The 261834-nt window shown below is 39.4% G+C and overlaps 1 protein-coding gene and 1 long non-coding RNA gene across 5 annotated transcripts; one reads left to right on the forward strand and one right to left on the reverse strand.

The window, feature by feature from the left end:
* Window positions 1-3187: 3187 nt before the first annotated feature.
* Window positions 3188-46812, reverse strand: LOC132343593 (uncharacterized). Its single transcript, XR_009492496.1, has 3 exons — window positions 46468-46812; window positions 41039-41234; window positions 3188-4148 (listed from the first exon to the last, which is right to left on the reverse strand). It is a non-coding gene; the product is annotated as an uncharacterized lncRNA (long non-coding RNA).
* HMGCLL1 (3-hydroxymethyl-3-methylglutaryl-CoA lyase like 1) lies at window positions 40632-240338 on the forward strand. Of its 4 annotated transcripts, NM_001191193.1 has the most exons (11): window positions 40632-40865; window positions 111807-111887; window positions 112115-112222; window positions 142888-142983; window positions 145620-145768; window positions 167563-167626; window positions 171616-171764; window positions 193624-193637; window positions 232121-232146; window positions 233327-233452; window positions 237835-237936. In NM_001191193.1, exons 1-11 carry the CDS (start codon window positions 40758-40760, stop codon window positions 237934-237936), a joined length of 1023 nt encoding a protein of 340 aa, NP_001178122.1. In that variant the 5' UTR covers window positions 40632-40757. The 4 variants fall into 4 exon arrangements, with proteins under 4 accessions (NP_001178122.1, XP_005223314.1, XP_005223315.1 ...); XM_005223257.5 differs by lacking the exons at window positions 193624-193637; window positions 232121-232146 and having other exon boundaries at window positions 40635-40865; window positions 171616-171804; window positions 237835-240338; XM_005223258.4 differs by lacking the exons at window positions 142888-142983; window positions 193624-193637; window positions 232121-232146 and having other exon boundaries at window positions 40647-40865; window positions 171616-171804; window positions 237835-240338.
* The last annotated feature ends 21496 nt before the right edge of the window (window positions 240339-261834 follow it).

A 261834-nucleotide genomic window follows, 5' to 3' on the forward strand; every position in this document is an offset into this window, starting at 1 on the left:
GGTTAGTACTTCCAGAAAATGTCAATTGACATGAATTTTACTATAAAAAACTAAAATAGAGCAAGAAATCTATTCTGCTAGTTTTATTCAAAGTGTCGGTGTTTCTTTTTTGATCTTTTACACAAAAATAAATTTTCAATTAATAAACTATATATAATTTTTATATATGTATATATGCATATACATATGTAAATATTGTTTTCTTTAGCTGCTAAGTTGTGTCTGACTCTTTCATGACCCCATGGACTGTAGCCTGCTAGACTTCTTCTGTCCATGGAGTTTCCCAGGCAAGAATGTGGGAGTAGGTTGCCATTTCCTTCTCCAGAGGAACTTCCCAAACCAGGAATCGAACCTATGTCTCCTGCATTAGCAGATTCTTACCACTTATTAGAGTAGATTCTTTACCACTGAGCTACCAGGGAAGCCCATATATATTATAGAGAGCTTTATTTAAAATTAAATACTGATAATGCTTATTAATTAGTAAAACTACATATATAGTATAGACATAGTAAAATATGTTCACTCAATTAATAAAGATACAGTGGTCACAACCTGATTCTTTAGCTTATTATGACTTGCTACCTTACTCTCCACTATCTCTCAGTATCAAATTTCTTAGATATGATGGATTAGGACTTTATTACTCTTCTCTAGATTGCTACCATATGGTATATCTTTACTAAGGTGAAATGTGAGGAAAGTAAAATGGCCCTCAAGCCTTTTTGTTTGTTTAAGTGCATCATGCACTAACCTTCCTCTTGGCTCAAGTGTTGTTACATATTCACTGCTTCTGTATATGGAGGTCTCCTTGAGGTATTGATTTATTTCAGTCGTAACATCAGTTAAAATTTTTAAAAATAAACAAAAACTTCAGTGCTTGGGAAACACAGGTATTCATAGAGAGTATTCTCAATGCAGAAGTGTGAGAATGCAAACAAGACAAATAGAATCCACATCCGAGAACTGTTCTGCCCTCTGCTTTGCTATTCTTTGGGATTTCTAATCTACCCTGTCAGCATCGGACCTCACACGAGGACAGGGCATAGAAACGCGATTATACCAAACAATGTGCGTATTTAAAATACGTTATTTTACTTATCACCTTGGACTCAAAACACATAAATGAATGCCAGAGTGAATCATGGAGGTGATTCCCAGTAATACTACAAAGGAAATAAATCGTTACTAGTTTTCATATGAATTATTTTATTTTCAGTTTACATTTTTAAATGGAAAAGATGATTGCTGTAACCAAATCACCATTTGTTTTCATTTAGAATCAGGGGACTTCATGGCAGGTGCCCTGTGTGGCAGGGACCCCGGGTGCAAAGACCAGGTGTGAGCTCCCCATGGGACAGCACCGCTTAGATTCTGCCTGGCCTCTTGGCTTTGGACAGACAATCGTGATCTTATTGTCTTTACAGTATTATTTCCTTCCTGGGGAAATTGTTGTTAGTTATAGTGGTGTGAACAGTTCATTGCAAAGTACTCATTAATTCCATGGTTTAATTGTGGAGGAATCAAGTGCACATCATTGATCAAATTTAAATCTAGGTGGTCTACCAAAATTTCCACTCTTTTGGTTTGAATCTAAAATCTGTGAAAAGGCATTAGAATCAGTTGCCTCATTAACTAGGCAAAAATATAAATTTCAGTTTATATTACAAGCAAAATTACATTTCTTAGAAATGCTATTTTATAGGAAGTATGCATTGATGCATTTATGCACAATTCTTTTAGATCGAAGCAGTTTTCATTACGAGTACTACACATACTCAGTCTAAAACCCATGGATGCACAGAACCAGGCATGAAAGCCCCCTCCTCCCCATCCATGTTTCCAAATGCATCTAGCATCCTATCCATTTCATCTTCTCTGTGCCTTCCATCTTAGAGTCCTTTCACCTCCCATCTCAGCGCTGCTGGACTGCTCTGGAGGCCTGCCCATCCCATAGTCAAGTCATCGTTTCTGAAATCCATGTTTTTCCTTTTTCTGGTTTTATCTTCTTTTTGGAGGAAGCACCTCTTCCAGTAACTTCCTGAGAAAAGTTGAGTGAGAAGTCAGAACTTCAAAACCATGTACATCTGAGAATGTCATTATCTCCTTCTCATATTGGATACAGGTTCACTGGCTGTATCATTCTGGTTGAATGATTCTGATTGAATATTTCTCCTTGGCATTTTTCAATCTGGTTAGTTTTCAGTTCTTTTAAACTTTCAATGGTTTTAGGCTTTTTAATCTCCAGTACACTAAAAAGTTACCTTTGTTACTAAAAAGGTAACTAAAAAGTTACTTTTGTTGCTTAAAAAAAAAGTTATTTGCTTAAAAATCCTGTAACATTCTCACTCCAAATACTTTGCTTATGAATTTCTCCCCCTTTGCTCCCTTCTCTGTAAATTTGTAGGATCTTTGTTGCTAGAGTTTTAAGGTTTCAAAATCATGTAATTTATGTCAGTCTTTTTTAAGCCATTGTATATATTTTAAGCCAATATTTTAAGTAATATTTTAAGCCAATATTTTAATCCAATATTTCAGTAACCTGAAATATTGATGTTCTTAACTTCTAAAATAATTCTTGAACAATTTGAAAATTCCATCTCTATGTTTTCCTGCCTCTCTTTCTTATATGTTTATTACTTATAATCAGATTCTTAAACTGATCCTCAAATTTTGTTACCCTTTTCTGTTGTTTTTCTGTCTGTCTTGTCGTTTTGTGTTCTGGAGGATTTTCTCAGTTGTATCTTCCAGTGTTTCTAATTCAAGATTTCATGTCTGTTATTTTATTTTAAATTTGCAGTAGCACATTTTTGTTGTTAAAGACTTTGTTTCTATAACTATATCTTCTTGTTACATAGTGAAATATTGTTTCTTATCTCTCCAAGGATATTAAATAAATTTTCATGGTATTTTTTAATGTTTTCTTTATTGGTTTTGTGTTTTCCTCCTGAAAAATTTTTAAAATGTTTTAGTCTCAGTTTTCCTATTAAGTGCTTCTTTCATTTGTGAGTTAAGACTATCCTTGACTTTTTTTCCTAATTAGATATTAGCTCCTATATGGCTAGTAGGAAGTTCCACGTTCAAAAATGACATAGAAAATAAACTTACAGTTACCAAAGGAGAGGAGGGACTAATTCAAATTTTGAAATTAAAACATATACATTACTATATATAAAATAGATAAGCATGTCATGTTAGTATTTAATCATCCTGATTATTTTTCAGAACATAAATAACATCATTTGTACAGTAAAACAGAAATACTAGTGCTTTCAATATACCTATATGCAACATTGTTCAAGCAAACTTACAATACTCTAGTATTTCCACAGTGTGAGTTTTAGAAATCATTTTAGGTGAGACTGGAAAGAAGACAATTATTTTTCTTTAATTTTCAGACATTCATTGGATTAAAAAAAAAAATAGAGAAAGAGACAGTATCTTACCAGAATGAGTTAACTTTTTTTCCCTCCTCTTTCTTTTGATGCACTTTTTCTGAATGGTCTTGGCTGCCCTAAGCTCAACTTTGGATCAGAGTTAACTTGGTGTTCTTCTAACTTCTTTTCCATTCTCAACACCTTTGACTAAATGATCTGATTCTCTAGCAGAAATACAGAGCCGGATTTCCTTTCAGTTTGGAGGTAAGCAAGGGGGAACCTAAACATCTGCAAACTTTCCAAACTCACGGACTTAGTCACCAGTAAACTTAGAATTTATCTCTGGCAGAGACAAGTGCAGGGTGCTGACTGTTGATAATGATAATATATGTCACTCTGTATTAATGGGATCCATGAAGGAGATATTAAAAAACACTCTAAGACTTTTGAAGGAAGGTCAGAAGTTAAGTGCTGGCAATAGATTCTAGTTGACCAAGGAAATGGTTTAGAATAGGGCCAACTCTTTATAATAATTGGCGAAACTGAGGAGGCTGCCGAGATTTATATCCTCAATGTTTACTAAAGTAAGAAGTAAATTAATGTGTACAAGAAGATAGGAAACGATGATGGCCCAGGAGGAAGAAAGATTAAAGTTAGCTTCCTTGAAAAAAAAAAAAAACATTTAAAAATATTATTTTTCTTGGAGTCTCGGGGCGGCGGCGGCGGGAGCAGCAGGAGGAGTGCTGGGCACGCTCACAGGGCTTCCTCCGCCTGCAAAGAAAAAAAATAAATAAATAAAAATATTATTTTTCTTATGAAGGCAGAAATCAAAATTGGGGAGCAGGAAGGCTTACTTTCCTTCAACTCACAAACATTTTTGATAGAGAATTTCAAAGATACTTCTGTCTTGCAGGTTGGATAATGAAAGAAGCAGATTTTTTTGGTTTGTTTTATTGTGTGTTTTGGGGGGACTTGTTTGCTTTCTGCTTTGTTTTTTGTTTGGGGATTTTCTTTGTTTTTTGTTTTGTTTGTCTTGTTTTAGTTTAGCTGCGCAGGCCCTTAGCTGCAGCACGAGGGTTTCCTGGGCTTTCTCTAGTTCACCAAGCAGGCATCTCTTTTTGTGCAGCATGGGCTCCAGAACCTGGGTCTCAGTAGTTATGGCTTAGTAGTTAGAGCTGCCTACTAAGTAGTTACAGGAACCCCTCAGTAGTTATAGCTTAGCTGCCCCATAGCATATGGGATCTTGGGGGCTACTCAGCTGGCAAAGTGGTAAAGAGTCCGCCTGCCAATGCAGGGGATGCAGGAGACATGGGTTCAATCCCTGGGTCAGGAAGATTCCCTGGAGTAGGATATGGTGACCCACAGCACTATTTTGGCTTGGAGAATTCCATGGACAGAGGATCCTGGTGGGCTATAGTCCAAGGGGTGGCAAAGAGCTGGGCATGACTGAGCATGCACACAGATGGGATCTTATTGCCCTGACCAAAAACTGAACCAGCAGCTCCTACACTGGAAGGTGGTTTCTTAACCACTGGAACACCAGGAAAGTTCCAGGAGCAGAGTTTAGAGATGTAGTTTAGCTGAAAGATATTTCTTAAGAGTGCTCTTGGGATTAACACGTGGAAAAGGAAGGAGATAAAAACAAGACTAAGTAGAGAGGAAAACCAGGTCTCGTGACAATTACAGCTGACCCCAAGGAGCTCTGGTGCTGGTGGTCTTGGCTTTGTCTCCAGTTGGCAAGGTGCCAGGTCATTATACTCATCCTTTGATGTAGAAATATAGATCAGCCTTTTTGGAGGATACCTGCCAAAAATTCCTTAGAAAAACTTGCTTAATTCTTAGTTTATACTGTGCCAAAGATTAAATGAGGAACTGTGATTAGGTAGTCCATGAAATGCTGATTGACTAATGAAAGAACTTTGGACTAGGAATTGAGATATTTGCGTTTGAATCTTGCCTCTGCCACGAACTGATTGTGAAAACACACAGTTCTTCGTTTCTCTTTCTAAATGTAAGGTGGTTCATTAGAGGCATAAAGTATAACAAGATCTTTTCCTACAAAATTGTAATGGGTTATTTTTCCTAATTATGGACATATGTGCATTTAAAAATCACTGGATGTCTCAAATTTCATGTTTTTTCAAATTGTAATATCCTTCAACCAAAGCTTTGATTAGAGGAATGAACTTCGCTCAGCAGCTTAAATTCTCCTTTCCTGTTTCCCTTAAGACTCTTGGCTTACCAGGAAGTGGAGGCCTTACAGAGCAATGAAGTACTCAAAAGACAGCAACAGAAGTATGGAGAAGCATGCTCTTCATATTGGATGACTAGCCTTCCAATAACCTGTGTGTTTTCAATCCATCTAATAAGACCACTGGGCTTCCCTGGTGGCGCTAGTGGTAAAGAACACACCCAGCAGTGCAGGAGACATAACAATCATGGGTTCTTTCCCTGGGCTGGGAAGATCTCCTGAAGAAGGAAATGGCAACCCACTCCAGTGTTCTTGCCTGGAGAATCCCATGGACAGAGAAGACTGGCGGGCTACAGTCCATGGGGTTGCAAAGAGTTGGACACTGAAGCTACATCACACACGTGCAATAGGAAAATTATAATGAGCTGCCACTAGTTGGTCTATTTCAAGAAAGTAATTATAAGTTGTACTGCCATGTTATTTTTCTGGAGTAAAATTGCAAAGCACCTACAATATTGATGAAAACCTAATCCTAAATGAAAACCTATTTATATAATATTTAGGAATGATTTATGAAAAAAATAGTAGTACAACATTTGAAATGGATTTCTGAGGCAGGTGCTTGGAGAAGGGATTGTGAGAATTGCTGCCGTGGGGATGTGGATCACTCATTACTGTAGAAAATGGCACCTAGAGAATAGATAAGGAGATCAATAGTTTTAAAAGACTTACTGTTTGGGCTTGTGGGGAGATTTACAATTAGAAAACTATTGAGTTAAGTTGGGATTAACAGATACACATCACTGTATATAAAACAGATAACCAACAAAGACTTAATGTATAGCACAGTGAGCCATACTTAATAATTAAGTCATACTTAATATTTTATAACAATAATCTATAAAGGAAAAGACTCTGAAAATGTTATGCTGCTGCTGCTGCTGCTGCTGCTAAGTTGCTTCAGTCATGTCCGACTCTGTGCGACCCCAGAGATGGCAGTCCACCAGGCTTCCCCGTCCCTGGGATTCTCCGGGCAAGAACACTGGAGTGGGTTGCCATTTCCTTCCAATGCATGAAAGTGAAAAGTGTAAGTGTAGTCACTCAGTCGTGTCCGACTCTAGCGACCCCATAAACTGCAGCCCACCAGGCTCCTCCGTCCATGGGATTTTCCAGGCAAAAGTACTGGAGTGGGATACCATTGTGCAAATTATTTTCAGATTCTTTTCCCTTATAGATTTTATATATATATAATACATTATATGTTCTCTATCTGAATTGCTGAACTGTGCACCTGAAAATAACATGATATTGTAAATTACCATACTTCAATTTAAATTTTTTCAGCCACTATGGAAAACAGTGTGGAGATTCCTTAAAAAACTGGAAATAGAACTGCCATAAGGCTCAGCAATCCCACTGCTGGGCATACACACCAAGGAAACCAGAATTGAAAGAGACACATGTACCCCAGTGTTCATTGCAGCACTGTTATAATAGCCAGGACATGGAAGCAACCTAGATGTCCATCAGCAGATGAATGGATAAGAAAGCTGTGGTACATATACACAATGGAGTATTACTCAGTCATTAAAAAGAATACATTTGAATCAGTTCTAATGAGGTGGATGAAACTGGAGCCTGTTATACAGAGTGAAGTAAGCCAGAAAGAAAAACACCAATACAGTATACTAATGCATATATGTGGAATTTAGAAAGATGGTAATGATAACCCTGTATGCAAGGCAGCAAAAGAGATACAGATGTACAGAACAGTCTTTTGGACTCTGTGGGAGAGGGTGAGAGTGGGATGATTTGGGAGAATGGCATTGAACCATGTATAATATCATACTTGAAATGAATCGCCAGTCCAGGTTTGATGCATGATACAGGGTGCTTGGGGCCAGTGCACTGGGATGACCCAGAGGGATGGGATGGGGAGGAAGGTGGGAGGGGGGTTCAGGATGGGGAACACATATATATCCGTGGTGCATTCATGTTGATGTATGGCAAAACCAATACAATATTGTAAAGTAATTAGCCTCCAATTAAAATAAATAAGTTTATTTTTAAAAAAAGAAATTATGTGACTTGCAAATAAGAATATGATAATAAGTCTTTAGGATAGACTATGGAATACTAAGTGTGGGCCCTGTGGCTCAGTGGTGAAGAACATACCTGCAGTGCAGGAGACTCAGGTTCAGTCTCTGGGGCAAGAAGATCCCTTACAGAAGGAAATGACAACCCACTCCAGTATTCTTGCCTGGGAGTTCCCATGGACAGAGGGCTACAGTCCATGAGGTCACAAGAGTCAGGGACGACTTTGCAACTAAACAGTAACAATGGAATACCAAACTGAAGCAAAATTAGGCATCAAATAAAAAAAATCATATCCAGTTCAGTATGAAGTTCGACCAATACCTACACATATATCTATAAGAAGGTTTATTGAAAACTACAAAGAGTAACTGGAAATGTGCGTCATAGACAAATCTGTTTCATTATCACTCAGATGTAATTCTCCAGGTTAGGTTCTTGAGAAGCAGATTGGGAGATGGAGTATAGCACTGAGATATTTATCAGGAGTGTTCTTGGAGTCAATGTCTGCGGAAGAGAGGAAGAGGAGCAGCCCTGAGTGAAGAGTCAGGCTGAAACGCATGGCTGACTGTAGCCTCCGGAGCTAATAGGACTAGTCAGAGTTGGCCCATCTTTGACAAAAGGGCCAAGTCTTTTGCCTTCGCTCCATCAATCACTGGACAGAGGCTGCCCCTGGGGAGTGTGCAGATCCCTCCGGCTGAGATAATCTTCGCAAGCTCTGCCAACTGAAGTCTTTCTGCCAACAGCATTTCCAGCAGCTGGGGCTACAAACTCTCCATTGGAAAAAATCTGGATAGTAGATCGCTTTGTGCATCACATACACAGCACATGGTGGTTTTAAATACCGACAAATTAAATATTGTAAACAACAGTATATGATCTATGACTAATTGACCATGGGCTTTACTTTCCTCATTTTTTTAATGCTTACTTCTACCCAGGATTATTGAAAATTAATACATGTAAGTATACTTTGACTACTCCCTGTAACGTCATGTCCACTGTATGAAAATGGTGATTTAAAAACAGTAATATAAGTCCTTGTATCCAGAGAGGGTGAAATCTTTATAGCTTGTATCATCCTAATAATTGTTCTGTACATTTAGGTTATCTGCCAGTTAGAATGTTTTCAAGGAAAGCAGCATTTCATTTATTATTAACTTAAAAACCAGAAAAAAAAACCCCTTAAAACTGCAAGCTATATAAGCCAGTAGCCCTTGAAATTCCCATTGATTTTCCACTATGTTTATAAGATGTCCCCCTCGTATAAGTATCACTATATTAATATTTAAAAATGTCTTTTGTCTTAATCAAAAGCTTACTAAATGTATAATCTTTGAGAATGTAATTTAAAAGTTATAACATATACACATAGATAACTTGAACAACACAAAAGTTAACTGAAACTAATCTAGAAATACAAATTCAGTCTTAAGGCTTTAAATGTAGTTCATTATGTGTTTGCTACCTAGTTTGGCAGAGGTAGAAGGAGTTTGTTTTGTTTCAAAATAACTATGGAAGTTAAAGAATGTGTGTGATTTTCTTTTCCTCAACTAATTTGTATGTAATATTTGTTTTCTGAGGAATTGACTTGAAGGTTCATATTTCAGTAGGAAACTTGGCAAAGACCTCTGCAGATAAAACATTCTCTGGTGGTGGAGCCAGCAGCTACAGGGCCAGCTCTCTGCCGCACATGACTTTTTTTCCTATTTTATTTTATTTTAGTTTTACCAGTTTATTGCTACCAACCCATCTCCCTCCACCCTCATGAACGCATGCTCAGTCAGGTAACCCCACGGACTGCAGCCTGCCTGGCTCCTCTGTCCATGGACTTTTCCAGGCAAGAATATTGGAGTGGGCTGCCATTTCCTTCTCCGACTTTTATTCTATTTTAAAAGGAAAAAGGTGCAGAAAAATTTTGGAGGTGAAAATTTTATGAATGACCGTTCTCCCCACCACTCTAGTCAACCCTACAAATGACTTTTCTATGGAATAGATATTGAATAAATATACCTTTTGTGTGTAGTTATGGAATAAAGTCAAGTTAAAAAAATTTTTTTTTATTGAATGCTTCTTATGCTACTACTCTTTTGTTTGCCCCTACCAAGAAAAAATAGAACACTCTTGTTGAAGAAATGATAAAATACAAGAGAAATGACTGATTTTTAAGACTAAGAGAAACATAAACATGCTATATAACTTTGGGGTTTTCAAGTTAAACAGACAACATAATAACATTCAGACTGCTGAGATGTAATAAAACACTAAAGTTAAAGATGAGCAACAGAAAAGAAATCACCAATTTTTATGAAAGAAGACACAAAATTGAGTAAGCTGGTGGCATGGACATTTCTGCCCCCAGATCATGAAGTGAATGAAGCAAATACTAAGGCCAGGCTCTACGTTCTTATGTTGAATGAACCCAGGAGGTCTTATTAACTAAAGTGACAACTGTAACTTCTTCCATGTTGAGCAGTGAGAACCCCAGATCTGAATAGATGAGCTCAGGTAGCAGGATTGCTCACTTAGGAATCTAGCTCTATCTTATACTTTAAGATGGAGTTTAACGAGAGAATTATACCTAAAATAAGTTATAACATAAAAATGATAACATAGATAAATTTGAAATAAAGGCACAGCACAAAATACTTGAAATTATCAACTAGGAATGAGTTAGGGACATGCTACCAATGTTCTAGATGGGAAAATTTTTAAACTTTTCTTGGTTATATCATCCTTGATTGTAGCATCTGCTTTCAGGTTAGCACAGAGAGATAACCTGTTAAGGTGCCTTGAAAATAGAGCATTTTATCAAAAGAAGTGGTAGACTGGAGACTCAAGAATGATGAGTGATAAAATTTTTATTCTGTTACTTCAAGTCCCTCTGAAATCATGCCCTTCACGTGATTCTGATGCAAGCTAAAGATTGAAAACCATTTTTTTTTTTTAGGGAAAAATTTCTTTATAAAAGTCATATCATTATATTAAATTATATAGGTATCTCACTTTTCATTTGCTTGAACTTTACATAAAATGTACTTTAGACATTAGCAGACTCACTACCAATTGATTTCCCTGTATGGTGATGCCAACAGTTCATTCATCCTTAAGGTCTTTTGTTAAGCTATATGTAAATATTTGCTTGTTCAATTGTTGAATATGATTATTTTATTACTTTTTTTGCCTTTTTCTTTTAGAAAGAATGAAAAAATACCAAAGGACTAATGTTACTTAGACTGATGATTGAAACAGAAACCTTATAAATTTTATTTGAATGAAACATTCACCTGAAATTATTTGGTGCATAAGAAATTATGGATTTTTAGTTCCACTTGGATGATTATGGACTTAATCTTATTGATTCTGTTTAATTGTGGAAGGAAATACAAAACGACGAGGAAATGCATGAATTGTTGGAAATGTATCATCAAAGATTGTGATTTAATAGAAAATGTAATTACATAACATTTGTTGGCTGAGAATGGAAGCATTCCTAAAACAAATGTAGAAAAAGAATATTCTCTCTTGCAGCTTTAGTTACTAATTTTTGTGTGTGCATGTAAACAATATTTAGTCAATTGTTCTCAAACTAAAAGATCATAAATTCCTTTTGGTACCTGATAGCTTATAGAGAACGGTGTCGAATTCGTGATCTCTAAAGGAGAGAATTTTGCTTTGGGACCAGAGACTTGGATTCAGTCACTCAGCTTTGTGTTGCAAAAGTTTTCTGTGAAAAAGGGACAGAGAACGCTTCTGACATACACATTAAAAGGGGGCAGAGAGTGCCCCACTGGCTGGTCTTACCAAGGCCTGATGTATGTTTCAAATGGTTACTAACAACATAAAGGCCTTTCCAGACTCACTCCCACAGCAGACCTCTAAGATAACAGGATTAGTCAGAAAGTGAGAAACAGGTCCTCAAGCAAGATACATTGTTGTTATATAATCATTAGTACAGAGCTTAAGGAAAAACATACCCTTGAGCAAGATGAGTTGTTTTGTTGCACAATCATCAGCTCTGGACTTAAATAAAGTTAGCCTTAAAGATTGTTGTCATAACAACTCAGAGTTTAGGAAAAAAAAAGAAGTCTTCTGTGACTAAGACAAAGCAATGCAGAAGAAAAACATGTGTCCCTTTCTCCTCCTTTAGGGCCCCAGACTCCTTATCAACTTACCTAAGAATTAATTCTCTCATTCCAAAGAATCAAGTACAAAATGCAGTTCTACACTACGACAAGCTTTACATGCTTATTTTTTGCTGACTTTATTTGATTAGGGATTTTTAAAATTGTAATCATCATATAATTTATTTAGCAAGCTAAGAGATCTAGAACCAAATGAAAAATTAAAGAAATGACTATTTTATTAATGATATATTATTTCAGATATTGATCCTATTTTAAAATGGATAAGGTTTTGTAGAAGTTTCAAAGAAAGGCCTATAAGGGGAAAACAGTAGGAATGAATAGATTTCATTTGACTACACTGAAAAAGACTGTATATCAAAAGTTGGAATCAAGATTGCCAGGAGAAATATCAACAACCTCAGATATGCAATGATACCATTCTAATGACAGAAAATGAAGAGGAACTAAAGAGCCTCATAATGAGGGTGAAAGAAAAGAGTGAAAAAGCTGGCTTGAAACTCAGCAGTCAAAAAAATAAGATTGTGGCATCTGGTCCCATCATTTCATGGTAAACAGAAGAGGAAAAAGTGGAAACAGTGGCAGATTTTATTTTCATGGGCTACAAAATCACTGTGGATTGTGACTGCAGTCATGAAATTAAAAGACACTTGCTCCTTAGAAGGAAAGGTGTGACAAACCTAGGCAGCACATTAAAAAGCAAAGACAGCACTTTGCCAACAAAAAGCTGTATAGTCAAAGCTATGGTTTTTCCAGTAGTCATGTTTGGCTGTGAGAGTTAGTCCATAAAGAAGGCTGAGCACTGAAGAATTGATGCTCTTGATGTGTTGCTGGAGAAGACTCTTGAGAGTCCCTTGGACAGCAAGGAGATCAAACCTATCCATCCTAAAGGAAATCAACCCTGAATTTCATTGGAAGGACTGATGCTAAAGCTCAAGCTCCAATACCCTGGCCACCTGATGTGAAGAACTGACTAATTGGAAAAGATTAAAGGCAAAAAGGAGAATCGGGCAGCAGAGGTTAGGTGTTATTACTGACTCAGTGGACATGAATTTCACCTTGAGATAGTAAAGGATGGAGGAACCTGGTGTGCTACAGTCCATGGGGTTGCACAGAGCTGGACATGAATTATCAAATGAACATCAACAAAAAGAAGATAATTGCTAATAGGAAAACATACTAAGTTTAAATCATATTACTTATGGCATAAATATTTATACTGTAAAACTCAAATAATATTACTGTTACTGTTTAGTTGAGAAGTTGTGTCTCACCCTTTTATCACCGCATGGACTATAGCCCGCCAGGCTCCCTCTCTCCATGGGATTTCCGAGGCAAGAATATGGAATGAGTTGCCATTTCCTTGCCAGGGGACCTTCCTAACCAAGGGATTGAACCTAATCTTGCATTGGCAGGAGGATTCTTTACCACCGAACTACCAGGGAAGCCCCCAAATGATATTACTCATGGTTTAAGTATTTATATTACATAGCCTTTATTTAATGTGATAAATTAACATTATAAAACATACTCATGAAATTTGGTCAAAGTCAGTGATTAATAGCCCAGTTAGTCTTCTTAAGCATTAATTTACATCCAATTCACCTTTCAATCAAGAACATTTTATAATTAGAAAGTGTGCTGACCTACCAAGAGAAAAAAATAGTTTTTAGAACCAAACTACTTGAATCACTGAATGGTAAATATTGCAAAAGTTGTCACAATTCTCCATTAATTCCTATATTCATGGCTTCTCAGTGTGAATCAATAGCTTCAACTGGTAATGTCCATATTCTTGCCTTCTGAGTTTGGATTAAACTTGGGACTTATTTTGGCCAATAGAATGGAGTGGGATTCATAGTGTACCAGTTAAGAGACTTTGTATGTATCCATTGTTTCTCTTTGAAATTTTCCCAACTGCTATGAGAACAAGCTAAGGCTATCCTACAGAATGACAAGACTCTTGTGCCCTAGCCGCCCCAACAGCCCCAGTCAACAGTCAGCCAACAGTCAGACAAACAGTGAAACCATCCCCAAACAGCCAGCTCTTAACCTTCCCATTAAGTGCATTGAGATGCCAGAGAAAGCCCACCTAGAATTAGCCAAGCTTGGTCCAGCTCAGCAGAGTCATCCAGCTGACCTGCAGACACGCAATTCACAGCATAATTCACACTCTCAAGTGTATGCCGTTGAGGTTTGGGATATTTGTGTCCATTCGGGTTGCCAGATTCAGCTAGTAAAGATGCTAGACGTCCAGTTAATTATTTGTTACTTGCTCTGTGTATTACATTGAGATAAAATTCACATGGACATATCTATACTAATAGATAAATCTATATTGATTTACCTTCAAAAATTGGGAGTATCTAAATTATACACTCCTTTCTTTTCTTTTTTGGCGGTACCACATGGAATGTTAGTTCCCTGACTAGGGATCAAACCCGTGTTCCCTGCATTGGAAGTGTGATGTCTTAACCACTGGACCACCAGGGAAGTCCTATGCTTCTTTCTTTAATTATGTTTCCCTGATGGTTTGGCTCTCTGGAACAGTTCCTTGTTTGCGTAACTGGTTTATCAAATGCCTTGCAGTTCCAGTCTGTGTTTGATTTCCACTGACGCACAGCTTCTATAACTGTCATACCTAAATTTTGTTCTTTGGGCCATTGAGCATTCATTAATGAGAAGACACAATCAACATTAGCATCATGGGTTAATATACTGAATACTTGCTGTATAAATTTAACACCCTGGTACTTGATTTTCAAACCGGAGTCCCTGAAGCACTTAATCTATTTTTAATGATGTAATTTGTATTTCCATTCTTCAGGATGACATTGAATATGTTGATCAACAACTTTTTAAAATGTGCCCATTAACTCAAAAGAGTATTGTTATCAATTTTTATTCCATTTTTCTTCAACACTATAATGATTATTTCATGTTCTTATGCTGAAAGAGTATTTACTAACATCCTGCACAAAAATTGAATTCCTTAAAGGATGAAATCCATTTCAAAAAATAATCATGACAGTTATGTTGACAATTATACCCTTCAACTCAGATTTCATTTTCCTGTTAAGTGATACTGCTTTTCTTGAGAATAGCCTTGACACTTACCAGGATATATTTTCCATTAATTCTTTCTTTAACATATTCAACAAATTCCTGGAAGTGAAAAAGAACTCCTATAACATGGTTTGTTCTTCTTTCCATTTGCAAAATCCTGCTGTTAAAGAGATATTCTAGGCTTCATTTAATGGATTATGTAAAATGTCATTTAGGATTTGGGGGGCCTTTTCTTCAGAATTAAATTAAAGCATATTGCAGAGTTTCGTGTAAATTGAGGATTCTTTCAACTGCATGTGATAAAGAGACCAGCCATGTAGAGTTTTGATTATGAGAAAAAAATGCTGAATGCAAACATAATCACAAAAATTCTTTAATCCTTTAGCTTGAACAGAACAAATAATTTTATGACTTTTATAATTTGATAATTATTTCAATGTCAATAAAAAGGACACCCAGTGCTGCTTGGGGAGCAGTACCAGAGAAGGGACAAGACAGTCAACTCTTTCCATAAAATCAGTCATGCTTTGCTTCAGCTTCAAACAAACACTGTCTATACCATCAAGCAAACATTCACAAATTTACATTTCTTTCCCTTCCTCCCAAAAGAGTTGATCTTTTTCTCATTAACTGCAAACTTAGTAAGAGCATCTCTGTAAGTTTTTCTATTGATTCCCAAACCTTAGAAGTAAGACTTTTTCTTCCTTCTCTATTACAAGAGAAATATTTGATGTGCAAAAGGACACTTTTTTGTGTGTGTTGTGATTACTTGCATCCATGATCTATGCAGTAATAAAGTAAGACATGTATATCTTTGATAATCCTTGTAATAGTAAATGGAGTCAGTACACTTTTATTTTTAATTACTGCTAATTGTTGTCCAGACCCTTGAAAATTTGCCTACAATTTGGCAATAAGAACATATTTCTGGTAGAAGTACACTGAATGGTGTTTCATAATTTGAACAGAAAGACTGGCTAAATATTCAGTGTGGAAGACCATTACAATTTGTTTACACTATCTGAATTTCTATCCATAGAGTTGTTGGTTATTTATCACTTTCATTGGTGCTTGTCAAAGATCCTAGCTGGACTATGTTGATTTATTTTAAAATCATATTTTCCATTATTTTCATTACTGAATTAACAGATGCATTCTGTTCAAGGAGTTTCAAGAATTTCTTTTCCTTGCTTAATAAAAGTCTGCTGTTCAGAAAGCATTGCATTTAAACAGCTTAAACTTTGCATTTCAGTGTACAGTATACATATATAAAAATAGGTAATAGCAATCACCACAAGAATTGATGATTCCGTTTAATTATCTCACAGACACAACAGTGTCCAGATTATTTCACGTTGGCAAATAGCAATAACCATAATCAGGGGTTGAGTCATTGAAAGAATTGCCAATTAACAGTAGGTGACTTTGAAATCCAGTGCAAGCAATGGTTAACTTTTGGTTCATCTGCAAGAGAGAACTGTCATTTAAGATAAGGTGCAAAGCCAGAGTCGAACTCTAAAGTTTGGAAAGCCTGGTCTTCAGGGATTGGTGGGATTTCAGAGGTGGGCATGGTTTCAAACAACTTTCATGGGAGTAAGGCTGCTGTTGATTGGTTGACTTTTAAAGTCACTGAAGAGAGGCACTTGCTGATTGGTTGTTGTCTACACTCAGCATTGATTGGCCGACTTTCAAAAGTTGTGGACACTTATTCATTTTCTACCCTTCAGAAGTAAAGCTGTGGTTGATTAGGGGTGGTTTCTGAGATTGTGTACAGATTCCAAGTTATCTTTATTTAGTGATGGTTACTTGTCATGACCTAGAACTCTGAAAAAACTGAAAGAGATTGTCCGGATTTTTATTTTTGATGTATGGCTTTCAGCTAACGTTCTCAATTTAAGTGATTTAAGTGCCAATTACTGTGACAGAAAACTATCTCTCTCTCTCTTTTTTTTTTTTTTTGTAATTTTTGGACGAAACCTGAATAAAGGACATGTAATGTGTCCAGTCAAATTTAGTACAGGATACGGAACAGAGTAATTAAGTACAAGACATGTTCTGTAAATACAGGACACATGACAACCATAATGATATGAATAACTGATAGGCTCTTCTACAGCAAAAGGTGAGTTTTGTTTTTAATTTTTCACTTTCCCACCTGTATTTGACCACATCCAGAGAGGAGAGCTTATATGTCTTATGTGTCCTCAGCACATGCAGGTTAGCAGACCATGCTGTTGTGGGAAACCTACTCTTCATTACACTGAACCTGAATTTTCACCCACTGAGCCAAATTCTAATCTTTGTAGTAACCCACAACCTGTCTCATCCTCCTATGATAGATTTTCCCCAAACATATGCTTTTAGTTATCATTTTCCACCCTGAGCTTTGTCTTATTAAGCTGAAATATCCAGATATTCAACACCATTTCTTTGTCTTACTGGGCTAGTAAATCTGAAAAAAGAAAGAAAGAAAGAATGTGTTTATGCCTTATTTCTGTGCAATTGTGCTGGCATGATTCCCATTTCCATTTTCTGTACTTAAAAATTGTCCCATTTGTAATTTAAGTTAGCATCTTACCTATAATTAATATTTTAAGCTCTTGGTTTTGAAGATAATTGCTTCATTTACCATTGTCATTGGTCTTCTTTTCCACCATTCCTCAAAGATAATGGAATAAGTGGAGGGATTTGTTTTTTTGAATTTCCATAGAATCCAGACTTGTAATTTTCTGGGCTATGAGCCCTGAGCTCTTACAACCTCTTCCTTTTATGATTTTTTAATATATCTTGTATTTCAATTCCCTCTTAACAACTTCTGTATCCTTTTCAAATACAGCTTTGAAAATCTGGGATTAATTCTTACAAAAGAACTGTTTTGTTATGGAAGAAGCTTTGTCTTTACAGATAGAAGGCTGCCATAAATCATATTTAACTTTGTATTTAATATGCCTTTATTACTCTTGTGATGAAAAGGGACATCTCATAGAGGCATCATATTTTGAGCTTTATAAAAGTGCATTTGATTCCAAGTTTTTTTCATAATTTTAAAATTAAATTATTATTAAATTTATTGACAGGGTGTTTGTAATAAAACCCCCAAATTACAATATTTTTACTTCCTTATGTTTGGTTCCAAGGAATAGCTTACATAATTCACAACATCTAAATTCACAACATCTAAATATTGCAACTTGACCGTGAAATAAAATCCAAGTGAAAGGCAGAAAAGCAAATAATACCCACATTGTGTTGATGATCCAGAATCATTGCATTTCACACATAACATTGTACTTTTTATACATAACATGTTATTTTAATATATTTTTCATTTTGTTGGTAATGTTTAATTTAAAGATCTTTCCATGTTGATAAGTTAACAACTGGCTTTCTTTATGGGCTATGTGTATTTTAGCATTTGTCATTGATTTTCAATATCTACGTACTAAATGGAATTATCACAGCTGTTTTAAATGTAAGATGATTAACTTGGCAGAAAGTAGTTTAATGCAACATTGAACTTCTAGTGATGTAAGATTCATAAACTAATTGTTGATAACAGATTTGAAAGAAAAAAATTTTAAATATATATGTAATGCATTAAGTATGTACATAAGTAGATACAGAGAACAAACAGGTGGTTACCAGAGGTGGGTTTGAGGATAAGTGAAATAATGTGAGGGAGATAAAGAGGTACAAATTTTCAGTTACAAAAGAAAAAAAAAAAATGAGTCACTGAGATAAAATGTACCGCATGGGGAATATACTCAATTATATGGAAATATCTTTGTATGGTGACAGAAGATAATAGACATATCATGGCGATCACTCTGTAATGCATAGAAATATTGAATCACTATGTTGTATACCTGGAACTAAAAGTGATGGAGGTCAGTTTTACCTCGATTCCGAAACAATATGTAGACACTGGGAGGAAAGGCATCAAAATGCTGATCATGATTATCCCTAGGGGTTGGGGATTAGGGTGATTGTGACTTTTTACTTTATGCTTTGATGTATTTCTACTTGTCTGCAATGAACATGTATTGCTTGCAAAATTAGAAAGAAAACAATAAATGTCATTAACAATGAAAATAATATAATTAAATAAAAAGTAAGTAGGTCATTTAAAGATATGGGGAAATGAAAGGATTTTAAAATGTACATCTGTGAAATTCCAGAACTTTCATGTTTTCATTAATAGCTTTGCTGGACATTTTGAGTTCAATCAGAATTTCCTGATCTCATGGTTTAAGCAAACATTGCATATCAGTCCTCAATATATATTCTAGTTGCTATTTCTGTGCAACAGACTACCTCGAACCCAAAGCTATAAGCAACGGCCACTTTATTGCACTCTTGGATTCTGTGAATGAGGGATTAGTAAAGGGCACAGTGAGGACAAATTGTTCTTTACACCACAAGCCTCAGCTGGGAACACTTAGGGGTGACTGCGGCCTTGAACAGCTGTGGCAGGGAGATAGTCTTCCAAAAGGCTTCTTCCCTCATATTCTGGCATCTGGGCTGGATCTGTTGACTGGCACATCTCCCTATGGCCTCTCCATGTGATGGGGACTCCCCAGAGAGCATGGGGGCTGGATTCTGAAAGGGAGTAACCTCCAAAGAGAGCATGATTGGAGCAAATCAGGCAAAAACTGGGTAGCCTTTCCTGACTTAGTCTCAGAAGTCACAGCACATAACTTCCACTGGATTCTAATTAGAAAAAGTCAACACAGGTTGGCCCTGAGTCAGGAGGGGTTCAGAGACACCAGCTCTCAGGATTGGGGTATCAAAGAACTTCTGGATATATTTTAAAACCACTGCAATGTTATGTGTAATATGCAATTATATACCAGCACATTCATTTTTTAATTTTGAAATATCTGATGTCATCTTTGTTACGGACAAGCCCTAAGATGATACCCAGTGATTCCCATCTCCTGGGGTCACACCTCTGTGTAATCCCCTCTCTGTAAGTGTGGGCAGGATCTGTGTCTGGCTCCTAACTGATGGAGCAAGGTGATGCATTGCTGCAGTCCTGTTGCACTGTCTGAGGGGCTCTTTCAGCAGCCTGGAGCAGATGCCCCTGTGAGTTCAGTGAAGCCCATGGCCCCGTTGAAGAAGCCCACTGGACAAGGAACTGCAGATGGTCTCTGGGCCCTACGAGTAGCCTCCAACCTCAAGCCAGCAAGTGTTGGGATTTGTAATCATATGGCCACAGAGAAATGGGTTCTACCAGCAACTCAAACTTGAAAGTGGGTTCTTCCCCGGTGAGCCCTCAGTTGAGGATTCAGCCCATTTACTGTGATCACATTCTTGTAAGAACCTAAGAAAAGGAACTTGTCAATCTGTGTCCAGACTCCTGACATACAGAGCTGTGAAGTGATAAATGCTTAGCTTCTGATCATTTGTTACAGTGACAGAAATCTGATAAAATTGTATTGCAAGTTCCTACCTGTGCTGTGGTTTTAATCCCCTAGAGTGACCATATGATTTTATTGTTCAAATTGAGACCCTCTTGACTTTGAAATGTGTACTAAAAGTAATTAAAATTATATTTATTTATTGATCAATATAGGCTTCCCTGTTGGCTCAGCTGGTAAAAAATCTGCCTGTAATGCAGGAGACCCAGGTTCAATTCCTGGGTCAGGAAGATCCCCCGGAGAAGGAAATGGCTACCCACTCCAGTATTCTTGCCTGGAGAATCCCATGAACAGAAGAGCCAGGTGGGCTACAGTCCATGGGGTCACAGTCAGACACAACTGAGTGACTAACGTATCATTGCTCAATGTACTGGTGGCAGTTGGTCACTAAGTTGTGTCTGACTCTTGTGACCTTATGGACTGTAGGCTGCCAGTCTCCTCTATCCATGGGATTCTCCAGGCAAGAATACTAGAGGGGGTTGCCATTTCCTTCCCCAGGGGATCTCCCCAACCCAGGGATCAAACTTGAGTCTCCTATGTCTCCTGCACTGGCAAATGAACTCTTTACCATTGTGTTACCTGGGGAGTCTGACCAACATATTGGTCACCTATAAAATAGCTTCTTTTAAATTATTTTCGATTTTCTTAAAAAATAAAAATATACACCCATATGTATTAAACAGATTTTGTTGTAGTAATTTCCTGACCATTTAGAGAAAAAATCTAAGCACTACATTTAATCATGAACTTAATCAATTTGTTAATCACATCTTTCTTTAATAGCACATCACTGATATTTTCCAAAATGTATATATTTCATATTTTTAAAATTTGGATTTAATAGCAAAAATCTTCCAAAATATTTCTACATTTATTTCCAAAGTTATATATTTTATTTAATAAACTAGATAGTTTACCTATTTACTGGAATCTTCTCAATGAGTAATTATATATTTTAAATTGAGAACATATTTTTTAATACAGTTTTGGCCTGTTAAGCACTGAAAAAGATCTTTCAAATAGAAGGTATTCCTAATTCCTTTGTCTTACTCAAATGTTAAAATATTTTAACCTACTAAAGTCATGCCTTTTAAACTGCATTCAGAATACTTTTATTCTGACAAAAATTTGCAAGATAAAACTCATCAAGCAAGTTTTCTTTATGAATGTTATTCTGTTCAAGTTCATTATCTATTTTTCAATACCAATATCCGCATGATATTCAGTATTTATTTTGTTGAATAATTTTTGGGAAAGTATAAACCTTTTCATTTAATACCCACACAAAATATGAATTTATCCAGGAAAGCATAAGAATTTTATCACAAGATTCTTCCCCAAATTCAAGTTATCACAAAACTCAATTTTGGACTTAAATCTTATATATCATTTAACTTTCACATTTAGCTTAAAGATAAATATTAAAGAATTATCTTTGTGAGCTTTCTTTTCTATAATTGCAATTTTCTAAAATTTTCAAAAGTTGAAGTCTTGGGCAGTCTTTTAATTGAACATATGTGTTAAAGATTTCCAACTTTTTTTTGAACAAAATGCTATCACAATTTAGAGAAATGTTTTACAAAAACATTCTATATATACTAGAGATTGACATTGATTTACAGAGTTGTTCACAAAGGTTCTAATTTTTTAAAATCAGATCAAAGATAATCAATGAAGAATTGTTATATCATTAAGCTGTAGTATCTTTTTGGTTTTAAATCACTTCATTGAGAAAATTATGGTCCATTGGTATATTTTCTCCTATGTGTAAACTTTGACTTCTATATTTTCAGTTATGGTTAGTAGAATAGTTCCCCAGTTTGACCATTCATGAATTGTTTGTGCTTCACAGCTAATCCCAAGCACATTTTTTCTCCATGTGTTCTTTAGAAAGAACCTAGCTTTTACTGTACTGTTGTGCTCTGCCAAAATTTTTATTTTTATTATCATAGCAAGAAAAAAATTGTGTCTTCAACGTTGAACTTTTGATTCCAATAGCATTCACAGTAAAGTCAGATCTTTTGTCTTGGTAGAATATAGCTTTATCAGATGAAAATCAAAATCAGACTTTTTTCTGTAATAGCTGAGTTGTTTTTCTGTTTGAAAATCTCTGAAGACAATGTCATAATGTAAGGCATCTCTTACAAGTTCTCTTCTCCACGGGGTGAACATATTAACAGCCCTCTCTTTAGTATCCACATGTGCGAATACACACACACAAATACAAAAAAAAGTCTCAGAATGTAAATAGGCAAGACTAATCTTAAATAGGAATTTACCTGAATGAAAAAAAAGCATGCTTTAGAGATTGATACATATTCCACTTCTACACTTAGGTGTGTTTAAATGTTGTCTTTGGGTATTGTCTTCTTAAAATGTTGGTGCTTGGATTGTTGATTTATATCTGCTGATTTTCATGTGGCCAGTACAGTCTTCATCACGAAATGGTAAATACTGAAACACACTGTGTTCACATTACAAGCACATCACTACTTGCGTGAGAAATGGAAATTCAGCACACTACTTTAAATGCATGCTTCTATTTTCTTATGCAATTGCTATCTAAAGATTTTATTTCAGGACGAAAACTCTTAGTCTAGATAAAACAACTATACATATAAGCAGCTATAGATTTACATTGTACAATACATTTTTAAAACTCCCACAGCATCTATTGTTCACTACTTTTTATACCCCAAAGGAGGGCTGCCCAGCCTCCATTCCCTGGATAACCTATACTTTTCAGGATTTCCCTCTGACCCATATAACTGATATCCTGACAGCTTCAAGCATCTCACAGAAGTAGGAAGGGTTCACGGGACAACTAACTGACTGCCAAGATCAAGGGACCAAAAAGCGCAGATGGGTAGATATCTTCTTTTATTTTATTTTTTAACTTTACAATATTGTATTGGTTTTGCCATATATCAACATGAATCTGCCACAGATATACATGTGTTCCCCATCCTGAACCCTTCTCCCTCCTCCCTCCCCATACCATCCCTATACATTTGAATCGGTTCTAATGAGGTGGATGAAACTGGAGCCTATTATACCGAGTGAAGTAAGCCAGAAAGAAAAACACCAATACAGTATACTAACGCATATATATGGAATTTAGAAAGATGGTAACGATAACCCTGTATATGAGACAGCACAAGAGACACTGATGTATAGAACAGTTTTGTGGACTCTGTGGGAGAGGGAGAGGGTGGGATGATTTGGGAGAATGGTAGATTTCTTCTTTCACCATCACACGGGACCAGAGGGGATCAGCTGTCCATAGCTGCTTCTCACAAAAAGCACATTTTATTTTATCAGCTGGCATTCCACATGCTCCTTCGAAAGGGAGATAGTCGTTATCTGTTGCATTTGGAAAAGATCAAATAAAGAGGTTTGTGGCCAGTCATTTTACAGATTTAACCACGCGTTACAGTGAGAACTTCATTCTCAGAACAAATGTCTCCGGCACAGCAAGACAAGATTGTGGCAGAAGCTGGAAGGACATGGAGGAGATTGACTTAACTCAAACTGACTTATTTTAATACAATTATTAAATAAAGGTTTTTGTTAAATGTGAGAAATTCAAGGAATTCAAAATAGTAAAAGACACCGGGACAAAGATAACCCAGGACTGAATGAAGCAAAGCGGGAAAGTTGGTCTCACTGACACATGGGGTGTTAGAGGTACAGAGGACTCAGATATTTGAGCTAATAGGAAGGAAAAAGGAAAATAGGTGAACTGCCTACGGAAGAGCTTTGAATCCTCAGATTTAAAGCCATTTTTGTAATTATTCATTCATTTCTTCATAAGACTGCCAAGAATTGCACAAATGATACAGGTTTTAAGGCACCAAGTATATTTTCCTCGTGTGTCAGTGGAAGATAGATTTTCTAATTCAATTCATTTATCTACCTACTACAGTGATGAATAATATTATATGTGGTGATAATTCCCCCTCTTTAGAAGATTAGTATACATAAATGATACCAGCACAGTTTTGGTGCCAAATTACTTGGGTTTATAAACCAGCTGAATGGTTCCTACCTATTTGATTTTGACCACGTTCCGTAATCTCTTTGTGGTTTCAATTTTTTATTCCAAAATAGGGACATTAAATGTACCTCCCTAAAAGGAATTATTATAAGGATGAAATGAGCCTTTGAAGAACTGCTAAGATAGTGCATGACACAGATAATCAATAAATATAAGTATAGGCCATTATTATTACTTCAATCAACTTTTCTAGAAGCTTGAAAGGCCATAATACACAGCGTGTATTTGTTGTTTTTGTTATTTAGTCGCTAAGTCATGTTCTACTCTTTTGCAGCTCCTTGGGCAGTAGTCTGCCAGGCTCCTCTGTCCATGCAATTTCCCAGGTAAGAATACTGGAGTGAGTTGCCATTTCCTTCTCCAGGAGATCTTCCCAACCCAGAGACAGAACCCATGTCACCTGCACTGGCAGGCAGATTCTTTACCACTCAACCACCAGTGAAGCCCTCCATGTATTTAATATTACATGAATTAATTGTGCTTAATTAGATGTAAAACTTTGCTTATCACACTACATTCTTTTAGACAATTTATAGCCAGCCTGGAACAAATTAAAAGAAGCTTTTAGAGCAAGAGAGAAAGTACATTTTATGAAGATATTTACAAAGGCAAAATCTTTGTGAATTATGTTGTATGATAGTTTTTATTTTGTGAGAAAATAGCATGTCTGCCACACACAGATGCAGAGGTGGACAAAGAAATTTAATTTTTGCTGGCTGTTATTCACAGTACAAATACTATATGTAAGATAAAAATGATATTTGAATGTTAAGGGACATAGGATAAATGCTATAAGGTAATTTAATTTTCTTCTAAACTAATTAAACATAAAAGGACCCTCACTACTCAAATGATGCTGCTGCTAAGTCACTTCAGTCGTGTCCGACTCTGTGCGACCCCATAGACGGCAGCCCACCAGGCTCCCCTGTCCCTGGGATTCTCCAGGCAAGAACACTGGAGTGGGTTGCCATTTCCTTCTCCAATGCATGAAGTGAAAAGTGAAAGTGAAGTCGCTCAGTCGTGTCTGACCCTCAGCGACCCCATGGACTGCAGTCTTCCAGGCTCCTCCGTCCATGGGATTTTCCAGGCAAGAGTACTGGAGTGGGGTGCCATTGCCTTCTCTGCAAATGATGCTATAAAATAATAAAACATGTAAGCAGCCTTATGATAGTCATAACCATGGTTTCGTCAGGATTTGAGCCCAGGAATCTCATTGCTTTCCCTGAGCTGGAAAATCTCTGCCTGGAAAATCTTATCTTTGATAGAATTTCACAAGCTCTGTGAAATAAGAGAATAAGGGAACCTATCTATCTGGAAAGATTTTGAATTTGCAGGAAGTCTATTTTCCAGCGTTTAAATGTTGGCCATCATGGAGAAGAATTTAAACTCAAAATGATCTATGTCTTTGATGGAGTTCATTCTTGCTTGTGTGATTTCAGCAAAACAGCTGTAGGGCTGACAATTAAAAATACAGACGCCAAGTACCATGGCTTGAATCCCAGCTGTCTGACTCACCAGCCACGTGATGCTAAGTGACTTAGTAACTTCTCTGTGCTCAAGCTGCCTCATCTGAACCTGGGAACCACAGAAACTTTCTGAGAATTAGATAATGTGCACTTAAAGGATTTAAAATAGTTCCCGGCATGTGATAAGGTCTTGTTATCATCATTCTCATTATTTCAACCGGTGGTTCTCGACAAGTATTGACTTGCTTCCTAGGGAACACACGGCAGTCTCTGGAGGTAATTTTGGTTGTCATGAGTTAGTGGAGACTACTGGCATCTGGTCGGTAGAAGCCAGGGATTCTTCTAAAATTCCTACAAGACCTAGGATAGCCCCCCACGATCAAGACTCTAGGCTCCAAATATCAGAAGGGCTGAGGTTGAGAAACACCAGTTTAAGTTATTCTATTGCTGAAAGTGAAGTTTAAAGATCAACAAACCTTTCAAAATGTTGTAAATAATGCCGATTAATCATAACGTTAACTCTCTATCTTCTAAGCACCTGTATGCAAACTACAGATTACCAAGAATCAGAAATCTCCATGAATATATAATCATAGGGTAGGAAAACGTTTCTGAGAAAATAATAGGGTAAATAAGGTAGCAAATGAGTTCCCACAACACAGAGTAAGAAGGTAAAAGAGAGGCATTGGAAGAAAATTGGTTGGGAAGAGGAAAATCCCAGGAACATGATTTTAGGGTTCTTGTATTGTTACCCATCAAGGTTTCTGGAGCAGGTTTATAACATTTTAGTTAACTTTGAACTTTAAATGAACAAGTGAAAAGTTATACAAATACCACATATGAGTTTTTGAATGTTGTAAAATTAATATTGGATTACAAAATAACTATAGATTATTGCCTTGAAAACTCATATGATTCATATTGATGCATTTGCATTTGTGAATTTAGTGGAGATTTAAGGCTCGAAAAATTTAAGGTATTGAATAATGTCAGTTATTAAAGCATTCTTACGATGTTCTGCCCTTATCATTTTCAATGAAAATGTAGTTGGAATGATGGCATTTTAGTAAGAAAGGGCCTCCATTATCCAATCAGTTGCGAATTCTACAGAGATCTGGACTTTCAAGAGAACTCTGGGAAACTGTTGGCAAAGCAACTACTTTTTCCTTGATGGAAAAACTTCTCTAAGTGGTAGAATAAAAATTAGTTCAGGGAAAAAACAAGCAGCATATGATATGTGGGATATATACTAATAAGTATGTTAGGTTACAGAGGGAAAAAATTGAAAAGAATAAATACATGACCAGAAACTTGAAAATCAAAATTCCCATCATATATACATATGTTTTGATAAACTTATAGCCATGAAAGTCCATGGTTTGACTGGCCTATAAAAAGAGGAATCCCACCACCATGCATGATTAGGAAGTTGAACTGCTGCTGCTGCTGCTAAGTCGCTTCAGTTGTGTCTGACTCTGTGTGACCCCATAGACGGCAGCCTGCCAGGCTCCCCCGTCCCTGGGATTCTCCAGGCAAGAACACTGGAGTGGGTTGCCATTTCCTTCTCCAATGCATGAAAGTGAAAAGTGAAAATGAAGTCGCTCAGTCACGTCCGACTCTTAGAGACCCCATGGACTGCAGCCTGCCAGCTCCCCCGTCCATGGGATTTTCCAGGCAAGAGTACTGGAGTGGGGTGAAGATGAACTACCCATCTGCAAATTTTCTTAGAAGACCTGGAGTTGAGTCTTACCCTCTCCAATATGGTAGAGCATGTATGGCTGCTAAAATTAAGAGAGTTCTTTATTCCTGTATCAATCCCATGGACAGTATTTTTAATGTCAAACCCGCAAAGGTCTGTGGGTTCCAAAGAAGAGATTAGGTCTTCCTTATGTTGTAGAATTCTTCTGGAATGCAGAGATAGAAGGCTGAGTTCAAGTTTTTGCTCTAAAAAACCTCCCTTGGAAACAATTTATCCTCTTGGAGCGTGGGTTTTGGTGTCTAAAAGATGTTCTGAGGAACACATGATTGTGTGTGAATGGCTTTGACAGACACAAATTTGAGTCCATTTCTGAGACTTACTCTTCTACTTTGGCTTAGTTGTTCAAGGTCTCTGAGCCTCAGTTTCTTCACCTGTTAAATGGGAATAATTCATGCACTGAGTTAAAATACCCAGCAAAGTGCTTCAAAGTTCCAGTCATTTTGCAGTTATGATCTCTGCTCTCCTGCCCATGGAGAACAGAGATGACACACGTAAAAAATCTACAGCTGTATATAAAAGTCTGACTTGCAAGATGAATACTTTGTTAATACCTTTAGCACTTCTGATGGATTTAGGTGCTTATGCTCATCTGTGACAAAATTAGAAATGATGCTTTTATTTACAATAGCCCAGTGAAATAATCACAGATATATAGAAGATTATTAAATCAGGTACTTTAATGAAGATTTTCATTTGAAGGTTATTTGCACGTTTTGATGGTAAAGCAGGTCTTGGTGGTAAGGCAGCCTGTTAGCCCATTATCAGCCGATGTGAATGTATCTCTTCCTTCCCTCGCTTCCTTCCTGCATAACAGGCTCTCCTTGCCCAACCCCTTCACAGGTGCCTCCTTCCTAATGTCTTTGCTTATTTTCCTAACTGAACTTGGAGTTGATTCCCTTTGCTTCGATGGTTCTCAGCTTATATTGGGTTGGCCAAAAAGATTGTTCGGGTTTCTGTACCATCTTATGGAAAAACCAAGTATTATCACTGGGCACTTACTAACATATTGCTCATTGTAGATATTTGAGTGGCATCACATTTCACTGTTAAATTAGAAATTTTCTGTGTTGCAAACTTCCTGGTTCATTATTACTTTCCACACAGTATTTAATGCCCTATGTTTATTATGCAATTAATTACTCAATAAACATTTGATAAATATGCAAATTCTGCCATAAATAATGTTTTCTTATTCAGATTTTTCAACTTTGGAATTTAATTTCTTGCATTCCACTGATGAAGATACATCTGCTACACCTAATAATGTTTATAATTAGTTTTCCCCAGACATTGCCACTAGAACACAAGATCTTTAAAGTCAAGAAGGCATATGGTATATATCTGTTCATGTTTATTTTCCCATTAGTTATTGAATATCAAAAATAAAACCTCTTTAGTGAATTGAACTAATACTCTATAGAAGTCATTAAATTTGAGTTTAACAGATTTCCTCATCATATATCCATTCTTAACAGTGGAATGATTTGATTTGTGAAGAGAGAAAAGAAAGCTAAGATTCACTGAGCACATACTATGTGCAAAGCAAAATGCCAAGTGCTTTGTACCTTAATCCATTGTTTTGTACTGGTAATGATGCTTTTAATTCAGTAGTACTTGATACAGATTCCAATGATGATACCGTCCATGGAGAAGAATTAATATAAGCGACCCATTAAGGTCACATCTACTATAACCATCAGAATATATCAACTGATTTGATATAAACATTTTTCAAATAGAGTCTGAGTTTGTAGGTAGTGTAATAAGAAGACACTTTATATCTTTTGGCAAAAATTGTGTGCACTTCGGCCATCTAACCAACTCATATTATGAGTTGTTAATGAGCTGTCGATGTCTGTATCTTTTATTTTCCAATACAGTTGGCAAAGCTAATGCTTTGGGATCCTTTTGAATCAGTGAAAGAATAAATAGACTTCTACATCAGGGCAAATGTGGTTTGCAGCTTTGTTCTGATTTCTGTATCTAATGCTAGGTATCCATCACCTGGGGTGGGGTGCTATTTTGGTAAAATAGATCACATTACATATTCTCAAAAGAATGCACTATTTCAGAACAATGCTATTGTTAATGGAACTTTGATTTTAGTGACCAAGAATGTTTTTAAACACTCTGTTATCCTTCCCATCAATTTACATCAGCCAGACATAACATATGTGAGAAGTTATTTAAATTTTTCGCATTAAAACTGAGATGATGAAAGCTTTGCTTCCCCTTAGGTATCATCCAATATCGGTAACCAAGATGTTTTCATTCTTTCCTTTTTATTGTTTGAGGCTGGAGCATATTACTCTCAAGATGTTTGCCAAAGTTCCATGGCATCATTGCTTGAAACTCTCCATATGTGTCTTTGATCCCCGCCTGGTAGGTACCTTGGCTACATGCCGATTTGCATCTATTGTTACTACAAATTTGATTTTAATTTTATGTATCCTGTTCTCTTAGAGACCTTTAAATAGCTGTCTTTGGTACCAAAGAGACTCACACAATAGCCCATTCTAACTGGACCTTTCTCTCCCAAGGACTTGCCACTGTTTTTAAAAGCCTTTTCTTAGGATATAGATAAGCAATGCACAACTCTGTAATTCACTGTTGTTACTTTATGTAGAGAAGAGATAGGGAAAAGACGGGAGAATGTAGCTGTGGTTTAGTTTTCTCTCTTGTGAATTCGTCAAGGTGTCAGAACTGTATTGTAAGATGCTCAGGCTCTGAGATAAGCTGAATGTTCTCTTTCAGTTCAGCATCTCTTGATTCCTATCTTTACTTTCCTGAAGAGTAAAGGAATTCCAGAATGTATTGAACATTATGTGCAAACACTAATCATAGAAATATTTCAAGTTAGAATTCTGATAAATATGCAGGACTAAACTGAAGTGAGATATGCCTCTCCCTCCTCTCAACAATGATATCAAGGACATATCCAGGAACTTAATATTGCCAAGAGGTTCACAAGAGGACACAGGCCCTTTTAGCCAGAGGCTAGGGTTTTAATCACTTGAGAAAGTGAAAGTGTTAGTCACTCAGTCGTGTACGACTCTTTGTGACCCCATGGACTGTAGCTCACCAGGCTCCTCTGTCCGTGGAATTCTCCAGGCAAGAGTACTGGAGTAGGTTGCCATTCTCTTCTCCAGGGGATCTTCCTGATCCAGGGATCAAACCTGCATTACAGGAAGATTCTTTACCATCTGAGCCACTCAGGAAGCCTAAACCAAATGGCATCTGAGGAAAGGGAGCTAATTGAGCCAAGATCATAAACCACTGGGTCTCTCAAGGCTGTTCCATGTATGGGAGATGGAAAAACTTCACCTGAGTTCTGTGAGTGAGAAAGTAAACCCCTGCAAAAACACTGAAGTGAAGCTATACTGTGTATAGTTTTAGGTTAGATTTATTATGGGCTTCCCTGGTAACGCAGATGTAAAGAATCCTCCTCCAATGCAGGCAACATGGGTTCGATCCCTGGGTTGGGAAGATTCCCCTGGAGAGGGGAATGGCAACCCACTCCAGTATTCTTGCCTGGATAATTCCATGGACAGAGGAGCCTGGCGGGCTACAGTCCATGGGGTTGCAAAGAGTCAGACAAGACCGAGAGATTAACACTTTCATCCTGTTATAGCCCAAGCTAAGGGGTTAGCAAAACAAATAAATCCTAGAGCTGTCAAACTAAACTCATTAGAAATTCTGGCTAAGCAAACTTGAAACCATTCTTTAGTTCAGTTCAGTTGCTCAGTCGTGTCTGACTCTTTGCAACTCCATGAATTGCAGCACACCATGCCTCCCTGTCCATCACCAACTCCCAGAGTTCACTCAAACTCATGTCTATCGAGTCGGTGATGCCATCCAGCCATCTCATCCTCTGTCATCCCCTTCTTCTCCTGCCCCCAATCCTTCCCAGCATCAGGGTCTTTTGCAATGAGTCAACTCTTCGCATGAGGTAGCCAAAGTATTGGAGTTTCAGCTTTAGCATCAGTCCTTCCAATGAAAACCCAGGAATGATCTCCTTTAGGATGGACTGGTTGGACCTCCTTGCAGTCCTAGGGACTCTCAAGAGTCTTCTCCAACACCACAGTTGTTCAAAAACATCAATTCTTTGGTGCTCAGCTTTCTTCACAGTCCAACTCTCACATCCATACATGACCACTGGAAAAACCATAGCCTTGACTAGACAGACCTTTGTTGGCAAAGTAATGTCTCTGCTTTTGAATATGCTATCTACGTTGGTCATAACTTTCCTTCCAAGGAGTAAGTGTCTTTTAATTTCATGGCTGTAATCACCATCTGCAGTGATTTTGGAGCCCAAAAAATAAAGTCAGCCACTGTTTCCATGGTTTCCCCATCTATTTCCCATTTAGTGGTATTACCATAATCCAAAGATGATTCCCATAGAAACTCCCTGACCCCGATATAGCAAAAAACAACCAAAGAACCCAAAAATCTTTCACTGAAGATAAGCTTATACCAAGCAAACCACTAACCAAGGATACACATTCTATGTTAAAAATATGAATGAAATTAACAGAAATACAATTTCTGTAGGAGAAGATTTTCACTGTCATATTTTTGGAAGATTAATTAGACAATTAATTATATAAACATTAACAAGATCACATTATAGCTGTTGATCTTCCCTTTAAAAAATAATTAAAAGCCTATACTCTAGAAGATTATTGAAAATATGACTTATATATATATATATATACATATATATAGTATAACCGTTAGAACCCTAGTTTTAAAGAATTTAAATCAATGTTAAATGAAAAGAGTAAAATAAAAAGCATAGATAGAAAATAGTAATAAATTTTTTTCTCTAAAGGAAAATTTATTAAAATATTTCTGGCTTTAGAATGATGGGTGGTTTATCTTTATGCGTCTTCTGCATTTCCCAAAATGTCTATTTTTAATAATGAGATTGGAATAATAAGGGAGCATGGGAGAGTTTAAAACTTGGGGAATTATACATAATTTGATATTTCTGGAGTGAAAAATGAGTTTACAAAATGGGCAGGAGTGAAGACTATTGTTAAGACTGTTAGGTACCTAAAAATCTCATCTAGAACAAGTAAGTACATAATTTTAAGAAACGACTTCTCTTCAATAGGTATGAGAAATCTCTAAGTGTTTTAAGCTTAAAAGTACTGACTAGATATGTATTTCAAAAATTTCTTACGCTGTGGAGGGTAGATTGTGAATGTAAAATAAAACAGAAAACCAGCTACAGTAGTAATAATAGCTAACATTCAGTGGGTGCCTATTATGTAACAGAGACCTTGTGTTGAGCATTTCATATGTTCTAGCTGGTTTTACAGAGAAGGCAATGGCACCCCACTCCAGTACTCTTGCCTGGAAAATCCCATGGATAGAGGAGCCTGGTAGGCTGCAGTCCATGGGGTTGCTAAGTGCCAGATATGACTGAGCGACTTCACTTTCACTTTTCACTGTCATGCATTGGAAAAGGAAATGGCAACCCACTCCAGTGTTCTTGCCTGGAGAATCCCAGGGATGGGGGAGCCTGGTGGGCTGCCATCTATGGGGTCGCTCAGAGTTGGACATGACTGAAGTGACTTAGCAGCAGCAGCAGCTGGTTTTATCTTTACAACAGCACTGTCAGGTAGGAAATTTTAATCATCATTCTCTGACAGATAAAGAAAAAGAGACTAAAGGACTTGTGAAGGCCACTCATTTGGTATCTGGTGGAGCCAGGCTGTCATCACGGGGAATCTAAAACCAGCACATAGGCTCTGCCACTGTACAATGATGATGCTTTCCAAGAGAAAGAGAGTGGGGGAAGTCAGTAGAACAGAGAGAGACAATGGATGGGTGGGTCCAAGATGTTAACTGACTTCTCTGGTTGACAGATGAAATTTGGGATAGGAGGTTAAGGAGAGAAGAGAGTCAAGAGTAATTCAGGAGAGGCAGGCAAACTTAAATGATTTTGCATGGAACATGCCATTCGCAACAACATGGATGGAGTTAGAGATGGTCACACTAAGCGAAGTAAGACGGAGAAAGACAAATATCAGATGATATCACTTATCATGTGGAATCTAAAATATGATACAAATGAACTTATTTACAAAACAGAAGCAGACCCAGAGACACAGAAATTAAATTTATGGTTCAAAGGGGAAAGGGGGGCAGGGATAAATTAGGAGTTTGGAATTAAGAGGTACATATAACTATGCAGGGACTTCCCTGGTGGCTCAGATGGTAAAGCGTCTGCCGACAATGTGGGAGACCCGGGTTCAATCCCTGGGTTGGGAAGATCTCCTGGAGAAGGAAATGGCAACCCACTCCAGTATTCTTGCCTGGAAAATCCCATGGACGAAGGAGCCTGGTAGACTATAGTCCATGGGGTCACAAAGAGTCAGACATGACTGAGTGACTTCACTTTCACTTTCTTTATTACTATGCATCAAACAGACAAACAACAAGATCCTACTGTATAGCACAGGGTACTATGCTCAGTATCTTGTAATAAACCATAATGGAAATGAATATGAAAAGATATGTATGGATATATACATGTTATTATTTTCCATAGGACTTCTTAGATTTGCATTAGTAGTGGTACATATTGAGGATTTTCATTTTAATCATAGAAACTGGGAATGTGTACACTAATATTAACTGTTTAAATTTATAAGTTGAAGCTTTTTAAATTTATAAATTTTAAGCATTCATGATTACATTTAACATCAAATTACTGTCCACCAAAAGTGCATGTATTTTCACTCTCTTTTATACGTGAGATAAAACGTTCTTATGATGGTCTTTATTTCATCCTTATTGCTAACAGTTTGGGTATTTACAGGAATCATAATTTCATTTTTTTTGTGATTATAGCATTTTCCACATGAAGTACATAAAAATAAAACTGTATTCAGTATTTTCATATTTATATGGTTTCCCTGTCTAAAAAACCCTAGATTCCTATGGTGAACTAATTGAGATATGAATTTGTCTAAAAATCTTCCCCATTTAGAATACTATTAAGTATTACAAGTTTATTTCTAGATGTTCTTTTTCCTACTAGTAGAGGATCATACAATATTTGACTTATCTCAGAGGTCATACTCCAAGACTTTAGATTTCAATATTAACTGTCAAAGCTTTTTCAAATTCTGAACAACTGACTCCATGGTAAAAGTTGCCTTGTCTAAGTACTGTTGTTCAAATTGGGTCCTTTTAAGTTCTTTCAAGTACTATTTTTCCTGTTATAGAATTACAGAAAAAACGTGTTAGGCATTGATATAACTTATAAGCTGCATTTCAACTGTGTTGGAAAAATAACAGCTTAGCTCGGCTGAAGCAAATTATCAAAGATATTTAGACCTATGAATATAGACCTCTAAAATAAGCATATTCAAATAAATAATAATTGGAATTTGGGGTGCATTAGAGTTTTATTTATTGTTACTATTCTTAGTAGCTGTATGAGTAGTATACATTGTCACCCTCAGTCTCCCGATCTCTCCCACTCCCCCTTCACCCACGTTTGTTCTCTATATCTGTGTCTCCACCTCCACCTTGCAAATAAGATCACCTGTACCATTTTTCTAGATTATACAGATCTATGTTAATATATGATATTTGTTTTTCTCTTTCTGACACTTCACTATATATGACAGTTTCTAGATCCATCCACATCTCCACAAATGACCCAGATCAGGTCAGATCAGTTGCTCAGTCGTGTCCGACTCTTTGTGACCCCATGAATCGCAGCACGCCAGGCCTCCCTGTCCATCACCAACTCCCGGAGTTCACTCAGACTCACGTCCATCGAGTCACTGATGCCATCCAGCCATCTCATCCTCTGTCATCCCCTTCTTCTCCTGCCCCCAATAACTCCCAGCAGCAGGGTCTTTTCCAATGAGTCAACTCTTCGCATGAGGTGGCCAAAGTACTGGAGTTTCAGCTTTAGCATCATTCCCTCCAAAGAAATCCCAGGGCTGATCTCCTTCAGAATGGACTGGTTGGATCTCCTTGCAGTCCAAGGGACTCTCAAGAGTCTTCCCCAACATCACAGTTCAAAAGCATCAATTCTTTGGTGCTCAGCTTTCTTCACAGTCCAACTCTCACATCCATACATGACCACAGGAAAAACCATAGCCTTGACTAGATGAACCTTGTTGGCAAAGTAATGTCTCTGCTTTTGAATATGCTATCTAGGTTGGTCATAACTTTTCTTCCAAGGAGTAAGCGTCTTTTAATTTCATGGCTGCAGTCACCATCTGTAGTTATTTTGGAGCCCAGAAAAATAAAGTCTGACACTGTTTCCCCATCTATTTCCCATGAAGTGGTGGGACAGGATGCCATGATCTTCGTTTTCTGAATATTGAGCTTTAAGCCTACTTTTTCCCTCTCCACTTTCACTTTCATCAAGAGGCCTTTGAGTTCCTCTTCACTTTCTGCCATAAGGGTGGTGTCATCTGCATATCTGAGGTTATTGATACAACTTCATTCCTTTTAATGGCTAAGTAATATTCCATTGTGGGCTTCCCTCATGGCTAAGTGGTAAAGAACATTCCTGCCAATGCAGGAGATGCAGGTTTGATCCCCGAGTCAGGAAAATCCCCTGGAGAAGGAAATGGAAACCCACTCCACTATTCTTGTCTGGAAAATCCCATGAACAGAAGGAGCCTAGGGGGCTACAGTCCATGGAGTCGCAAAAGGGTAGAAGATAACTTAGCAAGTAAACAACAATATTCCATTGTGTATATGTACCACATCTTCTGTATCCATTTCCCTGTTAATGGAAATTTAGGTTGCTTCCATGTCCTGGCTATTGTAAATAGTGCTGGTATGAACATTAGGGTACATGAGTCTTTTTGAATTATGGAATATACACAGTAGTGGGGTTGATTGGTCTTATGGTGGTTCTGTTTTGAGTCTTTTGCATTAGAGTTCAATCTTTTGCTTTAGAGAATTTTAGAGGCTTTCAAGAATTGCATGACCTCACTTTGGCAGTTCTGATCATGTTCTTCATGTTAATCAACCTTGATCAAAGTGACAAGAGTTCCCTTCATCCTCTTTGCCCTTCCAGTCCTGTTCCAATAAGGATCCAAAAGTTCCCTCTCCCACTCTTTGCCTTGTTCTGTCCTTAACTGCTTTATTTCTGTTACTAGTGGAAGTCTCACCACTCTCAGAAGCGTGAATGATGACTTGCTTATTCTGGGTGTTAAATTCCTTAAGTGTGTTTATACTATGTTGTGCAAAGTAGTCGTTGAATCCTTTCATGTGTAACAGTGCTTGCTGCAGCAGACAGTGGGGCTGACTGGTGCTCCTGGCCAGGCCACGTGGCCACACGAGGCTATTCTTGATGGCTGTCCATTCAAATGCAGGTGCTGAACTCATGCTGAAGAGTTTTAGAGTGTGTCGGTGTATTTGTGCTTGTGAAAGAGTGGTAGGAAGAGAGGTGGTCTGTTCTAGGACCATCTCCCCAACCCTTCACTACCCAAGACTAGTCCTATTCTAAGGACACGGATGTGTTTACAATTTTCATTTGAATGACTTGAACCTTTATAGCTTCAGTAATTGTGTGCCCTGGATTTCTTTAAGCAACGCAACTCTATTTCAGTGCTTAACCTGTATTACCCACTTACTGTCAGCTGACTGACTTGCCAAATTATCTGTGACATCTTCCCTAATCGACTACCTTCTATCTTTTCTTCTTTATTACACTGCTGCACATAAGGGTTCTAACCTTGCAAATTGCCTTAGAATGTTTACTGTTCATATTTTGTAAGTTTTTAATTGAAGGATAGCTGATTAACAACATTGTGTCAGTTTCAGGTGTATAGCAAAGTGATTCATATTTTTCCACTCTCCAAGAAATTTATTTTAGCATATGCCATAGACTGATATAATTGATATAGTAATTCTATATGAAAAGAAACCATTACAGAATTAACTAAGGTGGTGCCCTTACAAGGAAATAAAAAAAGGACATAAAGAACTCTTCCATGTAAAGATTCTGGATCTGCATCATTTTTTTTCAATATATGAAAACAACATTAGAAGCAAAGCGAACAGTAGCAAAGAAAAAACAGAAGCTTGGCATATGTATTATATATGTATAGGCTGAGTTATAATACAAATATATATGCATATGTATGTGTGTGTGTGTGTGTGTGTGTGTGTGTGTTAGTCTCTCAGTCATGTCTGACTCTGCAACTCCATGGACTATAGCCCACTAGGCTCCTCTGTCCATGGAATTCTCCAGGCAAGAATATTGGAGTGGGTAGGCATTCCCTTCTCCAGGGGATCTTCCTGACCCAAGTATGGAACCTGTTTCTCCTGCATTGCAGGTAGATTCTTTACCCTCTGGGCCACCAGGGAAGCCCATATATATGTATATGTATATGTTTATATACATTTACATACATATACTTTTCCAGATTCTTTTCTTTTACAGGGCATGTAAAAATATTAAGCATAGTTCCAAGTTCCTCTCATAATACTTAAAATCAAGTTGTTTTTTTTTTTTTCCAAATGGGACATCATTGAGACAGTTGGTGAAATTTGCATGGGATATGTGGATTGGATGGTAGTGCTGTACCAAGGGTGATTTCCTGTTCTGGAGGGTTGTTTAGTGGTGATGCAAGAGACTGTCTTTGTCTGGGGGAAATACACACTGGTGAATTAAGGCATCGTGAGGGGTGGAGGTCATATCTATTATTGCTCTCAAACAGTTCAGGAAAAGATTAATGACAATTGGCAGAGAAGAGAGGACAACAAAAGTGGAGGATCCATGGGTTACAGGATGTTCCCGCTTTCCAAATTCACATGTCAAAAACCTATCTTCTGGTATCTCAGAAGAACTGCACAAAAAAGATCTTCATGACCCAGATAACCACAATGGTGTGATCACTCACCTAGAGACAGACATCCTGGAATGTGAAGTCAAGTGGGCCTTAGAAAGCATCACTACGAACAAAGCTAGTGGAGGTGATGGAATTCCAGTTGAGCTATTTCAAATCCTAAAAGATGATGCTATGAAAGTGCTGCCTCAATGTGCCAGCAAATTTGGAAAACTCAGCAGTGGCCTCAGGACTGGAAAAGGTCAGTTTTCACTCCAGTTCCAAAGAAAGGCAATGCCAAAGAATGTTCAAACTACCTCACAATTGCACTCATATCATACGCTAGCAAAGTAATGCTCAAAATCCTCCAAGCCAGACTTCAAAAGTACGTGAACTGTGAACTTCCAGATGTTCAAGATGGATTTAGAAAAGGCAGAGGAACCAGAGATCAAATTCCCAACATCTGTTGGATCATCAAAAAAGCAAGAGAGTTCCAGAAAAACATCTATTTCTGCTTTATTGACTATGCTAAAGTCTTTGACTGTGTGGATCACAATAAACTGTGGAAAATTCTGAAAGAGATGGGAATACCAGACCACCTGACCTGCCTCCTGATAAATCTGTATGCAGGTCAAGAAGCAACAGTTAGAACTGGACATGGAACAACAAACTGTCTCCAAACTGGCAAAGGAGTATGCCAAGGCTGTATACTGTCACCATGCTTATTTAACTTCTAGGCAGAGTACATCATGTGAAATGCCAGGCTGGATGAAGTACAAGCTGGAATCAAGATTGCTGGGAGAAATATCAATAACCTCAGATATGCAGATGGCACCACCCATATGGCAGAAAGTGACGAAGAACTGAAGAGCCTCTTGATGAAAGTGAAAGAGGAGAGTGAAAAATTTAGCTTAAAACTCAACATTCAAAAATCTAAGATCATAGCATATGGTTTCATCACTTCATAGCAAACAGATGGGGAAACAGTGGAAATAGTGAGAGACTTTACTTTTTGGGGCTCCAAAATCACTGCAGATGGTGACTGCAGCCATGAAATTAAAAGACGCTTGCTCCTTGGAAAAAAAGCTATGATAAACCTAGACAGCATATTACAAGGCAGAGACATTACTTTGCCAACAAAGGTCCGTCTAGTCAAAGCTTTGGTTTTTCCAGTAGTCGCATATGGATGTGGGAGTTGGACTATACAGAAAGCTGAGCGCCAAAGAATTGATGCTTTTGAACTGTGGTGTGGGAGAAGACTCTTGAGAGTCCCTTGGGCTGCAAGGAGACCCAATCAGTCCATCCTAAAGGAAATCAGTCCTGAATATTCATTGGAAGGACTGATGCTGAAGGTGAAGCTCCAATACTTTGCCCACCTGATGCGAAGAACTGACTCACTGGAAAAAACCCTGATGCTGGGAAAGATTGAGGGCAGGAGGAGAAGGGGATGACAGAAGATGATGTGGTTGAATGGCATCACTGACTTGATGGACATGAGTTTGAGCAGGCTCTAGGAGTTGGTGTTGGACAGGGAAGCCTGGTGTGCTGCAGTCCACAGGGCTGCAAAGAGTCAGACACCACTGAGCGACTGAACTGACCTGAACTGGTATCTCAGAATGTGACCTTATTTCTAGAGATAGTTTTATATAGGTAATCAAGTTAAAGGGAGGCTCATTTGACTGGGCTTTAATCCAATATGGCCGATATCTTTATTTTAACATTTTTATTTTAGTAATATAGTTGATTAACAACGTTTTGTTAGTTTCCTATGGACAGCCGAGTTACGCATATACAGGCATCTATTCTTTTTTTCTAGTTCTTTTCCCATTTAGGTTATTACAAAATATTGGGCAAAGCTTACTGTGCTATACAGTAGGTCCTTGTTTTAAACATAGCAGTGTGCATCTGTCAAGCTTATTTTCATGAAGATAAACTCAGGTGAGTTCAAGGCCAGGCACATCTACACTGCGCAGGGAAAATCATACTTGGGCATGAGCCAACTCCCCAAAGGAAAACACAGATGCTTCTACTTTGGTGGAGACCTAACCCTTGCTTTATCTGTGGGGTCTGAACCAGATGAGAAGCCAGTAAGTGCAGGTGTGTGCCAACTCTCTCAGTCCCGAGTGCTGCGCACAGTGCGGAACGCGCGCGCCAGGCTGAGACTGGCCGGCTCGGCCCGGGGTGGACCGCGTGTGCGCAGGTGCCCGTCGGCGTCCTGCCCGGCGCCGCCGCAGTGCGCAGAGCGCGCGCGGGAGGCGGGAGGCGGGAGGCGCTCCGCCGCCCGCAAGCTGAGCATCCCTGGGCGTTGGCCCCATCGCTCGCCCCCTGCCTGCTCCCTCCGCTCTCCCCGCGCTGCCCGGGCCCCGCCATGGGGAACGTGCCCTGCGCGGTGAAGCACTGCCTCAGCTACCAGCAGCTGCTGCGCGAGCATCTCTGGATCGGGGATTCAGTGGCAGGGGCGCTCGAGCCCGCGCAGGTACCATCTCGCGGCCCGGGGCGTCCCCACCTCTCCCGCCGCGGCGCCTCCCCGCCCGGGGCCCTCCTGCAGCGGTTCTGCGGTGTGAAGGCCTCTCCCCTGAAAAGGGTTCCCACCCTCTCCCGGGTGAATTTGCGGACCCGCCCCTCGGGGAGGCCCTTTGAATTCCCTACCTTGGCCACGTGCAGGTGGTCTGAAGGAAAGTGTTCCTTCTCTGCGTTTCCCTGGGAAAGGATCCTTCCTGTGAAATGCAGCACTTGTCTGAGGACAGCGTCTCTCTTTGCAATTCTCTTCTTATTATTGTGTGACAAAGGCGACGAATTTGTCGGAATGTGAGGCAGAAAAACGGAAGGAAGCCAACACCGAAGGCTAGGAAAACAGGGTGGGGTGAAATCATCCCTTATCTGTAATGTATTTATGCTCCAACACCCTTGAACAAGATGGGGGAAGATGGTAAATAGCAGAAGGATTTCAGAGCAAAATGTATTCTCATGTGATGCCTGAAATCCCATTTGAAGGCAACTATGAGGGCAGGTGAAGAGTAGCCACAGGCCTGCAATTTAATGCAGTCTTAACCGGAAATGGCAAGTAAATGGAGAAAATCTATATAAAGAAATTGATTTTCTCATAAAAGAGCTTACAATTTGAAGTTTCACAGAGAAATAGGTAGTTGTTAAGTGAAAGTTAAAATGTGGGAAAAAGGAAGGAGACTAGCTATTAATTTTTCAAATTTTGCTGGATGCAAAATATTTATTCTTTATACATCTAAGTACAAAATAAAAACTTGTGTTAAATGTAACAATTTAGCGGGTAAGCATAATTTGAGTTTGTGTCTTTATTTCTTTATTTTTTTTCTTTAAAAAATATTGTAGTGTTTTTTGCCATACATTGACATGCATCAGCCAATCAACTGATTGGCTGATTCTAATACTGATACTAGGCTCCGTTTTTCCTATAGTTTTACATTCAGTGTATCTTCAATGTATCACCATGTGAATTGTAACCTTAGTTCTACAGATTGGAGTTCAGCAATCGTGGATTCTTTCAAAGATTTGTCCTCATTACCTGAAAGATGGCGGAGGTCGTCTAACTCAAAGACTTTTACTGACAATGCAAGAGAAGGAAAATTAGTCTTTATGTTCCCATATGTTTGTATGTCTTCTATTCAATTTTTTGGTCTTCTCCTTTGATCTTTGTATTATAACTTTAAACCTTCATATTTACTCTGTTACAGAATCAGAAATCCTTATATTTCAGTGAAAAAGTGTGAGACTGTATATGACTTCTGTTGCTATGTTAATATTATTTTTCTCTTCTCCCACCCCATATTCTGATTTTGTGGGTTTGGGGACTGTGACAGAGGCTAGATTGCTAGGGTGCCTACTTTTCCCTGTTAGAATGTAAAAGCAGGGTAATTGAAAATGACTAGAATGACTGATCTAGGAATGTAGGAAATAGGATTTGGGGATATTCCCCAGCCTAATGAAGATGTTTTGTTTCCTTTTTGAGAAATTGCTATACCTTCTCTAAACATTGCCTTTTTATCCCTGAACTGATTTGCTTGAGAAACTCCTATTCATTCCTCAGGCACAGCTTAAAGATCACTTCTTTTGATCAACTCTTTTCTCTTTCTAAAGTCAGTATCCTTTTTCTGTGCTCTAGTGGGACTTTATGCATAATTCTGTTGTGGTTCCAATGTTGTGGAACTGTAATGTAGGTCTCATCCTGTTGATACCTGACAGACACTTGACTCTGCAATTTACCTCCTTCCCTGGCTTCTCTGTTTAACATCCTTACTGCTTTTAGCCCTACTGCTCTGGGTTCCTCAGGCTGGAATCAGACTGGCTCAGTGGCCTCTGTCTATCTGGTAAATATGCAGATTTCTCAGGACTTTGAACCCACACTCACAGTTTCTGACACTATTAGTATATCTGTATCTTCCAGACTTGTAGTCCCTTCTGTCTCTTAAACTCCAGTCCTGATGTCCATCTGCTCAGCTGACATCCTTGAGTATCTCCAGAGCAATTCAGACTCAACATTTGCAAAATCAGACTCACATTCTTCCTCTTCCAACTGCAGCCCTTCTCTACAAGTTCCTAACACAGGGAATACTGTCACAATTCATTCTGCCCTGGAAGCACAAACCAAGAGCCCATTTCCTTCTTTCTGTCATATCCAGGGTGTCACTAAGTCCTGCAGTTTTACCTCTTGAATTTCTTTCAGATCCATCTGCTTTTCCAACTTACTGCTGGATTTTAAAGTGGCATTTTCTTTCCAGTGCACTACTGGAGTCTTGTCATCCTTCAACCCACTGTTTTGACAGCTAGTTGAGAGATGTTCTCTATTTCAAATGATATCATGCTGTTCTCCTGTTTCACAACCTTCTGTGAATTCTCATTGCTTTTAAGAGTGAATAGCAAGCAAAACCTTTAATGTATTCTTGGAAGGCTCAGATGATATCTTCATCGCATCTGCGCAGCATTGTCTTAAGCCATGTCTTCTTATGCTTGCCACTGTGTCCTTCTTTGAGTTTTCCAATCATCTTTCCTCTGGAAACAGGGCCTTTATCTATTTACCTTTCTGATAGAAAGATTCTTTTCAACTAATTAACCTTGAGATCTTAAACTCAGATTTTACTTTCTCAGATTCTCAAGCCAAGCATTTCCTGTTACCTTACGTTTCACAGTGCACTGTTCACTGTATATAAACGAATTACTATATTTATTTTTGTTACCATTTTATGTTTAATTCCCTACCTGACTGTAAGCATCATAAAAGTGAGGAAAATTTCCACCACAAAATTCTCAACAATGAATAAAATGTCCAATTAGTTTTTGATGGCCAATTAATTTCTCCTGAATGAACAAAAGAATAGAGGTTTACCCTTCTAGGGCATAAGCATCTGAAGTATATGGGGGCCATGAACTCCTTCTTAGCACTTTTCAGGGTCCAAGACAATGACTGGCACATTGTAGTACAACACTAATCTTATGTTAATTCCAACGTGATGACAGTTAAGACAGATGTCAGTAAAGTTTGGTCTTAGTGCTGATAGGTGGATATTATTATTGTTCGTGTTTTACCTTTTTAAAATTGAACTATAATTTATAATGTTTTACAAGTGTGCAGAAAAGTGATTCAGTTATACATACATATTCTTTTTTGTATTCTTTTCCATTGTAGATTATTACAAGATATTTATTATAGCTTCCTATGCTATACAGTAGGACCTTGTTTATCTATTTTATATATAGTAGTGTGGAAATTCCCATGGATGGAGGAGCCTGGTGGGCTGCAGTCCATGGGGTTGCTGGGAGTTGGACACGACTGAGCGACTTCTCTTTCATTTTTCACTTTCATGCATTGGAGAAGGAAATGGCAACCCACTCCAGTGTTCTTGCCTGGAGAATCCCAGGGATGGGGGAGCCTGGTGGGCTGCCGTCTATGGGGTCGCCCAGAGTTGGACACGACTGAAGCGACTTAGCAGCAGCAGCGGCAGCAGTGTGTATCTATTGACTCCAAGTTCCTAATATATGCCTCCCACCTTTTCCTTTGGTATTTGTAAAATTGTTTTCTATGTCTATGAGTCTGTTTCTGTTTTGTAAATAATTTCATTTATATAATTCTTTAAATTCAACATATAAGTGATATATCATATGGTATTTGTCTCTCTGACTTATTAATTCTTCACTTAGTATGATTCTCTAGTTGCATCTGTGTTGCTGCAAATGACATTATCATTCATTTTTTGGCTGAGTAATAGTCCATCATACGTATGTATATATATGCATGCCACTGGAGAAGGCAATGGCACCCCACTCCAGTACTCTTGCCTGGAAAATCCTATGGACGGAGGAACCTGGTAGGCTGCAGTCCATGGGGTCGCTAAGAGTCAGACATGCCTGAGCGACTTCACTTTCACTTTTCACTTTCATGCATTGGAGAAGGAAATGGCAACCCACTCCAGCGTTCTTGCCTGGAGAATCCCAGGGATGGGGGAGCCTGGTGGGCTGCCATCTATGGGGTCTCGCAGAGTCGGACACGATTGAAGTGACTTAACAATATATGCATACCATATCTTCTCTGTCCATTCACATGTTGATGGACATTTAGGTTGTATATTATCTTTTCATCTGATCAAATTTAGTCATACTTTCATGGGGAAAGAGTTGAAAATTGATTCTGGAGGTTGTTCAATGAGCTTAACTATTTCTCCACTGCTAACTATGGTAGAGGGAATCATGGGTAGGGCCCCTAAGTTTTGAAATAATTTGGTTGCAGCTGGGACAGACAGAGTGCTCTGTTTTGGAAGAATCTGTGCTAGTCAATAGAAGATTCAAAACCTAGACTCTTTTCTGCTACCAATAAACTATTAAGATAAAATATTATATTTGTGTGTAAGTACAAATACACTTTTTTGGAACTTAGCAATTTATTACCAAATATAAAATGAGTCAATGTGCATTAAAGGCTTACGCTACAACAGCTCAACATAATAAAATTCTTTAGATATCTCTCTCTCTCTCTTTTTGTTTCTCTTTTTTGGTAATGGCATTGGTTTCTCAGAAGAATTCCTTAATGGGTTTCTCAGAAGAATTCCAGGAGGTCAAAACTGATCCTTCTGTGGTTCAAGCTATCGCTTAGGGTCTATTTTATTTTTTATTATTCGTCTCAGTTAAAATGGATATGATGAAGCTGGCTTAACTGGTGGTTTCAAGTTTTGATTAAAATGAAGTGTCCTTGTAAAATAGTCCTTGTTTGATTCAGTAACTAAATTTCTTTCTATATTAATAAAGAGACTTAAGCAATAACTAAATCTCTTTATATATTAATACCCTATCATAGCCATAAAATTTCCAATGGTCTAAATTCTATCATAAATAGCATTTTAAATGTTTGTTTTGTTTTTTAAAGATACAATTGTAGATTACGTGAGATTAAGTTTATAGTTATTTTACATTTTATCCTGATCCTTTTAAGTTGCATTTGCTGTGAGCAAAAATTAAGATTCTAAGTAAAGTATTTAGTGTTAGAGGATCTCTTGAGTTTAACCTGAATATATAATATTTTTGTTTAAATTTAGTGAAAAGATTAAAGTGACTATATACTTTATGGTTAACAGTGCTCAGCTGTTAATAAACACCTTAGGGTCAGTGGGGAGGAATTGTCAAAAAGAAAACAAACTACCAGCCTATCCCACTGCTTGTTTTCTGTTTGACTCAGGTGTTCTTTGGCCCTTTACATCACCCTTTTTACTTGTTTTATGACTTCTTTGAAATTACATAATTTTTAAAATTCATTTTTCCCCTGCATTAGCTTGGTGGTTATATACTGGGTTTTTTTTGGGGGGGGAGGGGGTACCAGTTTATTTGCAGGAATGGTACTAAGAAAATAACTTAAGTAGATGTTTTAGTACAACTTACAGAAAAGGTGGAGCTAATCCAAACATGTGTGCACTGTCCTGGTGACCAGGGAGCCAGCCTAAGGCTTAGCTCTCGCTCTCGTTATCCTTACAGTGTTTCCCTGGGTGTGTTTATCAAGGGGTACTCTGCCCTGCCAGATTCGGGGGCCCCCATCTTGCACAGGTTGGTTCCATGCTCACCCAGTTCTTTGATGGATTTCACCTACTCTTTCAGGCAGTGAGTGTCAATGAAGTCACACAAATGGGGGTCATTTTTTGTCAGTGGCCCGTGTGTGCAGTTCCAGTCGTGGCAGATTGACTACTGGAATCAGTAGTGTAGCGCACATTCCATTGCATTCAGCCCATTCTTGCCGTCATCAGGGTCCGGTTTCCTGGTATCCCAAAGGACGGTTCGGCCACCTCCTTAGTTCTGCAGCTCATCCGTTTCTCAGCATGTTCCCTCTCCCCACGAGATTGGTGAAAGTTGGCAAAGCCTTTCAAAGCCACATAACCGCCGTCCACAGAGTAAGACACGGACAGGCAGACGTAGGAGGCCTCGCGCTCCAGGTCACTCTGGCGGTCACGGCCGTCTCGAGTCCTGGTGGCCGTTCTGCGCACCTGCGAGGCGGCGCGGCCCTGGGCGGCCGGGAAAGGCCGTGTGGGCTGAGCCGCGCTGGAGGGGCTGGGGGACCCGGAGGGGCGGCGGACCCTGAGGGGCAGAGGGGCAGGGAGGTTGGCCAGGGCTGGTTCGAGGGGCGGGCCGGGCAGGATCACCAGGTGCAGTCCAAGCATCCTTGAAGCAGGAAACCACAGGGCACCTCCACGAAGGTAGCCCATGGCATACTGTTTCTACAGTACTGTTAGTTGTTACCTAGAAGGTGTCAACATACAAACTTGACTTATTAAAATATCATATAAATTAGTTCTATATTAAAAATGTAACTCCTGTTAGTGCCTTCATATATTGTATGTATTCATCCTCTACATGCTATATTTGTAATATATACTTATACAGTCAATGTACATTTATATTTATGTGTGTATTTCCCATTTCCTTGCTCTTCATTACTTTCTAAAGATCCATCCCTTCATCTGGAATTATTCCCCTTCACCCTAAAGTGTTTGCTTTAATATTTTCTTTAATAAAAATCTGGTGGTGATACTTTTAGTTCTTATTTGCTTGAAATTACATTTATGTATACATGCATACAAAATGCATAAATATAATGGATATTGACTTTAAATATATGTTCCATATAAAGACTTCGGATACATGACATGGCAACCATACAAAATGCAGATTTCTCAATAGATAAATGGAAACCAGGGACAAATAAGAGAGAAATCAGCTGTTGGCCTTATTTTTGGACCTTTGATGATAACCTATCTTCAGTTCTCGTTATCTTTGGTTTCCAACAGTATGACTATGATTTGTCTAGAGATAGTTTTCTTCATATCTGATAGTGGTTCATAGTGCTTCTTGGGTCTATGACTTGATGCTTGTTGGTTTCTATGTGTTTGGGGAAATTTTCAACCAGTTGCTTTCAAATATTACTTATTTCTTTTTTACCTCCAACTCCAACGTAGACCTACAGTTTGAAGAATCTTAGAACATTTTGTTGTGCCCCATTGGTTTCTTATACTCACTTTTGTATTTTTCATCTTTTCTTACCATTGTCGATCTGAATATTTTTCTCAAGTATATTCCATTTCACTAATTCCCAATTTAGCTTTATCTAATTTGCTGCTAATTTAATTTGTATCCTTAATTTTTAGTTATATTTTTGAATTACTACATTTCTACCTTGTTTCTGAAACCAATTTTTAGCTCTCTTTCCATCATATCAAGAATTCTTGAATGTTTATCAGTTATCTTAAGTTTCATCTCTGATCATTCCAATATTCAAACCTTCAGGGGGTCTCTTTCATTTATCTTCCCTCTTGGAAAGCCTACTAGCTTTTCAGTTTAAGTTAGACACCTGTTAATGTAAATATTATAGATGAAATTTGAGGCTTTCAGTCATACTGTCCTTCTCCAGAAAAGATTAACTGTTCCTCCACCTCTTTTTGCTCACCCTCTACAAACTGCCTTTGGAAACCACAAGCCTGTTTTCTCTCTCTCTCTTTATTTAAGATTCTACATGTAAGTGAAATAGTACAGTATTTGTCTTTCTCTGTCTGACTTGTTTTGCTTAACATGATGTCGTTAGGCCCCATCTGGTAGCAAATGGCATGGTTTCCTTCTTTTTATGATTGAATAATGTGCCTTTGTGTAAATATATAGCACATTTTCTTTATCCATTCATCAGTGGACACTTGGGTTGTTTTCACCTCTTGGCTATTGTAAATAATGCTGCAGTGATCATGGGAGTGAAGATATCTATTTGAGATAGTGATTTCTTATCCTTGGGAGAAACACTTAGAAGTAGAATTGTTGAATCATACGATAGTTTTATTTCTCACCTTTTGAGGAACCTTCATACTCAGAAATGTTTCCTATAGTGGCTGCAATGCACAAGCTTTCCCTTTTCTCCACATCCTCACCAACAACACCAACACTTATTTCTTGTCATTTTGATAATAGTCATTCTGATGGGTGCCTGGAGTAATACCAATAACCTCAGATATGCAGATGACACCACCCTTCTGTCAGAAAGCAAAGAGGGAGTGGTCAGGCTGCAGCCGGCGAGCCGACAGCCGGGCAGGCCGAAGGTGGGCCCGGCCTGCTGTCTCCTAGGAAGAAGAAGAAGGGGCTTGCGCTCCCTGTAAAAAAAAAAAAAAAAGAAAACAAAGAGGAACTAAAGAACCTGTTGATGAAGGTGAAAGGGGAGAGTAAAACAGCTAGCTTAAAACTCAACATTCAGAAAACTAAGATTATGGCATCCGGTCCCATCACTTCATGGCAAATAGATGTAGGAAAAAAAGGAAACAGTGAGAGACTTTATTTTCTTGGGCTCCAAAATCACTGTGGACAGTGACTGCAGCCATGAAATTAAAAGACACTTGCTCCTTGAAAGAAAATCTATGACAAATGTAGACAGTATATTAAAAAGCAGAGACATCAGTTTGCTGACAAAAGTTTGTATAGTCAAAGCTATGATTTTTCCAGTAGTAATGTACAGATGTGAGAGTTGGACCATAAAGAAGGCTGAGCACTGAAGAATTGATGCTTGTGAACTGTGCTGTTGGAGAAGACTCTTGAGAGTCCCTTGGACAGCAAGGAGGTCAAACCAGTCAATCCTAAAGGAAGTCAACAGTGAATATTGATTGGAAGGACTGATGCTGAAGTTGAAGCTTCAGTTGAGCACCTGATGTGAAAGGTGACTCATTGGAAAAGACCCTGATGCTGGGAAAGATTGAAGGTGGGAGGAGAAGGGGGCGACAGAGGATGAGATGGTTTGATGGTATCATCGACTCAATGGATTTGAGTTTGAACAAACTGCAAGAGATAGTAAAGGATGGGGCATGCTGCAGTCCATGGGGTCGCAAAGAGTTGGACATGACTGAGCAACTGAACATCAACAGTTCTGATAGATGTGAGGTCAGGAAGAATTATCTTTTGCTTCTAGCAGGCAATTAGTACAAGGGTAGCTTTTGTTGTTGTTCAGTCACAAGGGTAGCTTATCTTAAGGCAAACATATATTTAGCTGATTCGAGGCTGGACCTGCTTCATTTGTGAAGGCTTCTCTTTTCTTGTCATCCTAATTTTTATCTTGTCATCCTTCAGGGTTCTGACTAAAGCCCTAGAGAGTTTACCAGAATGTCTTCTCCTTTTTGGGATCTGAACTCAAAAATATTTCCTCCTCAACCTCTCAGGCTCCTGGGAGCTCTGATGCTCATCCTAGCTTTTTACCTAATTACATTAGAATTGGCGAATGCCCCAAGGGGAAAAGTCATGCTGAAAATTAGCCTTAATCACTTCATGTTTTTCTTCTGCATGGTATCTTGGCCACAGAAGTGAACCTATTCTCAGAAACCCCTAAGGCTATCAAAAGGAGTTTTTCACTAATTTTTACCGGATTTTCTGGCTTCCCTGGTGGCTCAACAGGAAAGAATCCACCTGCAGTGCAGAGCCTCAGGAGACACAGGTCCGATCCCTGAGTCAGGAAGATCCCCTGGAGAAGGGAATGGCAGCCCACTTCAGTATTCTTGTCTAGAAAATTCCATGGACAGTAGAGCCTGGTGGGCTATAGTCCATAGGGTCGCAAAGAGTTGAACAAAACTGAAGAGACTTAGCACGCACTCTCACCAGATTTTCTGGTTCTCAGTGACAAGTTTGTTCTGAACAAGCTAACTGAAGGATTAACAATAAGACAGTGGAAATATAAAAAGCACTAATTTTGCAATATAATTTGAATTGTAAAAAATATATTCATTTACCATGTTACAAAGTTTTTGAAGTGGTTACATTCCAGATAATATGCAAACTGTTGACATTAATAATTTATTATTTATTTTCCCAGGTTTATTGAGATATCAGTTCAGTTCAGTCACTCAGTCGTATCCGACTCTTTGCGACCCCATGAATCGCAGCACGCCAGGCCTCGCTGTCCATCACCATCTCCCGGAGTTCACTCAGACTCACGTCCATCGAGTCAGTGATGCCATCCAGCCATCTCATCCTCTGTCGTCCCCTTTTCCTCCTGCCCCCAATCCCTCCCAGCATCAGAGTCTTTTCTAATGAGTCAACACTTCACATGAGGTGACAAAGTACTGGAGTTTGAGCTTCAGCATCATTCCTTCCAAAGAAATCCCAGGGCTGATCTCCTTCAGAATGGACTGGTTGGATCTCCTTGCAGTCCAAGGGACTCGCAAGAGTCTTCCCCAACACCACAGTTCAAAAGCATCAATTCTTCGGTGCTCAGCCTTCTTCACAGTCCAACTCTCACATCCATACATGACCACAGGAAAAACCATGGCCTTGACTAGATGGACCTTTGTTGGCAAAGTAATGTCTCTGCTTTTGAATATGCTATCTAGGTTGGTCATAACTTTCCTTCCAAGGAGTAAGCGTCTTTTAATTTCATGACTGAAGTCACCATCTGCAGTGATTTTGGAGCCCCCAAAATAAAGTCTAACACTGTTTCCACTGTTTCCCCATCTATTTCCCATGAAGTGATGGGATCGGACACCATGATCTTCGTTTCCTGAATGTTGAGCTTTAAGCCAACTTTATCACTCTCCACTTTCACTTTCATCAAGAGGCTTTTGAGTTCCTCTTCACTTTCTGCCATAAGGGTGTTGTCATCTGCATATCTGAGGTTATTGATATTTCTCTCGGCAATCTTGATTCCAGCTTGTGCTTCTTCCAGCCCAGCGTTTCTCATGATGTACTCTGCATAGAAGTTAAATAAGCAGGGTGACAATATACAGCCTTGACGTACTCCTTTTCCTATTTGGAACCAGTCTGTTGTTCCATGTCCAGTTCTAACTGTTGCTTCCTGACCTGCATACAGATTTCTCAAGAGGCAGGTCAGGTGGTCTGGTATTCCCATCTCTTTCAGAATTTTCCACAGTTTATTGTGATCCACACAGTCAAAGGCTTTGGCAAAGTCAAAAAAGCAGAAATAGATGTTTTTCTGGAACTCTCTCACTTTTCCAATGATCCAGCGGATGTTGGCAATTTAGTCTCTAGTTCCTCTGCCTTTTCTAAAACCAGCTTGAACATCAGGAAGTTCACGGTTCATGTATTGCTGAAGCCTGGCTTGGAGAATTTTGAGCATTACTTTACTAGCGTGTGAGATGAGTGCAATTGTGTTGTAGGTTGAGCATTCTTTGGCATTGCCTTTCTTTGGGATTGGGATGAAAACTGACCTTTTCCAGTCCTGTGGCCACTGCTGAGTTTTCCAAATTTGCTGGCATATTGAGTGCAGCACTTTCACAGCATCATCTTTCAGGATTTGAAATAGCTCAACTGGAATTCCATCACCTCCACTACCTTTGTTCGTAGTGATGCTTCCTAAGGCCCACTTGACCTCACATTCCAGGATGTCTGGCTCTAGGTCAGTGATCACACCATCGTGATTATCTGGGTTGTAAAGATCTTTTTTGTACAGTTCTTCTATGTATTCTTGCCACCTCTTCTAATAATATCTTCTGCTTCTGTTAGGTCCATACCATTTCTGTCCTTTATTGTTCCCATCTTTGCATGAAATGTTTCCTTGGTATCTCTAATTTTCTTGAAGAGATCTCTAGTCTTCCTCATTCTGTTGTTTTCCTCTATTTCTTTGCATTGATCGCTGAGGAAGGCTTTATCTCTCCTTGCTACTCTTTGGAACTTTGCATTCAGATGCTTATATCTTTCCTTTTCTCCTTTGCTTTTTGCTTCTCTTCTTTTCACAGCTATTTGTAAGGCCTCCCCAGACAGCCATTTGCATTCCTTTTCCATGGGGATGGTCTTGATCCCTGTCTCCTGTACAATGTCACGAATCTCAGTCCATAGTTCATCAGGCACTCTATCTATCAGATCTAGGCCCTTAAATCTTATTTCTCACTTCCACTGTATAATCATAAGGGATTTGATTTAGGTCACACCTGAGGAACCAGAGATCAAACCTGAGGAACCAGAGATCAAATATCCGCTATATCATCAAAAAAGCAAAAGAGTTCCAGAAAAACATCTATTTCTGCTTTATTGACTATGCCAAAGCCTTTGACTGTGTGGATCACAATAAACTGTGGAAAATTCTGAAAGAGATGGGAATACCAGACCACCTGATCTGCCTCTTGAGAAATCTGTATGCAGGTCAGGAAGCAACTGGACATGGAACAACAGACTGGTTCCAAATAGGAAAAGGAGTTCGTCAAATCTGTATATTGTCACCCTGTTTATTTAACTTATATGCAGAGTACATCATGGGAAACGCTGGACTGGAAGAAACACAAGCTGGAATCAAGATTGCCGGGAGAAATCTCAATAACCTCAGATATGCAGATGACACCACCCTTATGGCAGAAAGTGAAGAGGAACTCAAAAGCCTCTTGATGAAAGTGAAAGTGGAGAGTGAAAAAGTTGGCTTAAAGCTCAACATTTAGAAAACGAAGATCATGGCATCCGGTCCCACCACTTCATGGGAAATAGATGGGGAAACAGTGTCAGACTTTATTTTTCTGGGCTCCAAAATCACTACAGATGGTGACTGCAGCCATGAAATTAAAAGACACTTACTCCTTGGAAGGAAAGTTATGACCAACCTAGATAGCATGTTCAAAGACAGAGACATTACTTTGCCAACAAAGGTCCGTCTAGTCAAGGCTATGGTTTTTCCTGTGGTCATGTATGGATGTGAGAGTTGGATTGTGAAGAAGGCTGAGTGCCGAAGAATTGATGCTTTTGAACTGTGGTATTGGAGAAGACTCTTGCGAGTCCCTTGGACTGCAAGGAAATCCAACCAGTCCATTCTGAAGGAGATCAGCCCTGGGATTTCTTTGGAAGGGCTGATGCTAAAGCTGAAACTCCAGTCCTCTGGCCACCTCATGCGAAGAGTTGACTCATTGGAAAAGACTCTGATGCTGGGAGGGATTGGGAGCAGGAGGAAAAGGGGACGACAGAGGATGAGATGGCCTGATGGCATCACTGACTCGATGGACGTGAGTCTGAGTGAACTCCGGGAGATGGTGATGGACAGGGAGGCCTGGCGTGCTGCGATTCATGGGATCGCAAAGAGTCGGACACGATCTGATCTGATCTGATCTGAATGGTCTAGTGGTTTTCCCTACTTTCTTCAATTTAAGTCTGAATTCAGCAATAAGGAGCTCATGATCTGAGCCACGGTTAGCTCCCAGTCTTGTTTTTGGTGACTGTATAAAGCTTCTCCATCTTCGGCTGCAAAAAATATAATCAATATGAATTCATTGTTGACCATCTGGTGATGTCCATGTATAGAGTCTTCTCTTGTGTTGTTGGAAGAGGGTGTTTGCTTTGACCAGTGTGTTCTCTTGGCAAAGCTCTATTAGCCTTTGCCCTGCTTCATTCTGTACTCCAAGGCCAAATTTGCCTGTTACTCCAGGTGTTTCTTGACTTCCTACTTTTGCATTCCAGTTACCTATAATGAAAAGGACATCTTTTTTGGGTGTTAGTTCTAAAAGGTCTTGTAGGTCTTCATAGAACCGTTCAACTTCAGCTTCTTCAGCATTACTGGTTGGGGCATAGACTTGGATTACTGTGATATTGAATGGTTTGCCTTGCAAACAAACAGAGATCATTCTTTTGTTTTTGAGATTGCATCCAAGTACTGCATTTCAGACTCTTTTGTTGACCATGATGGTTACTCCATTTCTTCTGAGGAATTCCTGCCCGCAGTAGTAGATATAATGGTCATATAAGTTAAATCACCCATTCCAGTCCATTTTAGTTCGCTGATTCCTAGAATGTCGACTTTCACTCTTGCCATCTCCTGTTTGACCACTTCCAATTTGCCTTGATTCATGGACCTGACATTCCAGGTTCCTATGCAATATTACTCTTTCCAGCATCAGACCTTGCTTCTATCACCAGTCACATCCACAACTGGCTCCATCCCTTCATTCTTTCTGGAGTTATTTCTCCACTGATCTCCAGTAGCATATTGGGCACCTACCGACATGGGGAGTTTCTCTTTCAGTATCCTATCATTTTGCCTTTTCATACTGTTCATGGGATATAGTTGACATCAAACATTATAATTTTAAAGTATACAGATTTGATATGCATATATTACATAATGATTACCATAGTTTTGCCTAGTATCTGCATCATATTCCACACTTAATCATCATTTAATTAATTAAAAGAAATCACCGTTACTTTTTTTGTGGTGAGATTGTTTAAGATGTACCCTCTTAACAACTTGCAAGCCTATAATATAATATTATTAACTATCATGAGACTATACCTTAGATTCCTAGAGCTTATTCATCTTATAAAGTTTGTATAGAAAAACAATTTAAAGATTAGAAAATGAATAAAGAGTTGTCTGCATCATCAAAAAATAAGATTTTAAAGAGAAACTGACTTACATTGGTTTTCACTCTAAAAATTGGGAAAGATACAGAAGATATTTTTTAAACATGAAAATTTTTATTATGCCTAACTTAAGTATCTGTCTTTAGAGAAACAGTATACTATTATTTACTGCTTTTTATGTATGATGTAGTTCAATAAAATTTGTTAAATGAGTGACTGAATAAATGAGTGATTAAGTGGATAGTTCCTTTATTATATTTTGTCTCTATTGATGTAAGATTATTTTGGATCTTTCCACTTAATGTGCGTGAATTTGGTAGCAGTAATTTCTTCTTATTAACCTCTTCTTTACAATCTTATCTTTTGCTTTGCCTGGATTCATTCCTGATTCATATTTAATAGGCTCTGGACACTGCCTAACTATGTGACATGCAATAACTCACTTAATCCTCACAACAATCCTTTTTGTAGACACAGTAACTGAGACACAGGTTGAATGACTTGCTCATGATCAATAGTTGATGATCTCAGAGGTGAATTCAGGCAGCTAAGGTTCCAGAGCCCCTGGTTTTCACATCTACCAGTGTTTCCTGACCTTGCTGGTGAGAGGAGTCGACGGAGGTGTTTATTAAATGTGCTAGGAATTCTGATCAGTAGCAGCTATCGCTGTTCTTTGCTTCAGCTGTCTTTGGAGAAATGCTGGGCTGGGTGATGCTGCTCCTCCTTTGTCCCAGACTCTGCTTTAGAGGGTCTGCTGTTGGCTCGTGTTTCCTCCAGTCTGTCTTTGGAGAGCTCCTGGCTCCAGCCCGTGGACTCCTATGAGTTTTGACTTCCCTTTTCGCCTCTCTGAGGGTGAGAATAGAGTTCTGCCTGGAATAGAATTGCATTGGATACAAAAGGAAAAACAACTTGGTTTCCAATAAATTTCCTGTTCCCTTCCTTCTCCAGTACTTTCTGCCTTTGGATTTCTGTTGGCTTCCCTCTTCCTTGCTTTCTCTCCTTCCAGCTGGCTTTCTCATCCTTCCCTCCCCCAACCCAGTGTTCTTGTTTTTTTCATTAGCTCTGAGCTTCTCCAAGTCTTCTGGCTTCCTTTCTGCTTATTCACTCTGGGCTGCAACTTTCCCTGACCCTCTCTCCTTTCCTCATTTTCCTCCTCTAAGCTTAGCTTTTATTTTTATTTCTTTTGATTTTCCCTCATCAACCAAGGGGCTAGACTGTGTAGACATATAATTTGATGTGTTATGCTTATGGAGCAGATGGTATTTAAAAGAGACCAAGCAAATTCATATATGTAGAGAATATCATTTTAGCAGAAATTCTGATTTGAAAGTGATTGTCCAGCCTGCTTGAAGACCCCACAGTAAAATCAATGCATGAGCATGCTTTCCTGGTCTCACGATTGTTAGACTGAGTAGAAGATTCAAATTGACTGCTACACAGATGAGCCATATTAACCTCTGGAAATGTTTTATTTTGTCAAGACTACACTTAAAAGATAAAAACAGATGAATGCCTTAAACAGGATTTGCATTCTTCCTCATATCCTTAGCTGCCTCAGACATCCAGTTTATCTTCCCTTTTTTTAAATCTTAAAAATTAGCTCATCTTTCATATATCTATTTACTGTTTTATGAGAAAAAATAATAAAGGCCCCTAATCTTATAAACTGCTGTATTATCTTTTTCACCCTTGATTTGAAGACAGATACTCACCTTCTACTAGTGGTGAAACTTTCCTTAAATGTCTTTCTCTGTGTCCTTCATTTCCGCCCTGCCAACCCCAACTCTTAAGTAGCGCTCAGTGAACTCACGTTTGTTTTCTGCATCAAAGCTCTGTTCCCCACCAAAGATGGTCAAGTAGAAACATCCCTCTAGTAAATTTGTAATATTTGGAATGCTAGACTGAGATTTTCTAAAAGGTGAAACTACATTTACCTTTTCTATTATCCAGAAGATTTATATACTTAGATTCTGGTAAATATTTACAGAATAAAATAGTTTGTAGGTGCTAAAAATCCATTCATAGTGTAAACTCAGGTAGTTTTAGCCACATTTGCTGACTTTATGACTGGCAAAAAAGATATGTGTTTAATTATATCAAAGATATTACTTTTATAAACAAGAATAAGTAGCTTTCAATCATTTTTTTTTAATATTGGGCTAGACTGTTTTAAGATTCATGTACTCATTTTGGAAGTTTGAATATCTATATTTTTTTCTTTCATGGCTGTCATATAAAGGTCAGAAGGAGTAGAATCTAGCTTTTCATTCACTTTCCATGTCTAGGTTTTTACTGGGTTAGTTCACAGAGTGTATGATACGCATCTCCTTGTCATCCCACTTTACAAGAGAAGGAATGGAGACATGGCGGGGTATGATGACACCCTCAGGGTGAAACAGCTTCTCTGTTGCAATGTGTGAGCTGTGGGCCCGGGTTTTGGATTCAGTGGTGGTGCTGAGTATCCCACTGATAAAGCATCAAATGTCTCCTTACGCTTGTTACTTTCCAAGTTATGTTTCCTTGGATTTGTGAAGTAGGGAAGTGTGCGTGAAGGGAAACTTCAGCTACAGAAAAATCACCTTTAATACGTTTCACCCTGTAAAATCAGCCTTTCAGAAAGTCTTTTCAGTGAACTTTATGAACAACCGATGGAGTCTGGGAAGCTTGGCAAGCAAGGAGGCAGGAAGCCCCAGAGAAATGTATCTGTCAGACATCTTTCCTCCTGAGGTTTCCTTCCAAGTGATTTTGGATCCTGAAGGAAGTAGAGGGTCTCTCTGTCACTGTGTTTGTACATCTGTAACCCACTGGGTGTGCAGAGTCTGGCATCCACTTTTTAAATTCTTTCCTTGATCTGTGTTTCAATGTGAAATAGAAACGAATTATAGCTGAATGTTGGAGTCAAAATATGAACCTTATTTTAGTTAGACACAATTTGTACTTTTTGAGAATTTTTATTTAAGGGCTAAGCCTTCTCTGAATTTTAAGTGCTATGCCACATTTCAAGCCTTGGATTCTACATGGAGCTGTGGACCCAGTCACAGATAAAAGCTGAGGGCAATTTGGAATTCTCTTTGCCCAGGTTTTAGGGCTGGTTTTAAAAGGCATATGCAGGACCCATGGAGAAACAGATGAAGTGATTCAGAGGTTCACTCACGAATGTTTGATATCACTTAGTTTCCATTCCCGTGTGAAAAGATTTTAATATTTAATATAATTCTGCTGAATGTATACTCTAGAAAATACTGAAAGGAAAACTTGAGTTAAAGGAAATAGAACAGAAGCTTGCATAAACACTCATCTCTGGAGAGCTGGATCTCTTAAATCTATTTGGTCTTGAAAGCATGTATACATATAGACCTCTCGATGGAAATGCCATAATGATAACTTGTTAGATAGAATGTCAATCATTTGATTTTTTTTAAAGTGTTATTTAGGGGCAGGAGTATTATTTCAGCTTACCTGCACTAAATTTGCAACTAGCTTATTGCATAGGGCAAATTTAAGAATATATTTAAATTTAAGAATACATCAGAGATATATTAACTGTTAATAGAATATTATTAACAGGAGTTTAGAAATTTATATGATGATGATAATGATGATGATACTACCAACCACTGTTTTTTAAAAAATTTTATTTTATCGGAGTATAGGTGATTACAATGTTGTGTACAGCAAAGTGACTCAGTTATACATATATGTATACATTCTTGTGGGCTTCCCTTGTGGCTCAGCTGGTAAAGAATCTGCCTTCAATGAGGTAGACCTGGGTTCAATCCCTGGGTTGGGAAGATCCCCTGGAGAAGGGAAAGGCTGCCCTCTCCAGTATTCTGGCCTGGAGAATTCCATGGACTGTATCGTCCATGGGGTCACAAAGAGTTGGACATGACTGAGCAACTTTCACTCACTCATACATTCTTTTTCGTATTCTTTTCCTTTAGAGTTTGTCCCAGGAGAGTGAATATAGTTCCCCATGCTATATAGCAGGCCCTTGTTTGTCCACTCTGTATTTAAAAGTTTAAGCCTGCTCACCCCAGACTCCTACTCCATCCCTCCACTACCCGCCTTGGCAACCACAAATCTGTTCTGTTTTTGTGAGTCTGTTTCTGTTTCATAAATAAGTGTATTTGTGTCATAGTTTAGATTCCACACATAAGTGATATCATATGATATTTGTCTGTCTGACTTCACTTAGTATAATAATCTCTAGGTCCGTCCATTTTTCCACAGATGGCATTAATTCATACTTTTTTTATGGCTGAGTAATATTTCATTGTATATATGTACCACATGTTCTTTATCCATTGATCTGTTGATGGACTTCAGGTACCAACCACTGTTTATCAGCAAAGTTTGGTAAAGGCTTTACATAATTTCTGAATTCTTACAGTTCTGCAAAGAAAATTCTGTTATTTTCACTTTTTATATGAGGAAAGAAAGTAAATAATATTTTTCTAGGTCAAATCCCTGGTAAAAACACTGGGTTTGAATCTTTGTCAGGTTCCAAAGCCTGTGTTTCTTCACTATATCATGTCAGTTGATTGAACACTAGGAACTTCAATTATAAAATTACTTTGTACTCATTTTTTGCAACGTGTTTTCTTTTAACACATTTGTAAAGTTCTAGATTTATCTATTACTGCAGTTGGTTGGGAATGGCTTAGGATGATACAGCTTAGTTTTTAACCATAGTTAATTTTGAGCCTGAATTCATTTAAAGCCCGAGGTGGATGGACCTGAATGAATCACTCTTCTTCAGAGACAAGTTATTCAGATGTTTTATGATGATTCCATAGATTTTTGTGACCTTTCAGGATCTCCTTCCTTCATTCTGACCTATCAGCCACACTTCTCTTTCTCATGAGCTTAGGTTAATGGTTTTAGAGGGTATTTCTGAGACATACACCCTTTCTTAGTTTTTTAGTAAGTAGCTCAAATAGACACATACAGTCCTATCCAAAAGGTCAGATATTTTGAAAAAGTATTGTTGCATACATACCAAATATTGTGTATGCAGATTTCATAGATATACTGAAAGACCCTGCATTAATCTGTTTACTTTACTGCAACCATTGGCTCTTTATTCATTTTTTTCTGAGTGGCCATCCGAAACCATAGTGTGTAGTAAAAAGTTGTACTACAATACAATAAATGAAGTTTTTAAAAGGTCTCAGTGACCTAAAATGTGCTGAAGTGCTCTTGTGAGGTTAATACAATTTTTTATTAATAATTCATGGGTGTTTTGAAGCCTGGACAATGATCATTCTCTGTCAAAAGCATAGAAGTAAAGAAGTAAAGTTGTACAGAAGATCATGTTGTACAGAAACAAGTTGTACAGAATGGATCATAGAACAAAAAGACTACAGATGAAAAAGAACAGTAATGACAAAGCAGTTGTTCTGTACCCAGAATGTGTTCTTAAGTAGAAGGATTTCAGTATCTTCCATTTGAGAACTCACTCTGAACGGCTCAGGAACCAGAGCCATGATGGGATTGAACACTGGAGCTGAAATTACACTCTCACTCCACACTTGCCTGCAGTTTTGCCACCCTTGAGTTACTGGTCCACGTGTCTCAAGCCTGGGCCGGTGTGCGGACTGGTTAAGGGCCCAGGAGCTCCCACTGTCTCTCACCCTCTCCATGAGGCTGCCTTGGTTCTCAGCGGCTGCAGACCCTGAGGCTGCACCATCCACCTCTGTGGATGGCAAGAGTCCCCAGATAGATGCCGCACTTTTCTTTTTCCTAAAAGTGAGAATGAAAGATGACAAGCAACTCCTTCTCAAACTTGGGGAGGAGAAGACAAATACGATCTTTGTCATTCAATTTGTGTGGACTACTATTTAGCTCGTTTTAATGAAGCCATGTATAAAACTTGATTAAACTACTCAAACTACATATAATAACCTTCTTTTGTTTTCAGATTCATAGTGTTGTTGGAGGCATTTTCTGTTAACTAGTAGAGAAAGTAAAAAATGAAAGCTGAGAACTCTGTTTTATTTTTTTATTATAGTTAATTTACAGTGTTATGTTAATTTCTGCTGTACTGCAAAGTGATTCAGATACATTCAAATGCATTCTTTATATTCTTTTCCATTGTGGTTTGTCACAGGATATTGAATATAGTTTCTTGTGCTTTATAGTAGGGTCTTGTCTGTCCTTCCTATATAAGGTAGCTTATATCTGCTAACCTCAGCCTCCCATTCCATCCTTCCCCTAACCCCTTCCCCTTTGGCAACCACAAGTCTGTTCTGAGAACTGATTTAGAAAGTTTAAAATGATTGAAGTGAACTGAGGCATGCTATAAAATGGTATCTTATTAATTTCCAGAAGGAATAATGTGTGAGAAAATTGAATTTGGGCCTAATCATTAGTAAAACCAGAGAAGGAAATGGCAACCCACTCCAGTATTGTTGCCTAGAGAATCCCATGGACAGAGAGCCTGGTAGGCAAAGGTCCATGGGATCGCAAGAGTTGGACACAACTTAGCGACTAAACCACTACCATTAGTAAAACATATGAATCTCATGTACCATAAAATTCACAGGAATTGAAAAATCAGAAAAATGGAACATATTCTTGTACAGTTTTGCTATTTGTATTACTCCCGAGGCCAATCATAAGGATATTTGGTTTATAGGGTGTGTTTTATTTTGTCCATTTGGCTTAAAAGTTCTTGCTAAAAACTATCAATACTTTCTTAGAACACTATAATTTATTAATTATTAGTAGTGAAAAATTTGAATACTTTTCAAATTTTGATAAATTTTAGTTGCTCCAGTTTTTGTGAGTCCAAACATTTATGGCTCATGAACTTCTTGTAAATATATGTGTACTTATCAAATTTGCATTCGTCTATGACCAACCTAGATAGCATATTCAAAAGCAGAGACATTACTTTGCCAAAAAAGGTCTGTCTAGTCAAGGCTATGGTTTTTCCAGTGGTCATATATGGATGTGAGAGTTGGACTGTGAAGAAGGCTGAGCGCTGAAGAATTGATGCTTTTGAACTGTGGTGTCGGAGAAGACTCTTGAGAGTCCCTTGGACTGCAAGGAGATCCAACCAGTCCATTGTGAAGGAGATCAGCCCTGGGATTTCTTTGGAAGGAATGATGCTAAAGCTGAAACTCCAGTCCTCTGGCCACCTCATGCGAAGAGTTGACTCATTGGAAAAGACTCTGATGCTGGGAGGGATTGGGGGCAGGAGGAGAAGGGGACAACAGAGGATGAGATGGCTGGATGGCATCACTGACTCGATGGACGTGAGTCTGAGTGAACTCTGGGAGTTGGTGATGGACAGGGAGGCCTGGCGTGCTGTGATTCATGGGGTCACAGAGAATCGGACACGACTGAGCGACTGAACTGAACTGAACTGATACTCATTGAAATAGACACCATCCACATCCAAACATGTTTGACAGGAGACGGATGTAGATCTTCAAGTAGGTAGATTTATATCTATGAATATAAGTAAGTATATTTTTATTACTGTTGTGTGAACAGAGACATATCAAAGCATAAGTATTAGAGTTAGAGCATTCAGGGATATTCAGACCTGGGACAATTGAGGATACTCTGTTCTGAGATTGATATGATATTGATTGATTGACATGAAAATAGCTGAGAGGGACCCCTGAAAAGTGGGCATGTAGGACAAGACATTCATTAGGATAGAATCTTTTCCCCCCCCCCTCTATTTGTAAAATGGGATTAACACCAGCTTCCTTTTTTCTTTTTTTATCTTTATTGAGGTATAATTGACGTAAAATTGTAAGATATTTAAAGAGTACAGTGTGATTATTTGACATATGTATACATTATGAATGGAGAAGGCAATGGCACCCCACTCCAGGACTCTTGCCTGGAAAATCCCATGGACGGAGGAGCCTGGTGGGCTGCCTTCTATGGGGTCGCACAGAGTTGGACAGGACTGAAGCGGCTTAGCAGCAGCTTAGCAGCATACGTTATGAAGGGCTTCCCAGGCGATGCAGTGGCAAAAATTCCGCTTGACGATGTAGGAGACACAGGAGATACGGGTTCGATTCCTGGGTCAGGAATATACCCTGGAGGAGGAAATGGCAACCCACCCCAGTATTCTTGCCTGGAGAATCCCATGCACAGAAGGAGCCTGGCAGGCTATAGACCATGGGCTCAAAAAGAGCTGGACACAACTTAGCAATGGAGCACACATTTTGAAAGGACTGTAAAGCACCGGTTGTCATTCAGTCACTCAGTCGTGTCCAGCTCTGTGTGACCCCATGGACTGCAGCACGCCAAGCTTCTCTGTCCTTCACCATCTCCCGGAGCTTGCTTAAATTCATGTCCATTGAGTTGGTGATGCCACCCAACCATCTTGTCCTCTGTCTTCCCCTTCTCCTCCTGCCTTCTATCTTTCCCAGCATCAGGGTCTTTTCCAACGAGTAGGCTCTTCCCATCAGGTGGCCAAAGTATTGGAGCTTCAGCATCAGTCCTTCCAATGAATATTCAGTACTGATTTCCCTAAAGGAAATTGACTGGTTGGATCTCCTTGCAGTGCAAGGGACTCACAAGAGTCTTCTCCAACAGCTCAGTTCAAAAGCATCAATTCTAAAGTACTCATCCTTCTTTATGGTCCAACTCTCACATCCATATATGACTACTGGAAAAACCATAGCTTTGAATAGGTGGAGCTTTGTCAGCAAAGTAACGTCTCTGTGTTTTAATATGCTGTCTAGGTTTGTCACAGCTTTCCTTCCAATGAGCAAGTGTCTTTTTCACATCTGCAGTCACCATCCACAGTGATTTTGGAGCTCAAGAAAATAAAGTCTCTCACTGTTTCCATATTTTTCCCCATCTTTTTGCCATGAAATGATGGGACTGGATGCCATGATCTTATTTTTTTGAATGTTGAATTTTAAACCAGCTTTTTTACCCTCCTCTTTCACCTTCATCAAGAGGTTCTTTAGTTTCTCTTTGCTTTCTGCCATAAAGCTGGTATCATCTGCATATCTGAGATTATTGATATTTCTCACAGCAGTCTTGATTCCACCTTGTGCTTCATCCTGCCTGGCATTTCACATGATGTACTCTGCGTGGAAGTTGAATAAACAGGGTGACAATATACAGCCTTGAAGTACTCCTTTCCAGATTTGGAACCAGTCCATTATTCCATGTGCAATTCTATTGCTTCTTGACCTGCATACAGACTTCTTAGGAGGCAGGAAAGGTGATCTGATATTCCCATCTCTTTAAGAATTTTCCACAGTTTGTGGTGATCCACACAGTCAATGGCTTTAGCATATTCAATGAAGCAAGTTTTTTAGAAATTATTTTGCTTTTTCTATGATCCAGTGGATGTTGGCAATTTGATCTCTGGTTCCTCTGCCTTTTCTACATCTAGCCTGTACATCTGGAAATTCTCAGCTCATATACTGTTGAAGGCTAGCTTGGAGGATTTTGAGCATGACCTTACTCACCCATGTGAAATGGGTGCCGTTGTACAGTAGTCTGAACATTCTTTGGCATTACCCTTCTTTGGGATTGAAACGAAAATGGAGCTTTTCCAGTCCTGTGGCCACTGCTGAGTTTTCCAAATTTGTTAGCTTATTGAATGTGGCACTTTCACAGCATCATCTTTCAGGATTTGGAATAGCTCAACTGGAATTCCATCACCTCCACTAGCTTTGTTCTTAGTGATGCTTCCTAATGTCCACTTGACTTCTGGGCCATTAAGATCTTTTTGTAGAGTTATTTGTATTCTTGCCACCTCTTCTTCTTTTTTTTTTTTTGCCACCTCTTCTTAATATCTTCTGTTTTGTTAGGCCCATACCATTTCTGTCCTTAATTGTGCCTATCTTTGCATCAAATGCTTCCTTGATATTTCTCTAATTTTCATGAAGAGCTCTCTAGTCTTTCCCATTCTATTGTGAAACAGTATTCTGCAGCAAATATCATACCTAAAGGTAAAATGTTAATGATTCTCTTTCAGATCAGAAACAAAGCAATGCTGCTTTGTTGTAACCACTTCTATTTGATATTATATTAAATATAGTATTAATATACTTTAGGTCCTAAGTCAGTGCAGCTTGTTAAGAAAAAGAAGTGGAAATTCACTTGATGCAGGGGAATCCTGTCCCTATGAATATGTACATAGAATCGTTCACAGTACTCTTTTCCTCTTGCCTACCTTGAAATTGATTGCTTAACCTCTTCTGCTGTCACCCTCGAGAGTCCTTGAGGTTTTAGTATATTATCTCAAGTTTTCCTATGACCATTTTGAGCCATCAGATTCGTAGTATGTGACTGCGAATGTGACTAGTATGTGACTTTTGGGCTCTTACTATTGCTAAGCCGCATTCACCTAAGGTTTGGGGTCTTAGTGCCTTCCATCCATGAGGAAGGAGAGAAGACCCCTCGAGGACAGGGGCCTTGCTGGTAGAAGCAGCAGATCCTGAGCCTTCTCCGAACTGTCTAGCATTAAAAGTGTCTGTTGTATATATGTGGGGCCTTGCTGGTAGGGGCAGCAGATTCCGAGCCTTTTCCAAACTGTCTAGCATTAAAAGTGTCTGTTGTGTATATGTGTTTCTTTTAGCATCTCTAATACACATAGATGTTCCTGGTACTGGTATTTCAGAAATACCACTGGTTACTTAAAGAGGAATTAAAGAATGTTTGCATGACTTGTGAACTTTGTAAAGAGATATACAGAATTATTTGAGAATCTGTCATTATGGTTTAAAATCTCATTTGTTTTTGACTCTAGTGTATGCCTAGACGACCCACTTGGAAGGGTCCACATGAGGAAAGAGAAATCGTTTCCACCTAGAAAGAAAGTAGTGTTATTTGAAAGGAAGGAGTTAGAGAGTGCTATTCAAGCTACAGAATTAGATTGGGTATTAATACTATAATGATTGGAATTTTAATTTTTACCAGTTTGATATATTTATAGAGGTGTTTATCAATTTTATCATCGATGGTGATGGGCTGTTACTTAAGAATAGGATATACATATAATATATATAAAATTATATCAAAGTATAATTGCTTTACAGTTCTTTGTTAATTTATACCATACAGTGAAAGCATTCAATCATATTGTTGTTGTTGTATATATTCTTTTTCATATTCTTTTCCATTATGGTTTATCACAGGGTATTGAACACAGCTCCTTGTGCTATGCAGTAGGACCTTGTTTATTCATCTTATATATAAATTGTTTGTATTTGCTAATCCCAAACTCACAATCCATCCCTCCTCCAGTCTGTCAGTTTCACAGTTAATTCATACAGTTTTTTAAAAGTTAGCTTAAGATACAGCAGAAGTTCTCAAATTTTAGTCCTTGGATCAGCAGCATCACCATCATTTGTGAGCTGGTTAGAAATGCAAATTCATTGACCCAACCTGACCCAATGAATCATAGTCTCTGGAGATGGGCCCGAGAAACTGTTAACAAGCTCTACTGGGGTTTGTAGGCACATTAAAGTCTGAGAAACACCGATCTAAAGGAGTTGTCTAAAATAAAGAAATGACTAAACGCCATTATGATCCATACAGGAAACAGCTGGAATAAGAGGGATTTGGCTCCATCTTTACTAGAGGGGCAATATTTTCTTATTTCTAAACTGGAACATACATTAACCGAGATTGTAGAACAACTAAGATCAAAGTTTTAAAAGTGATTTTTATAAGATAATATGGTAATTATATTCAAATTTGTCAATGCAAAGTTTGGGATGTTAATAATTCTTTTTTAAGATTTTTTTTTAATTTTATTTTTTTAAGATTTTTTTTTTTTTTTTGATGTGGACCATTTTTAAAGACTTAATTGAATTTGTTACAATATTGCTTCTGTTGTGTTTTGGTGTTTTGGCCATGAGGCATGTGAAATCTTAGCTCCCCAACCAGGGATTGAACCCATGTCTTATGCATTGGAAGACGAAGTCTTAACAACTGGACCACCAGGAAAGTCCTGGAGTTAATAACTTTAATAAACATTGTACATTATTAGTTTGGAATAAGCAGTTTGTTGAGCTATACCAATGTATCTATAGATTAAAGTAATAAAGCTGAAACAAACTATTTAAATGCAGAATAAAATTGAACATTCTTTGAGCAATGTGATGAATTTTGTTAGAGATTCCATTTCCAAATACAAGCTGAGTTTGCTTAGCTGGAAGGCAGAAGGACTAATTAGTCATTGCATGTAACCTGTTTGTTAACTATTCCTCTGAGGAGAAACTGAAAATCAGCCAGTATGGTTTATTTTTCAATAGAAATTGAAAAGAAGAACATTGATTTATTGCCTAAAATGGCTGAGAAAGTTTGCATCCAACATCAGCAGAACCCTGCACAATTTTTTTCCCTTTGTTTTGATGTTCCAGTCTGCAGATGTTAGCTGTTTTTGTGAGGAAACAATGGTGTTAGCTCTGAGTTTTCTTGGAAAGAAAGAGCGTAAAAGCTTTGGAGGACTGGACTTACAGTCTGCCCAGCCAATTGACCATGATGGAATGTTCGGTGAGGTCTGTGGGGAGTCATTCCCCAGCAGCATCTGGAAGGAAACAATAAGAGGCTGGAGGGCTTACTTTTCAGGCAAATGATTAAGAGGTGATTAAGTGAAGGTTTTTGGATTTGAGTGAGGGAAGGAGTAGGGAAGGTGTGTGTGTGTATAACATGGTATAGAGGGATTATGGAAAAGACTTAATAGAATGAACTATAGATCACAGCAGAATTTAGAAAAAGCTGGAATTGGAATTTGGACAGAACAGCTTAGAGGTATCACATGATACAGAAGATGAGATTCACATAACACAGATTCACATAATCACTTGTTTTTTTGGAACAGTAATGGACAGTGATGATGTCTTGTTATTTCGAGCCACTGGAATTCATGTCTTAGAGTTGGAAAGGCATTCTGCTATTACACCTTTTCAGTCTTACTCTGATTATATTGGCCCTGCTTTAAAGTCCTAACTAAGAAAGCTCTGAGTTTGGGAAATGGAGATCCAAGGCCTTGATCAAATGAAGGGTTTAACTTGAGCAGTTTGATGCTGATTGGTTCATAATGTGTAAAGACAGCATTTCTTTAAATTATTTTATGCAGTCACATCTTCCTGCTCATGCCTCTTGCCTACTCATAGTTCCCTACTCCTAGCTGCAAATAAATGAGTTAGTGAATAAAGAGATGAATAAATGAGTGAATAAAGGAAAGAGTGAATGAATTAGAGGATAAAAGGATGAGTGAATGGATTAGGGAATAAAGGGATGAATGAATGAATGCATGAAATTCTCTGATAGATGATAGAGGATGAAAGCTAGTTTATGTCTCCCCCAGAGACTCAGGTTTATCCTTAAAAACAAAATCAGGTTTCCTCTGAATGCAAGTTTTTCTTCTTGATGCTAGATATTCGAGTTTCTGGGAAAGTTAGAAAGACAAGGCAGGGTTTAGAAACGAGTGCCCGGCTTCACCCCCACCCCCACCCAGTCATCCTTCCTAGAAATCACTTCAAGTCCTTTAATCTCGGTGTATGGAGACTTGGCAAACACAAGGCTCCGTCTCTACTCAAGGTTCAAATCTAAGAATTGCGTTTCATGAGCCAGGATGCAGAAACACTGTAATGCACAACTCCACATTTCCCTGCCTCAAAATCATCACAAGTCCTGAGTGGATAATTTGGCCATTCAGTGACCCAAAGTCTTTCTTCCTGTGGTCTCACCCTGCTCTAGGTCATTGCCATTTATTATTATTTTTAATATTTTATTTATTTGTTACCACTGTATTGGGTATTGATTGCAGCATGCAGGATCTTGGTCGCATCATGTGGGGTCTCTGCATTGTGGCAGACGACTCTAGTTGTGGTACACGGGCTCCCGAGTTCACTGGCTCAGTAGTTGCGGGGAGTAGGCCTAGTTGCTCTTAGGCATGTGGATCTTAGTTCCCTGACCAGGAATCTCATCCACGTCCCCTCCATTGCAAGGCCAATTCTTGACTACTGGACCACTGGGCAAGTCCTGGTCCTTGCCATTTAGAGGGGGGCGGAGAGAGACCAAGGAAAGGCCCAGGGACTTCTTACCACTTTGGAGTGAAGTGACACGCTTTACTTTGTCCCACTGTCTGGAGTGCACTCGAATGGTCCCCCTGGATGTAAGGCTGGCAGGGTGTGTGCAGGCCAGCTCTGCCAGGCGTTTACCATTGCTGTCATGGCTCTAGGCAGGATCTTTTTCAGGATGATAAAACAGTGTACATCTATCGGGCACATTCAAGGACAAACTAGCTGGGCAGATGAAATGGAGGATTGTAGATATAGTATTTGCTTCTCAATAAGACTTGGAAGAAAAAGTCCCACAGAAATTCCACTTAAATACTTCTCTGGCTTCTCCTCCTGGCCAATCTTGGTGAACATCTGGGTCTTTAGACTGGCACTCCCGGAGGACAATGATTTCATTAAGTGGTTATGAGAAGTCAAAACCTAAGGAGGCCCCAGATTGCTAGAGTGTCTCTTGGGGCTGGTTCCACTGGCAGGTCAAAGAGATGGGAATGCCCACCGGCCCAGCATTGTTCAGCTTTCCCTGCAAGTGTAGTCCTGACAGAGAGATAACCAAGGTTATAGTCCTGCCAGATTATGGACCAGGTCAGCCACATTCTCATGAGATTTGAGAAGGAGCCACCATTTGGATATTTCTGAGGATAGCGGACCCACTGAGGGATAGAAAGAACATTTTTAAAGAAGATAAATTCAAAACAATAGAAATCACTCCAAGCATCTTTTCTGACCACAATGCAGTAAGATTAGATCTCAATTACAGGAGAAAAACTATTAAAAATTCCAACATATGGAGGCTGAAAAACACCCTGCTGAAAAACCAACAAATCACAGAAATCAAAAGAGAAATCAAAATTTGCATAGAAACAAATGAAAATGAAAACACAACAACCCAAAACCTGTGGGACACTGTAAAAGCAGTCCTAAGGGGAAAGTTCATAGCAATACAGGCATACCTCAAGAAACAAGAAAAAAGTCAAATAAATAACCTAACTCTACACCTAAAGCAACTAGAAAAGGAAGAAATGAAGAACCCCAAGGTTAGTAGAAGGAAAGAAATCTTAAAAATTAGAGCAGAAATAAATGCAAAAGAAACAAAAGAGACCATAGCAAAAATCAACAAAGCCAAAAGCTGGTTCTTTGAAAGGATAAATAAAATTGACAAACCATTAGCCAGACTCATAAAGAAACAAAAGGAGAAAAATCAAATCAATAAAATTAGAAATGAAAATGGAGAGATCACAACAGACAACACAGAAATACAAAGGATCATAAGAGACTACTATCAACAATTATATGCTAATAAAATGGACAACGTGGAAGAAATGGACAAATTCTTAGAAAAGTACAACTTTCCAAAACTGGACCAGGAAGAAATAGAAAATCTTAACAGACCCATCACAAGCACAGAAATTGAAACTGTAATAAAAAATCTTCCAGCAAACAAAAGCCCAGGTCCAGACAGCTTCACAGCTGAATTCTACCAAAAATTTAGAGAAGAGCTAACACCTATCCTACTCAAACTCTTCCAGAAAATTGCATAGGAAGGTAAACTTCCAAACTCATTCCATGAGGCCACCATCACCCTAATACCAAAACCTGATAAAGATCCCACAAAAAAAGAAAACTACAGGCCAATATCACTGATGAACATAGATGCAAAAATCTTTAACAAAATTCTTGCAGTCAGAATCCAACAACACATTAAAAAGATCATACACCATGACCAAGTGGGCTTTATCCCAGGGATGCAAGGATTCTTCAATATCTGCAAATCAATCAATGTAATACACCACATTAACAAATTGAAAAATAAAAACCATATGATTATCTCAATAGATGCAGAGAAAGCCTTTGACAAAATTCAACATCCATTTATGATAAAAACTCTCCAGAAAGCAGGAATAGAAGGAACATACCTCAACATAATAAAAGCTATATATGACAAACCCACAGCAAACATTATCCTCAATGGTGAAAAATTGAAAGCATTTCCTCTAAAGTCAGGAACAAGACATGGGTGCCCACTTTCACCATTACTATTCAACATAGTTTTGGAAGTTTTGGCCACAGCAATCAGAGCAGAAAAAGAAATAAAAGGAATCCAAATTGGAAAAGAAGAAGTAAAACTCACTGTTTGCAGATGACATGATCATCTACATAGAAAACCGTAAAGACTCCACCAGAAAATTACTAGAACTAATCAATGATTATAGTAAAGTTGCAGGATATAAAATCAACACACAGAAATCCCTTGCATTCCTATACACTAATAATGAGAAGACAGAAAGAGAAATTAAGGAAACAATTCCATTCACCATTGCAATGGAAAGAATAAAATACTTAGGAATATATCTACCTAAAGAAACTAAAGACCTATATATAGAAAACTATAAAACACTGGTGAAAGAAATCAAAGAGGACACTAATAGATGGAGAAGTATACCATGTTCATGGATTGGAAGAATCAATATAGTGAAAATGAGTATACTACCCAAAGCAATCTATAGATTCAATGCAATCCCTATCAAGCTACCAATGGTATTCTTCACAGAGCTAGAAAAAATAATTTCACAGTGTGTATGGAAATACAAAAAACCTCGAATAGCCAAAGCTGTCTTGAGAAAGAAGAATGGAACTGGAGGAATCAACCTACCTGACTTCAGGCTCTACTACAAAGCCACAGTTATCAAGACAGTATGGTACTGGCACAAAGACAGAAATATAGATCAATGGAACAAAATAGAAAGCCCAGAGATAAATCCACACACATATGGACACCTTATCTTTGACAAAGGAGGCAAGAATATACAGTGGACAAAAGACAATCTCTTTAACAAGTGGTGCTGGGAAATCTGGTCAACCACTTGTAAAAGAATGAAACTAGGACACTTTCTAACACCATACACAAAAATAAACTCAAAATGGATTAAAGATCTAAACATAAGACCAGAAACTATAAAACTCCTAGAGGAGAACATAGGCAAAACACTCTCTGACATACATCACAGCAGGATCCTCTATGACCCACCTCCCAGAATATTGGAAATAAAAGCAAAAATAAACAAATGGGACCTAATTAACCTTAAAAGCTTCTGCACATCAAAGGAAACTATTAGTAAGGTGAAAGGCAGCCTACAGAATGGGAGAAAATAATAGCAAATGAACCAACTGACAAACAACTAATCTCAAAAATATACAAGCAACTCCTACAGCTCAACTCCAGAAAAATAAATGACCCAATCAAAAAATGGGCCAAGAACTAAATAGACATTTCTCCAAAGAAGACATACAGATGGCTAACAAACACTTGAAGAGATGTTCAACATCACTCATTATCAGAGAAATGCAAATCAAAACCACTATGAGGTACCATTTCACGCCAGTCAGAATGGCTGTGATCCAAAAGTCTACAAGCAATAAATGCTGGAGAGGGTGTGGAGAAAAGGGAGCCCTCTTACACTGTTGGTGGGAATGCAAACTAGTACAGCCACTATGGAGAACAGTGTGGAGATTCCTTAAAAAACTGGAAATAGAACTGCCTTATGATCCAGCAATCCCACTGCTGGGCATACACACTGAGGAAACCAGAAGGGAGAGAGACACGTGTACCCCAGTGTTCATCGCAGCACTGTTTATAATAGCCAGGACATGGAAGCAACCTAGATGTCCATCAGCAGATGAATGGATAAGAAAGCTGTGGTACATATACATAATGGAGTATTACTCAGCCATTAAAAAGAATACATTTGAATCAGTTCTAATGAGATGGATGAAACTGGAGCCTATTATACAGAGTGAAGTAAGCCAGAAGGAAAAACACCAATACAGTATACTAACGCATATATATGGAATTTAGAAAGATGATAACAATAACCCTGTATATGAGACAGCAAAAGAGACACTGATGTATAGAACAGTTTTATGGACTCTGTGGGAGAGGGAGAGGGTGGGAAGATTTGAGAGAATGACATTGAAACATGTATAATATCATGTATGAAACGAGTCGCCAGTCCAGGTTCGATGCATAATACTGGATGCCTGGGGCTTGTGCACTGGGATGACCCAGAGGGATGGTATGGGGAGGGAGGAGGGAGGAGGGTTCAGGATGGGGAACACATGTATACCTGTGGCGGATTCATTTCGATATTTGGCAAAACTAATACAATATTGTAAAGTTTAAAAATAAAATTAAAAAAAAATAATAAAAAAAGAAAAAAATAAAATAAAATAAAGAAGATTCAAGGAGCAGATCTGGAGGATGCAAAGTTGAGAACAGGGCTCTTCCCCCCTCCCCTCGCCCCCCACTGCCTGAAGCTTATTCTCATTTCCAGAGAAATGTTCTATAGTAACACAGTGACTGTAAAAGGCTTAGTCTCAGGGAGTGGGGTCCATGCATTGGGATATAGGGGTTCTGGGAGGGATGGATTTACTTACTTGTAATTGTTCTTGGTCATCATGGTCACATGAGAATTATATGCAGGGGGAGACGGGAACCCTGATCTTCACTGTTAAAGCTGTGTACTCTGTAGAGCGAGGGGGGATGTGGAGTGTAACTGTCTATATTTCTTCAAGGTAAACTTACAGGGAAATTGAAGTGAGATGATCACATTGTATGGTCAAAACCGGGCACATTAGAGTAAGAGGGGATAAAATTAATTTCCCTCAGATATCAGGTCTGTATCAGGACGACCTCAAACCAAAAGGGATGTACTGCCACCTTATTTTTAAGACAGTGTTAATGCATTTATGTAGCAATCAGTGTCCCAGTATCTAAACACAGCTCTCACTTTCAGAAAATCTCATCTTCATATTCAACCTACTGTTTCAAGTTAATTCCTGTGTTAAATAAAAAGCAAAAGAGACACTAGTCTTTGTAGGGTCACCCTACAAAGTAAGAAGCAAGTTAGAACATTGCCCATCAGTTTCTAAACTCAAAGCTAAATATTCCCAGTGCTTTCAACCCTCTCTCACTCTTTCTGTAAGCTTTGCAGATCACTTTGCAGACCTTTTCTAAGTTCCCTGTGTCTTTATATGGGGGCCAGCCAAATCCTGAGTGAGGCACGGGTGTTTTAGACTGACTCCAACAGGTTACACTTTTATCTAAGAATCCTGTTCCTCCCTTGCTCAACTTGAGAATAGAAGGTTGTGGAATGAATTAAGCAGTCTTAAGGATATGAAGTTCTGTCAAATATAGTATGGAGACCAGCTGTGCTCTATTCAGGCAACATAATTTATTGAGTTTACCCTACCCCTCTGATCACCACCTCCTATACAGTGTCATGAACCTCCATCGATAGTTCTTCAGGCACTCTATCAGATCTAATCCCTTGAATCTATTTTTTACTTCCACTGTAAAATTGTAAGGGATTTGACTTGGTCATACCAGAATGGCTTAGTGGTTTTCCCTACTTTCTTCAATTTAAGCCTGAATTTGGCAATAAGGAGTTCATGATCTGAACCACAGTCAGCTCCCAGTCTTGTTTTTGCTGACTGTATAGAGCTTCTCCATCTTCGGCTGCAAAGAATATAATAAACCAGATTTTGGTATTGTCCATCTGGTGATGTCCATTTGTAGAGTTGTCTCTTGTGTGTTTGCTGTGACAGATGCGTTCTCTTGGCAAAACTCTATTAGTCTTTGCTCTGCTTCGTTTTGTACTCCAAGGTCAAACTTGCCTGTTACTCCAGGTATCTCTTGACTTTTTACTTTGCATTCCATTCCCCTATGATGAAAAGGACATTTTTTTTATGGGTGTTAGTTCTAGAAGGTCTTGTAAGTCTTCACTGCATCATTCAACTTCAGCTTCTTTGGCATTAGTGCTTGGGGCATAGACTTGGATTACTGTGATATTGAATGGTTTGGCTTGGAAAGGAACAGAGACCATTCTGTCATTTTGAGATTGCACCCAAGTACTGCATTTTGGACGCTTTTGTTGACTATGAGAGCTACTTTATTTCTTCTAAGAAATTATTGCCCACGGTACTAGATGTGATGGTCATCTGAATTAAATTCTCCCATTCTGGTCCCTCTTAGTTCACTGATTCCTTAAATGTTGATGTTCACTCTTGCCATCTCCTGTTTGACCACTTCTAATTTACCTTGCTTCATGGACCTAACATTCCAGGTTCCTATGCAATATTGTTCTTTACAACATCGGACTTTACTTTCACCACCAGACACATCCTCAACTGGGCACTGTTTCTACTTTGGCTCTGTCACTTTATTCTTTCTGGAGTTATTTCTCCACTGATCTCCAGTAGCATGTTGCCTGGCTCATAGTTTCATTGAGTTAGACAAGGCTGTGGTCCATGTGATCAGTTTGCTTAGTTTTCTGTAACTGTGGTTTTCATTCTATCTGCCCTCTGATGGATAATGATAAGAAACTTGTGGAAGCTTCCTGCTGGGAGGGACTGGCTGTGGGCAAGACCATGCTTGGTAAATCCTTAATCCAATTTTCTACAGATGGGTGGGGCTGTATTCCCTCCCTGTAGTTCGGCCTGAGGCCAAACTAAGTTAGGGGTAAGGGAAGCAATACCAACCTCCTTCAAAAGGGCGAAGTGGCTCCCAGGACTGTTGTAGTCAGTGCCCCCAACCCCGAGTCAGGCCACTCTTGACCCACACCTCCGCCAGAGACTCCTGGACATTCACAGGCAAGTCTGGCTTGGTCTCTTATGGGGTCACTGCTCCTTTCTCCTGGGTCCTGTGCATACAAGGTTTTATTTGTGCTTCCAGATGTACAAGCTGCATTTAGAAAAGGCAGAGGAACCAGAGATCAAATTGCCAACATCTGTGGATCATTGGGAAAACAAGAGAATTCCAGAAAAACATCTACTTCTGCTTCATGGGGCTTCCCTGGTGGCTCAGAGGGTAAAGCGTCTGCCTGCAATGCAGGAGACCCGGGTTTGATCCCTGGGTTGGGAAGATCCCCTGGAGAAGAAAATGGCAACTCACTCCAGTATTCTTGCCTGGAGAATCCCACGGATAGAGCCTGGCGGGCTACAGTCCACGGGGTCGCAAAGAGTCGGGCATGGCTGAGCGACTTCACTTTCTTTTCTTTCTTTCTGCTTCATTGACGACACAAAAGCTTTTGACTCTGTGGATCACAACAAATTGAAAAATTCTTCAAGAGATGAGAATATCGGACTACCTTACTTGCTTCCTGAGAAACAGCAACAGTTAGAACCTGACTTGAAACAATGGACTGGTTCCAAATTGGGAAAGAAGTATGTCAAGGCTGTATGTTGTCACCGTGCTTATTTAACTTGTATGTAGAGTACATCGTGCAAAATACTGGGCTGGATGAAGCACAAGCTGGAATCAAGATTGCCGAGAGAAATATCAATAACCTCAGATATGCAGATGACATCACATTTATGGCAGAAAGTGAAGAGGAATTAAAGAACATCTTGATGAAGGTGAGAGGAGAATTTAAAAAGCTGGCTTAAAATTTAACATTAAAAAACCAAGATCATGGCATCCAGTCCCATCACTTCATGGCAAATAGATAGGGAAACAATGGAAACAGTGAGAGACTTTATTTTGGGGGGCTCCAAAATCACTGCAGATGATGACTACAGCCATGGAATTAAAAGACACACTTACTTCTCAGAAGAAAAGCTATGACAAACCTAGACAGAATATTAAAAAGCAGAGACATTACATTTATGACAAATGTCTGCCTAGTCAAAGCTATGGTTTTTCCAATAATCATGTATATGGATGTGAGAGCTGGACCTTAAAGAAGGCTGCACAGAGAAGAATTGATACTTTTGAACTGTGGTGTTGGAAAAGACTCTCGAGAGTCCCTTGGACTGCCAGGAGATCAAACCAGTCCGTCCTAAAGGAAATCAGTCCTGAATATTCATTGGAAGTACTGATGCTGAAGCTGAGGCTCCAATACTTTGGCCACCTGATGCGAAAAGCCAACTCATTAGGAAAGACCCTGATGCTGGGAAAGACTGAAGGCAGGAGAAGAAGGGGATGACAAAGGACAAGAAGGTTGGATGGCATCACTGACTCAATGGACATGAATTTGAACAAGCTGTGGGAGATGGTGAATGACAGGGAAGCCTGGCATGCTGCAGTCCATGGGTTTGCAAAGAGTCAGACATGACTCAGTGACTGAACAACAACCCTACCCCTGGTATATGGAGGGCATTTAAGGAGGACTAGATTTCAGCTTGGCTTCACATCTGGCTCAGTGGTAAAGAATCTACCTGCCAATGCAGGAGACACAGTAATGTGGGTATGATCCCCAGGTCAGGAAGATGCCCTGGAGGAGGAAATGGTGACCCACTCCAGTATTCTTGCCTGGAGAATCCCATGAACAGAGGAGCCTGTGGGCTACAACCCATGGGGTCACAAAGAGTTGGACACAACTGATTGACCAAGCATGAGCATGATGTTTCAGCTTACAGGGAATGAACAAACATACCCACGAAATGATTTAGGAAGATAGGAAATTCAGCTGCCCCAGACCACCCTTCACCAGCCTGCTCACAGCCCCATCTTGAGAGACAAGTCTGGGGTTCAAGATAGAGCATCTCTAAGTGAAATTGGCTACCTGGAATGAAAAGCATGGATACTAAAGCCAGTTGTGAACTCATTAGCTGGCATAGGGCACTGAGGAAGCACAGCATATATTTTCTTTAAAAATTAATTTATTTTAATTGGAAGATAATTACTTTACAGTATTGTGATGGTTTTTGCCATACATCAACATGAGTTGACCATAGGCATACATGTGTCCTCTCCCTCCTGGACTCACCCCCGTCTTCCCTCCCTACCTCATCCCTTCAAGTTGTCATGCAGCACTGGCTTTGGGTTCCCTGTGTCTTACATCAAACTCCCACTAACTACCTTTTTTACATATGGTAATGTGTATGTTTCAATGCTTTTCTCTCAAACAATCCCACCTTCTCTTTATCCCATTGAGTTCAAAAGTCTGTTTTTTATATCAGTGTCTCCTTTGCTTCCCTGCACATAGGATCATCAGCACCATCTTTCTAGATTCTATATATATGCATTAATATATGATATTTGTCTTTCTCTTTCTGACTTACTTCACTGTATAATAGGCTCTAGGTTCATCCACCTCATTAGCACTGACTCAAATGCATTCCTTTTTAGATCTGAGTAATATTCCATTGTGTTTATGTACAACTTCCTTATCCATTCATCTGCTGATGGACATCTAGGTTTTTTTCCATGTCCTAGCTATTGTAAACAGTACGCAGTGAACACTGGGGTACATGTGTCTTTTTCAGTTCTGGTTCCTCAGGGTCTATGCCCAGTAATGGGATTGCTGGGTCCTGTGGTAGGTGGTTTCATCCCTAGTGTTTAAAGGAACCTTCATACTGTTCTCTGTAGTGGTTGAATCAGTTTGCATTCCCACCAGCAGTGTCAGAGGGTTCCCTTTTCTCCACACCCTCTCCAGCATTTGCTGTTTGTAGACTTTTTGATTGGAATCATGGCCAGTAGGCATCAGTTATGTTAAGATGTGCAGCGTTTCAGCAGTCGATGGGAGAGAAGCCTAGAGGTTAATTACCCAGGGAAGAGCTGGGGGTGCTGATGGCAAGTGCTGTCCTGAAGGATGGAGGTTCCCTGGGCATCTTGGCATGTGGCTTGATTGCTGTGAGACAGCCTGGGTTAGCTGTTACAGGAAGCATGAGACAAGTGCATGTGTGACTTGGCTTCCAAAAAAAAAAAAAAAAAAAGTGTGTGTGAAGGTCACTCAGTCATGTCCAACTCTTTGTGACCCCTGCCAGGCTCCTCTGTCCATGGAATTCTCCAGGCCAGAATACTGGAGTGGGTAGCCGTTCCCTTCTCCAGGGTATCTTCCCAACCCAGGGATTGAACCCAGGTCTCCTGCATTGAGGGCAGATTTGGAGAATCAGGGAAGTCCAAGAACACTGGAGTAGGTAGTCTATCCCTTCTTCAGTGGATCTTCCCAACCCAGGAATCAAACCAGAGTCTCCTGCATTGCAGGTGAATTCTTTACCAGCTGAGCTACCAGGGTGAGCCAAAGAGCATCCTCTAAAGTGGGAAATGGATTTGATACAGCCATATAGTACTTTCAAGCTTAGTAAATGGAAAATAAATCTTTGTGTAAGACTATTTGGTATTGATTTGTAGATGCAGGTGAACTCTCAGTTTTGGGGGCTAGGGAGTAAAGTAGAACATAATACTAGTGTCATTAGAGTGATTGAATTACCTTTATAAAGTGTGAGAAAGCTTCTCATAGGAAAATATTTGGTAGTATTCTACCAAATATTTGGGAAAGTTAGGAAGGAGTTTCACAGAGAAGCAGATTTTTAATACATTTAACAATTTCCTTTCCTTTTTTTAATATTTGGGACTCTGGATTTTTGTCTTGTACATATTCTGATATTTTTCTGAATTTTACATTGTCAAATGTCCAGGGAGAATCAAGTGTAAGGTTCTCACCTGTCCTGCCTGGCCCAGTAAGACTGACTTTGTCAAGGTGAAGAATTCAATACCCCAGGGTCTCCTCTTCCATCTCTACCCAAACCGTCCTAATCCAGGCTGCCAACATCTCTCATCTGGATTATTGCTGTCACCTCCTAATTTTTCTCTCCTTGTGTCCACGCTGGCCTTTTTCAGCCTGTTCTGAGTGTGGCAGCTGTAGCAAGTCCAGTACAAAGTCCTTTAGGGCAGTGGTCCCCAACCATTTTGGCACCTGGAACCATTTTCATGGAGGACAATTTTTCTATGAACCTGGGTGGGGATGACGGTTTGGGGATGATTCAAGTGCATTACCTTATTGTGCATTTTATTTCTATTATTATTACATCAGCTCCACGCAGATCATCAGGCATTACATCCCATAGGTTGGGGACCCTTGTCTTAGATCATCTCTCTGCTCTGGAAACCTCCAGACCCTTTTCATCTGCCCGTGGCTGAGTCTGTCTAGGCTTTCTTAGTGCTTCTGGTCCCTTTATCTTTTTTAAAATTAGTTTTTACTGGAGTAAAGTTGATTTGCAATGCTGTGTTAGTTTCAGCTGTACAGCAAAGTGATTCAGTTATCCATATACATATATCCCCTCTTTTTCAGATTCTTTTCCCATGTAGGTCATTACAGAGTATTGAGTAGAGTTCCCTGGACTATACACTAGGTCCTTATTAATTATCTTTTTATTTCGCTCTTTGCTTACTCTTCCTCCAGCACTTCCTAGAAGAGTTAACACATAGGATGCATTGCCACAATCAATTCAGACAACATTGCACTGGTTATTGGAAGGCTCTTTCTCAGGATGCCTGTTGAGTTTTGTACCAACTGCCATCTTCCACTTCCTTCTGTTCTTTTCCCGAAGCACATGTTTTTATGAAAAATTGCAGCATGGCTCCTGTCCCAAATTCTTTTTCCTTTTTTACCTTGATTTCTTTATAATACTTATCACTATATATTTTACATTTTTATGCTTTAATTTAATTTTTATTTTATCCTGGGGTATGTTTGATCTACACTGTTGTGTTAGTTTCAAGTGTAGAGTTAGTCAATCATACATATACAGGTTCTTTTCCCATATAAGTCATTTCATAGTATTAAGTGTAGTTCTCGGTGCTATACAGTCAGTCCTTGTTGATTATCTATTTTACATGTAGATAATGTGTATATTGGAGAAGGCAATGGCACCCCACTCCAGTACTCTTGCCTGGAGAATCCCATGGATGGAGGAGCGTGGCAGGCTGTAGTCCGTGGGGTCGCTAAGAGGCGGACAAGACTGAGCGACTTCACTTTCACTTTTCACTTTCATGCATTGCAGAAGGAAATGGCAACCCACTCCAGTGTTCTTGCCTGGAGAATCCCAGGGACAGCGGAGCCTGGTATGCTGCCATCTATGGGGTTGCACAGAATCGGACACGACTGAAGTGACTTAGCAGTAGCAATGTGTATATGTTGATCCCAAATTCCTAATTTATCCCTCCTCCCACCTTTTACTTCTTTTTTTATTTGTATATAAAATTTTTGGCTACAATTTGTAAGCTCTGTGAAGACAGAGCCTTTTGTCTGTTTTGTTCACTGCTATATTTTGAGTTCAGTTCAGTCACTGAGTTGTGTCTGACTCTGCAACCCCATGGACTGCAGCACACTAAGCTTTCCTGTCCATCACCAACTCCTGGAGCTTACTCAGACCCATGTCCATTGAGTCAGTGATGCCATCCAACCATATCATCCTCTGTCATCCCCTTCTCCTCCTGCCCTCAATCTTTCCCAGCATCAGGGTCTTTTCAAATGAGTCAGTTCTTCACATCAGGTGGCCAAAGTATTGGAGTTTCAGCTTCAGCATCAGTCCTTCCAATGAATATTCAGGACTGATTTCCTTTAGGATGAACTGGTTGGATCTCCTTGCAATCCAAGAGACTCTCAAGAGTCTTCTCCAACACCACAGCTCAAAAGCATCAATTCTTCTGCACTCAGCTTTTTTTATAGTACAACTCTCACATCCATACATGACCACTGGAAAAACCATAGCCTTGACTAGACAGACTTTTGTTGACAAAATAATGTCTCTGCTTTTTAATATGCTGTTTAAGTTGGTCATAGCTTTCCTTCAAAGGAGCAAGTGTCTTTTAATTTCATGGCTGCAGTCACCATCTACAGTGATTTTGGAGCCCAGAAAATAAAGTCTGTCACTGTTTCCATTGTTTACCCATCTATTTACCATGAAGTGATGGGACTGGATGCCATGATATTAGTTTTCTAAATGTTGAGTTTTAAGCCAACTTTTTCACTCTTCTCTTACATTTTCATCAAGAGCCTTTTTATTTCTTCTTCACTTTCTGCAGAGGGTGGTGCCATCTGCATATCTGAGGTTATTGATATTTCTCCTGGCAGTCTTGATTCCAGCTTGTGCTTCATCCAGCACAGCATTTTGCATGATGTACTCTGCATAGAAGTTAAAGCAGGGTGACAATATACAGTCTTGATGTACTCCTTTCCTGATTTGGAACCAGTCTGTTGTTCCATGCTTTATTTTAGTGCTTGTCAAATGAATGGACAGAAGAAATCTCAGCTCATCAACAGTCACAGAATTCCATGGAGCCCTTAGTAAGTCCAGTAATTTGATACTGATAAAATGATGTCAGCTCTTCCTCTTCCAGTTTAGGGAACACCTCCTCCCCATCCCCCAGGAGATTTGGCACACTGGTAGGTATTTGGACTCTCAGGGTCAAGACTCTTGATATATTACCTTAATATATCAGAGAGCCAGTAAGGCAATGGAGAATTTCTACTGTACCCCATCTTGCCCTAGGGAATCTATACAACAAAAACATGGATATTTCTTTAAATCATGGGATATTCTATACTTTAGAAAAGCAGTGGTCCAGGTGTGTGGCCCACTTTCCTTGTGTCGAACCTGCCTCACCCAATTCAGTTTGCATTCTGAGCAGTTTGAAGGCCTTCTTTGGACAATTTGAGTGCAGATAATGATTCCAATTGGTTTCCTTTGAGTTTCTGGGAGCACTACATAAAGTGGATCGTTGTTGGTTCAGAAAGCCATAATATAACTCCTGTGAACTCTGGTAGGATGAGTCATACCCATTCATTTATTCCACAAGTGTTTATTGAGCATGCTTTATACAGCAGGTTGTGTTCTAATGACTGAGACACAGCAGTGAGTCCTCAAGGGGCTGCTGGTCACATAGGAAAAGATAGACACAGACCAGAGAACAAATATGTATATATCATGCTCGGTGGTGATGATTGCTAGAATCATTACAGAGATTAAGCATGAGAGAGAGGAATGGAGTGGTGGTGGTGCTGTCACTGTGAACTTTTTTCATATTATATTGGTAGGGAAGCAGTCCCCTCCCCCAACCATTTTGGCACCAGGGACTGGTATTGTGGAATACAATTTTTTCATGGCTGGGAGTGATGGTTTCAGGATGATTCTCACAAGGAGTGCTCAAGCTAGATCTCTTGTGTGTGCAGTTCACAGTAGGTTTCTGGCTCCTATGAGAATCTAATGCCACCACTGATCTAACAGGAGGCGGAGCTCAGGCGGTAATGCCAGTGATCTGTGAGGCTGTAAATGCAGATGAAGCTTCACTGGCTCACCCTCTGCTCACATCCTGCTGTGTGGCTGGGTTCCTAAGAGGCCACAGACCGCTACTGGTCTGTGGCCGGGGCTTAGGGACGGACACCTGATGCAGATTTTTTTCAGAGAGCAGATGCCTGAAGGAAGTAAGCCACAGAGATGTACAGGGGAAGGGCAGTTCATCAGGGGTAGTGTAAAATGCCCAGGTGTGCAAGGAATTCAGTGTGGCTGCAGGCAGGATGCAGGAAGGGTGAATGAGGAGCTCAGGGAAGAGATTAAGTGCAATGTCATGAAGGTAAAGATATGGGATTTTTCTCTAAGGGCAGTGGGGAGTCATGGAGGGTGTTGAACCAGAGGAAGTGATGAGATTGGATTTCTGTTTTAAAAGAACTAGGCTTGGAAAGTAGGTATCAAGAGTAGAGGCGGACATTGAAGCCAATTCCCCACCATCCCACCCCTCCTTTCTTTGTCCTGGAATAAGAAACTAAGATCCAGTTGTTTCCACCCTCTACCTCTCATGCAGGCAATTTTTAGGCATCAGTCTACCTAAATGGGCAGAAGAATGTCCATTTAGTTATTCAGTTCATTCTGTGTGCTTTGGGAATAGCTCAGGTGTTAAAACCAATTTGTGACAATCCTGTGTTTTCTACATCAATTAAATCTCTGCAGGTCCATTTGCTACCAAAATAAATAAATAGATAAACAAATAAATGGGTGGAGGCCGACAGACCACTTATGAAGCTCTCCCAGTGATCCAGGGGAGACATGATTATTTTGAAGCTGGAGCATGGTTTGCTGATTGATCTGATAAAGGGTGTAAGAAGAAGGTGGGATCAGGGATGAGTCCAGTTGTAGGCTTTAGGGATTATCTTAGTCTGCTTGGGTAGCTATAAGAGAATTCCATCAACTGGGTAGCTTATAAGTCACAGAAATTTGTCTCTTTTAGTTCTAGAGTCTGGAAGTCCAAGATCAAGATGCTGGCAGATGTGGTGTGTGGTGAGGTCCTGCTTTCTAGGTGGTTGTCTTTGTGATGTGTCCTCTTTTGGTGGAAGTGGAGCGGGAGCTCTCCAGGGTCTTGTCTCTAAGAACTCTAATTCCAGTTGTGGGGATTCCAATCTCATGACCCAATCCCCTCTCCAAGGCATTGACTCCACATACTGTCACATTGGTGATTTGGTTTCAACATATCAATTTTCATGGCGATACAAGCATCCAGACTATAGCAACAGTTTAAAAGAAAAGATACACCATCTACTGAGATGGGGAAGCTTGCAGGAGAACAGGTGGTGCAGTAATGAACCAAGTCTTAGGTTTAGACATAACAATTCTTGGACTTGAGCAAGTGGGGCCCCTGCCTTGGGCTTCATGCCTCCATGGGCCTCTGCACTGGCATAACTTCTCCAGAAATGTCTGAGCCCCACTCCATTGTTTTCATTTTTCACAGTTTATTTCATTGCCTTTATATTTTGAATGTCCCAAATGATGCAGTTTCTGAAAATCATGACAGATTTTGAGGTCACAAGGCTTTTCCATTCCATTACCTAGAGTAGCATTGAGAGTAATCAGCATCCTCTGAGAATAATGACAAAATAAGTAATTGAGTTACTTTAAAGCAGTGTGAAGTCTCTTTTGCACATGGGTGTGGGTCTACTTGAACCTTATGCTGAGGTTTGAATATCTAACTATTCATCTGCAGGCTCTGATTCCACAAAAAGATCTACATTGAAAAGATGGAGATCTCCTGTAACCCCAAACCACTCTAAAGAATTGCAATGAAGTTCCCTGGGGTGAAAGAAGAAATTAAAATCTAGCTTATGAAGAAGATGAGGGCTTTTTGGGTACTCTTGCCTCTGAGCATGTGATGCCATAATCAGAATTATTCATGTATTTAATTTGCCTTTTAAGTTCATATTTTTCCCTTAAAAATATTTCCAAGTAAATAGCTGTGACGGTTGTGCTCGTTTGTGGCATCACGATGCCAGGTTTTTGAACATGAGCTCTTATTTACCCTCATGATGAAGTGAGTGCCCCTTTGTTGCCTCTTAAAGGTTGAAAATGAAGTTGATGTTGCCAAGTGGAACAGGATGGGTGGAGCTGGTGGTGTCAGCCTGGAGGTGGAGGAAATTGTTGGCAGGCTCCAGAAAGGGATAATGTCTCCAAAGTGTTTGGAGCTCCTTGCTGAAAAGACCTTGAATAATTTCCATGTATTATTTGGATTGTATAAAGTAATCTGCTCTGCTATCAACAATGAGTTGTTTCATTGCACATTTCAAGCAAAGTAGGACCATTTCAAAATGATAAATGGAATTATTTTAATCCATCCTGTCTTTCAAAGTATTAGAAAATACTTTCCACCTAAATGAGAAGGCAATCCAAAAAAAGGGGATAAATATGTATATATGTGTGTGTGTATGTATATATATATAATAATATACAGCTGTATATATATAGCTGATTCACTTTGCTGTACAGTAGAAATGAACACACCATTATAAAGCAACTATACTCCAATAAAATTAGTAATAAAAGATACTTTTCATGTCGTCAAGTTAGCCTTAAGAAGGCAAATGATAAACATGGATCAGGTGTTAACCTTTAACGAAGCACTCTATGAAATGCTTTATATTCATATCCTCACTTAATTTTCATAGAACAAAAGGCCAAATGCCACTGGGTGCAGGGAAGACTTCCCATTTTAAACAGAGGAAAATGAAGAGGAGTAATTCAATGATGTCCTCAGATCTGAGCATAGACACCGGGTAGATCCAGGTGGTTGCCTCCAGGATTTTTTGCCACCATGCCAGCTGGCTTCTTACACCTTGTTTGCAAGGGACTTCTAAGATTTGCTTCCGAAGTGGTGTTAGAAACAAAGCTGCTGGAATAACTAGGGCTTTATTTTAAGAAAGTTATCACTAGAGTAACACTTCTTAAAGCTAATTTCCATCTCCAAGTGGACTTTCTTTTCTTTGATCAAGTTCCATCTAGTATTGCACATATTGTGTCCAGTCAAAATTAATGATGAATTGATGAACAAGATTGTCTGTACCTTCTAAGAGTCTAATGGCTACTACAGGTACAGCACTCCCCTTGAAGACTCTGCCATGACTCTGTATAGCTAGCATGCTCTCCATTTTACAGATCAGTCAGTGGAGTACATAGTGGTAAGAGGAACATTTCTACTGCACCAGGGATGGCAAATAGATTTTTGTCTTGGGTGCTGGGTTCAGTCATTGATAACAATGAATGCCTGGAGCTGGATTGTGATACCTGCCTGGGTAGTAGCATCTAACTGATGGTCTTTACCAGGATCAGAGACACTGGAGGAGATTGCTATATTGTGAAGCTCGGAGCCCATAGCTGGACTCATTGTGAGAAACTGCCATGTCTGATCACTCTTTCCCACCCTGACTCTGCAATGGAGGAGTGATCATTTTAAGCCAATACAGTGTCATGCAGAGGTGGGTTTTCTATGGTATTCATCAGACCATATGACACTTTGAGTTCTGCACTGAGAATTCATCAATCATTTTTATTTTGTTTTATTTGCTTTTGGATGGCTGCATTAAAAACAAAAAAACAGAACACCAAAATCTTCTGAATAACTTTTATAATTGAGTAGCCTTTCATACTGTTGGAATTGTGATTAACTCTTCATTGATGCCATGGGTCTGTGTGATGATCTGAAGAATGTCCAAATAGTTCTGAATGTCCAAATAGTTCTGATCCTTTGAAATATATTATACCAGATGGCAGGAGCGTTCTTACAGCCTTGGGAAAATTCTATAAATGTCTAATCTTGTTTGTCCCAAACAAGTGGGAATTATTTATTTTCTCCTTTTCCATCAGGTGTAGAAAATAATCCACTCTTCTGATCAGTGGCTACATGCATGTTTCTGAGGCAGTGTTTTTGTTTTTGCAAAGATGCCTCTATTGGCATGATTCAGGTTGAGTTTGGTAATCTACTGTCAACCTTCAAAATCTTAACATCTTTCTGGTTTCAGTAGATGCTGTACTAGTGATTAAAGAGGGTTTATCAGACAGCAGAAAAGTGGTTGTCAAGGGCTAAAGGGTGGGGGAAATAAGAAGATGTTGGTAGAGAGTACATACTTTCAGTTATAAGATGAATAGGGTATGAAGATCTAATGTATGATGTGGTGACTGTAGTTGGTAACATTGTGTTATGTAATAGGAATTTGCTCAGAGGGTAGAACTTAAGTATTCTTACCAAAAAAGGGAGCAAACATGAAATGATGGATGTTTTATTTAACTTGATGGAGGAAATCCTTTCTCAATGTGTAAGTACAGCAATCATCACAGTTTAAACTTTAATGTCTGAAAATATTGTTCAGTTAAACCTCAGTAAAGCTGAAAAAATAAGTGGGTTTGTGATGGAATCATCACTTCTGTGTCTTTTTTATTTAGGTACTTGAGGATGGCAATAATCTCTGCCATTTCTCCAGTTTTCCCAAAATGCTTTTTTTTTTCTTTTCTTCCCTTTCCATTTTCCTTTTCTTCTCTATTTTGCCCTTCCCCCTAACTTTCCCTTCTTCCTTCCTCCCTCCCTTTCATCCTGTCTTGGATGAATAGGAGGAATGAATAATTTCAGAGGTTTCCACTTGCTGTTTTGATATGATGAAAGCAAACCCCATCATAGGTCTTTACACTATAGAACAAGGAATGAATGTATGATTTGGAATGTTCCAACTATCAGATGCATCTGTCCTAATTATATGTTCAGGGATTGGAAATGACCATGGGGACACAGGGGCCCAGGGCTTCTTTTGTTATGTTATCTGCTCCACATTCTAACAAGGGGCATAATGACACTTTGGGTAAGTATCAATGTCAACTTGTATCTTATTTCCAGGAAACTGAAGTGTTTGGTCTTCCCTTCTCACAGTGTGGTGGTTTGGTTACTAAGTTGTGTTCGACTTTTTGTGACCCCATGGACTCTCATCCACCAGGCTCCTCTGTCCATAAGATTTTCTAGGCAAGAATACAGGAGTGGATTGCCATTTCTTTTTCCAGCGGATCTTGCCCACCCAGGGGTCAAACCTGGGTCTCCTGCATTGCAGACAGATTCTTTACCAACTGAGCCACTAGGGAAGAAGCAGTGCACATTTACTTAAATACGTGACTGTGGGTCCCTTTGGGAAGCATCAGTTGCTGTAGTGGTACAGGATCTGGAAATCTGGATTTTTCTTCAGGCAGTTGGTTTTTGGTATGAAAATTGGCCCAGATACGGCAACTAGGCAAAGGGATTTCTATGGAGGCAGCTAATGTAAACTAACTGGTCAACTACGCCCTCAGTATATTTCAGATGTGTAGATAAACCTGCCTGGACCTGAAGAGGTTTTGGGTGGTAATGCTGTTTTGGAGGCCTGTATTGTGCCTTGTAACAGGTCTCCAGCAGTATTCCTCATCTCTGTTCACTAGATGCCAGCAGTGCCTGGTGATTCTGACAATCGGACACATTTCTAGACATTGCCATATGGCCCCCGCAGGGCAGAACCCCCACTGAGAACCAGTGCATCTTTTAATAATCTTTAATCATTGCTGCAGGCTTCCATGGAGGGTTCACGTCTCAACTGTCTCCATGGATGAGAACCAACTGAAAATAACCAGCAGATAACCAGCGTAGGAGCTCCCAAATCCCATTTTAGAGACTGCTTCCTCACCTCATTTCTGGTACCAATTTCCTTAGGTCTGGTTCTCAGGAAACAAAATCTTGATGAAGATCTGTGTGCAGGAGGTTGTGCCCTGGATTCTGTACCTGTGGGGAAGCCAGGGAAGTAGGACCAACAGGGGGAGGCCCGACTCCATTCCACAGGCATCTGCTAAGCTGAGCTGTCCTCCTTAAAACGAAGGGGCTGGTCTTTTATGTCCCGCATCGACCCCTCTGGGGATGGTCATGGGGGGTGGACACCACTTGTGGGTAAGGTGGCTTTCTTTAGTTGAGGGCAGCTCCTGAGAAAGGGCCCAGTGACATGTCATCAACTGCTAGACCTCTGGGCTTCCCCAGTGGCTCAGCAGGTAAAGAATCTGCCTGCAGTGCAGGGGACAGAGGAGGCACAGGTTCGATCCCTGCATTGGGAAGTCCTAGAGAAGGAAGCAGCAATCCACTCCAGTATTCTTGCCTGAAAAATCCTATGAACAGAGGAGCCTGGCAGGCTACAGTGCAAAGGGTCGCAAAGCCTCTAGCTTGTGGGAATGTCATAGTCCTGAAAAGGGTATCTGAACAGCACAACAGAACATCCATTAATAATAGAAATAAAAATTTCATAAAATAGATAAATAAGGAGAACCTACTGTATCGCACAGGGAACTCTACTCAGTCCTCTGTGGTGACATAAATGGGAAGGAAATGCAAAAACAAAGGCGATATATGTATATGTACAGCTGATTCTCTTTGCTGCACAGTAGAAACTAATAGAACATAAATATAAAGCAACTATATTTCAATAAAAATAACTAAAAAATAAAAATGTCCAAAGCTACAGGCTTTACCTAACTTCACGATCACACAGTAGTGATTCATCCACTTCTTATTCTGCCACCTTGAGCATACAATAGTTTAACAAATGTCAGAAACTGTTTATACATCATGAGGTCTGAGACTCCACAATTTACCAATTAGATCATCTGTTTTGGTGCTAGTGTATTTAACCATGCCCATGCTCATGCATTCTGATTGATTTTTCCCAATTAGAAAATGCATATGACATGGGGGAGTGTTTTGATGAAGGGGCTTCATTAAGATCTGAAAACTTTATTCAGAGTCTAAATGGATTTTGTAGATGGCTGAACAGTATTTTTTTTTTTTTTGACCTTAAAAATGGGTAATACTTTTATTTTTTAAAATGAACTTTTATTGGAGTCCAGTTGCTTCACAATGTTGTGTTAGTTTCTGCTGTACAGCAACATGAATCAGACATACATATACATACATCTCTCCCCTTTTTGACTCCCTTAAAATAGATAACTGACGAGAACATACTGTGTAGCACAGGGAACTCTGCTTAATGCACTGTGAATAGTATTACTGAACTTAACAAAGAGCATTATAAAGCTGAAAACTCATGCTGTATGCATGATATGATTTCTGCTTTGTTGTTGTTATATAACCAACACAGTATAAGTGAAGTTATATAAAGTAATGTAATTGCTTTTTGTCAGTGATAACAATCCAAATTTAAATAACTACTTAGAACAATGAATTGTGTCTTCTTAAATAAATAATAAGCTAAGCTTCCCCAGCAGAAGTGCTGCTATACCACTTGGGAGTATAAACTCTAAAACTCTGACAAAATTATATATCCCAAAAATTTTTTATAAACTTTGTGGTTATAAGGTCAAGCTGCTTGTATAACTAGCTTAATATAGTTAATTGCATTTTTAAACTCCTGTTTTCAGAAGTTTATTCAAAATATTTCCATGATGAAGCTTGGTATGTTATATGACATATTGCATTTTATTCTCTGAGATTCAGACTTTCTAAAAATATACATATATTTTCAATCAGTTTGACTGCTTTTGTGTTTGCAAAAAGCAAAATAATCTTACTGGTTTCATGAAAGTTTTATTAGTGAAGACCTTGAGGAAAAGGAAACTTTTCATACAGTATTTCAATTCAGTTTTTTTTTTTTTTAATTTTCTAATGAACACTTCTATTACTATCCTAAACTTCAGTGATACTGATAATAGTGATGAAAAATCTATAGATTATATTGGCAAATTTTCCATACTTTATTTCATCTGATTCTTTTTTTTTAACTTTAAAAAAATTTATTTATTTTTAATTGGAGGATAATTGCTTTACAGTATTGTGTTCATTTCTGCCACACATCAGCATGAACCAGGCATAGTATACATATGTCCCCTCCCTCTTGAAACCCCCTCATCTCCTCCTGCATCCCACCCTCTAGGTCGTCACAGTGCACTGGGTCTGAGCTCTCTGCATCATACAGTGAAGTCGCCCTGGCCGTTTATTTTACATACGTAATGTATGTGTTTCCGTGCTGCTCTTTCCATTCGTACACCCTCTCCTTCCCCCACTGTGTCCACAAGTCTTTGCACTGTGTCTGTGTTTCCATTGCTGCCCTACGTGTACAAATGACTTTTGATGTCAGAATACAAAGGCCCAGGCTACTTGCCTCAGTTCAGGACAGTTCTAAAGGTGGACGGAGGCCTTTGTGGCATCTGCATGGCTGTTTCGTTTCTCTCTCTGCTACCTGCTTTTTTCACTGCCCTTCTCCCAGCATCCAAGGGGTGATGATTCTAAAATACCCTCCAATAAACTTCTTGCATATACAAACCTATGCTTCCTAGACTATTTCTGGGAGAACCAACCTCAGAGAGTGAGACTCTAGGACATTGATTATGATTTATTTGTTATAGAACTGAATCATTGTTTTTAGGTAAGTTATTTAACTTAACTTGAACTTTTAAAAATTAATTAATTTATTTTAAATAAAAAAAAATTTTAGACACCTAATAGCAAAGAAACAAAAATACATAAAACAAAAATCAGAATATATATGAGGGAAAAGAAAAATATATAATCATTAATCACAGTGAGACATAATAACATTTCTCTGAGAATATTTTATCAAGTGCAGAAAAAATAAGAATAAGAGCATCTTGAATGATGTCATTAATAATTTAAATATAATAGATTTATATTTAATTGCTTTATATTAAGCTTATATCCTGGAGCTTCCCGGTGGTGCTAGTGGTAAAGAACCCACCCGCCAATGCAGGAGACATAAGAGAAGCAAATTCAGTCCCTGGGTTGGGAAGATCCCCTGGAGGAAGGCATGGGAACCCACTCCAGTATTCTTGCCTGGAGAATCTCATGGACAGAGGAGCCTGGAGGGCTATGGTCCATAGGGTGGCAGAGTCAGACATGACTGAAGTGACTTCACATGCATGCACACAATCTTGTCTTATACAAAAGTATTTAAAATTTTATATCTCATATGTTGTTATTAGGTATCCATGGGACATTTAGAAAAACTTGCCAAAAGATAAACATTACTCAGTTTCAAAAAGCAGAATTATTTTTTGTGTGATTCAGTTATACATTTACACATATACTATTTTTGAAATTATTTTCATTATACATTATTACAAGATATTGACTGTAGTTCCCTTTGCTATACAGTAACCTTTGCTGCTTGTTGCATATCTATTTTTTAAAATTAAAAATCTAACATTCTATTTGTACTAAGTCAAATAAGTAGAATCAAAATATAAATTTCTTAGGCAAAAATTCATAAGTTTTCTGAAATATACATATTATTTATATATGAAAGTGAAGTCGCTCAGTCATGTCTGACTCTTTGCAACCCCATGGACTGTAGCCCAACAGGCTCCTCCGTCCATAGAATTTTCCAGGCGAGAGTACTGGAGTGGGTTGCCATTTCCTTCTCCAGGGGATCTTCCCAACCCAGGAATTGAACCTGGGTCTCCCACATTGCAGGCAGATGCTTTACCATCTGAGCCACTAGGGAAGCCCCTTATTTATATATATTTATATTTATATATATATATATATATATATATATATGTATACAAAAGCTTTTCTACTATGCTTGATAAAAGCTTGAGAAAGAACATCAAAAAAGATGAAGAGTTGGAGAAATTGGAAAACATCAACTAAATGAAATGGGAGCACTGAATACGAAATAGAAAAAGTCAAACAAACTAGATAAAAGTAAAAAGATCCTCATATAGTCCAGTTGTTTTTAAACATGACTGCTCATTAGAAACATATCTAGAGCTCTGGAGAAAAAGCAATTCCTTGGCATTTGTATTTTTCAGAAACTTCCAAAATAATTCTGATATGCATGTGGATTTTAAAGAGTGATTACAGCTTTTTCTATTAAATGGTAGTTTTGGTGATATAGAATTCCATTATTTTTCTGTTGACCAATCATGATACAATGGTATTAAGTGAGTAATAATTACATAATCACAATAGTAAAAGATGTTTATCAATTTTCATAATCAATAGTCAGACAAAAAAGATAATTACAATTTCAAGCCATAATGGGAACATGATTAACCTAACAATATAAAATAATTACATACAATTTGGGGGGTCAAACAGAGTGGTGTGGTAACTGGAAGTGCATACATGCACATGTTTTCATCTGTTCAGCCAATAGATGTCTTTTGGTTGGTGCGTTTAACCCGGTTACCTTTAAGGTAACTAGTGATATGTATGTTTCTATTACTGTTTTTTAATTCTTTCTTTCTCCAGGGGATCTTCCCAACCCAGGGATCAAACCCAGGTCTCCTGCATTGCAGGCAGATTCTTTACCAGCTGAGCCACAAGGGAAGCTCAAAGATACACCAGTGGGTAGCCTATCCCTTCTTTAGCAGATCTTCCCAAACCAGGAATCGAACCGTGGTCTCCTGCCTTGAAGGCAGATTCTTTACCAACTGAGCTCGGAGGGAAGCTCTATTACCGTTTTCTTAATTGTTTTAAGTTTAATTTCTGTTCAGTTCAGTTCAGTTCAGTTGCTCAGTCGTGTCCGACTCTTTGTGACCCCATGAATCGCAGCACGCCAGGCCTCCCTCTCCATCAGCAACTCCTGGAGTTCACCTAGACTCAAGTCCATCGAGTCAGTGATGCCATCCAGCTGTCTCATCCTCTGTCGTCCCCTTCTCCTCCTGCCCCCAATCCCTCCCAGCATCAGAGTCTTTTCCAATGAGTCAACTCTTCGCATGAGGTGGCCAAAGTACTGGAGTTTCAGCTTTAGCATCATTCCCTCCAAGGAAATCCCAGGGCTGATCTCCTTCAGAATGGACTGGTTGGATCTCCTTGCAGTCCAAGAGACTCTCAAGAGTCTTCTCCAACACCACAGTTCAAAAGCATCAATTCTTCGGTGCTCAGCTTTCTTCATAGTCCAACTCTCACATCCATACATGACCACAGGAAAAACCATAGCCTTGACTAGACGGACCTTTGTTGGCAAAGTAATGTCTCTGCTTTTGAATATGCTATCTAGGTTGGTCATAACTTTCCTTCCAAGGAGGAAGTGTCTTTTAATTTCATGGCTGCAGTCACCATCTACAGTGATTTTGGAGCCCCCAAAAATAAAGTCTGACACTGTTTCCACTGTTTCCCCATCTATTTGCCATGAAGTGATGGGGCCATATGCCATGATCTTCGTTTTCTGAATGTTGAGCTTTAAGCCAACTTTTTCACTCTCCACTTTCACTTTCATCAAGAGGCTTTTGAGTTCTTCTTCACTTTCTGCCATAAGGGTGGTGTCATCTGCATATCTGAGGTTATTAGGTAGGTCTTTTCCTTCTCTTGTTTCCTGCCTGAAGAAGTTCCTTTAGCATTTATTGTAAAGCTGGTTTGGTAGTGCTGAATTCTCTTAACTTTTGCTTGTCTGGAAAGCTTTTGATTTCTCCATCAAATCTGAAGGAGAGTCTTGCTGGGTAGACTCTCCTTGGTTGTAGGTTCTTCCCTTTCATCTTTTTAAATATATCATGTCATTTCCCTTCTGGCTTATAGAGTTTCAGTTAGGACATCAGCCAATAGCCTGATGGGAATTCCTTGTATGTTACTTGTCATTTTTCCCTTGTTGCTTTCAATATTTTATCTCTGTCTTCAGTTTTTTTCAGTTTAATTACTATGTGTCTTGGTGTGTTCCTTCTTGCGTTTATCCTGCCTGGGACTCTCTGTGCTTCCTGAACTTTGTTGATTATTTCCTTTCCCATGTTAGGGAAGTTTTCAGCTATTATCTCTTCAAATATTTTCTCAAGTGCTTTCTCTCTCTCTCCTTCTGGGACCCTATAATGCAAATGTTCTTGTGTTTAATGTTGTCCCAGAGGTCTTTTAGGCTGTTTTCATTTCTTTTCATTCTTTTTTCTATATTCTGTTCTGCAGCAGTGACTTCCACCATTCTGCCCTCCAGGTTATTTATCCGTTCTTCTGCCTCAGTTATTCTGCTATGGATTACTTCAAGCATATTATTTATCTCTGTTTGTTTGCTCTTTAGTTCTTCTAGGTTTTTGGTCAACATTTCTTTCATCTTCTCAATCTTTGCCTCCATTCTTTTTCTGAGATCCTGAATCATCTTTACAATCATTATTCTGAATTGTTTTTCTGGAAAGTTGCACGTCTCCAGTTCATTTAGTTGTTTTTCTGGTTTTTATTATTTCCTTTCATGCTGCTCATGGGGTTCTTGAGGCACAAATGCTGAAGTGGTTTGCCATTCCCTTCTCCAGTGGACCACATTTGTCACAACTCTCCACCATGACCCGTCTGTCTTGGGTGGCCCTAAATGGCACAGCTTACAGTTTCATTGAGTTAGACAAGGTTGTGATCCTTGTGATCAATTTGGTTAGTTTTCTGTGATTATGGTTTTCTTTCTGTTTGCTTTCTGATGGATGAGGGTAAGAGGCTTGTGCAAGCTTCAGGATGGGAGGAGCTGGCTGTGGGGGAAGCAGAGCCTTGCTCTAATGGGCAAGGCCATGCTCAGTAAATCTTTAATACAATTTTTTGCTGATGGGTCGGGCTGTGTTCCCTCCCTGTAGTTTGGCCTGAGACCAAACTATAGTAGGGTTAATGGTGGTAATGGAAACTTCCTTTAAAAGGACTTATGCAAGCATGCCAGGGATCCCAGGTCTGCTGCAACCAGAGCCCCTGACCCCACAGCAGGCCACTGTCTACCCATGCCTCTGCTGGAGACTCCTAGACATGCATAGGCAAGTCTGGCTCTGTCTCTTGTGGGGTCCTGGTGTACACAAGGCTTTGTTTGCATCCCCTGGGCATCTCTGGTGGGTCTGAGATTTTATTTTAAATGCGATTGTCCCCCTCCTGCTGTCTTGTTGGGGCTTCTCCTTATAGCCATGAGTGTTGTTTCACTCAGTCATGTCTGATATTATGTTACATTACTTTGCCAACAGAGGTCCATATAGTCAAAGCTATGGTTTTTCCAGTAGTCATGCATGAATGCAACAGTTGGACCGTAAAGGAGGCTGAGCACCGAAGAACTGATGCTTTTGAACTCTGGTGTTGGAGAAGACTCTTGAGAGTCCCTTGGCTTGCAAGGAGATCAAACAAGTCAATCCTAAAGAAAATCAATCCTGAATATTCATTGGAAGGACTGATGCTGAAGCTGAAACTCCAATACTTTGGCCACCTGATGTGAAGAGCTTACTCATTTTAAAAGACTGATTCTGGGAAAGACTGAAGGCAGGAGAAAGGGAATGACAGAGGATGAGATGGTTGGATGACATCACTGACTCAATGGACATGAGTTTTATCAAGCTCCGGGAGATGGTGAATGACAGGGAAGCCTGGTGTGCTGCAGTCCATGGGGTTGCAAAGATTTGGACATGCCTGAGCGAATGAACAACAACTGGAGTTTTATCTTGTCTCTTCAACTGGGACATGACTTTATGCTTTTTCATCCTGATTTCTGTAATGTGGTTTTTGTTTTAGTCACTGTGGGATTATGGTTCTTCTTGCTTCTTCTGTCTACCCTCTGATAGAGGAGGCTAAGAGGCTTGTGTAAGCTTCCTGATGGGAAGGACTGGTGGGAAAAACTGGGTCTTGCTCTGGTGGGCAGGGCCATGCTCAGTAAAGCTTTAATCTGCTGGTGGATGGGGTTGCACTCCCTCGTAGTTTTTTGTCCTAAGAGAACCCAGCCCTTGGGCCTGTGGGCTCTATAGTTGGGTTAATGGTGACCTTCCAAGACTACTGCTGCCCATCTCCTAGTCCCTGAGCCCCTGTCGACCCACACCTCCACAGCAGACCCTCCAACACTAGCAGGTGGCTTTGGGTCAGTTTCCTGTGGAGTCACTGTTCCTTTCCTCTGAGTCTTGGTGCATGCAAGGTTTTGTTTGTGCCCTCAAAAACTGGAGTCTGTTTCCCCAGTGTTGTGGAAGTTTTGTGGAAGCAGAAATCAAATTCCACTTGCCTTCAAGGTCAGATTCCCTGGGGATTCCCAGTCCCTTTGTCGGGTCCCCAGACTGGGAAGCTTGACACAGTGTTCTGAACCTTTACACAACAGTGGGAGAACTTCTTTGATGTTATTGTTCTCCAGTTTGTGGGTCACCCACTCAGTGGGTATGGGATTTGAGTTTATTGTGATTGTGCTGCTCCTACCATCTTGCATTGGCTTCCTCTTTGTCTTTGGACATGGGGTATCTTTTTCGGTGGATTCCAGAATTCTCCTGTCGATGGTTGTTCAGTAGCTGGTTGTGATTTTGGTGCTCTCGCAGGAGGTGATTGAATGCGTCTGTACTCCATCATCTTGAACCGGAAGCCTGTTTTGTCGATTCTTAAGTTGCCTTAAAAGCAGGAATAAATATGGTAATGTAAGTTTCCATGTTACTATCTCCATATGTCTCACCCTCTCCTTCCCTCTCCCCATGTCCATAAGTCTATTCTCTATGTCTGTTTCTTCATTGCTGCCCTGTAAGTAAATTCTTCAGAACCATTTTTCTAGATTCCGTATATATGCATTAGAATATGGTGTTTATCTTTCTCTTTCTGACTCACTTCACTCTGTATAATAGGTTCTAGGTTCATCCACCACATTAGAACTGATTCAAATGCATTCCTTTTTATGGCTGAGTAATATTTCATTGTGTATATGCACCACAACTTCTTTATCCATTCATCTGTCAATGGACATCTAGGTTGCTTCCATGTTCTAGCTATTGTAAATAGTGCTACAATGAACAATGGGATACATGAGTCTCTTTCAATTTTGGTTTCCTCAGGGTGTATGCCTAGGGTGGGATTGCTGGGTCATATGGTGCTTTTATTCCTAGTTGTTTAAGGAATCTCCATACCATCTTCCATTGTGGCTGTGTCAATTTACATTCCCACCAACAGTGCAAGAGCATTCCCTTTCTCCACACCCTCCAGCATTTATTGTTTGTAGACTTTTTGATGATGGCCATTTTGACTGGTATGAGATGATATCTCATTGTAGTTTCGATTCACATTTCTCTAATAATGAGAGATGTTGAGTGTTACCATATGTAAAATAGGTAGCCAATGGGAATTTGCTGTATGGCTCAGGAAACTCAAACGGGCTCTGTATCAACCTAGAGGGGTCAGATGGGGAGGGAGATGGGAGAAAGGTTCAAAGGGAGGGGATATAGGTATACCTATGGCTGATTCATGTTGAGGTTTGACAGAAAACAGCAAAATTCTGTAAAGCAATTATCCTTCAATAAAAAAAATAAATTTTTAAAAATCAGGAATAAATAATATTTCTTGAAACAGATAATGTTAATAACAGTCACCATTTAAAGAAGCATAACTAGGTATGCAGGGTCTCATCATGCGCCATCAATGGATGGAAGTGTTTCTCTTTTGAACTTTTAAGTGAATGTTAATACTTCTATTGGATGGTTAATTAAATACTTGCATTAAAAGCTATTTTAGAATTTGTTTCTTCTTACATGTGCTTCACCTTGCTTTTATTTCATTTCTATTATTCTATTACCATCTACATTTCATAAACTCTTTACACAATCTAAAGGTTCTCTATTTTCAGTTCTCATACACTATTTTAATTAAATTGCAGTTATGTGTTTTTTACTGACTTTATTGACTTTTCTTGATTTATCTAAGTGTTCATAAAATTTGCATATTTCCAGAAGGAATTCATAGTTAATCATACTATATATCTACACTGACACTAATACTAATTTTCCATTCTGTGCCAAGAATAAATATTAGTATACATACATGCAGAGGAGTGTTCACATTTTAGAGCTAGATTTTAATATCTGTTGAAAAGTTGACCAAATGCTGTTGGAAACAACGATCTTCTGCCTGTCCAATTATAAGGTAGGTGGATACCTTCCTTTACCTTACAAGTCAGTAAAGTAAGATGTGTTGTTCATAGAGTTTAAGATGGCTTAGTCATATATCACAAATTTATTTTCACTTCAGTTAAGTCGCTCAGTTGTGTCCGACTCTTTGTGACCCCATGGACTGCAGCATGCCAGGCTTCCCTGTCCATCACCAACTCCCGGAGCCTACTCAAACTCATGTCCATTAAGTTGGTGATGCCATCCAACCATCTCATCCTTTGTCCTCCCCTTCTCTACCTGCCCTCAATCTTTCCCAGCGTCAGGTCTTTTCAAATGAGTCGATTCTTCGCATCAGGTGGCCAGAGTATTGGAGTTTCAGCTTCAGCATCAGTCCTTCCAATGAATATTCAGGACTGATTCCTTTAGGATTGACTGGTTGGATCTCCTTGCAAGCCAAGGGGCTCTCAATAGTCTTTTCCAATACCACAGTTTAAAAGCATCAATTCTTTGGTACTCAGCTTTCTTTATAGTCCAACTCTCACATCCATACAAGACCACTGGAAAAACCATAGCTTTGACTAGACAGACTTTGGTTGGCAAAGTAATGTCTCTGCTTTTTAATATGCTACTTAGGTTGGTCATAGCTTTTCTTCCAAGGAGCAAGCATCTTTTAATTTCACGGCTGCAGTCACCATGTGCAGTGATTTGGAGCCCAAAAAGTAAAGTCTCTCACTGTTTCCACTGTTTCCCCATCTATTTCCCATGAAGTGATGGGGCTGGATGCTATGATCTTAGTTTTCTGAATGTTGAGTTTTAAGCCAACTTTTTCACTCTCCTCTTCCACTTTCATCAAGAGCCTTTTTATTTCTTCTTCACTTTCTGCCATAAGGGTGGTGTCATCTGCATACCTGAGGTTATTGATATTTCTCCTGGCAGTCTTGATTCCAGCTTGTGCTTCATCCAGCCTGGCATTTAGCATGATGTACTCTGCATATAATTTAAATAAGCAGGGTGACAATATACAGCCTTGAAGTACTCCTTTCCTGAATTGGAGCCAGTCTGTTGTTCCCTGTCCAGTTCTAGCTGTTGCTTATTGACCTGCATACAGATTTCTCAGGAGGCAGGTCAAGTGGTCTGGTATTCCCATTGCATTAAGAATTTTCCATACTTTCACCTGACTATAAATAAATTCTTCTTAAGTTGTCAGAGATTGCCTTTGAATTGACCTTGGGACATAAATATTCTGAAAGACAGTTTTCAGATATCAGTTTTGTTGATTCAGCCCTTCATTTCAGAAAGGCACCCAGAGAGAGAACCAGCTTTAGATTGTTCCAAAGAATGAAGGTTCCTGTGAATATCTACCCAATCAGTGATGATGCTTTATGTGTTTCCAACTATGTTTGGTTAAAAGAGACATTAATATCTAAAAAACAACAGACAGCAGAATGTGGAGACTTGTATATTGCTGCAAAATGCACTCTGTATGTTTCAGATGAGATGGCAAAATGAGATTCTTTTGGGAAAGTGGACATCTGATGCTCTCTAAAAAACCCAATTTAATTTCAAAAGAAAATCTTGCAATTTCTTGATTCAGACTTTTTATCTCTGTAGTGGAAGCATTTGATTTGGCCATTGTATCAGTTCTCCAGGGGAATATGGACTATGAAATAGGTTATCTCCATATGCACAAATACTTTATGTGCACGTAGAACTACTCCTCAAGAAATGAAGTGAGTAGAACATTTAAATTATGTCTAGAAATTTTTACTTTGGATGGCATCATTTTCCTAGAGAAGAAAAAGTAGTGTTTGTGGAGTGAATAATGAATCATATCTGTCACCACCAGGAAGGTTGATTGTATATATGGAAGCCACCTATATTGACTGCTGGGAATTAAAATATATGTGTGTTATATAGTATATATAAAACATATAATAACATATTTATATATGTAAGCTTCCTAAAGATTTTGGAGAAATTCCCATGAAAGTATGTCTTCTATTTAATTTTATTTAAGATTGAAAAATGTGAGTTAAAGCAGCCCATTTATGTTCTTCATGAAAGAATGGTTCGTTATTACTTTTCAAACAAAGCTCAATAGTTGGTGATATATTTAATCTCATCCTAAAGAAAACTAGAACAGGAGCCAGGAAACGTAGTTGAGAACCTTAGAAAGTCATTTAATCTCTCTTTCAGTCTGCGTTCCCCACAGAGTAGCTCCACAGATGAAATGTAGATAGAAAAGTGCTTTGGAATAATAAGGCAGGACATAAATGTAAGATAGTATTGCCTCAGTTTTTGCCCTATGAAAGTGAACTGTTAGAAATCCGATTCCAGATGTGGGCATACATTCAGGGTTACATTCAGTCATGTAACCCTGGCATTTTTAAACCCTTATTCTGGATAATACATCTTTTGTTGTTCACTAGTATCATGTACTACTCCACATTAAACAGGATGCATTGAGCTCAGTAACAGGGCTTTTAATTCCATAAAAATAAATTTATACTATAGACCTGTTTAAGGACAGTGGCGCCCAGTTCTGTAGACTAGAGCATAATTCCTTGGAACTTATAAGTCATTCATCAATTCTTATATATTCAGTATATAAGAATAGTGCCATGTTTCCACCACCCCTCTCCCAGAGAGTAGCACACAGACCCTATTCCATTAAAATGTAATCTTGTTATGGGCAGAGATTATTGTGCAGTTGGGTCATTTTCATATATCCAATAACTCTAATAATTCTGGCTAATAAGTGTTGTATAAATGGAAGGTCATCTTTGCTTTTCTGAATTTTAGATGTGAATTTATTCACTCATTCATGCATTCAGCAGTGTAATTAAGCACCTAGTATGTGTCCATCCTGAAAGATTATAATAAAAAAATGGGCAACAGGCAGGTAAATAAGTAATTACAGATCTCTTTTATAGGACATCTCTACAAAGTGTTATGGGTTTGTAGAAATGAAATTGCGGTTGACTCTTGAACAAATGTCTGAACTGTGCAGGTCCGCTTATATGTGGGCATTTTTGAATAGTGAATTCTACAGTGCTACCTGATGGGATGTGCAGTGGGGTTGAATCCACAGATACAGAAGCACAGGTAGGACGAACTGTGGATGGGAAGGAATTGTGTGCATTTGAATGCATGGAGAGGAGGGCTGAAACCCTCTAACTCCCACATTATTTAAGGGTTAACTGTACTTAATTCTCCATGGAGTTCACAAAAGTCCTGAGTAGGTAACAAGTTAAATCTTGAATAATGAGTTAAGTGTTTTGATTGAAGACAGTAATTGAGGTCATCAAAGCATTGAGAAATGATTCTTCATGGGTGTCTCACATTTCTACATGTCTTACTAGCTTCCTCTGAAAATATCTTTGAAAAGTGTTTGTGTAGCAAGTGGCCTTGGGTAATAGTGCATCTTTTCTTTTTCTTTTTTATTCATTTCTTATATAATATTATACATGTTTTAATGCCATTCTCCTAAATCATCCCCCCCTTCCTCTCCCACAGAGTCCAAAAGACTATTCTATACATCTGTGTCTCTTTTGCTGTCTTGCATACAGGGTTGTCATTACCATCTTTCTAAAATCCATATATATGCGTTAGTATACTGTATTGGTGTTTTTCTTTCTGGCTTACTTCACTCTGTATAATAGGCTCCAGTTTCATCCACCTCATTAGAACTGATTCAAATGTATTCTTTTTAATGGATGAGTAATACTCCATTGTGTATATGTACCACAGCTTTCTTATCCATTCATCTGCTGATGGGCATCTAGGTTGCTTCCATGTCCTGGCTATTATAAACAGTGCTGCGATGAACATTGGGGTACAAGTGTCTCTTTCAATTCTGGTTTCCTCAGTGTGTATGCCCAGCAGTGGGATTGCTGGGGCGTATGGCACTTTTATTTCCAGTTTTTTAAGGAATCTCCACACTGTTCTCCATAGTGGCTGTACTAGTTTGCATTCCCACCAACAGTGTAAGAGGGCTCCCTTTTCTCCACACCCTCTCCAGCATTTATTGCTTGTAGACTTTTAGATCGCAGCCATTCTGACTGGCGTGAAATGGTACCTCACTGTAGTTTTGATTTGCATTTCTCTGATAATGAGTGATGTTGAGCATCTTTTCATGTGTTTGTTAGCCATTTGTATGTCTTCTTTGGAGAAATGTCTTTTTAGTTCTTTGGCCCATTTTTTGATTGGGTCATTTATTTTTCTGGAATTGAGCTGCATGAGCTGCTTGTATATTTTTGAGATTAGTTGTTTGTCGGTTGCTTCATTTGCTATTATTTTCTCCCATTCTGAAGGCTGTCTTTTCACCTTACTTATAGTTTCTTTTGTTGTGCAAAAGCTTTTAAGGTTAATTAGATCCCATTTGTTTATTTTTGCTTTTATTTCCAAGATTCTGGGAGGTGGGTCATAGAGGATCCTGCTGTGATGTATGTCAGAGAGTGTTTATATATGACAAACCCACAGCAAACATTATCCTCAATGGTGAAAAATTGAAAGCATTTCCCCTAAAGTCAGGAACAAAACAAGGGTGCCCACTCTCACCACTACTATTCAACATAGTTTTGGAAGTTTTGGCCACAGCAATCAGAGCAGAAAAAGAAATAAAAGGAATCCAAATTGGAAAAGAAGAAGTAAAACTCTCACTGTTTGCAGATGACATGATCCTCTACATAGAAAACCCTAAAAACCCACCAGGAAATTACTAGAGCTAATCAATGAATATAGTAAAGTTGCAGGATATAAAGTCAACACACAGAAATCCCTTGCATTCCTATACACTGCTACTGCTACTGCTAAGTCACTTCAGTCGTGTCCAACTCTGTGCGACCCCATAGACGGCAGCCCACCAGGCTCCGTCATCCCTGGGATTCTCCAGGCAAGAACACTGGAGTGGGTTGCCATTTCCTTCTCCAATGCATGAAAGTGAAAAGTGAAAGTGCAGTTGCTCAGTTGTGTCCGACTCTTAGCAACCCCATGGACTGCAGCCTACCAGGCTCCTCTGCCCATGGGATTTTAGAAAATAGAGAAATTAAGGAAACAATTCCATTCACCATTGCAACGAAAAGAATAAAATACTTAGGAATATATCTACCTAAAGAAACTAAAGATCTATATACAGAAAACTATAAAACACTGATGAAAGAAATCAAAGAGGACTCTAATAGATGGAGAAATATACCATGTTCATGGATCAGAAGAATCAATATAGTGAAAATGAGTATACTACCCAAAGCAATCTATAGATTCAATGCAATCCCTATCAAGCTACCAATAATATTTTTCACAGAGCCAGAACAAATAATTTCACAATTTGTATGGAAATACAAAAAACCTCGAATAGCCAAAGCAATCTTGAGAAAGAAGAATGGAACTGGAGGAATCAACCTGCCTGGTTTCAGGCTCTACTACAAAGCCACAGTCATTAAGACAGTATGATACTGGCACAAAGACAGAAATATAGATCAATGGAACAAAATTGAAAGCCCAGAGATAAACCCACACACCTATGGACACCTTATCTTTGACAAAGGAGGCAAGAATATACAGTGGACAAAAGACAATCTCTTTAACAAGTGGGGCTGGGAAAACTGGTCAACCACTTGTAAAAGAGTGAAACTAGAACACTTTCTAACACCATACACAAAATAAACTCAAAATGTATTAAAGATCTAAACATAAGACCAGAAACTATAAAACTCCTAGAGGAGAACAAAGGCAAAACACTCTCTGACATAGTGCGTCTTTTCAGAACAAAGGGCAGATATGTTGAAATGGTCTGGTTCCCCAAGCATGGCTCCACTAATGCTCAGGGAACCAGTACAAAAAACTGTTGGTGCTGTGGCTTCTGCTATTAAGGTGAATAGTAAAGCGTCTTTTCTTTGACTCAAGAGTTGCATGGCCTCTGCCAGCATCCAGAACACTGACAGGGCTACTTATTAGCTAGCATGTGCAGTAATACCATCGCCTTTCATGGGTTTTGACAGTTTTGTGGGTGAACTGGGATGCTGAGAGAGACATGACTTTCTGCAAAAGGAAGAATGAGGGTAGTCAGGTGGTTAATGGAATTTGAGTGAAATCATGGTTTCCCAAGTGGCGCCAATGGTAAAGAATCCACCTGCTAGTTCAGGAGACCCAGGAGATGGAGTTTCAATCCCTGGGTCAGAAAGATCCTCTGGAGTAGGAAGTGGCAATCCATTCCAGTATTCTTGCCAGAAAATTCCAAGGACAGAGGAACCTGGCAGGCTACAGTCTATGGGGTTGCAAAGAGTCGGACACGACAGAGTGCATGCATGCACACACACACACACACCCCCACACACACCCACAGGAATTGGTAACAGACATGTTTCATAGTTGATGGAGCAACAGATGGTCCCCTGCTTTGTTGCTTGTTAAAGATGAGGAACTGGGAAGATGGTTGCTGTCTGGTTTCAGGGAAGTATTAATAGGTTCAAAGATTGAGTGATGCCATACTTGTGCTGGCTCTTTCCAGAGAAGGGGAACTTCCTTAGGTATCTACTGATCAGTCTCAAGCCCATCCATTGCAAAAACTAAGACTAAGATGAGTCCTGGGTGGGCTAAAGGGTCTCTTCTCTCTATCCACCAGTAGTTACTGGGAGTGTTGAAAGAAGAAATTTGGACAACATGAGAGGAAGCCACTGAATAGTACAGGGGTGACTGAGCGACTTCACTTTCACTTTTCACTGTCATACATTGGAGAAGGAAGTGGCAGCCCACTCCAGTGTTCTTGCCTGGAGAATCCCCGGGACGGGGGAGCCTGGTGAGCTACTGTCTGTGGGGTCGCACAGAGTCGGACATGACTGAAGCAACTTAGCAGCAGCAGCAGCAGCTACTGCCTCAGATTATGTATAAGATGCTGAAAAACAGCCCACTGGAAAATGAGAAAGGACCCAAAGAATTATAGATGAATTTTAAAGTCAGCCTTGCCACCTTGCAAAACTCTCTTAGGCCTTATACTGTAACTGGATAAAGAGTTAAGAGATGGTATCTTAATAGTGGAAGCATGTACAAGTTTAACCCTTGTCAGGCAGAGGGAACAAGCTGATGACTCTGTTGGAAACCAGCACAGCTATGGATACTAAGTCCAGGGGTTAGTTACCAAGGTTAAAAGAGATGGCGTCAGAAATAATGATTTTGCTCTCTGGTATATGGCTTTGTGTAGACCTGAGACATTGCAAGGCCATTGTTTTGAGCCAGTGAACAGCTGCCATGCTGGTCTTTCCTTCTGCACCCCCTCATCATTGCTGTCCTTCCTCCTTCAACTGTTTCAGGCAAAAGCTGATTGTTGGTGCATGAATAGCCTCTGAGTATGCTAGGGACCAGTTCGGGGAGTGGGGACTCTTACCAAGTCACCATCCTATCAGTCCCGTGGTGGTGGGTGTCCTGATTCAATCGATGGGGTTGAGCAGTATTCCCAGTGGCAAAGGGGAAGTGAAGCAGCCTTGCTGCTTCCACTTCTGAATGTATAGTGAAGACTGGAGCATATTGTGATTGTGATTTTCTGTCCCATAAATGCCAGAGGGAACCATTTCAATAGGAAGAGCTACAGGTAGTGAAGCAGAACACAATCTTCGGGGGATCCCCAAAATCTCTGACCTCCTGGAGCTCCAAGGCTCTGTGACTGGTGATTTGGCAAATTGAGGCTTCTGGCAGAGTCAGGAAGCCTCCTCCTCCTGGCACTTTGGAGGGCTGTGTATCCATTACTGCCATGACACAGCCTTCCAGGTATCTTTGGAAAATCAGTTGTCAGCCTGCCATGGAGTCCTTTTTGTTAACTGGACACTTGACTCAGGGAGATTTCTCTGACTCTCTGGCCCATATTTCCATTCTGGGGATTCAACTTGGAGGTGGTGGCTAACGAGGTCAGACATTTTCAACAGGCCTCACTAATCAAATGGAAATGGTATATTTGAGAAAGCTGTTGGCCTGTCCCCAGTGCAATCTCAGCTTTACACACGAAAAGTAGTCATTGCCCTCTGTTGTCCATTCCACTGCCTGGAACAAAGCTACCAGCTCAGTGGGGACCCTTCTCTTCACGGTGCTTTTCTTAGCGTGGTTGGATGATGTTTCAGCTGAGCTGAAACCTGATGATGACCCCTGGGCTCCTGTGGTTGGGAAACCTCCCAGGCTGCCATGCAGAACTGAAAAGGGCTGTGATCACTCTACTCATCCAGTGGAACTGGAGGCCTTTCCCATGTTTTTATTGACTCGTGGGTTGTGGTCATTGGCCTAGCTTATTTGTCTGCCATTTGGGAAACTGTGGACTTAGATGTTAAAGACACCTTGGGGAGGCACTATGAATTATGGCAATAAATTATGGCTGCCGATGGGTCATCTGAGGCCCATACTCTGATGAGGCACACTGGAATCACACTGCTGATCAAACCTCCATTGCCTGGATTGCCACCATTGCTGCTGGATATATAATAGCACTGAACGTAGTAACATACCCACCGTCATAACATAGGTACAGAGTAAACAACTCCAGGTTTCTGATGCCGAGACCATGCTGCATAGGATTCATTCCGCTGGTTGGCTACAGGACCCTCAGGAGGAGTGGGCATGGCTATTTCTGTATTGTATTGTAGGCTGTTTTCTCCTGTTCCTTGGAGGTCTGGTGAGACTGCTGCTGTTGTTGTTTTTTAGTTGCTGTTTTTAGTTGCTAAATGGTATGCAACTCTCTTGTGACCTCATGGGCTATACCTCTTCAGGCTCCTCTGTCCATGGGATTTTACAGGCAGGAATACTGGAGTGTGTTGCTGTTTCCTTCTCCAGGGAATCTTCCTGACCCAGGGATATAACTCATGTCTCCTGTACTGGCAGGCAGGTTCTTTACCATTGTGCCATCCTGGAAGCCACCTGCTGGACTAGCTTTATTTTTATTTTTTATTTTTTTTGGATTAGCTTTAATTAAATATTTTCATGAGATAAATTGAACTGATTTGGTTCTAGGTCCTGTTCATTTAAACAGAATGGTTTATTAATGTGACAATTTACCATAAACCAAGATGGTGTAAAAATGAAGTGGGTGTTATTGGGAAATAATTCTTCATGGGTGTCTTGAGTTTCTGTTTGTCTTACAAGCAGAGGCACAAATACCTTGTTCCAAACTCTCTTTCCAAGGATTTTTGTATGCAGAGCAGCTTTCAATGATAGAACTAGTATATCCTTCTGGAGCCAAGGGGGAGTGTCTTTCTCTGGGACAAAAGGCAGGCGAACTCATGGCCAAGCCTCATAAAGACATGTCTCCCTCTGTCACTAAGGGGCCATACAGTTACTGACTGTTACCAAAGTTTCAAGCTCCATGTGCTTGGGAGTTCCTTTCCTGTAATGGAACCCATTGCCTGTGCAAGCGTTACAAGGTCCTCTTTTCTTCCTGGAAATTGGGCTTGGAGAACCACATAAATCCTGATCCTCTAACTACTGTGGTTGTTAGGAGTGATCATACCTTTTTTCCTTCTCTGACCCAGGGTTCTTGTGTCTTCTACCAGCATCCATGGCAGGCTCAACTTGTTAGCTTGCAAGTAAAGTAAAACTTCAGGCCCTTCATCTTTTTCTCATAATTAGTAGCTATAAAAGATACACCTCTCAATATTGTAACACAGTTGATGTTTATTTTTCTATGACAAAACAATTGCTTATTATAGAATTCTTTTCCAAGTAGTGATTCAAGTGTAGCTTCCTTCCTTTTTTCTTTTTTTTGTCTTTATCAGATTCCAAGTTTGCCATACTCATCTACATCAAGCTGTCTGAAAGGGAAGGAGCATGGATGTGTGTACATGGGGTATTTTCATGGGTCAAGCGAAAGGGGTACATAGCATTCACCTTCATGTTCTGTCAGCTGAACTTGTTCAAATGTGACTCTTAGGGGAGAAATGAAGTCCAATCCTGTGCCCGTGAAGAAGAGACATGGGTTTGGTGGAAAATTTCCCCTATGAATAGAAGCTCTTTCCAACGAAAAGTAACTTCATGTGTACAGTCATGAAAGTGAGCAGGACATGACTCTAGCATGGCTAAAATCACAGGATGCTTAAAGTAGATTGTGGTAGAAGGTGAGAGTTAGTCATGCATCATCTTTTACCTTAGGTTGATAGATCTCTCCAAATGACTGGTAGATTCTGAAAGAAAGATTTTAATTATGGACAATAAGATTAGGGAGAATACTTAGGAAGCAATAGACTGAATGAAAAAGGATGACAATTTAAATAAAGCCAGTGACAAAAGAGACTCACTAATACAATCAACAAGCACTTAGGAAGGACAGACTAAGTGCTACTGCTAAGTCGCTTCAGTCGTGTCCGACTCTGTGTGACCTCATAGACGGCAGTCCACCGGGCTCCTTTGTCCCTGGGAGTCTCCAGGCAAGAACACTGGAGAGGGTTGCCATTTCCTTCTCCAATGCATGCATGCATGCTAAGTCACTTAAGTCATGTCTGACTCTATGTGACCCCTTGGACAGCAGCCCACCAGGCTCCTCTGTCCACGGGATTCTCCAGGCAAGAACACTGGAGTGGGTTGCCATTTCCTTCTCCCAACTAAGTGCTAGATGGTGGGTGTATGCCAAAATAGAACAAGTAATAAATATACCAATTAGGTACCCATTAGATATACATGGTTAGAGACCTGGTAGTGAACAGAGTCCATAGGGTTGCACAGAATCGACTGAAGCGACTTAGTACGCATGCACACACATGCTATGTAAAGGGAAATGTTGTTCTTTGAGCTTACTGAATGCATTATAACTTTCTTCTGATTTCTCAGGTATTCAGAAGAGGGTATACAGATCCATGCCTATAACAGTATTTGGTGGAGAATTGTACTGTAATTTCTTAAGATTGTTACCTCTGCCACTTACAACAGTGATGCAAGGGAAGGTCCCTTTAATTATACTCAGCATACTGCTGTCAGCTTAAAAAATACCATGTTCATATTCTTGGTTAAATGTTGTTGTTTAATAAAGAAATATTCTTCATCCCTGTAGGCTCCAAGCTAATTGCTATTGGAAATGAGTTTCAGGAAACAGTCAACAATAATAAGACAACATGGTTTAAGATTGCCTAATTTTTTTTTTTTTTTTTGTAGTTTTAGGATGTAATAAGAGAGAGGAGTGAGCTACTCTTTATTTACTCTGCCTTTCCATGCCCCTCTCTCCTGTACTGTTTGGTTGAAATGACGGCCACCCTGTGAATGAGACATGACTCCATGATCACCATCCAAAACCGAGCCTAAGGCTGAGAAACTGCACAAGTCCTCACTCAAGCCTCCACCCTCCCAACTGCATGCATCACAACCTGCTCAGGAGATGCAGGAATGAGAATTCATTTCCTTTTTGGTTAATTTGTGCTTATTGAACTGCCTGATTTTGTGGACATTGCAGAGGGTGGTATGTAAACTTTGTAACAGAAACCATCAGGGTTCTTTTGCTGAGTTTAGTTAGCACAGAATGCTAATAAAATCAAGCAACAGCTATGGATCCTCCAAGGGCGGGCAGGGCATGTTCTTTCCTGTTAAGGAAACAAACGGAGTCCCACACCCAAAATAGCCACTTCATCGATGTATGCTTGTGATTGTTACCAGGACGGAGACAATACAAATTGGTCAGCACAGATTAATCATCCCTTATGGAAGGCAAAACAAAAAAGCAAGGAAATGAAAACTTAGAAGCACAGGTTATGCTGATCTGGTTCAATTCTGTTAGCCTGAAGACTCTGATGATTGATTACCGGTCCTTAACTGTGCTTAGAGATATCAGGAGGTTATGTTTGTTCCGTCTGGAAAGATGTAGCCTATTTCTAATTTTAACTGCAATATGAAGTTGAGAAAATCTGTTTCTATTTCTCCTATTTTAAACTAGTGTCCTTCTAAACATAGTATGTCCATAATCGTTAGGTTAGGGACAGACAGGAATATCCAGGATTGGGTCATCCTGGTGCGGGTGGGGGAGTCTGACCTTCAGGAAGCTGTGTTTAGGTTCTGGTCACGCTGTGTGACACAGACAGGAAATAAACAACACGTCTTCGCCAGCACAGGCAAGAAATCTGAATTCACACTTGGCAAGTGAAGGAAAGTGCAAAAGTCTGTCAATACAAAGATCTGTTTTTTTAATGAACTCAAATGATGCTGTGTTTATCATCACACACAGAAGTACTCAACAGATTTGATCTTTAGATCCTAAGTCATCTTCTTCACAGTTTTATCTTTGACGTTCATCTTTTGAGTTTTAATCATAATTAGACTACTGCGCTATGCTCAGTCGCTTCAGTTGTATCTGACTCTTTGCAACCCTATGGACTGTAGCCTTCCAGGCTCCTCTGTCCATGGATTCTCCAGGCAAGAATACTGGAGTGGGTTGACATGCGCTTCTCCAGGGGAGCTTCTTGATCTAAGGATTGAACCCATGTCTCCTTTGCATTCTGCGTCCCAGGCAAATTCTGTATTACTGAGCCACCAGGGATGCCCAATTATACTATTACTGGATTGTAAGAAAAAAATGACTTCACATTGTTAATAGCATAAACTTTGTATTTTGCACTATATCATTGCATTGATTTTTTTACCTTTCTTAACTTTCCAGGGTGAGAACTTAATCTTAACAAAGTGGAATTGTTTGATTTTTCATATAAGCAGCTTTGATGACATAACAGTTATCTCTTTTTCTTGCCTTGTATTTTCCATTTCAGGAATCAGCCCAGCTATCCGGATTCCCTGAATATGTTAAAATAGTAGAAGTTGGACCTAGGGATGGATTGCAGAATGAAAAGGTAGTTTGATGTTTATTTTACACAGTTTACTTAAAATGTTAAATCTAAATATTTACTCAGAGTCTAAAGGCTTATGTGGATTTCATATATTAGATGATTATGTGTGTTCTCAGTTGCTACTTGAATTTATACATCTTAAATAGTATTTACTTTCAGTTAAGAATTAATTTCTATTTATGTGTCTTAGACGCTATGCAAATAACATGTAATTTTTCATGTTTTCTTAGGTTATAGTTCCTACAGATATAAAAATTGAATTTATCAATCAACTTTCCCAAACTGGCTTGTCTGTAATAGAAGTGACAAGCTTTGTGTCTTCCAGGTGGATACCACAGGTATGTAAGTCCGTAATTCCTTAACTGGATTCTTAATCCAACACTGCCAAGATTTAGTGACCAGCGTGATATGTATTGTGATATTAACCTGATATAATTACCAGTTTGCTATATTCTTATGAAATTTTAGCTCATACACCTGATGGCTCAGGCAGTAAAGTTTCTGCTTGCAATGCAGGAGACTTGAGTTCGATCCCTGAGTCAGGAAGATCTTCTGGAGAAGGGAATGGCTAAACACTTCAGTATTCTTGCCTGGAGAATTCCATGGACAGAAGAGCCTAGGGGACTACAGTCTATGGGGTCACAAAGAGTCAGACACGACTGAGTGACTAGTACTTTTCACTTTAGTGAAAGATTTAGTGAACAGTGAGATATACATTGTGATATTAACTTGATATAATTACCAGTTTTCTGTATTCTTATAAAATATTAGTCCATACACTTGAAAATGAAAGTGAAAGTTAGTCACACAGTCTAACTACAGCCCACCAGGCTCCTCCGTCCATGGAATTCTCCAGGCGAGAGTACTGGAGTGGGTTGCCATTTTCTTCTGCAGTGGATCTTCCTGATCCAGGGATCAAACCCGGGTCTCCTGCATTGCAGGTGGATTCTTTACCAACTGAGCTACTAGGGAAGCCCATACACTTAGATATGATTAAGTAAAAAACATCTTTAATTAAATATACATATTAAGTCTTAAAAAGTTATTTGGACTTAGTTGTTTAAAAGCTGTTTGGAACTTCATCCTAAACATCCAAGAGTGTATGGTTCAATATAATGAGTAGGGGATAAGACTCTCAATAGCAGTTTAGGGTCCTGCCTTCCGTTTGCTTCCATTTACACAAGCAGACATTGTTAATCCTGCTTTGTGCTCATAGCCCACTGTTCCCTTGGGAATCTTGGATTTGAATTCTCAAAAGTCATTTATATCTAGTTAGTCAGTTACTGATACAAAATTCTTCCTCTTCAATGTAGCCTATGGTTATCTCTTTTTTTTCAACTCCATGGATGAGTTAGTAACCCACAGCCTTATGAGTTAATTATTGGGATAGTCTCTTAAATGATGTTTGTAAGCACTGTCTCTCCCTTCTTTATGCATCTCACCCATTGCTTCTAAGATAACCTCCTAGAACCTACCATTTTACTGACTTTATGAGTGATCTGAATATCTCCAGCTGATTTACCAGTTTTGTCTGTTAGAAGGAAGTGATGTTAAGTGTGACCTGACATCTTGCCCATACAATCCCATTTTAAACAGTGAGAAATGTATAATAGATATACACTCTTTTTTAATGCTTATATTTGCTAGTTTATATATATTCATATAATTGATGAAAATACATAGATTCATCAGAGACAAAAGGGAGTCATCTGGAATCTTCTCTTGAAGAGGATATAGTCTTATTCAGAGCTGGCTAGCATATGGAAGCAGCCATCACTTCTGAGACTTGGCTCTGATGTTTGAAATGTGATTAATAATTAGCCAACAGTGAACCCCTCTCCCTTCCTAGTCCAGTTCTCATTCCCTGGATCCTCGGATTCCTTGAACCCTGTTCTTATTCCTTGGGTCCCCTAGTCTCTCCCCAGAACTTAACTTCGCTGATTACTTTTTCATCCTGCTCCCTTGGTTTCCTCTTCAATCCTCCTTCACTTGCCACCCTAAAGCTCCTTTTGGCTTCCCAACAACATTTCCCCACCACCAAGTTCCCTCGAGATTCTTTAATAATTTCCCCTGCCTCTGCTCTCCTCTTTTCTGACCCTTCCAATATCAACAGTCACTTCTGAGAGGATGACAAGTCTGTGTTTCCAGTTCTGTCCTTTCTGATGAGCTTCAGCTGGACATGCTATTAGCACTTGAAACTCAGTGGGTTCAAAACCATACTTATTGTTGATCCTACTTTATGCTCATAGCCCATTGTTCCTTTCAGAATCTTGGATTTAAATTCTCAAGAGTCTTTTATATCTAGTCAGTTACTGACCCAAAATTCTTCCTCCTCAATATAGCCTATCAGTTCAGTTCAGTGGCTCAGTCGTGTCCGACTCTTTGCGACTCAATGGATTGCAGCATGCCAGGCCTCCCCATCCATCCCAACTCCCAGAGTTTGCTCAAACTCATGCCCATTTGGTGATGCCATCCAACCATCTCATCCTCTGTTGTTCCCTTCTCCTCCCGCCTTCAATCTTTCCCAGCATCAGGGTTTATTCCAGTGAGTCAGTTCTTTGCATCAGGTGGCCAAAGTATTGGAGTTTCAACTTCAGCATCAGTCCTTCCAATGAATATTCAGGACTGATCTCCTTTAGAATGGACTGGTTGGATCTCCTTGCAGTCCAAGGGACTCTCAACAGTCTTCTCCAATACCACAGTTCAAAAGCATCAATTTGTCTGTACTCAGCTTTCTTTATAGTCCAACTCTCACATCCGTACATGACTACTGGAAAAACCATAGCTTTGACTAGACGGACCTTTGTTGGCAAAGCAATGTCTCTGCTTTTATGTAGTAATGTCTCTACACATACATACATACTGCTACTAAGTCACTTCAGTCGTGTCCGACTCTGTGCAACCCCATAGACAGCAGCCCACCAGGCTCCCCCGTCCCTGGGATTCTCTAGGCAAGAACACTGGAGTGGGTTGCCATTTCCTTCTTCAATGCATGAAAGTGAAAAGTGAAAGTGAAGTTGCTCAGTAGTATCCGACTTTTAGCGACCCCATGGACTGTGGCCCACCAGGCTCCTCCATCCATGGGATTCTCCAGGCAAGGGTGCTGGAGTGGGGTGCCATTGCCTTCTCCTACATACATACTACATACATACTAATGGCAAAGTAATGTCTCTGCTTTTATGTAGCCTATACCTATCTATTATTTTTCAACTCCATGGATGAGTTAGTAATCCATACCCTTATGGATTAATTATTGGCATATTCCCTTAAATGATATTTGTAAGCACTGTCTCTCCTTTATTGCATTTTGCCCATTGTTTCCAAGTAAACTTCCCAGAAATACCAGCGTCTTCAAACTCACATTCTCAGCTCTTTATAAGCTCCCTTCTCCTTGCTTAAAAAGTTTGGGAACCTGGCCTGGGGTTCAAGGTCTCTCTACGTGGCCCTACTTCCTTTTGCAGAAGCTTCCACCAAACCAAACTGTCTCTTATTCCTGCTCATATCCTGCCTCTGTATCTAATCGTGCTTCATTTATGCTTTCTTATGTACATCTCAGGTTCTGCTTTGCTTTTCAGTTATAACAAGATGGTGTAAGAGTCTTAAAACATTAAAAGCTTTTAAGTACTTTTTAAGGTGTTGCAAACAACAGAGACCACAAAAGGATGAATAATATTATTAATAGTAATCCATCAGTTTTCACAGCTTCAATATTCAAATATCAGGGTTACTTTATGTATCCTTAAAATGAAGGATAACTTTATTTTAAGGATAAAGGGATCCCTTAAAATAAAGGGATGACTTTTCTTCATCCCAAATGCCACCATTTATAATCATATATATATTTTATAAATGCTGTCTCAGGATCTGCTTCCCAGACTATGAGGGCTAAAGAAATCTTGACCATGTCTCTGTTGACTGTCACTGTGCCCCCATTGCTTGATGACTAGTAAGTAGGTGCTCAATAAATACTATGAAATGAATAATGGACCTGTTAGCCTGAAATCATAATAACACATGACTCCATCCTTTGATATGGACAAGTGACTGTTAAATTTTGTTTGTGTATTCAATCTTTTGTTACAAAGGCTACAGATAATTTCCTTAGGAAGACACAAACAGCTTAATGAGACTAGACTTATTTCCTTGACATTGTCATTTTGCAAACTATGAGCTATTATTATTTTACTTACTATCATGTGAGACTTTTTATCATCTTTTAAGTCTTCATGACATTGCCTATGTATTTTGTTTAGTTAGTGCTCTTTTCATGTATTTGATTATTGTTGGAGAGAAACTAGATAGGCTGGTATAATTTTAGAGTAAGGTTTAGGAAGGACAGGTAACATTAATGATGCCCCACCAAGATGATGTTTTGGATTCTGTGTTTTTCATTAGCATCAGAACAATGAAATCTTCAGAATTACATGATAAGTCAAAATGAAAGTTGCTCAATCATGTCCAACTCTTTGCAACTCCATGGACGGTATAGTCCATGGAATTCTCCAGGTCAGAATACTAGAGTGGGTAGCCTTTCCCTTCTCCAGGGGATTTTCCTAACCCAGGGATTCAACCGGGGTCTCCTGAGTTGCAGGTGGATTATTTACCAACTGAACAATCAGGGAAGCCCGACATGATAAGATAACCTCCAACTACATCAGTATCTCTTCAAGAGACTGTTATTTCCCAATGGTTTTGTAAAGCTGTCTCTCGACTATGGTGATGTTCAGGAAATTATCTCATTCCACTATACTGGTAATTGCTTGCTGGGTTATTTTTGAGCCTAAGCTGGGACACACCCAGGGCCGCTGAGAAGAACTAGGTGAGAGCCCCTTGCACGGAGGCTGCTCTTCTTCTTACTCAGCTCCTAACAAGAGCAAAGGAGCGAAACAGAGGGAGGGCCATCCCTCTGTGAGCAGTAATGGGAAAATGCCTTCTGGCCTCACAGGAAGTAGATGCCTGTGATAGGACCGTAAAATAATATGATTCATTCTGGGCTTGGTTCTGAGGTGGATTCAGGACTTAACCTGTTGATAGGTCATGAACTCAACATTTGGCTCAGAGTATTACTGGATAAAGGACTGAGTTCCCCACACGGCCCGCGAGGACAGCTGTGCAGAGCAGAGGCTCCTCTGTACCGTGTCTCTGTGCCTCGCCCGGAGCTGGAGTGAGTGACTGAGCCTCTTTGAACCCTGGCAGTCCCAGCAATGATGCCTTCAGCGCAGGTGGGTTTATGCATAAAGCCCTGTCTGTGGCTGCCAGAGCCCAGGGCACCTGGCTCCCCCTACGCTCACCAGTGTTACCTGAGCACAAGTCTAACTGACAGACGATTGACTGACTTATCTGCGGCTCCTTTGAAGTCAGTTGCTTTCTCTGGGATAAACAGCCTTTTTCTTAAAGATTGAAATAATGTGTTTAGTTTAAATATTGGGTTGGACTCCAGTCTGAAAAAGTAAAGATACTCATCCTTCAAATATTAAAGAATATGCTATATATTTCACTTTTAATACTCATCTGGTTACATACATTCCAAACCAAAAAAAAAAGAGTGTTTTTATTAAATAAATCACTGCTCTATCTGTAAAAGAACAGTGTGCCTGGATCAAAGATAATATCAGATTGAACTTTCAAAGTTATACTGGTTACTTATTACTACACATCAAGAGTTTTTCAAAGGGCAGGACTGAGACCGTACCATTTTGGCAATTTGATCTCCCATAGTCATGTTTGGATTCTAGATTTTACTAAGTTTGTGTGATGGAGCCTTTTCTGTTGTTATTGTTGTGTTTGTGTGTGTGTGCACGCACGCTAAGTCACTTCAGTCGTGTCCAACTCTTTGTGACCCCATGGACCTTAGCCCGCCAGGCTCCTCTGTCCATGGGATTCTTCAGGCAAGAACACTGGAGTGGGTTGCTGTGCCCTCCTCCAGGGAATCTTCCCCACCCAGGGATGGAACTCATGTCTCTTATATCTCCTGCATAGGCATTTCGTTATTGTTGTTGGAGGTTATCTCATCATGTAACTCTGTAGATTTCATTGTTCTGATGTTAATGAAAAAGGCCTTAAATAACCTATAATGATAACTTGAAGTTTTATATTATAACCTCTCATTTTTTGAAAGCAACTTATTTTTATCGATGTACAGTTGATTTACAGTGTTGGGTTGGTTTCAGGTGTATAGCACAGGGATTCAGTTGTACATCTACCTATGTATATATTTTCCCAGATTCTATAACTTCTCATTTTTTTGAGAAAATATCATGACACCAGGCTTGTCTAACTCAAAAAAAACATCTGAGATTTGTGTCAGGATGAGTTTAGTGTACCAGCTTACGTGCAATTGTCTGAATAATTTCGAATTCTTCTAAAGATCTTGAGTGTGGCTTGAAATTGGCATACTGTTAGTTCTCTGCATCTTCTGTTTCTTTCCCTTAAATGTGGGTCATGGGAAGAGTCCTCTGGTTTATGTTTAGATTGCTGCTTGCTCACTTATTTCTTTTTTTAGCATTTTAAAGCATTTTTACAGCTTCCCTCCTACTGTTTTGTTTGGCAGCAGCTTTTCTAACTAAAGCAGCTGAAAGAAAATTTCCACGGTAGCAGGCTGCCATATAAAACAGGATCCCACACCTATAATCTAAATGGCCAGAGATGATAAAATGCCTGTCATTAAAAAATACATGTTCTTTACAACTTATCTGGAAAAAGGGTTTCCTTAGAGTGACATATAATCTAAGGACATTTGAAATGAGTCCACATAGCTCATTTGAAATGAGCTCCTGACTTCAATAGAGTGAACAGCGGTAACAGTAGGAAAAAAAAATGTGTTTATAAAACTCTATGGGTTTACTGAAACTTTGGAATGGAACTCTCAGTAATGAGCTATTTAAATCATTATAAATGCAATAATTTTTGAGAGTGAACTTGAGTTTTCCATTATCTTTAATGTGGCCATTTGGTTTTAAACATGTTCATTCATATGAGTGAATACCATTTGTTTAAAAATAAAAATGCCTGAAAGGTACAAGACACTGTATGTTTATATCTGTCACATGCAAAGTCTCAGTTATAAATATTTGTTCCCTGTTTAATTAATTTTTAACTGTTGGAATAGGTGGGTCAGTAAAGGGCAGAAATAGTTTTTCTCTATAAAAGTAGAAAGAAATACACATAAAAGGCTGTAACAATTATTTACAAATCAGTCTAACACTTAAAAATATGGCCCAAACACAGTGTAAGCAAGAAGGAATGTGTAAACTTTTCCCTGTCCTCTTTTTAGTGTGTGAGACAATTAATTCTTTGTTAGGAATGAAAACACATTTACTGGGTTGAAGTTTAAGATTTAGACGTACTTGGATGAGACGCGGGTGGCTGTTGCTTCTGCTCCTGAGCGCCCCCTGGCTGCTTTTCCTTGCTCTGTTTTTTTTTTCTGAGGGGGATGGTTGTGTGGGGAAGAGGCAGGGAAGCGGGTAATTGAGCCTAGAAGTTGTGTGTGTCTGTATGTGTGTGTGTGTGTGTGTCTGTATGTGTGTGTGTGTGTGAGAGAGAGAGAGAGAGAGAGAGATCCAGGGCAAGAGGGGAAGTGGCAGGGCTTGTGTGAAGAGCTTTTGGGGAGAGCTTCCAAACTCCTCTGTTTATAAGGCACAGTGTCCTGGCAGGGTAATTTCATCTTCTGTGAGTCTCATCCGTGTTTCCCAGAGGAGCTGACCTCTGCCTTCGGCCCAGAGAGGATGAAATTTATAAGACCGCGGTTCCCATTTCCCGGGGTCACAGGAGCCCTTTCACCCACATAGGCTAGTTTGGGTTTCCTCCCATCGTGGCAGCCTTACATCGATCACATGGTGATTTAGAGTTGCAGAGGTTCCAAGAGGCAAGCACAAATGGTATGCCCTTTATAGCCAAGCCTTATAAATTTTCTAGCATCAGTTTTCCATACTGTATGAGTTGATGTAGCTACAAAGGCATTCAGTTTCAAAGGGAGGGATCCATGCCACCTCTTGACTGGGGTGGGGTGTTGCAGAGGAACACATGTGTAGGGGGATATCATTGGAGCACTTTTCTAATCTGTGACACTTATGTCTTTAAAAATGATCTAATAATTAATCTAGTTACTTATGTGCTTTTCCTTATGAATAATGAAAGAACAGAGTTGAGAGAAAAGCGGGCTCGGCATTCTGAAACCCCCAAATTCCAAAAGATTTTAGCACTCTCAGGGCTGCTAGTACTTACCTGAGGCCTGCTCACTCCCAATAGACAATTGTGCTGCCTCCTGTGGGATTCAGGTTGGTATTGGAGTGGCTAACCTGAAATGCAACATTTTAAAGTTTCATCCTACAGTTACCTCATTTGCCACTGTTATCACAGAGGATATGCAGATTGCTTAAAGCATAGTCACAGATTTTTTTAAACACTTTTGTCTCTCTCAGGAAAACAATCAGAAATATGAAAAAAATGTACTAGGATTGTGGGCACTAATATTTTTTTTCTTTTTTACTTTGCTTTCAATTTTTACTTTGCAAAAAAATTGGGGGAAAACGAGTTGTTAGTCTTGTACATATTACTTGGCATTCGCCAGTAACTTATTCTCTACCTAAGATGTAATTCCACTTGTGTGTGCAAAGCAAAAAGCAAAGCTTACAATGAAAAGCAATAATGTTGCAATTCTACTAGGTAGATTTTATTTTTTTCACACTGAAGCTACAATTCAATATTTTTTTGACTTTTTCTCCATGAGGACAAAAGCTATGATTCTGCTCAAAGAGTTACTATGCTCAGCATACACTGCTTTTCTAATGACTTAATCTTATCAATTACATTTTGACTAACAATTTGTCTTTTTTTGGCTCTTAGATTATAAAAAAGGACCTAAAATGTTCAAATACTTTATCTCACTTTTTATTTATTTGAGTCTCTCAAATTTTCTCCAAGTTAATCCATGAAAGAAAGAAACTTTCAAAGGCATTTTGATCATATGAAAATTCAATTTTTGTATATGATTAACATTACATTAAAATTGGGCCTCATAGACTTATCAGTATACATCGACAGCTTGAAAGGTCTAGCATATAATAAAATTACATAAAAGCTGAATAGAGATACAGTTTGGCACAGAAAGACTGGATTCTAACTTTTTAATGGTATTTTCTTCATTATTCTGATTAGTTTGTCAGTCTTCTTTTAGTGTACACAACTCCATTGGCATGGCTCCTGCCTAAGCCGCTCTCGTCCACCTGAAGAGGAGCAGTCTGTCCTGTGGACCAGGCTCCCAGGAACTCACGCACTTCCCGTGTCACGGTCGCCACGCTCATGGGATGAGTCACGGCCATTAGTGAAAACCAGGTTTAGAGTGTTAAGATTAAATGAGGACTGTTTCGATCATCAGTTTTAAGGCTGCCAAGCAGCTGCACTTGTTTTTAAGAATTCAGGATCCTTGTACATTGAACACTGAAAATGAAACATATACTAATTATTTTTAAATTAATTATGGTTTTAAAAGACATACTTTGTTGATATGTTTATAAGAATTATAATTCCAGTTAAATTTTAAAAATAAAAATGAAGTATTTTTTCCTAATTTTTAGATATGCACAAACACACACATAGCATGCACACCGATCTAATATTGCCTGGTGATATTGCTGGAAAGTTCTACAGGAGTAATATGTAGTGAACATAGGAAATTAGATAAATCTGAATGCTAAAAGTAGCATTACATTCCAAAAATCATATTAAGCAGTAGGTAAGTTTTACACATTAATGAGAGATACATATGTTAACATTTCACTTCTTCCACATTTGATAAAGTGAAAGGAATATAAATGTGTAGAGTAAATATATGCAGTAAATATATAAATGTCTAGAGTAAATATAAAGCATTTACTTTTATACGCTTAAAATTTTTATCCAAATTCATTTATCTTGAATAGCCCATTTATCAAATTGAAGGCTAATTGGAATTATATTTTTAGAATAATAGAATATTTTGTAATGTCTATGAATTTTGGCTGTTTGTTCATTGTCAATATATAGGGCATTCTTTTGAAGAATGCTGTTCGTTTTGTAAACATCTTGGAGAACTTCAAATTTATAATGGCAACAGGTCATAGGCTATAGTTATGTTGCTTTAATTGTTCTAGGCTCTCACATTCCTGTTTGCTTTTCAAACTACTAAATGAACCATTCTTTGAGATAGCAACATACTGAAGCAAATCCATGCTAACAACTTGAGAAAATTAATACTACTTTCTCCAGACCTTGTACTGCTGTGCTGTGGAACCATCAAGAAATTGTAACACTGTTCTTAGTCAAGACTGATTATAATAAGAAACACATCTCTTAGTAATCCCCAAGTAATTACTTCTTCCCAAATCCTCCAGGTTTCAGGTTTTCTTGAGCTTTCAGTGACAGCACTGTATCTGTTTAGAAATAACAACATACATATTTTCCAATAGGATGTCTGAGAGCTGACTCTTGTTTCTGATACAATTTGGCAAAGTATTTTCATTTCTTTATGGCTTGGATTCTTTCTATTCATTTATTCACCCATCCACTGCTTTTTATTATGTCTCTATTAAACACTGCATTGAATTCTTTGTTGAACTCAGACGTTAAATAATGTGTGGTTGATAGCATTATCTGTATAATAAGCCAATTGTAAAGTTAAAAAGGGTAATGGAAATAAAATCACTCAAATCAAGTGGATATCTGTAAGTGAACTATAATAAACTAGAACCTAGTAATCAGAATATGTTAAGCGGTTTGTGTTCAAGAGGTTGTCTGTCCAATCTTTTCAAGGCCTGTCTTCTCTTCTGCTTACTGGATCTTCAGATCCATATGAGGCCAGATCACTGCAGTTTGATGTTATAGGCTATTGTCCTGATGGCATTACTTGCCAGGGTATTAAGAACCCTTTTGCTACAACTCTTTCTTTTTGCCAGTAAGATAATGTCCCTCAAATAACTCAGTCTTCCCTTCTTCTCATCAGCACAGGTCTCCACTGTGGGCAGAGGGGCTTCCAGGAGGAAATGTTAAGTATAGATGAGCAACTCCATTTACAGTCATCCAGAATGAATACCATTAGACACAATATTTTAAAAGGCATTTCTGCACCCATGCATGAGAAATAACACCATTGACAGTGTTATTAACAAACACAAAGTTATGATATATGAGAGACAACACAGTTGAATGAAAAGAAAATTATACTGAGAACTTTGAGACTTGTTTTGACTTGGGAAGACCAGGAGGGTGGTCCCCAAAGTAATTGACCTGAACAAAGAATCACTAATGCATATTTGTTATATTTGCCTTAGGAAATGGTAGCGGCAGTGGGAGGTAGGGTGGTGGGGGGTGGGGGGATGTTAATGAATAAGGTGATTCTGGTTTCTCTGTCTGGAGCATTGGTCTCTCAGTTTATAACACACAAATCCATTGGGTGGTTTGGATTTATTTTATAATTTAAAAATGAGTATTTGTAGGCATTAATAGATTATGATGAAAATGGCTTGCAGGCATTCACAGGAAAAGAGTGTGGGGTCATTATGCTATTTGCTCCGATCACTCTTGAGAAGCTTGTGCATTCCTTTCCTTAGAGGGCGCTACAGAGGCCCTGAGAACACAAAGATGATGTTAAATAAGGAAACACAGGAAATTATACACCAGCCCAAATTAGTTTTTAGGCTTCTGGACTTAAGAAGTTTTGTGAGTATGGTGTCAGACCATTTTAGCAGCAGCAGCCAAGACAGGGTATTGGGTAGAAAAAAAAATAAAACTAGATGTTCAATTTTCCAGAGATTTCCTGTGTTTATTATTGTAAGACTGTGATTTATTAAAACTGTCTTACTTCTTCAAGCAGACCAAGATTTCCTCTGTGCTACTGAGGCTAAGATATATGGGGTTTGTGGAAAGGGTCTGTGAATGAGACAGAGCTAGAGGACCCAGTCTACAAGCTGTTCATGGCTGGGTAAAGTGTTTCCACCCACAGTTGTCAGGAAGGGCTCTAGTCCCATTTTTTCCTCATTACTGAATTTACGAATGTGTTACCTTTAAGAGGAGTTACTGCTCAAATTGAGTTTTGAGTTATAGGGTCTGGAACCACGTTATTTACATTTGTATAGTAATCTGTGGCATGTGTTGAAGAAATGGTATATCCTGTATCCATCCCTCCTGCTGTATGAGGAAAAGTATTATTGTCAGGGATATCTCACTGGCCAGTGGAGATAGTAGGCAAATACCTCTGATACTGCCTGCTCATTCCGTGAAGATCTGAATGCTGTCCTGGGTGATGGTGGGGTAAAAAGGAATCCTTCAAATGTATTTATAAGAAATTGTTCCACAAAACATATTATTGAAGCTTATAGATCTGTAAGTATATTTCCTGGCAAAATTTAAAATGGTATATTAAGCAGAGACTTTATACAAAATAAATTTACCCAGAAATATGATGGTTATTCTAAGAATAAGATATTCTGGGTTATACTAAGAATAAGAATCAGTTTATGCCAAACTGATCTCAAGTGTTAAGGAAAAGAAATCCCTGAAATCTTTATTTCAGATAGATTAACTACCTTGATGATAAGTTGCTAAGATCAAGGGTAGGCAATTTCATCCGTGTTGGGAGTCTCCAAAATGTTATTTGTTTTAATTTCACCCATAATGTAACTTTATTTAGAATCTCCATATATGATCTTGTTTTGTTCAATTGCCCAGCTATGTCTGACTCTCCATGACCCCATGGACTGCAGCACACCAGGCTTCCTGTCCTTCACCATCTCCCCGAGCTTGCTCAAACTCATGTCCATCTAGTCGGCGATGACATCCAACCATCTCATCTTCTGCCGTCCCCTTCTCCTCCTGCCTTCAATCTTTCTCAGCATCAGGGTCTCTTCCAATGAGATGGCTCTTGGCATCATATGGTCAACGTATTGAAGCTTTAGCTTCAGCATTAATCCATGCAGTGAGTATTCAGGATTGACTTCTTTTAGGATTGATTTTCTAGTCATGTGTTTTAGTAAAATTTAATAACATTAGAGATTTTTGAAAAAGGTTCCCTTCCAAATTGCAATAATTTTGGATCCACAAAATCTGGAGTCACGTCTGAATAAAAATGAAGTGAGGCTTCCCGTGTTGAAGTGAGGGTCTCTTGGATGCATTGATTTCTTCTCCCACCAGCCTAAGTGGCAGTCTTTGAGAATGAAACCACTGTGATTCCCAGAATTGTTGGTATCTTGACATCTTCTGACCTGCCTCTTGAGAAACCTATAGGCAGGTCAGGAAGCAACAGTTAGAACTGGACATGGAACAACAGACTGGTTCCAAATAGGAAAAGGAGTATGTCAAGGTTGTATATTGTCTCCCTGCTTATTTAAATTATATGCAGAGTATATCATGAGAAATGCTGGGCTGGAAGAAGCACAAGCTGGAATCAAGATTGCTGGGAGAAATACCGATAACCTCAGATATGCAGATGACACTACCCTTATGGCAGAAAGTGAAGTAAAGAGCCTCTTGATGAAAGTGAAAGAGGAGAGTGAAAACGTTGGCTTAAAGCTCAACATTCAGAAAATGAAGATCATGGCATCTGGTCCCATCACTTCATGAGAAATAGATGGGGAAACAGTGGAAATAGTGTCAGACTTTATTTTTGGGGCTCCAAAATCACTGCAGATGGTGACTGTAGCCATGAAATTAAAAGACGCTTACTCCTTGGAAGAAAAGTTATGACCGACCTAGATAGCATATTCAAAAGCAGAGACATTACTTTGCCAACAAAGGTCTGTCTAGTCAAGGCTGTGGTTTTTCCAGTGGTCATGTATAGATGTGAGAGTTGGACTGTGAAGAAAGCTGAGCGCCGAAGAATTGATGCTTTTGAACTGTGGTGTTGGAGAAGACTCTTGAGAGTCCCTTGGACTGCAAGGAGATCCAACCAGTCCATTGTGAAGGAGATCAGCCCTGGGATTTCTTTGGAAGGACTGATGCTAAAGCTGAAACTCCAGTACTTTGGCCACCTCATGCGAAGAGTTGACTCATTGGAAAAGACTCTGATGCTGAGAGGGATTGCGGGCAGGAGGAGAAGGGGACAACAGATGAGATGGCTGGATGGCATCACCTACTCGATGGACGTGAGTTTGAGTGAACTCTGGGAGATGGTGATGGACAGGGAGGCGTGGCATGCTGTGATTCATGGGGTCGCAAAGAGTTGGACACGACTGAGCGACTGAACTGACTGACTGACTAACATCTTCTGAGAATTTTTAGGAACAGATTCCTGGGTCCTCCACTGAACAGATTCAGAACAGATTCTGTGCAGATGAGTCCAATAAATCTTTTTTTTTTGTTTTCTTGAAGAACCTCAAATAGTTTTGATGATAAATCAAGTTTAGGAGACACTGGATTAGACGAAAACAAATACTCTTAAAACCATTCAACCTGAGGGGAAGATCTTTCTAGGAACTCTTCTCTCGACATTATGATGCAGAAAAACTTTGCAATGGCTAAGAGGAGGAGAGAGAAGATATTTAGAGGATGAGGGGGATGTACTTATCCAGGAGGAATTAGAGAGCATGCTTGGGGTCCATCCCATCCCCTGCACTTACTGGGTGATTTTTCTCATCCTTTCCATCTCTGTCTACTTCTTCTTTGACAGAAACAGTCCCTCTCATTGGATGGTTAAAAAGTGTTTAAAGAGATAATGCATGCATCTTAACACATAGAGACCTGCCCTATAGACTGGCATAAAGCAAATATTTGCCTTTATCATTAAAACATTATTGACTAACAATAAAATCTTAGAATTGGTGGAGAATAAGAATCATGATTCAAAGTGGATTGAACTCAAATTGAATGTAAACTAGAATAAAGGGCAAGGAGAAGAGATTTCAGTTCAATTAAACAACCAATTATTAAATGTCCCTTTTATGTGAAGTCTTCATAGAGAAAGAATTTAGTCAGGGAGAGAAATACATATATCAGTATAAATTATACAAACTTTGGTAAGAGTGAATATAGATAGATAGATATACACAGAGAGAACTATGGTGGAAAACAGATGTGGAAATCAAGCTGGGTGTTGAGAATGTCTTCTTCTTTTTTTTTTTTCTTTTTTTGAGGAGTGATGGATTATCCTCAGAGACTGAGGCTGTCTTTGCCAATATTGTATTTAACACAGATTCACCATGCGAATTTTACAAGCCAGTAGCAAGAAGAGCTTTTGAGTTGTGTATTATGAATATCGGAGGATGAAGTATATTGACCTGATGAAAAAAAAAAAAAAAGAATGATATCTCATTAAGAAAGCCTGTCTTAGGACTTCCCTGGTGGTCCAGTGGTTAAGATTCCATGCTTCTAATGCAAGGGGTCTGGGTTCAACCCCTGGTTCAGGGAACTAGATGCCATGTGCTGCAACTAAGATGTGTCACAGTCACATTAAAAGAAAGAAAGAAAGAATGTTATTTTCTCTTGCAACAATGACCAAGACTTCTTATTATTGATATGGGTCAAAGAGGAGAGTGAAAAAGCTGGCTTGAAATTCAACATTCAAAAAACTAAGATCATAGCATCTGGTCCTATCACTTCATGGCAAATAGAAGGGGGAAAAAATGGAAGCAATGACACATTTTATTTTCTTGGGTTCCAAAATCACTGCAGATGGTGACTGCAGCCATGAAATTAAAAGACACTTGCTCCTTAGAAGAAAAGCTATGATAAACTTAGCACATTAAAAAGCAGAGACATCACTTTACCAACAAAGGTCTGTCTAGTCAAAGCTATGGTTTTTCCAGTGGTCATGTACAGATGTGAAAGTTGGACCATAATGAAGACTGAGTGCTAAAGAATTGATGTTTTTGAATTGTGGTGTTGGAGAAGACTCTTGAGAGTCCTTTGGACTGCAAGGAGATCAAACTAGTCAATCGTTGAGGAAATCAACCCTGAATACTCATTAAAAGGACTGATGCTAAAGCTGAAACTCCAATACTTGGATCACCTGATGCAAAAAATCTGACTCATTGGAAAAGACCCTGATACTGGGAAAGATTGAAGGCGAAAGGAGAAGGGGGCAGCAGAGGAAGAGATGGTTAGATAGCATCACCAACTCAATGGACATGAACTTGAGCAAACTCCAGGAGATAGTAGAGGACAGAGGAGCCTGGACTGTGTAGTCCACAGGGTCACAAAGAGTCGGATATGGCTTAGCTGCTGCTGCTGCTACTGCTAAGTCGCTTCAGTCATGTCCGACTCTGTGCGACCCCATAGACAGCAGCCCACCAGGCTCCCCTGTCCCTGGGATTCTCCAGGCAAGAACACTGGAGTGGGTTGCCATTTCCTTCTCCAATGCATGAAAGTAAAAGTGAAAGTGAAGTTGCTCAGTCGTATCCGACTCTTAGCGACCCCATGGACTGTAGCCTACCAGGCTCCTCAGTCCATGGGATTTCCCAGGCAAGAGTACTGGAGTGGGTTGCCAGTTACTAACTGACAACTATTGGGTATTTGTTGTTATTTTATTTTATATAATATATTTTATAGATATTAAATATATGACAGTATTTATACCAATATTCTTGGAGAACACAGTTTTGTTCAAGTAACAAAGTGTACCTCGTTCACACATGAGTAAAATTAAGATTTTGGGATTAACATCCACACACTCCTATATATAAAATAATCAACAAAGACCTACTGTATAGCACAAGGAAATCTACTCATTATTTTGTAATAACCTAAATGGGAGAAGGATTTGGAAGAGAATATAAATATATATATGTGTATACATATATATATATGTACATATGTATATAATGGAATCACTTTTCTGTAAATCTAACAAAACATTGTAAATCAACTGTACTCCAATATGAAATATTACCACCAAAACATAGCTCCTGGACCTATCTCTTCCCTCTCCAACTTCATGACCTTCTAAATTACTTAGGTTTCCCTGGTTATCTTATTTTCTTTTTCCTGCCTCTTCTCACCTTCCTCCTTTTACTTCATACATGATGACAAGGAATCAGGTACAGTCCTCTTGTTAGATGGCGTGAGTGTCATGTCTGACTCTTTGCGACCCCATGGACTGGAGGCTGCCAGGCTTCTCTGTCCATGGAATTTTCCAGGCAAGAATACTGGAGCCCGTTGCCATTTCCTTCTCCAGGGGATCTTCCTGACCCAGGGATTGGACCCGTGTCTCCTGCGTCTCCTGCACTGGCAGGTGGATTACTCACCACAGTGCCCCCTAGGAAGCCCCATCTGATGGCAGGGGAGGGAAATAATTTGAGCTCGTTAGCAAGTGAGTGGAGGGAAGGCAGGAAAAGTGGTTAAAGCTCACCATTGATGATGCTTGACTTGGTCCTATTGCCTAGACCACCAGGACAAAAAGGAGAAGAGACAAAGCAGAATTTTATATTTAGGTTACAGGATCCAGTGGCACAAAAAATGGCTAAGTTATATAATTTTGCAGATAATTCTGTAAAGAGGGAGTATCTTACCTTTTTCTTACATGAATTTTAGATTCTACTCTAAACACATTTGCCATTTAAAAACAGTACTAACTTCAACTCTGAGTAATTCAGCTCCATCACACAATACAATTGCCTCATCTTCACCAGAGCCACCTTGATGCACTGAATAATTTTAAAGATGCAAAACAACTCAACTCCACTCAGGAAGTTTGCAGTCTCCTTAATGACTCACCTCTTACTGAGTTAAAAATAATAAAGGTAAAAGTATGTGTCATTAATCTGTATGAGACCATCACATAAAAATTTTATAGTAAATGCTGCTTTGGTACTTATTGAACTTTACAGTGTGATATATTTGTAATCGTACTTGTTCTAGGAAGAGAATAAAAAGTTCACCAGTGATTAGATTTTGCTCCTTTAAAAAAAGGCCTTTTCTCCTTTAAAAAAATATTTTGCTCCTTTAAAAAAAAGGCCTTTTCTCCTTTAAAAAAATATTTTGTTCCTTTAAAAAAAGGCCCCTGAGTTATTTACACTTCGCCTGGATAAGGGTTGGCTTAAATATTGGTCATTATTCTAGGTTGAAAAGAAAAATATTTCTTTATGTGTTTCATACAACTTCAGATCACATGGTATTTGTATTATTTTGTATTTTTGATATGTACACACACACACACACACATAAACACACACGCACACACATATCTTCCACTACTAGCTGATGTGTAAGATGTGTTTGGTCTGCATCTCCTTCATTTTTAATGCTATAATATTAAATATATTGTAAGTGTATAACCTTTTGAAATGTTAATATTCAAAAATTGGGAGGCATTTTAACAGCTCATTTTAAAGATTTCATGATATTTTAAAATTAAATTTTGTATTCCCCAATGACAAATTTTATAGTTTATTTGCAAAATGTATACTCATATGCATTATCTTGAAATTCCAATACTCTCAGGAAATTTGAACGAGCACTTAATGCTCAAACTATACTTTTACCGTTGCTGTTGTCTGGAGAACACATTCAAGGTATAAGTATTTAGGAGAGATTATTGTATGCAGATAACAACAAAATATTAGCAAGATGTCTAAAAATGTGTAATGTGGAGTATCTGAAGGGTTTCTGACGTGGCTCAGTGGTAAAGATTCTGCCTGCCAGTGCAGGAGACACAGGAGGTGCAACCTGATACCTGGGTTAGGAAGACCCCTCAAGGAGAAAATGGCAACCCACTCTAGAATTCTTGCCTAGAAAGTTGAAGAGACAGAGGAGCCGGGTTGGCTACAGGCCAGTTCAGTTCAGTCGCTCAGTCATGTCAGGCTCTTTGTGACCCCAAGAATCACAGCACGCTAGGCCTCCCTGTCCATCACCAACTCCCAGAGTCTACTCAAACTCATGTCCATCAAGTTGGTGATCTCATCCTCTGTCGTCCCCTTCTCCTCTTGCCCCCAATCCCGCCCAGCATCAGGGTCTTTTCCAGTGAGTCAACTCTTTGCATGAGGTGGCCAAAGTACTGGAGTTTCAGCTTTAGCATCAGTCCTTGCAATGAACACCCAGGACTGATCTCCTTTAGAATGGACTAGTTGGATGTCCTTGCAGTCCAAGGGACTCTCAAGAGTTTTCTCCAACACCACAGTTCAAAAGCATCAATTCCTCGGGTTCTTCACAGTCCAACTCTCACATCCATACATGACCACTGGAAAAACCACAGCCTTGACTAGACGGACCTTTGTTGGCAAAGTAATGTCTCTGCTTTTGAATATGCTATCTAGGTCGGTCATAATTTTCCCTCCAAGGAGTAAGCGTCTTTTAATTTCATGGCTACAGTCACCATCTGCAGTGATTTTAGAGCCCCCCCAAAATAAAGTCTGACACAGTTTCCACTGTTTCCCCATCTATTTCTCATGAAGTGATGGGACCAGATGCCATGATCTTCATTTTCTGAATGTTGAGCTTTAAGCCAACTTTTTCACTCTCCACTTTCACTTTCATCAAGAGTCTCTTTAGTTTCTCTTCACTTTCTGCCATAAGGGTGGTGTCATCTGCATGTCTGAGGTTATTGACCTTTCTCCCAGCAATCTTGATTCCAGCTTGTGCTTCTTCTAGTCCAGCATTTCTCATGATGTACCCTGCATATAAGTTAAATAAGCAGGGTGACAATATATAGCCTTGACGTACTCCTTTTCCTATTTGGAACCAGTCTGTTGTTCCATGTCCAGTTCTAACTGTTGCTTCCTGACCTGCATATAGGTTTCTCAAGAGGCAGGTCAGGTGGTCTGGTATTCCCATCACTTTCAGAATTTTCCACAGTTTATTGTGATCCACACAGTCAAAGGCTTTGGCATAGTCAATAAGGCAGAAATAGATGTTTTTCTGGAACTCTCTTGCTTTTTTTGATGATCCAGCAGATGTTCGCAATTTGATCTCTGGTTCCTCTGCCTTTTCTAAAACCAGCTTGAACATCAGGAAGTTCACAGTTCACGTATTGCTGAAGCCTGGCTTGGAGAATTTTGAGCATTACTTTACTAGCATGTGAGGTGAGTGCAATTGTGCAGTAGTTTGAGGACTCTTTGGCATGACCTTTCTTTGGGATTGGAATGAAAACTGACCTTTTCCAGTCCTGTGGCTACTGCTGAGTTTTCCAAATTTGCTGGCATATTGAGTGCAGCACTTTCACAGCATCATCTTTCAGGATTTGAAATAGCTCCCCTGGAATTCCATCACCTCCACTAGCTTTGTTCGTAGTGATGCTTTCTAAGGCCCACTTGACTTCACATTCCAGGATGTCTGGTTCTAGGTGAGTGATCACACCATCGTGATTATCTTGGTCATGAAGATCTTTTTTGTACAGTTCTTCTGTGTATTATTGCCACCTCTTCTTAATATTTTCTGCTTCTGTTGGGTCCATACCATTTTTGTCCTTTATCGAGCCCATCTTTGCATGAAATGTTCCCTTGGTATCTTTAATTTTCTTGAAGAGATCTCTAGTCTTTCCCATTCTCTTGTTTTCCTCTATTTCATTGCATTGATCTCTGAGGAAGTCTTTCTTATCTCTCCTTGCTATTCTTTGGAACTCTGTATTCAGATGCTTATATCTTTCCTTTTCTCCTTTGCTTTTCATTTCTCTTCTTTTCACAGCTATTTGTAAGGCCTTCTCAGACAGCCATTTTGCTGTTTTGCATTTCTGACAGAATGTGGTTCACTGGAGAAGAGAATGGCAAACCAATTTTGTATTCTTGCCTTGAGAACCCCATGAACAGTATGAAAATGCAAAATGAGGAACTCCTCAGGTCGGTAGGTCCCCAATATGCTACGGAGATCAGTGGAGAAATAACTCCAGAAAGAATGAAGGGATGGAGCCAAAGCAAAAACAATACCCAATTGTGGATGTGACTGGTGATAGAAGCAAGGATCATTGCTGTAAAGAGCAATATTGCATAGGAACCTGGAATGTTAGGTCCATGAATCAAGGCAAATTGGAAGTGGTCAAACAGAAGATGACAAGAGTGAACATCGACATTCTAGGAATCAGATAACTGAAATGTACTGGAATGGGTGAATTTAACTCAGACGACCATTATATCTACTACTGTGGGCAGGAATCCCTTAGAAGAAATGGAGTAACCATCATGGTCAACAAATGAGTCTGGAATGCAGTACTTGGATGCAATCTCAAAAACAACAGAATGATCTCTGTTTGTTTCCAAGGCAAACCATTCAGTATCACAGTGATCCAAGCCTTTCCCCAACCAGTAATGCTGAAGAAGCTGAAGTTGAATGGTTCTATGAGAAGGCAATGGCACCCCACTCCAGTACTCTTGCCTGGAAAATCCCATGGACGGAGGAGCCTGGTAGGCTGCAGTCCATGGGGTCGCTAAGAGTCAGACATGACTCAGCGACTTCACTTTCACTTTTCACTTTCATGCATTGGAGAAGGAAATGGCAACCCACTCCAGTGTTCTTGCCTGGAGAATCCCAGGGATGGCAGAGCCTGGTGGGCTTCTGTCTATGGGGTCGCACAGAGTCGAACACGACTGAAGCGACTTAGCAGCAGCAGCAGCGTGAAGACCTACAAGACCTTTTAGAACTAACACCAAAAAAAGATGTCCTTTTCATTATAGGGGACTGGAATTCAAAAGTAGGAAGTCAAGAAACACCTGGAATAACAGACAAATTTGGCCTTGGAGTATGGAATGAAGTAGGGCAAAAGCTAATAGAGAACACACTGGTCATAGGAAACACCCTCTTCCAACAACACAAGAGAAGACTCTACACATGGACATCACCAGATGATCAACACCGAAATCAGATTGATTATATTCTTTGCAGCCAAAGATGGAAAAGCTCTATGCAGTCAGCAAAAACAAGACTAGGAGCTGACTGTGGCTCAGATCATGAACTCCGTATTGCCAAATTCAGATTTAAATTGAAGAAAGTAGGGAAAACCACTACACCATTCAGGTATGACATAAATCAAATCCCTTATGATTATACACTGGAAGTGAGAAATAGATTTAAGGGACTAGATTGATAGACAGAGTGCCTGATGAACTATGGAAGGAGTTTTGTGACATTGTCCAGGAGACAGGGATCAAGACCATCCCCATGGCTACAGTCCGAAGAATTGTAAAGAGTCGGACACAACTGAGTGATTGAGCACGCACACAAGGAGTGTCCAGATATAATCACCCCATGATAGAGTTCAGATCAGATCAGATCAGTCACTCAGTCGTGTCCGACTCTTTGCGACCCCATGAATCGCAGCACGCCAGGCCTCCCTGTCCATCAACTCCCGGAGTTCACTCAGACTCACGTCCATTGCGTCAGTGATGCCATCCGGCCATCTCATCCTCTGTCGTCCCCTTCTTCTCCTGCCCCCAATCCCTCCCAGCATCAGAGTCTTTTCCAATGAGTCAACTCTTCGCACGAGGTGGCCAAAGTATTGGAGTTTCAGCTTTAGCATCATTCCTTCCAAAGAAATCCCAGGGCTGATCTCCTTCACAATGGACTGGTTGGATCTCCTTGCAGTTCAAGGGACTCTCAAGAGTCTTCTCCAACACCACAGTTCAAAAGCATCAATTCTTTGGTGCTCAGCCTTCTTCACAGTCCAACTCTCACATCCATACATGACCACAGGAAAAACCATGGCCTTGACTAGATGGACCTTTGTTGGCAAAATAATGTCTCTGCTTTTGAATATGCTATCTAGGTTTGTCATAACTTTCCTTCCAAGGAGTAAGCGTCTTTTAATTTCATGGCTGCAGTCACCATCTGTAGTGATTTTTGAGCCAAGGAAAATGAAGTCTAACACTGTTTCTACTGTTTCCCCATCTATTTCCCATGAAGTGATGGGACAGATGCCATGATCTTCGTTTTCTGAATGTTGAGCTTTAAGCCAACTTTTTCACTCTCCACTTTCACTTTCATCAAGAGGCTTTTGAGTTCTTCTTCACTTTCTGCCATAAGGGTGGTGTCATCTGCATATCTGAGGTTACTGATATTTCTCCCAGCAATCTTGATTCCAGCTTGTGTTTCTTCCAGTCCAGCGTTTCTCATGATGTACTCTGCATATAAGTTAAATAAACAGGGTGACAATTTACAGCCTTGACGAACTTCTTTTCCTATTTGGAACCAGTCTGTTGTTCCATGTCCAGTTCTAACTGTTGCTTCCTGACCTGCATACAAATTTCTCAAGAGGCAGATCACGTGGTCTGGTATTCCCATCTCTTGAAGAATTTTCCACAGTTTATTGTGATCCACACAGTCAAAGGCTTTGGCATAGTCAATAAAGCAGAAATAGATGCTTTTCTGGAACTCTCTTGCTTTTGCCATGATCCAGCAGATGTTGGCAATTTGCACTCTGGTTCCTCTGCCTTGTCTAAAACCAGCTTGAACATCAGGAAGTTAATGCTTCAGATATTGCTGAAGCCTGGCTTGGAGAATGTTGAGCATTACTTTACTAGTGTGTGAGATGAGTGCAATTGTGCAGTAGTTTGAGCATTCTTTGGCGTTGCCTTTCTTTGGGATTGGAATGAAAACTGACCTTTTCTAGTCCTGTGGCCACTGCTGAGTTTTCCAAATTTGCTGGCATATTGAGTGCAGCACTTTCACAGCATCATCTTTCAGGATTTGGAATAGCTCAACTGGAATTCCATCACCTCCACTAGCTTTGTTCGTAGTGATGCTTTCTAAGGCCCACTTGACTTCACATTCCAGGATGTCTGGCTCTAGGTCAGTGATCACACCATCGTGATTATCTGGGTTGTGAAGATCTTTTTTGTACAGTTCTTCTGTGTATTATTGCCATCTCTTCTTAATATCTTCTGCTTCTGTTAGGTCCATACCATTTCTGTCCTTTATCGAGCCCATCTTTGCATGAAATGTTCCTTTGGTATCTTGATTTTCTTGAAGAGATCTCTAGTCTTTCTCATTCTGTTGTTTTCCTCTATTTGTTTGCATTGATTGCTGAAGAAGGCTTTCTTATCTCTTCTTGCTATTCTTTGGAACTCTGCATTCAGATGTTTATATCTTTCCTTTTTCTCCTTTGCTTTTCACTTCTCTTCTTTTCACAGCTATTTGTAAGGCCTTCTCAGACAGCCATTTTGCTTTTTTGCATTTCTTTTCCATGGGAATGGTCTTGATCCCTGTCTCCTGTACAATGTCACGAACCTCAGTCCATAGTTCATCAGGCACTCTATCAGATCTATCAGATCTAGGCCCTTAAATCTATTTCTCACTTCCACTGTACAATCATAAGGGATTTGATTTAGGTCATACCTGAATGGTCTAGTGGTTTTCCCTACTTTCTTCAATTTAAGTCTGAATTTGGCAATAAGGAGTTCATGGTCTGAGCCACAGTCAGCTCCTGATCTTGTTTTTGCTGACTGTATAGAGCTTCTCCATCTTTCACTGCAAAGAATATAATCAATCTGATTTCAGTGTTGACCATCTGGTGATGTCCATGTATAGAGTCTTCTCTTGTGTTGTTGGAAGAGGGTGTTTGTTATGACCAGTGCATTTTCTTGGCAAGACTCTATTAATCTTTTCCCTGCTTCATTCCGTATTCAGAGGCCAAATTTGCCTGTTACTCCAGGTGTTTCTTGACTTCCTACTTTTGCATTCCAGTCCCCTATAATGAAAAGGACATCTTTTTTGGGTGTTAGTTCTAAAAGGTCTTATAGGTCTTCATAGAACCGTTCAACTTCAGCTTCTTCAACATTACTGGTTGGGGCATAGGCTTGGATTACTGTGATATTGAATGGCTTGCCTTGGAAACGAACAGAGATCATTCTGTCATTTTTGAGATTGCATCCAAGTATTGCATTTCAGACTCTTTTGTTGACCATGATGGCCACTCCATTTCTTCTGGGGGATTCCTGCCCGCAGTAGTAGATATAATGGTCATCTGAGTTAAATTCACCCTTTCCAGTCCATTTCAGTTTGCTGATTCCTAGAATGTCGACATTCACTCTTCCCATCTCTTGTTTGACCACTTCCAATTTGCCTTGATTCATGGACCTGACATTCCAGGTTCCTATGCAATATTGCTCTTTACAGCATCAGACCTTGCTTCTATTACCAGTCACATCCACAGTTGGGTATTGTTTTTGCTTTGGCTCCATCCTTCATTCTTTCTGGAGTTATTTCTCCACTGATCTCCAGTAGCATATTGGGCACCTACTGACGTCGGGAGTTTCTCTTTCAGTATCCTATCATTTTGCCTTTTCATGGGATTCTCAAGGCAAGAATACTGAAGTGGTTTGCCATTCCCTTCTCCAGTAGACCACATTCTGTCAGTTCTCTCCACCATGACCTGCCCGTCTTGGGTTGCCCCATGGGCATGGCTTAGTTTCATTGAATTAGACAAGGCTGTGGTTCTAGTGTGATTAGATTGACTAGTTTTCTGTGAGTATGGTTTCAGTGTGTCTGCCCTCTGATGCCCTCTTGCAACACCTACCGTCTTACTTGGGTTTCTCTTACCTTGGACGACGGGTATTTCCTCACACCGCCCTTCCTGACCTTCAACGTGGGATAGCTCCTCTAGGCCTTCCTGTGCCCGTGCAGCCACAGATTCTTATGATAGAGTTAGTAGCAAGTAAAATAAAATCTCTGTATGTCTATTGCATTCTAATTATGTGACCCTTTGCATATCTTTAAGATGCTTGCAAACTGTTGCACAAATATTGTGGCTGAATCCTTATCAAAATTTGAATACCAGTGAAATTAATTCACCATGATATACCCTGTATGGTTGGCTAGAGAGATATGGAGATTCCCACACAATGGCCAGATAATGGCCAATCCTGTTACTAACCAAATGATGGGAATTCTTAGGATCGTAAATGAAAAGTCACAGCAAAATCTTAAAACTATGCTAATTCAAACCAGACGTAGAAAGGTTTTGTTAAAATGTCAAAATAGTACTGTAAAGATATAGTTCTATTATTGTTTAAATAACAGTTAAACTTTAGACATTAAAATAACATCAAGACTGAAGTATAACATAAACTCCCTAAGAGTAAAAAAATAAAGTAATGCAAGGATTATCTGCCTTTAATTGAAACCTGCTCTAGTTTATTCATTGTAATAAAATTATATCGTATCACAATTTCCTAAAGCTCTTTACACAATTGTCTTTATTGACCAAATTTAGAGAGAATACTATTATGTCTTAAATGACCTCATCATATTGTGGCTATTTTTATAAAGGAAAATGTTCTGATTTGTTGGATTCTAATTAATTAAACTCTAATTAATAAATTTTAATTTATCATAATTTCATTAAGGTATCTTCAATGATTATCAAAGTTTAGCTTTCATGACCTAAAATTTGGTTTACATTCTGAATTTGGTTACTGTCATCTCTGCTTATTTTCCAGTTCTACAAATTGAAATATCTATTAAGTCATTGTTTTCTTACATAATTTTCTACATAAAGATTCAAGATCTTTGTTAAATTACATGTAGAGTGAATTAATCACTTACATGTTAATATGACCTAAATTTCTTGAAGGTTAACATTTGTCTTGTCCCCTTCATCCTGTGATGAGTTGCATACTTTATTCTCTAACTCTGTGTTGGTTAGAGAAGCACTTTTTATTGATTCCTGTTATCACATTAATATAAATATGTCATACATGTTTAAAACATATGACATCAAGTTAGACATAAGTATTAATAATATCAATTAGCATTCACTATGGTGTCCTAAAACTAGCAGTAACTTTTCTTTGTGCTTGAAATTAGGAATCAGTGCTCAGAACTTTGTGTGATGATTTGTGAGTGCATGTTTGCATGTATGTGTGAGAGAGACACGTGGAGAGACAGAGACAGGGAGAGAGGCATAGAGCTCACACTCTAGCCCCAGACACAAAGGCTACATTCATGAGTATATAGTCAAGAACTGTGTGTTGAAATATGCTCAGATCTTAACTGTTTTAAAAAGAAGCTATAAAAGAGGGAAGATTACATTTTAAAGTAAGTCACCTCCTTTATACCACCAGCCTCTGGGTGCTTACTGGTTTCTCTCTGGGGTCCCCTTCCCAGTGCCATTTCTCTGTAGTGAAGCTTGTCACAGCTGCATTCTCCTCACTTGGAAACGGCCTCTCTTTTCTTCCGATTGCCCTTTGCACCTCTCCAGGAGAATCTTTCTAAAGCGCTGCATCTCTCCCAGTCTTTCTCTGCTGATTCAGTACCCACTCTTCATGGCTTTCTAGTGTCTTCACAATAAATCCTGAAGTTTCAGAATCACATGAGCTTAACTCAAGATACATCACCATGTGTGGCCCCCTGTCTTAATTTATAACCTATTCTCTGATTGTTTACTGATAATTTTTTTCCAGCCAGATAGTGTATTCCGGCTGTTGCACCCTACAGCCATCTTTCCCCCTCTTCCCACCCTATTGATTTCTCAGTGTTTCTGCCTTTATGGCTTTGTCATGAATTATCTGTGGATTGAGTGGTGTCAGTTAACATTTGCCATGCTCATCAAATCTTAACTTTGGAATTTGAACAGGTTACAGGAACAAAATTGTCTATGGTCTACAATGTCTGGGGCCTTGGGCTGAATCATCTGGAGCTCCTTTGACCACAAGTTTCGGGTTTAGGGGTAGTGTTGATGTTGGCGAGGGGCTCACTTCCTCTATATGTGGGTCTCTCATGTGACCTCTCCCTGTGACTGCCCTGCAGAAGCTGGTTTTTCTCATGCAGATCTGCGGACTTTCCAAGGAGAAAGCCCTGTGGAGGCTGTGTCCTTGTTCCTAAGCTAGCCTCAGAAGTCACATGGCATGATTTCTGCTGTGTTCTATTGGTTGAAGCAATCACAAGCCTGCCTGGGTTCCAGTGGAGGGTAATAGCATCCATTTCTTGATGGGGATCGGTGGGGTTCTAGAAGAACATGTGGGTTTAGAAATACTGCTGTGGCCATTTAGGAAAAATTATAATATGTCATAGCAGGGGCTGCAGTTCATGTCCCATATACTCTTTTAGACTATTATAGGCCCTACCAATCTTTCCCCATTCTGAACTCTTATAAACTGTGCTCTTTTCACAACCAGTGTACAGTGAGTCCCCTACATACAAACAAGTTATGTTCCAAGAGCATGTTCTTAAGCCCAGTTTGTTCATAAGTCCAATGAAGTTAGCCTAGGTGCCCACCTAACACCATCACCTATATAGTATTGTACTTTAATAGGTTTATATTTTTCACATAAATAATACCCTAAAAAACAAACACAAAAAATAAAGCATTTTTAATCTTACCTTGAAAAGAAGAGTAATACAGTGCAACAGCTGGCATACAAGGGCAACTGAAGTTCAGAGAGGTGGGGAATGGCAGAGCTGAGGATGGTCAGCCACAGGAGATGGGGGCAAGCTGCAGCTTCACTCATGCTTGATGTTGATGTCATGGGTTCTGATTTCTCTTTGGAACCAAATGCACATTCACATCTTTGTAAGTTCTCAACTTGAAGATTTGTATGTAGGGGACTTACTGTATTTCTTTGAAATGTGCACTTTTCCTAGTGCATTTCTTGATCTCCCCAACTATACTGCAAATTACTCAGTGCAAGGACTTTACTTTCCTGTATGTATATTTCCCACATGACCTAGCATGGGGCTTTGGACATAGTTGATGTTCAGTAAACCTTTGGGTTAAAGTGAGATAGGCTTAAAATAAAATAAGCCTTGGTTTTCAGTTCAGTCACTCAGTCATGTCCGACTCTGCAACCTCATGAATCGCAGCACGCCAGGCCTCCCTGTCCATCATCAACTCCCGGAGTTCACTCAGACTCACGTCCATCGCGTCAGTGATGCCATCCAGCCATCTCATCCTCTGTCGTCCCCTTCTCCTCCTGCCCCCAATCCCTCCCAGCATCAGAGTCTTTGCCAATGAGTCAACTCTTCACATGGGGTGACCAAAGTACTGGAGTTTCAGCTTTAGCATCAGTCCTTCTAAAGAAATCCCAGGGCTGATCTCCTTCAGAATGGACTGGTTGGATCTCCTTGCAGTCCAAGGGACTCTCAAGAGTCTTCTCCAACACCACAGTTCAAAAGCATCAATTCTTCGGCGCTCAGCCTTCTTCACAGTCCAACTCTCACATCCATACATGACCACAGGAAAAACCATAGCCTTGACTAGACAGACCTTTGTTGGCAAAGTAATGTCTCTGCTTTTGAATATGCTATCTAGGTTTGTCATAACTTTCCTTCCAAGGAGTAAGCGTCTTTTAATTTCATGGCTGCAGTCACCATCTGCAGTGATTTTGGAGCCCCCCAAAATAAAGTCTGACGCTGTTTCCACTGTTTCCCCATCGATTTCCCATGAAGTGATGGGACAGATGCCATGATCTTCGTTTTCTGAATGTTGAGCTTTAAGCCAACTTTTTCACTCTCCACTTTCACTTTCATCAAGAGGCTTTTGAGTTCCTCTTCACTTTCTGCCATAGGGTGGTGTCGTCTGCATATCTGAGGTTATTGATATTTCTCCCGGCAATCTTGATTCCAGCTTGTGCTTCTTCCAGCCCAGCGTTTCTCATGATGTACTCTGCATATAAGTTAAATATACATTGTAAATGTCTGTGGTGGATGGTCTTTGAACATATGAAGCTGTGGGGCAGGGAATGGTAGCTATGATCTCTAAGAAATAAGTGACCAAGGATCACATTTTACACAGAATTAAATGTGTTTGGATTGAATGAAAATGAAAGCTTAAATATCAACTAGGCATGATGGCAGGCAGTGGGAAATGCTTTTTTACAGCTTAAATATTGAATTTAAAATTTTGAATATATTTAAAACTTCATTTAATGATTCCAAATTATAGTCATTGAAAGTATTTGCATTCTACTGGCATTTAGCTGAGAGTCAATAAGACCAATGGACTAATAAGAGTAAATATTGTAAAATTTCACCTTTTACACCTTGTAAAATTACACCTTTACACTATTGTAAAATTACACCTTTTTAAAAATGTATAGTTGTGTGAATTAAAGCATTTATACTTTAATTCTATTTTATTTGCTTTTAAATTAAAAACAGTGCATGCTTATTTTAATACGCCAAGGTATATAGAGAAAAAAACAAGTCTTCCCTCACCCATTACCACAGCAAAGATACAACTTCTGGTTTAGCACATGTTTTTACAGCTTTCTCCATGCTCATTCCATGTACTTTTGCTGTTTATACATTATTCCTTTTATTTATTGTTCATGCCATAATTTGTTATTCTTCAATATGCAGAACTTGTGATTACATCAACAGTAATTTCTCTATAAGATGATTATGGAGTTTGACCATCAGTTATTGCTCTAGGAGGCTAAATTACAGACTTTGTGATGAACTGGCAAGTTTGACATTTTAATTCAAAGTTGATTTTTCTTAAATAGATTCATAGAAAATAGTCTTGATAGGATGAGCTTCCTGTTGTGTGCTCCATCGTATTTGTTAATATTTGTTCACATTATGAGAACAAATAGTAACTCAAGGATAGAACTATGTAAAGCATTATGATTTTTAGTAGCTAAAACCAATAGTATACTAGGATCTCAGCCTCGTTAAATTCTTTGGACATGTGTAATTTACACTTTACTAAACATTGTAAAATTTCACATGTTGAAAATTATCTGGACATAAAATTTCCATGTGGAAGATAAATGCACAGTCTTTGCCATTCAAACTCTCCCTACTCTCAGGGGTATTGGAGGCTTGGCCATAAAATGAAAGGAAGAGAATAAAGATTAGTCCATTGAAAACACGAGAGTTCAGAATTCCTGAGTAATGTTTAAGTAATTAAGTTAACCAACCAAGTTAAGTAATTCCTAAGTAATCAGTCACTTAACCAGATCCTGTTATATAATACATAAAATCCAGATCTAGTTATTATATATTTATGACATTGAGAACTACTTATCATTAGCTATATTGACATGGTTTTGCTATTTCAAACATGAATTGATAGAATATAATTTCCTGTATATTTATAAGCTTCCTGAAAACTAAGAACATGCTCGATAGAATATTCCAATTCTCATGTCTCCATATAACTTATTATGTATTCAAGATGGCAGATCACACTGAAGTGATGAAGGGCATTCATCAATATCCAGGAATTCGATATCCTGTCCTTACTCCTAATCTTCAGGGTTTTCACCGTGCTGTAAGTGTGCTACTAATTTTCCCTAAAATTGATATGCTTTTTATTGTAAAGATTTTTACAAAGTTAAATGGTGTGATACATGACTCCCTTGATATCCTGCATAAACACTATTGCTATTATACTCATGTGGGTACTTGGCGATCAGTGACTTTGTGGCATTGTTGGGACTCAGATGCTCCACACAAATGGCTCTTTCACTTTAACATCCAAGAATTAAAACACAGAAATACAATTGTCCATTTCAATGAGATTCTTTTGAAAGTATATTTTGTGCTTCCCTCTTAAACAAGGAGTACAAAATGAACATTTCTCAACACAGTGTTGTAATTATTAATGTAACTGTAGCAGACAATTGTAATTGTCACCTCTTTTGGCCTTGCTGTTGTTCCCATCCTCTTCACGAAGCTAAGCACTGCCATTGGAACCAACAGCTTTCTTTATTGTCTTCTCACTTGTTTCTCTGAATCCAAGGTGACTTGGGAATTTATATGCCAAAAAGCTTTTGTGAATATACATATCCACCTGCAATGCAGGAGACCCCGGTTCGATTCCTGGGTCAGGAAGATCCCCTGGAGAAGAGATAGGCTACCCACTCCAGTGTTCTTGGGCTTCCCTTGTGGCTCAGTTGGTAAAGAATCCGCCTACAATGCAGGAGACCTGGGTTCTGGTTGGGAAGATCCCCTGGAGAAGGGAAAGGCTACCCACTCCAGTATTCTGGCCTGGAGAATTCCATGGACAGTCCATGGGGTCTCAAAGTCAGACATGACTGAGCAACTTTCACTTTCACACTAGAAGAATCAGTGCAGCTTTAAGTAAAGGCTTGAGGTGATATGCTTACATGGCTGTATTGTAAAAGCTAAGCAGCAGCTATTTCTGATTTTAATGGATATTTTTCACTTTTGTATTTGTGACTGTGTTGCATGAAGTTGAAGTTCTGGGTCCTAGTTGGGGTATGACCTGTTAGTGTATCTTGTGAAACCACTTTTCTCTTAAACAATTAATACAATTTTTGATTACATTGTAAATAAAGACAGAAATCTTTTAAGAAATTGTAAATATTCTGTGATCTGGTCCTAACAGAGTAGGACATGTACCTACCCTGAGAAATATATGAAAGGACACCTTCAGGATAGCTTAGAAAGGAATAGAAGCAATCTTGACCTGGGAGGTATGCAAACTCATGTCCAAAACATGGCCCCAGAACTTCTACTGAGCTTGGGATCTCCTACTAGAGATTTATCCTCTTTGAACCATAGTTTTTGCATCTATAAATTGGTATAGTACATGCTTAGTTTAGAAGATTGTTTGTAGATTAGAAATAAGGTGTGCAAAGTACAAACAGCAACATGGGATCAGAGTAGGTGTTCAATAAATAGAATTTTATTTTAATTTATATAAAAACTTTTAATGAAATATAGTTGAAATATGATGATGTATTCATTTATGATGTACATGAAAATGATTCCATTATAAATATATACACATTCTTTTAAAATACTCTTTTCTATTATGGTTTATCATTGGATATTGAATATAGTTCTCTGTGTTATAGAGTAGGACATCGCTGATAATCCATAGACTTTTATTTTAAAGGTTAAAAATGTTTTGTGGATAGAGGAGTGGAAGCCAATGTTTTTTTCAGTGTTGGAGGAAAGATGACAGAATTTTTGTTTTCTTAAGGTGTTAGGGTATTGGTGAGGAAGGGCACTCTAGGCATGGTGCTGTAGATATATTGATAGAAAGACTTAAGAATCCGTCTGGAAATGTAGGAGGCTTGACATTTGACAACAAGTCTCTGGGAAGACTGGAGGAAGGAAGAAAGATGGAAAAGTGGGCAAAAAGGAGAACTGATTAGGTCAACATTTTGGATTTAAAGATTGGCTAGAGGGGAGGGGACTTTCTTGGCAGTCCAGTGCTTAGGACTCCATGCTTCCATTGCAGGGGCCATGGGTTCGATCCCTGGAAGGGAAACCAGGATCCCTCATGCTATGCAGCACAGCCAAAATAAATAAATGAATAAGAATAAAAAGTAAAAAAGACACCTACATTTACTAAAAAACAAAAACAAATGAAAACTGGCAAGAGGGTTAAGGAATTAGACACACAAGGGTTTAGTTGTCATAGTCAAAGTATGAAACAATGGAAGGGAGCTTGAGAGATAGGGAGAAAATTGGGGGCAAAATCCAGGTGATAATTTGGAAAAATGTTTTTCTGATGGGTTATAAGGAAAGAAGAAACCCAGAGAGCATTTACTATCCTCTATTTAAAAATATATGGTCTAAAAGTAATGTTTTCCATAGATGTTGAGAGGTTTTATTGGGATGCTGGTATTTTCCACAATTTGGGTTAAAATACTTCTGAGGATAACTTTCAGGAAAGGTGAAATTAAATTGGAATACCACCATTGTATATTATGTGATTTATGAGTGTTGTAGTTTGTGGAATTATCCTGTTATAAAATATTTTTACATTTCAAAAGAGAGTATATAGCAAGTAGAGAGAAATGTAATTTTAAATTCTAAGCAGAATGCTAAAGAATACAAGTGTTTCTTTATAGAGTAATTAATATTGCTTCTACTGCTCTCACTTATGTTTTTGAAACTGATTAGCTTTTGCCTTTAAATTATATTTTTCAGGTTGCTGCAGGAGCAACCGAGGTATCTGTTTTTGGTGCTGCCTCTGAATCCTTTAGCAAGAAGAACATTAACTGTTCTATTGAAGAAAGTATGAAGAAGTTTGAGGAGGTAGTTAAGTCTGCAAGACACATGAATATTCCAGCACGAGGGTAATTATCAAATCCCACAAATTGAGCTCTTTAAGAACTATTTTAACATTGTTTTACCTCATGTAATAATATAGATCCAAGCAGTCCATTCTAAAGGAGATCAGTCCTGGGTGTTCATTGGAAGGACTGATGCTAAAGCGGAAACTCCAATACTTTGGCCACCTCATGCGAAGAGTTGACTAATTGGAAAAGACTCTGATGCTGGGCGGGATTGGGGGCAGGAGGAGAAGGGGACGACAGAGGATGAGATGGCTGGATGGCATCACCAACTCAATGGACATGAGTCTGAGTGAACTCTGGGAGTTTGTGATGGACAGGGAGGCCTGGGGTGCTGTGATTCATGGGGTCGCAAAGAGTCGGACACGACTGAGCGACTGAACTGAACTGAATAAATATACATAGAGTATCTTATTTGCACCTTATGTGATCAGGGCCATCATTTTATAGTTATTGCTATAACTACCTCGATAATATCATCTGAATCCTGAGGGTGTATCTAGCCTGTGGGGCATGATGCCTTGAGGTCATGGGGACCAGCATCATATCTGACACCGTTACTCATTTCATCAATGCCAAATTACCCGAATGCAGCTGTGTGGTTTGGATCTCAGCATACTGTAAGTGGATAGATCGGTATAAGCTCATAGTAGCATTTGGAAAGTAATCATTTAATGTGGTTTCCAAATTTTTGACTTTTTTAAGAACCATGCTTTTTCTTCAAAGAATATATTGTATGGAAATTGAATAGCATGTGTAAACTGTAAAACCGCACTGGGGTGCAGGTTCGTCGTACCACCCATTCGGCTGACTTCTGGGCCTTCTCTGTGTGAATCCAAAGCAACTATATTTGGTGAAGGAGAGGAGAAAAGAAACCTGATTTTGTTTTTGCCTTCTTTTAAGAAGCAGGAAAGCATCTCGCTCAGACAGGCTCTACACCCAGATCCGTGTCTGTGAAATGTATAATAAACTCATTGTTACTTAAGAAAGAAGTTTTTTCTAACACATTAGCTATTATTCTATTTTTATAATTATAGAGGTATGATAAAGATGCCATATCATCTTCATAATTTAAAATGCATAGTGTTTGTAAGAGAAGGCTGAATGCTGTCCCTGGGCTTCCATGCTGGTTGTCCTTCCCTTGATTGAGGTGAGCAATGTTCAGAGTGGCAAGAAAGATCAATCATCAATGAGAAAACAAGTGGACCCAATTTGGAGTGAGGAGATTAGAAAAGGGTTGGAATTCAATCAAGGTTATTTGGAGAGCAAGTAGAACTAGATTACACTGTAGTTAGGTATTTTTTGGTTTACTGCCTTTTTAAAACTTCTTTTCCTTTCTCCTTAGTAAATTTCCAACATGACTTTTTAAACATATAAAGTTATTTTGTTAACTAACATGTATACATAACATGCAGAGTGCATGCAAGAAAATTAAAAAACCAAGATAATCTGTTTCCATAGAAAGTAAAGGATGTGTGCTTTTAAGGCAAAAGTTACATAACAACCAAAAATATAAAAGTTACATAACCACCATCAAAAAGGAGAGGTGTCCTGCAAGTTTTAAATTCAAACACACATAAGTTGTTTTATTTTCTTACCTTTAAAAAAAAAGGAAAAAATGAAGAAGCTGTTCTTCTGTTTCAGTGTATATTTATGTTTGGAGTATAGGCTATTGAGTAAAGTAATTCTCATTGAAAAGTTGAAAGAACACAAAACCTTAAGAAGTAAGGTACATATTTCAATTGGGAAGATTTTTTTTTTAATGTGGAAAGATGGATGTTCACAAATTTTATGACAACTGATCTTATCACTTTATAAAATAGTATAGGCAAACCCTATAAGGCTAATAGAAACCCTAAATCTCCTTTAATACTGATTGCATTAATAAAATGTTTATAAAGTTCAATATAAAAATAAAATAAATAAAATAAAATCCAATAAAATGTTTAGTACTAAATACTAAACATTTAGTATTGTCCTATCAATAAAGAAACTTCTAACCATGCTACAACCTAAGAAATTTTTCAGGATTTGATAAGATGGATACAGAAGTACAGATGAATAAGAACTAACCTACCGCCAAATGAAGCCAGCAGAAGTACATTGTAATTATACTGTAGACAAATGCATATTTTCCGGTGTAGATTTTCTTCCTTTGGAGCCCAAGTCCTTGATTTTCTGAAACAGTAGTCACTTTTAGAAATAACGCCATTTGACAGATGGATGTGAGTTCACTACTTGTGTAGTTGAAAATTATCTTCTTCTCCCCCAAACTTTTATAGGCTTTAAATTAGGTCTTATTTTCACTGGCAATATAGAAGGTAGGTACTGTATTAAAAAGCATGGGCTATTGGTGCTCGTTTTAGGGAAAAAGCCATGCTCAGCTAGTCAAACCTGAAGTAGATGCTCCAGACAGTGTTACTATGGCAACAGCTGCATCAATATGGACCATCATTCAGAAAATGTATGGTGCCAGCTGCTGTCAGCTCTAAAGGCCATACAGCAGGACACATTTTATAAATGCTCACTAAAGCCATTTAAGCTTCTATAAAACAGTAACCTTTCATATGGTCTAAATAGCAGCTTCTATTAAAGTTGTGAAGTCTATTGTTTGTTTCCTCCCCTCTTGGAAACACACACATACACATGCCTATGTACAGGTCTTTTTATAGATGCTTGGAACTTTATGTAACATCTGGGATACATTGGGAAAGACACCATGCCAGATTGCCGACAGAAAATGCAGAGTCAGCTAACTACTGCTGCTCGTCCATTGTATGCGAGTGAGCAATGAAATGTCTAAATTTTGGACTTCATTTTTTAGTGTGCATTTCACATATGTTTAAAACATCTAGGTTACTTTTCTCTTATCTGTCTAAATCTTTAAAATGTTAAAAAGAGAAAAATAGAAGCTTGTTATAAATTTAGTCATTCTCTTTTTTATCAGTGGATTTACTGAATGAATTATCTCTTGATGTGTATTTAAGATTGAAATCCCTGAGATATGAAGTAGTTTTCTCATCTATCACATAAGACTTTCAGGTTTTATTCCCTTTTGTTTGAAATGAGTATCAGCTTCTCTTTAATGAAGTCACGAGTCACAGGAATCACATGCTGCTTTTCGTGTGGAAATTTAATTTTAGAAGGAAACTGTCGCTAAGGTGACTTGTTCATTTTGTTGTTAAGGTACTTATAAATAGGTTGTAAGTTCACAAAGTCAGCAGTTGGGCATATCAGAGAGTTTTACCATGATTACCTCTTAGACTTCTCCTGTAAAGTGGTCTAGAATGATTGGACACATGATTGACTTCCTGAAGGGCTGAGCCTACTGAAAGTTGAAAGAAGTAGATTGCTAACATTTTTTTTTCTAGGAGCCAAACAAAATTATTCATTCACCCATTGTTTAAAAAATTTACAAAATGCAAAAACATATTTCATTGTGAACTGTCACTGCTGAGTTTATTCTCAAATTCTCAGGAAAAAAAACAAAAACAAACTCAGGTACAAAATAATGAGAACAATGAATAAAAAGCAAATTAGTAATTAAAGTAAGAAAGACAACCATAGATACCTGGAGGAGGGCATGGCAACCCACTCCAGTGTTCTTCCCTGGAGAATCCCATGGACAGAGGAGCCTGGCGGGCTGCAGTCAATGGGGCCTCAAAGAGTCGGACACGACTGAAGGGACTTCGCACACAGGCAACCATAGATAACTTTGAAGTATGAAAAAACAAAGGTGGTTTTAGGATGTAATAACATTTTGCTTTTATCTTAAATTCTTTATAAGGCGTGATTAGTATTTATTCATATTTTGGAGGAGATGAGGAATGAGGCTTTTCATAAAACTCTAATGAGTCTAGGGTGCATATCTTACATACCTCTTCATCTGTCACCCACATCACCAACTCCCTATCTAAATCAAAACCAAGGAAAACCCAATCTGTTTTTAAATGCTTCTGAACAAAATTGTATCATTTATGTGAACGACCAATTGTTTTGATAAGACCCTTAATGTTTGGAAATTCTTCCTGTGCTTAGTTAATTTTAACTGGTTGCCTAGCTCTGAATAATTTCTAACCTTTAAAATGGTAACCGTTTCGTAGGGCTGTGAAGTCAGGGCAGAGTATTCTCTTTCAAAATGGTCAGCTTTCCGTGGACTTCCCTTGGAGAAAGAACTGATAACACATTTCTTCAGGAACTTGCAACCTACTTGTTTGTTCATCAAACCATCTAGGTCATGTGAACATGTTATATCTCCTGTCCTTCCCTTGCCTAATGCAAAATGTCATTACAGACCCTGATCCTGAAATAGCAGCCCTTTTGAGTAGGATAATGAACCTCCTTGCTGAGGGCTCCGAGTTTTAAATACACAGTAAGTGACAGACAGTGTTTCTCATGGCTGATGATGCCATTGCCTCCCATAAGCTAATTTATCCTAATGAAATTCATTTGCGTAGGTGGCACCATTGTCTATAAGCAGAAGCTCATTGGTTAAAGTTTCTTTCCAATTTCTATTGTTAAACTGAGGACTTTCCACTGGTGCCTGGAAGAGGAATTCAAATCATCTACCAAAATATGGCATGTAAAACTTTAAAAACTGAGACATCTGTTAAAATGATTCTTTAGTACATATGGTGGTTTTGAGTTCTACTTTTTTTAACCTTACATATTGCTCTGTCACTGCTGTGTGCCAGATAACACATCCTCAGCTGCAGTTAATATGTAAGTTGTGTGTGTGTGAAGTCGCATCTAAATAGCCTCTTTTAAGGCAAGAATGTGTTTTGTCATTTCTCGTGAAATTCACCTTTTGGAACTAAAGGAGAATTTTAGCAGAATTGCTTCTCGAGACTAAGGGACCATCACTGTATCATCTATCATCCACAGTGCGAAGGGCATGATAGGCTCTCAAAATTTATTCATAACTGGCTTGTTAATAATCGGATGCTGTTCTGTATTGCTTTTAGGCTGATATATTCTGCATGGCTGCATCAAATTCATTCCTCTTTTTAAATGTCTTACTTACCTTTCGTTGACATCAAATGTCACCTCATCATTCCTGACACTGACATTGTTTTTCTCTTCTGAGTGTAGCAGTGGTTGATTCTTTATGCTCCAGTATTTGTGACATTTATTAAAGGCTTCTTTTGGTTTCTTTTTGCCAGGATGATTTGAGAAATATGGGAAAGTAGGCCTAGGGAAGGCCTAACTAGGTGATTTTTTTCATGATTCAGTTCTTCTGGGTAAAGTTGGTAAAGACTTGAATGCTGCTGTTTTTCATGATTTTGCACAATACTGATAAATGGCCTCAGTAAGCACAAATAAAAATAAAACAACTCATATTTCTATCCAGGGTTTATTGTAATTTTAGTACCATGGGTTTCAATATCATTGGTGATTTTTTTTGTTACTCTGTCATCCTAAATAATGTTTAAAACATGATTCCAAGTCCAAACTCTCAAATATTTGCTGTCATTTCTGGATACAGAATTTGAACTGTTAAGAACCAGAATCTGGCTATATGTTGATCATAAAGATTAGGAATTGTATAGAAAATTATTCTGAAAGTTAAAACGACATCTTTACAAACATATTTTGCATGAATTCATTTAAGAAATGTTGATTGTTTTATATCATGTCTTGTCTTCTGATGCCATGTGGAATATAAAAATGAAAAAGTAGCCTAGGGAGTTTCCAGCAGACTGCGGAAGTAATTTGTATAGAAATAATGACTATGTGGTCAAAAATGCCAAGTGTTTAGGAGAAATACAGATAAATCCCATTAATTTTTAAAGTAAGACTGTCTTAAATTTCTCAGGAGTTATTTGTAAAACCCGCATGGAGGTGTCAATAAAATGAAGTTATAAAAATGAGTAAAAATATGGAAACATAATCAGAAATAGTGACCTTTTCAGTGAGAGCAGGAAATTTACAAAGAGCAAAGGCACAGTGAAGAGAAACCTCCAGAAATGTTTGGTAACAGGGAGAAGTTTGTATTTCCTGGAATAGGAGCTTTTAAGGCTGTGAAATGGAAGAGAGGTAGAAAGATGAGGTTTCACATACTGCTGAGCTTGAATACCAAGTTTATTTGGTAGACAACAACAGGCCATTAAAGATTTTCAGAGTAGAAAAATACCCAATCAGATTTATGCTTAAGGAATATCATTTCAGCAGTCCATACTGGAGTACAAATGAGGGCATGCCATGAGACCAGAAACAAAGAGGGCACTTGGAGATGTCTGTGGCCATCCCGAAAAGGGCCCACAGGCACCGCTCTGTCCACGTGAGCTGGGCCGGCAGTTCCCACGCTCTACAGAAGAACCAGCCAACGCTGGTTAATGAGCGTGTTCTTAAAGGTGACCAAGAGATGTAGTGGCTAAAAATGACTATATCTTTTTTTTTTTTAATTTTATTTTTAAACTTTACAATATTGTATTAGTTTTGCCAAATATTGAAATGAATCCACCACAGGTATACCTGTGTTCCCCATCCTGAACCCTCCTCCCTCCTCCCTCCCCATACCCTCCCTCTGGGTCGTCCCAGTGCACCAGCCCCAAGCATCCAGAATCGTGCATCGAACCTGGACTGGCGACTCGTTTCATACATGATATTATACATGTTTCAATGCCATTCTCCCAAATCTCCCCACCCTCTCCCTCTCCCACAGAGTCCATAAGACTGATCTTTTTCTTTTTAAAGACAAATGTGGGGAAAACAGGAATGACCATTATTTTGCATCTGTTGAGCTTCATGTGCCATGTGACTGTGTCAAGCAGTCAATTTATAATGTTCATAAGAAGACTGGACGTGTGTTTTGTGTAATAGTGAGAAAGAGAGAGATTATGAGGGACTGAGCTGATACAGAGACTCCCTTTTCTGTTCCCTTTACAAACACATAAATATAACAACTTGTAAAGCATAAGGTGAAGTTCAGAAGAGAAAAGGAAGTCCTCAGATTCCATCAGAGAAAGTGTGGCAAGGATGCAGTGTGATGGCCCCAGCACATGGGGTGTCTACTCCAGATACAAGCCCTAGTGACTTAGAAATGGGATTTTGGAGTCTATGTGTGAAAGATAGATGTTCTGCTAAGACTAGGATTGGAAACTGAGTATTTTTGGATTCTGGAAGCACTTCCTTGCCAATGCAGAGTCACTTAAATCTGTGCCAGTGTTATAGGTTGTGGATTTATGACATTGGAGTATTGTGGAAACCCAAATTGAGAAATAAAGGTAGACCTTTGCTTGGGAACTGGTAAAGTCTGCAAGGCAAGGGAAAAAGGAAATTAGATCTCCTTTATAGGAACATTTAAATAACTCAAGACTTTCATGGAACTTCCACAGAAACTAAAGGACCATGAAAAGGCATTCCCAGTAAAAATTACAGACCACATGAGGGAACAAATTACCCTAAGAAAAATAAGCAGAAGAAAAAGAAAAAGAAGGATAAATTTAGCAGAAAAGAAGGACATAGAATAACCTGAATTGAGATGGTGAATTAACCTTTACTATATTTATAGAGGCAAAGGAAGAATATAATAAAAGGACAAGTCTTTATGAAAAAAAAAAAAAAAGAATGAAGATTTGAGGAAAAGAAATGGAAGTGAAAAATACATGTGTTAAATAAAAACAGTAATTGCAGAACAGCAGATTAGATATAGTTGAAGTGGGAGTTAATGGTCTAGAAGTGGCCTAAAACTAGGATTTGAGGAAATTGCAATAGTGAATAGAAAAATAATAGAAGTTTTGAAAGTGAAAAGAGAATGCCTAATAGAATTCTCAAAAGGAGAAAACAAGGAAACTAGATATGAGAGATATGTTTGATGAAGTATTACAGTACCTTGAGGATTTTCTAGGAGTAAAAAGCATTAATGTTAATAATGAAGAAGTGTAACAAGTCCTGAAGGACTCATAGTCAAATGCAGGATATTAACTATAAGTAGATAATGGCACCCCACTCCAGTACTCTTGCCTGGAAAATCCCATGGATGGAGGAGCCTGGTAGGCTGCAGTCCATGGGGTTGCTAAGAGTCGGACACGACTGAGCGACTTCATTTTCACTTTTCGCTTTCATGCATTGGAAAAGGAAATGGCAACCTACTCCAGTGTTCGTGCCTGGAGAATCCCAGGGACGGGGGAGCCTGGTGGGCTGCTGTCTACGAGATCGCACAGAGTCGGGCATGACTGAAGTGACTTAGCAGCAGATAACCCTATAGCAGTAGAGAAGAATTGCACCCAGTCACTTCAGTCGTGTGCAGCTCTGTGCAACACTATGGATCGTAGCCTGCCAGGCTCCTCTGTCCATGGGATTCTCCAAGGCAAGAATACTGAAATGGGTTGCCCTGATTTACTATACAGCAATTATGTTTAGAGGGAAATATTCTCATCAGCAAAAACTGAGGTCAGAGATAATGAAACAGTATATTCAAAATGGCAAAAAAAAAAAAAAAAAAAAAACAACCCACAAAAACTGTCAGCTTAGAATTCCATACGTAACCAGACTATTGGACTAAAAGTTAACAAAACCATTTGTTGACACAACAGTCTGAAAAATTCTACACTTGCTGGAAAAAAAAAAAAGAAATTGAGTCAGAAGGGAGGAATGAAAAAAAGAAAAGAAAAAGAGAGGTAGCAGGCTGAGGCTTTGGCAGAGCAGAAACCATTTGCAATAGGTCTGTAAAAACTTATGCCAGCTATTTAAAGTGGATAAATGTAATAAGTGCCATGGATTTAATCAGAGATAGATGCTGTAGGGAAGCAGTGAGATTAGACAGTATATGTCTGTGTAACTTATATCACTTTTACATAAAGGCATCAATTAAACAATCCAGGTAAGGAAATATCACCAGAAGTTGAGTGGTTTTCTTTGTTTTGTTTAATTTAAATTTTATTTTTAATCGGAGGATAATTACTTTAAAATATTGTGATGGCTTTTGCCATACATCAACATGAGTTAGCCACAGACATACGAAGCATGTCTCCTGCCTCTTAAATCTCCCTCCCACCTCCCTCCCTATTCCACCTTAAATAGATTGTCACAGAGCACTGAGTCTGGGTTCCCTGCATCATACAATAAATTGCCAGTGGCCATCTATTTTATATATGGTAATGTATATGTTCCAGTACTGCTCTCTCAAAGCATGCCACCTTCTCCCTCCCCCACTGTGACCAAAAGTCTATCCTTTAGGTCTGGGTCTACTTTGCTACCCTGCATGTAGGATCATCAGTACCATATTTTTAGATTCCATATATATGTGTTAATATATAGTATTTGTCACTCTCTTTCTGACTTACTTCACACTGTATAATAGGCTCTAGGTTCATGACCTAACTAGAATTGACTCAAATGTGTTCCTTTTTATAGCTGAGTAATATTCCATTGTGTGTATATATACCAATATTTCTTCATCCATTCATCTGTCAGTGGACATCTAGGTTGCATCCATATCCTCAGTTCAGTTCAGTTCAGTTGCTCTGTCATGTCCGACTCTTTGTGACTCCATGGACTGCAGCATGCCAGGCTTTCCTGTCCATCACCAACTCCTGGAGCTTGCTCAAATTCATGTCCACAGAGTCGGTGATGCCATTCAACCATCTCATCCTCTGTCATCCCCTTCTCCTCCTGCCTTCAATCTTTCCCAGCACCAGGGTCTTTTCCAGTGAGTCAGTTCTTCACATCAGGTGTCCAAAGTATTGGAGCCTCAGTTTCAGCATCAGTCCTTCCAATGAATATTCAGGACTGATTTCCTTTAGGATGGACTGGTTTGTCCCTTGCAGTCCAAGGGACCCTCAAGAGTCTCCTCAAACACCACAGTTCAAAAGCATCAATTATTCAGTGCTCAGATTTCTTTAGGGTCCAATTCTCACATCCATACATGACTATCGGAAAGCCATACTTTTGACTAGATGGACCTTTATCAGCAACATAATGTCTCTGCTTTTCAATGCTTTCTGGATTGGTCATAGCTTTTCTTCCAAGGAGTAAGAGTATTTTAATTTAATGGCTGCAGTTACCATCTGCAGTGATTTTGAAGCCCAAGAAAATAAAGTCTTTCACTGTTTTCACTGCTTCCCCATCTACTTGCCATGAAGTTACAGGACCAGATGGAGAAGGCAATAGCACCCCACTCCAGTACTCTTGCCTGGAAAACCCCATGGACGGAGGAGTCTGGTGGGTTGCAGTCCATGGGGTCACTAAGAGTCGGACACGACTGAGCGACTTAGCAGCAGCAGCAGCAGCATGGGACTCGATGCCATGATCTTAGTTTTTTGAATGTTGAGTTTTAAGCCAGCTTTTTCACTCTTCTCTTTCACTTTCATTAAGAAATTCTCTAGCCATTGTAAATAGTGCTTCAGTGAACACTGGGGTACATGTGTCTTTTTCAATTATGATTTCTTAAGGGTGTATGCCTAGTAGTGGGATTGCTGGGTCATAGGGGCTTCCCTGGTGGCTCAGCTGGTAAAGAATCCACCTGCAATGCGGGAGACCTAGGTTCAGTCCCTGATTTGGGAAGATCCCCTGGAGAAGGGAATGGCTACCCACTCCAGTATTCTGGCCTGGAGAATTCCATGGACTGTATAGTCTATGGGGTCATAAAAAGTTGGACATGACTGACTGACTTTCACTTTCATAATAATTTTATTTCTAGTATTTTAAGGAATCTCCATACTGTTCTCCATAGTGGCTGCATCGGTTTGCATTCCCATTAACAGTGCAAAAGGGTTCCCTTTTCTCCATATCCTCTCCAGCATTTATTGTTTGTAGACTTTTTGATGATGCCCATTCCTACCAGTGTGAGATGTCTCATTATAGTTTTGATTTGCATTTTCTAACAATGAACAATGTTGAACATCATTTCATGTGTTTACTAACCATCTGTATGTCTTCCATGGAGACATGTCTGTTTACATACTGCTCACTTTTTGATTGGGTTATTTGTTTTTCTGGAATTGAGCTGCATGAACTACTTGTATATTTTGGAGATTAATCCTTTGTCAGTTGTTTCATTTGCTATTATTTTCTCCCATTCTGAGGGCTATCTCTTGTCCTTGCTATAGTTTCTTTCCTTGTGCAAAAACCTTTGAGTTTAACTAGGTCTCATTCGTTTATTTTTATTTCCATGACTCTAGGAGAGGAGATCATAAAGGATCTTTTATGATTTATGTCAAAGATTGTTCTGCCTAAGTTTTCCTCTAAGAGTTTTATAGATTCTGGTTTTACATTTAGATCTTTAATTCATTTTGAATTTATTTTTGTGTATGGTGTTAGAAAGTGTTCTGATTCTTTCTTTTACATGTAGCTGTCTAGTTTTCCCAGCACCCCTTATTGAAGAGATGGTCTTTTCTTCATCGTATATTTTGTCAAAGACAGGTGTGTGGACTTATCTCCAGGCTTTCTATCTTTTTCCATTGATATATATATTTCTGTCTTTGTGTCAGTATCATACTGTCTTGACAACTGTATATAGTCTGAAGTGAGGAAGGTTGATTCCTCAAGCTCCATTCTTCTTTCTCAAGATTGCTCTGATACTCAGAATCTTTTATGTTTCCATACAAATCGTGAAATTTTTTGTTCTAGTTCTGCAAAAAATACCATTGATAATTTGATAGGGATTGCGATTGAATCTGTAGATGGCTTTGGATAGTATAGTCATTATCATAATATTCATTCTTCCAACTCAAGATCATGGTGTATCTCTCCATTTGTGTTGTCTTTAATTTCTTTCATCAGTGTCTTATCATTTTCTGCATACAGGCCTTCTGTGTCTTTAGGTAAATTTTCTCCTAAGTATTTTATTCTTTTTGTTGCAGTAGTAAATAGGATTGTTTCCTTAATTTTTCTTTCGGATTTTTTATTGTTACTGTACAGGCATGCAAGAAATTTCTGTGTACTAATTTTGTATCCTGAGATTTTATTCACTGTTTAGTGCTAATAGTTTTCTGTTGGCATATTTAGGGTTTTCTATGTAAAGAATCATGCCATCTGCAAACGGTGAGGGCTTTACTTCTTTTCCAATCTGAATTCCTTTTATTTTTTTTTTCTTCTGTAATTTCTGTGGCTACAACTTCCAAATTATGTTGAAAAATAGTAGTGAGAGCAGGCATCCTTGTCTTGTTCCTGATTTTAGAGGAAATGCTTTCAGTTTTTCACCATTGATAATAATATTTTCTGTGGGTTTGTTGTATATGGCCTGTTTTAGGTTCAAGTATGTTGCTTCTGAGGAGGGCATGGCAACCCACTCCAGTATTCTTGCCTGGAGAATCCCTGTGGACAGAAGAGTCTGTTCGGCTACTGTATATGAGGTCACAGAGAGTTGGACACAACTGAGCATTTAAGCACAGCACAGTATGTTCCTTTAATGCCAACTTTCTGGAGACTTTTTTTTAAAAAATCATGAATCAGTATTGAATTTTGTCAAAAACTTTCTCTGAATTTATTGAAATGATCATATGGTTTTTATCTTTCAATTTGTTAATACGGTGTATCACATTGATTGATTTGCATATATGTTGAATAATCCTTGCATCTGAGGAATAAATCTCACTTGATCATGATATATGGTCTTTTTAATGTGTTTTCAGATTCTGTTTCCTAGAATTTTATTGTGAATTTTTGCATATGTTCATCAGTGATATCAGAGAAGGCAATGGCACCCCACTCCAGTACTCTTGCCTGGAAATCCCATGGACGGAGGAGCCTGGTAGGCTGCAGTCCATGGGGTCGAGAAGAGTCGGACATGACTGAGCGACTTCACTTTCACTTTTCACTTTCATGCACTGGAGAAGGAAATGGCAACCCACTCCAGTGTTCTTGCCTGGAGGATCCCAGGGACGGGGGAGCCTGGTGGGCTGCCGTCTATGGGGTCGCACAGAGTCGGCCACGACTGAAGCGACTTAGCAGCAGCAGCAGCAGCGGCAGTGGTACTGGCCTATAATGTTCTTCTTTGTGGCATCTTTGTCTGGTTTTGGCATCAGGGTGATAGTGGCCTCATAAAATGAGTTTGGGTGTTTTCCTTCCTCTGCAATTTTCTGGAAGAGTTTGATCAGGATAGACATCAGCTCTTCTCTAAACTTTTGGTAGAATTCATGTGTGGATTTGTCTGTGGAGTCATTTGGCTGTTAATTTATGTTTTTTGGAAGATTTTTTATTAAAATTTTGATTTTAGTGTTTGTGATTGGTCTGTCCATAGTTTCTCTTTCTTCCCGGTTTAGATTGGATAGGTATACTTCTCTAAGAATTTGTCCATTTCTTCCAGGTTATCTATTTTATCCACACATAGTTCTCATAGTAGTCTCTTACGATCCTTTTTATTTCTGTGAATTCTGTTGTAATTTCTCCATTTTCATTTCTGATTTTATTGATTTGAGTCTTCTCCTTTTTTTCTCTTGATGATTCTGGCTAACAGTTTGTCAGTTCTGTTTATCTCCTAAAGAACAAACTTTTAGTTTTATTGGTCTTTGCTCATGTCTCTTTCATTTCTTTTTCATTGATTTCATCTCAGATCTTTATGATTCCTTTTCTTCCACTAATGTTAGGGGGTTTTGTCCTTCTTTCTCTAGTTGCTTTAGGTGTAAGATTAGGTTATCTATTTGATGCCTCTTGTTTCTTCATGTAGACTTGTATTGCTATAAACTTCCCTCTTAGCATGACTTTTACTGCATCCTGTAGGTTTTAAGTTGTTGTGTTTGTCATTTGATGCTCGGTTTATTTTGATTTCCTTTCTGATTTCTTTAGTGATCTGTTCATTATTCAGAAGATAATTCTTTAACATGTGAATTCAGAAACGCATTTCCATGTGTTTGTGTTTTTTATAGTTTTTTTTTTTTTTTTCCTGTAGTTGATACCTAATATTATACTGTTGCAGTCGGAAAAGATGCTTGAAATGATTTCAGTTTTCTTAAATTTATCACAGTCCAAGATGTGATCTTTTCTGGAGAATGTTCCATGTACACTTGAGTAAAAAGTGAAATCTATTGTTTTGGATGAAATGTCCTGTAGATATCAATTAGGTCGAAGGTAATGTTTAAAGCTTGTGTTTCCCTATTAATTTTCTGTCTGTATGATCTGTCCACTGGTATGAATGGGGTATTAAAGTCCCCCACTCTTACTGTGTTATTGTCTATTTCTCCTTTAATAGCTCTTAGCGTTTGCCTTATGTTTTCAGGTGCCCCTGTGTTGGGTGCATATATATTTATAATTGTTACCTCTTCTTGGTTTGATCCCTTGATCATTATATAGCAGCCTTGTTTGTCTCTTGTAATGGTCTTTATTTTAAAGTCTGTTTTATCTGAAATGAGTATTGCTACTCCTATTTTCTTTTGATTTCTGTTTTCTCCAAGCTTCTTGGATTTGAGTGGCTGTTTCCTTTCCCTTGTCAGGGAAGTTTTCGACTATAATGTCCTCAAATATTTTCCCATGCCCTTTCCTTTTATCTTCTTCTTCTGGGACCCCTATGATTTGAATGTTGTGGCACTTAATGTTGTCCCAGAGGTCTCTGAGACTGTCCTCATTACTTTTTATTATTTTTTTCTTTATTTTGTTCTGCTTCAGTTATTTCCAGCGTTCTATCTTCCAGCTCACTTATCTGTTATTCTGCTTCCGGTACTCTGTGGTTGGCTCCCTTCAGTGTATTTTCAGTCTCAGTTATTGCATTGTTCATTGTTGATTGTTTATTCTTTAATTTTTCCAGGTCCTTGTTAAACTTTCCTTGAATCATCTCAATTTGTGCCTTTAGTCTCTTTATCTGTGCCCCCATTTGATTTTCAAGATTTTGGATCATCTTTACTATTATTACTCTGGATCCTTTTTCAGGAAGACTGCCTATTTCCTCTTCATTTGTTTGGTCTTGTGGGTTTTTACTATGTTCCTTCATCTGCTGCGTATTTCCCTGTCTTTTCATTTTTCTTAATTTACCATGTTTGGGGTCTCCTTTCTGCAGGCTGGAAGGTCATAACTCCTCTTAATTGTGGAGACTGTACCCCAACTGGTGAGGTTGGATCAGTGCATTGTGAAGGTTTTCTGGATGCGGGGACTTGTGCTTGTGTTCCCATGGATGGAGCTGGATCTTGTCTCTCTGGAGGGCAGTGGTGTGTCCAGTAGTGTGTTTGGGAGTGTCTGTGGGTTTGCTATGGCTTTGGGCAGCCTGTCTGCTAATGTGCAGAGTTGTGCTCCTGTTTAGCTGAAGAATTGGCATGGCACATCCATCCCGGAGCTCACTGGCTTTTGAATAGGGCTTGGCCTTAGTGTTGATGTGGAAGCCTTTGGGAGGGCTCACACCTATTAATGTTCCATGGGGTTTGGACTTCTCTGGTGGTCCAAAGTCCTAGAGTCAAGTCCCCTGCTTCTGGGGTTCTGGCCCATCCACTAACAGCAACATCAAGGCTTCACAGGTCACACAGCGCAGAAGACAAGCACCCTGGATTAATGGCAAAAAAACTTTTACTAGGCAAAAACATCCAAAGAGTTTCACATACTTATATTGGAAAAAGAAGAGGGGGTAAGGAGAAAAAGAAGAAAGAAGGATAAACAGAGGGTTCTAAGGTGAAGAGAGGAATCAAGCCAATAAGTAAACCCCTAAGTGAAAATGGATACTATATATTAGACTCTCAAAGCTACAGAATTAAAAACAATAAATCAAAAATCAAGCATCAAAAACATGGAAAATATTACTCTCAAAAATACAAAATCAAAACATCACAACAAAAATAAAAATCCATGCAATTGATTTAAAACTAATTTTTTTAAAGGAAAAAGTATGTTATAAAAATATAAAAGGAGTAATAAAGAACCATATTAAGTGGTGCTGGGAAAACTGGTCAACCACTTGTAAAAGAATGAAACTAGAACACTTTCTAACACCATACACAAAAATAAACTCAAAATGAATTAAAGATCTAAACGTAAGACCAGAAACTATAAAACTCTTAGAGGAGAACATAGGCAAAACACTCTCCGACATAAATCACAGCAGGATCCTCTATGACCCACCTCCCAGAATATTGGAAATAAAAGCAAAAATAAACAAATGGGACCTAATTAAACTTAAAAGCTTCTTCACAACAATGGAAACTATAAGCAAGGTGAAAAGGCAGCCTTCAGAATGGGAGAAAATAATAGCAAATGAAGCAACTGACAAACAACTAATCTCAAAAATATGCAAGCAACTCCTGCAGCTCAATTCTAGAAAAATAAACAAAAGAACTAAACAGACATTTCTCCAAAGAAGACATACAGATGGCTAACAAACACATGAAAATATGCTCAACATCACTCATTATCAGAGAAATGCAAATCAAAACCACAATGAGGTACCATTTCACGCCAGTCAGAATGGTGCGATCCAAATGTCTACAAGCAATAAATGCTGGAGAGGATGTGGAGAAAAGGGAACTCTCTTACACTGTTGGTGGGAATGCAAACTAATACAGTCACTATGAAGAACAGTGTGGAGATTCCTTAAAAAACTGGAAATAGAACTGCCATACGCCCCAGCAATCCCACTGCTGGGCATACACACCGAGGAAACCAGAATGGAAAGAGACATGTGTACCCCAGTGTTCATCACAGCACTGTTTATAATAGCCAGGACATGGAAGCAACCTAGATGCCCATCAGCAGATGAATGGATAAGAAAGCTGTGGTACATATACACAATGGAGTATTACTCATCCATTAAAAAGAATACATTTGAATCAGTTCTAATGAGGTAGATGAACTGGAGCCTATTATACAGAGTGAAGTAAGCCAGAAAGAAAAACACCAATACAGTATACTAACGCATATATATGGAATTTAGAAAGATGGTAATGATAACCCTATATGCGAGACAGTAAAAGAGACACAGATGTATAGAACAGTCTTTTGGACTCTGTGGGAGAGGGCAAGGGTGGGATGATTTGGGGGAATGGCACTGAAATGTGTATAATATCATATATGAAACAAATTGCCAGTCCAGGTTCAATACAGGATGCTCAGGGCTGGTGCACTGGGATGACCTGGAAGGATGGTATGGGGAGGGAGGTGGGAGGGGGGTTCAGGATGGGGAACACACGTACGCCCATGGAGGATTCATGTTGCTGTGTGGCAGAACCAATACAATATTGTAAAGTAAAAAAAAAAATAAAAAGACAATATGAGGAAAATAAAAGGAGAAAAGAGGTGAGGGATATATAGAGAGTGGAAGCGAGAGGAATGTCCAAGTGTTTCCCCCTTCTACCTACTCCAGTTGAGCTGCCACTCAGAACGTCCTCCAGCATATCTAAGAAGGCCTCTAGACCTGTTGGGGGCAGTTCAGAGTCACCTTGGACTCAGATCTTCCCTTGTTCCAGCTTGCACTTGCTCTCAAATTCTACAGTTGCTCCTAAAGTGCACAGACCCAGACTAATTGCAGGAGTGTAAACTGCTGGACATGCCCTGTCCAGGATGCTTTCCCCTTCTTTGATTTGCTCATGCAGCACCTGGTGTTCCACTTTGATGCTGTTTGTGAGTCTCTCTCCAGTGTCCGTCCTCCACTCAGATACAAGGAGGTGAACGGAGCTGCTATTAGGGCTCAGTTGTGCTGAGAAGACCAAGGGTTACCACAAACGCCGCTGGGGTGTGTGGGGAGCACTTCCGTGGTGTTGGCCAGTGGAGGTTGCCACAGTCCGAGGCGGGTTGTGAACTTCCCCAGGGGAGTTGGTCCCTGGTTTGTGACAACCTGGTTATAGCTGAGCCACTCAGGCTCCCAGGAAGACGTGGGTAGAGACCCACAGCCAATCACAGCTTGTGGTCTTTGGGGTTGAGACTGTAGCAGCCGGCTGCCTTCTGCCTCTGGCTCACGAGCCATCTTCTCTGCGTCTGGGGCTATAGACTCCAGCCACTTTCCCTGCTTCGGCATTCACCAGGGTGGGGTCCTTTGTCCTGTGAGAGTGCAGCATTAGAACGTGGTGTCACAGCCTTCCCATGCGGATGACCTCTTGCTTCTCTGAAGGTTCCAGAATTTTCCCTGATGTGCCTCTGTGGTGTCATGTTAGTCCCCTCAGAGTATCTTCACAGTCAACCCCGGTCCTCTCCTGAGGACTGGCCCTCCAGATCTGAGCCTCTGCCCCCAGCTCCCCCTCGCTGTGGGTGAAAGCGAGCCTGTGAGCTGCTTCTCAGCAGAGAAGTCCTGTTTGGTACCATCTCTGTGGTGAATTCTCCATTTTGCCTTTGGAGCACCTTTCTCTCTGTGCTCCCCTCTGAGTTTCCAAAGCTCCCCACTGCCCCTGCGTGTGAGGGGATTTCCTGGTATGCAGAAACATTTCCTCCTTCATACCTCCCTCCCAAGGGTGCAGGCCCCCAACCCCTAATCCTCTGTCTCCCTTCTCTTCTTTGTCTTTTTCTCTATCTCATTTCTGAGCAGATTGGTTTGCCTTTGTGGAAGTCTGGGGTCCTCTGCCAGCATTCAGAAGATGTTCTTCAGGAATTGTTCCACATGCTGAGGAGATTTCTTGATACATTTGTGAGGGAGAAGGTGGTCTCCCCATCCTATTCCTCTGCCATCTTGAAGGTCTCCTTGAGTTGTTTTCAATTTTGGCAGTGCAGTAATTTTTAATTTTAATATATTGATAGTTTGATTCTATCCCCTGAGCTTCTGATTTAAGTTGTTTGGCTTGTCCTACCCATTAGTGTCTTTTGCTTTTAAGCTCTCTAAGATGATTCTGTATAGCCAAGCCTGAGAAGCACTGTAGTAGACTGCCTGGGAAGAGCAGAAGTCTAGAAACTAACATCTGCCACCAAAGCAGGTATGGCAGCCTCTTTCCATGACAGAGGCCTCTTCACATTCATGAAAATGCCTCACTTTTTACCAGGGGTTGGCAAGCTTATTCTACTAAGAGCCAGGTAGTAATGGCAACCCACTCCAGTACTCTTGCCTGGAAAATCCCATGGACAGAGGTGCCTGGTGGGCTGCAGTCCACGGGGTCCCTAAGAGTTGGATACGACTGAGCGTCTTCACTTTTACTTTTTACTTTCATGCATTGGAGAAGGAAATGGCAACCCACTCCAATGTTCTTGCCTGGAGAGTCTCAGGGACAGGGGAGCCTGGTGGGTTGCCGTCTATGGGGTCGCACAGAGTCGGACATGACTGAAGTGACTTAGCAGCAGTAGCAGCAGCAGTAATGTTTTAGGTTTTGTGAGTCAGATGATCTTTGATGGAGCTGCTGCTGCTGCTAAGTCGCTTCAGTCGTGTCCGACTCTGTGCGACCCCATAGACGGCAGCCCACCAGGCTCCCCCATCCCTGGGATTCTTCAGGCAAGAACTCTGGAGTGGGTTGCCATTTCCTCCTCCAATTCATGAAAGTGAAAAGTGAAGTGAAGTTGCTCAGTCATGTCCGACTTGTAGCGACACCATGGACTGCAGCCCACCAGGCACCTCTGTCCATGGGATTTTCCAGGCAAGAGTATTGGAGTGGGGTGCCATTGATGCAGCTACTATTCTGTTATTATAATGCAAAATAGCCATGGAATGTAGGTGAGCAGATGGGTATAGCTTTGTTCCAATAAGATTTTTGTTTGCATGAGAGTGATGAGCAAGATTTGGCCTCTGGACCTTCCCTTGCCAACTTCTACTTTAGGGAGTTAATGTACAGTTAATGAACATAGTTGAGAGCCATTGCATTCACTTTGCAGAATGTTGCCCCATGTGTGAATAGGTTATTAAAAAGGTGGAGAAGAATGTGTGAAGATAACATGCAATGGAGGGTGAGGACCAGGTCAAGCACAGGCCAGGGCAAGGCTGGTGGAGAAGCTTGAGTGAGTGAAAATGTACCCCGAGAGAGTTAGGGGCATGGCATGAAAGGGGGGCTTGGCCAGGCTTCGCCACTGGAGTTGAGAAGGTAGGTGAGGTGTGTGTGTATTTTATATTGTCTTACACTTGTTGTTTCTTGCTTGCTTTGGTTTTCGCCTTTAGTAGGATGGCAAAACAAGGATGGTTTCTGCCTTTACGGGGGTGTAGTTAGAGAGTCTGGATTTCATTTTTAATCATATTTAGATATTTTGGGTTCAGAATAAATGTACTTCTATTTTCAACACGTTATCATCATTGTAGCTGAATTGAAAATATGTGTCCTTTTACCTCCCTTGACATCTTCTCCAGGGCTGTGTTCACATCAGAACATTGTCTTTTCCACATATCTTCGTTAAATTTGTAAAAATCACTCAAGCATTAAGTTTAAATTGTAGTGATTGAAAGATCGGAGAGATGGATTTCCTGCCCAGCAGAGCTTCCAAAGTTTACTAAAATGTATCCTCTTTTCTCCTCCTCTGTCCTCATAATTGATTGCCTGGCTATGGAACTGCTTAGTTATTTTAATTCTAAAAACCCAAATTTTATTCACACATTGATACTTTTGAAATTCAGTTGCATCTTTAGGATCAATGGATGTATACTGAATTATTGAATCTCTGTTTCATGTTTTCACTACAAAACCTGTTGTGAAGTTTATAGCATATCTTCCAAATGACATCTTTTTAAAAAAAAATTTCAAGTATAGTTGACTTAAAATGTGTTAATTTCTGCTGTACAGCAAAGTGATCCAGTTACACACATATATATATATATATATACACATATCAAGGAGACGTGGGATCATCTTTGGTCATGTTTTTGCCTCCACCCTTTTGTGGCACCCACTTCCAGAGTTCATGATGAGTTGCATTTTGGAAAACAAATTGGATCTTGTCATATAAGTGTTTCAAAATAATTTTGAGTGATCTTAAAGTTTCAACTCCATGGCAAGCATTCAAGACCTTGCTATCTAAAGCCTTTCGTATTTGGCCCCAAAGAACTGGGTCTCCAGTCTTCCCCACCACCACTCTCCCTTGTGTGAACTGCTTAATTCCTGATGACCAGGCATATGATGCATTATATTCATAGTGTTGTAAAGTCTCTGAGAAATCTTTAATAAAACAGGATTGGTGTTGAGCTGAAAATAGCTAAAAAGAGACTTTTCCTAAAGTTTCATACTTTCAGATGGAAATGTATCATTCTTGCAGGAAAGGCTTGACTTTTTATATTAAATGGTTGAAGAAGCTTATGGAGTATCTTTTTTGGAGCCGTTTAAACACAGATTAGACAGTCTTTGATTGTCTTGGGGATGATTTAGGTAGACCCACGAGAGATAGGCAAGGTGAAGTTTGAGTCTGTGGTCAGGTCTAAGAGTTGTGGGGTGATTAATGACTGTATCTTGGTGAGGTCAAACATCCAGACAGAAATGAAGAGAAAAGTTCAGTTAGTCATCTACTTGGTGCCTACATGATTCCAAAGACCTGGATATTTAACAGTTGAGTGTATGTACTTATTTAAATAAAACAGTACATCACAGGACTCTCTTGGTGGTCCAGTGGTTAAGACTCCATGCTTCCACTGCAAAGGGTGCAGGTTCAATCCCTGGTCAGTGAACTAAGATTCCACATGCCACATGGAACAACCAAAAAATTTTTTTTAAAAAACAACAAAAATAAAAATATATCTCTCTGGTATTTTCTGCTTTTGTATTATTACTATAGTGTAAGCAACCCCAATAGATAAATACTTATTCCCATCTGCCATCAAATAACATATATCAAATTGTAATTTGAAAAAAATTTAATTAAAAATATGAGTAAATTGAAAATGTTTCCAATTGTTTTTGTTTGGTCTGAGAATAAAATAATAATGAAGGAAGAGAGTAAAATAAATTTTTCTGATGAACCTTTGGCTATTTTTTTCATTTTTATACAATGGAAATTAGGAAGTAGCTTATCCACCGGACACATATTTATATGGCTCTGTATTTTAAACTTAGGTACGTATCCTGTGCCCTGGGCTGTCCATATGAAGGAAACATCACACTTCAGAAAGTGACAGAAGTAAGATATATGTCTGCTTTTCTGGTTCATGGTAAAATGATGTCTATTTTTAAAAGTGGGCTCTTTTTCCTGCTGTTTATTACATCTGCACCACAAGGCCAAAGAGAACTGTGGACCTGGAGGCATATTTGATCACTGAGTTAATAGTTGTATCTTAATGCTAAAGACCTAGATAGTGGCTATCACTGTCCAGAGTTAGCATCTGAGTTTTATGATTTGGGTGTTCAAAGATGGAGGGAATAAAAACATCTGTTTTGTTTTTATGTGAAAGGAACAGTGAGTGGCCGGTCTACTTTCTTTTGGAATGTCAGGGCCGTTTTTGCGCACATCCTTAAAATTTGCCTTGGTTGTCCAGGCGCCCCTCTGCTGTCTCCTGCCTATTTTAACATGTGTATGAATCCACGCTGCTTCCATGCTTTTATTCTTTTTATATCCCATAGCTCTTTCTGCTGAGATTCAAATTGCCATTATTCCAGAGGCAGAGGCAGATATACTATAAAATAATGAAGCTTAATTAAAAAAATTATTGATGTACAGTTTATTTACCATGTTGTGATAATTATTGCTATACAGCAAACTTATTCAGTTAAACATATACATAAATATTCCTTTTCATAGTCTTTTCCATTATGGTTTATCATAAGATACTGAATATACTTCCCTGTGCTATACAGTACGACCTAGTTGTTTATTCATCCTATATATATAATATTTTGCATCTGCATACAACTTAAATTTTGCAGTCCTTTGCTGGCATCAGACCCTCCCAAGGGTCTGTTATTAGTTTGTATTCACAGTTTTATTCTTTTCTTAAAAAACCGTTTCCAAAAGAATATGACTTCAGACTCCACAAAACCCCAGTCCGACTCTGCCTATACCCCTACCCCTTGCTCTTCTGCCTTCTGCCTCATGCCGCCTCTGGACAGACCTCCCACAGCCTCAGGCTCTTCATTCCTGCCCCACAATGCCTGGGGTGCTGCCAGAGAGAATCATGGAACAGGCAGATCGGAAGTGTTAGGAATTCATGGCCAGACACCCCAGGGTGGGGCCAGCTCCTGGTCTCACTGTCCAAAATGACTCTGGCAAACTGTGTCCCCTCTGCTGAATCCTCCCCTTCACTCACTCCCCTGAATGTGCAACTGCAGAGCCCTTCCTGTTGACACTTGAGCATGTGCAAGCATACTCCATCTGAAAACTTCCTTCCTTTAGTCAGCATCCTTGGTTGGCTGGTTATTGACAATCCTCTCCATCCCACCACAGCTACACTCCAAAGGGCTGTCTGCATCAGTGGTGCCCACCTATCTGTGTGGCATCAACTCTTCATCATGTCCCCTGTGATGTCTAGACCCTTCATGCTGCTGGAATCCCTCTTTGTACGATCGTTGACTTAGCACTGGGATCAAGAACTGTGAGATTCCCCTTGGTGTCCATGGGTTTGTTCCCTATGTCTGTGTCTGTATTTCTGCTTTGCAAATAGGTTCATCTGTGTCATTTTTCTGGTTCAACATATATAGCACAGGGAACTCTTCTCAGTGTTCTGGGGTGAACTAAATCGGAAGGAAATCCCCCAAAGAGGGGATATATGTATAAATAGAGCTGATTCATTTTGCTGTACAGCAGAGACTAACACAATATTGTAGAGCAACTGTACTCCATATTTTTTTTTTTTTTAAAGAAATGTGAGATCCTATTCAATCCTTCTCTTAACTTCTCAGCATAATTTGGGGCTGGTTGACATTCCTTCCTGCCTGCTATTCTTGTAACCCTGGGATTCCCCTGACTCCACGCTTAGAATTTTCCTTCAATCACTTGGGTGGCAGCTTCACTTTTCTTTACATGGCCATTACGAAATTCCACCATTTAATAGGCTTTTTGTATAATTGATGACTGTGTCTACGTGAGGCAAAAAAGCATCCCGATGGAATCAAAGAGAAAAATTCAGTCACCTACATGCTTTCTATATGATTCCAAAGACCTGGATATTTAACAGTTGGATGGATATACTTAAATAAAGGAGAAGAAAGAGGAGGATCAGCATTTACGTTTTTTTAATCCAAGTTTCCATCCAGTAATAGTCTCCTACCTGGACTAGGTAGCCCTTCTGAGTGCCTTCAGCCTGTTTTGGATGTTGATTGACACTGCCTTTCTGAAACATCAATCCAAGTATATCACCACCACTCCACATTCAGTCAAGGTTTTCTACTGGTCTTATGATAGAATCCCATCATAATCCAAATCCTAAACCCGGTTGGTTTGCAAGGCTGTGTGCTCTTTGAATGCTCTGCCCTGGGCCTTCCTCCCCAGCGTTATGGAGCCCTGTTGCCCCTCAGTTTTTACTTTCTTGTTGCAACTGTCCTTTGCATTTGACTTTTTTTTTTTTTTTTTTCCCCCGCCTTGCCTCCTGGCATGTGGGATCTTGGTTCCCTGACCAAGGACTTAACCTACATCCCCTACAGTGGAAGCACAGAACCCAGTCACTGGACCAACAGGGAATTCCCTTGACATTCCTTCCTACTTGGAATGCCCTTCATATTTGATATTTTACTTGCCTCAAATTCCACCTGAATATTCTTCTCACATCCTTCCTTTGCTACCTCTCCAACAAGTTGATGCTGACTTTATCTCAAGCTGCACTGAGGCCCTTCCTGTTTGACAGATCTAGGTCAATTTCCTTTGCTCCAAGCTCTTAGAATCTTGTTTCTTTGTTCTGAAATTATTATTTTAGCTGTGTTTACACATTCCCGAGTGGAATTGATTAGGGTCTGTCCTCACTTGGCTCCAGACTCCATAATACCATGAGCCTGGACATCTGCACCCCTGTCGTATCCCACCATGCAGGGCAGCATCTGGAGTAAAGCAGGCACTGAAGACTAACCTCAGGCATGAGTTTGGGGGTGACCAGGTGTCTGATTTTTCACAAAGTGATTTTTGTATATTCTCATTTCATTTTTACAACCAAACATTTCAACACTAACTTCACCTTATTATTATTATTTCAAAAAGTTAAGTAGTAAGGCTTAGAAAATGTGCTGTATAAAGATGTTTTATTGTTTATATTTTACAGAACAGAGACTGGGGCTTCAAAAACTTCATCTGCTGCCCAGCATCATATGAGGAGCATAGATGAGGTTTAAATCTAGGCCTGTGGGGTTGCACAAGCTGTGTCTTTGTCAGCATACCATGCTGCCTTAAAGCAAATTCATATTTCTCTTTGAAAGTAATATTATTATTTGACTTGAAGGGAACTTGAAATTTACTAGGCTCAATATCATCTGTTTATGAGCTAGAAATTTTAAGACAAAAATATTAAGTGTCTGTATCAATTACAAAGTTACTTGATTGATATCTCTTGACTGCTAGTTTAATAGCTTGAGGAATACTATTAATAGTTTCAAAGTAAATTTCTGATACTTTTGTTAGATTAAAAGGCTGAGAAAATAAGTCTCCCATTATTGAAATTGTAACTTATAATTTTATCATTGAACATACAGTTACACAGATAGATATGGTTCTAAGGCAAACTTGAATGTTAAATTTCTGATACTTTTGTTAGATTAAAAGGCTGAGAAAATAAGTCTCCCATTATTGAAATTGTAACTTATAATTTTATCACTGAACATAGTTACACAGATAGATATGGTTCTAAGGCAAACTTGAATGTTAGAAACAAGTATCAATGGACATGAGTTTGAGCAAACTCTGGGAGACAGTCAGTGAAGGACAGGAAGCCTGGTGTGCGCAGTTCCTGGGGTTGCAAAGAGTCAGACACAACTTAGTGACTGAGCAACAACAGAAATGTCATTCAAAGTTTTATCTAATGTTTGGGATTCACGAGCAACGAAAAAGACTAGAAAACTAAAATATATGTTTTCTATGAATACGCGTGTGATCTTAGTTGTGATGTTTATCTCTAGATTATGTTTCCTAAGGAACAATGGGAGTTGAGTCCATGGATTTCCATTGTTTTACTTGCTTGCTTTTCCTGGTAGGTATCTAAAAGACTGTATGGCATGGGCTGTTACGAGATATCCCTGGGAGATACAATTGGAGTGGGAACTCCAGGAAGCATGAAGAAGATGTTGGAAAGTGTCATGAAAGAAATTCCACCCAGGGCTCTTGCTGTTCATTGTCATGACACCTACGGACAAGCCTTAGCAAATATCCTCACGGCCCTTCAGGTATTCTGTGTGTGTGTGTAAAGGTGTGTATACTTATTTGGCATACAAATGTATTAAGAACTTTAGTGAGATAATATTTATAAATTGCTAAGAATATAACATTTAAACAGTAGTCCACACACAGCACACACTCAGGAAATATTTGTCAATTTGCACATGCTGTTTTGGGCAATGGTGTCTCATTACAGTTCATTTGATTTGGTAAGATCCCTGAATTTGTTCTTTTAAAAAGCATTGATATTCTCAGGGCTATGTCTGTTTCTTTCAGCTCTCGCTTGCTCTCGGCCTTCCTGAAAAATGATGGCGTTTTGGGGGGTTCAAAGCACAGAGACAGTAGCACATACTGTTGTAATCATGTAACATATGCTCTTTTGGATAATTTGGTGCTCTGTGGTGAGGAAATATGGTGCTGAAATATAGATTATTTCGTTTAAGATGTTTTCCTGTTGTTGGCAAGCATCCTTTTGAAAGAACCCCTGGTTTTTATCAAGTGTATTCTGATCAAAATCAAGAGATTTAGAAAGTTGGAGGATCCAGAATTGCTTATTAAATTCTAATGGCACCTCAGTTCTTTTTAATGTATTAATTGAAAAGAACACATAAATTACACTTTAAAATATTTATCATTGAATCAGTGTTATTTCTTAAACTTGACTAAAAATAGATTCACTGGATGTTCTTTGAACCTAAGATTTTGACAACTAAAGATAAGAGTGTCTGAAAGCTTTTTGGTGAGGCTGGAAATCAATGCCTGAAGCTTAATGTCACTGTCCTGCAGTGCGCAGTTGTTTGGCAGAAGTTAAAAAAACCCTGTGAAGATCAAGCCCCACAAGGGCTTATTTGGACTTTGTAACATATGTGCACAAATCCTTATTTATCCTCTGGAAGCAGGCAAGGAACACTGTATTGAATTAGAAGAAAAAATGATATCCCATGGACTTCGGGGCGTGGGAATTTTGACAATTTTCTTTCTCTTTTCCAGTTTCTAAAACAATAGAAAACTAGGCACTGCTTCAGGATTCTGTGTTCAGCTGCAACTGTAACTTATTAAGTGTTCCTCACCAGCAAGTTCCTGGAGAGGTCTGTGTATGTGTGTGTGTGCGTGTGCATGTTTTTCTGTGTGTCTCTCTCATTTCGTATATGGATATATCCTTTTTGAGTTATATTTTGTTCATGTACCATATTTATTGCATAATGAGTGATACCTTAGTTTGAGGGAATCCAGGGCTACATTGAAAATTCTGGAAACCCAAACACCTAATATTTAAAGTTTATGCCTCTTGAAAAATGCTCCTGTGTGAACTATTGCTGTTGGCCGATTGTGACTGTGACAGTTAGGAAGGCCTATCTGAGGAGTTTAAAATCAGATACAAAGAATGAGAAAAGGGACTTACCTGGTGGTTCACTGGCTAAGACTCCATAGTCCCACTGCAAAGGGTACAGGCTCAATCTCTGGTCTGCGAACTGAGATCTTACATGCTGGGGGTTTTGGCAGAATAGAAAAAAAAAAAAAGAATGAAAAGAAAGTAACCTCAATCAGGGGAGTGTGGGGGGTGGGGGCATCAGTGTGTGGAAAGAATGTTCAAGCAGATGAAACACCACTCGGGCAAAAGGCCTTGGAGAGAAAGATGATGTCCCAGGAGCTCTAATAATGTTATTCAGGGGGAAGCTGAGCTCTATAATATTTGCTGAGTTAGTTGAGCTGCAAAGTCTCCATTTACAAAGAGATGAGAACTCCATTTCTGGAGCATTTGCCCATCCATCCTATAACAGCCATAAGGGGTGCGGGTGTAGAAAGAACGCTTGGCCCAAGCAAGATGGGGAGCAAAGGTCAGAACCTGACCCCCACCAAATACCACATTCTCAGTCAAAAAGGATGAACCAGCAAAACTCCCAGCTCACAGAGGGAGAAGGCGGCAAGCATAGTCATTCTCAAGGCCTTGGCTCTGAGTAAGGGAGAAATACACAAGCTCCCTTTACACTTCCTAGCTTGTTGGCTCTGATGTGGATTTAGGATTCAAATTCACATTGCCTGCAGAATGTGAAAGACCCGAGCAGATGAGTGGCTGTGGATTAGTAATACCTATAGGTGTCAGGAAGAATATAAATCTTGTCAGAAGGAACATATCTTAAATTTAAGCTGAGCTGTTTGGAACCTGTGTGTATGTACGTCTGTGTGTGTCTTTGTGTGTGTATATGCGTGTGTCTATGTCTGTGTGTGTAGGTGTCTATGTATGTATGTGTTTGTGTGTGTATGTGTGTGCGTGTGTCTGTGTGTGAATGGATATGTGTGTGTGTGTCAGGGGAAGGGTGGATATTCTGCTCTGCTCTTGTACATGTTAGTAGGGGGCATGTCCTCAAGCACTGGGCATTGTGTGTTTTGTCCCCTTACTGTGTGCCCAAGCTCCAAGTATATGTGGGAGGCGAGGGGCGAGGAAAGTGCGCTTGGAGCCTGGCGGGGGCCTCAGCCCGGAACTTGACGTGGAGTCAGTGTGTAAGCAGACAGAGGAGAGGGTCAGAGCGGCTTCTGTAAGAAGCACTGTGCAGCCCGAGTGGCCGGTTCAAATGAACTTTTGAGGAAATGGTCAGAAAGCAGAGCCCTGCTGGGGGAGCTCAGCCCTCGAGCTGGAGAGTTTGTCTCTGCTGCTGTCCACTCTCCAACAGTGGCATGCAGTTTGGTAAGCCAGTGACAGCGTGAACTATATACGCTCCTTTCTCTTTGAATCTGCGTGTAGCTGAGACACTGTCAGTATTTTGGGAGGTCTGTGTTCATCTAGACATGGACAGTCTTTGCAAACCCACGTGTCCTGGTCCCCCAGCAGCACTGAATAAGACAGAGTCAGCCTGGACCCCTCCCCGTTTCCTGTATCCTGTCTCCTCCCCAGTAAAAGCAGCAGCAACAACAATAACTAGGGTTACCTTGAGTGGAGGAGAAAAAATATGCCTTAGGAGAAAAAGCTGCCAGTGTTTAAATAGAAGGGAAATCAGAGAAAGTTCCACTTCATTATGAAGCAGGCAAACTTTGGCTTCAGGAAGCACTGGCCATACTTCATTCTTTAAAATGGAAATCTTTGAAGTGGCTTCTAGTCAAATTGGTGGTACATGTGGAGTGGATATCATTTGCTTTAATTTAAGGGTTGAGAAACAGTTTACAGTGCTCCAAACTGGAAGTTAAGATGATGGCATGGAGACGTGCAGTGAGTGGAAACTTGGCCACGATGGTCGGAAACAAATGAGAGTTATAAATGGAACATCCCCCCTTGGTCTGGAAAGCACATACTAATCATGTAATAGAGGGATCTTTCTTGGCTTCCCAGGTTTTATTGTATTTTTTATTATTTAAACAGACTTACAGGACTGTACATGCTTGTAGAGGAGTCAAGAATTTATAATTATCAGATATTCTTTAATATAGAGAAATAATTGAGACTATAGATTTGAGTGCGGGATATTTATAACCACCCAAACCCAAAAGAGCAAGAAAATGAAGTGACAAAACGTACTGCATTTCACTAATGGAAGAAACATACATAGCCCAATATACTTGTCTTAACTTTTATGTAAAAAGTGAGTCTCACCCTTCTGCATATTCCCAAGTACCTAAGTAAAACACCAGTGAACAAATTATTTAATCTACTTAAGACTAAACAATTGCACAGTCTCTGTTTTTCCCCACTCAGATGATTTGAGTCTTCATAACTGGGTAAAACAGAGTAAAAACAAATGAGTTCTAATACCACAAATAACAGAACCATATTAATTGGTAGCAAAGATAGTAGAACAGGCAATATTTAGCTTTGCCCTAAAGAAATACAATTTGCCTTTTTTTCTCTTAAACTTAATATACATTTAGCTAATGTGCCTTTCTTCATGATGTTTTCCATATGTTGATTATTCTCTTTTAGAAAAACCAAATCATTTACCTAATTTTTACAATAAAGCATTCTTTTCTTCATATTGACTCTCACTAAACTGCATTTAAATGCTACCAAACAGCAAATACGTCCTCATGTAACTGATTCTTGAGGTTCTCAAAGAAAATTTTTTAGATTCCAAATTCCCTTCTCAGTTCTGTACCTATAGAATGTGTGCAATGATTTATATATCCTCAGATTTTGCAAAACTGAGATGAGGTGCAGAGTTTCTAGAACACTGGTCTTGATAACAGTGCATGTGGTGAATACTTCATATTATTACAGTCATTGCAATTAAAACTATTCCTACTGCCGATAATTAATAACCATAATAATAACCTTTATTACTCAAAGAGCCAGAGGACAAAGCACTGCCTTACAAATGTATACATTTGTAAATACATGCTTTAGGTATTGTTCATTTATTCAACATCTATTAAAGAGCTAAGTAGAAATCAGTGAGCAAGAAAGAAAATAAAAAGTTGCAAACTGGATGCCCCTACAGAGGTTTTACGAAATACATCATTAATTTATTCAACAAATATTCATTTTATTAGATACCATTTTAGATACTCGATTCAGATATAAAATCTCTGAGCCATCCTGCTATGGAGAAAAATGTTTTAGTTTAACTCAGTACCTCCAGAAGCATTTTGAGTAGGAAATAGTTTTTTTTTTTTGGGGGGGGTGATTTCTTTTGTCTTTTATTTGTTTGCTTTTTGCTACACAATTGTCTTCCTCCAGTATAGTATTATGTTGAAAAATATTTTCAGGTGGAATGAGGTGTAGGTTATCATAAAAAAAATGAATAAATAATAAAGTAATTAGAATCCAGTTAAAAATATTTTATAAAAAGAAGTGGAAAAAAGAAATAAAAGCGGTCAACTAACTTTATAAATCAACTATACCTCAATTAAAAAGTACTTTTAAGAACAAAATAAGCAAATAAAAGAGAACAAGGAGTCCAGCAAAAGTTTAGTACAGTTCAACTTTTGAGTGTGTGTAATCAGGGCTTTGAGCTATAACGTCAGTAAGAAAAGATGAATAAAGTTCCTTTCTATTATTATTATTATTTTTTTTGCCAGTGGCTGGATTGCTTGAATCAGTGATGAAAAATAAGGAAACATGAATGATTTTGTTTTGTTTCTCTCCAACATCTTTTTATTAATATAGATATCTCTCTGATTTTGACTATAGGTCATCAGGTGAGATGGTATGGAATATACCTATGTGTGTGTGTGTATATATATATATGTATATAATATTCCTATTCTATATCCAGATATTGAAGGGGGCAGTTAGAAAAAACTCCTTCTGAGCTAGGCATTTTAAACTGGAATTCGGGTAATCGATATTTAAAAATAGCATGCGTGAATTTGGTTCTAATATGCTAAACATGAACGCATTTAATCTTTATGTAGTGGGTTGCATTTAGATTATAAGCCTGAAACTCACCAAGAAAGAGTAGATGGCCTAAAAGTCTCTGTCTCTCCCAAGACAGTTAATCCAAGCTGGTCAGGTAAGCAAATGTAAAAATTTATTACTGTTGGTGGGGATTAGGGCCAGGTGTGACTCTTGCTGTGATGTAAGAAATGAAAATTTCAGAACCTTTTTGAGCATCTCTCTAATTCATTCCGTAAATGTCTCATCCAGTTGTTTTAATCTTGTTTTTAATATCTTATTTTCAACCAAGTATTTGTCACATCTTTCTTCAAACAACTGTCTTTAATTTGGAAATCTTGCTGTTTTGCTCTGTTGTTCATAGAAAAACACAATAAGCTTTTTAAAAAATATCTTTAATGTTTCTTTTTTCTTAATCTTTCTCTCATGAAAATTTCTACTTACAAGGAAACTTGTATATACACTCTTGCCCATTAATGTAACTTGACACCGATTTTTTTCTCAAAAATATTGGTTTGAAATTCGTCAATTTGGTATTGAACATAAAGTAGTATTATTCTCATGCCTGTCTTTTGGTTTATTGTAATGTAATCAATTAATAGTTATAGGCTCAGCACTAATAACAAAACAAGTGTGCACACACACATACACACACACACACACACACAATTAGAACCACTGATACATATAATAACCAAAATTCAAGAATTCTTTACCTTTATTGTTTGAAAATTTTTCTCATATACTGCCATATATTCTAGTTATAAGCTTGAATAACACATTCTAGTTCTGGGAGTGGTATACACTATTAGCTCACACTGGTTCATTTTTAAAATAATCATTTTAGAATATTAGCATTAATAGTATCTATAAACGTTAGATTGAAGACTGAAAGACAACAGGGGAAGAGGGCCAAGTCGAACATGTGGAATCCCAGACTGGAAGCTACAAAGTTGTTTTCTTTCCCACATATTTATAAATCTCTTCAATGTAGAACAGACTATAAAACAGAAATTATGTCATCAAAAATGACCGTTTATAATTATTTTATGAATTATTTTAGAATGCTTATTTAACCAAAAACATATTAACTGCTGTTAATAAATCACGCTTATTAATCATGTTAATAAATCATGTCATCCTGTTCGTGACGCCAGTTGTCTCGCTGTATCTCACTGTGCACACTGTTCGTTGAACGCGAGGTAGACGAGGTGCCAGCTCAGAGGCTTGAAGATGAGCGGAGCCATAGGAATGCAGACAGGTTTATTCTCTGCTGGCCGGCACAGCAGCCATAGCAATATTCTTTCGTGGCTGCCGCAGCAACCCCAGCAGCAGACGTGCGGTATTCTCTTCTCGCGTGGCTGACCGCACGGACACAGCCGTGACACAGCAGTAATACGCCACCACTTTCTAGGTGGAGCTCACATGCATGCGTGCTGCACACAGCCCGTGACCAAGCCAGTACCTCCTGACGTGCATGTGCAGTGCTAGATTATAAATGATCCCAGCTGTTACACAGTCATTATTTATGAAATGAGAGGAGAGCCTGAACACACCACCTTGGCCAATTTGCTCCCTCCCTACAAATACCTTCTGTGTGATAGTCTGTCTGCTATTAGGAATGAGAAAAGCAAAACAAAAAAAAAGGAATGAGAGATAAAAATGCAGGATAAAATACCATCCTATTTATTATTTTTTCATATATCAAAAAATGTGGGAACCATGGCAAATTGCTTAGGAAATGAGTCAGATTATTGTTACATAATTTACATTTGCTATTTTCACCTAGGTTACATTGGTAAATTATCCTGACTTAAAAATCAGCAAGAATTATAAGAACTGTAATAATTAGGATATGATTATATATTTCTTTTGAAAGACTTCAAATTAAATAAAACTATTTTTGTAGTAATTGTTTTTTCCACCTTTATTGAGATATCATTGACATACATTGCTGCATAAGTTTAAGGTATCCGGCATAACAGTTTTACTTAAATATGTTGTGAGATGATTATAGCAATGCACTTGGTTAGCATCCATCATCGCATATAAAAAGTAAAAGCAAAAAAGGAAAAAAAAATTGCTTGTTATGAGAATTTTTAGGATTTACTCTAGCACCTTTCAGATATATCGTACAACAGTGGTAACTATAGTCATATCTACATTTCAGCCCTAGTAATTATTTACCTTACGCCTGGAAGGTGCTAGATTTTTACTACCTTCCTCCAAGTTTTTTTCTCCCCACACTGACTCTGACCTGTTTTTCTCTCAGTTTGGTGGGGTTTTTGTTTGTTTTGGTTTCTTTGGTTTTTAGATTCCACCGTGAGAACATACACGCCTCTATGTGACTCACTTTAGTTGGCGTAATGCCATCAAGGTCTGCCTATGTTTTGCAAATGGCAGGGTTTCATAGTTTTATTTGTGAGTGAATTTTTATTCCAATATAAATATATCTAATATTATATGTATATTATATATATACACACACTATACTGTACATTTTATATTATATCACATATTAATATATAAAATAATTAGGTCATTTTATATATAAATAAATACTTTAAATTATTTAAATAAATACTTGGAGAAAGTGAAGTCACTCAGTCGTGTCTGACTCTTTGCCACCCCATGGGATTTTCCAGGCAAGTGTACTGGAGTGGGGTGCCATTGCCTTCTCTGACAGAATATGTACTAAATTATAATTCTTATATATAGTTCATAAATTAATTAATTTAATATTTTAGTTAATTTTATTATATTTTTATATTTTATATATTATATCCAGTATATTTAACATATATAATATACAAATAATATATTAATAATATATAAATGTATAGTATGCATATATGCTATGTTATATATATTGAATACATATAATATAATTTATATAATGTTTATATATTGCATGCTAAGTTGCTTCAGTCTTGTCTGACTCTTTGCGGCCTTGTGGACGATAGCCTGCCAGTGTCCTCTGTCTATGTAATTCTCCAGGCGAGGATACTGGAGTGGGTTGCCATGCACTCCTCCAGGGGATCTTCCTGACCCAGGAATTGAACCCATGTCCCATGTCTCTTTGTCTCCTGAATTAGTAGGCAGGTTCTTAACCACTAGCTCCAATATTTATATATTATGTAGTATATATAATATATTTATATAAGTATAAATGTATTTCTATATTGAATATTATATAATATCTCTATATTGCATAGTATATAATCCAGAAGTGTATCATGTAAAATATATAACTATATAATATTTCGTGTGTATATTTATATATATATATATATATATATAGCTCAACTTTTAAACTTTTTCATCCATCAGTGGACACTTAGTTTCCATGCTTTGACTATTGATAATAATACTGCAGTGAACTTGGAGGTGCAAATATCTTTTCAACTTACATTTTTATTTCTTTTGGACGTTTTCAGATGTAGAACCCCCTGATCACGCAGTAGCCCTATTTTAAACTTTTTGAGGATTCCCCATACTTTTTTGTGTAGTATCTGTACCAGTTTATAAATCTACCAGTAGTGCACAAGGGTTCCTTTTTCTCCACATCCTCACCAGCATTTGCTGTCTCTTCTTTTTTGCTGATTATCACTCTAAAATGTTTAAGGTGATAACTCAAAGTGATTTTTATTTCCCTAATGACCATTGATTTTGAACATGTTTTCATTTAGTTTCTCGGTCATTCATTTGTGTCCGACTCTTAGACCTCATGGACTGCAGTGCAGCAGGTTGCCCTGTTCTTTGCCACTGCCCAGAGCTTGCTCAAACTCATGTCCGTTGAGTTGGTGATACCATCCAAACAGCTCATCCTCTGTCATCCCCTTCTTCTCCTGCCTTCAATCTTTCTCAGTGAGTCGGCTCTTCACATCAGGTGGCCAAAGTATTGGAGCTTCAGCTTCAGCATCAGTCTTTCTAATGAATATTCAGGGTAGATTTTCTTTAGGACTGATTGGTTTGATATCCTTTATGTCCAAGGGGCTCTGAAGAGTCTTCTCCAACACCGCAGTTTGAAAGCATCATTTCTTCGGCACTCAGTCTTCTTTATGGTCCAACTCTCACATCCATACGTGACTACTGGAAAAACCATGGCTTTGACTAGACAAACCTCTGTAGACAAAGTAATGTCTCTGCTTTTTAATATGCTGTCTAGGCTTGTCATCGGAGAAGGCAATGGCACCCCACTCCAGTACTCTTGCCTGGAAAATCCTATTAACGGAGGACCCTGGTGGGCTTCAGTCCATGGGGTCGCTAAGAGTCGGACATGACTGACTTCACTTTCACTTTTCACTTTCATGCATTGGAGAAGGAAATGGCAACCCACTCTAGTGTTCTTGCCTGGAGAATCCCAGGGATGGGGGAGCCTGGTGGGCTGCCATCTATGGGGTTGCACAGAGTCAGACACGACTGAAGTGACTCAGCAGCAGCAGCAGGCTTGTCATTATATTTCTTACAAGGAGGAAGCATCTTTTTAATTTCATGGCTGCAGTCACTGTCCCCATTTACTATTCACATATCTTCTTTGGATAAATGTCTATTCAGATCTTTTGCCCATTTTTAAAATGGGAGTATTTGGAATTTTTACTATTGAGTTCGATGAGTTTTTCAGTTATACATATATATGTATATGTATTCACACCTATATTGTATATATATATGTATGTGTGTGTGTGTATTCTTTTTCAAGTAGTTTCCTTTCTATACAGTAAGTGCTTGTTGTTTATCTATTTTATGTATACTAATGTGTATGTGCTAATCTCCAACTCCCATTTATCCCTCCCCTGTCCTTTCCCCTTTGGTAACCATTACTTTGTTTTTTCTATGTCCATGAGTCTGTTTCTGTTTTGTAAATAAGTTCATTTGCATCATTTTTTAGATTCCACATGTAAGTGTTATAATGTAATATTTTTCTTTCTGATTTGCTTCACTTAGTATGGTAATCTCTACGTACATCTATGGTATCGCAAATGGCATTGTTTCACTCTTTTTATGGCTGAGTAACATTCCATTGTATATATGTACCACATCTTCTTTATCCATGCTTCTGTAGATGGACACTTGGGTGGCTTCCATGTCTTAGCTAATGTAAGCATTGCTGCTGTGTACACTGGGGTGTGTGTTTAATTTTGTTATTTGGATTTAGGTGTCATATTCAAAAAAGTCAATGTCAAGAAGCATTTTTTCCTATGTTTTCTTCTGGAAATTTCATATTTTCAGATCTTATATTTAAATCTTTAATCCATTTCAAGTTAGTTTTTGTAAGTGATGTAAGACAGGGACCTTCTTTAATTCGATTACCTGTGAATATCCATTGTCCCAGTGCCATTTATTCAAAAGATTGCCCTTTCACCACTGAGTCTTCTTGGGTTGTTTGTTAAATATTGGTTGAACTTATATAGTTGGTTTATCTGGGGGCTTTTTTGAAAATTAATTTATTTTTTATTGAAGGATAAATGCTTTACAGAATTTTGCTGTTTTCTGTCAAACCTCAACATGAATCAGCCATAGGTATACATATATCCCCTCCCTTTTGAAACTCCTTCCCATCTCCATCCCCTAACCCAACCCTCTAGGTTGATCCAGAGCCCTTGTTTAAGTTTCCTGAGCCACAGGGCAAATTCCTGAATCTTGATTCTGTTCCATTGATCTATTAGTCTTTTTTTTTGTCAGTTCTATACTGTTTACTAGGCATTCATACTATAACTTAAAATCAGGAAATATGATACCCTCTGTTTTGTTCTTCTTTCAAAGGATTGCATTTCCTTTTTTGTTTCCTTGTAAATTTTAGGACTTTTTTCCACTTCTATAAAAAATGTCATGGGAAACTTGATAGGAATTGCATTGAATTTATAGATAGCTTTTGGTAGTATTGTTATTTTAACAATATTAATTCTTCAATCTATGAACATGGGAAACCTTTCCATTTATGTGTCTAAGAAATCTTTAGATTTCTTGAATCAATGTCTTGTAGTTTTCAGAGTAAAGATCTTTCACCTCCTTGTTAAGTTTATTCCTAATTATTTTTTGGTGAATGTTATTGTAAAATGGATGATGTTCTTTATTTACTTTTCAGATAATTTGTTTTTAGTGTACAGAAATGTTTCTGATTTTCTGCACATTAATTTTGTATCCTTCAACTTTAATAAATTTATTAATTACATTTAACTGGGCTTCCCACGTGGTGCTAGGGATAGAGAACACATCTGCCAATGCAGGAGACATAAGAGATGTGAGTTTGATCCCTGGATTGGGAAGATCTCCTGGAGAAGGGTATGGCAAACCACTCCAGTATTCTTGCCTGGAGAATCCCATGGACAGAGGAGCCTGGCAGGCTAAAGTCTATAAGGTTGCATAGTGTCAGACATGACTGAAGTGACTGAGCACACACAATTACATTTAGCAGATTTTTAGTGGAGTCTTTAGGATTTTCAATATGTAAAATCATATCACTGGCAAATAGAGATGGTTTTATTTCTTACCTTCCAATTCTGATGTCTTTTCTTTTCCTTACCTGATTACTTTGGCAAGGACTTCCAGTACTATGTTGAATAAAAGTGGCAAGGATGAGGCTATGGATTAATTCCCTGCCTGGATATTGTAAGGGAAACCTCCCTACCCAGTAATAGCTCTGCTCTGTGGAATATCTGCATTGCCTGCCTGCTTCTCAGCTCCAGTCTTGCTAGGCTAAGCAACTTCTAAGTGTTCTCACAAGCCCTTCTCATCAGGTGGGCCCTAGGGTCACACTGTGAAGCTTGTTGGACTGTAACTCAGCTGCCTTGTCTGGGGATGGGCAAATCAGATCCTTTTGTTGTTGTTGTTCCGTCACTAAGTCATGTCCAACTCTTTGTGACCCCGTGGACTGTAGGATGCCAGGCTTTTCTGTCCTCCACCATCTCCCAAAGTTTGCTCAAATTCATCCATTAAATCAATAATGCCATCTAACCATCTCATCCTCTGTCATCCCACTTGTCCTCCCGCCCTCAATCTTTCCCAGCTTTGGGACTTTTCCAATGAGTTGGCTCATCACATCAGGTAGCCAAAGAATTGGAACTTCAGCTTCAGCATCAGTCCTTTCAGTGAATATTCAGGGTTGATTTCCTGAATATTGACCGGTTTGACTGGTTTGATCTCCTTGCAGTCTAAGGAACTCTCAAGGCTCTTCTCCAGCACAATTCAAAAGCATCTGTTCTTTTGTGCTCAGCCTTATTTATGGACCAACTCTCACATCCGTACATGACTACTGGAACCCTTAGAGCCACCAAAACTCCTTGCTTGAGGATCTGACTCAGGAAGACCTACATCTGTCCTTTTGCCTGGTAAGATTGCAACAGGAACTTGGTTCCACAATTCAGCAAAATTGATGGCTGGTACTATTACTTAGATTCTGCAGGTAGGAACTTGAGCTGCCAAGACCCAAGTGCTATTGTTGCAAGCATCACCCACCCTCTTTTCTCTGTCAAGGTCAGATTCCCAGTGAAGGATCTCTGAAGATTCTCCTGAAATCTCTGTGGAGCAAGGTCAGAACAGAGGTTCCTACAAAGTGATCCACAGCACTGAATGGAGACTGGATGTTTCCCTGGGCTCTCTTTCCCACTGGAAGTGTCATAGGCTCAGGGGGTACCTCTTGGCATAATGCTGCTCCAGCCTGGGGGACAGGCAAGGTGGTCAGTATGTAGCCACTTTTCTTACTATTGATGAGGTCTCTTTTCGTGTGGGTGGTGCAAAGGTACTCAGCCTTTTCCTTGTGTTCTAGAATTCTCATAACTGTCTTGTCCATGAATAGTTGTTAGCTGTTTTTGAAAGGGGGGACAAAGTCAGGAATGACCTATGGTATCATTATGATGACATCACTCCTATTGGCTTTTAGTAGTTAGGAAATTGTATTGATTTTCAAATATTTGGAAAATATAAAGTAGTACAAAGGAAAATGAATTACTTATAATCCTACCTCAGAGGGAGTATTAGTATTAGCTGTCAAAATAGGTCATTTTCATTTATATATGTATGAATATATATATGTGTGTGTGTGTGTGTGTGTACATATATATAATGTCTACGTGTATTTTATGGGCTTCCCAAGTGGTACTCCTGGCAAAGAACCTGACTACCAATGGAGGAGATGCAGGAATGCGATTTTGATCCCTGTATTGGGACGATCCCTTGGAGGAGAGCATGGCAACCCACTCCAGTATTCTTGCCTAGAGAATCCCATGAACAGAGGAGCCTGGCGGGCTGTGGTCCATAGGATCACAAAGTGTTGGACTCAACTGAAGCGACTTAGCACGCATGCATGTATATCATATTTTATCACAGTATGCTTTATTATTTATTTATTATTATTTTATTCAATTGAAGGTTTGTGATAATCCTTTGTTGAGCAAGTCCATTGGCGCCATTTTTCAACAGTTTTATATTTTAATGAAGGTATATACATGATCTTTTTTTAGACATAGTGCTATTGCGTTTGTAATAGCAACGGTACAGTGTAAATATTGTTTTTATGTGTATTAGGAAACCAAAACATTTGTGTGACTTGTTTCATTGCAATGTTTACTTTTTGTGGTGGTCTGGAACCTGCAGGATCTCTGAGGTCTGCCTCTTTCGTGTATGTGTGTGTGCGTGCGTGTGTGCATGTATATACAGAAAATGAAAGAATGATTGATAGCATGTTGAACTACATAAATCTGCACTTCATGATTCCTATAACTCCCTGCCTTACATGTAGGCAGTTGGATATATAAGAATTGATTTGGGGAGAGAAGTCTATGCTAAAAATATGGATTTAGAAGTAGCAGTATTTGTTGTTATTTAGTCACTAAGGTAGCAGAATTTTGGTGGTGGTTTAGTCTCTAAGTCATGTCCGACTCTTGTGACCCCATGGACAGTAGCCTGCCAGGCTCCTCTATCCATGGGATTCTCCAGGCAAGAATACTGGAGTGGGTTGCATTTCCTTCTCCAGGGGATGTTCCCAAAACAGGGATCGAGCCTGGGTCTCCTGCATTGCAGGTGGATTCTTTACTGGCTGAGCTGAGGGAAGCCCATATATAGAATTCAATTCCAAGGGATTCTTGAGATGATAGAGAGGAAGGAAAGAGCACCGTATATTTAATGACTAAGAGACAGAGAAAAGTGGATATTTAGGAGACAGAATAGTGACTCATGAAATGGGAGGAAACCAAGACTGTCTTGAGTGTGAGGCTCCTAAGGAAGAAGTCTGTCAAAAAAAGGAGGTGGCCCTCAGTGTAAGACGCTGGGTAAAGGAAAATGAAGACCAACAGTGATAATACTGTCTTCACTTTATGGCTTCTGGCTGCAGAATTTTGCTGAGAAGGAGCTTGAGTTCTTCAAAACTTTAGTACTTATATAACTTGATTACTCGGGGAAGGCGATAGCACCCCACTCCAGTACTCTTGTCTGGAAAATCCCATGGATGGAGGAGCCTGGTGGGCTGCAGTCCATGGGGTCGCTGAGGGTCGGACACAACTTGAGCGACTTCACTTTCACTTTTCACTTTCACGCATTGGAGAAGGAAATGGCAACCCACTCCAGTGTTCTTGCCTGGAGAATCCCAGGGACAGGGGAGCCTGGTGGGCTGCCATCTATGGGGTCGCACAGAGTCAGACACAACTGAAGCGACTTGGCAGCAGCAGCAGCAACCTGATTACTGTCTTCTCTTTGACTTCGTTTCTTATAATCAAATCTTCACCCAACTGTACTGTATTTTCATTCATGGGGGAAGATGAGAATCTATATTTTATATAAACACACTACTGTCCCTTTATTGCATAACCTACTAGTTCCTCAGAGATACAAAATATTCAGCTATGACACATACTGTCTTGCTATATTCTTGAGTGGATCTCTAGAGTTTCTATGCTGTGACATTAGCTGATATTTTTTGAACTTTTAAACTATGTTTTACATGCATTATTTTATTTTGTCCTTGTAACAATCTTATAAATTAATTTTTTATACCTATAATTTTTTACATGAGAGAACTGTGGCTTTCCAAGGCTAGATTAGTTGCCCAAAGTCCTTTATCTGAAAGGTAGTAAAAGTCAATCCAATTTATCTTACCTCTTCCTATCTCTTTGGTCATTTATTTTGTATAAGTACCATGGATTGGGGGCAGGAGGAGAAGGGGACGGCAGAGGATGAGATGGCTGGATGGCATCACTGACTCGATGGACGTGAGTCTGAGTGAACTCCAGGAGTTGGTGATGGACAGGGAGGCCTGGCGTGCTGCGATTCATGGGGTCGTGAAGAGTTGGACACGACTGAGCGACTGAACTGAACTGAACCATACTTTTAATTAGTATGACTTTATATTAGATTTCAAATCTAGTGTATCTGAATGTACAAATGTACAAATCTAATGTACAAATCTAATAGTATTGCATGACCCTTTTATGAGTCGTCTTATGAAAGTGAAAGTGAAGTCGATCTGTCCTGTCTGACTCTTTGCGACCCCCTGGACTGTAGCTCCTCTGTCCATAGGACTCTCCAGGCAAGAATACTGGAGCGGGTTGCCATTTCCTTCTCCAGGGGATCTTCCCGAACCAGGGATGGAACCTGGGTCTCCTGCATTGCAGGCAGACGCTTTACCCTCCGAGCCACCAGGGAAGCCCCTGAGTCTTATTATCAACCCTGTTAAATTATTTTATGTATTTATTTTATGTAATTGAATTTTAACTGAATTTGGCCCAAATTTCATCCCCCAAATATCTATTTTATTAAATATCTAGACTAATTTAGAGAGGATTGGTTTAAGAATATCATCTCCCCATTCAAGAAATTGGCAAGTTTTTCCTTTTGTTCATATTTTGGTTTGTATAAAAATGAAATTTAGCGATTTTTTTTTTTTTAATGTAGAAGGCCTACGAATTTTGGTTTCCTCCCTGGTTGAGAATCATTGTAATATTCTCTACTGTTTTTCTTTCTGATTTTGAATTGCTTCTTCCTGTGTTCTATCAATCTCTCTTCCTCCCTTCATTCAGAAATTATCACTCTCACATTAATGGTATAGTGGTGAGCTAAAGTGGTATAACTGCCTTCCAGAAATTAATATAAACCTCACCAAGATTAATTAATTAATTAATTAATTAACCTCATCAAATTTCACAGTAGATTCTTATATTTAGTTGTGTTTGAAACGTTTAAGTATATTCATATTAAATATGTGAATACCTTGAGCAATTTCTTTGGGAAAAAAGTTTTCTTGCAGGATATGGAAAATATGTTTATGACATCAATTTCCTGAGGTAAAAAAACGTTGAGGTTTGAATAGGATGCTTTGAGAATTAGATTATTTTACTTTGATCTCATAATAACAACAGATAACTAAATAAAGCTCACATTTCTTAGTAAAACATTTGCAGTTCAGTAAACATTCTTAAAGGAAACATTCGCTTCAGTAACCAAAACCCACTGTTTTCATTGAAGGCCCAAATTAAAAGAATACTGTTTCTATTCTGTAAGGAAAGAAAAATCTTATTTATTTTTCTATGTAGACATTTTGGAACATTTCCCCTTGAAATTACACAAGACTTTATAGATAACAGACCTGAGAGCAAAAAGAATCAGGATCCACATGAGCTGCAAGAAGACCAACAGTGTTATCCATAACAAATCTACTAAAAAAGCATTAAAAACAGGGGGGATTCTTTTTGATTGCTAAGACAATGTCAATAAATAGATAAAGGCAATTTTCTGAAGTTTATCCTACTGTATTATTGCCTTTTCACTTAAAAATAGACATTAAGCTCCTTGATGACTAATAAGACTCCTCCGTGTATCTGAAATCATGTAAATTTAGAGAAAATTGTGATTTAGAAATGTTCTTGGGTTATGCAACATAGTTATCGCATTTAGTAAAAACCATGCTATTTTACTATAGAATCAGGGAACAAGAAATATGTTCCTGTCTGAAATTCCAGGTGAGTGATTCCATGCGTGGTCTAGCTGGGAAGACATACCAAATTTATAAGTGAAGATGAAACCACTTTTTCCTTAAGGAAATTTTTTTTGTGCTATAGAATGGAGGCAGAAGAAGAAAAATCTCTCTTGGCCATTTGGCTTGAAATATACAATTGGAAGAGGACGTTAGTAAGGAAATTTCTCATGGCAACTGTGTGTGTTGTTTTTATCCTTCAATCTTGATGCAAAAAGTTAGATAAATAGGTATAAAAGCATTGATTACCTTCTTGTAAAAAATCCTGCCTCACTATGGCTTTTCAAAAAGTGCTGACTTGATTATCAAAGTGAGTTCATAATCTGGCATGACAAAAATAGGCCGGAACTAAGTTGAAAATAGCCCAAGAAATAGGGCCAGTCCCTCCAGCCTACACAGACCGACCTGTATGCTCTGAGGTCTTAGATCTCGTTTATATCTTGTGTCTCACTTATTTCACCCTTGCAAGCATTTTAGAAACTGGATCTGTTTTTAAGGGAGGAAATAGTGGTGGTGGGATTAGGTCATGGTAAATTGGTAAAGAGAATTTTGGGCTTCTTATTAATGCAGGACTCAATAGAGACAGTGGTCTTTAGTAAATAGAGGAATTCTGGATTAAATGAGCAGGTATTGGAGATTAAAATGAATTTTGTTGAATTCTGTTGAGTTAAAGTAAATAAAAGCAGTAGAGTAGATCTATCTACAAAGTAGATACCTTCTATAAGGAGTAGAATATATCTACAAAGTATCTTTGCAGTTATCTTTCTGTGCACTGAAGCAGTGCTTTCTTTTCTTCAGTTTAGAAAGAAAATCATTAAATGTCTACAAATGAGTTTCTACATTGTACTGACCTGCTATGCAAATACAAAAGGCAAAGAAAAGAGCATTGATATCAAAGACAGAGAGTAAGAATAAGATTACATGAGGATCACTTGTGGTTATAGAAATGAAAAAGTTAAGACGAGAGTGGTAGGGGACTTATAATTTCATATTCCATGAAAATTGTTCAGGAAATTTATTCAGCCTGCTCAGATTTTATGAGGACTCCATGTTTCAAATACACCACACCCCATACTTTCAGACATATGTTAGAATGTAAACGTATCTGCAGCACCAATATACAAACATGATGTAAAAAAAACGGTGCCATTCTATACGTTTCATAAGTGTGATTAAGGACAACAGGATTGACCAATTTTTTTTAGCAGATAGTACAGTGACTGACGGTAAAGGCCCTCATAGAGAATGTGGACAGTCTGGTAAAGAGCTTTTCTGTTGTACGGGAAGTGATCCCTATATAAAGTCCAAGCCAGGGAAGACTGGCTTGACGTTGCTAAGACAACGTCAGTTTATAAAGGCAATGTCAATAAATAGATAAAGTCCAAGCTAGGCGAAGGTGGCTTTTACATCCACAACTTTGGTGTCCTCGGGTCTAAGACGGGAGCATTGACTGAGTGATCTCTGAAATTCCTTGTTTTTGTTATTTAGTTGCTGAGTCATGTCCGACTCTGCGATGTAACCTGCCAGGCTCCTCTGTCCATGGGATTTCCAAGGCAAGAACACTGGAGTGGGTTACCATTTCCTTCCCCAGGGGATCTTCCTGACCTAGGGATTGAAATCCCTTGACTGACTGTCAAAAGCATGTAAAGTTATGCATAGTTCCATCCATTAATAGAAGATAAGGAACCAAAGGAGACAAATGATAAAACATGAGGGCATTTCAAATTCATGGTCTTCCAAAGTCGTATATTTAGGTAGAGATTAGAGGAAGATTTCTCCCTTGACATGTTGAATTTCTCTATTTACCATTAAAAGGATTTAAGTGGGATAAAATTGTCTTTCAATCAGTATAGTCCTGTGAGACAATAGCCTACATCAGAATTAGTTTAGGAGGGTGACATCATCAAGATGGTCATGTAGTCATTCCTGGCTTTCCCCACAGGAAGGACAGCCAACAACCTCATAGGCAAGACACCTCTGAGAGAATCCTAGAACAGGAGGTAAAGCTAAAGCCCTGGGTGCTCCCCACACCCCCCGTTATCACAGAGGCCATGACAGATTGCATTAAAAGGGTTAGAAGAAAAAATGCACACCACATTGCCCCTCCCAGGTCCATGCAGCCCCATGCAGAGGGGTCTCCTCTGAGCCTATGATACTTCCAGTGGGGAAAGAGCCCAGGGGACATCAAACTCCCCTGCAACATTGTGGGAGTCCCTGCTCCTACTTTGCCCCAAAGGGATCACAAGGGAATCCAAGGGCTCAAACACTAGAAATTCTGTTGTGACAAAGAAGGAGGGAGAGGCTTTCAACAACCAGTGGTCAGTTTTTGACAGACCAAGTTCTTTCGTACAGAGTCTGCATAGCAATCTCAAATCGTTTATTTGCTCTAATGCAAGACCCATGTTGGTGTCACAGTCTGCTGAGAGAACTAACTTGAGTCCAGATTTGCCTAACTTGGGCAAATGCCCCCAAATGAAGTTTGAAGCCTTGAAGATGGGTTTGCCTTACCTAGGCAGAAGTACTCAATCATAGCCCCACCCATTACTGATCTTGGCTCCTGACCATCCACACCCACCAGAAAGCATATTTGGGAAAATTTGGGAGTTGTCTGAAGTGGCCCTCCTACCTGGAGCTTGGTCCCAGGCCAAGCTCCTGACAGGAGGGATTGGTGAGACCACCTGGAAACTGGGAAACCCAGCAATCCTCCAGCCGAGAGGTGGCAGGCAGGGCTGATCACCTTCAGAGCAAAGCCAATGGCCTTATTCGGACAGGGAACTTGAGACACTGGTCAAATGCACAGATACCAATGTAAGGAATCAAGGGTTGTAAAAAGTCAGGAAAGTACGGCACCACCAAAGAAAAGTAATAAAACTCCAATAACTGACCTTAAAGAAATAGAGATCTATGAAACGTCAGGCAAGTTCAGAATAATCCTCTTAAAGTACTTCAGTTAACGGAAGAACATACAACTACACAGAATTAAGAAAAAACAAAGAAGAAAATTAGAAGTTCAACAAAGTAATAGAAAGCATCAGAACAAAGAATCAAACAGAAATCTGAGAGCTGAAGAATACAGTAACTGAACTGAAGTCGTCGACAGAGAGAATTGCATACTCAACCACACGGAAGAGTCAGTGACCTGGAATACAGTATGCGTGAAAGTATCCAGTCAGAAGTGCAAGAAGACAAAAGAATGGAAAAGAAGGTGAAGCATGCCTGGGGGATTTATGGGCCACAATGAAAATAAATAATCTTTACAATACGGGAATTTCAGAAGGAAAAGAAAAAGAGGACATAAAATATATTTAAAGAAACAATGGCTGAAAACTTCTAAAACCTTAGGAGAGAAATAAATACCCAGATCCAAGAGGCCCAAAGGAGCTCGAATAACTGACCCAAATAGGACGACACCAAGATATTGGTATGTTATAATCAAGTTGTCAAGGTTAAAGAAAGAGAAGGAAGTTTAAAAGCAGCAAACGATCCTGTATCTAAACTGGACTGGCTATTCGTTTCTTATATGATATTATACATGTTTCTATACCATTCCCCCAAATCATTCCAACCTCTCCCTCTCCCACAGAGTCCCAAAGAACCAATACAATATTGTAAAGTAATTAGCCTCCAATTAAAATAAATAAATTTAAATTAAAAAAAATAAAAGCAGCAAAAGAAAAGAGAGACATTACAGATAAAGGAATTCCCACAGGGCTGAAATCAGTGGATTCCTCAACAGAAACTTTTCAGGCCAGGAGAGACAATGGGCTGAAGCATTCAAAATATTAAAGAAATAGAAGCTGTCAAACAAGAATGCTATCCATAGTGAAACTGTCCTTCAGAAATGGAGGGATAAAGACTTTCTCAGAACAATAGCTGGTGGAATTCATCATTGTTAGCCCTGCCTTATAAGAAATGTAAAGTGATTTCTTTGAGTGGAAATAAAAGGATACTAATTAGTATCATGAAAACATAAGAAAGGAGTGTATCAATCACGGGTAATGGAAAATATGTCATCAGAGTTGGATTCTGTAACGTGGTAATAGGGATACCTAATTCGCTTACAACGCCACTTTAAAACATAATAAAAATAAACACCAGTACAATAATCTGTTATTAGTTACACAATATAAAAAAAAATGTAAATTGTAACATTAACCTAAAATATGAGGGGGAGAAGTGTAAAACTTAGACATTTTATTGTGATTAAGATGTTGTTACTTTAAAACAGAGGGTTATGGTTTTATTCTTTTTTGTGTAAGCTCCATGATAACCTCAAGGCAAAACCTGTACTTATACAAAAGAACATATAAAAAAAGTTAAAGCATTCTGATACCACAAGACATCAAAATACAAGAAAGACAAAGGGGCAAGGAAAAAAGGAACAAGACAAGCAGACACAATTAACTGCAAATTATCAATGGTCACCACTGAGAGCTGCCCCGGGCTCAAGACATTCCGTGGGGGCCGAAGACGCACGCAGTGGCTGGGGGCTCAGCCAAGCCACTCAGCCTGAGATTCTCGTTGCGGCCGGGTGGGTTTGTATGGACAGGCTTGTCCATCTGTAACTTCATTAAGTGCTTCTTTAGTGCTTCCCCTTGCAGAACCTTATAAGAATTCAGCTGGCAAAGCAGACTTGTGGTTTGCAGAGTCCTACTGCCTGCATCATTAAGGCCGATTGGGAAGAAGGGATATGAGTTTGGAACTGAGGGGCAAGAACTTAGGGTTTGGAACTAAGGGCAAGCATTTAATAACTTGTTCGAGCAAACCGCTAAGAAATAGGGTGTTAAAAAATGCTGCCTCAGATCTGTTTTGCCGCCAGTGTTTATGTGATTTTCGTAGGGTGCACGCATGCTAAGTTGCTTCAGTCGTGTCCGACTCTTTGCAACCCTATAAACCATAGCCCGCCAGTCTCCTCTGTCGGTGGGATTCTCAGGCAAGAATACCGGAGGAGATTGCTGTGCCTTCCTCCAGGGGATCTTCCAGACACACATCGAACCCATGTCTCTTATTGGAAGGTGGATTCTTTACCACTGATTTTGTAAATCATGCGAAATCATATATAAGATTCACAGGTATACCTTGCCATCTGAATCTACTGCATTCATGTCCTGAGTTTGGATAGTAGGAGTCTGGATGGTGAATAGGCTTTTCTACATCTATTTTATTCCCGAGTTTTGGAGAGCAAGAGTGCAAGTTCAGATAATGATGGATATAGTTTTATAGTTTCCTACAAATTTAGCAGTGTCTGTTTGCTTACTGAGTTTATATAAAATGGAGTTGAATACTGAGGTGTACCTGCGTTTTATTCCAGGTACAGATTCAGTAATAGCAAAAGTTTACTGAAAGTTTTCCTTGAACATTTGCTTTATGTAGACAGGTAAACACATATATGTATATAACATATTCCACATATCATAGCACTAGACCATTTTAAAATATTTGATTTGATTAAAGCAAAATAAAATTTGATATTTCTTTGGACTTGTTAAAATGGGGCCCTTTCTACATTTCTGAATTGCCTAATGTTTTTGAGGATTGATCTTATGACACACATGTGTATTCATCATAGGACACCGGGTTATCAGTAGTACTTTAAGTATCAATAGTTATTGATCTTCTACCCAAGATTTCTTCCTTTCATTATCTTTTTCTGTTTTTATAGTTCACACTTATCTTTTGCTTCCTGTTGTGCTTTACCCTTAAAGATGCCTTTTATTATTGATCCAGAAGTTTGTTTAGGTTATATTAGGGAACACATAGGGATCTTTAGCACCAGAGAAAGCTTGTGTGTTAGTGTCCCAGATGAGCTTCCTGTCCATCTGTTTCCTCATTTCCCTCCGTGTGATATTGAGAACCATGCTGTTTAGAATGGCCAGAGAAGGGTAGATTTATTTTAAGGCTTTTTGCTGTCTTGTTTCTAGTAGCAGAGTTGGTATCGTTAAGGCAGCTCTGGTATGTGGTCTTAGAATTGGGTAGACACAGGTTCAGATCTCTGCCATGTATTATTCATATGATCTTGGGTAAGTTACTTCATTTCTCCTAAATTTTTTGTAATAGGGCTGTTAATATTTACCTCACTGGCCTATTTGCATTCATGGGATACATACATAAAACATTTGGCATATGTTTTCCTCTTTTGCATTTCCTAGTAGTAGAAAGGTCTTCCCAGGTGGTGTGGTGGTAAAGAATCTGCCTGCCAATGCAAGAGATGTGTTTGATCCCTGAATTGGGAAGATCCCCTGGAACAGGAAATGACAACCTGTTCTAGCATTCTTTCCTGGAAAATTCCATTGACAGAGGATCCTGATAGGCTATAGTCCATGGGGTTGCAAATAATCAGACACAACTGAGTTATGGTACACAAATTTATTAATAATTACTTTAAACATAAATGGATTAAAATTTTCGGTCAAAAGACACACATCTTTCTAAAAGAAAGATGCTGGTAATAGGAGAAATTAGATATAGTAACTGGATGTGGTTGATATGAAAACTCTCTATTTCATGGTCACATTTTTTTTTTTAGCAAATATAAAACTTCCCTGAAATAAAAAGTTTAATACAAGGAGATTCATTATGAGAATGCAAGAGAAGCTAAAATGTGGGAAAGAGGGAAGGATATTGGCCATTCATGTATCTGACAAAGCAATAGTATACTGACTATATACAGAAATCATACTAATCTGTGAAAAAAATAAAGAATAGTGAACAAAAGAAGAGACCTTTCACAAAAAGTGGCACACTGATGGCCATTAATCCATGAAAAGATACTCATCTTCATCAGAGAAATGTCAACTAAAGATACCACTACATAAGATAGCACTACATAACCACAGGAAATTACCAAGTCACTGGTAGAAAGTGAAATGAATGGAACTCTCACGTGATGCTGTGAGAGTTTCAATTGGTACCACCATTTTGGAACATGTGCACATTTCAGAGCACAGAAATTCCATAACTAAATATACATCAACAGAAATGCATGCACATATTCATCAAAAGAAATGTTTTGTTGTTGTTGTTCAGTCACTAAGCCGTGTCTGACTCTTTGCGACCCCCCGGACTGCAGCACACCACTCTCCTCTGTCCCCTACTATCTCTGAGTTTGCTCAAATTCATGTCTATGGAGCTGGTTATGCTGTCTAACTATCTTATCCTGTGCCATCCCCTTCTCTTTTTGCCTTCAGTCTTCTCCAGCATCAAGAATGTTCATCATACCACTATTTGTAATGGCCACAAATTGGAAGCAACTCAAATGTGCATCAGTAAGAGAATTTATGCAGAGATTGTGGTATCTACATCTATCATTTATGAAAAATAGCAAAACACTGCTATAGGCGGCATTGTTAAATTTTAAGAAACGTTGAACAAGAGAAGTCAGACTTGGTAAAGTATATATTGAGTGATTGTATTTATATAACATTCAAAAACATGCAAACCAATCCATAGTCAGAGATGTTAAGATGAGAATGATATAAAGTAGGGGCATGAGAGGGGTGTCCTGTGCTTGAAATATTCTCTTTTCTGATGTGGGTGGTGTTTCCACTTTGTGAGATCATTCATTTGTGCTCTGCTCTGTTATGTATGTTATACTTAAAGTGTATCCTTTAAAAACAAGCAAACAAACATAAACCAGCAGGAAAATGGTCAAAGGACTCCCTTAAGTGTTACACATAAAAAGGAACACAGATGCCACACAAGCATAAAATATATTTAACCTTGTTATTAATCAGAAAAAATGCAAATTAATGACATGATTCTATTTTATGTGGTATATTGACAAAAATTTAAAATTCAGACAATATCACATGTTGCAAATAATATGGAGTCACAGAAAATCTCACATACTGTTGGTAAGAATATATCGTGATACAACCACTTTTGAACATATTTGACTCCATAGTAATTTTGGGTGTGTGTACCCTATGATCCAGCCATTCATTCCTTGTTATGTACTTAGAAAATCTCTTATAGAAGCATAGCAGCAGTCTCTAGCATCACAAGAGAGTCTGCAGCATCACAAGAGAATCTGCAGCAAAATTGTTCCTAATAATAAAAAAGAAATCAGTTCCAATTTTCATCTCATATTAGTTAGATAAAGCCTGACACATTCACACAATGAAATATTAAATGGCAGCCCACTCCAGTGTTCTTGCCTGGAGAATCCCAGGGACGGGGGAGCCTGGTGGGCTGCCGTCTATGGGGTCACACAGAGTTGGACACGACTGAAGCGACTTAGCAGCAGCAGCAGCAAGGAATATCTAGAGCTCTGGGTGATCACATAATTGATCTACAAAACTTAATAATGCATGAACAAAAGCAGATTATTGAAGAATATATAAAGTAATATTCCAGATGGATACAGTTTAAAAACAAAATTAGCAATAATATCATAGTGTTATGCTATAAAGAAAAACAAATTATTTTCTGTGGAGGGGTAGTGGGACATGCTATTAAGGAAGACTCACAGTTATCGTTGATGTTCTATTTCTTAAACTGTGCGGTAATAGAAGTATGTTTTATATTTTTATTTTTTTAACTGTGTACTTTAAATATACTTTTTATATCAACAATAACAGAAATGAAAAGTAAAAGAAAGAAATATGTCAGCATAGCCACATTTGGATTTTTGGTCATGAGTTCCTGAACCAAAGCTATCAATTAAAAAACAACATTATTTTGCACTTATTTTAGAAAGTGTTCATCTGATATCTTTCAGCTCATGGTCATTTGAGAACACGGTGGAGGGACCAGTAGGGTGAATCACCAGGGCTTATTTACACAACAAAAAATGTGGCTGTAATATATTCTCCACTGATGTTTCTGAAACCAGAGACCGGAAACGTAGAGTGGAAATGAGACCCTCTACTTTTCTTGCGCCAACACAAACAAGAATTACAGTGCCGTGTGAGAAAAGTTGTAAGAAATATTGCTAGGTTTTAGCAGTTCCACCAAGTCAGCAGATTTCTGTAATTGTGGCAGATTGGATCTCAGAAACTTCACAGTCTTCAGCACAGAATGGCTTTTAGATGTTAAACTGCTCCCTGATAAAACAACCCCAGGGTCATGAGAAGGCTGCTCTGCCAATTTCTTTTCACCGTGGGACCCACTGACATCTGGTTTAGCTGTGGAAGCTGAAAAACTTCTTTAAAATTCTCCTGACAGTAAAAATGGACATGTGGAAATCATTCTAATCTGTTAATCTTTGGTGCTCCTGAAAAAGGGACATTTGGCTTGATATTTCATGATGATAAATTTGAAACCTCCAGATCGAGTTGTACTTAACGGCATTGGAATAAAGACGAGAATTTTCATTTCCCGCGTGAGCCAAGAGATGGATATGCACCTGCATCGGGCCCATGACCTAAGGAGCCTGCTGGGTTCTGTGTTTACCCTTGGGCTTTGTCATTTGTCCTGTTTTACATGTGTTCCATTTGGCCGGTGAAAATTAGTGAACAGTAGCAAGTCATTCTTCTTCTTGTTCTCTTCCTCCCTCTCGCCTCTCTCCCCTTCCCTCTGCTCACTCACTCACCCCCCTGATCAAGCACTGCCTCTTTTCCTCCCTCTCTCCCACTGCATTACATATTTCAAATAATCAAGGCAATAAAACAGCATAAGTATTCTCATATGTATATATTTGCATGTTATGTTATTAATAAGTGACTTTTAGGGTCGCTGCATAAATGTCTGGCTGCAAGATCAGTGAAGGCTGTGTCCACAAAGTATGCAGAGCAGCAGCATATTGTAGCCATAATTTAGACTGGTTTTTCTTCCCTTCAGCTTCTACGATGGTTCGGGCTCCCCACGTTACCTCTGAGCACATTCCCTCACTGTGAACTGCGGTGGAGGGAGTCTTCATTTCTTTAACATCTTTTGTTTCTCCAGTTTTTGACTTTCAATAAATCCCTCTTTTCAGCATTAATACACATTATTGATTAGTTGGTTAGTTAATTTGGCTGTCCTGGGTCTTAGTGGTGGCACGCAAGCTTAGCTGAGGCATGTGGGGTCTAGTTCTCTGACCAGGGATCAAACCCGGGTCCCCAGATACAGGAGCACAGAGTCTTAGTCGCTGGACCACCAGGGAAGCCCTAACATTAATATATATATTTTTTCCGGTGATAAAAAATATCTTAAAAGCCCTGGATTGAAACTAATAAAATGAATTAGTAAATAAAGGAAATATGGAGAACTACATATAAGTCTGTAGAAGAAGAAATGGTAGTCGCTCAGTTGTGTCTGACTCTGTGACCCCGTGGAATGTAACCCACAAAGCTCCTCCATCTGTGGGGTTCTTCAGGCAAGAATACTGGGATGAGTTGCCATTTCCTTCTCCAGGGACTCTTCCTGACCCAGGAATCCACCTCTCTTCTGTCTCCTGCATTGGCAGATGGGTTCTTTACCACCCACTAAATGGATGCTAGTCAAGAGGTTTGCTCTACTTGTTTTCAAATATCCTGTGCAGTCTCTCATCAAAATAAAAATGCAAATACATAAATGAATAGATTAATTAATTTAAAGTAGTAAACACAATTGTTGCTTCTAAGAAGCCAATTCATAGCTTTTTTCTGGTTCTTTCTCTGTATACTATCTTTGCCCTTGAATGGGAGAGTGACGTATCCTGGTTGTGAGCAGGGCCTCTGGAGTCTAAATTTCTTGGTTCCAATGTTGACTCTGTGGAGTTGGGCAGATTACTTCACTTCTCTATGCCCCATGTTTCCTAATCTTTAAATCTGGGGTATTTTTGGCATTTTCTTGTGAGCGATGGCAAGGATTAAATGGATGTAGGTCCCCTGTAGGCACTAGCAGTGTGAGCTTTTCTCATCCTTCCTCTTGGCTTCATTCCTCAGCTAATAGTCAGTCTCACCTTTATACCAGAACCAGGAACATCACTCAAGAATTCCACCTTTCTAGCGGAAGCTTAGCTTCTACTCTCAACCCTGAATCCAAAATTTATAAGGGTATTTTTGTGGGTGTGCAGTATTACATTATAAAAGAACTTTGCTGTATTCCTTGCAGGAAGTTATCCAGTGTCTACTGAGTGCCTTCTGTAGGATACTATTCTTTGCTCGGGGCTAGATTTGACTGGCCATTGTGTTACTTTGTTGGATTGTGTGTGTGTGTGTGTGTGTGTGTGTGTGTGAGATGAGATTGGATCATTCATTTTCAAATAATCCCTGACTCATGAAGCTTGAATCCATCGTTCCCTTATGAAGTATATTGTTAGGTGTAAGAACTCACATTCTACTCAGACTTCTGTGACCCCACTGTACCCTTAATAACAAGTCATCAAAGTAGATGCAAACCCTGGGCAGGCTGTCCTGGCTGCCAGGCTGACCTCATCTTTAGCCCTGCTCTTCTTTACTCACAAGATCCTACATTGGAGGATATATATTCAATGCAATCTCTGTCAAGATTCCAGTGGCATTTTTCACAGAAACAGAAATACGATTCTAAAATGTCAGTGGAGCCAGAAGACCCCAATAGTCAACACAACCCTGAGAAAGAGCAAAGCTAGAGGCTTCATGCTTCCTAATTTCAAACTATTCTGTAATCAAATAGTAATCAAACTAGTAGGATGCTGACATAAAAGTAGATATGTAGACCAGTGGAACAAAACTGAAAGTTCAGAAATACATCCTCACATATACAGGCAACTACTCTTGCCAGGAGAATCCCATGGACGGAGGAACCTGGTGGGCTACAGTCCATGGGGTCGCTAAAAGTCAGATATGACTGAGAGACTTCACTTACACTTTTCACTTTCATGCATTGGAAAAGGAAATGGCAACCCACTCCAGTATTCCTGCCTGGAGAATCCCAGGGACAGAGGAGCCTGTTGGGCTGCCGTCTATGGGGTCACAGAGAGTCAGGCACGACTGATGCAACTTAGCAGCAGCAGCAGCAACATTTGATAAGGGAGCCAAGAATACTCAGTGAAGGAAGGACAGTGTCTTGAATAAATTGTGTGGGGAAAATTAGATAACCACATGCAGAAGAATGAAATTAGACCCTTACTTAAATCACTCACAAAGGTTAACTTGAAATGAATTAAACTCTTAACATAATAACCTGAAACCATAAAACCGCTAGAAGAAAACAGAGGTAAAACGGTCCTACATTGGTCTTGGCAGTTAATTTCCTAGGTACTACACCAAAAGCAGCAGCTACAAAGGCCAAAATACGTAATCCAGGCTACTTCAAACAAAAAAGCTTCTGCAGAGCAAAAGAAATACCAAAATGAAAAGACAGTATGGGATAGGAGAAAGCTCCAAGCTCCTCCTTCTTTCTCCAACTCAATAGCAAAAGTAACAAAGTGACTCAATTTTTAAAAAAGCAAGGGAATAAATAAAATTCAATTGGAAGGAAGGTGCTGTACTCCACTAATCATCAAGGAAATGCAAGTTAAAACTATAATGAGATGTTACTCCACATCTGGTAGACTGGCTGTCATCAAAACAGCATGACGTGACAAGCCTTGGAGCACCTGTAGATGGAAGGGAACCTTTGTGCTCTGAAGACGGGACTAGATTTATGCAGCCCCTAGGAAAACTCTATGGAGATCTCTCAAAGACTTAAAAATGGAACTACTATATGATCTAGTGATCTTAATTCTGGGTGTATATTTGAAGGAAATGAAATCATTACCTCCAGGAGATACCTTTACCCTGTGCTAGCAATAGTCACAACAGCCAACATATGGAACCACCTAAGTCTCCACCAGTAGCTGATGGTATGCGTGGGCATGTGTGTGCATATGTACGTGTATGCACATGTGTGTGTGTGAATGGAATAGTGTTTAGCCATGAGAGAAAAGAAAATCATGCCATTTGTGAGGATTTGGATGAATCTTGATGGCAGTATACCAAGTGAGATGAGTTAGAGAAATCCAAATACTGTGGGATGATAGTTAATTGTGGAGTCTAAGAAAGGCAAAATCTGAAAAACAGTAGATTGATGGTTATCAGGGGTTGCAGGGGAGAGGAAGTCAGGAGATAATGGGTCAAAGGGTGCAAACTTCCTGCTACCAGATGAACAAATTCTGGGAACCATTAAACAGCCTAGTGATTATAGCTAATAATGCTGTATATACTTGAATGTTCTCGCACGATGTAACTTACATGATGTTACAAGTAACTTAGGTGTCAAAAATCTGGGGAAAACAAAGAGTAAAAGGTAAAAAAAAAAAAAAAAACTAAGCAAATATTTTAGTACAAGAAACTGCCTAATCAAGGGTTTATCAGAAAAGACTTCCTAATGATAAAACAGTTGACAGGGTAGATTCTCTCGAGTCCTAGGCAGGCTCACAAAGCCTGGGGTGATAATCTAATCAGTTCAGAAAGTCAGTTGTGTCCGACTCTTTGCAACCCCACGGACTGCAGCACCCCAGGCCTCCCTGTCCATTACCAGCTCCCATAGTTTATTCAAACTCATATCCATTGAGTCAGTGATGCCACCCAACCATCTTATCCCCTGTCGTCCGCTTCTCCTCTCGCCTTCAAACTTTCCAAGCATCAGGGTGTTTTGCAATGAATCAATTCTTAGCATTAGGTGGCCAAATTATTAGAGTTTCAGCTTCAACCTCAGTCCTTCCAATGAATATTCAGGACTGATCTCCTTTAGGATGGACTGGTTTGATCTTCTTGCAGTCCAACGGACTCTCAAGATTCTTCTCCAGCATCACAGTTCAAAAGCATCAGTTCTTCAGCACTCAGCTTTCTTTAGAGTCCAATTCTCACATTCCTACATGACTACTGGAAAAACCATAGCTTTGACTAGATGGACCTTTGTTGGCAAAGTAATGTCTCTGCTTTTTAATATGCTGTCTAAGTTTGTCATTGGAGAAGGAAATGGCAACCCAGTCCAGTATTCTTGCTGGGAGAATCCCATGGACACAGGAGTCTGGTGGGCTGCTGTCCATGGGGTTGCACAGAGTTGGATGTGACTGAAGCAACTTTGCATGCATGCATGCATTAGAGAAGAAAATAGCAACACACTCTAGTGTTCTTGCCTGGAGAATCCCAGGGATGGAGGAGCGTGGTGGGCTGCTGTCTATGGGGTCACACAGAGTTGGACACAACTGAAGTGACTTAGCAGCAGCTAGGTTTGTCATAGCTTTTCTTCCAAGAAGCAAACATTTTTGAATTTCATGGCTACAGTCACCATCTGCAGTGATTTTGGAGCCCAAGAAAATAAAGTCTGTCACTGTTTCCATTGGTTTCTCATCTATTTGCTATGAAGTGATGGGACTGGATGCCATGGTCTTGCATCGTGCATCGTACCTGGACTGGCAACTCGTCTCATACATGATAAAGCCAACTTTTTCACTCTCCTCTTTCACATTCATCAAGAGGCTGTTTTAATAATATCAATAACCTCAGATATGCAGATCTGAGTATCTAAACTTTATTGATCTAAACTTTATTCTAAAAGACTACCAAGAAAGCAGGGATAGAAGACCCTCTCTGTGTCAAAACTCTTACTGTGGTAGGAATTCGGTTTTACCCCTGGAGATCCACACAAGGGAAATTTAGCTCTGTTGCTAATCCTGAGGTTCTGAATCTGAATGAATTTGCATTACAGTCAGAACTGAACTTAAAGTTCATCTGTTGTCATGTGATTTGTTTCTGTTTGGAGAACATGTTTTTGATTATATTTATTAGAAAATATCCTTTAGGTAGTTATCCATGTGGATACCTACAGGCCTGAGAGTTGAAATGTTTTCTTAAAAACTCAGAGAAGTTATTGAATCATAAAAAGTCGCATTAGTCATTATTATAGCCACCAAATAGAACTTTTATATCCTTCACTTTGTCCTTTTTTATCTGAATTCTATCTGCAACTAGGAGTCTAATTTTTTTCTCGAATTATCTTGTGAGATTTTTGTAACCAATAAATCATCTACATGAAACAGTAATGACAGATAAATTTAATTATGTTATAGTTGATACTGCATATTAGCAAATTAAGAGAATTGATTTCTCTTGGAATTTACTGTTATGCTAAGTCGCTTCAGTCGTGTCCGACTCTGTGCGACCCCATGGACTGCAGCCTACCAGGCTTCTCCGTCCATGGGATTCTCCAGGCAAGAACACTGGAGTGGGTTGCCATTTCCTTCTCCAGTTAATACTGCTAGCAGTTACTATATATAGAAATGTGTCTTGAAAAAAATTTTGATTCTAGGTGATTGTACAAGAGCCTCATTACAGGATAATATTTACATTCTAAAGTATATAAAAAGTGAGCAATAAACAAGTAAATCAAAACAAATATCATATGTTAATTCATATATATGGAATCTGGAAAATGGTCCTGATGAACCTATTTGCAGGGCAGGAATAGAGACGCAGGCATCGAGAATGGACTTGCGGACACAGCAGGGGAAGGAGAAGGTGGGATAAATTGAAAGAGTAACATTGAACCGTATACGTTATCATGTGCGAAATAGCTAGCTGGTGGGAATTTGCTGTGTAACCCAGGGAACTCAGCCAGGTGCTCTTCGATGACCTGTAAGGGTGGGATGGGGCAGGGGAGGGAGACTCAAGAGGGAGGGAATATATATAAATATATATACTTATGGCTGATTCACATTTTTGTATGGCAGAAACCAAAACAACATTGTACAGCAATTATTCCCCAATTTAAAAATATTTAAAAATTACTAAATGAAATAATACTTTAAAGATCAAAATGAAATAATACATTTTACTGTTAAGCTTTGTTGTGTATAGTTCCTGATTCCCACCTGTTTTGCACTCTCATTTTTAAAAATGCTTCTCTACCTATAGAGTATTGCCTTGGAGGTGATACTCACCATTCCAAAGAACCTAGAAATACTTTATCCTAAAGTATATCCCATGTGTTCTGCCAGGAAAGCAGGACTATATGGAGTAGAAAATTGAACAGCTCAGTCAGAAACAGGACAAAAGACAAAGCTCACTTTCTTTCAGTGATGATTCTCTGGAGAGGTGCCTGGGGCTATTTAGGGGGGGGAAAGTAAATATTTTGTTTTCAATACCTGCAAGTCTGCAGTTGCACAAATGTTCCAGTCCAAAATTATGCTTCTGTTGTTATATTTTGAAATACTTGTATCAGAATATGGTTTATTGTCTTACAGAAGTGTGTTGAAAGTGTGTATGTTATAGCATAATGTTTCTGGAATTTTCTCCTTAGTAAAGAATTCTAAAGCAAGGAAACTAAGAAGGCGTATGAGTAAATAAATTGACTCATAGCATCCCTTTTTCATTTGCTTTAAAATAGCTGCACAGTTTTTCACATGGCAAGGACCATTTTCCCCACAAGTTCTTTCTCTTCTCAGGCAAAGTTTATATGGACTCAGTATTGCAAACCTGGCATAACTGGTGAATTCTGAGCACAGATACTGTTCCAGCTGAGAAGAGATCCTCTGTATTTTCCATGAACAATGGTGTTCATAAACTGTTTTTCACTGTGATGGAGTCATTGTTATGTCTGCACATTCTGTACTTCACTCCTCCTGACAAGCCTATGAACTGAAACTTATATAAGCAATAAGAGATGTAGAAAACTACGCCTGTGCTCATCCCAGGCGTGCACACCATGGGGCAAGTGTGCAGTCTGCTCCATTTCAGATAGTCACAATAATCCTACAACCATTGTGTGGCAGCTTTTTCAAGCACAGATAAAGATGGCCAGCATTTTCATTGATCATTTGCATGCTCTAGTTTAGATCAATTTAAAGAATTTATAGGATTCTGTGGTCACAACATTATAGATCATATTTTGAAACTTAAATCTCTAGAAGTTAAAATAATAATTGTTACTTCAGACAGAGTTGAAGGTGGACATATAAGTGAGAGGATGGCTCTGGAGGTGAAGGACATGTATATACATACATGTTGTATGTGTATATGAACAGAGAAAGTTTATTGCAGGGCCATGAAGGGAAAATGCGCGACTCATACTCAGAAGACCTGAACTCTCCACAAATTATACTCTTATTTAATTTTTCCACTATTTAACTTCCCTCTCTAAAGTTAGAAATATTATTGATTATTAATGTGCTTTAGAGCTAAGAATTTTGGAGGGACAAGAGTGGTCAACTTTCTATTGACTATTTTGAGTACTTCAGTTTATTTAAGGCCATATAGTCCAATCAAGTCGGAGAAGGCAATGGCAACCCACTCCAGTACTTTTGCCTGGAAAATCCCATGGATGGAAGAACCTGGTAGGCTGCAGTCCATGGGGTTGCTAAGAGTCGGACACGACTGAGCCACTTCACTTTCATTTTTCACTTTCATGCAATGGAGAAGGAAATGGCAACCCACTCCAGTGTTCTTGCCTGGAGAATCCCAGGGACGGGAGAGCCTGGTGGGCTGCCGTCTATGGTGTTGCACAGAGTCGGACATGACTGAAGGGACTTAGCAGCAGCAGCAGCAGTCCAATCAAGTACATTTAAAATGCAATCTATTACTTTGTAGAATATCAAAGTAAGTCAGTTTTCAGTAAATGTATTTAGTAGTCATGAAAGAAAAATATAGTTCTATTCTTGTGCTTCAGATCAGATCAGATCAGATCAGTCACTCGGTCCTGTCCGACTCTTTTCGACCCCATGAATCGAAGCACGCCAGGCCTCCCTGTCCATCACGAACTCCCGGAGTTCACTCAGACTCACATCCATTGAGTCAGTGATGCCATCCAGCCATCTCATCCTCTGTTGTCCCCTTCTCCTCTTGCCCCCAATCCCTCCCAGCATCAGAGTCTTTTCCAATGAGTCAACTCTTCACATGAGGTGGCCAAAGTACTGGAGTTTCAGCTTTAGCATCATTCCTTCGAAAGAAATCCCAGGCCTGATCTCCTTCAGAATGGACTAGTTGGATCTCCTTGCAGTCCAAGGGACTCTCAAGAGTCTTCTCCAACACCACAGTTCAAAAGCATCAATTCTTCGGCGCTCAGCCTTCTTCACAGTCCAACTCTCACATCTATACCTGACCACAGGAAAAACCATAGCCTTGACTAGACGGACCTTTGTTGGCAAAGTAATGTCTCTGCCTTTGAACATGCTATCTAAGTTGGTCATAACTTTCCTTCCAAGGAGTAAGTGTCTTTTAATTTCATGGCTGCAGTCACCATCTGCAGTGATTTTGGAGCCCCAAAAATAAAGTCTGACACTGTTTCCCCATCTATTTCCCATGAAGTGATGGGACCGGATGCCATGATCTTCTCTTTCTGAATGTTGAGCTTTAAGCCAACTTTTTCACTCTCCACTTTCACTTTCATCAAGAGGCTTTTGAGTTCCTCTTCACTTTCTGCCATAAGGGTGGTGTCATCTGCATATCTGAGGTTACTGATATTTCTCCCGGCAATCTTGATTCCAGCTTGTGTTTCTTCCAGTCCAGCGTTTCTCATGATGTACTCTGCATATAAGTTAAATAAACAGGGTGACAATCTACAGCCTTGACGTACTCCTTTTCCTATTTGGAACCAGTCTGTTGTTCCATGTCCAGTTCTAACTGTTGCTTCCTGACCTGCATACAGATTTCTCAAGAGGCAGATCATGTGGTCTGGTATTCCCATCTCTTTCAGAGTTTTCCACAGTTTATTGTGATCCACACAGTCAAAGGCTTTGGCATAGTCAATAAACCAGAAATAGATGTTTTTCTGGAACTCTCTTGCTTTTTCCATGATCTAGCGGATGTTGGCAATTTGATCTCTGGTTCCTCTGCCTTTTCTAAAACCAGCTTGAACATCAGGAAGTTCGCGGTTCACGTATTGCTGAAGCCTGGCTTGGAGAATTTTGAGCATTACTTTACTAGCGTGTGAGATGAGTGCAATTGTGCAGTAGTTTGAGCATTCTTTGGCATTGCCTTTCTTTGGGATTGGAATGAAAACTGACCTTTTCCAGTCCTGTGGCCACTGCTGAGTTTTCCAAATTTGCTGGCATATTGAGTGCAGCACTTTCACAGCATCATCTTTCAGGATTTGGAATAGCTCAACTGGAATTCTATCATGTTCCAAATATTCTACCCAACCTTACTGTATTTGAAAATTCATAGATCTTCTCATGTTTAATTCGAGCATCCCTGCAGGGTTTCTCAGGTGAAGCCAGTGGTAAAGAACCCACCTGCCAATGCAGGAAACATAAGTGACATGGCTTTGACCCATCAGTCAGGAGATCCCATACAGGAGGAAACGGCAAACCACTCCAGTATTCTTGCCTGGAGAATCCCATGGACAGAGGAGCCTGGTGGGCTCCAGTCCATACTGAAGCAACTTAGCATGCACGCATGCATGCAGCACTGATTACTGCTACTGCTAATTTGCTTCAGTCGTGTCCGACTCTGTGCGACCACAGAGATGGCAGCCCACCAGGCTTCCCCGTCCCTGGGATTCTCCAGACAAGAACACTGGAGTGGGTTGCCATTTCCTTCTCCAATGCATGAAAGTGAAAAGTGAAAGTGAAGTCACTCAGTCATGTCCGACTCTAAGGACCTCATGGACTGCAGCCTACCAGGCTCCTCCGTCCATGGGATTTTCCAGGCAAAAGTACTGGAGTGGGGTGCCATTGCCTTCTCTTAGGCATCAAAACACTAGCTAAATCTTTTTTGAGAGCAGTCGTATTTGGGAGACATAGTATTATTTATCTGGAAAATAATAATGTGATTTGTGTTTCTTGTTTTTGAAACTTTCAAAATACTATATGTGTGTCACTCACAGTTAGATTTTGGAAACCAGGGGATGGCTCCCACGTGTTTCTTCTTTAACTCTCAAAAAAAAAAAAAAAATCTTACTGCGTTAAAGAATGTCTAGATGACTAGAAAATGGAGTGGGTCATCATTCTTTAGGATGTTTACGCTGCTTGCCAACAAAACACCACAGAATAGGTTCTACAAATTAAGTTGCATTTTTTTTTGTTCATATTCAGGGCAAGGAGTTAAACAATTTTGGTTCCAAACCTTGTAGCAGCACCATAAGAGCAGAAGTCTTAATAAAATACATTGTTTCTCATGACAAGCTACTACCTCTTATGTTTTACAAGTTTCAGATATTTCCTACTTTACTTGGTCAGCTAAATGTTTAAATGCTGCTATGTTGTAACATTAAATAAGGAATGTTGATATTAAAACTCATCTTCATACTAAGTTTCAGAAACTGCTGGGTTGAAAATGATTAACTCACACAAAAACGTTAAGAGATATGGGCTATAGAGTACACAGTTAACAATAGAATGTTTTTCTTCCTTTGGATAAGCGTGATCATGAAGTAAATTAAGTATATTTCTTTAGAAAAGCGTTCTGCCCGTGGATGAGATCAATATATACAATTTTGAATGTGTTTTTTTGTGATTTTTTTTTTAGCAGAAAGTATACAGTGTTTTCGTCTTGATTCCTAGAGGAATCCATTGGCTTATGAACTGTGATTTAGAAATGGGTTTTCTTTGTATTGAGAATTTTGAGGATTTATAGCACAATAAGCGGAGAAGGCAATGGCACCCCACTCCAGTACTCCTGCCTGGAAAATCCCATGGATGGAGGAGCCTGGTAGGCTGCAGTCCATGGGGTCGCTGAGAGTCGGACTCGACTGAGCGATTTCACTTTCACTTTTCACTTTCATGCATTGGAGAAGGAAATGGCAACCCACTCCAGTGTTCTTGCCTGGAGAATCCCAGGGATGGAGAAGCCTGGTGGGTGCAGTCCATGGGGTCTCACAGAGTTGGACACGACTGAAGTGACTTAGCAGCAGCAGCACAATAAGCACACTATTCTCTTTACATTAAACATGAATTTTTGACTGTCATATATTTTATCAGGAGAATATTCTACCAGAGGCACAAACTATGTTCGTTTAATCAATAAACATTTATAGATTGTCTGCCTACCATGTGCAAAACTATGCATATGATGCTAGGCAGGTGTAAATATGAGCACCTTGAATGCCATCTTGTTAAAACTTTACATGGAGCTTTTAAGCATCTCTCATTTAATTTATAATTACAAGAGTAACCTTGAACTCTGTTCTAGCTCCATTTTTTAAGAATATTTTTATAGACTCTAAAAGTAAGATCTTCAAGGGAATTCCTTCAACAGCTTACTTTGAAAATGTGGAAAATGAGCCCCAAAGAAGTAAAGTGACTTTTCTAAAGTCAAATATCCAGTTACTGAAGAAGTGAAAGCAATGTCAAAGGCCAATTTTGTTACCAAAAGCAAGTGCCTGTGCCAGATGGACAGTGAAGACAAACAAATGTCAGAGTTTGGAGCAGAGAAAGGCTTATTGTTGGGACAAGCAAGGGGATTCAGGAAACTAAGATCATGGCACCTGGTCCCATCACTTCATGGCAAATAGATGAGGAAACAGTGGAAACAGTGACAGACTTTATTTATTTATTTATTTTTTGGCTTCAAAATCACTGCAGATGGTGACTTCAGCCATGAAATTTAAAAACGTTAGCTCCTTGGAATAAAAGCTATGACAAACCTAGACAGCATATTAAAAAGCAGAGATATTACTTTGCCAACGAAGATCCATCTAGTCAAAAGCATGGTTTTCCCAGTAGTCATGTATGGATGTGAGAGTTGGACTATAAAGAAAGGTGAGCACCAAAGAATTGATGCCTTTGAACTGTGGTGTTGCAGAAGACTCTTGAGAGTCCCTTGGACTGCAAGGAGATCCAACCAGTCCATCCTAAAGGAAAACAGTCCTGAATATTCATTGGAAGGACTGATGCTGAAGCTGAAACTCCAATACTTTGGTCACCTGACGTGAAGAACTGACTCATGGGAAAAGATCCTGATGCTGGGAAAGATTGAAGGCAGGAGGAGAAGGGGATGACAGAGGATGAGATGGTTAGATGGCATCACCGACTCAATGGGCATGAGTTTGAGTAAACTCTGGGAGTTGGTGATGGACAGGGAGGTCTGGCGTGCTGCGGTTCATGGGATCACAAACAGTCGGATACGACTGAGCAACTGAACTGAACTGAACTGAAGCAAGGAGGTGGGTGACTCCTGCCTAAAAACAAACAACAACAGCAACAAAAAACTAAATTCCTTGAAGGGTTTTAGCAAAGCACTTTTAAAGGCCAGGTGAAGGAGGCGTGTGGTTGGTTGTTGTAGACTTCTTGGTGTAGGAATCCTTTGTTCTTGCAGCTGTCCACATAGGTCAGGTCACGATATTCCTATAAACTTCCAACAAGATAAGTATTATTCTCTATTCTGCAGCTTTTCGTCTCTATATGAATGGATGCTTCAAGGTCAGAGCCCTGAGAATGGATTGTCCTATATAATTTAGGCTGTTGGCAACATTCATTCACAAGAAGTGCAGAACCAGCATGATTAAGAACAGATCACAAGGGTTAAAGTAGAAGGAACAGATCCAATATGGAATCAGATTTGTTCTTCCCTATACAATTTCATAGAGCTCCGCCAAACTTTGTCTGATTTTGTATCATATTTATAAATATGTGGTCGGTGGAAGGGACAAAAACTTGGGTAAAGTGAAAATTGAGCCCTTTCTATGAATTTCAGTTGTCTGGCATTCATCTCTGGTAAAGTAGAAATGAATAATTTTAAACATAAGTGATTCAGTTTAGAGCTAAAACCAACCTGAAAATTGTATTTTTGGTTTTATATATATTGAAATAAATGACAGTTTTTTCATGGATAACTATATTATGTTGTGCCTCTTTTTGCATAAGGTTCTGGATATCTCTCACCCTTAGTGAGACCTGGTACCTGGAAATGTTTCTCCCTGTTCACTTTCTAATACAGCTATCTTAGAGAAACACCCGTGCATTTGTGAGATGACTCACAAACTTTGGTATAAATCTCTCCTAGACATGTGAGATGATTTGAATAATTGATACAAGATTAGGTATTGACCTGAAATACTGAGTAAGAACAGACACACTTCTATTAAGAAATGCAGTCGTTCTTACAGTTGTCCTGTACACAATAGCCATACTGAAAGTGAGAATTCTAAATTAAACAGCTATGGTGCGTGTGATATAGCTGAAACACATACATACACAGATAGCTAGTATGCATATGTGTACCTCTACATATATTTTTAAATGCTTCTTTTTATTTATTTGCTTGGTTGTGCCAGGTCTTAGTTACGGCATGTGTGAGCTTTAGTTGTGTTATGAGAACTCTTAGTTGCAGTGAAGTGAAAGTGTTAGTCACTCAGTTGTGTCTGACTCTTTGCAATCCCAGGGACTGTAGCCTGCCAGGCTTCTCTGTCCACGGGATTCTCCAGGCAAGAATCCTGGGGTGGGTAGCCCTTCCCTTCTCCAGGCGATCTTACCAGCCCAGGGGTCGAACCAGGATCCCCTGCACTGCAGGTGGATTCTTTACCATCTGAATTTATGTGGGGTCTGTTTCCTTGACTAGAGATGGAACCCAAACCCCTGCATTGAGTGCAGAGTCTTAGCCAGTGGATCACCAGGGAACTTCCTCTACATATATTTATGTATGGCTATCTTACACATATTCAATAATGCTCAGACTGAAATTTTAAGACTGTATACATGTATGTTGCTGCTACTGCTAAATTGCTTCAGTCGTGTCCGACTCTGTGCAACCCCATAGACGGCAGCCCACCAGGCTCCCCTGTCCCTGGGATTCTCCAGGCAAGAATACTGGATCGGTTTGCCATTTCCTTCTCCAATGCATGAAAGTGAAAAGTGAAGGTGAAGTTGCTCAGTCGTGTCCAACTCGTAGTGACCCCATGGACTGCAGCCTACCAGGCTCCTCCGTCCATGGGATTTGTCAGGCATGAGTACTGGAGTGGGTTGCCATTGCCTTCTCGGATATATATGTATATACATTCTTACATATATATGACATACGTACATCCTGATGCTATCTTAAGAAATACATTCTGTTAAGCATCTAGAATTATTTATAATATCACACCTCACTTATATTTTTGTCCTCCATAATGAGCTGTCCAGAGAAATCACTTAATAAATATGTTTTAATAAACAGTGAATGAATAATATTTGGGATGTCTCTCCCAGACTGTGCTACCTCTGGGGGGAGATAAGCATAATGTCAGGGTTAACATCCAACATTAGTCAACAGGAAACTGTTACTAACTAGTTTAGTCACTGGTATTGTTTCCAGTTGTGTTTTAGAACTGCTCCCCAAGCCCCACACTCTGCAGAATCATCCTATTCCTCAAGGCCAAGTTTAGATGTCATTTCCTCCATGAAACCTACTCTGATTACAACCCAGCCTGAGATAATTTCCTACTCTCTGAACTCTTACAACTTTTTTTCCTAATTGACCAGAACTAGTACTTCTCAGGAGTCGGACATGACTGAGCGACTTCACTTTGACTTTTCACTTTCGTGCATTGGAGAAGGAAATGGCAACCCACTCCAGTGTTCTTGCCTGGAGAATCCCAAGGACGGAGGAGCTGGTGGGCTGCCATCTATGGGGTCGCACAGAGTCGGACATGACTGAAGCGACTTAGCAGCAGCAGTAGCAGCAGTACTTCTCAGAGTCTCCTTTGTAAGTATTCACCTACATATCATGGCTTTTCTATTAAATGGTAAGTTTTCTCAGTCTAAGCCTATGTCTTAAATATGTCAGTATTCTAAGCCTTTTGTGAGTAAGAAGGCAATGGCACCCCACTCCAGTACTCTTGCCTGGAAAAGCCCATGGACAGAGGAGCCTGGTAGGCTGCAGTCCATGGGGTCGCTAAGAGTCGGACACGACTGAGCGACTTCACTTTCACTTTTCACTTTCATGCATCGGAGAAGGAAATGGCAACCCACTCCAGTGTTCTTGCCTGGAGAATCCCAGGGACGGTGAAGCCTGGTGGGCTGCCGTCTATGGGGTCTCACAGAGTCGGACACAACTGAAGCGACTTAGCAACTAGTCAATATTGGCTGATTGCCTGATTTATTCTTCAACTTACATAAAACTAAATGTGTTTCTAAGAACTATACCCTTTTGTAGTAATTTTGACAGAAAAGTAGGTCTCCATGTAAAATTAGAACTTGTTCAACCTGTAGACATTTATGAAATCCATATAGTCCAGTAAGAAACTCAAATCTCCTGTGATTAGTACAGGACACTTTTGCTCAAGTAAACATATCTGTTTAACAGAAAAGCATTAACGTAATCCCAAATGAATTTGTCAATTGCCTCACATGAGCTTTGGTTCAGAACACGCTCCTTTTCTGTTTGTCCTTTACTAATTCAGCACTTTGTGGCCTGTCAAACAGCAGAGTGTCCTGTAACGAGAAAGTTCATTGAACAAAGACATTTTCTAGTCTTTACCTATCATCGAAAAAATGCAGATGGGGCTGCAAACTGACACACTGATTATACTAACCCGATGGAAGATCAGTCCCCCCATCTGGCCCTGCCACGTGTCTGCTGTTATGTTTTCAAGTTGCCTCCCTGGTCCCTCTGTTCCAGTCCTAATGGCGCCCCCGCCCCCCCCGCTCTCTAAACATATTCCCCAACCTCCCTGTTCAAGAAATCTGTGCTTACTTTGTTCACTTTGCATTAAACACTATTGTGTTAGATAAATTCTTAGTTCACTTTCCTGCTTAATGCTGGTTTCAGCTCAAATTCCTCTTAACAGACCAGTGTACTTGAAAGAACCACCTACACACGCAACCCGGCCCTTGCCTTCCTGTATTCTTCTTGTTTGACCATCATAACTGGTTTCCTTCTCTACTTCACAGCTGGCTCCATGAGAGCACAGATTTTATCGGTGTTGTTTTCCATTATTGTATATCCGGCACCCAGAAAAATGTAAGAATTCAGTAAATATCTGTTCCTTGATATTAACAGAATGAGCGGTTGCCACTGCTGCTGCTGCTGCTGCTAAGTCGCTTCAGTCGTGTCCAACTCTGTGAGACCCCATGGACTGCAGCCCACCAGGCTTCTCCATCCCTGGGATTCTCCAGGCAAGAACACTGGAGTGGGTTGCCATTTCCTTCTCCAATGCATGAAAGTGGAAAGTGAAAGTGAAGGCGCTCAGTCGTGTCTGACTCTTAGCGACCCCATGGACTGCAGCCTACCAGGCTCCTCCATCCATGGGATTTTCCAGGCAACAGTACTGGAGTGGGGTGCCATTGCCTACTCCCTACCAAGTGTTAAATTGCGTGTTAAATCTCCTAAAACATGGACTTAAAGAGAGGCATGAAAGCCTAACTCCCAATCTTTCTATGGTATTGAACTTCAAAAGGAATGTATTGAGTGGCTTCCAACTGTTCTGAATATTTACTTTGTGGTCTGCTCACAGTCACATGTCCCTTCTTCTAAGAAACTATTCCCTCATCTCTCAACCTTGGGGTTTCTTGGGAGGACCAAGGAACTACAGCATCCCCATCCCCACACTCTCCCCTCCTGGGTGGATTCTAGTGTACTGGCTTCAGTGACTGTCCAGGAATGGACATGTGACTCAAAGAAAGTCAGTAAAGACTCCTCTCCTGAGAATTTCTGGCTGGAGCTCATGGAAAAGTGTTCACTTCCTTAGATAAGACTCTGTAACTTTTGGCATAGTAGACATGAAAGAATGAAGCCGGCACAGTGAGAGGACAGGGGAGAGAGAACCAGAGATGCAGACAGAGGGAGAGAGGAAGAAGAGAAAGGAAAGGGAAGGCAGGCAAGGGGAGAGATGGGGAGACCAAGTGCTGGAGTCCTTGGTCTAATTTTTCCCAAGGTCAGCTCTGCCAAACTCTTCCCATTTAAGTGAACCCATAAATGTTCCCTCATTTCTTCCCTTAAGCAATTCAGTTTAATCACCCTGATTAATACATGATACAATATAGTAATATTAAGGGACAATATCCTCAGCAGATGGTTTTAGAATAAATTAGGGGAAAGATATGTATTTTTAATTTTTCTCTTTACTGTCAATAAATGACAAAAGAATAACCTTAAAAGGGGATTCAGGGAAGCTATCTCTGTAGGAGTCTGAGCTAATGAGATCCAGGTATATTTCTTCCTAGTGAACTAAACTTTTTATATAAAGATAGAACTCAAATACATAGAAGAGAATTGGCATTATATTTCTTAAGGTGTCTTCTTTTAATTTTCTCAGTCTGCCTCTGACAAAAGCTAAGTGGAAGCAAATTCACAACTAAATTCCCTGCAAGGAATGTTAGAATTTGTCAAGGTCCAGCCATAAAGCAGGCTATCTGTAAACAATGGGATAGAGAGAATTGGTCATGCAGGTGATGGGAGAACTCTACAACTGAACAGCAGACAGCACTCCAAAGCTGAGCAGAGCCTGGACTTGGGCAGGCAAGCCAGGAACCCAGGGTACAAAATTTAGGAAGCGCTCGTGTTCAAGTGCTGACGTTGTTCTGCCCAGCTCTGAGAGTAAGGGCTTCCTTAAATCTCGCTCCCTGGGTGCCTCACGTCTAAGGAGGTGCTCCTGAGATTAGCAACAGCAAGGGGACCCCTGCTGGAACTGCGTGAGGCCCCCAGGCTGGATGGACAAAGGAGGGGAAGTGTCCGTGGGGCTCACCATCAGTCACCAGGAGGAAGTTGGAACCATGGTCAGGAGGGCCTTCGGAGCCACAGAGGTACCACCTGAAGCAGTCTGAGGGGATGCTATTCCATCTTCTCCGTCTCATGGAGCCTTCTGTTGGCTGAACCCAGCAGGGGTCCTGTGGCTAATGGGAACTTGAAGATGCAGCAAGCAGCCACCAGTCCCCTGTGATAAGAAACACAAAAGGAATGGACAGGCAGGACCTCTGGGAGCCACCCACTTGACTTTCACAGGGCTGTGTCCTCTGAAGAACAGAAGTGTGAATGGCACCTTTCTTGTTCTGTTGAGAAATCTGAGAAGCCCAACTTGTATTCTTGTCCAGACAGGATATTTGGCCTGTTTTTTTTTCCCCATGATAGATATTTGGTATATTTCCCTGCGTATCCCCCAAGTGATTCTTTGTCTCTTAATGGTACCTCACCTGTGAGCAAAATTGCCCCTGAACTGCACTCAGATCTGAAGATTTCCATCTGCTTTTCTACTTTCATACTTAATGAGGGGTGGCATTGAATTTTAGGTGGTTAGAAGTACTAAAGTTAAAAAAATCCTCAAATATGTTATAGGTCATGTGGAAGCTTTTGTAAACCCATGGTATTTGGCAGCCTCACCACAAATACCAAGTATGTGTGGCTTTGGCACCTTTCAGGAGAATCTTCAACAAATGTTTTTTCTTTTAAAACTGTGTTTTATATGACTTTTTCTTGGCTGTTGGCATTGGACATCCCGGTTAGATGCCATCTGGAGGCTTACAGCATGTGGCCTTCCCCAAAAGTCACTGTCTTGCTTATAATTTTCCTCTCACATGTTCCAAGGAATGGACCTACCTCAGTGATCTGTTGCCTCAACTACAATAGCAGAAGTCCTTGCTTTTAACTTCATTTCACTAGGTCCATAGCTTTATGGCTAAATTAGATGGTATTGAACAAGCTACATTCAACATGCATTTATAGGAAGCCTTAAGAGTGGATAAAACCCTAGAAACCCTCAAAGTCAATAAGCTTCGGTCACTATATAAAGGATTCAATCTACAGCTTTTAGATTGTCTTTTAATACTTTCAGTGGCAGGGAGATCGTTATTTTGAGAGTGAACCCATTTAAGTTTGAGGAGCTTTAAATGGCTAGAGAGTTATTTCTCATAATCAACCAAAATCTACCCCTATTTTCCTCTGAAATTATACAGAATATGTCTATTTTCTTGACCACATAATGGTCTTGAACTATGTAACTACAGCCATCCCCTACCTCTAAGTTTCACCCAAGATAAATACCAACAAATGCCTCATACATGGCTTATATCATGTTTTCCAGATCTGTTAGTTGGTTTCAAACCTCCTTCATCTCCTACATATATAATTGTAATTATACCTACTTTTATTTTCCCACCTTTTTGGAATGACTTGCTTTAAGTGGGGAGAAAACCATTCTGGATTTCATGTGCACTCAGCTTTTTCTCTTTTTTTAAATTGTATTCACTGCTTAGAAAAACTAATACCATTGTTACCATAACTATCTGGTGAGGCATTTTGATCATGGTGGCTCTAGCATAAACAAGGTCCTTGGCAACTCATTTAGAAATCAAGTTGAATTTGAGCCATTGAAAATGAACAATAAAGACATAAGTGGTAATACTCATACCGTGACAGAGTAATATACATTATTTTAAACTCTATTATCCGTGTAAATAAATAACAATGTCCAGTTTAATGAATCCTTCCATTTAAATGCCCCCCAATAAATATCTCCTAATAAACGGCTGAATACATTCATCAGCTTCATGTTCATCAGCTTAAGCTTCTACTGCACATCTTTTCCTCCTATTTCTACAGGAGAGCCAAGTTGGACAGGAGCTAAATTATAACCCTGCCATTGGGCAGGAGTCACCTTGTTGGAGGGCATCTTAGTCCTCCCTGTTGCCCTGAGATGGAGCTCTCCAACCTGTTCATCCTTTTTCCTTGTAATGGTACCCTGGCCACGGTCTGTGGATGTTGGCCTATTCTCTGCATCATTTTGACCATGATCCTACTTTGTTCCTACCCACTAATCCTATGAGGGAAACAAGAAAGTATTGTATGCTTTCTATGCCAGATGTGAGTGCCCTGTCCTCTTTCTGGCTGTCTTGAGCCCCACTTGCCAGGCACCTCATCTAGCCTTTGCTGCCCTGGCACTGACAGCTGGATGGGAGATTGTGAGTCTTGTCATTTCCCTCCAGCTCATGCCTTTGGAAGCAGAACCAGTCTTCTCTGTCCTAGGGCTCCTCTAAATCTGTCTGGAATTTCTATCATTTATTACCCCTAACTGGTACTGAGTACTAATACATCCCTGGTACTTGGTAGACAGAAGGAGCCTTTGACTCTTCTCAGGTACCCAGGAAGCACAACATTATTTTTAAAAATTATTTTACTGCCCATGGAGATCAATACTTTGAGTTACAAGAATATTGAATCATAAGTTTGAGTATTGCCAAACCATGACATTACTTTGTCGACAAAGATCCGTCTAGTCAAAGCTATGGTTTTTCCACAAGTCATATATGGATGTGAGAGTTAGACTATAAAGAAAGCTGAGCACAGAAGAATTGATGCTTTTGAACTGTGGTGTTGGAGAAGACTCTTGAGAGTCCCTTGGACTGCAAGGAGATCCAACCAGTCCATCCTAAAGGAGATCAGTCCTGGGTGTTCATCGGAAGGACTGATGTTGAAGCTGAAACTCCAATGCTTTGGCCACCTGATGCAAAGAGCTGACTCATTTGAGAAGACCCCGATACTGGGAAAGATTGAGGGTGGGAGGAGAAGGGGACGACAGAGGATGAGATGGTTGGATGGCATCACTGACTCAATGGACATGAGTTTGGGTAAACTCGGGGAGTTGGTGATGGACGGGGAGGCCTGGCATGCTGCAGTTCATGGGGTCACAAAGAGTCAGACACGACTGAGCGACTGAACTGAACTGAAACCATTAGATTAGCTTCAATGCAGATGAAAAAGTGGAAATCAGTATGTAACAAAAGATTTACAAAAAGGAGTTAAAGTTAGTTTTCAATAATCAGGAAGGTGTTAAGAAACATTAGGTGTTAAATTTCTCATTTTCTATATCTGTAATGATTTTCAAGAGAGCAACATCTGCCTTATACTGGAGGCAATACTGTGTCCCACTCCGCTCCACGGATCAGCCTCCGTTTAGTTGCTAAGCTAGAAATCACAGAACTTTTGTTAACGGCACCTTTTTCTTCCATTAGTCTTTTGAAAATTGAAGTATATTTAATTTGCATGTGTTGGCTTACATTGTGTTAGTTTCAGATTACAGCAAAATGATTCAGATATATTAATAAATGGGCTTCCCTGGTGGCTCGGACGGTAAAGAATCTGCATGGGGCCAGTGGCAAAGGACCTACCTGCCAATGCAGGAGACCATCTATAATGCATAAGACCTGGGTTCAATCCCTGGGTCAGGAAGATCCTCTGGAGGAGGGCATGGCAACCTCTCCAGTAATCTTTTTAGAGAATTCCACAGGCAGAGGACCCTGGTGGGCTACAGTCCATGGGATCACAAAGAGACAGACACAACTGAAGCCACTTAGCACACACATACACACCTATTAATATGTATATATATACACACATATATGTATGCCTATATATATTCTTTTTCAGATTCTTTTCCCTTATAGATTGTTACCAAATATTGGATAGAGTTCCCTGTGCTGTACAATAGGTCCTTGTTTATTGCTTTTATATAAAGCAGTGTGTATCTGCTAATCCCAAACTCCTAATTTATCCTCTTCTTCTCCCTCTGGTAACCACAGTTGGTTTTCCAAACCTGGGAATCTGTTTCTGTTTTCTAAATAAGTTTATGTGTATTACTTTTTTAGACTCCACATAGAAGGACATCATATGATATTTGTCTTTTTCTGACTTACTTCATTTAGAATATTATCTTCCATTAGTCTTCATTCATTTAGACACTCTTTTAACTCATAAATTTATCTCAAATTTCTTCCTTTATGACAATATTTTTCACTTTTCCTCCATTTAAAATACTCACCACCATTGACCGGATGTATTTTACTGAGTTTCTGACTGGTATTTGTACTTGGATATTTCTCAACGTTGTATCCATCTCAGCTATTATTCCCTTGCTAATAAAACCTGCTTGAAGCAAAAGGCTAACAATGGCATAATTATTCATGAACTTTAAGTAGGTCTTTATTTCCCAGAGAATAAAGTTTCGCTCCTGTAGAATGGCATGCTGGGCCTCCCATGATTGGGAGCTCCACTCCACCCACACCCCAAGTCTCCCTACATACAATAAAAGTCTCCTTAGAATTTCGGTGGACCCTTGACCCATTCATCATCTGTGTATTTTCTCAAGCTGTTCCCTCCCTGTGGACTATCCCTTCTCCTTGCCACCTGCCGTGTGTCAACATCCTTCAAGGGCCAATTCAGCACCAAGCCAGTCATCAAACTTCACCCAGCCCCACCGATTCTTGCTTCTTGACAACATACAGAAACCATCTCTCTGACGTTCCTAAACAGCTTTATTTGTAATTTTCATAATAGCTGCCACACTCTGCATCAAGTTCTTTGTATTTGTGAATATCTTTTCTGCCAGGCCATCAGCTGAAGGAGTTGTCAGTTAATGTTCTTTGTTCTCAAGCAGCAGTGGCCAACTCAAGCTGACTTAAGTGGGAAAAAAAAAAAAAAAGAGATGGTGTTGTGAGGAATTAAGGGTGTGAATGGGAAACCCCATAAAGGCCCAAGACATGTAGAGACCTGAGACTTGGAAGCAAGCACCCTGGCACTGAGCCTCAGCTCTCACCACTTGCCCAGAATGTATCACTGTGTGTGTCATAGTACACATTCAGTGGCTCAAGTTCCGCATGTGTAGAATGAGGATGGTGGTAATGTGACTGTTTCCTAGCATCACTGCATTGTTTGCTTGGCACAGCTCTCATTAAATGTCATTTCAAAAACAAAGGTGGGGAGATTATGAAGCTGGAGCTCAGGAAGGACCAAAAAACTGTCCGGAATGCAGGTGGCATCTCTCCGATTCAAATATCCCATTCCACCCCCAATTATAGACCGCACTTCTCTGCTTCTCATTGTGCATGTATGTGTGTGTGTGTGTGTGTGAAAGTCACTCAATTGGGTCTGACTCTTTGCGACCCCATGGACTGTAGCCCACCAGGTTCCTCTGTCCATGGTATTCTCCAGGCCAGAATACTGGAGTGGGTGATCATTCCCTTTCCAGGGGATCTTTCCAACCCAGAGATCAAACCCAGGTCTCCCACATTTGCAGTACTTGTCTATAGCTCATATGTTGTACATCTCATCTCTTAGAAAGATAGAGCCTGTCTTTGTCTCTGCTCCACATTCTGGGGGAGGAGCCCATGATTGACTCAATTTCAGTTCCAATAGCTGCGCCAAGATTAATAGTGACTGAGCAAATAAGCAGGTTCCATAAACCTGTCATTATGAGAAGGCATTTTCAGGAGAAGAAGGTTTAGGGAGCAAGCAAAATACGTACTGGTCCGCTGAAACGTCTCATTGATTTTGCTATCCTCGACATCTTGTTCTGTATCTCCAGTTGGATTGGATCGAGATCAGTTCAAACATATTTGCACTTGGGGGTTGATGCTGCTAACATTTTTTTTTTTTTTAATCTTTTTTTTTTTTTTTTATTCTTCCAATTTTATTTTATTTTTAAACTTTACATAATTGTATTAGTTTTGCCAAATATCAAAATGAATCCGCCACAGGTATACATGTGTTCCCCATCCCGAACCCTCCTCCCTCTTCCCTCCCCATACCATCCCTCTGGGCCGTCCCAGTGCACCAGCCCCAAGCATCCAGCATCATGCATCGATCAAGTGGGCTTTATCCCAGGGATGCAAGGATTCTTCAATATCCGCAAATCAATCAATGTAATACACCACATTAACAAATTGAAAAATAAAAACCATATGATTATCTCAATAGATGCAGAGAAAGCCTTTGACAAAATTCAACATCCATTTATGATAAAAACTCTCCAGAAAGCAGGAATAGAAGGAACATACCTCAACATAATAAAAGCTATATATGACAAACCCACTGCAAACATTATCCTCAATGGTGAAAAATTGAAAGCATTTCCTCTAAAGTCAGGAACAAGACAAGGGTGCCCACTTTCACCATTACTATTCAACATAGTTTTGGAAGTTTTGGCCACAGCTGCTAACATTTTTATTCCATGCACATCATTTGTTCGGTTATTCTTTGAAAAGTATTTGAACAGTAACTTATTCTGTCGTCAGTATTATGCTATGTACTGAGGGCATTATGGAGTGAGGTATCTTGAAGTTCTTGACCTCACTATGTTAATATATATTGTTTGCTGCTTTGACTTATAAAAAAAAAAGTGTAATCTTCCCATACTCACCAACCCTGCCTGGTTTCTAAGTATTAATAACACAGTTAGTTCTTTGTCAGCACCACTGTGCTTTCCATTCTTTTTCTCTGAACGTTATATTTTTGTCTTTTGAACATTTAGTTATGTTTTCACAACATTAGGCAGGCCTCCCACTAACATCCATTTTGAAAGTGGAAATAACTTACCTCCTACCGGTGCAACTTCAGAAGCATGAAGGCCTGAGTGGCACAAAGGCTTGAGTTCCAGGCACATCTCTGCCACCTCTGTGGCTTTTGGGGACGCCTAAAGAGCTCTGGAGCTTAGTTTCTTCCCTTTAAACCAAAATCAAGCAAGCATATATGGGATTTAAAAAAATTAATTTATTTATTTAAAAAAAAATTTTTTTTCCTTATCACCCAGTACTTTATTGTCATCTACCCACCTTTCTATATACATTTTATTTTTTTAAATTTAATTTTATTTTTAAACTTTACAATATTGTATTAGTTTTGCCAAATATCGAAATGAATCCGCCACAGGTATACATGTGTTCCCCATCCTGAACCCTCCTCCCTCCTCCCTCCTCATACGATTCCTCTGGGTCGTCCCAGTGCACCAGCCCCAATCATCCAGTATCGTGCATCGAACCTGGACTGGCAATTCGTTTCACACATGATATTATACATGTTTCAATGCCATTCTCCCAAATCTTCCCACCCTCTCCCTCTCCCACAGAGTCCATAAGACTGTTCTATACATCAGTGTCTCTTTTGCTGTCTCGTACACAGGGTTATTGTTACCATCTTTCTAAATTCCATATATATGCATTAGTATACTGTATTGGTGTTTTTCCTTCTGGCTTACTTCACTCTGTATAATAGGCTCCAGTTTCATCCACCTCATTAGAACTGATTGAAATGTATTATTTTTAATGGCTGAGTAATACTCCATTGTGTATATGTACCACTGCTTTCTTATCCATTCATCTGCTGATGGACATCTAGGTTGCTTCCATGTCCTGGCTATTATAAACAGTGCTGCGATGAACATTGGGGTACACGTGACTCTCTCCCTTCTGGTTTCCTCAGTGTGTATGCCCAGCAGTGGGATTGCTGGATCATAAGGCAGTTCTATTTAATTGGAGGGTGATTACTTCACAATATTTGGTTTTTGCCATACATTGACATGAATCAGCCATGTGTGTACATATGTTTCCCATCCTGAAGCCCCCTCCCCATCCCATCCCTCAGGGTCATCCCAGTGCACTGGCTTTGAGTCCCCTGTTTCATGCATAGAACCTGGACTAGCAATCTATTTCACTTATGATAATATACATATTTCAGTGCTATTCTCTCAAATCATCCCACCCTCACCTTCTCCCACAGAGGCCAAGTCTGTTCTTTACATCTTTGTCTCTTTTGCTGTCTTGCATATAGGATCATTGTTACCATCTTTCTAAATTCCATATATATGTCTTAATGTACTGTATTGGTGTTTTAGACGCCAGTTTCATCCACCTGATTAAACTGATTCAAACACATTATTTTTAATAGAGTAATACTCCATTATGTATATGTACCACAGCTTTCTTATCCATTCGTCTGCTGATGGACATCTAGGTTGCTTCCATGTCTTGGCTATTATAAACAGTGCTGCAATGAACATTGGGATACATGTGTCTCTTTCAATTTTGGTTTTCTCGGTGTGTATGCCCAGCAGTGGGATTGCTGGGGCGTATGGCAGTTCTATTTCCAGTTTTTTAAGGAATCTCCACACTGTTCTCCGTAGTGGCTGTACTAGTTTGCATTCCCACCAACAGCGTAAGAGGGTTCCCTTTTCTCCACACCCTCTCCAGCATTTATTGCTTGTAGACTTTTGGATAGCAGCCATTCTGACCGGCGTGAGATGGTACCTCATTGTGGTTTTGATTTGCATTTCTCTGATAATGAGTGATGCTGAGCATCTTTTCATGTGTTTGTTAGCCATCTGTATGTCTTCTTTGGAGAAATGTCTGTTTAGTTCTTTGGCCCACTTTTTGATTGGGTCATTTATTTTTCTGGAATTGAGCTGCATGAGCTGCTTGTATATTTTTGAGATTAATTCTGTCTGTGAAAATCTGATTTGTAGATTGTTGTGAAAAAAATTCATGGAGGCTCCACTTTTGTAGATACAAGATCTTCCTTGTTTACACAGTATTAGTCATCCATCCATCCCCTTTCCAATCCTTTCGTGTTGTTACCGTGGTCTCCATCCATCACTTTTGTGCACTCACAGAGGCATTGTGAGAGCTCATTGGAACTGGAACTCAATGGTCAACTCTTTCTGGGATTCTCAGCCAATGTTTCTGAGAAGACTGAATATTGATTCTCCTTGGAAGCTTTGAGGTCACTGCTCCTTTACCAGCCTCTGTCGCTTGGCCTGTCCTCTCCTGTCCCATGTCACAGCACAGTTTTCTCCATGAATTTCCTGGCTCAGCTCCATGTTTCTGCCCTAATCTCAAACTCATCCCCACTTCCCTAAGTGTTTGTTTCTTTCCTTTTTTGCCTTAAACAAAAGCAACAGCAAGTCGCTGTACTAGAACTTGATGCCAGGTCATATATTCTGGCCCACAGTATGTGGGATCTTAGTCCCTGACCAGAGACCAAAGCCACATCCCCTTGCATTAGACTGCCAGGGCAGTGCACTGTGTGCTTTCTGTTAATTTCTCATCTAGTGCAGCCTCATTCTTCACTCCCACTCAATAAGCTCTGCCCTTTATGGCTTCCAGCTCACCTGTGTCTCCGTTCGCATGTCTCCCTTGCTATATTCTGGCCCCAGTGCTCCGCTTCATGTAAGACGTCCACATCCTCCGTCTGCCTCTATGTCCTTGTCATATGCCTGTGAAAGCCAAGACTTCTCAAGAGTTATGTGCCCAGCTATGGGATATGGGTTTTCCATGGAACATCCCATTGTATCCTGAGCAAGTCTGTGCATTAGTGCTATTAAATTCATTTTACAGCTGGGTGAACAGAAAGATAAAGTAACACCCTCAAGATCACACAGCTCATGCTGATGGTATTGATTATTTCTCAATCTACTGAAATTCAGAATTTCTTTACCTATTTTTCCATTTTCTTGTGCCTTCCTATGTATACACTCTTCCTTCTGTCTCAATTTGCAATATACTAAATGAGAGTGAATATAATCTCTGATTATGTGTGGTGAGGCAGGGTCAAAGGAAGCATGTGGGAAAGCCTTTTCAGAGATGAGATACGGTCTATGAAAGCATTGGTGATCCATCATATTAGCTTACTTACCCCAACAGCAAGGCGTCTTGATTTACATGCCAACGTTGGTGTATAATTTCTGTGGTTGAAAACAGTGGGCTTTACTCATGTATGCCAGCGGTTATTGTCTGAGGGTTTCAAAACATGGTATGTTCACAGTGCGCATGAATGGCAAGCAGTCGGTACCGTAACTGAATATGGTAACTTTTTAGAGTGATGGATGGGAAGCATCTCAGGGCAAGATCTGAGCTCCTTGGAAAGAATGCTGTGACCCCACTAGAGACACTGGCCTGGCCGCTGGGGGAGAAATCGCACTCGTGTGTGGATAACTATGATCCTCTGTTGGCAGGAATGTTAGCTGTGAGGAACAAGTGAAGGGGAACAATATTAGGAAGATGGGCATATTGTTAATGTTTTCTCTTACATGAATATTTGTCTTTTTCCCCATGAATAACTTAAATCCCCAAATGAATCATTTCCCTATCAGAGATATTTGAAAAATCAGACACATATGGAAGATTATACATTTTGGAAAATGATATCTTTAATTGGCCTTCTCATATTTTTCAGTTTTATTTGGACAATAAGTTCTTACAGCACTGAGAAAAAGTCAAGGTGATATTTTCAGTTAGCATATCAGTGTGATCTGGGCATCTAACCACTATGCGAAGTTTAGAAAAAAGTAACATTCCTCAGAGCTTATATGATATTGTAGTACAAGTGATAATGCTCATGCTATATCTACAGATAATCTGCCAGTTTCCAGAGGAAGTAGCTTCTCGTATTTTGCATTTTCCTCAGCCTACAGTCCTAGTACGCATCTGGGGGCTCAAGCACATGGAGCTCACAACTCTACTCACAAGGCTTGGGATAATCTGTGTCACTGGGTGAACAGCTCTGATCATGACTCTGAGGAAAGTGGGAGCCTCGGTCACCTTCATCCTTTGAGTTTTGGGTTTATTTCGTTTTAGGGAGAATTAACTTCCTGAGTTCTAGAGAGAACGGTTTCTCATTTGCTAATAGTGAACTACTTCTCAGTGACAGACCAAATATATAGTAATTTTAATTTCTAACACTAATCTCCATGTGCTTCAGGGCTATGTATGTATCCCAAGTCCCTGGCACATAGAATGTGCTCAATAAACATGTTGAAGTCACAGGAAGAATAATACAAAAACAGATTGATTATACTGAACCACATTTGATGTGTTATACACCATTAGTAAAAGTCTCCTTATTTTAAAGTAAGAAAAATATCTATTTGCATAATATAAAGCCGTTTACTTTCACATTTGCCATTTCTGAGCTGGAACCCAGTGGCATTTCAATGCTTGACTTTAACTTGGTGGATTTTGGTGTTACATCGCCATCTTGTGGTTGTTGATCCAAAAATATTTCTTTAAAAACAAAACCCAAGTCCTTTGTTTTTGCAACATAACCGTACGGTGCAGAAAATCATTTGTGCTCGTGTGCTTATATCCACACAGACACACACACACTGGGAAGCTGAAGATCTGAAAGCAGTGCTTTAGGTTTGGAGACATAGGTAAAGAAATATCTAAGAATAATCTTTTAATGCAGGTTCTTGTATGGTAAAACCAGCCATGCGGCACATCTACTAACAAATACATGATATTGTTGTAAATGTAATGCATTTACTATTATACTATGGCTTCAATAGTAAAGTACCATATGTTTCCTCTATTTACCATAAATAACAGATGAGGAGAACAAATAGTATTTTTCTTCCTGCTCTGTTAAGAATTTGTTTACACTGTATGTGTACCATTTCTAATAGGGCACGGAAACAGAGATAAAGAAAACATACACAGTGGAATCACATTTTCTTAGATGACTATGACTAGAAATTTCCAAAGTAGCTCATTCATAAATAAAGCCATCTGACTTACTGTGTGGGTAACACCGTCCATTGAGAAGACCTTTTTTGGGGGGGAGGAAAGAATCACACATTTAATAGAGGTCAGAGTTGAGGGGACAGTGGGTAGAAAGTTTTGTTTTTATATTTTAAGATTGTCTGTCTGTGTCAGGGCTTAGTTGGAGAGTGCAGGCATGTGAGATCTTACGTTCCCAACCAGGGCTGGACCTTTGTCCGCTGCATTGGAAGGCTAAGGCTTAACCACTGCACCACCGTGGAAGTCCTGAAAGTTCTAGTTTTAAACGATTGTGATTTGTTTTGTTTTGTTTTTTTTTAAGAGACTTTAAAAGGAACACATATTTTAGTAGTCTTCTTCATAGGTAAGGTGTACTTTAATAAACTCCTTAAATTTGCTATGAAAACTTGAAATCCACATACTGCTTTTAGAATTGATTCAATTAATTTGTGACTAATGCTCACAGAAACATCATCTGTTCCAGAGCGAATGTGATGGCAGGAAAGAAGGAAGGACCATTTTTCAGAGAACCTTTCCCCCAGATCATGTCTGCTTTCATGAGATTATGCACACACATTTGCCTGCAGTCTCAAATCCTAGTAAGACCAATTAGTTGCAAAATAATGTTGTTAATCAAGGAATTCAGTCTTAGGTTTATTTATTCTCACTCTGATTTATTTACTGTCATTCTGTCACAGCCTACAGTTTGCAGAAGCCTTTCTTTTCTTAATTATATACATAATTACATTCATTGTGGGGTCATTGGAAAACAAAGATAAAAAGAATTAAAATAAAATAAATTACATGCAACTCATTGATCACTGCTCTTAGCATTTTGATATTATCATCCAAATTCTCTTTTTTTAAAGAAAATGGGATTATGATCACATACACTGTTATAATATTTTATAATCTGTTTCTTTCCCTTAACTATGCATTTACATAGTATTTATCATTCCATTTTACAACTACACCTTAATTAATTTAAATTAGCCCCAATTACAGACATTTGGATGGTTTTCTAATTTTTATTTGTATAAAATATACTGCAATGAGTCTATGCATAAGGGGATGTGTTTCATGTCTGAGACATATACACTCACCCTGTATTTAGTCGTTCAGTCATGTCCAACTCTTTGCAACCCCATGGCTCCTCTGTAGCCTCCAAGTCTCCTCTGTCCATGGGATTCTCCAGGCAAGAATACTGGAGTGGGTTGCCACGCCCTCCACCAGGGTATCTTCCCAATCCAGGGATCGAACCCAAAGCTCCCACATTGTAGGCAGATTCTTTACCATCTGAGCCACTAGGGAAGCCCATATACATCTATTTGTTTCTATTTTTTGCCTCATTATTTACTTAGGATTTGTGAACTATTCCAAAAAAAGAACTATTTTGACAGGAATGTCTAGCATGATAGATATTGGTAATTAAGACTAATTATAAATTAATTGCACAATAGAAAAATAATTCTCATTCATCTTTCTACCAGTCTAAGTTTTCCTGTTTACCTTCAGTTCCAACACTTCCTTTTTGTCATTGTTATTTATCGAAGTCTAATATATATACACTTGCTCCTTGGAAGAAAAGCTATGACCAACCTAGACAGCATATTAAAAAGCAGAGACATTACTTTGCCAACAAAGGTCCATCTAGTCAAAGCTGTGGTTTTTGCAGTAGTCATGGACGGATGTGAGAGTTGGACTATAAAGAAAGCTGAGCACTGAAGAATTGATGCTTTTGAACTGTGGTGTTGGAGAACACTCTTGTGAGTCTCATGGATGACGAGGAGATCCAACCAGTCCATTCTAAAGGAAATCAGTCCTGAATATTCATTGGAAGGACTGATGCTGAAGCTGAAACTCCAATACTTTGGCCACCTGATGTGAAGAACTGACTCACTGGAAAAGACCCTGGTGTTGGGAAAGACTGAGGGGACGACAGAAGAGGATATGGTTGGATGGCATCACTGACTCAGTGGACATGAGTTTGAGTAAACTCAAGGAGTTGGTGATGGACAGGGAGGCCTGGCAGTGCTGCAGTCCATGGGGTTGTAGAGAGTTGGATATGACTGAGCGACTGAACTGAATACACATACAGAAAATTTAACAGATCATAAGCTCTCCTGGTAGGCTGAAGCTATCTTCCAGCTATCATGCAGGTACTACTTACATTCACTGCTTCACATACTTTTGGGAGTGTTCTTTCAAAAACTGATTTGTTGAAAAGTTGATCCATCATGATTAACTCTGCTGCCTCAGGGTACAGAGCATCTTCAAAATGAAAGCTCACTCATACCCACAGCTGATAAGGGCTGAGATGGATGAGAACCTTGCCTCAGGAGTTCCCACACGTAATTACTCAAGAGAATCACCAGGGGGGAGCTTTAAAGAAATACCAAAGCTGACTCACTTCCAGACAGAGATCCTGGGGAGAAGAAGCTTGTGTGTTATTTTTAAAAGGGCCCCAGGTGGTTATAATTGGTAGGGACTGAAAATCACTGAAACTTCTGTCTCCTTGAGTGATAGATTCATTTCAACGGAATAAATAAATTTTAACCCGTGGGTGAAGAATGTCTCTGTCTATTTGATGTACTGGTTGACTCCCAGAGATGAGCCTCTGTCCTAACTTTTGTACTGTCCAACTACTGAACAACTTCACAACTTTCACTCCTAGAGCATAAGGCCTTATACTTACTATTTATATTCACCACAAATGTGGACTCTCCTAAATGGACCAGTACTTCAGCTGGTCAGTTATTAACACGTGAACACAACTGAACTTTGCGAGAGGGCGTGGTAATGGAAGAAGAGCCATACAGACCTTCCCATGTTGTAGAGGATAACAAGTGAGACAGACATACAGAAGCAGACAAATTATATCTGTAAACTTGCATTAGTCACAGAGACATCCATGGCTTTTGGACTGTGGTTCTGCTCTTGGGAAAATGGGCGAACAACCTAGACCTCACAAGGGAATATCTAGAAAATTTATTAAAAATGGGCAGCTCTTTAGACCATAATTGAAAAGAATACAAAAAAGAATATATATATATACACACATATATATATACATATCTGAATCAGTTGTTGTACAGAAATTAACACAACATTCTAAATCAACTGCACTTCAATTAAAAAAACACAGCCCCTTTAGCATGTCAAAGGAACCAATGGAAGAGCCCCCAATGGCCAGATCTCAAACAACGTGAGTGACAAGGCATATAAAGGAATACTGGAACACAACGCAAAGCCCTAAATAAATACCTCTAAGTCTCTACTGATATAAACACATGTTTGAAGAAATAAATGATGATGGGAGAATAGACAAATCTCCCATATGGCTGACTTATAAATAATTTAGGTAGATATTATCCACTCCTAAATCTGAGCTGCACACAGGGCCTTATTTTTCCCAAAAAGTACCACGTGGAAAATGGGGCCTGGGGTCAAGGTGAACATCATCAGTCATTAACCATGACCATGTAGAGCGGCCCTTTGCTATGACATGTCTGGACTGGCATCTCATCTGTGTTGCCCTCCTCACAAAAGTTTAGGACTCCAGTCTAACCATGAGAAAACATAATACAAAACCCACATTGAAAGGGATTGTACACATGACAGGTACAACTCAAAATGGTCAAGGTCAGTGAGGACAAAGAACAGTGAAAGCCGAGAAGATGTCGCAGCCACAGCATCCTGAGACAAAACTAAATGCAATGTGGTACCCAGATGAGTTCCCGGAACAGAAAAAAGACAGTGGCTTCCAAACTAGGGAAATCTGCATCACGTGTGGACTTTGGTTAATAATGTCAGATGTGTTCATCAGTTGTGACAAGTATACCTTAATGATGTAAGATGTCAGCAGTAGGGGAAATGGTATGTAATGTATGGGAATGCTTTGCACTTTCTTCCCAAATTTTCTGAAAATCTAAAACAAAAATGTTATCAAAAAGAAAGAAAGAAAGAAAGCACAATTCCCCAGAACATCAGTGAGAACAGCATCTGGAATCTTGTTAAAAATTCAGGTTTTCAAGGCCCAGCTCAGACCTCCAGAATCATAAACTGAAGGTGTAGCAAAAATTTGTGTTTCTGCTTCTGCGATTTAGAACCCCTGACCCAGAAGGTTGATCAGGGCTCTGCTTCCCAGTGCTTCTTGTTGTAGATGAGGCCATGGCCATTTTCTCCAATGTCCAGGAGCGAAGAATCAGATTAGACCTCAGGTGGCTCCTGATTACCCATTTGTCACATTCCAGGGAGGGCGTCTCTGCTCACCTCTCTTCTTGACTTATTAGAGTCTGTCTCAGGGGTTCCTTTTCAGACCCATTTGTGCTCATGTTTTTCACAGCTTTTCCAGCCCGTGGAGACTCTCCGTCTCGGATCTCCCCAGATATAATGTGAACCAACTTTCATGTTTCCAGAGGTTATAGACCAGAGCAGAGTGCGAATCCTCTGGAGACAGAGGTGACCTGGGACAAATTATGCGATCCCTCTGTGCTCGAGTTTCTTCATCTGTGCTTCGAGAATGACCCAAGAGTGTCCACCTCATGGGGCTTTGTAGGGATTATGAATCAGCATCATATGGTGTTATTATCTAGCACTTAGTGAGAACCCAGTAAATGTGAACTGGTGCAGTTGTTGATGGTGGATGTCTACCTCTTAAATGGCTCTTCACTTCTCCCAAAACATCCAGGTTTTGTGTGCAAATTAATCAAAGCAATCGATCAATAAACACTGGGTGAATTGAGTGGATGAACTGACCCCACAAAACACAGCTTCAAACACAGAGACATCCCCAATTTGTCTTCTAAGGCATCTTGGTTTTTTGGGTCAGGCTGTTGAAAATATTTCATATTGATTATACAAAGCTGTTAGAATAAAGCTCAAAATTAGACTGGAGAATACACCCTAGGTATGAATTGATCTTACTTCAAGCTTCACCCCCTACCTGTGTTCTGTTATCAATCAGAACACCGTTTCAATTTTGATCTAAGACTATTGTCATTCCTGAGATCTTTTAAGAGTTTCTGTTAGCCTGAAAGACGAGATTAGTCAGAAAAGAAGTCCACCTTGGGGACTGTTCCAGCAGCAGGTGGGTAAGGGAATAGAGTGGGATCATGGTTCAGATTTTCCTTATTTGCTCTTTGGAACAGGTTAAACTTACATGCCATAAAGAGACAAGCTTGGGTGTTTGGGTTTGTTTTCCAGATGGGCATTAATGTAGTGGATTCTGCAGTATCCGGACTAGGTGGTTGCCCTTATGCAAAAGGTGCTTCTGGGAACGTAGCCACAGAGGATTTGATCTACATGCTTAATGGCCTGGGGGTTAATACGGTAAGTTAATGTAGCATATTTTAATATTCATACATTCCTTGCAGATTGAAATTGGAATGTGTCTCAGATTTGGGAAGCAACTTCGAGGTCAAGTTTTACTACACTTTTGCTCTTTCCTAAAATGCACAGTGGGAAAATACAATAAAAATTCTTGAGGGGGGCTTCATAAAAGAACTTATTGCTATAGTTCAATCACTGATAATGCTACCATTTCACTTTTTTTTTTTTTTTTTTTACTGCTTCATGACTTCCAAAGTACTTTTTTATCTAGTATCTCATTTGATGTCACACACTTTGTGAGTTAGAGCCTGCCTTTGCTTTTATGATTGTTGTTTTTGCTGTTTTGTTTTCCTAGGAGGAAAACTGGGAACTTGGTTTTCTCACGGTGACAAGTAGGGCTTCTGGAAGAGAGCCCAGGGCCATTTTAAAATGGCCAGTGGAGGAGCAGACTTTAATAATACTTAGCATGCGAAACACTGGCCGGCAAGAATAGTCTCTTTGCAAGTGGTATCTGAGAAAGGCACAGGCCCTGTAACAACACCCACCAGAATCAGTACCTTGTTTTGCCGCATGCTTGTTAAAATGACCTACTAACCTCGAAGTTAGAGTCTTTTAGGGAAAAGTATAAAAAGCAAAAACACTGTTCACAGATGATCAGAAATTCCATATGTTTTCTGAGATGTACAAACCACCACCTGGATTAGAGAATGGAGAGAATGGAGAGAATGTCCTTCCCTCTCTCGCCTCTCTGTTCTTCCTTCACTCTGCTGAGAGGCGCTCCTGCCCCGCTGACTGTCCGCGGCGTCCTTCCCTGCGCTTTCTGTTTCTCAGCTCTGCGCCTCTCTCCTGCGTTCCCGACCCCGCAACGGCCTTCCTCCTCATCCTCGGTTTCACCTTCTAGTATTTCCCTGATGATTCCCCAGGTCCACACTGCTGGGTTCCTCTCCTCCGTGTTCCAGGGTTCTTTCAGTGTCTTCCTCGGCTGTAGTACCGTCTTCTTTCTGTGTTCAGCTCCCCCTGTTCATCGAAAGACTAATATCACCTGGCATTAAATACCAGAAGCTGTTGCCTCTCTTCTCTGGTTCAGTTCAGTTCAGTCGCTCAGTGGTGTCTGACTCTTTGCGACCCCATGAATTGCAGCACGCCAGGCCTGCCTGTCCATCACCAACTCCCAGAATTCACCCAAACTCATGTGCATCGAGTAGGTGATGCCATCCAGCCATCTCATCTTCTGTTGTCCCCTTCTCCTCCTCCCCCCTTAGGAATAGCTATTACTGAGTAGTCTGATCATTTCCATCGTTTCTATTAGGTATGACCGTGACAGAACCTGACAAAAAGTAGAAATATTTTCTATTTTTTCCCAATTTATTTTATTGAAGTATAGTTGACTTACAATGCTGTGTTAATTTCCACTGTACAGCAAAGTGACTCATATATATATATATTCACATACACACATTCTTTACCATATTCTTTTCCAATATGGTTTATCACAGGATATTGAATATAGTTCCAAGTAGGACCCTGTTTATCCATTCTGTATATAATAGTTTTCATCTCCTAATCCTAAACTCTTAAGCCATAGAAGTCCTTTCTTGAAGATTTATATAACTTGGATGAACTCAGTTGATGCTTCACATGAGTCAGGCTGTCTGGGTCCAACTGCAACTAACCCATGTTTCCATTTCCAAGAATGCCACAATTTAAGTTGTTGTGTTGGGTAGCAACCAACAAACCAAGGCTCTCTGTGGAACCTGTATCACTGTGGCTCCCAGGCCTACACAATTAGCAAGAGCCACTGATTCGACTGCTAAACTGTTTTGATTGTTTGTCCCGTCCTTCCTACCCTTGCTGTAACTACATCAGCACAAGTCCTGATATCTTCCGTGGATGTTCATCCTCTTTCCTGGTCTGCGGGACTTCCCAGGTGGTGCTAATGGCGAAGAACCGGCCTGCCAGTGCAGGAGACATAAAGATAAGGGTTCGATCCCTGGGTAGGGAAGATCCCCTTGAGAAGTACACAGCAGCCAACTCCAGTATTCTTGCCTAGAGAGGCCCTGGCAGGCTACAGTCCATAGGGTTACAAAGAGTCAGGCACGACTGAAGTGACTTGGCACATACTTCAGACTGCCTTCAAATTCATCCTCCATGCTGCCATGGAAGATTTCATCTAAGATACAAATATGAATATGCCTTGCTTCTGCTTGGGCATGCATCAGTGGGTTCCCATTTCCTGAAAAGCAGGCCTGTATTCTGTCACACACTGTGGCCTTTTTTTTTTCCTTTTCCAGTCACTTCTGGCCATTCCTTTCCACGTATCCCATGATATTTTTCAGATGTCTATACTGACGGTGCCTCATGCCTCCTCCTTCTTCTCAAGGACTCACACTCTCTGTACAAGCCTCGGGTCAGGATTTACCCTTCCTTGAACTCTCCCCAGATGCACTGCTCTCCTTTCCTTTCCTTTTCCTTTGCTGCTCACCTTTCCTTTCCCTCAGTGGGTTGACCACCCTGCAGCTCTGCCCTCATGGTCATCTGGATCTCTCTCTCTCAGTTACTTTGGTTGCAGTGCAGGCTTTCCTGTTTAGGGTCCACAAATCCTGCTTGACCACAGGCACCCTAAAGACAGAAACTGTAGTCTATGTGAAGTTCTTGAAACCTCATAATGTATCACAGTACATTAACATATTTAAGCTCCTGGTTTAAATGCTGAAATGATTTAAGTATAAATGCCACATTATTTCAAAAAGATATCTTTTCATTGGGCTTGCAGGGTGGCTTAGTGGTAAAGAATCTGCTTGCCAATCCAGAAGAAGCATGTTTGAGCCCTGGGTTGGGAGTATCCCTTAGAGAAGGAAATGGCAGCTCACTCCAGTATTGTTGCTTGGGAAATCCCATGGACAGAGGAGCCTGACAGAGTACAGCCCACGGGGCCACAAAAGAGTCGGACACAACTTAGTGATTAAGAACAAACAAACAGAAATAATCTGTTCTTTAAGTTAGAGAAGGCCAAAACACAATTCTTTGCTGTGATACCAACCAATCCCACTGCATAACGGCTATAAATGAAAATTACTGGAAAGCAAAGAACTTTGATGCCTAAAATCTTATGATCTTTTGTTAGATGTAATTCAGAAGTGAAAGACCATATGTAACTTATTCTGTACAAAATTTGCATATCACTGCATTAAGAATGTGAAACCAAACTATGCCTCAAGGACACTCCACCCAAAACCAATACAAAACCCAAACAAGCGTTAGTGCCCCCAAAGCAACTTCACAATAAAAACAAACAGGAAAATGATTTACATGTCATTTTACAAATTCCTTTTGTTGATTCTTAAGCAGAAGTAAACTGCAAAGAAAGCAGCACTTTAAAAGTTTCTAGAGAGAAGTAACGAGCTATATTAAACTTATGATCTCTTTATCATCACTGGTATGAAAAGCCCCTGTGCGTATTTATACTTGTTCATTTTAAGAAAACATCAGACTTACATAAATTTTAAAAGCTACTCCTTAATAGCAAGGAGCTTGAGTCAGTTCAGATTTAAGTCCGCGTTGTTGCCAGTCCATGTTGAGGAAGACATAGCAGCTCACAAAATGCTGCCTGGGGGCAAACCTCTGGTGAACCTGCCTACCCTGTGCCCCACAGTCCCCGCCAGTGACAGCTCCGTGCAGGTTGGAAACTCGGTGGTTATCCTTGGCTCCGCCAAGCCCAAGATGACGAGCCTGCGCTGAACTTGGCCTTCAAACCCCACTGCCGATCTGTCATCCATGGATTTACCAAAGCCTTTGTTGATCCTGTTTATGCTCCCAGTCAGTACAACCTCTCAGGCAAACAAGTTCCAGATGTGGACTAAATACTACTTCATTTTATTAAACTACCTCCTTCAACTTCATGCCAGTAATAGTGTTTCTGGATGTGGTTAAAAATTATACATACGTTCATCATTCCTATGTGTCTTACAGCTTTATCAGGTTTGTTTGTTTATATACTAAAATATTCTATGAGATTCCCCTGTCAAGTCTTTATCTATAAACTGCTCCAAAGCATTATCCTTTAAATTGCCCTTCACTGATATTGGTTCATGCTTTCTGATTCTACTGCTGTCCTTCATAGAGTTCAGGTACCAGCATAATGACACTGGATTATTCAGGTGTGGTTAGCCTAGGGTCAGATTCAAGATATGTTTTAATAAAGCAGAAAAATCTACAATCTATATAATTTATGGACACAAATGTTGTCCCCCAATCAATAACGAACATTTGTTTGATCATTTTAAATGGTTAAGTAACTACTAATATAATTAAAAGAAATCTGTTTTGTCTTCTTTCTCCCCACCCCTCCTTCCTACCTGGCACCGACATTTTTGTCTCACCAGGGTGTGAATCTTTACAAAGTGATGGAAGCTGGTGACTTCATCTGCAAAGCTGTAAATAAAACTACAAACTCTAAAGTAGCACAAGCTTCATTCAATGCCTGACTCGAATGACTTTGTGACTTAAGTTTGAGAAGCTCCATTTCAGCTACAGATATGCATCTGAAAATCATTACTGTCAACTTGTTCTGAAATGTGGAGTAATAGACAAAAGTGGGAAAAAGAAAGAGAGATACTTTGAAAAAAGGGTATCACTGGATGGATTATGAAGTGGACGGGAAGGTATACCAGTCATCAGGTAAATTGCAAGCCAAGGCTAAATAATAAAATTTGCAGACGTCCTTTGAACTTGGAGAAAAGTCTACCACTCTTTTGCTCTTATAGAAATAACTTTTTAATTTAGTCGACGTGAAAATTGACTTCAGATTTCCCTAAGTATCAAATACTGTGTTAATACTTAATCAAGCTGGCTTAGCACAGCGTACATTTCATCAGTAGTTTATGAGCCCCTGTGTGGTGTGCAAAGTGTGTGGCCTCCGTATTATACATTATACGCCTCTGGATCTCAACTTTGCATTTGCCAAGTCAGTTAAATTATGGACCGAGCGCCAAATCTCCATCTGACCCCACATAATTTTTAGCAATAGAACTTTTATATTCCAAGTATGCTAACATCTGTTAACTATTTCGGTGACTTTATCTTGTTCCAAGAGGCTGTGGTCAATGGCCAGATGCCACATCCTGGAAACATATGACCTCCTGTGTTTGTCACATGCATCCAGTTTTCCATGCTTTCCCTTTCATCAGTTGGAGTAGAAACCAGCAGAGTGCTACTCAGCTATTGAGAAACAAAAGGTCCAACTTCATCCCAATGTCTAAGTTGCAGTGATGAGAATAGAAAGATATATGTACCATGATACACTTTTATCATTTTCAGCTCACTTCCAAGTTGTCCAAGGAATGTCCATTAATGTTGTCCATTAATGCAGTTATTAATTTATGAAAACAGAACATTAATGCAATGATTAATTTATGAAAACAGAATTTTTCCATTGATTCAAGGTAGTTTGATTACATCACATCTGTTTGGGAGGATTGACATTTTATGGTTATTTTTAATGTTGAAGTGGCTGAAATTTTATCTTCTGTAATAACATTGCCAGAAATAGCAAATATATGTCCAAGTTGAGAAGAGGCACAGGAGGGCTGTGTTAAGAAAAATATATTTCTATTACCTATGCAAATCATATGGGGGCAGTATTATTCCATGTGGATCTAAATTGTCAGTATTTTTATTAATATTTATGTAGACTTTCCAATGATACTGGGTGATCTTATCTTTGAATACATTTGAATAGAACTTGAGATATGAAAGTGAGCATTGTGGGCTTTCTATTAAATATTCATCAAAACCGCAGGAAATAAAAAGAAATTCAAGAAAATAAGAGAATTGCTGATTACTACTGTGTTAACTTTAAGGTTATACAATTACAATAAAAGGATTACAAGGGAAACATATTGGAAATTGACAGGAACTAAGTTTCCATGGAGGAGGCTAAGGCTCAGGTTGTGATGGAGCTTGTCATCAGAACTGAGTGGCCCTCTGCATTTGGGTTAGTGCTGGGGCATGGGAAGTGCGGAGAGCAAACATACTGCGCCTCTTTATGGATCTGTTACATCGGCTCTCTTCAGGAAGAGCGTGGTGCTGCAGTGGGGGCAGGAAGGAGACACCTGCCCCCCAGTGCACAGCAGGACGCCTCCCTTCCCATCTGAGGAGACTGACTTTTCCTCTCTCTTATGCAGCTGTGGAGTTCTTAGTTTTATGATATTTGGAAAAAGCAGCAGTTTATGCAGACTGCTTATAGAAACAGTGAAAGGCAAAACTTCGCTGTTTAGAAATGAAAACCACCACGGGCTCTTCAAAAGGCAGAGGGAGCCGTCAGAACCCCGGGTGCAGCCTAGCACACGCATGCACCGCATAGACAGCAGTCCACCTATTCATGTCCCAGAGCACCTCAAAGCTTCCTAATCACACGCCACAGGAAAAGTCTGTGCTTTAGGTGTTTGTTATCCTTCACCAAAACCATCTAAACCCTTCTCTTAAGGAGAGTTTCTTTTCTGGTTTTAAGGGGGTGGGGATCACATAATCAAATAAAATGGCCTGAATTCCAGAGGCAGAATCCCCCCAAAGCTATATTTCCACTAACTAGGAAACTTTGGAGTCACTGTAGGACCTACCCAAACAACCTGCCCACACATAAACCCACACCAGGGTTAGCCCTGGGGAAAGGCTTAGGAATGGCAAAGCAATTATGCAGTACGTTTAGAAGTAACCTTTTATGACATCTGCCCTTTAAGACTACTGTAAAAAGTAGACATTTTCTAAATTCTGGATTCATGAAATTCATAAAGCAAAGAAAAGGAAACTTGCTTAGAAAATTGAGAATGCCCTTTTATGCTGTTTCTTCTGATCACTATAACATTTAATAAATAACCCTTTAGCTGCACTTCTGTGGCTATTCATTTCTATATATATGCATGAATTCTAGACATGTAACAGGATACTTAGCATTGAATACATAAACCAGCAATATCCCTATCAGAGCAGTAAAGGAGAGATAAAATAAAGCTGGGGCCCCTCCAGAAATCTACATTAAATAGGCATGTGGAACATTGCTGTGAATACTCATAATCATCTGCAAAATGCTTTGTGGACTAGAAGATAGAAGTTTTACGCTTGTGTGGGGCAGGTCTGAGTTAAAAGGATAGTTTTGGAGGTATAGAGCTAGAGAAGAATGGGTAAGCTAGGGAGGAAGGGAGAGAGGAGGGGTACAGAATGGAGTGAGGGAAGAAGGTGAAAAGAGAGGGAGGGAGAGAACGAGAGGGTTGAGAAACTATTTCCACCCTGCCTTTGAGCAGCTCCAGTGGAAGTCGCCTCCTGCTCTGATAGAAATATTCACGAGGCTGCTTTAAACTTCAGGCAATAGAAAACCAACTCATTGGAAAAGACCCTGATAATGGGAAAGATTGAGGGCAGGAGAAGGGACCAATGGAGGATGAGATTGTTGGGTAGCAACGTCAACACAATGGATGTGAGTTTGACCAAACTCTGGGAGATAGTGAAGCACAGGGAAGCCTGGCATGCTGCAGTCCATTAGGTCACAAAGAGTCAGACATGACTTAGTAACTGAAAAACAAGAACAACAATAGAAAACTTGTACTCCACAGGCTTAGTTTCAAATATCTCAGAATTACTGCTTTTTCTACCATCATTTAGCTTGCAGACTCAATTGCCCATTTCCCTGTTGACACCTTCAGGCTCCTCCTCTTCTGAGTTGCAAAGTAGTTGTAGCATTTCTGAGTCACACCTTCCCCACAGGACTCAGCCTCTGCTGAGGGCTTTTGTGTCTGGAATGCCTGTTTTTAATCAATGAAGGGCATTTCCCCCATCCCACCCCAAACTTTCTCTCCTGTTTCACTGGGCAGAACATCATCACGTGCCCATCCCTTAGCTCCTTACTTACTTACGTGAGGAGTAGACCATGAGGATAGACCAGCCAAGGTCATGGGTGACCTAGAGTGGATCTGTGCAGTGGTTCAGAAGATGACCCCAGAGTAGCATGTGTCCTGGTGAGAAAGGGTAGGAGGATGGGAGGCAGAAGACCTAACACCTCTGAAGAAGGAGCCATATCCAAGTTCTCTGAGACAGGAGGAAAGGATGGGAATGGAAAAAGCTTCAAATGTGAGAGGAGTAGGTTTTAAGGGGAAAGTTGTCCATCGTGCTAATTGGTCTCTACATTTGTTTTTCTTCAGGAAAGTAGGAAATGAGGTCTGTGAGCGTTACAAGTGAGGGTGGAGGGAAGGCTTGAGAAGAATGGGAATCTGTGAAACCCACCCAAAGCAGTATTAGAGGTTCACATACTCTAAAAAATGGTACAGATGAGAAACGAACAGAGAAAACAAAGCTATGGTTCCCAAAGGGGAAACTGGGGTGGTGGGGGTGGGGGGGATAAACTAAAAGTTGGGATTAGCAGATGTACACTACCATATATAAATTAAACAACAATGATTTACTGTATAGTCCAGGGAACTATACAGCATTCTTTCCCATCATAGGTTACTATTCAGTGTCTGCTGCTGCTGCTGCTGCTAAGTCGGTTCAGTCATGTCTGACTCTGTGCGACCCCATAGACGGCAGCCCACCAGGCTCTGCCATCCCTGGGATTCTCCAGGCAGGAGTACTGGAGTGGATTGCCATTTCCTTCTCCAATGCATGAAAGTGAAAAGTGAAAGTGAAGTCGCTCAGTTGTATCCGACTCTTAGCAACCCCATGGACTGCAGCCTACCAGGCTCCTCCATCCATGGGATTTTCCAGGCAAGAGTACTGAAATGGGGTGCCATTGCCTTCTCTGAAAAAGAATATAGATGTATACATATATACATAAATCTGCATCACTTTGCTGTACACTGGAAACTTCAATACTGTAAATCAACTATACTTCAATTAAAACTGAAGAAGTTAACTTACTTTATAACCGTTTTCTAGGGGCACTTGTATGCTAAGCCTAAGTGTAGTGCTCGGTCCTCTGCCTTTACAGCTCTGTGTTCCATGCACTTCCCCCTCTTTGAAGCACTTCTTAATTTCTGTGGTCCTGCCCTCCTCTGGCTCCTACTGTATCCTTGATCCCAGGTCCTGCCACATCTTTCATTGTTTGGTCTGTTCCTTCTCTCTATTGTGTTTACCTGGAGACTTACAAATGCAAAACTGCTCACAACTCCTATCCTTGTCCAAATGCCTTCCATGGTCAGCAGGGTTGTCATCGCCTGGGTTTTTGGGGGAAATGCAGACTATGGGGCTCCACTCCAGACAAACTGCATCACCATCTGCATTAAATTTTTTTTAATTGATGTGTATTTTCATTTTTATTCAGTTCAAGAAATTTCCTTTCTTTTTTTTTTTGTTTATGAGGCATGTGGGATCTTAGTTGTCTGACCAGAGATCAAATATGCACCCTCTGAAGCAGAAGCACTGGAGTGCTGGGGAAGTCCCATTGTCTGCATTTTTAGCAAGATCTTTACAGGACTCATATGCTTGTTAAAATGTGAGAAACACCTGCCAGTTTAGCACTTCCTCTTGGGCATCTAATGGGCATCAAAAGCTTCATGTATCCAGAGTACCTTGTAGCACTTGCCTTTGTGTGTTGTGTCCTAGCCTGTTGTCTTTTCTCTGCTCCTGAAACAAGGTAGCCTGGGGCCTATTTCAGGTCCTTTACCTGGTTATTCTCTCTGCCAGTCATGGGTCATGCTCTTTCCCTGTTTGTGACTTCTGGCCATTCAGGCACCAGCAGCATAAATTTCACCTCCTTAGTGAGTTTCCCCAGACAACTCAGACTAAAGTAAGGCCTCAGATACTCTCTATGACATCAACGTGTTGCATTTTCCTTTTCATTATATAATATTTAACATTTATTTATTTATTTTATTTCTTTGCTCAACAGAATGCATCTTCCAAGAGAGCAGGGGGTTTTCCATGTTCAACATTCATAGTTTCTTATGGCTTGGTGTGATAGGTGTCTAATACATGTTGGTTAGGAGCAAAAATAAAAATAGATGAGTTAATTTCAAACAAGAAGGGAAGTACGCAATACATATATCACATCTCCTGCCACCTTCCTTCCCTTGACTCTTGTTTCTCAGCAAGATCCAAGTTAACAGGCTCATCATCAGGATTTCTCCAGGATACTTGGATTGGAGACAGATTTCACCAATTTCCTATATGTGATATTCCTCAAACTTATTATAAGAGCAAATTAAACTGAGTACTAGGGACTGCTATAATGAAAGATTTAAAATAACGCTTCAGTTGTGGGACGGAGACCCTGACCCAATGCTCAGCCCTTGGAGAGAAGGGGTATCCTGGACTTATTGCCCATCCATCTGTCGTGAGTTGTCCTGACATCATCTGATCTATTACTTGGCAGCTTGAAACCTCAGTGAATTTACCAATCCCTTTAAACCTTGCTTCAAACCTCACTTCCTTTATGTATATGCCATTTGCATGGCAATGGTCCTTATTTAGACAGCTGTGGGAAGAGCTTCATGAAATAATGCTTATAAGTGTTTGGCAAAGGGCCAGAAAGTGGTCAATAAATGTTGACCGTCATCTTTTTTATTGCCCCTTTCTATGGCACTGCCCTGGAGTGGAACTCCTTTTCCCTTATGAGTGGTTCAACCCCCAGGAAGGCTCTCATAAAAGGTCACCCTGTATTCTGTTCCATGTAAAGATGCATTGTCTTAAATGCATTGTTGTGATCCTGAATCATTGTCTTAAATACATTGTCTTAAATGCATTGTCTTAAATGCATTGTCTTAAATGCATTGTCTTAAATGCATTGTTGTGATCCTGAATCATTGTCTTAAATGCATTGTCTTAAATGCATTGTCTTAAATGCATTGTCTTAAATGCATTGTTGTGATCCTGAAAGAGACAACTCGCCATTAAACCCCATAAATATGTGATCTTAAATTGGCACCAAAGCCCCATACGTGGCTTATTACACTGCATCATTGAACTACGCTTCTAAGCTGACTTTTCTATATTTCTTGGGACTGTAATTCGCATAGGAACTTACTGTGAGACTTTTACTGAGTAACCCTGTCTAAAGAACATCATATGGTGTTAGAAAGTGTTCTAGTTTCATTCTTTTACAAGTGGTTGACCAGATTTACCAGCACCACTTGTTAAAGAGATTGTCTTTAATCCATTGTATATTCTTGCCTCCTTTGTCAAAGATAAGGTGTCCATATGTGCGTGGATTTATCTCTGGGCTTTCTATTTTGTTCCATTGATCAATATTTCTGTCTTTGTGCCAGTACCATACTGTCTTGATAACTGTGGCTTTGTAGTAGAGCCTGAAGTCAGGTAGGTTGATTCCTCCAGTTCCATTCTTCTTTCTCAAGATCGCTTTGGCTATTCGAGGTTTTTTGTATTTCCATACAAATTGTGAAATTATTTGTTCTAGCTCTGTGAAGAATACTGTTGGTAGCTTGATAGGGATTGCATTGAATCTATAAATTGCTTTGGGTAGTGTATTAATTTTCACTATATTGATTCTTCCAATCCATGAACATGGTATATTTCTCCATCTATTAGTGTCCTCTTTGATTTCTTTCACCAGTGTTTTATAGTTTTCTATATATAGGTCTTTAGTTTCTTTAGGTAGATATATTCCTAAGTATTTTATTCTTTTCATTGCAATGGTGAATGGAATTGTTTCCTTAATTTCTCTTTCTGTTTTCTCATTATTAGTGTATAGGAATGCAAGGGATTTCTGTGTGTTGATTTTATATCCTGCAACTTTACTATAATCATTGATTAGTTCTAGTAATTTTCTGGTGGAGTCTTTAGGGTTTTCTATGTAGAGGATCATGTCATCTGCAAATAGTGAGAGTTTTACTTCTTCTTTTCCAATTTGGATTCCTTTTATTTCTTTTTCTGCTCTGATTGCTGTGGCCAAAACTTCCAAAACTATGTTGAATAGTAATGGTGAAAGTGGGCACCCTTGTCTTGTTCCTGACTTTAGAGGAAATGTTTTCAATTTTTCACCATTGAGAATAATGTTTGCTGTGGGTTTGTCATATATAGCTTTTATTATGTTGAGGTATGTTCCTTCTATTCCTGCTTTCTGGAGAATTTTTATCATAAATGGGTGTTGAATTTTGTCAAAGGCTTTCTCTGGATCTATTGAGATAATCATATGGTTTTTGTTTTTCAATTTGTTAATGTGGTGGATTAAAGATCTCAACGTAAGACCAGAAACTATAAAAGTCCTAGAGGAGAACATAGGCAAAATACTCTCTGACATACATCACAGCAGGATCCTCTATGACCCACCTCCCAGAATATTGGAAATAAAAGCAAAAATAAACAAATGGGACCTAATTAAACTTAAAAGCTTCTGCACATCAAAGGAAACTATTAGCAAGGTGAAAAGACAGCCTTCAGAATGGGAGAAAATAATAGCAAATGAATCAACCGACAAACAACTAATCTCAAAAATATACAAGCAACTCCTACAGCTCAACTCCAGAAAAATAAATGACCCAATCAAAAAATGGGCCAAAGATCTAAATAGACATTTCTCCAAAGAAGACATACAGATGGCTAACAAACACATGAAAAGATGCTCAACATCACTCATTATCAGAGAAATGCAAATCAAAACCACTATGAGATACCATTTCACACCAGTCAGAATGGCTGCGATCCAAAAGTCTACAAATAATAAATGCTGGAGAGGGTGTGGAGAAAAGGGAACCCTCTTACACTGTTGGTGGGAATGCAAACTAGTACAGCCACTATGGAGAACAGTGTGGAGATTCCTTAAAAAACTGGAAATAGAATTGCCTTATGATCCAGCAATCCCACTGCTGGGCATACACACTGAGGAAACCAGAAGGGAAAGAGATACGTGTACCCCAATGTTCATCGCAGCACTGTTTATAATAGCCAGGACATGGAAGCAATCTAGATGCCCATCAGCAGATGAATGGATAAGAAAGCAGTGGTACATATACACAATGGAGTATTACTCAGCCATTAAAAAGAATACATTTGAATCAGTTCTAATGAGGTGGATGAAACTGGAGCCTATTATACAGAGTGAAGTAAGCCAGAAGGAAAAACACCAATACAGTATACTAACGCATATATATGGAATTTAGAAAGATGGTAACGATAACCCTGTATACGAGACAGCAAAAGAGACACTGATGTATAGAACAGGCTTATGGACTCTGTGGGAGAGGGAGAGGGTGGGAAGATTTGGGAGAATGGCATTGAAACATGTGAAATGTCATGTATGAAACGAATTGCCAGTCCAGGTTCGATGCACGATACTGGATGCTTGGGGCTGGTGCACTGGGACGACCCAGAGGAATGGTATGGGGAGGGAGGAGGGAGGAGGGTTCAGGATGGGGAACACATGAGAAATAAAGGAATAAAAAATTAAAAAAAAAATAAAGAACATCATAATAGCCTTACTCTCCAGATCTTATATCACCGAAAGTCAGAAATTCTGTGAATATTAGGCATTTATTCCTATTCTTTGAGTGGTTGCATGAGTGGATTGCTCTCTACTGCTACATAGGAGTGTTTTCTTGGTGGGGTATCAAATTAGGCAGTCTTCTCTATTCTTCTTGTTCTACAGAATATGCTTCCATTATGAAGTCATGAGCTTCTTGAAGAAGACTATTCTTTTATTCCATGAGAGCCATCCATCCTCTGACCTGAGCCATAGTATTAAGCTTATGTGGCTTAGGGAAGGGCTTATACACTTCTAGGAATTAAGTGGTAATATCACAAAAATTCTGGTAATTGCTTCATCTGAAATTTCTACAGCTAGTTCTTTAAGGTCATTGGTAGACGAACAACATGCCATGGGTAACTGGACCATTATCCTGGGTTGTTGAATTTTGAAGAGCTGTCTCTCAATCAAAAGTTTTCACAGTTGCCCCTCTATCTACTCATATTGCTAATGTATTGGATTGTTGGACAGATATTCTGGAAGCTTTCTGAGAAGCCAGAGGCATCACAAAGAAGAAAAACATTAGCTGCTTTGCTTTTTCCCCTAGGAACTTCATCCAGATGTAATTGGATCATCTGGGAGTCAATTGACTAAATTCATCTTCTGAATGTGTGTGTATTCCAAAAGTAGACAGGAAGCAATAAAATTCAAATACAAGTGCCTGGTTCTTTCTTTTTTCTTTGTTTCTCTGTTCAATCGTTTGTTTCTCTCCCTCTTTCTTTCTTCCTTCCATCCCCTCTTTCCTTCCTTCCTACTTTCTTTCTTTCTTCCTCCTTCCCTTCCTTCCTTTGTTTCTCTCTTGATTTTTGAAAATAGTTTATTTAGAAATATTTCCATTTTATATTTATTTTTGTTAAAAACAGTGTATGTCCCCATAAACGTCCTGTCTTCTCATTCTAACACAGCATGTTACTTAGTCTAAAAATCTTCCAGCAAGAACCCCAGTAGTTTTCTTTTTAAAATTCATTTGCTAAAAATTTAAAAATCCAATTTCTTTGGGTAAGCTTTCAAGAACAACTGATTTATATACATATGTGCACACACATATGCATGGAAGCCACATATTAGTGCATTTCACTAAAACCTTTTTTTATGGAATTGGTGGATGAGATTATGACCTTAGTCATGGTTTTGTAAGTTTAGTCTCAGGCACATTTATGTTTCAAATCACATATCTTTCATAGCTTGCTTTCTTTTCTTTCAGCTTAAAAGTGTATTCTGTTCCATGTAAAGGGTGCATTGTACAATGAGACAGTTTGATGCACTGATATAGTACAAAATGATTACCACCGTAGTGTTAGTTAACAGCTCCACCATGTCACAGAATTGCCATTACCTTTTGTTATGAAAACATTTCCAATCTACTGTCTTAGAAGATTCAAGCATATAATACATTATTATTAACCATAATCACCATAATAGAATGGTGGTTACCAGAGACTTAGAATAGTGCAAAACATTAGATGTGGGTCAGAGGTCAAGCTTCCAGTTATAAAATGCATACATGCCGAGGATCTTACAGCAGCTCTGAATTTTTCTTACAGCAGCCTGTACACTTAGATATCTGTTACATTTGTACAAAGGGAAAAAAAATTGTTATCTATGGACTTCTCTTTGAAAAAAACAGTGTGTCTTAAGTTTATCAGCTCAAGACCTTCGCAGACATGGAGGAGCAGTGGGGCGCAGGCTAGACCTGCGGGCAGTGAGAAAGGAGGGAGAATGATGTGATGATGCATGTTAGAAGCATGAGTGGGGGCGGATGTGTTTCTGCAAGGGGTCTGTACACTCGCGGGAAGGACGGTGTCCGGCACACTGCTAGGCTTTCAGTCTGCTTCTGCATCCTGGCCTTATACCGCTCTGGTGACTGGAGGCTCTTCCCTGGGCCCACTGGCATTCTGTAGAAGTGTCCACCATTATTACACATTATGTGCAGGCAAGGTTGTCCTCCAAATGTGTAGTTTGGGAAAGTCATCCATTGGTGTCAATGACATTGTAATTTCAAAGCTGGAATAACATTGAATCTCTTCCATATTAACAAACTAAATTTTGTTCACGTATAATCACATTCAGTTTTTATATTACGCTACTCCCCAGCACAGTAAAGCTCACGGCCATTCACCCCTTCCTTCCACAAGCCATTTTCAAACCTGCTAGAATATCTTTCTCGATTCTCTCAGAAAGACCCTCTATGTGAAATTATAATATGTAGGAATTCAGTTGGGCAGATGAAAGTGAAAGTTACTTAGTCGTGTCCAACTCTCTGCGACCCCATGGACTGTAGATTCTCCAGGCCAGAATTCTGGAGTGGGTAACCATTCCCTTCTCCAGGGGATCTTCCCAACCCAGGGATCAAACCTAGGTCTCCCACATTGCAGGTGAATTCTTTACCAGCTGAGCCACAAAGGAAGCCCAAGAATACTGGAGTGGTAGGTAGCCTATCCCTTCTCCAGCAGATCTTCCCAACCCTGAAACTGAACCAGTGTCTGCTCATTGCAGCCGGATTCTTTACCAACTGAGCTATCAGGGAAGCCCAGTTGGGCAGATACTTGGGAGTTATGTTTAGAGCCTCCAACTTCTTCTACACAGAGGTGCTCAATAATAAGACATAGCAGTCACTCTTTGCATCTATATATTTATTTGGTAAAAAAAAAAAGGCAGAGATTTATAAAGAACTAAGTTGCTTAATAGGAATTAATTTTACCTTGTAATATGTCATTATTCCAATAAAGGTTCCTCAAACAATACTCAATTCCTTAGGTCTAAATAAATATATATATTAAAAACAAAGAGAGGAGGTATCTTTCCTCCTCCCTATTGTCTGCCTGTTAAGGAATATTTGGAATGAGAATCATATATTTTTTTTTAATTTAATTACCTTGATATTCTTGTAATGTGAGAAGGAGGTGAATGGTCAACTCCTCTCCTATTATTGCCTGTCACTTGATCTTCTCCTGGAAGCGAGGGGCTGAAGTACCTAATGCAAAGGAAACATGGTTGTCTCTTTGGATCTGGATACTGTCTCTGTGAATCAGAGGGTAAAATGGTGAAATCTGTCCCAGGAAACAAATAGGGTACAGTAACGATCTAGAGGGGCTTCCCAGTGGCACCAGTGGTAAAGAACCTGCCTGCCAGTGCAGGAGACGTGAGAGGCAGGTTCCGGCCCTCGGTAAGGAAGATCCCCAGAGAAGGGGATGGCTGCCCACTCCAGTGTTCCTGCCTGGAGAATCCCATGGACAGAGCAGCCTGGTGGGCTAGTCCTTAGGGTCACAAAGAGTCGGACACGACTGAAGTGACTTAGCAGCAGCAGCAGCGGCATGAAGGCTAAGTGGTGAAAATTCAACATGACTTTGTTGTTGTCCTGCTTTGCACTAGACGATGAACTAAATACAGAAGAATCTGAAAGACTATGCTTGGAGAACAACAAGAAAAAGATCATCTTATATTTAGCATTTACTTGGCTCTGAGGAATGTTGAGTAGACTTAGCATTATGCAGGGTTCACCCTAGGAGATTAAGAACAGTTGAATCATCTGACGCAAAGTGAATTTATGTATTTGAGAAGAACTTCTATCAGCCCTGGTTTACACAGCCTTAAGTTAAAGTTCTGTGCCTTGTTTTCTAGAAACATCATTTGTAGAAATGAAATGTGTCTTTAAATGTCTCTGTGACCCTCAAAGCACCTAAAAGAGTGTCCATAAACTGCTATTGTTCTTTATTTATATAATGTTATTTTTGTCGGTATGTAGGACTTTTTCAGGGATACTGGTGTTATTCTGGACAATGAGCTGTATTAGAGGTTTTCAAATCTACAGTCCTTTGTAGAATCATGTCAAGGTGAACCAATAGCAAGTGCTGAGAATGGAATTAATAAGAGTTTTATTGATTCAAGGTGCTTTGCACCAGCTGTCAGACACAGACCAGAGTCCTTAGCTATTCTTCACTCTGAATTCATAAAGAATAGCATCCCCATAGGACAATTTTAATTGGAAGCATATTTTTCCTCCATAAGGCAAACTCAGGGTCACAACAGGTAACCTGAAAGATTGTTCCACCATATGGTATTCCCAGAAAATATATTCCCCCAAATATCATGATACACAAGGGGCGAAGATTACATAAGTCTTAAGATAAACTTCCCATCAAGTCAGTTTACCATAAACTGAATGGCTGGGTTACAAATGAAGGCAAGGTGCAATTTAGACTCTGGTATACATTAGGAAAATGAAAATTATGATATCCACCTGTTTGAGTGCCTGTTCCTTTTATGCTAAGCTTCATAGTATGTATGCTTCAAGATATTCAAGGATGGACATAATGTATGGTCATATATTCTGGAAACCAGAAAAGGTAAGTTTTTTTATTATAGTAAACTTAAATTTATAGTCCTATTTATTTTCCGAGACTTTAAAAGAAGTCTATTAGTAACACAATTTTAGTTCTCATAAGAAGTAGAAGAAATTTTAACAGAAGACGTTTTTCTACATTAATGTTTATTTGTAAGTACATGTGAAGTCATTTTTGAATGTTGATGTGTAATCTATTAAGTACTAAATATACTTCTTTTTAAATTTCATGAGGAAATTTGTTTAAATTTTAAGCCTTCAAAAATAGTCAGATTCAAGATATAGGTTTTTAATTCTGATAAAAAATATTTCCAAATCCCCCCTATATAATTGCCTGGGCATGAACAGATATCATCAAGACTCCAAATGCCTACATTCTATTATATACTATGACTTAATTATAAAGATCTTAGTTTGGGAAGCTGATAACAAAGTACCATAGACTAAGTGTTGTATAAGGAACAGAAATTTATTTCTCACAGGTCTGGAGGCTGAAAGTGTTAGATGTGAGTGCTGGTGCATTTGGATTCTGGTGAGAGCCCCCAGGCTTCTTGCCTGTCCTCCCATTGTTCAGTTGCCAAGTTGTGTCCGACTGTCTGAGAACTGCATGAACTGCATCACTCCAGGCTTCCCTGTCCTTCACCATCTCCCTGAATCTGTTCAAATTCATGTCCATTGAGTCAGTGATGTCATCTAACCATAATCCTCTGTCCCCTTCTCCTCTTGCCCTCAATCTTCCCCAGCATCAGAGTCTTTTCCAGTGAATCAGCTCTTCATATCAGGTGGCCAGAGTATTGGAACTTCAGCTTCAGCATCAGTCCTTCCAAAGAATATTCATGGTTGATATCCTTTAGGATGGACTGGTTTGATCTCCTTGCAGTCCAAGGGACTCTCAAGAGTCTTCTCCAACACAAAAGTCCTAGCTAGGGATCCCTTGGGTCTCTTTTATAAGGATACTAACCATACATAGGAGAAGGTGATACCACCCCACTCCAGTACTCTTGCCTGGAAAATCCCATGGATGGAGGACCCTGGTGGGCTGCAGTCCATGGGGTCGCTAAGAGTCAGGCATGACTGAGCGACTTCACTTTCACTTTTCACTTTCACGCATTGGAGAAGGAAATGGCACCCCACTCCAGTGTTCTTGCCTGGAGAATCCCAGGGATGGGGGAGCCTGGTGGGCTGCCGTCTATGGGGTCGCACAGAGTCAGACACGACTGAAGCGACTTAGCAGCAGCAGCCACACATAAGGAGTCTACTCTCGTGACCCATACTACCTCCCAAAGGCACTCCCCCAAATACCACCACATTGGGGGTTCGGGTTCCAGCATATGCCTCCTGGGGAGATACAGCCAGTCAGTTGATAGTAAAGTTGAAGTAAATACATCTGCATGTTGTTTTCCTGCTGAATTGAGGATACTATATAAAGAGATATAAAGGGATATGCTGCCAAAATGTTTTAATGCTGCCGTGACTGATGTTCATTATTATTTAGTCTAAATCACCCCACTTGACTTTCAGCCCTTGGCTGTCACATCCAAGTCCACTGCAAGAACTGGTGTAAAATAGTCTCAATATTTCTTGAATTAATAATGCCTTCATATACTCTCAAGAGGTTTAAGAAATCACAGTGGATACAAATGAACTTATTTACAAAACAGAATCACATACTTAAGAGAATGAATTTATGGTTATTACCAGGGGGCAAGGGATAGTTAGAGTCTGCGATGGACATGTACACACTACTGTATTTAAGATGGATGATCAACAAGCTCCTACTGTACAGCATGGGCTTCCCTGGTGGCTCCAACAGTAAAGACGCTGCCTGCACTGAAGGAGACCAGGGTTTGATCCCTGGGTTGGGAAGATCCCCTGGAGAAGGGAATGGCAACCCATTCCAGTATTCTTGCCTGCAGAACTCCAAGAAGAGAGGCGCCTGGTGTGCTACAGTCGATGGGGTCACAAAGAGTTGGACATAACTGAGCAACTAGCACTTTTTACTTTATAGCACAGGGAACTCTGCTCAAAGTTATGTGGAAGCCTGGATGGGAGAGGAGTTTGGAGGAGAATGGCTACATGTATATACATGATCAAGTCCCTTTGCTATCTATCTGAAAATATCACAACATTGTTAATCGGCTGTACTCCAATATAAAATAAAAATTTTTTAAAAGAAGAAATCATAGTGGAGAGTTACAATGGAAAGCAAGAATAATTTTGTATGCAAAAAGAAATGGCTTCCAGAAAACCATAAGGCTACCCATTCAACAAACCAAGAAGGGTTTTAAGGTGTGAAAGCACAGTAGTTAGTTCTTTGTTCATTAGGAGGCCCATGATTTAATCTAATTATCATTGTGCTAGGTTTTATTCCATATATGAAAGATGACATCTCAAAAAATACAGAGATAATGAACAGGTTTCACCTTGATTCTCCCTTTGGTTTTCATACATATAACTTATCTTTGGGTACATAATTTTTATATTTTGAGAATCTGGTTGGACCATTTTCAGCTACCCCAGGTGACCCCTCATTTTATTGGTTTTCTGAACACCTATTGATAACTGCTCCCAGGCTGCAGGCTAATTAGCTACCAATGTCAGAAGACTGTTAGCTCATCTGCAACTACTTTGACCAGTTCGCTTTTGGTTCCCCAAAGTTGGAGGAAACTGTGTTACCATTAAATTGGATTTTCTTAACAGCAGGGTGATAATATTGATCAATTAGCTCCTTACAGGCTTTTTATGGGCTGTGGCTCAGTGGTAAAGAACCTGCTTGCAATGCAAGAGACCCAGGTTCAATGTCTGGGTCAGGAAGATCCCCTGGAGGAGGGCATGGCAACCTACTCCAGAACTCTAGCCTGGAGAATCCCATGGACAGAGGAGCCTGGCCAGCTACAGTCCATAAGGGTCGCATGAGAGTTGGACATAACTGAGCATGCGTGCACGCACATCCTAGATGGAGGTTTAAGATCCAACATGTACTTTGTCATAATCTCTAATTCACCTCTGGTAATAGTTCAGAGAAAAGTGGCTGTGTCAGCCTAAATCTCTCTGTGAAGTCAACAGAACAAATTCAGAGCTTCTTGACAGCTCATAGTAATGAGCTTTTAGTGTGAGCAAGAAATAAACCTTTGTCATTATAATCCACTGACATATCCTGATTACTTGTTGCTATAGGATAACCCAGCCTATCCTGTTTGTGACACTTATTACATGGAGTAGGATTACAAATAAGATAGATAACGAGGCAAATTCAAATGTACACTAGAAAATAAAAATATAATAGGAGTCTGTACAGAGGGAAACTTTCTAATTGTTAGGTGCAAAGGAAACTCTGACTTTCTAGCAGCTGTATCAAAAAGACAAATATATTTAGATACTGGTTTCAGTGTCCGTTATATAAACATACATCAGTTCCTCAGTGGAATCAATTGATTTCTAGTCATTTCTAGTCAGAAATCTCAAATATGCTTCATGGATTTTAACAAAAAGGATTACATTTGATCAACAAATTAAATCCAGTATGGGGAAACTGCTGGGGTCTTCTCTGATGGACTTCTGACGAAGATAACTATAATGACCTATAAAATTATAGTGAAGCAGCTACAACCTCCAAAGCCCTAATCTGAATCGGTCTGCAAACACTGTCTCTCGAGTAGTTTTATATCCAGGGTTCTCTCTGCTTACCATGCACTCTTTGGTCTTCTGCCTGCAAAAGGGGAGATAATTCAGAAAACTGGGATGAGAGGGAAACAAGGCCAGTCTGTCAAATCCGCTGGCATTTGTTGTTGCTTTTTTTTTTTCTTTTCTCTTCTCATTTCTTCTCATCACCTCATTTCTTTTCCTCCCATTTCCCTTGTCCTGGTTTCCTCTCTAATAATTCTGGTTTTAGTTGAATTGTATATCTGTAACAGGAACATAGCGGAATATCTTAAGTCATCACTTTTTTTTTTTTTTCATTTTCCTTGAATCGTGGTTCTCTACAGCTCCAAAGCCAAGCAACAAGTATCCATTACTCCTGTAAAAAACTGGGTAGAGCCTTAGAACAAAGGAGTCATTGTTCAGCTGGAGCTTAAAGTCTAGCCTTTTCAAGCACTTTAAGGAATAATGACATTGAAAGCCAGAGTTTGTGAAGAGAGTAGTGTTTTCTAAATGTTACAAATGTCCTTGTGTTATCATGATCTAATTCTGGCAGATCTGAGTCATAAAGCTGCATTAAAAGTTATAGTGGAAAAGAAATGGAGGCTATGGGGGGAGAAAAGTCTACTTTAGATGGTGACCTTGGAGAGATGGAGGGAAGAAAAAGGTAGCGACAGGAGTTTCAGTTTTGGCATCTTGTCCTGTCTGCTTCTTGACCACTCCCCTCCCCCCGCTCAGTCACCACGCCACAGCATCTATAATGGATTTCCCTGGGGGTTTGGGACCAGGACAAAAATGAGGAACAGTACTTACACCCATATAAGTTTGGGGGAAATCCCAGTATAAGAGGCCTCACTTCTTTCCTGTCAACAAAGCTGTGCATTAATCATATTACCAAAATGTTATGGCACTGTAACTCCCGCGGGACAGGAGCTATGACTGAAGGAGGGATTTGATGTTCCCTTCAACAAAATAGCACATAATACAGCCGTGTGCAGAGAGAGTGGCTGGCCCTTTGGCTCTCCAGAGGAGGGCTGGGGTGTGGAGATCCTCTCTAGGGAGGGAGACGAGGCCCAGCTTTAGAGGAAAAAAACCACCATATATGGGAGCCTCTAAAACTGGAAGCCTTGACAAGGAACCAGGGTGCCCGAAGTAGCAGTGTGGACCCGTCATCCTTGCAGACTCCGCAAAGTACCAGAGACCAGACAGAACAGCGCCTCACAGCGGAGACCAGAGAAAGCACAGAAGGCAGCACTTAACATGCCTCAGAGTGCTCTCCATTCATAAATTTACCCTCCTGGGAAGGAAGAGGAGAGAGACAGGTGAGATGTCCTCCAATTGGGAATTCAAAGTTAAAATATTGATTTGTTTTCCAAGAGGACCAAGTTCATCTGAATAAGTATTTTGGTTTCTTTCTTGGAAAGATGTTTCCCATCCTGGGAGGGAACAGAAGCTTCTGAAAGCTTCTGAAAGCAGACCAGACAAATATAAATATCCATTACTTTTACATACATGTTTCCTGATATTAGGGAAGCCCTGATATGTATTAAAAGATGTTTACTCCTTGGAAGGAAACTTATGACCAACCTAGTCAGCATATTAAAAAGAAGAGACATTACTTTGTCAACAAAGGTACATCTAGTCAAGGCTATGGTTTTTCCAGTAGTCATGTATGGATGTGAGAGTTGGACTATAAAGAAAGCCGAGCGCCAGAGAATTGATGCTTTTGAACTGTGATGTTGGGGAAGACTCTTGAGAGTCCCTTGGACTGCAAGGAGATCCAACCAGTCCATTCTGAAGGAGATCAGTTCTGGGTGTTCATTGGAAGGACTGATGCTGAAGCTGAAACTCCAATACTTTGGCCACCTGATGTGAATAACTGACTCATTTGCAAAGACCCTGATGCTGGGAAAGATTGAGGGCAGGAGGAGAAGGGGACAACAGAGGTTGAGATGGTTGGATGGCATCACTGACTCAATGGACATGGGTTTGGGTAAACTCCAGGAGTTGGTGATGGACAGGGAGGCCTGGCATATTGCAGTTCATGGAGTTGCAAAGAGTCGGACATGACTGAGCGACTGAACTGATGTGTATCAGGTATGTATCAAGTGTGTATCAGGGCTTCCCTGATAGCTCAGTTGGTAAAGGATTTGCCTGCAATGCAGGAGACCCTGGTTCGATTCCTGGGTTGGGGAGATCTGCCAGAGAAGGGATAGGCTACTCACCCCACTCCAGTATTCTTGGGCTTCCCTTGTGGCTCAGCTGGTAACGAATCTGCCTGCAATGAGGATAGACCTGGGTTCGATCCCTGGGTTAGGAAATTCCTCTGGAGATGGGAACAGCTACCCCCTCCAGTATTCTGGCCTGGAGAATTCCAAGGGGTGGCAAAGAGTCGGACATGACTGAGCGACTTTCACCTTACATGCGTGTTACATATATGTTGTAAGGCAACAATATAATGCTTGGATCCTTTACCGTCTTGTAAGTTGTTTAGATTACATTACTCAGAACTTTTTCATATGCTCCTATGTTAAGTCAGTTATCAATTAAAAGATTAGAGCTGCCACTATCATGAATTTAGAGTCTTAATAATAAAGAATATCCCCGAGCAACATACTCAGGGCAACAGAAGATGAAAATGTTCTCTTATACAACAGTATCCTTACAGATAAAGGGGACTATTTGTTTTCTTCCACCCCTAAAATATTATTTAAAAATTTTTTATTCTTTGTATATATTTGCCTCCCTGTCACTCAAGGAAGGTGGATAAGCTGATATGCAAGAGTCAAAAGCCAGCTTCTCCAAGTGCTGCCTGTGTAAACAAGGATTACATGCATTATATCAGACACGCACACTAATGATGCTCTCACGGCTTAATGCTTAGTCCATAGATTTGGTAGACCCATAACCAGTTTCCAGATATTCTTACTAGTTTTCTGAATATTTATATAAAAATATAAATTATTTGCCAGGAGTTCTCTCTACTTTCCCTTCTTTCATACTGAATGATTCAAAGATTCAAATCTGTAGAATCTATGTTTGGATATGATTGGAAATCAAGATTAATTACTTTCCCCTAGCTTTATTGAGGTATAAATGACATAAAACATTGGGTAAATTTAAGAGGTTTGATGATGATTATGATTCAATACAATTATATACTGAGAAATGGTTGCTACAGCATGGTTAGTTAGCACTTTTGTTATCTCAGCTAATTAACATTTCTTTTCATCTACTCTCCTATGAAGTTCCAAGTATAAAATATAATGTTGTTAACTATGTGCCCGGAATATATTAATCTCATAACTAGAACTGTGTCCCTTTGACCAGCATCTCTTCATTTCCTCCAGATTCTAGCCCCTGGAAACCACCACTCTATTCTCTGTTTCAGTGAGTTCAGCTGTTTTTCAGATTCCACATAACTGTGAGAACATACAGAGTTTTTCTTTGTCTGATGTTTCAGTTAGCAGAATGACCTCAAGTTCCATCCATGTTGTTGCAAATGACACGATTCTCCTTTTCTTATGGCTTAATAATATTCCTGCGTGTGCGTATCTTCTTTGTCCACCATCCATAGGTGGGCACTAGGCCTGCTTCCATGTCTTGGCTACTGTGGGTAATGCTGTAATCAACATGGGGGTACAGATATATTTTCAAGATGCTGGTTTCATATCCTTTGGGTATACACTCAGAAGTGGAATTCCTGGGTCATATGATAGTTCTATTTTTTTTGTTGTTTTTGAGGAACCACTGTTTTCCATAGTGGCTCAATTTGTATTCCCACCAATGGTGCACAACGATTCCCATTTTTCCATATCCTCCCCAACACTCATTTCTTGTCTTTTTGATGATGGCCATTCTAACAGGTGTGAGGGGATATCACCTTATGAGATAAGCAATGCATTTATTTTACTTTGTAAGTTATTTCATTTGAAGTGCATAAATGACTAAAAGAATGGATCTAAGTGTTTTTATGGGCAGTGCCTATTTCTTAGGCCGTTCACGGTATTCTGCGGCTGATTTCTCCTTCCTAAACTTGTTCCTAGCCTTTATAAGACTTTAAAAATTAGAGGGAAAAAAGGACAGCAGGAGAGGAGGAAGAAAAGATGGACAAGGATTAGTAACTGTGATGAAGGAAATTTACAGTATTTGTAAGACAAGCAGATGAATGTGTAAAATGATATTTCCTTGTCTTTATTATCTAGTTGTTTGCTTTAAATAAGAACTACCATCATGGGTGGAATATACCTTATAATTCTTAAAATGAACTATCCTGTGCATTTCAATATTTCTGCCTACAGTGCTGAGCTCTGCTCACTCCTTATTCTCACTCCCCTCTTCTGTACCCCCTCCACATTCTATCAATGCTCAGAACAAACATGGAAATGCTAAAGAAACCTTTATGTGTCCATCAACCATTTTGCTCTTCCACATCCCTCAAAACTGATCTTCAAATAGAGGAAGATCTCTACTATTGAGATATTACGGCATTAACAAATTCTGTTTTCCTATTACATATCTTTAAATTCTACTCTTTTAGTCTAATGCTTATTATTTGCACAGTAATTTTGATGACATGATCTGAAAAGGATAGGTATGTCTGAAGCTTGTTCCTAACAGACATCTACTCTTTTTGAATTTCCTGTTTCTGGAAATTTTGTTTCCCAGCATTTTCTTCATAGGTTGTATCTCACCTTTACCTTTTAAGCATGATCCTTCGGTCCCGATGGTGCACGTGTTTGGCATCAGGGACCTCTGATATTTTATTTTATTAATATTTGGGAACATGATATTAGTATCTGGGAGACATTTATTTAACCAGTCTAGTGCTGTGGAAGCAGAAGTTCCCGATACATAGATGAGTCCTCTGATGAGCACCTCCCAGGAGAAACACAGGCGGTCACGTTTCCCTCATCATTCACTGGATTCTTCATTTTCAGAAGCACAGCCTTCAGAAATTTCCTCTGCCAGTGAATGGATGATCTCTACATTTCTGGAAAAAGTTTTACTGGCGATGAAAAGTTCTTGCCTACACGAAAAAACCAATATTGTTTTCTATCATATGAAATGTGTCCATGAATAAATAGAAAAAAAATTCTGAATTGATAGAACTTGAACCCTTCGACACACTGAGAAACACTATTTTAAGTTTGTGCTCTTTAGTTCCAAAGAGCCTCGTAAAATATAGAATTTAAGCCTAGACTGATACGGTTTATTTTTTTTGATGTCTTGACAGGCATCATTTATTTATAAAGAAGGTAGTTGGAGGTTCACGAGGGAGGGGATATAAGTGTACTTGTCGCTTATCCCCATTGTTATATGGCAGATCCAACACAACATTGCAAAGCAATTATCTTCCAATTAAAAACAAATAAAAGTGAAACTGTTGGCTTCCTACCCAAGCTTCCTATCCTCTTCATCCTTGCTAAATATAACTCTGATTTTACATGGGAATTCATCCTTTCCTTGGATGATTTGGGGTCAGTTCTTATTAGACTAAGTCAATTCTGGCAATTTAAATTCCTGTATGTCCATATAAGTTTCCCCCTCAATCAGTCTCTCCCATCAGGAAGCTTCCATAAGACTCTTATGCTTATCCATCAGTGGGCAGACAGAATGAAAACCACAATCACAGAAAACTAACCAATCTGATCACATAGACCACAGCCTTGTCTAACTCAATAAAACTATGAGCCATGACAAGTAGGGCTACCCAAGACAGATGGGTCATGGTGGAGAATTCTGACAAAACGTGGCCCACTGGAGAAGGGAATGGCAAACCACCTCTGTATTCTTGCCTTGAGAACCCCATGAACAGTGTGAGAAGGCAAAAAGATATCACAATGAAAGATGAACTCCCCAGGTCAGTAGGTGCCCAATATGCTACTGGAGATCAGTGGAGAAATAACTCCAGAAAGAATGAAGAGATAGAGCCAAAGGAAAAACAACACCCAGTGGTGGATGTGACCAGTGATGGAAGTAAAGTCCGATGCTGTAAAGAGCAATATTGCATAGGAACCTGGAATGTTAGGTCCATGAATCAAGGCAAATTGGAAGTGGTCAAACAGGAGATGGCAAGAGTGAACATCAACATATTAGAAATCAGTGAACTAAAATGGACTGGAATGGGTGAATTTAACTCAGATGACCATTATATCTACTACTGTAGGCAAGAATCCCTTAGAAGAAATGGAGTAGCCATCATAGTCAACAAAAGAGTCCGAAATGCAGTACTTCGGTGCAATCTCAAAAATGACAAAATGATCTCTGTTTCTGAGGCAAACCATTCAATATCACAGTAATCCAAGTCTATGCCCTGACTAATAATGCTGAAGAGGCTGAAGTTGAATAGTTCTATGAAGACCTACAAGACCTTCTAGAACTAACACCCCAAAAAAGATGTCCTTTTCATTATAGGGGACTGGAATGCAAAAGTAGGAAGTCAAGAGATACCTGGAGTAAAAGGCAAATTTGGCCTTGGAGTACGAAATGAAGCACGTCAAAGACTAACAGAGTTTTTCCAAGAGAACACGCTGGTCATAATAAACACCCTCTTCCAACAACACAAGAGATGACTCTACACATGGATATCACCAGATGGTCAATACCGAAATCATATTGATTACATTCTTTGCAGCCAAAGATGGAGAAGCTCTATACAGTCAGCAAAAACAAGACAGGGAGCTGACTGTGGCTCAGACAATGAACTCTTCTTTTGCCAAATTCAGAATTAAATTGAAGAAAGAAGGAAAACCACTACACCATTCAGATATGACCTAAATCAAATCTCTTATGATTATACAGTGGAAGTGACAAATAGATTCAAGGGATTAGATCTGATAAACAGTGCATAAAGAACTATGGACAGAGGTTTGTGAAATTGTACAAGAAGCAGTGATCAAGACCATCTTCAAGAAAAAGAAATGCAAAAAGGCA

The sequence above is a fragment of the Bos taurus genome, chromosome 23 (assembly GCF_002263795.3).
Source record: "Bos taurus isolate L1 Dominette 01449 registration number 42190680 breed Hereford chromosome 23, ARS-UCD2.0, whole genome shotgun sequence".
Lineage (NCBI taxonomy): Eukaryota > Metazoa > Chordata > Mammalia > Artiodactyla > Bovidae > Bos > Bos taurus.

Excerpts from the sequence above, each read along its gene's own strand:
- HMGCLL1 (NM_001191193.1), top strand. The coding sequence starts at position 40,758 with ATGGGGAACGTGCCCTGCGCGGTGAAGCACTGCCTCAGCTACCAGCAG. Across the intron at positions 112,223-142,887 it reads CTTCCAGGTGGATACCACAG|ATGGCAGATCACACTGAAGT; the intron begins GTATGTAAGTCC and ends TATGTATTCAAG. Across the intron at positions 232,147-233,326 it reads GAATCTTGTTAAAAATTCAG|ATGGGCATTAATGTAGTGGA; the intron begins GTTTTCAAGGCC and ends TTTGTTTTCCAG.